Source organism: Equus asinus, chromosome 4 (assembly GCF_041296235.1).
Source record: "Equus asinus isolate D_3611 breed Donkey chromosome 4, EquAss-T2T_v2, whole genome shotgun sequence".
NCBI lineage: Eukaryota > Metazoa > Chordata > Mammalia > Perissodactyla > Equidae > Equus > Equus asinus.
This window is the reverse complement of record NC_091793.1, coordinates 134,568,041-134,791,895: the sequence shown is the minus strand read 5'-3', so window position 1 is coordinate 134,791,895 and position 223,855 is coordinate 134,568,041. Positions and strand designations below refer to the sequence as shown.

General features: G+C 41.5%; 1 protein-coding gene across 14 annotated transcripts; it reads left to right on the top strand.

Annotated features, from left to right (window-relative positions):
- Positions 1-23,278: 23,278 nt before the first annotated feature.
- FTCDNL1 (formiminotransferase cyclodeaminase N-terminal like) lies at positions 23,279-169,538 on the top strand. 14 transcript variants are annotated; one of them, XM_070508313.1, is made up of 7 exons: positions 23,436-23,859; positions 25,335-25,459; positions 28,123-28,218; positions 29,453-29,605; positions 49,238-49,423; positions 168,112-168,215; positions 169,402-169,538. In XM_070508313.1, the coding sequence occupies exons 2-6, from the start codon at positions 25,345-25,347 to the stop codon at positions 168,165-168,167; spliced, it is 606 nt and encodes a 201-aa protein (XP_070364414.1). In that variant the 5' UTR covers positions 23,436-23,859; positions 25,335-25,344; the 3' UTR covers positions 168,168-168,215; positions 169,402-169,538. The 14 variants fall into 14 exon arrangements, with proteins under 14 accessions (XP_044624436.1, XP_014701463.1, XP_070364412.1 ...); XM_044768501.2 differs by lacking the exons at positions 168,112-168,215; positions 169,402-169,538 and adding an exon at positions 58,222-59,722 and having other exon boundaries at positions 23,279-23,551; XM_014845977.3 differs by lacking the exons at positions 168,112-168,215; positions 169,402-169,538 and adding an exon at positions 58,222-59,722 and having other exon boundaries at positions 23,389-23,859.
- Positions 169,539-223,855: the final 54,317 nt, after the last annotated feature.

The following is a 223,855-nucleotide window of genomic DNA, read 5'->3' as shown; positions in this document are numbered from 1 at the left end:
TGCTGGGTGGTAACTCCTGTGCCTCCAGTGTAGTCTCCCTGCATTCCCTCTGGTGTCTTATCACGTCCCTGGTGCTGACACTGAGATCTGGCAACCTCTGACCTTTCCCAACAAGGATGTAATATAATGACCATAAAACTGTGACTGGAGAGGCAGACCAAAAGCACAGTTTAAATAAAGTGTTACAAGCCAGATTGGAGGTAGTGGTGGAGTGTCTAGTTAAGTTAATTCATCATTCACTAAGAGATTGGCTGCAACCTGAGTGGGAAGTTTCAGAATCCTATTTTCCCAAATCAGATGATTAAATTTTGAAAATGTTCACAGTAAAAATTTGGAAAATTTAAAACTTGAAAGATGCCCAGTAACATGATTTTCTGGGAAATTAAATTCTAGAGGATCAGCATGAATACAGCTAGGGTTGTCAGTTGACATAGCAAGCGGAGCTCAGCTCTGGTTGATTAAAGGTGGCTGCAAATTCTTTGACATTCCTCTCATTGAGAGGTGCGGTCTAATTCCTCACTTCTTTTTTTTTATTTTTATTTTTTTTTAAGATTTTTTTTTTTCCTTTTTCTCCCAAAGCTGCCCAGTACATAGTTGTATATGTTAGTTTTGGGTCCTTCTAGTTGTGGCACGTGGGACGCTGCCTCAGCATGGCCTGATGAGCGGTGCCATGTCCGCACCCAGGATTCCAACTGATGAAACCCTGGGCCGCCAAAGCGGAGGGCACAAACTTAACCCTCGACCATGGGGCCAGCCCCATAATTCCTCACTTCTTGAATGTTGACTGGACTTAATAACTTGCTTGATCAATGTTATATGGTAGAAGTGACATTTTGGAACTTCCGTGACTAAGTCATAAAAAGCCTGGGGGCTTCTGTCTGGGTCTCTTGAAACACTCCCTTTTGGAGCCCTGAGTAGCCATGTAAGAAGTCTGATTACTCTGCAGGAGAGACAACATGGAGAGGAGCCCACCTAGACCCAGCCTTCTAGACGTTCACGTTGAGACACAGATGAGTGAGTTACACTGCCTTTGACCCTCCAGCCCAGCTCAGCCATCAGCTGAATACCATCAAATGGCCGTCTAGTCAACGCCATTATGGAGCAGAACAATCTCCTAGCCAATCCCTCCTTGAATTTATAGCTTATAAAAATCATCAGATATAATAAATGTATAGTTGTTTTAAGCCACTCAGTTTGGGGGGAATTTTTATGCAACAGTAGACAAGCTGAACATCAATAAAACAAGCAGAAGTCCCAATAAGGACTCCGTGAATTAACTTATAGCTCTGGTAGAATGATCCTGGAATTAACATCTAATCTTGACTGTGGTCTCCAATCTCTAACCAATGATCCATATAGCGTCTGGAATCTCTGATGTAGCCTGCCTGTGATGACAAATAAAAGCTGTATAGTTAGCTAGGTCAAGTGTAGTGATGAGGTAAATCAAACTCATAATGAGTGAGGAATAAAGTTTTTAATTATTTTAAGTAATTAAAATGTTATTTTAAGTAAATACGTATTTATTATTTTAAGTATTTGAAAAGGTAAAGAGAATTTGATATATTAGCTTGTGATTTAAATCAGAAAATTTACGATAATTTGATGTTAGACTTAAGGTTTTAATTTGAAATGTGGAAAAGAGCTAGTTAATGCGTAAATAGTTTAAGAGAGCCCTGACTTAGCACATGTGTGAGTTTGACTCATTAGACTTAGAATAGTTATGAATCTTAGATTTTGCTCGTTGAAGTCTTAGTCTCCCTGGTCAGTCATGTAAAGTGGCTCAGATAATCAGATATCTTAAATTTGTCAATATAATTTAAAAGTCTTAATTTTCCTGTAAATGAGGAGTTAACTTTTTAAGAAATTTTAACTGTTGAACTTATGAGTTAATTGAATATTCATCAAAGAATAAAGAAAGTCATTTATAAAGTGTTTTTATCCCCCAACACATTGGTAATGATGAAAAAGTCTGACAATAGCAAGGTTTGGGGAGGATGAAGACCACTTTGCTTGAAGGAAGGTAAAGTGAAGGAATCCTTCGGAACACAATTTGGCATACCCTACAACCCAGTGATTCTACTTTTAGGTATTTGTCTTAGAAAGATTCTTACATGTATACACTGAGCTATGTTCAAGAATGTTCATAGCAGCCTTGTTTATAACAGCAAAACAAAATAAAAACTGAAAACAACCCAAATGTCCAGTGACAGAAGGATGGATATATACATTTTTGTTTATTCAAATAGTACGCAGCAGTAAAAAATGAGTGAACTATAACCAGATGGAATAACTTAGGTGACTCTCAGAAATATAATGTTGAGTATAAAGCAAATTACAGACAAACATGAAGTATGATATCATATAAATTCAAAGACATACAAAACTAAACAATATGATTTAGGAACATACACACTCCATTTGTAAATAAAACTATTATAGAAAAGCAAGGGAATTACAAACACAAAAATAAAATAGGTATTTATTTCTGGAAGAGGTGGTAGGGAAAATGATGTGATCAGAGAGAGGCTCAGAGGGCTTCAAAGGTAATGTTCCTTTTCTTAAGCTTGGTGATGGCTACATGGATGTTTATTATCCCTTGAATTATATATATTATTTTATATGTATCATTTCATATATGTGTATACACACATACATATACATAAATTCTTTTGTAAGCATGAACTATTTTAAAAATCCACAATAAGATAAAATAAAGTGAATTTATTAGACTTCCAAGTTGTGTTTCAAGACTTAAAAAAAACTAGTTTTACATCACGACTTGAATAAATTGGATGCTATTAAAAGCACAACAGTTGTTCAGGACTGCAGTCGTTTTCACCCATAAAAGCCCCTTGGAACATTTCAAAACTCAGCTGGCACAGTTGATAGCTCCTTTTCTGACTGCCCTTTCTCCCCTCCCAGCGGAGTCCCTTCCATAACATCGTTGATGAATTTTGGCTTTTACAAAAGATGGAAAAAGCTTGAGTATATGCAACTTTTGCTTTTAAAAACCAGCTGCAAAACTGCCCTGACAAAGGGAATCCAGAGTATGGCTGCCTGTTGGAAATGGAGGGAGGAAGAAATTCAGGGCAACACCAAGAGGAACTCCTAACTTGGTGCCTGCTGGAAATGGAAGGAGGAAGAAATTCAGGGCAATGCCAAGAGGAACTCCTAACTCAGATCACCGTGCGTGCTGTAGACGTTTCATTGCACTTTTATGATTTTTCTTTTCATGTTCAATTTTTTTCAGGATTTTTACCACTTATGTGATCCCTTCCTATCAGTTTATTACAAATAGCATGTTCATTTAAAAACTCCATATCTTATTTTAATAGCCAGAAGTTTTTCTCTCCTCACAAATGTTTTTTGAAGTTTGTTTTAAATTGGTCTATTCCTGAAAGTCAGTCTTTCATCCTGGCATGTGAGTCAATGAAAGAGCCTTAAGTCATCCCTTGTGAAATCCTCGGGTAGGTATTTGCTGACTTAAAAGAAAAACCACACAACTACAAATGCCCTGTAGGTTCTGGGTTCTGTGTTCTTCCCTTCAGAAATTCTGCTCAGTTGTTTTCCTTTGGCAGGATTTTCTTTTCTCGTGGATCTTAGGGGGATAATCAGGCAAGATACAAATTCCAGAAGCCTTTACCTTCCTTTTCTTGCCTTTTAACTTCTGTTTTCCTCTCCTGTGTATTCATTCCTTTTCTCCCTGTACCTTTTGTTACTTTTCCTTTAGCTCCTTCCCCTTTCTGTGTGTGTAACTATTCATTCCCCAATTCCCAAAATAGACATAAGAGATTCAGTGTGTGGTTGCTAATCCCCACATTTCTGCTGCATCTCTGCTTTGCTTGTCTCCAGCCCCTTTTCAGTTCGTTTGTTCATATCCTGCCTCATTCCAAACATAATTTTATGCCTTTTACCAAACACATTTTCTCTTGGTTTTATTCCTTTTTAAACTTTAACTCTCATTTTCTTGGTCATTATTTACAAAAGTTTCACCTGGGACAAAAGCAATAGCTTGATCTCTACATTCTCATTTAGTATTTTATGATAAGGAAGAAGTAGTTATTATCCACATTTTACAGATGGCTAAAGGAGTTGAAGAAAGGAAAATATCTTACCTTAAGCCATATGTTAAATCTCTTAGAAAGGCAAACTAGGTCGGAGAAACACTGCCCCACATCGACCACCACCTGGTGCCCTTATCACCTGACCCGTTTTTTCTCAAAAGGGAGTGTAGGGACCATCTGCATCAAGTCCTCCTTGGTGGTCTTCTGCTCCAAACCCAGAATTCACAGATTCAGGAGATGGGGCCCAGGGCTCTCCAGTTGGTCATCTGTGTGTCTTCTTTGGAAAACTGTCTATTCACATCCTCTGCCCATTTTAAAATCGGATTGTTTAGGTTTTTTGCTATTGAGTTGTGTGAGTTCTTCATGTATTTTGGGTATTGACCCCTTATCAGATACTTGACTTGCAAATATTTCCCATTCAGCAGGTTGCCTTTTCACTTTGTTGATGGTTTCCTTTGCTATGCAGAAGCTTTTTAGTTTGATGTAGTCCCACTTGTTTATTTTTGCTTTCATTGTCTTTGCTTTTTTAGCAAATCCAAAAAATCATTGTCAAGACCATTGTCAAAGAGCTTACCTCTACGTTTTCTTCTAGGAGTTTTATGATTCAGGTTTTACATTCAAGTCTACTCTATTTCGAGTTGATTTTTGTGCACGGTGTAAGACAGTGGTCCACTTTCATCATTTTGAATATATCTGTCCAGTTTTCCCAGCAACATTTATTGAAGAGACTATTTATTTCCCCATTGTATATTCTTGGCTGTTTTGTTGTAAATTAATTGACCATATATGTGTGGGTTTATTTCTGGGCTCTCTATTCTGTTCCATTGATCTATGTGTCTGTTCTTATGCCAATACCACAGTATTTTGATTACTATAGCTTTGTAATATAGTTTGAAATCAGGGACCATGATGCCTCCAGCTTTGGTGTTCTTTCTCAAGATTGCTTTGGCATGAGAGTCATGATTTTACCTTTTCCTGAAAATTATCTTTTAACATAGGAAATGTGTAATCAAACATAATGACAAAAGAATTGAAAATTATGACTGTGCTAACTGTGTCATAGAATCGTGAATATTGAGGATAATAAGAAGAGCCTGAATCTGAGTGTGTATCTATAATACTAGCCCTGAACTGCTTTCTGGATTTTACGTAAGAAAGAAACTTCTCTCTTATTTAAACCATGTAATTTGGGGTGTTCTGTTACTCGTAGTTGAACCTAATCCTAGATAGTAATTACTTCTATTATAAAATTCTATCATGATAAGTATTAGTGATTGTGAAAGTTAATAACACTATATTTGGTATCATTTCAAAGGCCTAAGTCAACAATGAAACTGTAGTTGTTTAATGACAATTAATACAACATTGCCGTTTTTATAGGTTCTCAATTACAGTTATTAAAAGTCTGCTTTGCAGTGAGCAATCCAACACAAAAATAGTTTGTAGTGCACTTCCAAATGAAAATAAACTCAAGATGAAAATGACATAAATCCGTTGTTAAAATAATTATTTTTGATTCCATGATATCCTTTTAGAGACAGCTTTATGTTGTCAAAAATAAAATTTGAGTTTTATAGGATGAGTAATACACTGAAACAACAGAGACAACCCTCTCTTTTCCCAAAGTTCCCAACCAGGTTTCTGGCTCTATTGCACCAGGCCAAATGTCCCATTTCCATATAAAGTACTCTAGCAGATTTAGGATTGGAATGCAAAAATTACGTTGTAACACTGGATAAAACTGAGGCTAATGGGAGGAAATGTGAACTCTTGGAGAAAGTTCAAGTATCAACTAAGCTAGTCAAGGAATTACAGTTTATCATTATAATTGGTACTTAGAAAAATGTCTTCTGAAGGCTGAAGGTGGAAATTCTGCATTTCTTATTCTAGAAGTTGACCCGTTGTACCTCATTCTGTTATTGCACACTTTATTCCAAAAATTTAAATTTTGTTTTTTTCACCTTGCCCCTCTCAGAGGGACAGCATCACATGTGTAGGAGGTGTTGTTGTTTTTAACCCTTTTCCATTGCATGTTTGAGGGGTGGGGAGGAAAGGTAGGGAAAGTACGGTTGGATTTGGGAACCCATACAGAACAGGAAGAATCAAACAGAGCTTGATGTAAAGAGGGGAAATTTAGTGCTTTATAACTAAGGTAACAATTTTTAAAGCATTCCTCTTTTTTGTTATTATTTTTGAATGCAAGATGTATTGGACAAGCCCAGGCAGAAACTGAGAAGGAGACTTCAGTGAACTTAATGCAGGACTAAATTTCTGCATTTAGAATAGATACTACTAATGTTTTCCTAAATGTTCAGGTTTTTAAAAAAATAAATATAACTTTAATTTCATGAACTTACTAAGTTGGATTTCCTCCTTTTTTATTTAACATAAATTCACCTGGGAATCTAGAGGCGCTTTGTGAAGCTATTAGAGCTACTGCAAATCACCACACAGGATTCCATTTTAAGATCTCCCCTTGAGGACACGTTTAATGAAAGCTCAACTTTAATTTTCCTCCTGTCTAATGCCAGAAGACCAAACTGACCCTGTTGGGATTTGCTCCTTTCACTCAGTGATCTCTCACCTGAGACGCGGACCGCTGGCTGGAGTGTTAAGTACTTTAGCACGGCATTCCTTCACTGCCTTTCTAATCAGGGAAGCAAATATGAGATGTGTCCTTAAGCTGCTTTACTTTGCCTTATAATGGTCTCCATTTCCTTTCACGAGGCATTATCTTGACAAATTGCTGTTTTTAAAGATCACTTTTTGCCTGGAAAGTGTGCAGTACTGCAGATCAGGCACTAAAGGTCTTTGTGGGGTTGAGATTTTGGCCACGTGTTGAATAACCTTACTGCACGCTGTATTAAGGCCCCATGATATTCCTGATTTTGCTCTTTGTTTCTAATTTGTGTACTGGCTATTTTAGCAAATTAGACTGGGTGAATTCTCCCAAAGACAAAGCACGCTCTTCAGCTAAACTAAGGACTAAAAAGCATACAAGAATATTATTATACTCAGAAAAATCCACAGAGTACTGAAACTCTATTTAAAAAAAAAAAAAGAAAGAAAGAGAACAGTCCTATAAGTCAGGTCACATTCCTTGAATTCAGATGTTAATTATTCCCATCGAAAATTACCATGGTAACTGATTTATAGAGATGCGTTAAAATTTGAGTCACTTACCTGCATTCATCCCTGGAAATCTAGCAGTAGTTTAAAGAAAACTTACACGGTAATTTGTCTGTACTTATTACACCTGGAGGAACACTTAAAAAACACTACACATAAACAAAACACAAAGCAGGCACATCGCCGTGGAGTGGAAGTTCCGTAGAGTGACAATAACAATTAGTATAAAAAGAGCAGCATTGGCTCCACTGAGGACTACCATTTCCTCAAAAGCAAAGGAGCAATTTAGACAAAAGCTGTTGGAATTAGTCACCTTATCAGTGAGCTGATTGTTAAATAATGCCCTGGACTGACTTTGAAATGATACATGGATATAGCAATGCTACCAGCAAATGGTAAAAAAAAAAAAAGCATTTTTGAATTCATTTATATTCACTTGACTTTTCTTTTATGTCAAATAAGTTTTTTACCACCAAGAAGTCAAGAGAACACCTGTTCCTTTGTTAATTTTTCTATAGTGTTAGATTTATCCCTCTAATAGAAGATTAAAAGGCTGCTTTGTATTTATCAAGCACAAATCTCAAATTCACATTTAAAAATAAAGTTAATGTCATGCCCAAAGTCATGGGGAAATTTAGAAGTGGTGTTTAAAATAGAAATTTAGACTACTGACTTGAAATCCCATGCTCTGACCGCCAGACCACACGCCTACCCAAGGATACTTACATTTTTGACTGAGTTATTCTTCTTTGTAATTAGATGCAGTGATTAGAGTGTCTTTTGCATTACTCTGCATTTTTCTTTTAAGTCAGGGTTGTAAGCCACATAGGGCACTGTCCCTTACAAAACTAAACAAGGGATTTTCGGTCTTGCAATACAATCTCTTGATATTTGTTTATAGGTTTCACACATCAAAAAACAATGAAATCTGTAATTTTTTAAATTACAATCTTCTCATTCTCTAAGTTATGTGCCTAGGAGAATTTGCAAATCTTTTGAAGAGAATGTAATCTTTATGCTTACAAAATGTAGGCTTTCATATTTGGGTACAATTACAAATCAAGGCCTTTTTTTCCCCATAATAATCAGTTTCTCAAAGTTGTGGGTTTTCCTCATTTGAAAATAAATTAATGGGAATTTTAAAATATAATTCATCCAGTTATTAAATCTTTTCAATCTTTAAAATTAGAAACCGTTTCTATTCTCAATCTCAAAAGAAGCAATGGCAGAAAATGCCTTATATTATAGCATATTACAATTTAATTTTTTTGATTAAGGAAATAAAAATAAACAGCTAAAATCAGTTTAAATTTAAATTTAAAAAAGGGAGAAAACTTTTATGTGACTGCTTATTGTTTTACTTTTTTTCATGACAGGTATAAACTGTGTGCTTAAATATTAAGTTTTTCTCTATCAAGTACCTGTCAATTTTGGAAAAGCAAAAACTCAAAGTACTACAGATGGCTTCCTAAAGGAATTTGAATTTGATTGTATTCAGTTTTGCAAAAAATAATAACTTTTATAGCCCTAAACATCAGTTTTTTAAAATTAGAGATTGATGTATAAGGAAACTAATGTTTGTGTAATAAATCATTTTAATATAATACATCATAGTTACTAAATTATACTGTAGTTTTATGTAGAAACACACGTATTTTCTGAATGCTATCATGTGATTATTTAGAAATTTCATTCTCAAAACCATGATTTTTGGACACAGGTCAATCTGTTTTTCTATTAATACTTTATTTTGAGATGAAAATGTTGTCACTCACGTTTTTTCCAGACCTTCCTAGAGCAGTCTGCGGGCATTGGGGGAGCGGAGCGGCAACAGACACGTAAAACTTGTTAACCCTTCTGTAAGAAGCGTGGCCTTTTTATGAGGGTGTAAAGAGTTTTCCAGAGAGAAAATAAAGTAAAATCAGGAACATCAATGCCTGTATGAAGAGGTAGTCTTCCAAGTAGTGGTTGCCTCTTTATCAAAACTCTAGAAAACAAGCTCAGAGAGTAGGTTCTTTGTCTAATTTGCTCAACACTGTACATCCAGTGTCTAGAACAACAAATATTTATTGAATGAATAAATGAGTGAATGAGTGAATGAATGACTAGTGATTCCTTTAGATATCTTTTAAATCAAGTTGCCAAATTAACATTAATAAGCATGGGTACACTGAAGGTAATCCCATTGATCAGTGAGTGGTAAAGGAAGTATACACAATGAAGATATTTGAGAGAAGAGAACCATGGCTGGGATCAGGGATTCTTGAGGTCAAATGGCCACTTGGATAACCTGAACTTTTCCAAAGCAGATGTAAGTCATAGAAAGTCAAGTGATTTGTTGACATCAAAAACCTCCTCTTAAATTTATGGATGAAATATGATAGCTGGGCTTTCCTTTAAAATCACACATTGAGGGGTAGGGTGGAGAGAACAGGAAAACTAGGTGAGGTATAGATGAAATAAACATTGGCTACATGTTGATAATTGTTGAAACTAGGTGCATGGGATCCATTATACTTTCTTCTACTTTTACATTTGAAATTTTCTATAAAACCCAGAAACACACAACTCTCCACTTAAGAGCTTGGCATAATAAATATTTATACCACCTGATATGTAGATATAGTCTAATCCTAGAAAGCCCTTCTTGTAATATGTAGATAAAATTTTAAAGAAGATTTGTCTTTATGACAAAAAAATTACTTTTAACTCTAGACGCAACAAATTATGCTAGAAATCATTACCGTATCACTGATAACAGGCTTTTAGTAATCTTGGGGAAGAGGTAAGGAGCTATGCATAGACTTACCTTTACCCAAAGCCCAAGGCGTCCTGAGCACATCTTCACACTCACTTGGATGAGGACCGAGGAAGTCAAGGAGATTATTGGAAAGGTAACCAAATAACAAAGGTAACCTTGAACACCCACCTGCTGCTGACCATCTGCAAGAAAAGACATGAGTGTGGCCCTCTCATCAGGGGCTGGAATTTACTACTTTATAGTGCTTTTATGTGATTCTCATTGCTTGACCATGAGCCGGATGTATTTATCAAATAAAATTAATCTTAGGTTCTGGCCTAACAACCCTGTCTTAGTCCATTCGGGCTGCTATAACAAAATACCATAGACTGGGTATCTTATAAACAACAGAAATTTATTTCTTACAGTTCCAGAGGCTGGAAGTCTGAGATCAGAGTGTCAGCATGTTTAGGTTCTGATGAAGGCCTTCTTCCAGGTTGCAGACTGCAGACGTCTCTCTGTATCTTTTTATAAGGGCACTTGGGGTCTCTTTTACAAAGGCACTAATCCCATTCATGAGGTTCCACCCTCATGACCTAATCACCTCCCACAGGCCCCACCTCTCAATACCATCACCTTGGGCATTAGCTTTGCAACTTAGGAATTTTAGGGCGATACAAATGTCCAGACCATAGCAAACCCTTTAGTGATTTTCCATTTCTCTTAAAGTCTAATTCCTTCACAAGGGACACGTGTATTTCCCTGTCTCTTCAGAGGACTTTTTCAGGTCTTTTTCAGCTGAGTGATTTGTGACTGCATAAATAAACAGTCTAATATATGTTGAGGAATTAAGGTAAAATGAGTTTGAATTCTCAGTTTATCTTTAGGCACCATCATAAGTGACGTGATGCATCTAAGTAAGAGTTGATGAGAAAAAACGAGGTGATTTTTCTAGCCCAATCCCCATACTTTCCTATTCAAAGGATATTTTCACTAAGATTGATTTGCAAATGTTTGGCACGAAAGCTCAGAAAAACTAGCTGTCTGTTACAGGGTCCTAGAGGGCAGGAATGATCTCTCCACAAGTACCTTTTCCATTTTCTCATAGCACCTAATTCTGTTGCATAATAGAACCCAGCACCTTTCTTTGCAACTGTTACCATCATCACCACACAGCCTGCCATGAAAATAAGTGATTTCAATCTTTAGTAGTGTTCATTTGAAATGAAAAGCCAATCTTGTTACTGAGTTAAGAAAACACACAATGACATCAATACTAAGACTAACAAATCATTACTGTAACAGAACAAGGTCAAAATTAAGCGAGCTGTTTACTTCAAATTGTACCTTAACTTTAGCATTCATACGATATATTGCAGCTGCCAGCTGACCCCTCAAATCTACTTACAAGAAGAGAGGTTTATAATTCAAATATTATAGGAAGAGGAAATCTAATTTTGACCTTCAGTCAAATTGATGCCAAAAGGACTTTATGGTTTTCTTTGCTTTATAAGCAGTAATTGCAAATACAGTTTCCTTCATCTAAAAAACTATTCCACCCTGAAATTTTCAAACAAAAATAGTTTGCAGAAACATTGGCAAAAAACGTCTTCAAAGGGAACTAACTAGTTTGAATTAGAAGGAGAGGGAGGAGAGAGATGGTGGATATTTTTAAAGGGATTATGTTTTCAATATTTTGGGCACTTGATGTCTAATTCCTGTTGCTTTTTTTAAAAGCATTTCTCATTTAAAATTTAAAAGTAGATTAGAAATTTAAATGTGCTTAATTTGTAAATAAGATAAAAATAACATGAATGTGTATAAGATAACTTTAAGAGAAAAAAATAATATGAAAATCTTTTCTTTAACTATTAAATAGAAACAAACTTGTCATCAGTAAATGCCATAAAATACTAAAATATGTTTGTCCGTATTATGGGATTAATAAAGACATAGAAATGTATGAGATTCATTTACCAAAAAGATTTTGGCTGATTATTTTTATCAGAATATTTGATAATATAATTTCATGTTTAATGCCAATAAAGAAATTATGTTGGTTGCCACCAACACTGTTTACTATGGTGTGTCTCTAGGTTAAATTTAAAACCGTGCCTAACTTTGAGATTAACTGACCCGTCACCTTTGCTACAACTATGGCCTCATGTTCAACGTAAGACACATCAGGATTCTGGTTTTACGAAGTTGATACGTTATTTTAGTAGGTGAGAAGTTAGTGTAGGCTGAGAGGTTAGCATTAAGTAGAAATGTTATCCCTTCTTACTTCTTAATTGCAGCAGGTTCCAGGACCTGACACTGATTTTCTCAGTTCTTGTAAATACGTCATTCTTTTCTTTGTGTGTATTTTTTTTTTCATTCTCACATTCAAGTACTTTTGATTCCAGTGAATACTGAACGTGGACTTTCATCACCAAAAGCACGTTGGACCAAGGTAGCAGAAATGAAACCATCAAATTCGTCTCAATGTTTTTAGTTTACCTTTGAATTAAACGTATCAAATACTGAAATGATAGTTGCAGCAATGAAGACAGGAGATACCTGAATCATTGAAAGCCTAAATATTGGACTAACGTAATTCATTTAGCTGTTAAATGACCATCCTCATATTAAGAAGAAAATTCAGAGGCTCTTATTTGTTTCCAGGAAGAAACAATTAAATATAATAAAAAACAAAGGAGCTGGAAAAGATGCAGAGAAGCGTCACGTCTTCCCAGGACTGGCTTCTGTGCCCGGTCAGGTTAAAATGACAGGCTTAGAAGGATAAAGTCATTTCCTTCTCCCCTCAAAATCCCACCAGATTAACCAGACCAAAATAAACTAAACCCAAACAAAAAACAATCAGAAAATAAACATAAAAATAGATTTCATAATCATTAACGTTTAGTGGCCATTGTGAATATCCAAGAAGGTCATATACCAGGTGGTGAGACCCAAACTTATTTTGATTGTGGAAAACTTATCACCTCAAGGAGCAAATGTTCTGCAGGCCCTCTGCAGTAAAGATTGTTTAAAGGATATATGATTATGGTTTTGAATAGCAAAATTGGGAGCTTGCCCCTGAAATGTGAAGGAAATATTTACCAGTAAAATGAAACCTTTCTGCAGAGTTGTGGTATATATGGAAAATAAATAGTATTAATAAAAGTTTAAAAAGTTAACAGATAGTACTTCTACCTTTGATCACTAGGAGGGGAAGTTAGAGTTGGTCTTGTTAGATCCCTGAACTGCAGGGCTACACGATTCAAATCAGCCCTTGGTACCACTCTCAGAAAGAGACTATGAAGGTTAGGCTATGCTCCTACTCAATATGATGATTTGTAGAATCTTAACCTATTAAGCCAGAAAGGACACATAGAATAGCTTGTCCACCTCCCTCAGTTTACAGATATGGGAACTGAGGTGCAGAGAGCCTGAGTCATTTGTCCCATATTATACACTTCGTGACAGGCTGGAGTAAAAATGTGGCTTCTTGATCTCTGGTCTGAATTTCTTTCCACTATGCAATATTGACTCATCAGGGACATCTCTATACCTACTCAAAGCCAAAAACGTGTTATTCATGGCATTGATTGCCTTCCTACAGAGGTAATGCGGGTTAAAGAGAGCTAAATGCTATGACAATTATTGTCCTTGTAGTTCTTAGATTGTACTGCCCTGATCCACCTGCTGGGACTCTATTTTAAGCCACACAGTCAGGCCAAGTAGTCCACTGTCCTGTAACATAAAATAGTTACTTTGGGGTCAAAACAATTATGTGAAAGTTCCTGCAGGAAAGTTCTCTTTTTCTTGCCTCCTCCCGTTTCCCAAAGTAGTGGTACCTTATCTTAGAGAAGAATGGAGCCTGGATACCTAACAGCCCTGGACTGAGCCTGGCCAGCAGTTCTTGGTGTTTTCATTTGAAGAGATGAACAAAGGAGATGATGAAGGAACAAAATCTTTTAGTACATAGCTATGCTAAGTTTATCTCATGGAGAGAGAGAGAGAGAGAAGGTGATTGTGTATTGGGATGGAAAAAACAAATCAGAGCTATAACCAATTAAACATTTTATTTATAAAATTGGATTTTAATTACATCTGTTAGAAATGCTTTTTCCGCATCAGCAATCCCACGGAGGTTCCCCATACCACCCTTAGCATTCCATGCTCCTGGTAGTTTGTGCTGAATATTTTCTTTCAAGTCAAAAAGGAACTTTTCCACATCTTTTAAAAACAAGAAGAAACTTCAAATCTCTTATGCTTTACATCTTTTTTCCATTTTATTCTCCTTTTAGATTTAGAATAGAGGTGTATAAATACAGATTTATGCTGACTGCCAAATGGCTTAGTATTCTACCAACAATTTCCAGAAGCTGAAGCTACATATCATCATAGAACGAATTTCTTGGATATAAGAAAAAATGTGAAATGTAGTTGCAATTATACTTTTACAATAAAAAAAACTCAGTAATAATATTTTAAAAGTTTGATATCATGGTATGGGAACAGTCATATTATTGTCAATCTATTTCTCAATTTAACAACTTTAAGATTCTTATTTGTTTTCTATATGAAACTATCAGCTTTCACAATCTCCCCTAATTTTGCAACACTTTGCTCTTCAATGCTTTCAGCACATAAGGAAGTTTTAATTCCAAGTTGTATCTGTACATTCAAACTGAACAGTCAAATATTAACGATTACATTAGAATGGCCTTCCTCATTGGCATTATGCCCCTGCTTTGCTGACTGGATATGATACAGACATGAGGATGATGATTTAAGTATGTGGCTATTTGACTTTCCAAAGGCCAAAGGGGAGGAGGCTGCAGTTGAAGCCAAATAGAAATCTTGGCCAAATACCAAAGTCAAAGTCAAACTTCCCTAAGTCCCTAATGCAGAGCTTGGCAGAACATTTCAAATCAAAGAATGTGCTAATTTTTTATAGTTTCTCTGTTTTCTTTTCCTCCTTTTCTGGAGAAATAACTAGACATTTTATACTGAAATCAATGAATTCCTCTAAAATCCACAAGATGGTGCTATGAAGTGGCATTTAGAAAATTTTTAAAAATCGTATGCCTTCTAGGAGCAATTTTTAGGCAGGGCCAAATAAGTACCATTTAATAACTTGGACTACAGAGAAATGCTATTTTTAAAAAAAGCAATGTAAACCAGATTAGTTGATATAAGGAAGGCATATCTTTACTCCTAATGTTGCTTTTTAATACTTTAGCCCATAAATTATACTTCTGTTAACTCTGTTATTGATCTCAGGTTTTAAAAATATTTTGTGAGAGGACTAAGAATTGAACTTGGATCTCAGCAGGGCTAAGTCATAATGGAAAGAGTTCTGGACTGAAACAGAGACCCGAGTTCTAATCTCTGCCCTCCACCTGAACCGATGCATCCAGCCATGCTTCCAACTTTTCCAATGGTTCTCAACCAGGGGCGATTTTGCCCCTGGGGGATTTTTGGCAATGTCTGGAGACATTTTTCTAAAATTTTTTTATTCAATTTGTTTAAACTAAAAAATAGATATTAAAAAGCATTAAAAGCTAAAGTATTAAAAAGCAACATTAGGAGTAAAGGTATGCCTTCCTTATATCAACTAATCTGGCTTACATGGAGATATTTTTGATTATCACAACTGGGGAAAAGAGGGGAGATGCTACTGGCATCTAGTGGGTAGAGGTCAGGGGTGCTGCTAACTACCCTACAATGCACAGGACAGCCCTCAACAAAGAATTATCCTGCCCAAGATATGAGTAGTGCCAAGGTTGAGAAACTTGACCTATTCATTCACTCCTTTGTTGGTGTGTCTGTTCATTCATTATTTAGTTCATGCATTCATTCACTTATGCATGTGCTTATCCACCCATCAGTCCATTAATTCATCCCTGCAACAAATTTTCTACAAAGTGCCAATTATGATTCAAGACTGGACCATGCTCTAGGGATAAAAAGACAAGAATTTTCCTATTCCTATTCAATAATCTTACCCGGGAGAGAGACACTTATGGAATAATTTAACAGTAACAGGCTGCGACCAGCGTTTCGGTGGTAAGTTTAAGATGTTCTAGGAACAGAGGAAAGAGTCTGATGAATTCTGGAGAAGAGGACAGAATTCAGGAAGCCTTCACAGAGGTGGTGGTGGTTTATTGGGTGGGTGGAGGGTGGTCACAGAATGAAATTTTGATCAAAGCACAAGCAAAGCCAGAGACATGCAGTAGTCCAAAGTGTGTCTAGTGAGCAGTGTACAGTTGTAGAATGAGATTAGAGCGAGGAGGAGGGTTGGGAAAAGGAAAGGAGAAAGCCTTAAAAAAGTAGAATCAGGCCCCACTGGGAAGGCCTCGGACGTCAACCGCCAGGCATTTAAAATTTAGAACAGCAGAGTGATAGTAGACATGTGGCAACCACTTCCCCTCCTTAGGCCTGGCTTTCATACCCTTACAGGGTTTATGAGATGCATTTCAGGTTTCCTTTTAGCTTTCAAACTATGTTTTATAATTACAGTCCATCCGTTAGATATATTAAACACAATATATTCTTAGATTTATATTACAACTATCAATAAAACTCACAATATCTACAAAGAAAATATCTTTTTTATACACAAAAATTGTGTTGTCACAGATATTTCCTTTCATTATAATGAACAAAATATAATATATTCCTATTAATATACTTGGTGTTTGTTTCAAGGCTGGACGTACGCGAGAAGATTGTTATTTTGCAGAATATACAGTCTTCCAATTGGTTTATTCCTATGTCAATAACTACTTTAGGTTGCACCCAGGATAAATTGTTTTTTTAATGGGATTTTTTTTTTTTCAGATTTTATTTTTTCCTTTTTCTCCCCAAAGTCCCCCGGTACATAGTTGTATATTCTTCGTTGTGGGTCCTTCTAGTTGTGGCATGTGGGACGCTGCCTCAGTGTGGTTTGATGAGCAGTGCCATGTCCGCGCCCAGGATTCGAACCAACGAAACACTGGGCCGCCTGCAGTGGAGTGCGCGAACTTAACCACTCGGCCACGGGGCCAGCCCCAGGATAAATTTTTAAAACATTTTTTCCTCAAACTTCTCTACTATTTATACTTTTATCAATAAGTTTAGACAATCTAATTAGAGCTAAGTAATTTAACATGTTTTATTTATTTTTTTTATTTTTTATTTTTATTTTTTTAGCTTTCAGATGTACATCGTAATATATTTTGAATTCTGTGTAGATTACATCATGTTCACCACTCACAAACTAATTTTAGTCCATCCCTTTGCATGTGAGCCTAATCACCCCTTTTGCCCTCCCTGACCTTCCCCTATGGTAACCACCAATCCAGTCTCCATTGCTGTGTGTTTGTTTGTCGTTGTTTTTATCTTCTGCTTATGAGTGAGATCATATGATATTTGACTTTCTCCCTCTGAGTAATTTCACTCAGCATAATACCCTCAAGGACCATCCATGTTTTCATAAATGGCCGGATTTCATCATTTCTTATGGCTGAGTAGTATTCCATTGTGTATAAATACCACATCTTCTTTATCTATTCATCCCTTGATGGGCACCTAGGGTGCTTCCAAGTCTTGGCTATTGTGTATAATGCCGCAATGAACATAGGGGTGCATAACATATGTTTTGTAATTTGAATAATTACTTAAAAAATATTAGCGTTTTAGGGAAACAAAAGATTAAGGTCTTTTATATCTTACATTAAATAAATGAAGAAAACCCAAAGATTAACAATTGTGTGAATTTTACTTGAGTAAAATTAGTAGCTGTCAAGTGAATATTTGATGTAATTAGATTCTGATTTACAAAATATATTTTCATTATAAATTGTTGTATTTGTAATTTAAATTCAGCTTTAAAATATGTGTAGCTGAAACCACTGCAACAAACCAGTTCTGTTGTCATTCATAATTTATGCCCATAGATCAAATGGTATAATATGAGTTAAAAGAAAAAAATGGTGGGGGGTGCAGGAAAGAAAATGGGCCCCATATCTAAATAAAATACGGAAATGTCCTATGAGGAACACTGCATCAAACAGAGAAATGAAGATACTGATGTTAAAAGTGACAGAGCCACTGGGAAGGGCAGGGCTGTATTAGTCTTCCGAACTGGTTAGTGATAAGTAACTAAGCCATTCCATCCTTGCCTGTTGTCTGACTATAATTGTCTATGCTATTTGATCGCATCTTTTTCAATCTTTTTGTCTGCTTCCCCCCAATTTTTATCCTTCTGGTTTCTGTACCACGTTTGCTCAAGTAGTAATTAAAACCTTTGATGGATCATTTCAGAATCTGAATATCCATTCATATTTATTTGCTCCACAGAAAGTATTATTAAAATCCACCCAATAATTTAAAAAATAATGTGGATTTTCCATAGTGCTTGAGTTTTGAGACAGCATCATAGACTCGTTTCAAGCTAGAGGGTTAATTTTCAAAAGGTGAGAACTTTGTATGATATTGTAAAAAGGGTTTCAAGGCCCAGAAAAATGGTTGAACTAGTTGTTGGTTTTCAAAGGTGACTTAGGGTTCAGAGAGGGGCCATGGAAGAAGCAAGAGTGGGGCAAAGTGTAGGACTGCAGGGACACACCGCGCCCACCTCCTACCCATGCTGCATCACAAGCCCGGCTGCCACCTCTGTGGCCTATTTGTTTCAGATCAGGCACCGTTTAAACCAAGGCACCGAAGATCTCTAAGGTGCCTTCTACCTGAGGTGCCATTAATTTTTATTTTCAAATCTTTTCCAAAAACAAAGAGTTTCAAGTAAAAGAGCTGAATAATAACTGAGAGGCACAAGGTAGGATAAAGAAAACATTAAAAACACCAGCACCAAAAAACCAATCTTTCCCACTTCTTCCTAAGAAATTAGACATTTTCTATGTAAATGTAATGAAAAGATAAAATTAAAAAATTTTAAATCTCTTCAAACACTGAGATATACAGTAAAAGACAAACAATTCAGCAGGAAAAGCTTCACTCAAACCTTCAGTTTGAAAGTCCTGAGATCCAAGTAGGAGAAGTGATTCTCTCCCAAAGGGCTCCTTTTCAAAGCAAAGGACGCCTCTGAACACACATGTGAGTAAGGACACGCAGACATCACAGGAATGCTTCTGTTCAGGATCTCTGATTCCTGCGCATACAGGAGGTTACCCTCTTGGTGTCACTAAGAGTTAACATTCACTTGCGTATACATAGGATATTAAACAACATTACAGAAGTGCCTAGAAGTGCACAGAGTGTGACTGTCACAAGATGTGTCATCTTTCTTAAAGAAGAGTGGCAGTTATCACCCACTGGTTGGAATTTTTAAGTACATATTTATTGAAAAAACCTCATAACACAAGAAAAATTCTTGTTACTTAGGGGACAATGTTTCTAAACATTCCCAGCATTTTTCTGGATATAATAAGATACATTTTGTGAATCATAATAGTTTTTGAAATAATCTTAATGTAGTCCCATAAGTTAAAACAAATATTCAGCAAAAATTTGAAGTCTAATTTAGGAATTGCCTTTCATCTGCAATATAACTAATAGCTATAAAAAAACAGCTTTGGAGAGAGGCCCTAGGAGACACTTCATTCCATTCAATGCCTAGGTTTCATAATAAAGGAACACACAACCGGATAATCACATGGAAGGTAGAAAAACTAAAGGAATGAATTAGGGGTTGGATGGATCATAGACTTCACTTCTGGCTAGTTACATGAGATGTTCCGAGTGTGAACGAATGGGATGCATAACAAGTGATTCCAATTTAAGCTAATAACTATGCTTCCAGTCTAGCCTACTGGTCTTTCAGGATAAAGAGATCGGTCAACTAAAGAGGAAGAATCCAGTCCATGTTGTGTAAAGAGAAGGACATTTCCCAAATATTAAGGTGAAAGAAAGGTTAATTCTGGAAATTTTGCCAGTGTTTTCCTCCTTCAATAACACAAAAATGGCTAGAGATCATTCCCCAGACTTAAGGCAGAGGTGTATGGGCAATGGACGTATTTCTGTTAGTTGCTGTAACTTCTTTCCAGACATGAAGCTCTTTTTCTTCACTTAAAATAAATGAATAGCATAACTTCCCCACTCCAAACTAAAAATGGCAGCAGGGAAACCCATTTGCTGTTTTAGAAAATGACTAATGGAACACATATTACATAATATCATGTGATTCAAATAATTTAATACAAGTAATTACAACCACTTCCACGCTTAACTTGTCCTAAAATCACAACTGAAGTCACTTTTTTTAATCCTTCATTTATCAGACCACATTTATAAGAAAGAAGAAATAAAATCTTAACCTGTTCCATGAGGAGGGAAGAAGGCAGAATGAACCCTGACACAGTGCAAACATCCGGCGACAGTGCAATGTGCAAAGGAAACAACTGCATAAGGAAGTAGGCTTCTGTCTTTCTAAGGGACGTTCTCCACTCATGTTCTCCTGAACACAGGCCGGTGCCAGAATATGAGAACAGGAAACAGATTCATAGCCTTAGTTAAAATGTCCCTTAAAACATTATTTCAAAATTCCCTAGTACAACAGGAAACTTTCTGATTACCATATTCTGAAACGTTATCAGGAAATGTAACTGAAATGTATTCGGTTAGTAGAATTGATTCTTTCCCTTGTTCTAATAAGGGTTTCCCTTCTTTTGAGATAAATTGGCCAAGCTCCTATATATGGAAGTCTAGGAAACTCTTGAACAGACTATAAGTTATATGTATCCGCTGGCCTGGAGATTTCTACCCTTGACATCTCTGGTTTTGTCGCCCGCTTTGGGGGCCCAAAGAGAGGATGCAGTCAGGGCAGAGCGGTGCAGTTTCCCCTGGCCCCTACCATCAGACACAGGCCGGCAGGCAGGGGAGAGCGGCGGCAGGGCGGGGTCAGGGTGAGGCGAGTGGGATGCAGTTCCGTGAGTGCAGGCTAGGATCCTGCCTTTACTTAAACTTCTGTTTGGTTCACCACAGATTTCTTATTCTGCATTAATTTTGACTTTTTAAGTATTGTATTACCAAGCTTTTGGTACCCACTTAAGTTTTGCACCTGCGGTAAGTGCCTCGCTCGCTCCACTGGTCCTGGCCCGGCTGGAGCAGCTCGGGCGCTGGGGTCCAGCAGACCCCCGGAGCTGCCCTAAGGCTGGGCCTCCCCTTCAGCTGCCTCAGCTCTGACATTGGGATTGCACCCAAGGGAACTGCGTCCCCCTGCTCACAAAAAATGAAATGGAAGGGGACAGAAAAGTGTCCTCTTTGTCTCACAGGGAACCAATGGGAGAGCTGGGAAACACCTGTCACTGAGAGGACTGACACTGGGGCTTTAGCTGTTCTCTCTTCTGGGGCTATCCGTCTCTGGACAGGAATCATATTGAGCAAGAGAACTAATGCCCTGAACATGGACACAGCAGAAATGAAGTCAGAATAACACATTCACCCCGAAAGAATGAAAAATCCCTCCAAAGCATGCTAAGTTAAATAAAAATGAGAGGCTTGACATACAGACGTTGTAAATGTAACATAAGCTCTTTTAAATGATGAAACGGGCAGGATTACAAGTGGTAGAGCTGAACTATCACCACAGGTACCACTCCATTCTTGAAGAGAACTTTCCGTCTTCTTGCTAAACTTCTCCTCAGACTTGCTGGTATCTGTCTCCTTGGCTTTTCCAAAAAGACACGCTTACACTGCTCAGGCGAGGGCAGATGGCGCCCCCTCCACAGAGAAGGCTGGGCCTGCCTTCTCTCCATTTGTGTCTGATAGGAGGAGAGTGGAGAAAAGGACTAAGGTTTGCTGAGTGACTCTGGTGTGGTGCTGATACCTTCAGAAATATGACCTTACCTGATGCCCCCGCAGCCCTGTGAGGGAGAGGGCTTCTCACGGAGAGGTTTAGGAGCCCTGGGGAAAAAGCTGTAGTTCTGGCTGTTGCTACAGCTAGAACCCTAAGTCCCTGGCTGTCACACTGTTTTCTGTGGAGCCATACGATAAGACTAGATGTAACATTATGACTCTTTCATTTTAGCAAGTAGTCTCATCATAGGGTTGTTTGCAAAGGTGAAATGCAGGGGCTTCAGTTCCATCGTCCTCCATGGAAGGAAACTGGACACTGCAGTACTTTTTGGAAATTGGAAGCTAAAGCTATAGGCAATAAAAGCTCTTGAAATAAGAGAAAGTTAGGGGCATCAATCTGGGTAAAATGCTCTCAAATTTATCTGCCGATATTAGATGGGCGTTGGTTTTTAGGCATTAACATGGGTATATATCTATTTTATGCATTTCTATGCAGATTTGGTAGAAAAAAAAAACCCTAATTATATATTTAATTCCATGGGATCCCAAAGCACTTTGAGGATTTAAACTGATAAGCCAACCTCAAAGGGACTGATTCTTGCAAGTAAAACACAGACACCTCTGGGGTGAAATGTGGCAACAGTTTGACAGGCAGAGCAGTAGCTTCGGCCAGAAAGGATTTATCCAATTAAAATTATGGGATGAATTTTGGCTGGCAGAATGTAATTACCAGCCTTGGAATGGATCCAGGATCCTGAGGTTAACACCCCTCCTCTTGCCAACAACCCTCCTACCTGCCAACACTCTGAGATGGAGAAGGCTGGATCTGACACAATCGCACATAATACTGTTGTGACATCTAAGCACAATGATGATGATGTGAGAAGCATCATGAACCTGATTTTTTTTAACACTCATTATGTTACTTATTTTTATGCCACATTAGGCTAGAAACCAAATGTCCACATAAATGTTAATTTCCTCAAATCTGTGTTTAAAAAGTATAATTAGAAAATAAAAAAATAGATTTAAAAATTAATTTATTCCGTCAAAGTAGTTATTTAGTGATTATTTCACTTCAGGAATGAAATTGGATCAAAATGGTGACATTTAATCCTTGCTACATTAAAAAAAAAGAAAAAAGCAGGTCTTCATTTCTTAAGGGAGGAGAAATGTGTTCTCAAGTTTCGCTGGCCTAGAAAAAAGGGAAATGCTTAATGCTTGGTTCATATTGGTTGTAACTTTGACTAATGGGCACGTGCAGGTATTGCTTTTGTCCTGGGGTGAGTCCAGTTCACATTCACAAGCGCTCACATTCACAAATATTTCTCAGGAGGGAATTTACCAAAGGGGTGCATGCCGCTTGTGTGTGTGTGTGTGTGTGTGTGTGTATACACCAGAGGAAAGAGCCCCCTGCTGGTGGCTGATCAATGGGTAATGACCTCATCATTAGATTTTAATACGCTTTTAAGAAGTCATTCATGTACCCAGGAGAATCGCGGAGTTCCCGGATGACACAGTGGGGGCACTTCTACACTGAGCGTCGGGCTTCCCGGCCGCCGCCCCGGAGCCGCCCAGGCAAGACCGCAGAGCGGCGGGGCCGCAGCGCCCGGGTCCCGGGAGGCGGGGCCGCGGCGACTCGGCTCGCGCCGCGCTGGCCCGGGCTCCTCCCCCGGCGCCGTTCCCGCCGGCCTCGTGCGGCGGCCGCGGGGGGGCTCCCGGGTGACCAGGCGGCCCACGTGACCCTGGAACACCCTACCCCGGAGGTCCCCGCTGCGGCTTCCAGCTCGGAGCACGCGCTGCCCCCTCGTCACCCAGGCTCTCTGCGACCCTACAGGTGCTAATGGTGGTGCGCGCGCAGGAGGCAGGTGACCGGCGGGCCCGTCGCGATCTGCTGCGCTCCGGGTTGGCCCTGCCAGCTCCTCCTGGGGCCGCAGGTTTTTGGTCTGTCGCCGGAAGTAATCGAGCAGTTGTTGAAAGGCTGGGCGATCTAGGATCGCGCTCTCCCGAGCCACAGTGTTTTGGGGGCTTGCTCTGGGTCACTTTTTTAGAGGAGGGAGAGAAGTCTTTAACCCTTTTTACTGACAATCCTGACTGCTCTTCAGAAGCGTGGTACTGCTGCTGATTTCAGCTTTTGCTGTGAAGGTAGATTTTTCTAACACCATCTTTGTGTGATTTAGCTGTCCGCAGGGAATCAAAATGTGGAATGAGAGGATGAAACTAATCCTTTCTTTTGCACTGTTAGGGGTTGCCATAAACACCATTTGTTAAAAAGCATAATTATGTTGGGAAAGTGCCTGATGAGACAATTAAGCTACATAAACACACTGAAAACAAATGAAAGCCAGAAGACGCCCACACCCCTGTGTAAAGCAATTTTTTGTTTACATAAAAATGAGAGAGGTCTGAGCTGCTTTATTACAACAATGTTATTAATGTCTAGAAAAACGTAATGACCCTATTTTTATGAATTTTCCATTATGATGGTCACAATATGAAAACCTGCCTACACCCTGAACTAGCCATGACACCTGCCTTCCCTCCGGGTTAGGATAGTGAGGCCAGCGAGCAATCCTAGTGAACAGAAGCCAGCGGATTTATGCGTGGGGAGCACGATTATTGGCACCAGAGCACAGCTTAGCTTAAACGCTAAGAGCTGGACACCGTTGGCTGTGGTATCCCCCACAGTGAGAATGCTACCTGATGCAAAATGACTCTCCTCCAATATTTGTAGAATGAACTCAAGAGGGCCATGTTCATTTTTGGTTGTGATATTTAAAAGAGGCCAAAATATGATGGTTTGATCTTGAAAAGGGGAATTATTTTCTTCTTATTTTGAGATACTTAAAATTTCTTTAGTTCATCCTATCAAATGAGGTATGGAAAGATAACGAGTTGAAAAATGCCGTTCTGGAGTACTAAAAAGAAAGCAACCTCCCAAATTTGTGCAATTAATCTATTTTTCACAAAAGAATCAGTCATATTTTTTGTCATTATTGAGGAGCATAACAGAGTAAATGTCAGCTTTCAGTTCAAGGTACAGAGTCCTGTGATTTAGAAACTGGAGATCAAAGTACAAGAGGAACTTAGTTAAAGAGTTGTCCTTTGAAGCTCCGAGTGAGTCCCTTCCGTTTGTTCACATACTGCTTATGGCATGCCCCACGGAGATAGATACTTGTTCTTTTTGCCAGAAGAATAATTTTTGTAAGGATCAGCATATGAAATAATGTCACTCATTCCCCTTTTTTTGGGTTTCCCCATTAAGTCTCATTTGATGAAAGGATCATGCTTATTTGTTAACTAGCATAGACCTTGAAAATGGGGATAAGCTAAGGCTTGACCATGCTTGAAATGGAAGATCACACTTCCATGACAAAGTTGCACTTACATCACAGGATTCAGGCTAACTTGCTGCATATTTTCTAGTGTGTTACCCTGTTCATATGTGCATGACCACATATATATGGTTTCCTGATTGAGTCAATCTGAGGATTTTGTAGTAAAGTGCTCATATTATGACCGCCGGTTTCCAAAAAGCTGATTTTTTTATTGTTAATGAACATGAAAATATGAATGAACTGTAGAGGCTGAAGTAAAGACCCATTTTTCTTCTATTCTAGAAAAATCACCATGTCTTCCTCCAGACTGGGGCTTCGTTTGGCTGCCTGTTTACTAAACATTTCAGAAGCCAGAAGAAAAAACATTGTTGAGAACATAGCAAAAGCAGCTCTTCTTGAAAAAAATGGTGGGAACAACAGACAATTGAAGCGAATATGTAGTGTTTTCATAATGCAGTAATTTTTGTGCTCTGGAGACAGTATCTATAGAACACTCTTCTTTCTTCCCAGATGTCCCCGCTTGTTCTTGGGGTGTCGTAGCTTCTGCAGGACTCCAGGACACTGAGATAGCTCAGTTACTCCGATGTGTACAGACGCTCTTTTGCTAACGCCCGTGTCCGCTCCGCAGCGTGGCTCTTCCCATTGGAGAGCCAGTGTCTGAAATGGGCATTGTTCAGGATATTGACAGGCTCCTGAGGAGAATATATTTACATAAAGCTTTAATGATTCCCTCATGTGCCGTTTATTTGATCATTAATAGAATGAGCATAATTGTACATTACGCTTTTTTATTCAGCGGGTTAAATAAAAAATAAACTTGCCAAATAGCAGCTACTTTGCAAAGCACTCCTGCTAGCAAAGCCCATGCTATCATTACGGCGTTATTATTTCTACTCCATTTTCTCCGTGTAAAGACTCCGAGGCAATTGCATTTGAGTGGTGTGCGGAAGGTCACTCAGCACTTCAGAAGACGGGAACTCGAGCCTGCTTACTCCCTGGGCCAGCATTTACTAAGAGAGATGCTACCCATCTTTTTACTCTTGTTAAAATGTGCATGTGATGACACGGTTCTAGATATCATTTGTTTTTTACTCTCACACACTGAAAACAGGGTATTTGCAGACTTCCAATCATTTGGATAGAAATGCTTTGTTATTAAATCAACAGCTTCTTAGCAACAGGTGAGCATTAGGGCCACAGCCCTGAAGACTTTGGGACAGTGCATTTTCATTTCTGCTTGTCATTTTTGATTTGGTTACTGTTTTTCATGAGAGAGAATTGTTTTCCCCCAGCCCATTTCTAACGATGAGCATATTGAAGCTACCGTCTTGCAACTTTGCAGGAGCTGGAAATTTCTATGAAAATTCCTGATAATTGCTGATAAGGAAGCTCCTCTGGAGCCAGCAAGCAGCTGTGCCTTTGCGTTCTCTTTGCAGGAAGAGCCAGCGTGGGCCCCTCACATTAGACTCAGCACATCTAATGGGATTGGGTTACCTGTCTCTATAATTATGTGACTGTGCAGAGAAATTTGTGGAAGCCACACACTGATGGATGCCTGGGTCTCAACTCACAGTTTTTATCAGCTTATTAGTGGCAGCAGCTCAAATGGAATTATAGCTATTATACTCCATTACAAATACCAACCAGTTTACTTCTGCTGAGATTCATACTGACAGCTCCTCCTGCCAGCAGTAATTTTTTCTATATGCATGCTTAAGAAATTGCAAGAGAGAGTGGTTCATTTTTTCAGCATTTGATTCAATTGAATCATGTGAAACTGAGAATAAAAGCTTTTCAGAAGAAGATTTCAGATGAAAAAATAAAATCATCTCTTTTCTTCCAGGAGCTAGAGTGTGTTGAAAAAATACATAAAATAGGAGGTTGTGTGATCTTGTTCTTGCTTCATCTTTTATAGTTTTAAAAATGCAGGGAAGGTAGCACTAGTTAAGAAAATAACCTGTTTTTTTACAAATATTTTAAAGGTATTTATTTTTAAGTGAGTGGAATAAAACTGTATCACCTGTATTTTTCCTAATTAAGCAATGTGAAAACGTTTAAATGGCCTAAAAGGTCTTAGGTGGAGGACCCTGGGTTATAAATTTTAGACCTAGCCCAGGGCTGGGCTGTATAGATGCTCATTTGGCTGTGGATGAGTGACATATGTTTATCTTTTCACGTTATTAAAATTAACAGCGTAGGGCTGCCGTAAGCTCTGTAGGTCCTGCATGTAACTTATTTTTCCTCTCTTCTGAAAAGATTAATTGTTAAGCTGCCAGGGGACAGGGCGACAAAGGTATAATGGCATAGTGAGAGGTTTAATTACCGCCTGAAAACTTTTGTCCTTCACTTTGAATTTGCTTTTGTAGGCTTAGGGGGGACATTTTTAGGAGCCTGAACCAGGCTTGTAAACTTCAAAAATAACTTTGGGATTATATGTGGCTGCCATACAAGGGTATGGCAACTTTCTCCTCCAGGTTACACATTCAAGTGAGTCAGAAGCCACCGAAAGCTGGAAGTCGTTAACATCTGAAGGCTGTTGGTGGCCTCTGAAAAGGAGATGGTGGAGTCAGAACGGTTTCTAACAGACAGGTGCATGCATCTCAGAAACCTCTGCTTCAGGCACTAATTGGCCTATCCTAGTTTTTCCAGATGTCAGATTTTGATCCAGACGGTTTTATTTCTGGGTTCTGGAAGGAAAAATTGACAAGGCCCAGGAGATGAGATTGATAAGGAGCAGAATTTAGAGTGATATAATTTGGCAGTTGAAAGAAGAGGTGACCATCTTAGACTGAGTTCAGAGAACTTTGGCAAATTCAGTGGGAAGTGCAAGAGAAGGTCTCTCATAGACACCAAAGGCTGGTGTCTGAGCTGAGCCATCCGGTTATACAGGGAGTCGCTATAAGAAGTGGACATTACCATCCATGAATTTCATGATTAGCCAATGTCACTTGAAAGGTCACACCCCAGAATTTTTCTATTAAACTAAATTTAATTGTATCGGAAGAAATAAAGTGTTAACGTTTCAATGCAGAAAGAAAAGTCTTGCGTTTATGTGTTGTTTTGTTTACAGGACAGAAACACCCTGAAGTATCCGTGCTCAATATATTTTCTGATCGAGACTACAACAGATCGGTCATTACAATAGCAGCTTCTGTTGATGACTTAGGTAAGATTTCAGTTTCCTTATTGTGTCTTTTGATGAAGGGTAGGCTTCAGGGAGAGCTGAACGCTCTTTAATCATCGATGTCCTGTGTAATTCTGAATATTCCCTCCGTTACATAGAGAGTCTACCTCCAAACTGCACTTTGTCGTTTTTCTGAACGTGTGCATCATGAGCGTTTCCCATTTGCTCTTCATTAAAATGAACTTTAGGGTCCGAGATTTAATAACATTCTTTCCTTGAAGATGAACACATACCTTTTGTGGTTAAGAAAAATATTTTCAAGTTTTAACCTGTGAAGTAACAGTGTTGAAGTCAGTGTTGATTTCACTGAGAAGTTGGCACGGAGTGAAACATGCTATTCAGTTGTGTTTTGGATCGGGAGCCTGAAATCTCGAGTTGGTTCATGGATTGGAAAGAAGTGGGCTCCCTGTCTCATGTTGTGAGGTTTAGCGGGACAGCTTGAATTTGAACGATCATAATTGTTTAAACAAAAACCTGTATTATCTTAATATTGCTTGGTAAAGCGTTCAAGATATCTTCAAATAAACTTGATTTCAATTTGGCAGATTGCCTTTTTTCAAAAGATATGTTTGTTTGGAGAACAAAGAGCTGACTGGTAACTCCCAGCAAACACAGGACAGATTATCTGGAATGTTAATCCTAAAATGTAAAATTTGCTTCTTTGTTGTGTATCTCTTTTGCTATAATGGCCATCCTGCTCTGCTAATGAAAACTTGGAGTAACAACATGAAACTCTTAGGTGTCTATAATGTGTATTTAGATACAATAATTTAATGAAAAATCTAATCACTGGACAGGAGCAAAACTAAAATAAATACTTATGCTTTTAAAAATTTATATGTTTGTGTGTATATTTTGATATAAATTCATACAACATTCTGCAAATAACAAGGAATGTTAGACTAATTTGATAAAACTGAAAAAATTGAAAGTAATCAATTGTAAAAAAAATACAAAGTTGTCTAAGACGGATAAACTTTGCGTAATTCTTCCACTTTGGGGAATAAAGAGCTGGAAGAAATGTGAAATTTTATGACAATTGGGAGGTGGGGTGAGGAGAAATGTTGGATCTTTTATTTTTCTTTATTTTGGATGAAAAACAATCTTCTGTACAGATTACAAAAGAAAACAACTAGTGGGAAAATAAAATTATAGCTGCTTCTTTAGATGCGATTGAAAGTTTAATGATTCTTTTCTACAACTTTACATTTTTAAGGCAATTCTGTTCTGGCTGCCTGCTTGGAGGCCTTCCAGTCCATCAATATGGAGCTTCAAGAGGGGGTCCACCCTTGTCTGGGAGCGGTGGACCTGATTCCAATTTACCCTTTGTCTGGTGTCAGTGTGGAAGAGTGTGGAGCCGTGGCCAGAAGTAAGAGAAAGTTTGGGGGAGTGTGTTATTCCTTATTGGAAATCCTTTTTACTAATCAGAACAGCTTGTAACAATATTATCACTCTTCAACTCCCGCGGAAAAGTCATCCTGGAGGAATTGTGTGAGCAGTCTGCTTTCACGGGTTACAGTGGCACACTGGGTCTTTGTGACTCATCCTTCCACTTTCCATTCCACGACACTGTGGAACACTAAATGCTGTGGGATGCAGCAAATCGATCATTTTGTCCCTTACAAATTCACAATAGATCATGAGGAAACGGCAGTAGTTTCTAATGAGTTCCTCAGACTCTTCAGGGCAGAACGATGGTATGTTTTGCCCATCTGTGTCCTATTTTCTTGAGCAGGAGTAATGATGAGGTTGAAAAACCACTTAAATGTTAACTCCTACCCCTTTTTCCTCTGATTTTTTTTTCTTTTTCCCTCTGCACAACTCTCTTTAAGATTTGCTTTAGAACTGGACTGTCACATGCTTGATTCCAGCCCCAGGGGTAAGTTTAATTTGGAAAATTTGAGCTATGTCACTTGAGGTGTTTTTGAATTAGGCAAATTGGGAGAAAAGAAAGGCCTTTTGCCTGGACTGTCGAGCTGCTCCACGGTTAATTACGAGATGTGGAGGGGCTCATAACCTTTGGGGGAAAGCCCGCCTTAGGATAATTGCATTCTCTCTGTATGACCTCAGAAATCCCTGTATGATGTGGCCTCATTTTTATTTAATGGTGAATTATCTAACATTTAGGACGTAGCTTGGGCGCTCGCTGAGCTACATCAAGCATTAGAATCGGGGAAAGAGACCTATTTCCGAAGGAGAACCTCGCTGCTTTTGCCACATTTTAATGGGACCTGACAGTCTATGGATTTTTTCCTGGGGAAATCTTGGCCCAGAATTTGCTTTACTTTTCATCCAAGAAAGAGTTAAAATTCAGCAGGGGGCGGAAATACATTTCACACAAAAATGAAGAGTTCAGCATTGTCCAGACCAGAATAATGATTCTAATTGTCTTCAGAACAGTTATGTTCAATTACATTAAATCTCAAATTCGCCAGCACATGAAGTTCTTCATTACATCAGGACGAGTCCTCCCCAGATGTTTGTCCTGCAGAGGAGGCAGTTGACGATTGGAGGGTCTGGGCGCGGGATCTCTCCTTTTCCTTGCCCTTTTGATTCATTGGCAGCTACTGTACCTCATGATTTAAACATGGACATTTCTAATTAAATGAGAGCTCAGCTGCATTCTTGAACTAATTTATAACATTTGATTTGAAATGTAATAGCTTCAATCTTCATCTGATTAAAAGCAGTCATATACTGTACATGGTTACTATTTTGATGCTCCAACATGCAGTTTTTATTTTTACATTCTCCTTTCTACACAGCTGTTCATCTAATATCATCCAAATTTTTTTAAGTTTTTTTTTTTTTTTTTTGTAACAGCATGCTCAGGCATTCTTATGAGGCAGAAGTATTCAAGTTCTAGGATCTTGCTGTTCTCAGAATGGTGAATGGGTGTTTTTCACTAGAGTGACCTCTTCTCAGGGAAACCAACTTCAAGATAATAATTGTTAAATTTCTTTGGGAAGAAGGGCAATAGAGAACATTCCAGTGACATAAAAGATAGTTAATATGTATAATTCATGTGTGCTTTGTATGCAACAATTCTGAATAATATGTTTCAGAACTTTTTGATATCAGCTGGCAGCTTGCTTATACCTTAAGGAAGGGGTTCTTAAAGTGGGGCCAAAATTTCTGTTCAGGGGACTTGTAAATACTGTCAAAATCATTTGCAAGTTTTTGTTTTTGTTTTTTGCTAAGGATGATGTTTGCTGAGTTAACATCTGTGCCCAATCTTCCTCTATTTTGTATGTGGGTCACTGCCACAGCATGGCTGCAAACAAGTGGTGTAGGTCCACACCCAGGAACCAAACCCAGGCTGCTGAAGCAGAGCACACTGAATTTGATCACTAGGCCGTGGGGCCAGCCCCATTTGCAAGTTTTTATGCATGTGCATTTGTGTATACATACATAGACACACACACACATAATTTTGCATATAATTTTAGTTTAAGAACTTCTAGAATAAAGGGCACAGCAATGCAGAGGCTCAGAGGTGAAAGCGGCCTGGGCTTAAGGACCCGCAAAGGACTTCAGCATGGCTGGCTGCAACTTACAGAACAAGTGGGATGGGAAAGGCATTCCTGGGAATGTTAAGAAATGAAGCTCAAGAGAAGTGATCAGAGGTCCGATCATGAAGTCTTATATGCCGGGTTAGGGAGTGCAAACCTTATCCTAAAGGCAGTGGGAACCCTTGTAGAGTTTTAAGCGAGAAAGTGGTATGATTGGCTTTGAATTTTAGAAAGATCACTCTGCCTGCATGGTAGAGAACAGAGAGGAAGCAGGCAGACCAGTTGGGAAAGGTGATGATGACCTGAGATAGTAGAGAATGGAGAGACTTCATGGATGTGGGGGATGGGGAATGAAGCCGGATATGAAAGTGTCATCACTCACAAATGATGGAAGAAAGAGGGTTTGGGGGGAAAGAGCGTGAACATGTCACGTCTTTTACAGGCTGCCACTTGGCAGGTGGATATAAAATTGAGAGCTAGGAGACACGTAGATCCATCTATATTTTTTTAAAGTTTATAATTTTTAAAAGACGTTTTGAACTTTAGTTTTCATTTTCTATAAAAACCATATTTGCTCTATTAGACTACATCTCATTTTTATTTCTATTTTGTCTCTAAAATTTTTCCTCTCCTCCCTTTTTCCCTTCCTTCCTCTATCCTTCCCTCTCTCCCTTCTTTCCTCCTTCTTTTCCTCCCTTTCCTTCTTTTTGTTGTCAAAATGCATGTGGCTAAAAGTCAAATGTTCTCCAGGATTTGTTCCAAAAACTCTGAGTACCTATGTAACCATCCTTTCCTCCTTTCTTTAGGCACACTTCAATGTCCTTCTCCATGGAGCCAAGGGCTTTCAACTCTTTTCTCTTATCATTTAGGATTCAAGTCCACATACCTAAATATCATACTCATATTGGTACTTCTTGGTTTTTTAGTTTTAGGCATTGTCTATTGACTTTTCACTGCCGAAGATGAGAATTTAGCTTCCTTTCATTCCACCCCCAACACACACGCAAGCGTGCACACACACCACACACTTCCCAATCCTCCCTCCTCTCAATATACTTATATCAAAATTTGGGTCAATATTTAGTGATTACATTATGACTATGTAAACATCATTCACAATGAATCATTTAAAACATTATTGTTTTACCCTTTCTGCACAACTTTTTCTTTTTGCTGGAGTTGATCATTATCTTTTTGATTGTTTACTTAGTTTTTTATATACTTATCACACATTTAACCCCAAATTCTCTGTCAGCATCTCTCCACACATTCAGACAGAACATTCTGTGCATTGAATGTTCTATCAATTTCATCTTCTAAAAGAAATATCTGCTAGAACACTCTGATCTGTTCCAGTTAGGACTGTTTACCCTCGATTTATTGAGGATAACTGTCATCCTGGGCTCTCCCTTTGCCATCATCCTGGGTGTTCCCTTCATCTTTCTCCATGTTGAAGTCCCTGGTTCCTGAATCTGATGTCTTCTCTCTCTCTCTTTTTAAAAAATTGTGTCCTTGTTTTCCTGGATCATGTCCTCTGGTAGCTTTCTAAAAAAAGGGAACTACATTTTTGAGGCCTTGCATGTCTGAAAATGCCATTATTCTACCTTACATTTATTTGTTAGTTTGGCTAGGTATAGAATTCTAGGTTAGAAATAATTTTCCTTTATTTTGAAGACATTGTGTCATTGAATTCTTATTTCCATGTTGCTGCTGAGAATTCTGAAGCCATTATGTTTCCTGATCTTTGTTCGGGATCTGTCATTTCTATCTGGAAGCTGGTAAGATCTTCATTTTGTTCCTGTGTTCTGAAACGTGTGTGATGAACCTTTGTCTGGACCTGTTTTCATTTGTTGTGCTGGATACTTCGTAGGTCCTTTGAGTCCTTGAAACTCTTATCCTTCAGTGCTGGACAATTATATTGACTTATTCCACTTTTTTTCCATTTTCTTAGTTCTTTCTGGAAGCCCTGTTATTTGGATATTGCAACTCTTGCACTGGTTCTTTACATTTATTTTATCTCTCACTTTGTATTTTTATAATATTTCTGGCAAATTTCCTCTGCTTTATATCCCAAGTGTTCACTAAATTTTTCATGTCTTCTATATTAGTTTCCAAATGCTTTTATTTACTCTCTGAATGTTCCTTTTATTGTATTATTTTAAATAACATTCCAATCCTGTCTCATGAATGCAGTATCAGTGGATAATTTTTTGTTTTAGAGAAGCAATCTCTGTGAGCTAACATCTGTTGCCAATCTTCCTCTTTGTTTTTACTTTTTCCTCCCCAAAGCCCCAGTACATGATTGTATATCCTAGTTGTAAGTCCCTCTAGTTCTTCTCTGTGAGCCACCACCACAGCACAGCCACTGACAGATGGGTGGTGTCGTTCTGTGACCAGTAAATGAACCCAGGCCTCCTAAGCAGAGTGCGCCGAACTTTAACCACTAGGCCATCTGGGCTAGCTCTCAATGGATAATTCTTGACATTTTCTTCTTCCTGAAATAGTGTCTGTTCTCCACCCCCCACCCCCAGGTTACTTTTTCTTGTTTGTGTTAAAGGCCTTCCTCGGATGTCTGACGACCCTTGGTTGGCTGTTGCTCTAGAGTGGGCACTAAACGACTCAGTGGATACTCTGAGTATGTAGCTAAGGTCTGTCAGCTGTAGGCTGCTCTGGCTGCATGGTTTCTTTGGAGCACCTATTTTTTTGGCCTTTCTTCTTGGGCCGTTCATGTTCTCCAGAGAAGGATCCTCCACTCTTCAGCCTGGCGTGTAGACACAGCTGTCCATGTTTTAGGAGCTGAGTTGTAGAAGAAGGCTGGAAGAGGCTCACAAATTCCCCTCTTTTCTTTCATCACCCTTACCTTCCGCTGTGCCCAATATCCCCCAGCCCATACCCCTTGGGTATTACCTCTTGCGCCTTCTGCCAGGCTGGGGCAGGGCAGTTTCCTGTCTGTGCGGAAGTGGGTGGGATCTAGTTGCTGCTTAAACAGACTTCCCACCAGTCTTCCTGTTTTGAGCTTTGCCTTTACCTTCCCTGCCAAAGTGAGGCTGCCAGTTCTGACCGTTTTCAGGGGCCTGTGCTGTAAGTCGGGTTGTTTCTCTGCCGTCCCTCTTGCTGCCTTGGGTCTGCTAAGTTGCCTACCACTCTTATATCTGCTCTCTGAGTTCCAATGCTTTTGCCTCCTCTTCCATTTGTTTGTTTGAGTGCGTCAATGCTTTTAAAAAGTATCTCTTTATCATCTTTTTCTGGGGCTTTTGGAAGAAGTGAGAGTAAACATAGGGATCCACACTCCCATCTTTACTGGAAAACCCTTCCTTCTCTCATTCTTCTTGGTGATTGTTAATTATCTTAGATCCTTCAAGAACAATGAATTCACCTAATTTGGAATCAGTGGTAAATTTACAGGAACATTATTGTTTTGTCTGCTATCCAAGTCAATATTGAAGATATTTAGTCTCAATTTCTGGACTTCTATAAATTTTTTATAGACCATTTCTCTGAAGGATTACTGTGAGTCATAGTGTTTCCTGTACATTTTCCACTTTTCCTTCCTCAGTGTTTTCATGTGCAGGAGCCTGTGTCTCTGAAATGTGAGCCTGTTTCCCATTCACACACGAACCTTCCTGCGAAAGACTGAGTGAAGATGGAGGGAGGGGTTAGGGCAGAGCACTCGGGCAAATTCTCCTGATGATCTGACAGTGAAAATGGGCTTTCCTGACATGTCGGGTCATAACATTCAGCTTTAGGAGTGTGGACCATAGCTGTGAAGTTTGTAAATGATATGGGAGCTTGCTTTTTGTTTCCTGTCATTAAATCGAATGAAATAGTGTTTGTACAATGCCATATAAATTGACATTATTTAGAAGACTAGAAAGATAAAGTGCTAGCTAAGTAAGTTATATGAATAAAGAAATAGCTCTTACATGATTGGTTTTTATTTTTGATTTATCTTAAAATATATAAAACATTAATGGATTTGATTAGAATTATCAGCCTCGTTAGATGTTTTCTCGAGTATTTTTGTGACTTGGAGGACATGTGCCACGACAAATTCACACGACGTCAACACTTGCGTGATAGTCTTGAGGCCCTTTGATTACCTTATTACAGATTGTCAAAACATGGGCTGATCTGGCAAATCAGGAACAACTTTTCACTTCAAGAATTTTCTACTCTGGCTCTCCAGTTGCTATGGAGATTGTCTCGTAAAACAGCCTTGGATTTGGTTGAGATTAGTCAGTTTAGATGCTGGGTCCTGATGCAGTTCTCTTCACCAGCAGCATTACCCTCATTGCCAGGGCATAAAAACAATGGTTGATTTTTTACAAGCATAATTAACATAGTTTTAGGACATAGCATTTAGTTTCAGAATTAAGGGATACTGCCACCATATAAAAAGCTGAAAAAACAAGGGATTGTGCATTGGGAAAGTACTTAAAATATTAAGATTGATTTCCAGTGACTTTAGTACATTTTAACTACAAGGGAGAGTTACCAGGTGGTTCATAAATGCGCATTACTACAGGCTTAATAAATGCAACAAGATTATATCTGTCACAGTAAAATAGGTACCAAGGAGGAAAGAAAAGGCCAAATGGGAGAACTGGGATAAACTAACCTTTTCTTCCATGACTGGTTATTACCGGCGAACCCAACCAGACTTGAAAAAACTGCATTCTTTTCTCTCGCTTTGGCTCTGCGGTAACCTCAAGTCCGAACGAGTTAACGTGCCGTGGGCCCACCCTTGACCAATGGGGGGCACCTGAGCTGGTAGATAAATGCTCTCATCTTCTCTCTCTGAAATCAATAATTCTAAGGCCCATTCCAGCAAGATCAAGCCCCAGCTGCTCACAGCAATGACCAGCGTGATGACGCGCCCTTGTACTGGCTTTTCCTCCTTCCCTGTTTCACTCTTGATGTATATTGAACAGGGTTTATTGAAAATATTGACAAGGATAAATGTACTATAAGAACGTTCTAATTGGGAGAAATAGGTGGAATGCAATCTTTGCTGCCTGACTGTACACTTGTTATAATTCTTTCTTAGTCTAGAATTCACTTATAAGAGTATAGTTAAAAACCGGGAGACCGCCCCCCCACTTCACCCAGAGAAAGAGTCTCTTCGAATACTTAGGATTAAGCCATGGGTCTTTGCAGGAGACATTAACATTCACCCCTTACTAGCAAAGGCAACCCTGGGGGGGCCTCAAAGTTTAGGGGCTCTAGGTTTCCTGGTTTTGAGTAGTTATCTATAGCACCCAGAGAGAGACTTTTTATGATTGCTGATGGTGTTTTAGAGAGTGTGGCCCTAATGGGGATTTATAGCCTATTTGACGGATACCATGCTAACTGTTCAAGCCCAGGACCCCTGACCTTGGCAGTGCTTTTCTCGAATTCCTTTTCATTTTTATCCATGCGTCCTAGGATTTATAGTGACTTCCGGTATCAAGGCCACTGGGATTACAAAATTCTGAAGAAATGACATAGTGATGCCAGTGGCATTGATGGGCTTGTAAGATTAAGTACATCAACCCAAACCCCTCCACGCCCTCATGTATCCACCAGCCCGTCCATCTGGTGTCCATTGGTCAAATGAGGGCGTGCTTCTCCGGAGCCCCAGAGCGTGTGATAATAGTAATGACAATAACATGTGGTTATAACATCATTGTTACTTAGATTAATTATCATTTATTGTTTGACTATTAAAATTGCGTATATTAAGTAACTCATTCTCTAATTTTAATTAACCAAAAATATATAGAAAGATAATATCTTGAGATATTAATTGTTGTGCATTTCTTTCCCCCATAGCCTCTGCATGACTCTTTCCTGGACTGTCTGAGTTCTCTGCATCCTGAGGAGTATAGAATTGCTATAGGGAGAATGAGGAAGTAACAGTCAGTGTTCATGTTTGAATTTTTGACAACCAAAAGGGGAGGCCTTGGGAAAGCAGAGCACAAAGTTTATTCCATAGCAATAGAGTAGAGAAAGAAGGAGGCCCCCTCACTCCCTGCCCCAGGAAAAGGAGGGCTAGGGGTAGGGTTTGAGAGGAGAGCATTATAAATAGTACACTTCTTCCTTTCCCCAATTGGAACCAGTTCAGCAGTAGAGAAAGGCAGGTGAGAAATGGAAATACTAACTTTATTACTGATAAAACTAATATTGACAGCTGAGCTTACCCAACTGGAGAATCAGATGGACTTATCCAGCCAGTCATAGGCAGCACTGGGCAGCATAGGCCTGCCCTGGAAAGCTTATGGCAAGGAGGAGTGTGGACTGGCCTGTGTGTTTCCTGCCGACAGCTAGCTCCTAAGAAGGAAGAGGGAGGAAGGAGTGGGCCTATGCAAATCCAGCTTCTCTCCCAAACTCCCCATCAACGGATGAATATTGAGAGGGAGGGAGACGAGTGTTTTAATTTCCTAGGGCTGTAGTAACAAAATGCCACAGACTGGGTGGTTTAAACAACAGAAATGTATCACTCCCAGTTCTGGACGCTGGAAGTCCAAGAGCAGGGTGTTGGCAGTCAGTTCCTTCTGAGGGCTGTGAGGGAAGGATCTGTTCCGTGTTGACTTGTAGATTGCCCTCTTCACGTTCATGTGACGTTCTCCCTGTGTATTGTCTGGGTCCAAATTTCCCTTTTTTATGAAGAGGACACCAGTCATAGTGGATTAGTGACCCAGCTTACTCCAGTATATGACCTCTTCTTTACTAATTACATCTGCAACAGCACCATTCCCAAATAAGGTCACTCTCTGAGGTCCTGGGAGCTCCGGCTTCAACATATGAATTTTTGGAGGACATGAAGTAACCTATAACAGCCAACAAGACCAGCAGAATGCTCTCCATGTGGAAGGAAATGTCAGTAGTGGGCAAGAAGCATTTCTCTCCAAAAGGAGATTTAAAGAGGTGGGCATGGGGGATGTGGAAATGGGGATCCCCTGGGAGGTGGTAAAGAGGAGCAGGACTGTGGGAAGGGGGATCAGCTCTTGACCTGTTTTGGGGTCAAATGGTGAGAGTTAGGGCTAGGCTTGAGACTCTGAGAAGTTGTGGAGTGTTGGTGGCCAGTGGCCAGGAAGATGTGTGGGAGCCCAACACACACAAGGAAACCACACTAACCCATGCCGTCTATTTGTTTGCCATTTGGGGAGCCCTGGTTGGGTGGAAGAGCAACATTAACTTCCTTGCTGTGAGGAGTGGGCTTTATGCTGAAAGCTGTTTATGCATTGCTGATACCTTGGCCAGCAGAAGGATTCCTGGCCATTCCAAGGCTTTTCCATGTCCCATCTGAACTGCTCTTTGGTGCAGCCCCAGCTTCTCAATAGCCCCCCTGAAAGAGAGTGAGAGATCCTTACAAGGGGGGAGCACTATATGGAAGCAACAGGCCCGATTCTAATCCTACCCACCCATTGCATATGTGTATATGTATGCATTTGGGCCTGTGAGGGTTTTTTTAATCAGCATGAACTAAACAGTTATATCACATTGAGTGGTCAGACAGGAAAGCCACATGGTAAGTGGGCAAAATAAGAATTTTGGAGCTGAATATACCTGAGTTCAACTCCCAGGTCTGCTACTTATTTGCCAGCTGACTTTAGGAAAATTTTTGTCTCTTTTATAGTTTTTTTTTTTATATCTATATAATGGGGAATAATATCATCCTGGCAGGGCAGTTATGGGAAGTAATGCCTGTGTGTAAAGCCCTACCTCCCACCAGTGAATAACCATCACTATGTTTAGCAATTCTCTGTGGCCTTATGGAGGGGAGGACTGAGCAGTTGGGGCCCAGGCTGTTCCCCTCCACCACAGAGAGACTGGATCCCTCTTCTCTGTTTCATGTTATCAAGATTCCAAATAAGATGCCCTTTGACAAAAGGGATTGTATAACAAGATGTTTGAAAATCGCTTGAGTGGGAGATCTCTGAAGTGCTTTCAGCTCTAAAATTCTAAGTTCTATAGCAGACAGCTTCTCCTTCATCATTTCTTCATTTGCAAAATGATATTCAGTACCTGTTTCAGAGAAGTATTATGAGGATGAATGAGGATGTGTTTGTGAACATCCGAACAGTATTGAACGCCTGTTAGGTTTCCGTTTGCCACAGTGAGTGCTGTTGTGACTATCGGGGAAGTGTAATAGAGTCCTTCCCTCCAAGAAATCTGGGGCCATGAATCTACCTGCAACAATTAGGGAGCACCATAGGACAGAATAAAGCAAGCTAACGAATACAGTATAAGTTACCTATGTTTGGTCAATCAGGAAAGTGTAATTCTTTAAGCTAATCATATCATGTCTGCACAAAGTGGTATTTATGCCAGCACATGCCCTGTTCATGAATAACATCTCTTGGAAGTATATGTTGCATACAAGGAAATAACAAGATTCTTGGGTTCTGGTATATGAAGATATACTTATAAATTGTGCCCCAAACTACCAATATAACATGTATTTTCATGGATATCTATAGCTCCATGAAAGTATATGGTATGTTAAGAGTTTGGGGGCACATAATTCTTGCGTTCATAGTAAGGATAGAGGATAGGTTCAATGTTTTCATTCTATAGCTGGGAAACAGACGTAGAAACATTAAGAAATTTATAGGTTTCCATCAAGAAAGCAGGAACAAAAAAAAGATCCGCACAACTGATTATGAATTAGGCCTTGCCTGGGATTTTTTATTAATTCTCTTTTTCAAAATTTCAAACATTACAGAGAAGGTTAAAGTTCACCTCTGACCACCACCCCCATTCTGGTTTCCTGAACCACCCCCTGCCAAGTTATGGTATGAGTACTCTATGCTCACACTCAACCCAGAATTTCCCCCATGCTTTTATTTATATACATATATATGTATATATTTATAAATCCAATATAGTATTCCTTGTATTTGTTTGTAATGTAAGTGCTTTCATACTATAACTTTTTCATTCAGCAAGGTATTTTGGAAATCTATCTATGGCATTATATGCAGTTCTAGCTCATTCGTTTTAACTGCTGTACAGTTATCATAGTGTGAATATATCACATTTTATCTCTTCCCCTATTTGTAGACATTCAAATTGTTTCTCATTTTTCCTATACAAATAATGCAGCAATGAACATCCCTTTTTTTTTTTTGCAAGGAAATATTTGCCCTAAGCTAACATCTGTTGCCAGTTTTCCCCTCCACTTTTTCCCTCCCCAAAGCCCCGGTGCATGGCTGTGTATTCTAGTTGTAAGTCCTTCTAGTTCTTCTATGTGAGCCGCCACCACAGCATGGCTGCTGACAGATGGGTGGTGTGGTTCCATGACCGGGAAGCGAGCCTGGGCTGCCGAATTGGTGAGTGCTGAACTTTAACCACTAGGCCGTCAGGGCTGGCCCACAACATTCTTGAAAAGTCTGTCTTGTGCACAAATGCAAGGATTTCTCTAGGGCGAAAAGAAAGGAATGGGATCATTAGGTACAAATGTTTAAAAATATTTTTACAGACTACTTTTTACACAAAAATCAATCAAGTGCTTATTCTGTCCTCATTTATTTTAACACGTTAAGTTTTTTCTTTGCGTTTTATTTTTTGCCACGATGCCAATGATAAATTGACAGCTCAGAGACACAAGTGAAATGACTTTTTCTTAGCACATCCTCTTCATTTTGAATCATCAATACTGTTATCAGCACATCGTTATTCTTAAGCTTATTTGTCCTTTAGAAATGAAACGTGACAGAGTACACAGTAGCATCCGGTGGCAGGCAGTAGAGTTGTGTTTTCTTCCTTAAACTGTTTTCTGCTGCCTCAAGAAAGAACAGGCAACAGAATGTGTCAGTAGAAATGCCGTTTAGGAATTGTACTTGATCTCGTTTTTCAGCCTGATGTTTCTGTTCTTTCATCATGAAGATCAGCTGCGTTTTATTTTTTTCTAGTCCCTTAGAATAACATCCAGTTCTAGTCAGCATGTTTAATGTACTTCTCAATGATGTTCTAGCACAATAAATTTTAGTATCTCGTGCATGTGTGCATATGGTAAAAATTTCTTCAAGTCTTGGCCGTGTGGGGGAGGAATATTGCGGTTGCTTTGTTAATGCAGTGTTTGTGTTGGAGCGATTACGGCCCCGTGCTGTAACTCTCAGCGCTGGGCATAATGAGATGGCTTTGATGGTGGCATAAGAGTCTAGTGGGATGGTCACAGCTTCACACTTCAAAGTCGAGCATATGGGGTGAATACCGGGTAGCTTTGTGCTCTTTGGGGGTGGTTGGGAGACAATTCTTAACAGCTCTGTTTAATGAAGACGTTGGAAAAGAAATGCTCTGTCTTAAAAGTAATTTTGAATTGCAAAGAGAGAAATTTCCACCCGCTCCTTTCCACAGACTAAACTAAGAATAATTTTCCCTAGTCTGCACTTAATTAGAGGCAGTGCAGCGTCACCCTACTACACTGTATTTTCAAATGTCTTCTCTTTCAGAGCACTGTAGCAAGATTAGTCGGCCAGTTTTATTTTAGGGATGTGTACGAATTTAGGCAAAAACCTTTAAGGTTATCTGTTTTACCATCTGAGAGATTTTTATGGCTTCTGGTAGAGAATCTTTTTTTTTCTTTCTCATTAAAAAATACATAAATAAAAAAGTCAACTAAACAAAAAACTTGGCTATGTTAAGAGAGCTATACTAAAACTAGAGGATGTTTGTACGATTTCAAGTCTAGCACCCAGTTTAATTTTTAGATTCTGTGCTTTTTTTCCCTCTAGTTGTTACTGAGTGTGAGGTGATGGGGTTGAAAAGTACTCTTTTTGATTGCTATACACTTATGAGAAGATACTTTTTTGAGTATAATTAAAGTTCTGGTTTAAAAATAATAATAAGCCACACGTTCATACTCTGGGTCAGAGGAAAGAGAATTGATCTATTCTTCGAGGAAAGGGAATGACAAGCTTGAGGTTTGTTCCTAATTGTGCATTTTGGCTACTAAAACCAAAACGAAGTTTATCAGTTATGTTCCTTGAGCTGCTGAAATGAAATTCTGTTTAACAGTTAAATTTCATCTCCATTTATACCAGTAGTCCTAAATTGTTCCTGAAAGAAACAAAAGCAGAAGGGAAAAGGATGATGTTAAATACCCCTGTAGACATGAAATGTGTGTTAGTATAAGGCAGGCATATACATATAGTGAAGCAGATTCTTAAATACTGGCTTAAATGTTGTATATTCTCAATAAAATGCTATATTTCAGCCACAGTTATGTCTGTTATAGGTTCAGAAAAAACATTCGTGTTAAGAATATGAAGCTTAGGGGCTGGCCCTGTGGCCGAGTGGTTAAGTTCACTCACTCTGCTTTGACAGCCCAGGGTTTTGCGGGTTCAGATCCTGGGCACGGACCTAGCACCGCTCGTCAGGCCATGCTGAGGCGGCGTCCCACCTAGCAGAGCTAGAAGGCCCTACAACTAGAGTATACAGTTTGGCACTGGGGGGGTTTTGGAGGGAAGGAAAAAGAAAAAAAAAGATTGGCAACAGATGTTAGCTCAGGGCCAATCTTTGAAAAAAAAAAGAGTATGAAGCTTAAATTTCTGGTCTCATTACATGGGTTCTGCTTTTGCAAAGAGGGATAACCAAACTCATAGAAGTCTCTAAAGTTAAGACTTAAAGTGATGAATATACCTGTTTAGAAATGGCTAAAAATCATTTTTGAGTAAATAAGGTCAGCCAACTGTGAAGGTTAAAATTATTTAAGAAATATTGTCATTAAATCAGCCCTTTTGGAATATGACTGGTGTAAATGGAAAGATCAGAACTACTAATAATAGTCATGGGAAAAGCTTGTCAAAAATAGAAGAAAAACTGACAAATCTTGATTTTTTAATAAAGAGCAATTTAGGAAGCTGCAGAGGTTTGCGCTACCTGCTTCAGGATTGCGGGGTGGCACCATTCTCAGCACAAGCTGGGTCAGCTGTTTGCGTTGTCTCACGATACCCACCACCTCAGGTAGCCCACCAGTACAGGAGGCTTTGACGGCTGTGGACCGACTACTGTTCCGAGGGCCACTCAGAAGACGTGATGCCAGAGGTGGAAAACTGGTCCCATGGCTTCTCACTGGGGATGCACTATCCTCTTGCTGGTGTTACACACGGTTCTCGTTTTGTTAGCACGGCAACCCCTCACCGCCGTTTGTAGGTTTGGAAGGGACCCTATTCCAGGTCTGCAGTATCCAACACCCGCAGAGTGCTGGGGAACTGAACTCAATTCATCCAGCTTAACAAGCGCTGATTGTTCGGGAAGTTTGAAACCCAGATGGAGAAACAAACGTCCAATACAAGTAGATTAGACTTGGTGTTATATCCAATAACAGCTGTAAAATACTGTGCAAATAGCAGAGAGAGAACTGAATGTCAGTGGAAGGCGAGCACGGTTATCAAGCAGGGGTTAGTTCAGAAGTTCTGCTTTCTTGGGTTTTGTTGAAAACGCGGAAAGTCCCTGCTCCGGAAATGCTTGACTCCACTGTAGAGGGAACAATGGCTTTACAGGAAATGCGCACACGACTGTTGTTTTAAATAATAATGCCACTTACCTGAAAACAGATGAGAGAGCTTCCCACGTAAGGTTTGAGCTTGAAATATTCAGAATTTTTATCTTCTTTCAGAGGCCTACTTTTTTGCATGATGTTAGCACTTGAAATTACATGAGATGATTTTTACATAGGTTAATGGTGAAATAAAGTGGTAAGATTAAAACTGGCTCTTCTGAATGTGCTATTTATATCACAAATAGAATAGCTTGCTAGTAAGTATTCTTCTAACTAAATTTGAGACATTTCTTTGAGATGCCGGCAATCTAAATTTACTTTTCAGCAGAATTACAAATAGCTACTTACCCTGGGCCCTCGGTTAGAAGCACAAGGTTGTTTCCTTGAGTGTGAAGGGTGTAGTCCGTGATCTCTGTTACTAAACAGACTTCAGCTCTGGATGTCTTTTCACGGTATAGGGATAATGAAATATTTCCTTTCCTGGCCTCATTAGAGAACAGAAATTAAGTTTGATTCCTTCTGTCATGAGGTTGTGTAGAAGAGATAACGGAAGATGAGTATGTTAAAATATAGGGGAATTTCTAGTAAGTAGGGACATGACAGTCCAGGAGGGTAGTCAGAACTCAGAACAGTGGCGTAGGCCTGCCAAGGGGAGAGGAAGCCAGCATTCACTGAGTTGGGGGACCCCGCATTGTGCCAGATACTTTTCTTAATTTATCTATTTTTTTTAATATTTTCACTCATTATTTGGATAAATCTAATTATACCAATATACAAAATTTATATATATATATATATATATATATATTGTTTGTGTTGTTGAGGTCACATTGGTTGATAACATTGTATAAATTTCAGGTATTTATCATTATATTTTGACTTCTGTGTACATTACATTGTGTTCATCACCAAAAGTCTCGTTTCCATTTATCACCATACAAATGTCCACCTTTACCCTTTTTGCCCTCCCCTCTGGTAAGCACCAGTCTGTTCTCTGTATCTGTGTTCGTTTGTTGTTGTTTTTGTGTTTATCTTCCACATATGAGTGAAATCATACAGTATTTGTCTTTCTCTATCTGATTTATTTCACTTAGCATAATATCCTCAAGGTCCATCCATGCTGTCATGGATGGCAAGATTTCATCTTTTTTATGGCTGAGTAGCATTCCATTGTATATATATATATATATACCACATCTTCTTTAGCCATTCATCCGTTGATGGGCACTTAGATTGTTTCCATGTCTTGGCTGTTGTAAATAATGCTGCAATGAACATAGGGGTGAATATGTCTTTTCGAATTAGTGTTTTTGTATTCTTTAGATAAATATCTAGAAGTAGAATAGCTGGCTCGTGTGGTAATTCTGGTGTATGAGAGTTCCTTTTTCTCCACATCCTCTCCAACACTTGTTATTTCTTGTCTTTTTAATAATAGTGATTCTGATGGATATAAGGTGATAGCTCATTGTGGTTCTGATTTGCATTTCTCTAATGATTAGTGATGTTGAGCATCTTTTCATGTGCCTTTTGGTCATCTGTATATCTTTGGAAAAATGTCTCTTCAGATCCTCTGCCCATTTTTTAATCCAGTTGTTTGTTTGTTTGTTGTTGAGTTGCATGAGTTCTTTATATATTTTGGATATAGTTTTTCTAATCTTAATGTCTTTATCCATTTTATGGGGTAGTTTTGTTACTTTATTTTTTTTCTTTACTTTCTTTATTTTTCTCTTCTTTTTTCTCTTTTCATCTCCTTCTTTTTTCCCTTTGGTTTAACTAAAGTACTTTACAGCAAGTTCCAAAGATCATGTTATTTCACCCCTACATATTTAATATATATGTCTAAGCAATGTGGACATCTCACATAACCATGATGCCATTATCACACACGACAAAATCATAATTCTTTGGTACCGTCTAACACCCAGTATATAATGGGGCAAACGTCTTTTCTGATGAGCTTATTTGAATCTGGGTCTACACATGGTTCGCACATACGCTGATTGTTTTATCTCTGAGTCTTGATCTAGACCAGTTCCCCTGCCCCGTCATTTTTCCTCCCGTTCACTGATCGCAGAAACTGGGTTAGCAGTCATAGAATTCGCACACTCTGGGCCTGTCTGTTTGCTTCCTTGTGGTGTCATTTAATTTGTATCTTTATCCCTCACATTTCCTACAAACTTTAAGTAGCTCTAGAGGCTTGACTGGTTTGAAGTCCAATTTTTTACAGTTCTTCAATGGTGGGCTATGAGCTTCATGCTGCATCATATCGGGAGGCCACGATGTCTGGTTATTTCACTTCTGGTGATGCAAAGATAAATTGTTCCGAATTGACATTTCATGAGGGTTTCATCCATTGATAATCTTTGCCTAAAACAATTATTTTCTTAGGGGATGCAAAATGCTGATTTTTTAAATTATATCATTACTTCTACATTTAGTAGTTGTATTTTTTCTATTAAAAAAAAATCTTTCCAAGCCAGCCCTGATGGCCTAGTGGTTAAAGTTTGGCGCTCTTATTACTTTGGCAGCCTAAGTTCACTTCCCAGTTGCGGAACCACACCAGCTGTCTGTCAGCAGCCGTGCTGTGGTGGTGGCTCACATGGAAGAACTAGAAGGACTTGCAACTAGGATATGCAACCATGCACTGGGGCTTTGGGGAGGAAAAAGAAAGGAAGGTTGCAACAGGTGTTAACTCAGGGCGAATCTTTCCCTGAAAAAAACAATAAAATCTTCCTCATTAATTCAAGCTATCTGGCTACTCTGAAATACAGTTTATACAGGAAAGGCATGATAAATGCTTGGGTTTTTTTGCTGAGGAAGATTGTCACTGAGCTAACATCTGTGGCAGTCTTCCTCTATTTCGCATATGGGACACTGCCACAGCATGGCTTGAAGAGTGGGATCTGAACTTGTGCAAACCCCAGGCCGCCGAAGCAGAGTGTGCAAAGTTAACTACTATGCCACTGGGCTGGCCTCTATTTTTTTTCCTTTTAATTGCCAAATTTCTAGATAAAGAGTTGGTGATTTGGAGGAAGCTTTTTTTTTAAAAATTTTATAGATAGAGAAGTTGAGGCTCAGAGATGTCAAGTAAATTGTTCAAGATCCCAAATAGCTATTAAGGAGCAGAAATGCTATTCAAATCGATATCTTCTGGCCTCAAAAACATATGCTATTTCTGCTAAGCCAAAATGCACCCTGCCACGGACCCTCCAGTTGCTGACAGCTGGGAGTTGCTACTGCAAATATCTCCCACTGCTTTGCCCTTTAGCAACCAGGCTCCAAGAATGCCCCTCCGCAGCATTCAGGGCTTTGTAAATGTGTGCAATGCTCTAGAGCTGTCACTCCAAATGGAGGTGCTGGCCTGGAAGGGCCGAGAGCTGGGAAGAATAGAGGCTGGGGTGCAGGGTGCAGTCGGACAGGCTTTCGGCATCGCAGGCTGTGCTTCAGGCTCCTGCAGCAGCCAAAGTGCCAGGAGCTCTCAGTGATGGCTGGAACAGAGATCAGCAATCTGGACAATTTAGAAACTTGTCCAATGTTAAGATGTCTTAACTTCCTAACTCCCCTAAACGTTTCCCCCTTTCTTCTGCACCCCACCCCCACCATTCCAGACTTGAGGGGAAAATTTAGCTAACCACCTAAACATTATTTTACAATTCCTAAGCCTCAGTTGACTCTAAGTGTCCCTGACATTTGGTCCCCCACCCTAGGAGCAGGGGTCCTTTCGTATCTTAAAGTAGTGTGAAAAAAGCAGAGATCACTTAGTAAGTTTGGGAGATTTTCTTGGCTTCGTGGTGTCTACAACATCACAGGCTCCTAATGCTGGAGTCCCTGCTGGACTCAGAGAAAGAACATTTCCCAAGACTTCATATGATCCAGAGGTACGGAATCATTTTTGGCGTCCTCTACATTTCACCCCTCCCATCAACATGGCAGTCTATATTAGAAACAAACAAATAACAAACCCTAAAATTGCACTTGGAGAAGTTTCCTGTGCTTATTGTGCCCAGAGGCCCCGTCTCAGCCTCTGATGTTGCATGATGTACCTCCAGGTAAAGAGGGCCCACACTCCGCTGCCCCGGGCCGGCACCAAAATTCCCTAAGTACCTGCATTTTATACATCAGATAAAAATTTATGCTCTCTCTATCGTTGCTTACAGGGGGCTGTGATTGGTGGAAACATGCTGTCAGCTACAGACAGAGGTCCTCTGAAGTGGTTCTCTAGAAAAAACAGGAAAGCAGTTCTGTGATCTGCCTGGAGGAGAGAGATCAGAGACAGAATCTAGATAGAAGGAATGGAAGAAGAGGATGAAAGAAGTGTTGTTATCCCATAAAACTAGGTTTAAATATTAGGTGCCCTTATAGACCGTGTGGCCCAGCCTGTCTGACAGAACTCTCTACGGTGGCAGAGATGTCCTGTGCTGTCAAGTAGGGAGACCACTAACTATGTGCGGTGACTGAGCGCTTGAAATGTGGCAAGTGCCACTGAAAAACTTAATTTTTAATTGTATTCATTTTAATTAATTAAAGTTAAAATTAATTAGCACATTATTGGACAGTGCAGATCTGGCCCTTGTGCTCTTGACATTTTATTTCTCCTAGCAATATACACAATTTGGGGCTCTTATAAAATTGTTCACAAATTGAAGGCGCTTACTTCATTAATCTTATCGATGACTTTTCCTTGTAAGATTAGGTTGGTAATGGCTAAGAAATTCCAGCTGTTGTACAAAGACAGACTTTTATTCTGAGCCTAACTTCAAGGGAAAATTAATTATGCTTAAATTTTGATCTTTAAAATTTGTATAAATTATATGCTTTGGTGGTGATGGTGACACAGTGCTGAGAATGTATTTAATGCCACTGAACTGCACACTTAGAAATGGTTAAAGTGGTAAATTTTGTGCTAAATATATTTCACCACAATAAAAAAATTATATGCTCTATTTTCTTTCTTTGGGCCTGATTTTAGTTTAATTTTGTTGAACTTTCCCGCTGCCCGCAGGCCTTGCTGAGAGTCTGCTGCTGCGCGCGCCCAGCTGCAGCCTGTTTCTCTTTGGGGAGGCCGACCTGCCTGAGAAGCGCACTCTCGTCCAGAGAAGGAAGCAGTTGGGCTGGTTCACGAGGAGGGATTTCAGCGCTCTGGAACCCGACCTGGGAGCTGCGCCTGCCAGGAGATGTGGTTTAACAGGTGCTTAGTCTGGTTGTGTTCTGCTTTTGTTTTTAAACTTGACGATAGAATCCCGAGGACTCCTTCATTCGGTCCGTCCTGCGTCATGCAGGAGGGTTACAACTGGCGCTCCTGCTGGAACTGGGGAGGGTCTCCTCTCGCTCACCAGTGCCTTCATAAGCTGAGCAGAGAGGCTAGAAGCCCTGGTCAGAGGATTGATGAGAGCCCCTGGGAGTGATATTCCCGATGGATAACAAGCCCTGCAGTGCGGCAGGCGGCTCCTGACACCAGGGCAGGATCCTGGAGGCCCGCGGTTGTGCCAGGTGTGAGGTTGTGTCCTGGGGTGTGCGGGGGACGCCTGGGGGTAGGGACTTGGGCAGAGGTTACCTGTAGCTGGTAGGAAGTCCTTCAGTACTTGAACATCCAGTCTGGCTCAGCTGATGCTTACAGCCGGACATCAGTTCTAGAGGCACCCTGGAGAAAAGCTTTTCTAGACATCGGTCTTCCGGAACAGAGAGAACAAACACCAGGGATACTATTTCCTCCTTCCCCTGGATCTCACCAACTCTGGCCTCTGTCTGCTATGCCAGCCCTCCCCGTGCTTAGGGTTTACCTTAGGAAAAGGCAGTGTGCCCCTCTCCAGAACTCCAGCCAGTGTCCCTGCACTTCACTATGCTAGTGCCGTTTATTTGAGTCTTAATTCTTTCATTCTCAGATATCTTCTGTAGGGGTCACAATTAAGCCATGTTAGGTAACATTTTGGTAGTCAGTTAATACCTTAGCAGTTACTAAAATACTAGATACCCAAGCAGCAAGAGGTGGGCAGGCATAAGAAACACATTTCTTCGTGGCCCAGCTCTGCCGCGGTTACACAGAGGCCTCTGGTTACTGACCCCTGCTACAGAATTCTGCCCTGCACTGAGTGATTTCTGTAATCAAGTAGAGTGGCGCAAAGAGAAAAGCACAGGCTTTGAGGCTGTGCTCAAATCCGGGCCTTGCTGCTTACTGCCCGAGGGACCTCGGAGAGTTCCTTCATCTCATTAAGCCTCGGTTCCCACATCTGTAAAATAGATATAATAATGGCATCTCCCTCAGGAGACTGTGAAGTTGAAATGTCTATTGAGTGCCAAACACAGTACTAAAGGGCCATTTTTTTCTTCCCTGTAGAGAGGAGATTTATAAAAAAGTGATTATAAATGTATTTCAGTATTTAGTTCTGGAAAAAAGGAAGAAGCTGATTTCTCCTTGCCAGTTTGAGCCTCACGTACTTTCTGACGATTTGTCTCAGCAAGGGTAGCAGCATAAGTTTAGTGACTAAATTTTCAGAAATCTATTTCCTGGTTTCTCATTTGAGCTCACTGAAGACTGCGGAGAGAATAACACAAACCTGGTCAGCGCAGAGCCGGGTGCCTGGGTCACAGTCAGGGGACGGGAGGTAGAGACGGGGATGCTTGTGGCAGAGGACAGAAGCACTGGTTTCAGCGTTAGGGTAGGCAAACCTTGAAAAACGTACTTCTCATTTTTGCAGTTCTGTGAGAATGAATGCGTCAGTATTTGGGAAGAACGTTAACTTGATCTAACAAGCGTATCAGACTTACAGACCGAATGTCCCTATTGCCCCTAATCATATTTAGTCTCCTAAGAACAAACTCAGTTTGTACTTGTTCAAACCAAAGCGAGCTTAGTTTCCTGTCTCATCTAATGATTGCCTGTGGCGGGGGCGATCTCACCTGTTTTACGTTGTTTGATTTGAAATGGACAACCAGTTGGGATTTCTAATTTGTTCTCTGTTTTTACTCCACATGGAGCTCTGTGATTTACATGGAGAATTTCATCAACTTCTGAAAATCCTAAATTAGAGGTTTAAAATGCAAAAATTGTCACAGAAATGTTTAAAGATGATATTTTAAAGGTAATATTTGATACTGGTAAAGATGTAGTTAGAGGCACTCATACTGCCAATGGTACTATCAATGGGTATAAACTTTTTGGAAGTGAGTTGATGATATGTAGCAAGAAATGTCTTAACTGCCCTGCAGGAATTCTAGTTCTAGAGATGAATCCTGAGGAAACAATTAAAAGTAGATGGATTTATGTACAAGTATGTTCATCAAAGCATTATTTATAGCAGCAAATACTGGAAACAGTGTAAGTGTTTCATATTTGAGAATGATTCAATAAGCTGTGGCATGCCTAACCGAAAGACTACTGTGCAAGCAATGAAGCGTGAAGTTTTGGAAGACTTTTTAGAGACATGGAAAATACAGTGTAGAGAGAATTGGTAGTTGATGAATCAGTGCAACCAATGTTACTTAAGTACCTAGCATGTGCCAAGCACTACCATCAGTGCGCAAAATGGAGTCTATATACCCTCAAAGAATTTATATTCCAGTGGGGAGGGGCAAGGAGACAGACAATAAATAATAAGCTTAATAAATAAGGAGTCATATGGTCTGTGAGAAAGCGATCAGTGCTGCTGCCAAAAAAATAAAAGTAAAAATTGAACAGGACCCAGGGCATCGTGAGCTCTGGGATGGAGGTGAGGGGTGATTTTAAATGGGGTAATCTGAAGCAGGCCTCCTTGTGAACAGCACAGGAACACAGTCTCGAAAGGATGTGGCTGTTAGCCAAGGGAGATGCAAAGAGCCTTACCCCGAGGAAATCATCAGTGTCAAGGGCAAAGGATATAAAGTAGTGTAAACAGTGTAATCTCAATATCATAAAGTACATATGCATCTATTTTATTTATCTCATGTATTTATAGGAAAAATTTTTATTCTTAATTTTAAATTCTTAAAGCTTCCAAATTATTTTCATAATTTCTCTAAATCGATCTTGTGATTATTTTCCGTCATCTTTCATGAAGGATAATTATTAAGGTCATCACTGGTCAATCTGATAAAAGCTGGGGTTTAATGTATTAATTCAAATTGGATTTGATGGAAGATTCAAGATAAGAAGGAAAAAGTAGCACAACTTTTCCCCCATTTGTCTTTTTTGCGAATATCTCCTGACAAGTGGTAGAAACCTTAGTTTGTGCAAAAAACATGAAAATTACAAGAGTTACCAAGGTTAGGCAGACCATTTGTTCATCGAGAGACCTTCATTTAATAGGTTCACGGCAGATGCTAAGAGCAGAAAAAGAAAATGTCTCAACGAGGAGCAGCAATTAAAGGATGCGGATAAACAGTTAGTTTCTAATATTTCACTAACCAGATTGTAATTCAAGTTTAAGACATGTGATCAACCGAAGTCTTAGGTTACCTTCCTTACGCAAATTCTCCCTTAAAAAACATTTGTGTTGGGAGGAGTAAAAAGCTTTCACTTTTTAAAAGTAATATCTATTGAAGTAGAATTTATAATACCTCTGTCATTAGGGTAGAAATGTTATTCATCTCATTTTTCAGTGAATTTATTTTCTAACAATGGAAATTTCCCTCATTTTCAAATTTAATGTCTTTATATATTTTTCTAACATTTTTTTAGTTACATCAGTGTTTCTCAACATATTTTTCCACTCCTCCCATCAAAACAGAAAAGCCTCAACACATTGTTGCTATGTTTATTTCTTTTCCTAAAAAAATTAAATAGAAATGATTGGTGCTATCAACCGAACACTTACAGTTAACTTTCCAGTGACAAATTAATCTCCACAGTACCCAAGAGGAAGCACAATCTATACGGGAACAGGTCTCTGTTTTGAAGTTCCCTGAGAATATTATAAACAGTAGAGGAAAAGTGAGCTCAGAAATGATTAACACTCTTAGTCAGTGCCAAACACACAAAATCTTTTAAACCAAATTCCTTTTAAAAGTTTGTAGTTGGCCCGCACGTGGGGAACAGAAATACGGGCAAAGCAGTAATAGTTGATACTTTCAGATCTATAAATAAATACTTTAAACATATATATTTTAAAACCCTAAACATTTATGGGATAATTTAAACACTGCTGGCTGATATGTTGTATGAATGGCCTGCATATATGCATCGTTGTTTAAAAATACTGGGACTATTCTTTGAGCCGTAGTTTCCTAAGAGGGCTTTGGAATCATAGGTGGAGGCGGTTGGTACCTCTTGGAATCAGGGACTTCTGTTTCGTTACTTAAATGGATTACTGAGAGCTGCCCCTGCTTGCTTCTCTCTCTGTAAATAAGAAGCAGCATCAGGAGCTTTTCCTGACATTGAGTAACACAATTTACTTCACACCAAATATTTTCCCTAGTCTTTGAAAAATAATTTCCAGTTTTGGAATGAGTCTTATTTTAAGGAACCTATTTTCATAATTTTCTGTGTTTGCTTGTGAATCTTGTTGGGATGATGGAAGATGAAAGTCTCCATATGTAAGTAAGTATGTAACCTGTAACTGAAACTGGGAAGATCTCGGCTTTGTCTCTGCGTGAAGTGGTAGAGGGCACGGTTGGTTCTACTTTGATAAACTTGGGGGCAAGCGAGTCATCTGAGGCTCCTCTTGCCTGGGCTGGCTTCATTCTATGACGGTGTCAATGTGTACCTACTTCTGTCATGTCCTCTCTGAATTATTATTACTCTGAAAGATTCAAAGTTGAGACGTTGAGAGTCACAAGTCCTCGTGGAGCAGGAAAATGCCAGAGCCATTTTGCAGAAGGACGGCTGAGCAGAGGCAGTGTCTTGAAGAGGCGGAGCTTGAATCCAGACCCCTGGGGAGCCTTTCCCAGCCCTGCGCCACACAGTTCTCACTCAGCTTTCTTTTCTGTGGATTTGGCCACATGCATGAGAGTTCTGCATTCTTCCCGCCATGAGAGCATTGGACTTAGCAATTATGTTTGTTTTACGGCTTTAGTCATCAAATGTCCTGTTTCAGCTGTGGTTTCCCTTTAGTACATGTTCTAAAAAATGTCATGTGCCAATATGTAATGACGACTGACTGCTTTTGATGTAATGACCGCTTGTGTTTTTGAAGCTGAGGTCCGAGTCTGTTACCTTGCTGTGTGTTACTGTGAGCAAAGACCACGTTTAGGGTAGGTTTATCTTGTCTTAGCCTTTTTTGAGTTTTTGTACCCAGCAACCTACATGGTTCCTGGCAATCGGCAGATTTTCAGTAAAAATGTATTTAATGAGGGAGTTGCATGCTGGTCCATGAGAATCTATTTATTCAAATCGTAATATAATCCACAAATTTGAGGTTCTCTCTTCAGATGTAAAAATGCCAAATATCCCATACCACCACCTCAGCTCTCTCCTCACACATGTTTTAATACTAGCCACCAAAATGGAGCTTAATATAATAAATTGAACTTCTAAAGACATCCCTAAGCAACTTCTGACTCCCTAAAATGAAAATCTTTCTGTGGAGGCAAAAATATTGGATCTTTTCACCTTTAGTTGATTGAAGATGATGGTGCCGAGAACTATTTTTGAGAATAATTTTGATTATCATAAAGGGAAAAAAAAAACCCGTGTTTCTTCTGAGTGCTGCTTTTTCATTTTCTAATGGGCTCTTCACTATTGTTTTGTCTGAATGCAGTTTTTTATTTGTGCTATTCCAGACGTGGTCCTACCACAAGCGTCTTTAAACCAGACATTAATAGCATAGTTCACAGTCATTACTGCCAGTGCTCAAACACAAATATTGCATTTGTGTTTGCAAAAGCTACACATCAGATGTTAATTAAGTGCATTTGGTTTTTTTCTGCTTAAACAATCTGGCATAAAGAGTTTACATCTATATCAGTTCACCATAAGGTCTCTACGATATCTCACTCACCAGCCGTGCAGTATATGATAAATACAGTGTTTCCACACAAGAAAATAACAGAATTGTCAGGAAAACATCAGGCCTGTTATATTTCCCTGTGAAATAATAGCAACTGAATCTCAGTTTCTTTTTCTTTTTGATAAAAAATAAAGTATTTAACTAGGGGTAAACACCAATATTTAGAATGATAAATTTTTCATTAAAGAACACATGGAAAGTGAAATCGTACCAGAGCTTTTTTTCCTTGTTTTTAGCTTGCTTCAGGGCGTTGTGACAGTTGCGTTGGAATAAAATTGGAACTTCAGCTCGAAGTGAGGAGGTTCGTGCTGCCGCCAGAGCAGCCGAGTGCCAATCTGCGGGAGGCAGGAGTGTGCAAAACCGCAAACTGAGAAACAAACTTTCACATCAGGTTTCTAATCTTAGAGCAAAAATGGAATTACTTCAATTATATGACATTTAACCAGAAGTACAATTTGCTGCAATTAATTATCTCCCTTATTTAAAGATTCTTACTAAGTTTAAATTAGCATAAAAAATCAAATTCTGCATTTGCGTGAGGTCAGTGGGGCTGCTGGATTTCAGCTCAGAGTTTGGTTCTCTAGGATTGGGTCGCCATATTGGCGTTGGACTTGGGGAGGAGGAAATGGAGGAAATGGGAAAAGCCTGCATTTGGGCAGAAAGCAGATTTCTTTATCTTTTTTTCAAGGGAGAAATGGGTCGTGGCCTCATGACCCCTCTGGGAGAAAACTACTGTCCAGTTAGTCAGAGACTTCTCAGACTCATTGACTGTCTCTGTTTATTCGCTACTTGAATAAGATACAGTGATAAAACAAAATAAATTATTATGCAGCTGAAGTTTAATGGAAGAATTCAAAGTACTCATAACTAGGGCATATATAAAAAATGATCATTCTGTCTTAAGTGGTTACCTCTTATATTGTTTAAAAGAGAATATAAAAGTTGCTTGTGATGTCTACTTTTATTTTTCTAAGAAATGATTAACTTTATGCTTTTGAAGGAATTTTTAAAATACGTTTTTATTTTAACTAAGTAAATCAGTGTTGGGGCAAGTGTATTCTTCCTAGAATTCTTGTGCTCTGGGCTTAACATCTAAACTTTTTCTATCTTTGATAATTTACCTTAGGCAATGAATTCATTTATTAGCAAGAATGATCAACTTTGGAAATTCTGCTAAAAAAAGGGACAGTTATTGGACACATGGTGGTAAAGAGGCCTTGGCTTTTGCTGGGTAGGGGATTCAGAAGTCCCAGGGCTATAGGGATGGAATGACTGTGCCTCGCAATGTGGGGAGGAAGAGCCCTGGGCCCATATGGAGGAACTTCTGTTGAAAGTGATTTGCTTCCCCATCCTCATAAATTACATGTGAATAAATGAATGTTGATTGGGCATTTCAAAGTTCTGGAATAGCAAAGGTATACAATAGGCCCAATATGTACTTCGAATAGTGGTACTTATTGTAACCAGTATATATACTCTTCAGCAAAATCTGAGTGTGATCCAGCTATTTGTTGGAATGATGAGGCCACTATTTGAGTCAGAATAGGGTGTGTACATCAAATCTGAGGAAATGGGACTATTTGTAACATTACCTGTTGAGAGGTAGGGGAGAGAGAAACCATGCTTGGATGTTTTTCTTTAGTGAATGAATTAGCGTTGACAAAAAAAAATTCCAGTTGTACTCTGTGAAATGTTAAAACTGATATAATTCTCAAAGATATTTAGAGTACGTGATTGGTGTATGAGATTATAAGAGAAATGTATTGACTGTTAGGAAATTTAATTTTTATGAAATCAGCATTATGGAGAAGTACCGTAATTTGATTCATTCCTGCAGAATTCCCAGTAGGAAGAGGCCCAGCCTCGGGAGTTGAAATGTTTCATTATGTACATGTGTGGGAAAAAGATGAACTGTGGTTTCCGTGTGCTGACTTTCTGTAAAGTGTCTATTAGTATGAGAGTACCCAGGCTAGGCAGCAAAGCCCCCAACCACAGCTGTCTAGCAGAAAGTGAACTCAGCCGGATATCTCTGATGGATACTGACATCATGAGCAATAAGTTTGAAAGTAGGAAGAAAAAGCAATGACAGTAAGATAATGTTGAAATAGTAGCTAAAGAATTGCCATGTGCTGAAGATGAGGTCAGCCTTTATCCCCTATCAATCCCCCGTCAACTTTGCTTTCAGAAATGTAAGTTTCCCCCAAATGAAGAAACCGCAGACCTAAGCTTTTTATACCAATGCTAATTTAACCAAGTTGTCCATCTTACAATGTAAACTATAATTAGAGTAGGACTATTTATGTAACACGAGCTGCACCATCCCTGAGGCAGGGAAAGTGGGACATTTGCCCCTGGGCTCAAGAGTGGCAATGGCAGTTCCAGTCCCTTGGGAAGCTGGGGATGGAAGAAAGAGGTGCCTCCAATGGGTTGTTCCAAAGAAGGTATACATAGTGTCCCAAACCCTGCCAAGCTTCCTTGTCCTGAGACCCGAGAGTCCCTTTGCGCTTTCCAATTCTGAGGCTATTGGTCACTTTTTAGTGACCTCCTTCCCTAACCAAGACTGTTGTTGAGGGTCATTTGAATCAGATGTCAGTCTAACTCAGTGCCAACAGGTCTGTGTCTGGGGAGGAAGCGATGGATGCAGACTGATTTACTCCTGTCTCCCAGACCCTTAGGCCTGGCACTGAATTCCAAGCCCTATGGAGATGGCCTTGGAAATGAATGGAAGGCCAAGGCTTTTTGCTGCTGTTGATATTTAGCTCTCAAGTGTGCTTTCTTTTTTCTGTTGATATTTTGGAAGATTGGGGTCTTCGTAACTATTCTAGAAAAAACAGCCTTTAGGTACTTTTAGAGTAGATAAAAGTGTCTGCCTGTAGCTCAAATAGCTCTGTTATAAAGAGTATATGTATGACCTTTAGAAAATTCTGAAGTTGATCATCAGGAATATTTGTGTTGATTTAAATAAAGCCAAGTAAGGGAAAATCCCTGAATTAAAATTAGCTAAAGAATAGAATCTTCAAAACGAGGCTTTGCTTTGCTTGATTAACATGCTTTTCTAATGATTTAGGCATTGGCGCTAGCCCGTATGTGATGAACTGCAATGTTACCATAGACTCTCAAGACTTGGCTGTGGGAAAAGAGATTGCTGCTGCCATTCGGGGCTCAAGTGTGAATGGATTGAAGGGCGTCCAAGCGATGGCTTTTCCTCATGAAGGGAAAATTGAGATAGCTTGCAACGTAGAGAGTTTTGAAGATCAAGAAGCTACAGAAACCTTAGAAGAATCTCAATACATGGCTTTCAGTGTCCTTGGGGACCATTTTTCTTATGTATCTCCTCATTACATAGAAGCTCAGGTTAAAAAGTTGGCGAGTGATCGGGGAATTGGTACCATAGGGAGAGCATTAATTGGATTTACACCCCAAGAATGCAAGAACTGTGCCGAATATGCTATAAAGGAAAGTATTGGAGAATTCTGGAGGATACGAGGAGGTGTTTTCATGTGATCCAATCTAAGATTTTGTTGAAATTTTAAGGAAAACGATCAATCATTACAAAGTTTTTTTTTGACCAGTGAAGATGAGGGGAAGATACAAAGAGCTTGGTTGTAGCTGTGTTTTGGAAAATTAGGAGCATTCTCTATTCAGCAACAACAAGTGTTTATAGATTGTCCGTAATTGCCCTATGATATTTCTAGTCGTCATTAAAACTTCTCGAGAACCTACTCTGCATCAAATTTCTGCTCTTGTGTGTGTTAGCAGCGCTGCTAAGTCATCTGGGTAAAATGGCCCTCGTTGCTGAATCACCTTTTTTCTTTTCGAAGGTTCAGAATGGCTCTTTATTCAGTCCCTCCTTCCTCATCCTCAAGAGAAGAGACTATTAACCTTTTTTTTTTTTGAATCACCTTTAATTATTGTGTACAAAACTAAAAATGGACTCAATTTATTTGGTTCTTCTGAACTCTTTATTTCCAAGTTCTGTAGTCAACTCTCATATTCTGAGTAATCATTTTTTTTAAATGTACACTTTAAAGAAATCAAACTAAGTGACTAAAACTGGGGAGAATTATAAAATAAGGTTACTCTTTCAAAGCATGGTTGTTCTTTCTTGCCTTTCTACTCTTAGGATGACCCATTGTTCATTCTGGAGATGACTCCAAAAGCCAGATTTGTCTAATTTTCCTATGTTTATGTATGGAGATGGAATGACGCTGTTGGCCATGACGCCAAGGAATTGGGGAATTTAACTGAAAAGTCTGAAGCTTTCGGGAATATATTGCTCTTGAGCAAAGAGAAGGGCGTTGGTGGAAGCATTGTATTTGAAAGAAATAAAAATATGCTGCCTCTTTATGAAGTAAAAGAAGCCACTTGTTGATTCTGGCATTTTGGTGTAAATCCTTAGTATTTATATTGCTTTAGAACATGGTACTTTCTATCCATAAAGCATACAGAAATGAATTTTTCCATAGATTTTTTTTTCTTGCTAAAGAAAGATTATGGTCTTGTCTAATAAAGCACATAATGTGAATTTATTTTAATTAATTAAAAATAAATAAAGAGGTTGAACTCAATCTTTTTATAGGACCCAGTAGTTTATCCTAGTATTGTTTTTACTTAATTTGACTCGACTCTGATGGCATGAATTTTGTTCCAGAATTATGCTGCTTTAGTTGTTTTCTTCTTGCTGTCAATGTAAATACAACGAAGGTAGAGAAACGATGGAGCAGGTCTGGTTTTCAGGCGTAGGGAAGTTTGGTCGCTGTGGTGAAGAGAGCACATGCTACCCAGTTAGACCCGAGGTTCGCCCTCTCAGTCTGGAAGAGCCGAGAAGCAGCAGTGCCCAGTCCTTTCCGCGCTTTGGCAGAGGCCTCGTGGCCCAGTAGAACGCGCACTGGACAGTGGGTTGGGAGGCTTGGGTTCTGGCCCGCTTTTACCTTCTGTACCCTTAGTTCCATTACCTATAAAGTAGGAAAAAAGAGTTCCCACCCTGACCAAGGGCTGTATGCTGGGGGATTAAATGGAAGTACTTGGTAAGCTGAAAGGTAAAAATGAAGCATACTATTAATGTTTTTTCCTGATCTCTTCTAGAGCTTTGCTTCAGTGTTGGGCATCAACATTAAGCAGATGAGACAGGGTAAAATCACGTGCTGCCGCTGAGTCAGCTGGGCTTGTAGGAGGGGTTGATTCATTTGCCAGGTACCTGAGTTAACCTCTCCAGGTTCATAGCCCTGCATTCCATGTGGCTGGCCCTCAGCAAGGCCTGTTTGAAATCAAACGTCTAAGTGGGTACGGAGTTTCAGTTTGGGAAGATGAAAGAATTTCTGGAGACAGATGTGGCGATGGTTGCACAACAATGTGAATACACTTAAAAAAGGTAAATTTTATATTATGTATATTTTACCACAATTATTAAAGAGTGTATGTTAATTTCACAATAGTTTGAAAAAAAGCAGCTAAATAAGATAATTTCATTAAACCCAAACTTTCTAAATAAAATTTTGGCAAATTTCTACCCATTAAAGTATCCAAAATATAAGACCTGTTCTTCCCTATTTAGTCTATTATGATGGGCTCTGGCACTACATATGAAGTTTAAAATAGGGCTGATTAGGGGTCAGCCCGGTGGCGCATCGGTTAAGTTCACACGTTCCGCTTTGGCAGACCAGGGTTCGCAGGTTGGTATCCCGGGTGCAGACATGGCACTGCTTGACAAGCCAAGCTGTGGCAGGCATCCCACATATAAAGCAGAGGAAGATGGGCACGGATCTTAGCTCAGGGCCGGTCTTCCTCAGTAAAAAGAGGAGGATTGGTGGCAGATGTTAGCTCAGGGCTAATCTTCTTCTTCAAAAAAAATAGAGCTGATTAACTTTGTTCTTTGATCCAGCTGTCTCTTCAAAAACAAGAATTTACTATTTTTGTTGTAATTTTCAAGACCAGCACAATCCCACTTCTTACCGCTCATTGATATTCTAATTCCCCTGTTCCTTCGACTGTCTTTGTGTCTTCGCTTTCTCCCTTGCTCTACCAGGGTCTGTAGAGAATCTGAAAGAGCTCTGACTTGCTGCAGGTATATTCTGTGGATGGATGCAGTATCACCAGCTCTTTCTGGTGGAAGTAACTGGGACGGACCTATGACAACTAAGAAGGATTGTCAAATTGGGTTGAGAAAATCTGACAAAATGAACTAACTACCGTGACTCCTATGAACCTTTTCTCATATTGGCCTCTTAGGAACAAACCGAGAGTTTGTGCAAATGTTTCTGCAGTATTTTTGTTTTCGTCAGACCACAAAGTGGACATTGTTGGAGTGTGGCTTCATAGCTCGTTTAACCTCCATCTCCTGCCACATGACTTTGGCCGTGACTTGTGCCAATTGTGAATAGGACAAAATTGATGTGGACAAATAGAGTTTACATTTTATCAACTCTTTAGTGTTTCTGCTCTACCCGACTTTAAACTTCAACTTTTAGTTCCCTAGAAGAGGGACGAGGAGAGCAAAAAGCCAGACTATGAGGGTAATAAGAACTTTTGTTGTTGTTGGGGGCGGGGGGGAGGTTGTCATTTGTGTCCAACCTGAATTTGAGCTTGACTCAACAATAAATTCAAACTCCTCAACATAAGAGGGAGGAGCAGGCTGAGTAAAATATAACTGCAAAATCAAACAAAATGGGGGGTGATATTTTCATTCCTCAACATGATGAAAAGCCTCGCTCTGTAATTGGTTTGTACGGTCTTGGAAGTGGCGTCCGTGGTCCACAAAGGACCACTCTCTGAGAGAGCTGCAAGGAATTTATCATTCCCTCTGGCTGAGCCAAAGCAGGCTTGATATACAGTTTTGTTTAGTGTAAATATTCTCATGTTACTGTTTACCCTGTGGGGCTATGAGGATCTCACTGACTGGGGTACGTGCTCCACTGCCTTGCTTTTAAAAGGCATTTATTTGACTCTGTTGTTTGTACTTGCCCAGAAACTTCAGAGAAGGGCCCAGGCACTTCTTTGATAAGCATCCAGACCATGCTCCCGGAGTATGTCATGCTTGGGGTTAGAAAAGCTTATTGTTTTAAGCAGGCCTGCACATGGCTTCGAAGGAGCCCATTTTTCATCCCTAAGAACAATTAGGACACGAACAGCAATCTCTTAAATGCTTCTCGAAGGTGTAAGAAAAGGTCCTGGTGAGTGTGGCTCTGCTGGAACTCAGCCTGAAGGTGAAATTCTCTGCCACTTTTTTTGTCCCTATTTGCAGGTTTTTGAGGCAAATTAGTTTGTTGTGGTAAAATTGAGATGTGAATCAGATCCCTAACATGGGGTGAATTTCTCTTTCTAAATGTGCAGTGTGTGCAGTGTCCCGCTCTTGACTCTCAACCCCACAGCCACCCTTCTTATGCTGCCCTTTGCCCCTGGGACCCTGCAAACCACTTTTCTCCTTTGCCGGCTGGTTCCCTGTCAGGCCCAGCCAATACGGGGTCCTAGATGGGGAGGCTGCAGGGCTGGAGGAGGCCTGCTCCTTCCATTTGTTTCCTGCTTCTGGCAGTTGCCCCTTAGCAATGGCTCTTGACCTGACAGTGGCTCTTGGTTCCAGACTCCAGCTTCTTTTTCTGATGCTTTCAGAACTGGCCTCATCAGTCCCCTCCGAAGCACCAGCAGTGGCTGAGCAATGGCTCTGCAAGGCCTTTCCGAAGCTTCTAGGCTCTGAGAATCCAGCCTCCTCCTTTTGTTCCTTCAGCCTCAGGGCAGAGTACATCCTGCAGTTCTGTCTCTGGGGTGCCATGTTCTTTCTTGGCTCTTTTGGTTCCCTAACAACTGTTGACCAATTTCTTCTATTATCTCTTTGGAAATACTTAATGTTGTTTCTGTTTTCTTGACTGGATCCCGTCAGAAATAAAATTCTCAGGAGACCAAACAGAAGGAACCAAGAATAAGGCAGAAAATATTTAGTGAGCATATAGTTCCTAAGGAAAACAACCCAATGATGGTTGCTCCCCTTTTCTTCTCATTAGCATTCTAGTCTCTTAATTTCGTTGTTTTCCTATTGTCAATCTCTATGTTCCCTTTGACAGTCTTGCTATTCTTTCAACTCATAGGGAGTCTAAATATTGACTTGAGGTGAGGGTGGGAAATATCGTGGTAAACCATTGGATGGAATTTTCCAGTGAATGTCATTTATGTAGTAACTTATTCCACCATGTAAAATGTAGACTAATATAAATTTTTTTTTAAAGATTGGCACCTGAGCTAACATCTGTCGCTGATCTTCTTATTTTTTTCCTCCTTCTTCTCCCCAGGATCCCCCCAGTACATAGTTGTATATTCTAGTTGTGAGTGCCTCTGGTTGTGTAACATAATTTTAACAATTAAAGTCTTTTAAATCTAGTTATGTGTCTTTCCTTTTGTGGTCATCTTCACCTGCCAGGTAGATGGTGCCTTTTAGCTGGTGGTAGGCTCCCAGCCAAACACCTTTCCCAAACCTCCTGTGTACCATCCTACTAACTTTTTCTTAGCGAATCCCATATGTAGCCAGTCACTGTTTCCTAACTTCTTAGGTACTTATATCTTCATGAAGACCAACTGTTTTGGAAAAAGTAATCATTGTTATTGATGTAGTCTAGCAATGACCCACTGTTATAAAGCTATATTGTTTCTAGTAAGTGTAAAGCATTTTTGGAAATTGATAAGTATTACTCTCTGTCTACCCTGAAATTATATTCAGTAGTTCATCTTCCTTCATGACGTCTACTCCAATATTTCACAAGGCTAGAAGGTAGATAAAATAGCAAGATACAGGAAAAGAAGTCTTCAGAGAACCCTTTTGGCCTCACTAAATGTGGCTATCTTTCGTTGAATTCCAACTAAGTGTCAGGTACTAGTATATGATTTTCACAACAACCCTTTGGAGTAGGTGATTGTAAAGTAATAAAACCTCCCAAGTTTCTTTTAGCCCGCTGGGTCAACCAAGAGCCTCCTCTCACCATATCCTATATCCTCTGGATTTATACCATGCTCTAACCCAGAACAGTGACCTTGGACCCACATCCTCAGGACTCCAGGCCTCCTGCCAGGCCTGGTCAGCTTTTGTTTCTAGTATCTTGTGATCCAGTGAGAAATTGTACATCCAGTTGGTTGACCCTCCCCTTTAATGACAGTTCTATAGGATGGCCAACCTCAGAATCCTGAAATTTCTTCCAGACCTTAGACCTCTCTCCAATACTTCTGTACTCTTTCTCATTTAAAATTTCTTCCAGATCTGTCTTTTACACAATTAGCATGTGCTGAGTTCTTGCCCATTTATTCCTTCCTGTACCTGGAAGATCCATCAGTGTCTAGTGTAGCTTCCTCCGCTGGACTGTCAGTGGCCCCTCTGCAGGACTGGTTCTGTGCCGCGAGGCACAATCCTGCCTCATCAAGTGTGGGAGTGGAGGATATATCCCCACATCCCCAGATTTCTCTTAGCTGAGTATCCTCAGATTGAGCCACAAAACTTGCTCCAATTAATTGGGAGATTCCTGGAATCACTCACACTGTCCTGAAAGAGCCAAATTGGCCATAGGACCCAGAATGGCCCCCATCAGTATTTGAGTCAGAGAGGAAGATAGCCACCAGATGGTGCCAGAACTGCAGCCAGGACCATGGTGGCTGTGGATTGTGTAGCCCAAACCCCAGAAGTCACTTGGGTTATTTCTTTTACTTTGAATTCACATCCACACATTTTATGCAATTATGTTTTTCAGACTTGACACATTGAGTTGTGGCTGGGTTTGATTGATCTCTTATTTGTCCTGCTGGCTAGACTATAAAGTCTCTGAGGATAAGGCTCCATTCACAAGTATTTATTGAGCACCTACTGTGTTTCAGTGGCGCAGATTTACCACGATGCTAATGAAACTTAAGCTGCACATGCCTTCACTTGCATGAAGCCCTTGTGAGCCCTGGGATAGGCCCTGGTATGACTTTGTAAAACTTGCAAATGGAAGATATTTTAGACACAAATTGTTGAAAATGCTGTCTCTTTCTGATTATACTTCTTCATTAAACTTCCCCTCATGACAGGTGGTATTGGAATAGCCAGGGTCGGCCTCATGGGACTGCAACCTGTGCAACAGCAGAGTCACATGCTTGATTCATTGCTCTGCTGTCGCCGAAATTGTGAATAATTTTTAGGAAGACGACCCCCGTTCTCATTTGCACTGGGCCCCACAAAGTATGTAGCTGTTTCTGGGAGTGGCTCTGGGAGTTTTTGGACTCAGTGAAAGAGGAAGTTGAGTTGGGGATAATTAGGATTTCGTGGGATATGTTTATATGGTGCATAGTCACTTCCATGTGGAGTGCAGTTATTGCCAGCTCTCCTAGGGTAGGAATGGCTTCCGGGAATAGTCCTCGCCCCGACTGTGATGGTTCTCCCAGTGTTGGGACACACAAAGCAGGGCCAGAGGAGTGTCACAGATGAATGTGTTTTCTGGTGCCCAGAACCAGTAAGACCTGAGTTGTGGAGGAAAAAGGAAGTTCAAGAGGTATGGAGCCAGAAGCCAGAGTGTGGAAAATCTTTCCAATTATTAGTAGCATAAAATTGTAAGCAAAGGATGTGGTTCTTAATAATGTCCATTAAAAACAGAAACTGTGTCCTGCAGGAATATATATGTTGATGTAGTTTATAAAATTATAAATGCAGCAGATTATTTCTTTTTTTCGTGAAAATCATATGAGGTAGAATTGATCAAAATTTCTGTTTTGGGGAACAAATCTCTGGTAGCACTACAAAGAGCAAGCACGCAGTGTGGGAAGCTGTGTCCTCAACATTAATAACTATAAACAGATTTCTATCAACCATTCTAGAAAAAAGAATGAATTAGCTTTATGTTCTCTTTATATAAAATGACAAATTGTCATTTGAATAGATGATCAAAGAGTATGCAGCCATAAAAATGTGGAAAACATGTAGAAAAGTGTCATAGAGATAATTAATAAAAATGTTAGAATAGCGATATTTCTTTGCTTTTAAAAATGTGTAATTTGTTGTGGTTTATTTTCTCTTTCTAAATTCACTTATGAGCTTATTTTTTGATTGTTTTTCTATTCATTTGCCTGTTTGTAATCGAGGTTAATTGACATAACATTATATTAGTTTTGGGTATACATTATAATGATTCAATGTTTGTATATATTGCAAAATGATCACCACAGTAAGTCCAGTTAACATCTGTAACCATATGATTATTTTTCTTATAGATGGTACTCAAAATCATATAAGCTTCAGGCCGCACAGAATCTGGATCTGCCCCCGTGTGCTGAACACATGCAAGCACTTGACTCATATCCTATCTTATTTAAGCCTCACAACATTCATCTGACATCCATATTATTCCCACTCTGCAGGAGCAGAAACTGAGGCTCAGAGAGGTTAAGTAAATTCCTTGAGGTCAAGCAGCTGGTGAGTTGCAGGGCCAGGTTTCTGTTCAGCTCTGTTCTTTGGGAAGTTTATGCTTTTACCCATTGCTCTCTAGTTTCTAGAACAACAAGTCATTTCCCCGGAAAAGTCTTCTAAGATCACCGGGTTAGGTTATGCTCCATGATGCCTGTCCTTTCTTTCATAGCCCGCATCACAGTGATGGAATTGCTAACGTGCATGTCATCATTATGCTTCAGCCTCCATGGAGGAAGCTGCTTTATTGATAGCATAGGGGTTCAGCATGTATAGCCAGTGAATTAGGTCCCCCTAGGTCTACTAGTTTTCAGAGACGTGTTAGAGCAGCTTCTTGCTTCAGACTCTTTCTTTTCCCCATTTCCTCCTCCAGGCAGAGGAAGGGTCCAGGAACCACAAAACATTAGGCTCAGAATGAACACCAGAGAGGGTTAGGATCATGCAGTTGGTAATGGAGAGATGTGATTGTTTTTTCATTTACACCTTCGGATGGATGCCTGGTACCCATTCTAGGCATCAGGTACCCATTTCCAGGGGGAAGGAGTGGCGGTGGCGCTCACTCATGCCATAAATGTATGTTTCATCGTTTTGTGTTTTTGTAAACTGAGTCATCTTAAAATGGGAGAACACCTGTATCCAATTTTCCCTGGAATGTACAACTGAGTTCTCTTATACTCCTCATTTCAGACGGGGTTTTCTGGATGACACCATCTGGGAAATGTCACTTTGATTAAAGTAAATACGCAGCCTAGTTCACACTGGGAGCCTATTTGAATTTCCCTAAGTAGCCACATCTTACAGAAGCAGAAGGCAGTCGGCTCTTTGGGTTGGGAGAAGTTGAGAGTGTTGCATTCCACGCTTTGGTGTCAGTCGAATGGCAGTGTGTGGCCGACTGAGCTCTGAAGGCTTTTGTGTATTTTTCTTTTCTTACCATTGGGCAAATTTTTTTCTTTTTCAGTTTATTTTGACACTGAGAAGAAAATACATAAAAATAAAAAACTTAGCTTTATGATTGCCAAGTTTTTCTTCCAAACTAAGAAAAGGAGCCAGTTGTTGAAAAATATGATGAATGGCGTCCTTTGTTTTATTTTCAATGTAGCACACGAGGGCAGTGCCATGGAGTGAGGCCAGATTCCCCAGGCGGGAGGGAGCGCTGAGCTGAAAGGAGGCCTAGTGGTTTGGGGGACGGGGGTCAGGTTGGTGTGTCAGGATTTCCTCTCAGCTATGGCAAACAACTCTTTCTTTCCTCACATGCCCACCCCTCCTATCTTTCAGTCGTTCTTTGTGTTTTCAACACTTGCTACTGATGAGGATGTCATCGATTTGGAAGAAAACACTATTGGTACAATGTGGGGCTTTCAGCTTTGAGCTGTGGTTTTCCCAATTTGCACAGCTACTGACTTATGTGAGTGTGGGATCATGTACGGTTGAGGGCAACAGTCAGTTGTTAATGTGTAAGCAAACCCTACGATTGTTAGCATTATTCCTCCTTTGTTGTCGTCTTGTCACCAAGTGGGCTGGGAGAGACAAGGGCAGAGACTCCAAGTTCCCTGTTCCGAGAGGCAGCCTCAGAGCAGTCCCCTTCGGTCTCTCTGCCCGCCTCTCCTCTCGCTGGGGTTAAGGGGCGGGGGCGGGTGGCAAGGGTCGCACACTTCACTTTCAAGGAGGCCAGGGAATGTCTCAGATGGCTTTAAAGCGTCCACGTTTTCCCGAAGAAGTTAGATCTAAAATTGCCCTGTGGACAACGGTGAACTGTAACGGGCTGGAGGCTGCGACACCTCCCCCGTTTGGAAGTCCCCTCTGAAAACGTTCTGGACCTTGACTGGACTATTTAACTCATTTATTATAAATTTTGTTTGCAAAGGTGTTTTTCCCACTGGACGGTGAGCTCTTTGAGAAGAGACTGTTTTATTCGCCTTGGTAATTCCAATGTCTGGCGTCAGAAAATCTTTGTTGAATAAATTAGTGCACAAACAACTGAGTTCGGAGGTTGGTGTTGGGTCAGAACTAGACGGCTCTCCAGGCGCAGATGGTTTAAGCTTTTATCAGCTGACTTGAGGTCTTGTCGCATGCCGTTGCATCACACTGGGAAAGTACAGTTAAAGGAAGGAACCGTTTGGAACTTCTAGGGAACTGAAATTTTGGCTCAGCTTATGTGTGAGGCTGGGGAAATCGGATGGAGACACCCAAATTCCTTGTAAAGATAGACAATCAAATGACTCTGGAATGCAGACACCTGACTGACTTCCCAGGGAAGCGTTAGCGGAGGACGGAGTGCTGGTTTGAGCGACTCAGGCTTCTTCCTGCTGTCTTTGCTCTTGAAATTCGGGCTGTCTTTTAAATGCCCCAGGATCCACTTGTAAACTCTTTAAGCAAAAATGATGCCAGGTTCTGTTCTGTGGCTACCAGATTGGAGCTTTTCTCTCCCTGCTTCATTCAGTTAATTGAGCTGTGCTGGAAGGTTCAGTAATTTATTCTGTGGAGTCTTTCTGCGCAAACAATCCCAGGCTGAGGGAAAGAGGCTTAGCCGAATCTCTCAGACGCTTGAAATGCAGAACTCATGTTTTAGAAAACACTAATGAGTCAGTGTCCTCAAATGTCATCAATAAAAGACAGTCTCCATCATCAGTTTTTCATTAACTGAGCTCAGAGTTGCTTCCTCTTATTGCTTTTTACATGTTTACAGTATCTCATTCTTTCCTTGATTCTGGATTTTCACACCATATGGCCACATCTTTAAGTCATTTTTCAGCTGCTCTATTAAATAGTAAAATGAGATTCAGAACAGATTTCTTTGATTTTAAAATAGCATTTTGGATGTGTGACTTTTTTGTAAATAAAAAAAGAATTAAAGCACTCAAAAGCATGAAATTTCAGGTATTCCTACCCAGACAGTGGAATAGGTAGCTTTCTACTTACTTAGAGTAAATATATGTTTATCTCATGGAATTTCACCTGCAGTATAAATTGATTCATTCAGCCTACATATTGAAATTCATTTCTACTTAAATAAGATTTAGCCTCCACTATTGCTAATGAGCATAGATTGAAAATGAAATTGAAAATATATCTTTTATAACTATTCAATAGTATATTTCTCATTAGAAATGATTGCTGTATTTTATAAGTATACATACTATGTATCAATAATGTTCAATTCTGTAATTGTGGTTGTCATACTAATATTTAATCAAATGTAGGATTTGTTTATATTTTACTTTTTTTCTGGACTCTAGTGGTTGGTTCCTTGAGAAGCGACAAAGGAAAGAGTGTTACAGCTAACATTTAGACCTCAGTGGGTGGAGTTGCTCCGTGACGGCTAAAGCGTGTAGACCTGCAATTTAATGCAATTTACTTGTAAGGGATGAGACATTTAAAAGGCTATTGCATATTTACTGCTTGTTTTCTGAGCCAGAAAGGGCCTTTTGGTGTAAGCTGATTGGGGTTTTGTTTTGTTTTGTTTTGTTTTAAAGGACAGTACTTAACCAAAGGAAACTGCTGCATGAACAAATTTCGTAATATGAGTAAATTTGCCATTGATCCAGACGTCAGCAGTAGGGACTGTGTCAATCACAATTAGTCAGCTTATGAGGATGTGATCTGAAATCTTCAATTATCCATTAAAATCTGGACATCAACTTGAAGAAATGACTGACCTAGAGTTGATTGTTTAAAGTTAAAACCTAGTGCACTCAACATCCAAAGGTCAATAGTCTCTTAATTGTAATTCAATAAAGTCAATTTTAAGCAGTATACAATTTGTGAGCGTATAAATTCAGTTCACATATTTTGAATCCAATGATGGTACTATTTACTAGAGAAATATGCTTTGGTTGAGGATAAGTCCACTGAGTGAGTATATTTGGATTTTAATTGATGTTTTTAAGCTTATTATTTAATATGATACTTAGGAAAGTAGCAATTTGGAGCAACTGTTCTACATAATTCAGGTAGAATTCTGCTTTTCCTGAATTATCCTGGTATATTAATTGGTTTTATTGTCACCGTGACGAACTTACACAAGATTTTTAAATCACAATAACAAAAAAGTAAAAAATTATTTTTAATTCTGTTTAAAATTTTAAAATCACAAGCACTTCCATGTGTTCTGTTGTATTTTTTTCATAACATAAACCTCTGGAAGAAATATAAGGTGTCTCCCAATATGTTGTGTACCATTTATGGGATGCAAAGATCATCTTCACAGCCCAAACCGAGAGGGCTGCATGTTTTCCACAAAGCAGAAACCATCATCTCTCAGCATTTACTAAACACCTGAAAGTTAGTGGGTAGAAAATTGTGTAGACATGGTGCTTTTTCCTAAAAACTTGAAATTAAGATAGATGGCACTTATCCAAACAAGTAAAAGATGGATGAATGACAATGTGATATAGACAGTCCACTGACAGATCAGAGGGACAGACGTTCCTCCAGCCCCGTGTGGTCATTTTGGCCTGAAGGTGAGCACAGAGGGTCCCCTCCTTGAGGGCGATGCAACAGGGGATTTGGAGGAGGTGCCGGTCTTCCCGTGTTTCCAGATCGTTACCTGGCAGGAAGCAGTTCATTCTTCTCAGGAAGTTATTTATTCAATAAATAGTCATTGAGGATCTACTGTGTGTCAGGCAAGATTCTAAGAGATAGAGCTGTCAATGAGACAAGGCCCCTGCCCTCAGGGAGCTTGCTTTCTAGTGGTAGTCTACAAATAAACAGAGAGCTTTTCAAGTGAAGCTCAGTACCATGTAGAAATATAAAGCAGAGCAAGGAGGATGTGAGGGTCTGGGGCGTGTGTGCATTCTTGTAAAGTGGTCAGAGAAGGCCTCATGAGAAGATGACCTTTGAGCAGAGACAAGGCAGACAGAAGAGAGTGTGCTGATACGGGAAGAGAGGCAAGGAGGAGGACAGCTGGAAGGAACCAGGCAATGCCTCAGCTCCAGCCACCTTGTTTTCAGCTATCATGTCTGACGTAGACAGCAAGTGGGAAAGGACAAACTTACAACAGTGTTCACATCAAAGATCTCTTCTTCTCCAGTAAATACCACCCTGGAAAAATAATTTTATCATCTCCCATTTCTTGACTGCCCTGTCAGGCAGGCATTGGGTTGGACATTTTGCAACAGAGCAGGTTGAAATTTTTATAATTTCTTTTCCTCTAGTAAGGAAACTGATGCTTAACTAAGGTTAAGTGACTTGCTCAGGCCCATTTGGCTTTGAATGGTGGAGCCAGGATATGCCCTAGGGTCAGTCTGACCCCCAAGTCCCTCCCTGTTGCTGCTGCCCCTCCAAGAGGGTAAAATGCCAGGGAAAGTGGCAACGTGAAAGGATTATTAACATATCTTCAAGAGGTGACAGATATTAATGTTCTTAACTGAATGAGAAAGGCTGAACCGTCTACTGGGAAAAGTCAGAATAGCAAATGGCTACCGACGTCTGGTGGACTTCACTGAAGGCGGCAAGATCTTCCACCACAGAGAAGAGGAAACGTGGCTATTCTCTACTAAGTTTTGGCTCTTTGGGCCACTGAGCCACTTAATCCATGACTCCTTTCTCCACTGAAATGAGAAGTATTTGCTTTGGCCACAATGCTTTTTTATTTTTAAACTTCTATTTACTTTATTAGGAATGCTGGTTCTTCTGTGCAAATATAGCCAGCCTACTGTTATGAGTAAAAACGGCCCAGTTCCTTTAAGCAGCCTTGGAAATATATTAAAAATTTGCCAGCTCCCAAACTTTATACCAGTTTGTACTCAAATAGATAATATTAATAAGGTTAATATCCATTAGTGTTCATCTGGAGTTATAAATTTTTTAGGGCATCTGTATTTTCAATGATGAAGCTTAGAGTATTTCTATCCATCTAAGACACGTCAGCATCCCCTGGGGCCCTGACTCATTTGAACATCAGTGTATGGAAAAGTGCTCTTCACCCGCAATAATTAGAGGTGCAGATCTTACCCTTTGTATCACTGCTTTCTGTAAGGTTTTCGTTCTACACTTTGAACTAACCTCGCAGAGAAAAAAAAATGATAACGAAGTGAAGTGCACATATAATGAGTATCTGTTAAAATAATAGCTCTGGAAGAAAAAGCTGAAGTTTAATGCAACGCAGGAATTTGCTCTACTTCTTTAGCAGATTCCCATTACAGCGGGTTTTAAGTTTGGCCCAAATGGTTGTGAGTCTTGATGTCAATGCCATATGTTTAGGGGGGAATAGCAGCCCAAAAGCCATTGAGACTCTCCCTTCATTCATGTGCGCTACACATTTATTTTAATACTGGATTCTGCTTTTTTTTTTTAATGAAAATGTCTATATCAAAAATTGGCTTAGAGTTTTAATTGTCTCTGTAATCAAATCATGATTAACTTTGAAGAATGGATAAGATTTTGTGGTCAAGATTCTCGAGGGCGAAAGGTCTATGTACAGGCCCAGCACCAAACTTCAAAACACTTTCATCCCCTCTATTCTCTAGTCTGCTTTTGGTAATTCTGTTATTCTGTTATTGATGATGAGCATTCATAATATGTTTTATGTTTCTGTCAATTGCTCCTCAAGTAAACAGCCCCTCCCCTGTCTGTTCCCAGGCCATTTGCACTGAGTCTCAGAGGGTTTCTGTTGAAGACTAGACAAGAATGATGCTTTGAGTTATTAGTCCTTCCATCTCACCTAATTTATTATTACTTTTTCAGTCTCACGTATGATTTCCATTTCCGACAGGCTCATTATGTTGCTAAGGGAGCTTTGGGCATAGACATCCTCGCAGGCAATTGGGGATGTTAATTCCATATGTACGTACAAGGGTGGCAATTCAGACCAAGGGCTGTCTCCAGTAGGAGGAAGGAATTTGGGTCCTCTTGCAGGGGGATAAAGGCAGCCTCATTTCCTCACCTTCCCAGGGTCTGCTCTGGCCATTGTGTGATTCCAGAAGCACTTTGAGGTCATTGTCTTTGTGTGTGTGCTCCCTAATCCATCCATTAAATACAAATCAGGAAATTTATAAATTTAATAACAAACTTGACAGTACAATGAGACTCGAGAGAGAGAGAGAGAGAGAGAGAAAGATGTGTTCCTTAATTTAACCAGAGTTGATGATTAGATTTCTTATGCTTGGTACTGGGATATTTGAAAATTTTAAAAATAATCCCCATGGTTTCTGTTTAGGATCTTGCTTTGGATATGAAGTAAGCACATATGGAGTAATTAGAGAGCAATTTGAAGCAGTGCGTGGACACAAGAAGGAGATAGATCTCTATGTGGGGCATAAATGGACTGTAGAGAGAAGGAATTATCAGGGGAAATATAATCAATTTTGCAGGAAACACAGATTACTGAGAAGGGTGAGAATATTAAAGAGTGAAATAACATGACCAAGAGCACAGAAATGGGAAATAAGCTATACATAAACGGGTCATTGGTAGGCGTGTGTGCAGTCAACACCGGAGTTCCAGAAAGGACCGGGCCTTCGTTTTTGCCCTCAAGGACCTCACAGCCAAGCAGGGAGAAGAATATGCAAACCATCCATTATAGCACCAGCGGTAAGTGAGGGTAGATGGTACAAACAGAAACTCCTCTGCTGGAGGGAGTCTGGGAAGTCTTCTCGGAGGAGGTAGTAAAATTTGAAGAATGAGACAGGGACTTTCAGACAAAGGGAACACCGGATTTAATTGGAGAGAAGTGAGACCACTGGTGAGAAGTAATTTTTAATATACTTTAAATTCTAAATTTACCGAAAAGACCTACTGCTTTGTGAGACCTTGTTGGACAATTGCTTTGGGACTTCATATTTCAAGTATTTGTGAAAATTGATAACAATTCAAGTACAACAGAAAAATTATAATTTTCCAAAAATTCCATTTTCCATCATTTCTAGATTATTGTTAGGTTTTTCTTTGTCCACAAAATTCACAGTGACTTGTTTATTATACGTAAAATTGTGAGGAGAAAAAAGGCAAAATTCATAATGGAAATCACTCCACATTCTTTTATTTATTTATTTTTTAAACATTGGCACCTGAGCTAACATCTGTTGCCAATCTTCTTTTTTTTTTTTCCTTCTTCTCCCCAAAGCTCCCCCAGTACATAGTTGTATATTCTAGTTGCAGGTCCTTCCGGTTCGGCTATGTGGGATGCTGCCTCAGCATGGCTTGATGAGAGGTGCTGGGTCCACGTCCAGGATCCAAACCAATGAAGCAGAGTGTGCAAACTTAACCACTTGGCCATGCAGCTGGTCCCACTCCACATTCTTTATCTTCATAATATTACCTTCTAAAAGGGGTAACATCAGTTATTCTTTTAGTGCCATTATGGAAATTAAGTCACCTAAGTGATGTGATTTTTAAAAGTTCACAGTATATATGTATATACTACATAGAGTGTATTATATGTATATAGTATATACTATATATTTGTGTGTATATATATTTGAAAGGGACACCTTATATTTGCTTGTAGTCTCTCTCATCACCTTGTACTGTAACATCAAAAATTTTTCTTGGTACTATTAGTCCTTTAGAAACCACAGTCATCAAAGTAAACAAAATAGATGGTCTTGACTGTATAATATTATATGGATTTAACATAAATTTCACATTATGTACAATGACACTATTAAATGTGTTAATACAACACATAAAATGACCAATTCTCTTTAAATTTTAGTGTTGGGCATATTTGTTTTGATTGTGCGTGTGGGAGCTGTGAGCACAGCTCTGTAAAAATACTTTGCAAGTTACCATAGTGACTGAAATGTGCTGCCTGCTGATGTTGCCTTTCCCCTGGGTCCTAATTCAGTCACATGTTTTTTCAATCACAATCCAATTGGTGACATTTAAATTTTCCTATTTTTTTTAAAAAAAGTATACACACATACAGATTTATAACTTTACATAAATATATAATTTGATCATATTACACATTCTTAAAGTAGCTTCTTCTTTTCCTCTTTCTCTTTGTGCTGGGTTCCACACGCCTTTTCTCCTCCTCTTCCTTCTCCATCCCAGTGACCTATGTTAACAAATGGTATGCATTCTTTCACTTTTTTCCTCTGTTTTCTTGTAATTATATTCACATCTGTATATGCATGTACAAAATAAAGCAGTATTTCATAGAAATCCTTCCAAATTAACTGATATACAGTAGTTCCTATTTATTCATTTTAATAACTGCTTAATATTCCATGTTGTGAATGGGCCATAATTTATGTAACTACTTTATTTCCATTTTTTCTACTATGAATAATGCTTCAATAAACATCCATTATACATATGTCTTCACTTACTGATGGTGGTTTTATTTCTATGGGGTGGGTTCCAAGTTGGGATTGCAAGGTCAAAGAATATATTATATATTTTAAATTTTCATAGAAGTTACCATGTTATTTTCCAAAAGAACTGTAACACATTACATTTATACCTAGAGGTATTTGCAAGTATCTTTTCCCCACGTGCCTACCAGCAATGTGTTATCATTCTCTTTAGTTTTTGTTACTCTGATAGGTATAAACTAAAATTTCATTGTTACTTTAATTTGCATTTTCCTGACTGTTAGTGAATTTGTTGGTTGAAAATCTAGAAGAGGTTAAAGAACATGTTTATAGAAAAATTGTATCTGTTTAAGAACTACTTGTTCATATCCTTGCCCATTTATTAGATTTTATCTTTTTTAAAAAAATTATTTTATTGAGGTCATATTGGCATTTAATGTTGTGTAAGTTTCAGGTGTACATTATTATATATCAGTTTCTGTATAGACTGCATCGTGTTCACCACCGTCTTGTTTTTATCCATCACCATACATATGTGCCCCTTTACCCCTTTTGCCCTCCCCCCACCCCTTCTCCGCTGGTAACAACCAATCGGTTCTCGTTATCCTTGTGTTTGTTTATCTTCCACACATGAATGAAATTATACAGTGTTTGTCTTTCTCTGAGTTATCTTGCTTAGCATAATACCCCTAAGGTCCACCCATATTGTTGTAAATGGCATGATTTTGTCTTTTTTTATGACTGAGTAGTATTCCATTGTACATGTATATATATCACATCTTCTTTATCCATTCATCCATTGATGGATGCTTGGGATGCTTCCATGTCTTGGCTTTTGTGAGTAATGCTGCAATGAACATAAATCTTTTGAATTATTGATTTCATGCTCTTTGGATAAATACCTAGTAGTGGAATAGCTGGATCATATGGTCTTTCTATTTTTAATTTTTTGAGAAGATTTTACCGTTTTTAAAAATCAGATTGTGAGATCTCTTTGTATATTACAAATATACCCCTTTGTATATCATCTCTGACGCAGATATGGTTTTTTTAATATCCATTGTTTCTGTCTTGCCTTTCAGGTATTTTATGCCATTCACAAGTCTAAAATTTTTTTATACATAGTCCTTAAAAGAAATTATTTTTTTCTTTTTGCTGAGGAGGATTCTCCCTGAGCCAATATCTGTTGCTGGTCTTCCTCTTTTTTGTTGAGCAAGATTAGCCTTCAGCTAACATCTGTGCCAGTCTTCCTCTATTTTGTATGTGGGTCCCCACGACAGCATGGCTGACAAGTGGTGTAAGTCCATGCCGCGGGTCTGAAGCCATGAACCTGGGCCACCAAAGCAGAGCATGCCAAATGTAACCACTGTGCCACCAGCCAGCCCCCAAATACATTTTAAAATAAAATTATCTAATCCTTTCCCACCTCCCCACAACAAAACCCTGTTGAAATTCTAACTGGAATGTCATTATATTGATATAATTGACATTTTTATGAAATTAAGCCTTCCCACCAAGAACCTGGTATGTTCTTCCACTAGCCAGACTTTCTTTGATATCTTTCCATATTATTATGGTCCTCTTCATACAAGTCCTGTATGTTTCTTGGAAAATTTATTCTAAATATTTTATTGTTGCTACTGTAAATTTAATAGTCTTTCATTTCTAGGGTCCTAAGTAGAGAAAGATTTGATATATAGACATTTATCTTTTATCTAGCTGTCTTGCCAATTTCATTAGTTCTAAAGGTTGTTTCTTTCTTCTTTTTTTTTTTCACTTTTATTTCTCATAAGCTTCCTGGTCATGCATTCATATTACCAACAAGAAATATATAGTTTTCTATCTTCGTTTCTAACTTTTCTGCCAGCTTTTTCTTTCATTTTCTCCAAAAATCACCAAGACAGTATTAAATCATAATGAAGATACTGAGCATGTCTGCTTAGTTCCTAATTTTAAGTAAGATGATTGTAATGTTTTACCTTTTAGGTAAAATGCTCTTGATTTTTAGTAAGTGCTCTGTGTTTTAAGTTCTTTTCTTCTATTGCTGTTCTTCTTAGAGTTTTTATAATTGGAGATGACTGCTGGATCATATCAAATAAGATTTGGGCGTTTATTAGTGTTTTCAATGACTTTTCTTCTTTCATGTGTGGATGTGAGTGACTATGTTGATAGACTTCCTACCATTAAGCCACTTTGCGTTCCTTGAATAAACCACCATTGGTTGTGCTGTACATACTACTTGGCAAATTGACTCTACTTTTGCTAATGTTTTCTTTAGAACTTTACCTGTGTTTATAGTGAAATTGCTCTATAGTTTTTTTTTCTTTTCTTGTATTATCATCTTTCATAGGTTTTGGGTTCTTTTTAGATTTTATTTTTCCTTTTTCTCCCCAAAGCCCCCCAGTACATAGTTGTGTATTTTTAGTTGTGGGTCCTTCTAGTTGTGGCATGTGGGACACCACCTCAGCGTGGCTTGATGAGTGGTGCCATGTCCACATTCCAGGATCCGAACCAGCAAAACCCTGGGCCGCAGAAGTGGAGTGCATGAACTTAACTACTCGGCCATGGGGCCAGCCCCCTTTCATAGGTTTTGATATTAAGGTTATGCTTCTTTATGAAATAAATCCAAGAGTTTTCTATCTTTTTTATAGTCTGGAATAATTTAAAGATGTTTGCAACTGTAATTGGTTAAAGACTGGATAAAATCATACTGCACTGGTGACTTTTTCAAAATGATAGCTCTCTTCTTTAATTACTGTATTTAAATTTTTGCGTCTTAGGTTGATTTTGGTGATTTATAATAATTTAGGAAATCATCTGTTTCCTTTAGACTTTCAACCTTGTTTTCTATGAAGTTACATATAGTATTATCATGATTTTTAATCTCTTTTGTATCTGTTGTTATTATGCATCCTTTTTCACTTACTTTTTGGTTGTTTCTCATTTATCTTTAATCAGGTTTTTAAGTCTTTTTGAAAAAAATCACTTTTTAGGTCTTTTCAAAGATGAACTTTTTATGATTTATTTCTCCTTTCCACTTCTTGTTCTATTTTGTTAATTTTACCTCTTGTCATTATTGATTCTTGCTTCTTAGTTTCTTTTGGTTTATTTTGTGGTTCTTTCCCTAATTTTTTGGGAGAGAGACCTTAATTCTTTCATTTTTAAGCTTTTTTCTGGAAAAACAAATAATTTAAGGCCATAAATTTTCCTCTGCAAAGATCTTGCTGTATCTCATAGGCTTTATTATCTAAACCGTTCCTAAATTCTCTTTTTACTTCATCTTTAGGGTTTATTTAAGGTTTACTTAAGAGAGTAGTTTTAGATTGAGACCATGATTTTGGTCACCATTTTATTATTTGTTTATAGTTTTACTATATTGTGATCCTAGAGTATGCCCCGCTACAATTTCTACTTTTAAAAAAATCCGGTTCCCATTCCTCTCTTTCCCTTCCCTCCAGCTGGATACAGACATACCAGCCCCTGGCTTGTGCCGAGACAGACATGTCCTCGGGGAGGGAAAGACCCTGGTCCCTGAATAAATACATGGAAAATGCTACGTCCCTGCCAGGACCTCTGATGTCAGCCTGTCATGTGAGAGAAGAATAAGTGTGTCTCTTCTTCCAGACGTTGTCTTTGTTCTTGTTCTGGCACCTTAGCCCTTCCGTTTACGAGCCTCATCTGCAAGCTTGGGTCACGTTACCTTTTCATGTGTTTCTTTAATGTGGAAATCCAATCCCTTGCATAGAATAAAAATTGTAAAAAAATGCCTACAATTCCAATTTCGCACTTCGTGGTAATGGCAGTATCACCACAGAGATGCAAAAGAAATTATGTCCTTAGGAAAAATATATATATTTGTATAATTTATATTTTTATTTAAACATGAAAATATTAAAATTGGCTGTCTGTGAATGTGTACTATGTTTTATTCAGTCTAAGATGCCATTGACTCTAGGTCATATCATTGTTTTTTTCACCATTAAGAAAGAAAAATTTCTTCCAGTTACATGGCTCAGTGACTTAATGCTTCTTAACACTTAGAATTTTTACTTTGTACTTAAAGATGGCTTTTAGACTTCTTTAGACATAGATTTTTAACCATATTCTACTTTTTTGCATAGATAAAATTGAATGGATAAGTGAAATAAATTAGATGAAGTATTCCCCAAACTTCTTCACATTCAGAGTTCAACTTTTCTGAGTCACTTTCAAATCATAGTCATTGATATTCACATATGGTTTTTTCACAAAATATCGTCCTCTGTGACATCAACATGCACAACAGTTTGAAAGAATGCTTCACTATTGTCCCTGAGATTTTCTTTCAAACCTCTGACACCAGTTGTACAAGTTTTAATATCCATGTGTGTGGTGGGCAGAGTAATGGCCCCCCAAAGATATCTGTGTCCTAACCCCCGAACCTGTGACTAGATTACATGAAAAAAGGAATTAAGGTTGTAGATGGAATTAAGGTTGCCAATCAGCCAACTTTAAAAATATTGAGATGATCCTTGATTATCCGTGTGGGCCTAACCTAATCTCAAGGATCTGAAATGCAGAAGAGGGAGGCAGAGAGTCAGAGAGATGAAATGTGAGAACTCGACCTGCTGTTGCTTCGAGGGCTTTGCAGGTGGAGGAAGAGGGCCATGAGCCAAGGAAGGAGGACAGCCTCTGGAAACTGGAAAACCAAGGAAACGGATGCTCCCTGAGCCTCCACAAAGGAACACAGCCCTGCCGACACCTTGGTTTTAGCCCAGCGAGACCATTTCAGACTTCTGAACCCCAGAGCTGTATGATAATGTTTGTATCGTTTTAAGGCACAAAATTTGTGGCAATTTGCTCAGCACACTAGGAAACTAACACAATGTGCTAGTAATGATGATGTTTCAAGTCTGCCTGGCTGCCAGCAAGTTGAAGACATACCCTCATTTCAGAGACCTTAAAGTGTGAAAAAATATGTACCTTAAAATTGATAAAATATGGCAAATATATATTAAATAGGTATCATAGGAAGGATCATTTCAGAAATGTGACTGTGGACACAGATGGCCTTGTGATACTCAAAATCCAGTTAGGCATCATTTTAGTATCTAGAGTAATGGTGTCACTGCCAAGTAAGAAAAATATGAAAGGAAGTGGGATTCCATCAAGTTCAAACGTCTTTAGGGCTAGGTAGGAATATATGGAAATACCTTAAGAGCCAAAAAAATTGTAAACTTTAATCAACTAATCTGGCAACTGGGATATGGGCTAAATGACACCCTCTTTAAAGTTCTGGAGCCCCCACTACAGACTAAAAGCAAAGCCGGAGGCAGCCTGTTGGCGTCCCAGACAAGAACTGAGACAGTGTTCACGCCTGTGGTCACTGCACAACCTCACAATCAAGCGTGTAACACAAAATGGTTTAGGATCCATCATTGTTCTGTTGGTGACTAAGCAGCATTAAATCCCATCATGTGAATTGCTATTTTTGCCAATAATAGTTAAAACTTTAAAAATATATACTTTGAAATAATACCCGCAGGTTGCAAGTGAAAAGCACTACATCTTAAGAATCTATAGGGTTTCAGAGACCCTAATAGAAAGAAAAGTATCTGATGATATATACTAATTCAGACTTCTTACATTTGAGATCTGCGGAAATACTCAAGGATTGGCTCTAACCGAACAGTGAGTGGAGGAGAACAGATAGCTCAAGTCAGGGAAGAGGAAACAACAAACAGTGATAGCAACGAACCTTGCCACTTCATCACACAGTTGGGAAATCCTGATTTTTAGCTTCAGATGAATGGCTGTAAGTACTCTTAATTATTTTATTAAGTACTCACTTATTTTATTAAGTACTCTTAATTCTCTTATTATTTTTGCTCAAATGAATATCAAACTTCTCCAGCAGTTCCCGTTAACTGGGCATGTTTTCTGTGTGTTCCGACTATGCTCCAGCTTCAAATCCTTCTTTGTTGGCATAGTGGATGCTGTGGTGAACCACTAAGATCCCCCTTTTCAGAAACCCTCAATTGCCAGCTGCTGGGACAGTTGGTCGCTGACAGCTCGCAGATAAGTTTCTCCCCAGGAGTTGCTTCCAGACAGAGGGAGATGCCTTGCCCGCGTCACGCTTCCTCCCTGGAGAGAGGCTACACAATGACGGATTGATGCATGGTACATGGCCCTGGCCTCCTTGCCTCAGTCAGGCAACTCTGAGGGAGCTTCCCAGCTCTGACAGCCGCAGTGGGTTGGCTGAGGCCTCCGTTGCAACTGCATTGCATTTAAACTCCCCCTGCCTGATCCTGCTTCCTTTACCTCTGAGAGGTGTTGTTTCTGAGAGGACTCTTCAGTAAACCCCTAGCACGCAAATCCCAGAGTCCCAGAGTTTGTTTCCCAAGGAACACAATCTACACCCAGGATCTTGGAGCTGAATCACACACTACTGGTTGGCAGCGAAGACCTCCACCACCGGAGTTAGATGGAGTACCAATAGCCCCGGCATACAGTGTTGGCACAACTCATAAACTTTACCTGGTGCTGAGCAGGGAAGGGATGTGTCTAGACAGGAATGCTCTGGTGGAGGTGTATCTCAGGCATTTGAGAATAGTGATTATAAGGATTTTGGAATCAGATTGCTGTTGCTGGAAGCCATTGATACATTGGAGCAAGACAAGATTGAGGGTAATTACTCACCAAGTGGGCCTACTTGGTAGCGTATAATAACTCTCTCATCTCCTGTAATTGAAAGGCAGAAAAGACTAAGGATCAGATCCTGAACTTAATTATAAGGGCAATGGAGCGTCAACACAGATTTAATTCCCAAACCCGAGAGGTTGGCTACACTGAGGTTGGGGCTCCGGATGGGAAAGAGTGGGACCCTGAAACTTGGAATGGGAACGTGTGTCATGGTGCACTCAAAAATCTTGAATCCCCAGATTCACTTGAACTCTTTAGGCCAGCAGAAGTGGTCCACTCTGCCCTGTCAAAGGCTGGCATTCCCTCCCTGCTTGAACATGATGCAACACCTTCTTTTTTGCACACAATATGCGTCTCATTCAGAATACACCCTGCCTGCCCGCAGGCTACCAGACCAGTAACTCAGGTGATTTACAATATAACATGGCCAGGGAGCTGCTGGGCCTGCTGAGGGAGGAGAGGAATTGTATTCTGAAGGTGCTGCAGGACCAGCCAACACGACCAAGCAGTTGTTCTGCTAACATGTAGCAGAGCCCAAAGGTCCCAGCATCTGTTTGGTCCAAGAGAGACATAGAGATTGGAATTATGAGTGTGGATGTGGCGATGGATGGGTCTTCTGTATGCAATGATTATGCCAGGCCTAGATAATTGGCAAGAGCACTTATATAATTATTCAGTAAATTTGGGAAGTTTAGAATCCTTGGCATACCAAATAACTTCTAGAATATGTTTCACTCCAACTTTATATTTCTAGTCTTGAAATTTTACTTGAGTGAACATTAACAAAGTCTTTTGCTCAGATGATTTAGCCAAGTTACACACAAAAAAATTCGTTCGCTGTGTAACTACGATTTGAATATAGCAGTGGATATTTCCATTGGCTTTCTCTTCCCTTAAATAATGAGGAAAGCAGGGCTATGTTAAGTCTTTGTTTTACTGTCAATCTTTGCATTCATGAACTTGGGGAGATACCTTTTAAGACAAAGCAAAGATTTCAGTTGGAATCTGATGAAAAAGTACGTGAGCAAGTGATCCTTCTTAGCAAAAATGTCCTGGTGATGATCACTTGATACTCCACTGATATGTCCACCGATAAACGCTTCCCTGAGCCCTTCTGCACACGCCTCAGAGATCATCGCAGTCAGTAGAAATTGCCTGTCACAAGAATTTGCAATTACACTAGAATGTCATCATTTCAGGAAACTATAAAGCAACGAACATGTTTACTTTCAGCCACAAAGGAAAAAAAATATCCTGTGAACCAGATTTTCTTGGCAGTTTGAAGCATTTATTAGAAAATCTGTAATTTCTTTTTGTAATCCCACACCCAGTGGGCATCTCTTTTAGTGGAGGTATGTCAAGCCTGGAGAATTATATGGTACATTCTGAACTTGCTTTGCTGGGAAAATAAGACTCATGACTTAATTTATAGGCTTGTTGAGTTCTTCAGCCTGCTGGCTCCCTGGAAGGAGGAATTAAACTCTCGTTATGACTTAAAGGGACCTGAAGTGCTCTCAGGTGCCCTCCGACACTCGGAATGGAGGGCACTGGATTTCAACACTGGCATTTTACCTTAAGTAATGTGTCATACAAAAAGGTTCTCTGCAGAGTTAGAGCCTACATGGGAGCTTTCTGAGTAACCCCTCTGGGTGGAGGGTGTCTCTATTTTTCTGCATTTCTACTGTGTTTCCAGTTTTTTATTTCTCCTCACCTAGAAACACACTAGCTTTTATGTGGTTGGTCCCTCAAATGTGCTCTCAATATGGAAGGAATAAGAATCATTTGATGTGTTAGAGAGATAAGGCCCGGCTCCCCTCTAGACCTGGAAATGGACCGGCTGGCCACATTCCAGTTGCTGCTGTGATGTCCTGGGTTACTCTCCATTGTTTATCATGGTGGCTTCAAATGGACTTCCTGTTTAAGTGGCAGGTGTCTGCAGTTTCACTCAAGTAGGATTTAAACTTACTTTGGTTAATATTTCTTCCTCTTTGTTCACTACCTCGATCATTATCTTTTCTTATCCACTAAACTGAGTAAAATCTGCATTCCCTTTTGTAACAGTCTGACTCCATTTTTGATGGGTAATTGCCAGCATCTTTTAAGTTTCTCCCTTCCTTCTTCCCCTTGTGCCCCACATCTAGACATCCAGGATAAGGAAGTCTGGATGCTTCTTCCTCTGGTACTGACAAGAGTTCAAACCACGCACAGCCCTGCCTGTGTGGGAACCCTCACTCTGGCCGTCCCCCCCGCTAAAAACCGCAAGCCGGTCCCTTTTCCAAACTCTCTCAGGCCATTTTTGCATGTGCTTTGGAGCTGCCCTGCTCTCCCCAGAAAGCTTCATCACGTAAGTGTGATGGTTAGTTTTTGTCTCAACTTGGCTAGGCCACAGTATCCAGATATTTTGTCAAACATTTTTCTAGATGTTTCTGGGAAAGTCTTTTTTAAATGAAATTAACATTTAAATCAGTAAAGTTTGAGTAAAGTGGATTACTCTCCACTGTGTGAGTGGGCCTCAATCGAATTGATTGAAGGCCTTTGTAGAAAAAGACTGACCTCCCTTCAAGAAGGGGGAATTCCGCCAGCAGACCGCCTTCAGACTTGAACTGCAGCATCAACTTTTCTGTGGGGCTCCAGCCTGCCGGCCCACCTTGCAGGTTACAAGGTTGTAGGAGTAGTCAGGGGGATGTGACCCACAGGGAGCCATGGAGATGGTTACTAGAACATAGCAAGGGAATCTCTCAGTCTATTATAATGAAAAGAAATCAAGAAGGCTAGGGCAGACATGTCCCCCAAAGGTCACAATCCCTTACCAGTATCTGGACATGAGCCAGTTCTCAGACCTGGAAAGAGGGGCTGGAAGGACCCACAACACCATGGCCAGTATGGCAATGGCTCCTCTGTATTTTTCCCAAAGAGACCTGTGGCCATTTACTCATTGACACTTAATAAGCCCTAACTATGTGCCACACCTTGAGAATGTGACCTTTGTTCTCAGGGACTCTGCAGGGAAAGCAAGAGTTAAGTTCTCTGGAAGAGGAGGTCCAAGGTGTTACAAGATGATTTCGTTATCTAATTCTGCTGTTTAATTGTAGGTGGCATTCTTTTAAGATCTAAACGGCATAAAACTTGATTCTCTACATGAAAATTATAACATTGCTCCCTGTCCTTGGGTAATGCAGAAATATTCCATAGCCCAGAGTTTGCAAAGAATCTTTTCATTTAATGAGCTAAATGACCATGCATGATACATTTAAATTATGACTTATACTTTTCTCATTTACCGTTTTTGTTCTTTTATACCGTAAGAAATTAATGAGGCTGAGAGTCTTAAACCGTGTTTTATGTATTTAAAATAATTATGATTAAAGGCCTTTTACACATGTGTATTTATCATGAATTCTTGTTCAAAGAACTATTTTTCATGGTTCAAGAAGCAAAATTAATTTAAATCGTCAGCTAATGCACAGTTCTCAATTCCATGAGTCAACTGGATGCTGCTGACATTTTTATGTGGAGTCTCCTTTAATGTAATAAAAGCGTTGCACTAAATGATGTGTATAATATGGGAAGGGGTGGAACCCTCATTGTCTGAAACCCATGCTGCCGTGCTCCAGGTCGTGTTGTGGGCCATGGCCCTCCATCGTCCTCATCGTCTCTGTTGTCCTGACGTTGACTGTGGGACGGAAGTGAGTGGCATAATAAAGTGGTAATCTTGACATTTGTGTCTGGTTAAATGGCAGGTGACTAATGCACCTGCCTCTCATTCTCCATCAGAGCAGGGAATAAATTCACTATGTCCTGTCTAGGATCTCTAACACCTGGTAGTCAGAGGATTGAGTGGAAGTCAGCTCCTTCACTGTGCACAAGCACTGTGAGCTTGCCTCTGGTCTGAATATTCAGATCTCCATGTTCCACCTTGAAAGGGGCTGGATTTCATGGCAGAGTAAGAGCTCACGGCCCTGGGCGTGTGGTTTTCCCTACGTGTGCGGTTTTCCCTACGTGTGCCTCTGCCAACAGCCGGGTGCTCCTTGTAGGACCGAGTGTGTAATTATGAATATCTTAAGTGAGGATAGTTGATCCCTTTTCTATTCAGCATGTAGCAGTGAGTGAAGCTGCAGACAATGGCTAGACTACTCTTTGTGTTAGCCTGAATTTATCTGGGAATATTGAAGCAAAGAGCCACAGGGCTCTAGTCTTCCCTCCCAGATATGCAGAGAAGGATAGAATCCAGGCTCTGTCTGGGTGGGGAATTTTTAAAGTGGTAGGCACAGGAATGATGTCTGAATAGGTAACAGCTCTGGGGGGTTCAGTAAAATTGCGTTTCTCTAGGAGGAACAAATATATGCTGTTTCCGAAAGGGAGGGAATGTACTAAGGATCCAGGTATGAAGAGGTGAATTTTTTGCTAATGAGACACAGAGATACAAAAAACTAGTATCGGAAGCAACACAGAATGTTGTAAAAAATCTGGCTTTGGGACCCAGCTTTGCCACCTACTGACTGTGACATGTCGAGCTGCGAGCATCTCTCTAAGCCCCAGTTTTCTCATCACCACGAGGGAGGTACTGGGCCACATTATCCCCTTGATTCCTTCTTACTCTATCTGTGATCCTGTGACATGCTCTTAAGATTTCGGGTGAATATGCACTCACACCTGCTCAAGGTGGGGGAGGGTAATCTCTACAGTGTAAGAAAGACCCTTATTGAGTGCCTGATACTCAGCCCACACAAGACTGAAGTGAAGTGTGTTATCGATTGTACTGACAATGCTGAGGAGACGGAAAGGAGGCTGAACAAGAGGACAGAGTGTGAGCTGTAGGTTACAAGTCTAAAGTACATCAGATGGAAGATATCAGTGTAGAATGCACGAGTATAAAGGTGACAGTTGAGCTAAAATGCAAGTGGAGATTTAGAGGATAGCTAGGATTTCGATGGGTGGTGAAAGGATTAAGAGGGGGACTCAGGCTCCTGGCAGGAAATAGATGACTCGGTCAAACTGGGTAGTTGAGAAGAGTTTAATAAAGAGGACAAGTACACAGGTGTAGCGGAGGCTTAGGTGAAGGAACAGAGATGACACAGTGCCCTGGGCTAGCGACCGTGGGGAGCCATTACACCCTAGGCCTGAAGAAGCAAGGGGCTGGAGTGGTCCCCACAACAGCACGTGACTGTCTGAAAGAAAGGGAAGCCTTCAGCAGAGGGGTTGATGGAAGCCAACCCCGCTGCAAGCCGGCAACCAGGAAGCGGGTGTCAATACCCAAGTCTCCTTCTCCTCCCACCTTCTGGAGCCCCTGCCTGGCTAAATTCAACCAGAAGATCCGTCAAGGTCAGCTTCCCGGGACACAGGCGGGAAGTGGTGAAAAGTGAATCGATAGAAGCAAGTGGAAGATACTCAGCAGAGCAGGGCCCGTGAGCACTCACATATATACAAATGGAAACCAGAAGAACGGTGGGAACTCTCTGTGGAGTCTTGAAAGTCAGGGAGGGGAACTGCACTCATACGGCCACAGAGCAGTGGCCCTGGACTGCGGGGCCTCGGTGGATTGCTCAAAGGGTTTGGGGATGTGTGAGAGAGCCTGGAGAACACTTCCGAGCCTCCTGGCCGTGGTGAGAGTGCCCACCATGCACGACTATTCAGACCTTCTCTTTCTGGAGGAGCAAACTCTTCTCCTTCTTACCCCCTGTCTCAGGAGCCAAGTGTGTGCTAAGCAGATAAGGAATCCTGGAGCCTCAGCAAATATAATAAAAGCAGAATTCTCACTCTCCACATCAGAATGAGCCCCAGGGCTCCCTGGCACACCTGTGGTCCCCCGAGGGCCTGCCTTCTCTGCCTTCTCCTACCACGCTAACTACCCCGCCGTTACAGCCAACCATCCTTCTTCTTTACCTGCTCTTCTCTCTGATTTCCAAATGAGAAAAGCTGATCTCAAATGGGGAAATGGAAAAACCTGAAAGCTTACCTTCTTCCCGATTTGGCAGTGGGCCGGTGAGCTAGTGGGGTTGTAGATTCTTCCTTCTGAAGGCTTGGAGATGACTGGAAAAAGGCTTTTCTTTGTCTGGAAAGTGGTAAATGTAATAATGTATGGAAACACAAAATGACGTAGAGGAACTCTTTACCACCCCTTTGGTTCTGAGATAATTTGAGACGGGGTGTATGCTATTCTTATGGCAGTGTAAGAACTTGGTGTTCAGAATTTTTCAGGCCGGCCCCGTGGCCGAGTGGTTAAGTTCATGCGCTCCGCTTTGGTGGCCCAGGGTTTCACCTTGTTCGGATCCTGGGCACAGACATGGCACCACTTGTCAGGCCATGTGAGGCGGCGTCCCACATAGCACAACCAGAAGGACCCACAACTAGAATGTACAACTACATACTGGGGGCGCGTCGGGGAGAAGAAGAAAAATAAAAAACAGAAGATCGGCCACAGATGTTAGCTTAGGTACCAACTTAAAAAAAAAAAGAATTTTTCTGCATGCAAATATATGAACCAAATAACAATGCAATCTTTTATGTAGGATTGATGTTTGGTTTTGTTAAGAATCCAAACTTCCAGAATATATCCTGGAATCAACATAATTCATTCCTGTGTTTTACACTTCTTTCCATCTCCTCAGAGGTCCACCTCTGCTGAGAACACGCATAGCGAGACGCAGGGCCCTCTGCTGTGTGCGTCGGATCTTGGTTGCCAAGCCCAGAAAATGAGCCACGTGTTAAATATACCCGCCTCAGGTTGAACAGAACTCCATGAACATTGTCAATTCACTGAGAAGTCCCTTAGTTTGGAAGTGTCCTTTTAATTCATCACAATAAAATGGGGGCAGTACTTATCTGGAGGTTTTAAAAGTTAGATTGCGCAAACATTGCAAATGCAGTTCTTCCATTGTCCGGCGGGGTTGAATGCGTACCAGTGGGTAAAGTTGGTTCTCAGCAAGCTGTCTCAAGTGGAGCACCGCCATCTCAAGAGGGGTTCAAGGGGAGGCTGCCTGGCTGCTGGGAGGTTACAACCTGCGAGGACGCAGATGCTGAAAGAACGGGATCCAGGGCTTCTGCGCCCGGCTTCCCAGGACTCCCTGAGAACTGAAATTGATAAGATCGTTCACGAATCCGCGTGGAAACCATGGTGCCCAGTGTGGAAAAGAATCTGAGTTTCAAGTACTTTATGTTTCTTCAAGATTATTTGGCACTTTTCTCAGAAATTTTTATAGAAAATAATTTTGACTTGACAAACTTCTCCCCTTTGCCCCTGGCACTGTGATCTTGATCGAATATAACCACTTTACATTGGAGTTCTGGATCAGTAGATCCTATTTATAGCAAAATTGGTTTGATCTGAAAACTTAGTAGCAACTGTCAACATTGCTTTGCTTTCTCTTCCCTCCCCCTCCTCCAGTAACTACAAATATTAAATATTTGTAAGGCCTTTTCTTACGTTGCTCCCCACACATTTCAGTAAATCATTATTGTCTAGACACCAAAAGAAAGTCGGAAACCATTGCTGGAAGTGAAGATTCTTTAGGGATTTTTCTTCAATAATGGAGCAATTAAATAGGACGTATTATTGAACAGTGGAAAGTACTTTCTTTCCAATCTGCACACTTAGCAGACGCGTCATTAACCGTCAAGTCAACGCTTAAGTTCAGGGCCACATACACTGAAATAGCACTGTTTTGTACACAGATACATGATCTTTCTTTGGAAGATACTTAACACTTTAGGCAGAAAATGATATAGTGAATTCCATATCAAAGCCACCATTTAGTATGTTGCGATTATCTACATATTTATGATACTTAAATCGTATAGCAGGAACGAAATTATTAAAGGATAACAACAATCCTTCTCATTTAATCCATAGATACATCCTGAAGCCGTTAGGAATTCTAACTTGCCAGAGTTCACCTGCAAAGGGGGGCAGGTGTCGCTGTCCACAGGATGATGTGGTGACGAGGCCACCAATGGCTCAGTTCAGTTTACAGTTTGTGCATCCTGTCAGCCTGAAGTTAGGTAAACTTTATGGATGTTTATTTGTGGGGATGCACAGAATTGTTTCAGAATGTGTGCACCAAGTAAAGCTTTTAATATTGCTAAAATTGTGCTGTTTCAAAATCACAAAATTTTGTACTTTGTGCAATTTCAAATTTGCGTTTATCGCATCACCTTATTGTATGAACAGCATTTCCACCTACTCGCCATTTTCAGGAGGGTTTCACATTCTTTGTGTGTTCTTGGTTGAGGATGGGAATAAGGGGTGTGAGGAAAACTGCCGAGAGAGAAGCTGAATTGACATGGAAAATGGTCTGTGCGTGTGCGTGCGGTGTGTGGGTGCACGTGTGTGGCGTGTGTGTGTGCGTGTGTGGACCTGGAAGTAGAAAGAGAAACAAACGGAGCAGGGCGGAGAATGAGAAGGAGACCCAGCGGCGGGCAGGGGAACCGCAGGGCTGAAGTCTCAGGGGAGACAGAAAAGAGACGCTGTGTGGGACTCACGGTGGGATTTCCTTGTTGTCTCCTTTCCAAGAGACTCAAGTAGAAACTCGTTATTTTTTAAAATAGATTTTATTTTTTTAGAGAAGTTTTAGGTTTGCAGCAAAATTGAACAGAAAGCACGAGTTCCCATATACCTGCCCCAACACACCGGCAGCCTCCCCACTACCGATATCCTGCGCCAGAGTGGGGCATTAGTCGAGGGACCCACCTTGGCACACGACTGTCACCCAGAGTGCGTCGTTTGTGTGGGACTCACGCTTGGTGGTGTACATTGTATGGGTCTGGACAAGAGCCCAATGTCATGTATCTACCCTCACACTGTTATACACAGTCGTTTCACTCCCCGAAAAATTCTCTGTGTTCCGCCTATTCCTCCCTCCTCATGTTATCATTGAATGCGTCTTGTTGTCGAATGTTTGGGACTGGATCTGGCTGATCTGAGTGCTGAGATGGGAGTAAGAAGGCCTGGATGGATGCAGCTTCCGGAGGTGGGCTGTTTCACATGAGTGACACTGGGGCCTCTTGTTGGGCCCTTGGACCACTCACAGCTGTGCTCAGGTGATGCAGAGCTTCCCCAGAGCTGTGTGTCCAGGTCAGAGAAGCCTCAGGGCTGGGCCTGGGCCGGTCTGGATGCTAGCAGGGGGGGTGGGGAAAGTGGGCACCAGGGAAATTGGCGTGGCACAGGGTCCTTGAAGGTCCCATGTATACACAGAGCTGTCACAGCAGAAGGTACGTCTGGATTCCAGGTCTCACATGCCTAGGTCCCTAGGAACGTTTTCTTTCAGGTATCCATATGAAGTTCTCCTCCAGTCAAATAAATGGCAGACAGACTTCTCTGGGCCCTGGAAGCGGATATCTTCAATATCTCTGTATGCCAAATGACCATAGATGCTGTTTCCTGTACCCTGTACCTACGGAAAAGTCTGCTTATGAGACAGAAAGGGGAGAGACCACACTTATGGAAAAGTCTGCTTATAAGATAGAAAGGGGAGAGAATCTGGCTAAATAATCAATCTGTCTTAAGAATATTACATGTGTTAGAATGTGTTGGAGGGCCCACCCTGGTGGCCTGGTGGTTAAGTCCGACGTGCTATGCTTTGGTGGCCAGGTTCGTTTCCCGGGTGCAGACCTACACCACCCATGTGTCAGTCTGCCAGTGGCCATGCTGTTGCAGCGGCTCGTATACAAAAAGAGGAAGATTGGTAACAGATGTTAGCTCAGGGCAAATCTTCCTCAGCAGGAAAAAAAAAGAATGTGTTGGAAACCAAGGCACTGAGGGAGCTGAAGCATGAGTGTCAGCACTGCATGAGACTGTGGGATTAATCTAAGTTGCAGCATGGTACATGGCTGAGAGATGGCTCCCAAAGCCAGGTCTGCTGCTTTGTCATCTGTGTGACTACGGGCAGGTTACTTAACTTCTCTGTGCCTCATCTGTAGAATGGGGTTGATAATAGGGCTTACCTCAAAGGATTTTGTGAGGATTAAAGAGTGTAATTTGTAGTAATTTAGTGATGTTTTCAGTAGTGTCTATCCTACTGGACATTGCTTGACACATGGTGTGTGCTCTGGCACTATTTATTAAATAAATACGCCACCCTTGTCATGTAACATGTGAGGAAAGATCTCTTAGACATAATTTACTTTGAATTTTCCTAGAGGTTTCTCCAGTCTGACCATAAAACCTTGTATTCATGAAGTCACATGAAGTCAGAAATTTTGAGATTTTTCTAATTATTTCTCAGCATTGCATAAGGCTCTTTCCTATGGAATGATCTCGATGTTCAAATTTTCACGTTGCCCCATCCCTGGATAGGACCACTGGAAACAAGAAGGGAGCAGCAGTGGGCAAGTGGACGGTTGGGGAAAGGTTAAGAGGAAGCTGGAAGGATGCTGAGGAAATGAGGCGCCGTTATTTCTTCTCTAAAGACCACCAGTGCACCTTCAGTTGGTGGGGGATACATAAAAATATTGAAAGCAGGGAACTTCCTGTCCCTTCCCACCTTGTGACATTGTACAAGACTTGTTTTGTAGCTTAAGGATGCAAATCACCCACAGTGCAAGAGGCTCTGCAAAATTCAGTACAAACTGGACGTCATGCTGAGGAGAGTGTGAATATCCCAAACCGCAGATGAGCGCCCAGCAATAAGCCTGGCTTTCCTGCAGGGCCGGTAGAATCCGCCTCGTTAGTAAGGGTGAAGCCCTGGCGATCACGGGAGGGTTGTCATCTCTGCAGGATGTCTCGGTAATTGTGGTGCCTTAGAGCTAGATGGGCCCCTAGCAGCACGTTTTGGTTAGAAGACACCGACGTCTTATTACTCAGAACTAGCTGTGCTGAGAACGCCTGTCACCCTTTCACTTTTCTGGCACCTCTTCTTTGAGGGGAACATGCATCTAGCGACTATTGTGTGATCTCTCTAAACGATATTACACAGCAGAAAATATTAAGGTTGACCCCAAATATGTGCATTTATGTGAAAACCAAACCTTGCATTTTACAGGAATGATATTCTACTTTACGGTTTCCAGAATATTGTTACATTATCTCATTTGATTGTTATATGTAACGCATTAAGATGATGTGTTATTGTTATGTGATCCATGTAACTGTATATAATATGATATAATATTAACAGGATTGTTTTCTTACCCCAGGTTTAAGGATGAGGCACCTGAAAGTCAGAGTGTCTAATATCACACAGTAAAGGGTAACCTTGTGATAACTCAGTCCCTCCTTTAGTTATTCATTCACTCACTAAACATCCATCGAGAGAGGAACTAGTCTAAGTTCTGGGGAGAGAGAACAGACCCAGAAGACCCCGCTTCTCCCGGAGCTGCCCTCTCAGTGGGGGAATGACAGGCAGTAAAGAAACACCCGAGAGATAATGTGAGATGGTAAAAAAACGGTAAGAAGAAAATAAAGTGGGTGAGGAGACAGAGTGTCTTTCGATTGGCTGGTGAGGGAAGGTCTCTTTGAGACGATGATAAGTGATCTGAGGCTTTGGAAAAGTCGGAACCGGCCACGTGAAGACCCTGGGCCTGAGCACTCCGCACAAAGGGAATAGAGGGTGCAAAATCCTGAGGCCAGGACTCAGCTGTGTGCCTGAGGAATGGAAAGGAAGAAGCCAGGGGGGCTATGGTGCAGCAAATGAGGATGTCAGGGCTGGAGATTTTACCCTACCTACGAGCTCTTAAATGAGCCGATTCCTATTTCATGGCTGCTGAAGAAGACCTGAGACTCCTGGGGCAGGCTCAGCATAGCAGGCAGCACAAGCATTGTGTTTGTGTTGGTTCCTTTTGTTCCCCAAAACTCACAGGCAACATAGACGGTCAGGTGGATGCTGCAGACTCAGCGGGTGTGTGTCCAGCCTAAGACCCCTGAGCTGGGGAAGCCGTGCTTTCTTTATAGCCAGAGAGAAGCAGGACTGCTCTTTGTCCTGGAGAGAGACATTCTCTCACGACCGACTTGGTCCAGAGCACCCGGAGGTCTTGCATGCTCAGCATGGCCGGCAAGCATGCACAGGATGTCAGGTCTGGGGCAGGCGGCCGCTCCAAACCGCGCCTGAGCGGCAGAGGGTGCAGAGGCAGCCTCGAGATTTGCAGCACCTGATCTGGTCCTGGCCAGGATCTATTCCCAGATGGCAAGGGACTTCCTTTACCAGTTGCTGGCTTTATATCAGTATTCACAGATACCGAAAGGCTTCTCATTACTCTGTGCAGAGAGCAGTTAGGGTCCTGGCAAGAAACTGATGGTACTTTTATGGGATTGAGTGAAAAGCGTTTCATGTGGGGACAGTTATAGAGATATGAGCTGGGTCCAGCACACCAATGATGGATGATGAGGGACTCAGAGACTACTGTTTCCTGAGTCCAGTGAGAGCTTGGAGCCTCAGAAGAGGGCCTGCCAGATAGCCAGTGGCAGCAAGACAGCGAGGAGGCAGCAGGATGCATGTGGGACGTGGAGGAGAAATGCCTGCCTCACTTTCACCTCCATGTCCTAATCTCTCCCGCCTTGTTTCCTCCTGCACAAGCTTGACAGAAGCCTGCAGACGAGGGAGCCTGCCCATCGTGGACATCAGTGTCCAGGGGCCAGAGCAGGGCAGGGGAAAATGGAGGAGAGATCTGGGAGGGTGCTGGAGAATAAGCAGCGCACTGCATCACTTTATTCTCCTTTAAAGTAGATTAGTAGGAAATTACTCCATATCCACAATTATTAAATTCTAATAAAAGACCGTGTTTACATTGTAAAAGAAGGTTTTCCCCATAAATCTTCTTTAAATTCACTTTAAAGATATACAATGAAAAGCATTCAACTCTATTTTTCAAAAATAGTTTCCTTATAAAATTGGGCTGACTCACGCATTTGCATACAAGGTGCTAAAGGCATCAGTGTTTGTTCTGCTTACAGGCAGAAAGGAGCCCCGGCCTAGGAGACAGGAAAGCTGGATTCTGGTGGCGAATTTCTCATTGACTGGTTATGAAATGAGAGGGTTGTTAATGTCTCTAAACTCTTTCTGGTTCACTGCTGTGTTTAAATACTGCATTTGATCAAGAAAGCAGGACTTTCTCTTATGGGGCAAAGTTGATTGAACTTTGTAATTAGCTTTGCTTTACTCTTTACTTTTTAGTATACATTTTGTTTTCTTTTCAATTCTTATTTAATTAAGGTTCTTATATCTATCCCTGGGAATTCTTGTTTATTCAGATTTCTCTATATCTTGGTCAAAACTGATCCAGATTCATACATGATATAAGTTCCTCTTAATTTTTAAAGATGATATACAAAATTGAACAAATACAGAGGGATTGACACAAATCTGTAGTTTTTCTGTTAGAATGGAAGATGATATTAACTCTCACTGTCGCTCTTCAATCTAGATCCGCCTCTGTGCCCAGTGTAATTACAAGCTCTCCACATGCACGATTATCATCGGAGCCGATGCATTCTGCTAGAAGGGGGCAGTCATATTATTTATGTTCACACACTGATGCTGCTGGAACTGGGGTCCTGCAGATTCACTTAAATCCAAGCCTTTGGAACATTTTGAAGAGAATTTGTTTTATCAGGTCTCTAAACTTTTACTTTAAAAATAAAGAGCTTCTCATAGCCACCGTGATATTTAAACACAGGAAATTTCATGTAAGTCATTTGTCTTAAACTGACATGTGGAAGTAATTATTAACTAGTTCCTTAGGGGACACAGATATGCATGCTTCTCTTTATTTCTTTGGTCAGATTTACTAAGCGCCCTGGTTTTCACACTCAGACAACTCTGGCAGGAATCGTAGTGTGATGAAGCTCAGTGAAAAGACTCTGGGGTTGACTGGCCCAGTTCCTGCTTTGGCAGGTTAGGAACTGAAGTCCAGGGAGGCTCAAGACAGCACAGCTGGATGGTGCCCAGGCTGGGTCTAGAACCCAGCTCTCCTGGCTAAAAATATAGTCTCACAAATAGTACATGTGTAAGCTTCTTGCAAAAAAACAAACGACAAACGAAAGCTACAGTCTTCCTTGACTGCTGTGCGCATCCCAATATCCTTCCCAGAATAACCACTGTCATCAACTGGTGTGTATTCTCCAGCCATTTTGCTGACTGTTTATACATATGCATACACATGTATATGTAGATATGTGTGTGTGGAAATAAATGATATTGTTCTGTAGTTTTTTAAAAAACTACATAAATAAAATTATACTTTACATTTGGTTCTCTGATATGTCTATCTTGGATATTTTTCTGGATTGGCACGTACCTACCTCAGTCTTGTAAACTGCTGGCTAATTTCCTAAAATATAAATAAGCCATGGCATGTGATGGACATTTAGATTATTTCCATTTTTCCTCCATTACAAACAACGTTATGACACAGTACCTCTCAAAGTTTAGTGAGCATCAGAATCGCCAGAGGGGCTTGTGAAAATAAATCCCTGGGCCCCACCCCCAAACACTCTGATTCGGTAGTTCTGGGGTGGGGCAACCAGCCCCTTTCTAACAAGCTCTCCAGGAATGCTAATGCTGGTGGTCCAAAGACCGTACTTTGAGTTGCACTGCTGTCATGAATGTCACCGCATTGGCATCCTGTGTACATTTGTGAATGTTCTCGTGTGGGAGCAGGAGGAGGAGGTGGATATGAAGAAGGATGTGCTGGGTCATAGGGCGTGTGCATTTTAAATCTGTAGACACTGAGAAACTATCCTCCCAAGTGGCCATCCTGCTTCGTCTCCTTGCCTGTCCCCACGCGGTGCATGAGGTGGCAGGGCACCTGTTTCCTCACATGCTCACTGCCTCCGACGTAAACAGTCTTTGGTTTGTCCCCAGCACATTTGGTGGGAATGCTATCTTGCTTTTCCCTGATGACTAGTGAGGTTGATGATCGTTTCTTAACAAATGGGCCATCTGAATCTCCTCTTCTGTGAGTTGCATATTATACCTTCTGCATGTTTTAAAAATAGGTTGTTGGTTTGTTTTTCTCATTAATTAATAGCAACTTAAAAAAATATATTTTGGATATTAATTCCTTGCCTATTTTATATGAAATGTTTTGCCCAATGCTCTTCCTTCTATACAACATGGTTATTACTTTACTCCTAGTTTTATAACGTTACCTGAATGGAACTGGTCCTCTGAGGATCATAAAAATTCCAAGTAAAATGTTATTTTCCTTTTGGAACCTCAGTCCAAATCCTGTGGCCACACTGCTAAATGCTGGCTAGCGAGCAACAAATTGTGAGAACCCAAGACAGGAAGGGGCGGCAGACTCCCCAGCCCTTTTAGCCAGAGGAGATTCCACCACGCAGGAGCGCCCTGGCCCGATCCAGGGGAATAAGACTCACATATGTAGTCGAAATAAAGCAACCTCCATCTTGTCAAAAAGGAATTTCTGTAAGCTCCTGAGTAAAAGTTCTTTTAAGCCACTTTGACATAGGATTATTCTCTTTTGACATATTATAAACATTAAAGAAAATTTAATGCCCATCTGGACAGTTAGTTTTTGCCAATTGCTACCACCACCAGCTGCAAAACTACACTGACTACAAGCCATCCAGCTGCCATGCGTACCCGGTGCCAAGAGAGAGCAGGCTGCCAACGCTGCTTCAAGTGGCTGGGCTGGTTCGCAGCCAGGATTTGAGGGAGGATGTGCTGTGAAACACAGTAGTCACGACTCGGAGTTTCAATGAGTGTTATTTGTGTTTGCTTTTTTTTCTGGTCATCTACTGTGGGAGGCTGCTGGGGACACCATCCTTTTCCTGGAAATGGCAGCAAAACATGTTGATCCTTCTTCCTCTGCCTTTTATGTACTTGCTGGCATCCTTTGCACTCACATTCTGCTTGCATGCAGTCATTAGCTGGAACCGCCTGGAGCTGCAGAAAATGGTGTCGTCTCTCCAAGACTGGGTTTCCCCAGCTCCTAATCTCTCTCCCCATCCCTAACAGCACCCCTTAATTTTTTTTTTTGGTCCCTATTTGTTTTGCATTTATTTTCTCACAAAATAGCAAAAAGAAACTGCTTTCTCAGCTAGTGTTTTCCTAGACGCGTTCTTATATTTGTGCACTTGGGTTCCGAATACTCCTGTATGGATATTTGCCCTAAACAAAGGGAGGCCTCTTCTTCCTTCCCTTTAGGAGCAAGTAGTTTTCCAGTTCAGGAGATAAATTCTCAGCGGCATCTCTGGGAGACTGTACTAGTGGTCACCAACGGGTCCATTTTCTTTCCCAGTCGTGCTTTTCCCTGCGGGTGGATTGATCATTGATCTGCTCTTTGTTGAAGTCAGGAGAAGCCACGTGACTTGCTTTGACCAATCAAGTGTGGATGATGATGTGTGGAACTTCCACACAGTAGTTTTAAGAGCCAGCTTGTGGTTTGAAATGTATTCTTTCCGTCTGCCAGAACAGCAATGCCCAGACAGAGACTGCCCCATCAGCCTAGGTCCTGGAGTGAAGCCGTGGAAGAGTACAACAGCTGCCCTGGATGGACATGCAGTGCTAGCATAAACAAAGAGGGATATTTGGGAGTATTTGTTACTGAAGCATAGCCTACCCTATTGTGACTGATAGGATAGCCTTTCATTTGTAGGTTTCTACGATAAAATCCTCTAACATGTTGAGATTAATTAGTAGACCTGGAATAAGGAATCTGAGAAAGTGACCCCTAAAAGTAGACAGTGCTGCTTGCCTGCTGGTGTGTATCTATCCAGGTTAACTTAAGATCTTAGCGTATGAGAAATTTCAGCCATCTTACAGCTCTTCTAATTAAGCCTTGTCATTCTGCACATAGGGAGACTGCAGCTCAGAGATGTTAAGTGACACACTTTAAGTCAGCCGGCTGGTTGGTGGGAGAACGTGGCCCTGACCGGAGGAAGCCGGCTCCTCCCACTCCCACGCTCTTTCAACTGTGCCTTCTCCTGAGGTTTTTGGCTCACTCAGCATCAGGAAAAAGATGAGAGAAGATTCTTAAATAAAAGTTTTCTATCATTTCATTTAAAATATTTTTGAAAAGGGTGAACATGTCGAACTTTAATCTGCCCACTTTAAACCCCAGACTGTGTCCCATTCTCTGTACTGCGGCGTCACGTTGAGGACACTTAATATCACCAAATGAAACGCATGTTGAGAGAAGGACATTTCCTAGAAAGGATGAGTATAAGAGGTTTTTCTCTTACGCACTGTTCCAAAATATCCACCTTCGTGATCTTCTTCATTTTACCATACAGTTAAGAATTCACTCCTGGCATCTGTTTTTCTAAATCAGTCATGTCTAATTTTATTTTAGAGTGTTCCACTCACTTCCTGGATAACAAGCCTTCTTATTTGGTAAGGTATTACTCCTTAATCATAACAAAAGCTGATATTTCTATTCACTATTACTAAAGCTCTGTTCAAAGTCCTTTCTCTCTCTCTTTACACGCTTAGTCCTCACAGCAAACGTGTGGTGCACTAGTACCATTCCTCACTTACAGATGAGGAAATGGAGGTACAGAAAGGTTAAGTAACTTCCCCAGGTCACACAGTTAGTGAGAGGCGAGCTGGGATTTGTACCCAGCCAGACTAGCTATACTGCTCCTGGAATGACTATAGCACTGATCATGATGACAGTGACAATAGCAGCATGGCAGCCATGTCATCATCACTGAGTAACCGCCACGTGCCAGCACCATGTGTCACTTTGCGTTCATTTGTGATCCCTAAAATATGTATTACAATAACTTAGGAAGTTGAGGCTTAAAGACATTAAATGACTTACTCAAGGTCACATAAATGGTGAACCTGAAGTTCAAAGCCAGATCCGTCTGCCTTCCATGTCTGTCCTCCCTTCACTTCGTCGTGCTGCTTTTCTTTTTCATGCCGTCTCTATGAAAAAGCAGTGTGACAGAGTAAGGACATTGTTTCTAGCAAATGTTTACTGCTTTAGGTATAAAATACACTAAGCAGAATAAGAGCGAGGTCCTCAGGAGTGGAAACTGACTCTGAGCGGAATCAATGGCAACCTCCTCCTGGAGGAAGCGATGAAGGGCAAACAGCCATTGGACGGAATTTAGACCAGGTGCCCATGACACCTCCTTTCCCCCGTCTCCGTGGAGCTAGAATCCTCACAATTTTTCTCGAGGAGAGTTGCTGTTGTTCCCCTCTTTTTGCAATGTGAAATAAGGTACAGATCATTGATGTGCTCAGGCTGGCTAGCTCTGCCATCAGTTGTGGGGTCAGTAGTAAAACCAGGGTCCTTGTACTCAGAGATCATATTCTATATGATGGATTTCACAGTTCTGACGATCTGGGAATGTCTTTTGCAGAGATTTCCAAAGGCTGACTAGAAGTTTCTATCACTAAAAGTGTTGAAACTGGTTTTTAAAAAGAAATACTAGGAAAAAATATGTTTTTAAGTTGTATTTTAATTTTTAACGAATGGCAGCTAAGGAAATGATTGCAGAAGGACATGGACTCACTTTGTCAATCATTGCTCATGTAAACTCCAGAGCACAGTCGGGAGATTGCTGAGTCCCTCATCTGGGAGCAGGGCTGTGGGCAGATTCTACCCTTGTTCTCTTGACCCTACACCTCGAGGATGGGAGTGGATGGGAAAATTCTAAGGCACTGGAGGCTTTCTAGGAACAACTTGTATTAGTTAGGATATGGTTTAAAACAATGGCTTAAATCAGAGAGAAGTTGTTACTCATGAGTCCAAGTGTTAGGCATCCTGGCCCCGTGGGCTGGGGGCTCTGTGGTGTCAAAGACCTAGGCTCCTTCCGTCTTCAGCCCCACCGCCCCTGGTGTGCTGCCTTCATCCCGTCCAGGGTGGTTTACCACCACACCCACGGTGCAGCCCGTGGAAATGGAGAAAGGCTGGCAGAGGGTCCACCACTTCCCTTCTGGAGCATGATCTGGAAGTTGTGCTTATTCCCTCCACTCATCCCATTAGCCATAGTTTGGCCACATGGTCACACTCGACTCCAAAGGAGGCGGGGGAATAGAGCTGCTGGAGGGTGAAATCCTCCCTATAAGCTTCTTATGAATTTGTGCCATCTGTCAGTGAGATAGATTTATTGTTTTTTCAAGCAGAGGACGCAGAGCCTGCCTTCAAATCTGGCCCACTTAGGAAATGTTTCTGTCACCTCTCCCTTCCTCTTTTCTGTCCACTTTCTGCTCCACTAGGATGCGTTACCCAACAGTCCAGCCACAGATCACAAGATGCTGCTGTGTAGAGCAAGAACCCCAGACCTGACCCTTCCTCGAGGCTTGCTGGGCCCCAGTCACTGTCACATACCTAACCTTTTGGGGTGAATGGAGGATTTTAAGGAACTGGCTCATGTGATTATGGAGGCTGCCAGTCCCAAATCTATTGGGTGGGCCGGCTGGCTGGAGCCCCAGGTGGGACCGATGCTGCAGTCCAAGTCTAAAGGCCGCCTTCTGCGGAATCTCCCCTTAGTCAGCGGAGGTCAGTCCCTGGTCTGTTCGGGCCTTCAGCTGATTGGATGAGGCCCGTCTACAGTGTGGAGAGCAGTCTGCCTTACTTGAAGTCCACCGATTTAAGTGTTAACCTCATCCAGAAACACCCTCACAGAAACATCCAGAATGGTGGATCACATATTGGGCACCGTGGGCCAGCCAAGTTGACACATGAAATGTAACCATCGTATCATACAAACTTGTTCCTCGCGGAAGAAAAAGTTCCAATGTTCTTTTGAGAGCAAGAATGATCCCCAAACAAAGAGCCGAAGTAGTGTAGCTGGGAATGCTGGTGGGTGTTGGGGGAGAGGAGGGCATCCTCAGCCCCAGGGAGGGTACAGGGTGCCCAGAGGCCCAGGGTGTCATTGAGCATCCAAGGCAGAGAGGAGACAGGTGAGAAGGAATCACAGAGGAGGGTAGAGTGGGGGCAGTAAGAGCGAGCAGAGACAGAAGCCGTGGGGTGGGGGAACCGCAGCCGTCCACCTCGCCCGCCCTCGGGGTGGGGTTGCTCCCTCCGCTCTGCGCCTCCGCGGACAGACCGCCCCCCGCTCCATATTGAGTGATCCGCAGTGGCTCCCTGCCACTGCGCTTATTTGGAAGCAATAGATAAATGTCAGCACTTAGAAGCTATGAAACATCCTAACTGGCCCCCTTAGACTAATAAACATAAAAAAAAAAAATCCTGATTCAGGCAGCCTGATGGGCTCATTGGTGGGAGGGAGATAAAGTTTCCCTTCAGGACATTTATAATTTACATAATAAAAAGCTTTTCACCTTCCAGTCAAGGAGCAAAATTAATTACCGTGGCCCTGTTACCTCTCCAAACGTTTTTTGCTTAAACTGGCAGGAACAGTTTGTGAACTCTTTAACGGGGGGTGGGGGCCGGGAGCGGGGTGTCGGTGGAGGCAGGGTAGGGAGAAGGGGTGAAAGGCACCACGGCTCACTTTACTACGCAGGCCTGGGATGGGCGGGTGCAGGGGGCTGCTCTGCGTTTAACAAAGACATTTGTGGCCTGACCTGTCCTTTCAATGCGCTCAGCACCAAATAATGTGCTAATGATAATGGACTCAGCAATCTGAGGCCCGTAATCACCTCCCCCAGACAGATGTTGAATGGACAGTCACCAGAAGGGTTGTCTCGATCATATCCTTCAGTCATGTCTTGTTCTGTTCTCTTTTGGGCACCATTTCAAATAACAAATAGAAAAGCTGGTGTTCCAGTGCCCCTGGTTCTGAAGATATATGGACAACCCAAAGTCCTTTGATTAGGGAACTACATTTGATGTCCAGGCAGGGTCTCTCATTCCAAATTCCCCGAGCTCTTCAGAAAGCTGACAGCGTTAACCTAATATCATCAATTCTCACCACTCTCCTGTGGAGGGAAGCAGGTGGCCCACATTATTTCCGATCTTTTGCAGATTGAGAGATAGAGGCCAAGGGAAGTTAAACGGTCCACTTTCCACTGAGGAGCTGGCACAGGATAAAGTCTCAGGTCCGCAAGGTTATAGGGTCCCCTGGTAGACCAGAAGGCCCAACCCAAGGTCGGTCTCCACACCCCCCTCCCCCGTGCCCCCAAGCAAGTAGGGGCTGTGGAGGCAAGAATGGGAAGTCAAAGCTTCCTGCCTACCTTTTATGAAAGAGGAACCATTACTGATTTTAATTGTCATCGTTCGTTATTTTGTAGTAATGATAATGTAACACAGGATTACAAAGGGAAATAGCAAAAGATGTCGTGGCTACAGGTATGTTTTCCACTCCTCTAAGCCTGGTTTCCTGTCTTGGATAAACAGAACAGTAAGATAGTTGCTTTTATTCAAAAGCTTGGAATTTAGATGGGAGAGCAGGACGTGTGGACAGTCAGTGTGGGGAACACCATCCACCCCAGAGACCTCGGGCCGTCGCTGCCTCTCCTGTTCATTTTGGCTTCTGTGTCCCCTCCCCGATTACATTTCTTTGGCCCTTTCTGGACTCCAGTGTCCTCCAAGCTGCAGGGCACACGTATCTGTTGCTTTCCAGGTAACGAGTAAGTTAAGTCCTCTCAGAACCAGTTTTATGGGGGAAAGGGGCAAAAATCGGTTCAGTCAAGTTGGAAACAACTTTTTTCCCCGACTTTTGGTGTGTTACGTATCAATGAATTGACCAGTGGAAGTGACAGGATCGAGCTACAAGAGCAACTGGGATTTGTGGTGTCTTTTTGATCTGAATACAAGATGGAAGGTATAGATAGTTTAATTACAGTTCCACTTTGGAAAATGTCGTTTGCTGTTTCTAGTAGAAACCACACAATGCCCATTAGTGTCCTGAGAGACAGTGTAACCTGTCGGTGAGAACACAGGCTATGTGCGTTCTGCTGGTGCCTGTGGGTGCTCACGGGTTTCTCTCTCCCCTGTAAAGTGGGAACCATCACAGCGCGTGCCTTCTAGAGTTTCTGTGAGGACTAAATGAATCTGTACACATAAAACATGTAAGACACTGCCTGGTGCATAGTAAGCGCTCAATAAATAAATATGAGATTTTTTATTCATAATAGTTGGTATATACTCTTTTTGGGAGGAGAATTTATTTCATATGTGATTCAATCAACATGTGGTTAAGTCTCATTTGCACAATAAGATGACCAAAACAATAGTTCAGTTGGACCATAGTCTGGTTATTGCTGGTGGCTTAATGGCCAAATTGGATTGATTGTACGATACTAAGATATTACCACAAACTGTTTGTGACACACGTGTGAGTCAGCTCAGCTGATCGCCTGCCGTGACTTCCTTTGCCTGGTGATTTATTTACACACGAGTGCATCGCATCTAGCCATTCAAAACCCATTAGGCATCTACTGGGGGAACAAAGACTCACAAGAGCTGGGCTTGCCCCTCAGGAAGTCCTCAGCTGGAAAAAGACGGGCGGCATAGGCAGGTCCTTGTGAGAAGGCCCAGTGTGCCCCGGGTGGTGTGGAGCCCCTTCCATGGGAGGACACGTTTGAGTCGAGGCTTGGCAGAGAAGGACGGCAAAGAAGGAGGCTTCCAGATGAAGGGAAAGCAGGCACTACAGACTCGGAAAGGGAGGGAGTCTGGAAGGGCCAGGAGCTTGGGCTCCTGCAGGGGGTGTGCGCAGGGCAGAGGGGTGGGGAGGGGCTGCCAGGCCCCCCACCAGCAAGGCCTCCTGTTCCTTGGGTGTTTGGACTTCATCCTCAGGGCCAGAGGGTGTGGGGGGCAGGGGAGAAGGGGAGATGAGCAGGACGGGGAGGAGAGACACCCTCAGAATAAACGGAGACCTCTCCCCTCCCCTTCACCCTCTCATACCGTGTCCCAGTCAAGAAGGAGGAAGGGCAGCCATTGTGGAAATGGTGTGGAGTGTGAAAGTTCCCTGGGAGATGCGAGTAAATTCTCTTCCCTCCACCCCTTGACCTTCGAGAAGCACCTTCCCACCAATGGAGGACATGGAAGGATTCCAGCAGGGTGGGGACACCTCGGGGTGCATTTTAGAACTGTCACTGGGCTGCAGTGTGGATGATGGGCTAGCGCACAGATCGGGGCAGATGAGCACATGATTGTACAAACTCAGCCAGGCGGCTTGGGCAGGAGCTCGCTGGGAAGCCTTCGGAAAATGCTCTCTCTGTGTGGACTTGGGATGGGGCGGCTTTATCCGTTATCCTTCGCAAAGGCAGGACTACAGTCGAGGAAGTAGTTCACTCTCTTCTGAGGTGCTGGCGAGGTTTCCCCATGGAGACATTTCCATCGCAGTTCAAAGGAGCCATGTATCGTTCAGGAGGGAGATCCTGCCTCAAGTTAGAAGTCTTGTTTTGTAGTCCCAGCTAACCTATCTGAATATCAGAGAGAACTTCATTAAAAAGAAATTTTTATGGGGCCGGCCCCTTGGCTGAATGGTTGAGTTTGCTCGCTCTGCTTTGGTGGCCCAGGGTTTCGCCTGTTTGGATCCTGGGCGTGGACATGGCACTGCTGGTCAGGCCATGCTGAGGGCGGCGTCCCACATGCCACAACTAGAAGGACCTACAACTAGAATATACAACTGTGTACTGGGCAGCTTTGGGGAGAAGAAGAAGAAGAAAAAAAAAAAGAAAAAAAGATTGGCAACAGTTGCTAGCCCAGGTGCCAATCTTAAAGAAAAATCTTTCCTATAACTCATTCATTAGCATTTATGAGAATGACAATGTACAGGACAGGATGAATGGATTTTCTTTCCCCATATAGAATATCTTCTTTGTATTTTGATACCTTCTAAATTGATTCTACCCCCAAATATTAAACTACTGTTCTTGAGCTTACTCCTTCCTCTTTCAAATGCATATGATTCCTATCCCAAAAGTTGACTTTGTTCAGTTCTGCAAGTTAAAGATCCACAGGTAAAGGGAGCTTAAGAAAATCAAGACATTGTGAAAGTAAATGACAAGAAAAGTAAGGGTAGGGGAAGAGAAAAAGATAATAATTAGCAATCCAAAATTAAATTAAGCATAAAATAGAGTTTCCCAGGCCAAGGAGGGTCTTGAGAAAGGGTAACAGAAGAGAGACTGAGTGTACGCGTGTTGATGTTCTCTGCTTGTATAAATTTTAAATCAGATTTGGCTTTAGATTTCTGGCAATGCAGACTCTGTGCAGAATGAGCTGGAAAATGGAGACTTCTTGCATGCTACTTTTAGCTCTCACCATTCTGCTGGTTCAGACAACTTCTCGCTGGGTTCAGTGTACGGCAATGAAATGCAAATCATAAACGACGAGAGCTGGCCTCCGGGGAATGGGGGGCCCTGGATGCGATCCAAGGTCTGTAACACAGAGAAAAGACATATTTCTTTGTCACACACAGTAGATTCTCCCTGAGGGTTTCAGCTATGGGAATAGAATGATTGGGAGGGGGTGGGTGAGTGGTGGTGGAAATCATTACAACGTTCTTCTCTCATATGAAAACCAAACAAAAACAAACCCTGTGTGAGTGGGAACACAGACAATCCCGAGGCCTCGCAGCCTCTCTTCCCGGCACACTCCATATACCATCATGATTCCAGGCGGCAGAGCTGTGGGCACCCCCGTGACCATGTGATAGACCTGTGTTCATACACTTAGCACTCGGCTTGACCTGGCGGGGGAAGCTGTCAAGTAAGCTTGAGATTATTTTTCAAAGGTTTTGGGTTCAGGAAAATTCAGAATATGTTTTCCCCAGCACTTTCTCTCTGAATAGTTAAACCCATGCGTATTTGGAGTGAAATTTAATCCACATGTTTCTGATTCATTTACACTTAATTCATCAAATTGTTGTTTCGTAAGAGTCATTTGATGTCCAAGGAGCTTTATGAGAGTTTTAAATATATATATATATATATATATATATATATAAACCTTCTTATTTGAAACAGGATGTTGCTCATGACAAAACGCAGAAGAACGTCAATCTGGATCTGACCTCGCAACCCAACAGGTTTAAGGTAGCGAGAGGTGAGGGAGGGAAGAGGAGTTAAGAAGGACCTCGGTTTGGCAGAACACAGGGAACATTCTCTCATCTTTAATTGGGATGCTGGGGATGGAGTCTTCTTATTTAATTTCCCAAAGAAAAATAAATGCAAAGAACACCTTGCCCATGGGAGGCCTTTAGCCATCTGCTCGTGATTCTCGGGGGAGGTTCTTTCCCATCGTCTTAGTCATGAGGGCTCGGGCTTCTGCTGGTCTTCAAGAGGATCTGAGCCCTGAGTAGAAAGATTATCATTGATTTTCAAACCAGCTTAATGTATGGTGGCCAAACACCAGTGATTTTTAACAAAGCCTATTGTTTGTAATGCCTTTCATGCTAGGCTTCATCTATACCCCAGAGTGCTGACCTCCTCGTGGTGGTCCAAGGGCAAGGACTTGGATTTCTCTGGGGATCTGGCAACTACGACATGGATGTCAGGCTTTACTTTGATGATCAGATTGGCTTGACTCTATACAACCAATCCGAGAGCTGATTCTAACTTGTCCCCCCATGGTGGACAGACAAATCTAGGCAACTTCTCTGGATAAGTTTCTCGGAATTAAACCCCAGTCTATTTTTGACCCAAACACATACCCCTCCAACCTCCCATCCCCCACTAGCATTGTTGTCACTGTCTTAGTTTTGGTGGGGGTGAAGTCCCAGCGTGACAAAACCGTCAGAGGAATTAAGAAAGAATACAGATACAACAATGGTTAAGCTCAGCCTAGGGGAATCCTTCTGCTTTAACATAAAACTGTGGGACACTGCCGATTGTCCTCTGATTTCGGTAAAGGGAAGAAAAAGGACTCTATCTTCAAACATGTTTAGAAATATGATAAAGGTAATTTCTGGGTTGGTTGATTTTAAAGAAGAGATTTTTACGCCATGTAAAATCTGGTTCACGTGGCCGAGTCATTTACATTTAATACGTACATTTTACACATAAGTATAAGTTGGCCTTTAGATGTTTTCAGAAAGCAGTGCTTTGAACCCAGGATAGCAATTTGATTGAGACTTGCTATAGTCAAAAATAAAATAATCACAGGGTGAATTCAGTGTTCTGGCTTAGAGTTCATGCCTGTGACTCCCATCCAAGCTCCCCAGTCAGCTCTCAACATGCATTTCACCGTCATGACCTTGGTTGATTGTGTCCGAACCAGTGCAATGGAGTTATAAGAAACCAGCCACGAAGGTCCCTGTGGTGAGGTTATGGGGAATTTTGTTTGTACTTTTGCTGCCAGTACAGGGCTGAAGTGGAAACCAAGTCTACGAAGCATTGTGCGCTGCTTTCTGATGAGTTGCCTGTACTCCAGACTTTAGAAGTCCTGGTTTCCAGCCCTAGTTTGTACTGTCTGAGGTGTGTGGGTGCTTTGGGGAAAAGTCGGTTCAATTACCTTTAGTCTGTCAATGTCCCGGCTGGTAAAATGGACTACAGGTAATGTTACTCACTTTCTTAAGGAAATGGGAAAGCAGATCAAGACAATGGTTCAAGACAGAAACCTGTCATAGAGCAGGAAAAGGTGTCTTGTGAAAAATAAAGAGCAGTGTTAGAATAAGATAAAATCAAAGAGAGTCCTTGCTCCACTGGAAGTTACGTCGTGAGAAGGCCTTACATCAGAGTGTAAACTCTGTGAAGATAGCGGGTTTGCTTATTCTGGTCACTGTAATATCCCAAGTCCCTGACACAGTGCCTGGTACATAGTAGGCCTCCAGTAAATATTTGTTGAATGACAGAGGGATGCATGAATATCAGGAAAACTACCCCTAGCAGGGGAGCGATGGCCCGCCTTCTTGTTTCCTCCTCAGGCAGCAGTAGACTGACCTGTGGGGAACATGGCAGGTGGCTGGGTGCCCACAGAGTACTACAAAACTCTGGCTCCTGGAGCCCTGGGGGGCCACACTTCCACGACATGTCTGGAAATGCTACTAGCTGAGAGGCGAGCATGAAGCCACCAGTTTTCTAAGGACAAAGTGGAGAGGCCCTTGCACAGACTGGGCATTTTCCTGTCTCACGGCCTGTGGCCTGTGGCCGAGTCTCAGAGGCTTTGATGCCAGAGGGAGCTCGAGGACCATCGAGCCTTTTACTCTTAAAAAGGCTGTAGTAGCAGAGGAAAGAAAGAAGGTGATGGTAGGAGAAGGGAGAAATTCTTAAACTCTGGAATAATAAAAACAAGTTGCCCTGATTTAGTCACTGAATAAAAACGGAAGTTATTTTGGGGATAAGCACAACGCTGGTGTTAGGGGAGTGTGTTATTCTGCTAGGGCCACCATAACAAAGGACTGCCGACTGGTGGCGTAAACAATAGAAATTAACTGTCTCACAGTTCTGGAGTCTGGAAGTCGAAGATCAAGGTGGTGGCAAGATTGGTTTCTCCTAAGGCCTGTCTTCCTGGCTTGAAGATGGCTGCCTTTTCCAGGTGTCCTCACATGGCCTTGTCTCTGTGTGCGGGGAGAGAGGGAGGGAGCGAAGGAGCTCTGGTGTCTCTTCCTCATCTTATGAGGACACCAGTTCTATTGCATTAGGGTGCCACCCTTGTGACCTCATTTCCCTGTGGTTACCTCCCTAATCGCTCTGCCTCAAATACAGTTGCATTGGAAGCTAGAATTTCAATGTATAAATTTTGGGGTCACACAATTCAGTCCACAACAGGGGTTGAACAGTCCATTCTCAGGTTAAAGTGCCAGCATCCCAAGGCATTTCTGAGGCCCTCCCAACAGGAGTTTTCCTAAAGTGGTCACAGTCATTAAAAATTAGGGATTTCCTCATGTGTTAAGATGGTGGCAGTGTGAGGGATGTTCTGTGCTCTCTGGCTGCACTTAAAGCTCTGTTGCTGTTATTGAATTGTGGCATCCGTCATGCCACAGGATACGTATAAAGCCCAAGGCCTAGGCAACAGGCATGTTAATGAGGAAGCAAGCCCATCCATTTCTTTATTCATTTATTTTTAGAGGCAAGTTATATACTGGAAACATAGCACTTAGGCTTTCAAATTCTTACACAAGCCACTGAAAATGCAAATTATTTACCAGTAATGTCTGCACTCTTGGGGGAATTTCTGTTCCCTTCCATGTGGAAAATCTCACTCTAGAAAGTCAGAGCTCCAAGGACCCTCAGAGAAGTCCATATCCTCATTTTATTAATGAGGCCCTGCAGAACCAGAGACCTCGAGAGACTTCGTGACATCCCACAGCTAGTCAGGGCAGGCGCCTGGGTTCCCCACGTGGTCTTGTTAAAACCCCCAGTGCCTTGACGGACTGGCCTTGCTGGCTTCCCCCACTGACCTGCACATTTGCTCCCGGGACTCGTTTCATCAATCAGGGAACAAGTGTTCGATGAATATGTACTTTACACTCAACAACAATAGGCAAAAGCATAACATTCTGTCTCCAGAGAGATCCTGTCTGGTGTTGGATGACCGGGCTAAAATTCAAGAAGAAACTCAAGAGCGAATACAGGTTCACAGGAGCAGCGAAGATCCTCATCGGCTTTTAGAGGCCGCTTGATTTCCTCGGAGTCTTCAAGGGGCTCTGGGGCCAGAGCTGGGCTTGAGCTCAACTTTGTTACTAACTTGGTGACCTCGAGCAGTCTCTGGGCTCACCAGGCCTTAGTTTCCCCATGTGTAAAGGGGAAGCAGCTGAGCTGGGGACAACATTTTAGCTGTTGGGGTGGTCATTGTGGTTATTGTAGTCACACTACTGCCATCCCCATTACTGTTTACACGGCTGCCACTGGCAACCTCGCTGCCCCCAGGGAGGGGCCAGCAGGTTACTCAGAGGTTAGCCCCCAGCCGGCCCTCCAGGTCACCTCTGAAGGCTGCCTCATTTTCATGGAATGAATAGCTCTCTGATTCTCCCCAGGAGCCTGCCGGGTGGATTTTGCGGGATAGGTTTGCAGTTCTTCTCTGATCCTCCTCCATTGCACCGTAAGTATCTAACTCTTTCCTCTCCTTGGCGAAGTGGAGGAAAACTTAGACCTCATTTTTCTTCTTCTATTGTAATGAACTTTTTCATGTTTGACTATTGTAATATAGCACACGCTAATATAGAAGCTGAGAGAATCTTTGAGGGCAAATCCTAGCTCTGCGTCCACCTGTCATGTGAACTTGAGCAAATTACTTACCTTCCCTGTGCCCTGCTCTCCTCATCTTAAAATGGGGACAATATTCATATCACACGGTTGTGACACTCGAACAAGCTAGTTCATCAAAAATATTTAGTGTGTAGCCTGGCACATAGTGAGTACTCAATAAACATTAGCTATTATTATCATCGTTAATATTTCAAGACTGTTCAGAGGAGATGAAATTACTTTAGGTAGGGCCACTTTGACTAAAGAAGGGAGTCTCAGAACAAACTGCCCCGTCACTGCTCCATGGATGCTCCAGACATCAGGTACGAGGGATGCTTTGGGTCCCTGGAAGAGCTTACGGGGAAACAGAGGGAAAAATACACAATGATGTAGGAAGAGGAGGGCGGTGCCCACAGGGCCCAGGCACAGAGGGAGCTGTGTCTAAATCTTCCTGAGGGAAGCTGGCGGAGGAGGGGTTTGCACAGAGGAGCAAGAGCTGACTTGAGGCTTGAAAGAAAGATTAGGAGGTGGCCAGGTGGATAAGGAGGTCCAAGGATGCTCCAGGCAGAAGGACCGGCATGTTTAAAGATATGCAGGTGTGAGAGAACAAGATAAACCCAGGAAACAGCAAATAGTTGAGTCCATTGTAGGGCGCATGGAGAGAATGGTAAGAAATGAAGCTGGAGACGGTGGGCAAGTCTTGGTTTATGAAGGCTTGTGTGCCAAGCTAACAAGTCTAGATTTTATCTCGAAAGCCAGTATTCTCTAAACTGTGTTCCCCAGATTCCTTGATATGTTAATAGGTGTTCCGTTAATAAAATTCTGTGGCCCAATAAGTTTGACAAAACAAAATTAAATAGTTTTTCTTACCATAGGATTTTCCAGAGCTAATGGTATATCAAGAGGGTGATATAAAACGAAGCTTTCTCTAGACTAATTTGAGTTTAGAAAACTTCTGATATTGAGCACCTCTTAACATCCAGTACCAGAGAACGATGAAGAATTTTAAGAGGGGAGTAACATATGATCATATTTTATTTAAGGTTAGTGTCTGTGAGGGAGAAGGCATTTTTGAGAGAATATATGATTTTTTTTCTATAAGTATAATTATTCTGAATTTGGGCAATAAAAATATGTCACCTAATCCAAAGGGATTGCTAATTAAAAAGTGAGATACTTAATGAATTTTTATTTAGAAAGCATGGTGGTGCTTGGAAGGCCAGTGCTCCGTCCTACAGGGAATTTGTCAATGAATTGGGTGACTATTTAATAGAATTCTTTTATTATACAGGGTAGCACTTTGCTATATGTAGTCACACGGGTTGCTAGGGCGACTTTGGAAGCAGAACTATATGTCGACTTTGAAGATGTATAAGGTCGGATGAGCACAGGGTCTGTTCCTGCATGACCAGCAGCAAGTTATGTCATCTTTTTAATTCCTAACTTTTAATTCCTAACTTTTAATTCCTTTTTAATTTCCTAACTTGTAGAGGGGAGGCAGTTCCTGCCCTGGGGAGTTGTGCTGATAGGATGGTGCTGGAGTGCTCTGTGAATTATAAGGGACTAGCTAGGGGGACGGTTGTGACCCACTGCCGGCGCCAGCACACGGGGCTGTCGGTAACACTTGCTGAACTGGTCGGTGAGAGGAGGTCTCGGCGCTGGCTCCTAGCAGCGTGAAAAAGGGCGTTGGCTCCTTGTGCACGATTGGGCTCAAATCCGGAGTTGTCACTTGCTAGCTCTCCCCAGGACTGTCAGCTCCCTGTCAGATGCATCTGAGCTGTGCTTTCCAGGGTCCCCTCAGCAATCTGCCCACGAATTTTCCTCACCAAAAGAGGACTTCCTCAGTTTCCATGAAGTGCACTGCCTTTGAGGTGCAAGGGAGCAGGCAGCAAGACCTTGTCGCGGGCCGCGCTGCTCTTGGGGTTCACGGTGACCGCAGTTCACCCGGGAGTTGGGGTGAGGGCACATCATGGAGTGTCCTTGTAGTGTTCCAGAACCTCCTCAGGGCTGGGTCCTCAGCCCTGGGCTCCAATCTCTCCTCGGGCAGCTCTGTCGTGGGGCTCAGTTTGGGGGGAAAGGTATGGGCAGAGGATGAGGCGATTCAGCGGCTATTGCGAGCTCTCTGCGCTCTGGAATTCGGCTCAGGTTCTCTCTCTAGCTTTTGGTGGTGTACTTGGCTGCAGTCAAACTGTCAACTCTCAAAACCTTCTGCGGAGTTTTTCTCCCTGCCCTGTTCCGTCTCCAAAGCCCCCAGAACAAAGGGGCCGCCTTGTTCTTCTTCTCTCTTCGTTTGGGTGGATCTCCGCCAGGGATGGTAGTTCATAATAATGGGCTGAGTAACAGTAGTAAAGCAAACCAATTTGCCTCAAAATGCAATGATGATGCTTTGAAGTTTTAAATCCTCTGAATTTAGCAGTCAAGCTAACAACTGAAAAAAGGTGAAACAAAATTAATTTCCTGGTTATGTAGTGTCATCCGCTCTTAAGCGCAGTTCTTGGCGTGGAGTGCGGCCTCTGCCCAGCAGGGGGCAGTGTTCGTCTGTGAATGCCGGGAGCCTGGTGCCCGGGCTCACCCAGCCTAGAAGCCCAGGCCCTCCGAGCAAATACCTGAGGTTCCTTTTTTTCCTTAAAGACTGGCACCTGAGCTAACATCTGTTGCCAATCTTCTTTTTTCTTCTTCTTTTTCTCCCCAAAGCCCCCAGTACATAGTTGCATATTCCAGCTGTAGGTCCCTCTGGATCTGCTGTGTGGGATGCCACCTCAGCATGGTTTGACGAGCGGTACTAGGTCTGGGCCCAGGATCCGAACCGGTGAGACCCCTAGCCACCAAAGCGGAGCGCGGGAACTTAACCACTCGGGCAACCAGGCCAGCCCCCAGGTTCCTCCTAAACGCAAATTTCCTGAATACAAGTCTTATGGTTGGGTAAATCTAGATGCGCTGTGAGTTCTGACATTAAAACAAAAGCCCTTCGTAGAGTGGCCGTTGGAGACTTTATGGCAGCCGGCCCCTTAGCATGGCAGTGAATGAGGTTTTCATCATTTTGGGTTGTGGGGATGGTCACAGAGTGACTGAAAATCACGCTGGTATTTTCATAGCGACGAAGCTGGGGGTTTTGTTTTGGTTTGAACAAACCAGAGTCTGTCCAAATAAGCAAGAGACAGATGGACAGCTTGCTACTGCTGAGCCAGCCCAGCCCCTTGCTGAGGCTCTTTATTCTTTCAAATGAGCCTATTCCAGCTTCCCTAGAGCAGAAGTGGGTGGTTCACCGTGGTGACTTGGAGTCTGAATGAAAAGACTCAAATCAGGATATGTTGCAAGTCAACTTTTAACCAACTATGTAATATACAACAAAGCCAACATACTCTGAATGTTACCCATAAAACTTCCGGCAGTAAAACATGGCAGCACGCGTTTGCGCGCAATGCCGCGGCTTCCGCCCTCTGATCCCCCCTCTCCCGCGGCAGAGAGGTCGGCGGGCGAGGAAGGAAGGCGACCCCTCCCCGGGTGGCCGTGAGGAGCCAGCGGCAAGAATGTGGGTGAAGTCAGAGCGCCGAAGGAGCCCCACTGCTTCCAACCCTGAAATCTTACTTAAAACACACGGTCTGTATTTCTATTAAAATGAGAAACACACATTTTAAGGAAACATTTCGGATTATTTTTCCAAGTTCTTGAAGAATTTTGCTTTCCCTTTCCTTCTAAGACGTGGTTTCTAGCAGTTTTCCCATACAATTTGTGCTTCCTGTGACTGACAGTTTATGGCAATGCCTGACACATTTTATGGTGCTATTACAAAATTTAACTGAAATATATGAGAATGGTGTGTTTACAAAGGTTGTGCAATCCTCCAAGTTAGTAGAAACAAAGTTCCTTTGGAAGAGTTAAGTGGGTCTTACGCTATAGTCCCCAGAGAGAGAGAAAGAGAGCGAGTCAGAGGGAGAGAGAGAATGAAAGAGAGAGAATTTAGCCCTTGAATTCTTCACTTTTGCTTTTCTCAGTTACCGTCATTTATAGTTGAATTCATTGTTCACACTAAGGCAGCTGTGTATTGAAACCAACTTTCATAAGAACTAAGGAATTTAAAGCACTGAGATTTTGGACTTTGAGAAACACGAACTGAGTTATTTGACCTTGAATTGTGTATCACAATCGCCTGTTTCAGCATAAAGGCATATGTACATGGTTAATGAATAAGACCCTTAAGGTTTGCAAGAAAAGCAACACCCTAGATTTATATATTCCATTAAACATGATCTTCACAGGCTAATTAGTTAGTAATTTCACCCTTGCTTGTAATATAAACCATTTTATGCTCAATAATAATAAAATCTATGTAAACCAGGCTCTTTATTAATAAACATTATGTGCTTCTGGCTTTCAAATAAAATAATGCTTTACGTGCTTTTCTCTCTATCATGCCTAGACTAATCACACAGTAAAAATCAAACAACTCAAACAATGGTTTTTATCTCATGCCGTAGAAAAACAATAGAGACCACGTCAGGAGCTGAAGAACGAGATGTGAACTGAAGAAGGCTGTGACAGAGGACGGAACAATCCAAATCTTTATTTCAGTGTTTGGTGTCAAGATATATTCAGACTCTTAAGATTATTCAAAATATGTCTTTGAATAATGAGCTGACATCAGTGGCATCACAGACGGGGGAAGTGACTCCGAATCGCTCTTGCTCATCGACGTCCCCCTGAACTGCGATACCGGGCTGAGGTGCTTCATGGAGACGCTCTGTGGCTGGTCCTGCGAGTTGGTGCTGTGAGGTGGCCGCGGTCTTCTGAGGCAGCTTCCTCATGGGTGATAACCACAGGGAAACGTATTCCAGCTGCAAGTATCATGCCAGCTGAGCTAGTCAATATTCTATTGAAATCTTCGAACAGAAAGGCTCCCGTTTGTGGAATGTGCATTAATTACTCTAGCATCTCAGCTGTCAGTAACAGATCGCACTCAGGCTGGACCAGCTAAATGTTTGACAGGTCCACTGCAAAATGAAAATTGTTCAAAAGTTGTGAAGAATTTCACGATGACGACAGCAGAGTTAAACCGAGCGTGGGCCTTCTGAGCACAGGGCCGGTGACCCGGCACAGGCTGCGTCCTCACAGAGCCACCTCTGCGCCTGGGAGACACAGTGGCCCCAGGCTCTCCACACAAAATGGATTTTTTATACATATTTCATCTCCCTAAAAGATGATACATTTTAGTCAATACAAGGAGAGGTCTAGTCATTTTGGAGCCAATATGAAAGTTTTCAACAGGATAATTCCAGATAACCTTCCAGTTGATACTATAGCGAGTATAAAGCAATGCGTATGTGGAGAACTCTGAAAGAGTAAAGTATTTATTAACAGTGAAAATGTCTTCGCAAGAAGATATATTATTTCAAATTTAAAAGCAGCTCAGGCTCTGGGAAATTCTAGTCATACTACTAAGGCTCGTATCTGAAGTTTCTTCTGTGACCGTTCAGGTGCTGTGCTCCAGCAATCCGGCAGCCACTGACCTTCTGCCAGACAGTGCTTTGTCTTTGTGTCCACCGTGGTCAGCATGCATTCCATCAGGGGGCAATACAGGCAACACGGGGCCCTGGGATGACAGCTTTGAACTGAATTAATCAGTTTCCTTGACTTTTGTTTGACTTGGTTGATTGGTTGTCTGAATTGTGTGAACAGGCAGCTGGGTCTTTTGGAACAGTATAGACACAGCCTTCAACTGAAGTGGTGCCACTACTGGGATGCTGAACGACACTAGTCAAGTTCTCCCTGTAAAAATCCACATCACCAGGCTTGACTCTGTGCCAAGGGCAATTGCTTCTTCCCTAACTGAATCTAAGCAAGTTAAAATGTTGTTATTCCTCTGTGAGGGCAGCTAAATGGATTACATAATGGATCGAATCAGCAATATAGCGGTAAAGACAAAATAAAGACCCAGGCAAACTGTCATTCATATCTTTAAGGGAGAATGTGGCTTATAATACTGGAGAAGATGGTCTTCTATCCAGAAAGTCCAGGTTAGCCTCCACGTGCGTGAGTTCTAAAGTCAGAGAGCAAGTCAGGCATCCCCCACAGTTCTGGAAGAACAAGTTGGAGGCCAGAGGGCAAAGGGGTATTTGTTAAAGGTTGACTAAGTTGGGTAAATGATCAGAGAGGCTCATAGAGGCATTGAAAGGCAGAAAACGGAAAACCTGAGGAATTTTTAAGAGTCAGGTGGACAGTGTCTTTGCCTTGTAAAGATCTGCAGGATGATTCCGCTTACCTGCACCTCTCTGGCTGTTAAATATTTACAGATCAATGTTTACGTGCCGGGGGGCTGGGGGAGCTTTGCTTACCAGAAAGAACTTTAAAAGGCAGTTAACGCTGGAGCTGGTGCGCCGAAGAAAATGCCCTTGTCCCACTCACTTCCCAGAGCCTCAGAGCTGCACTGGCTGTTCTAATGACTTTTCTGGGCAGGAAATCTTGGAACATTCTGAATGAATTCAGAGTTGTGAGAAGAAAGGATATTAGAAGGTAGTGTGCGTAATCACATGATGGATTTGCCCACTGTCATATGTGAGTCTCTGGTTGAGAGAAAAATAGATGCGAGTTATTCCGGGTCTGTTTTATTCATTCATAAATATTCAACAGATATTTATTGAGTGTCCTCTTTCTGCCTGGAGCTATGCTAGGAATTACAATAGAGCGGTGAATGTGGCAGACAAGAACGCTGCCTTCCAAAAGCTACAATTTTAGTGAGAGAAGACTGTACAAATATGGTATCTGGATATGTACGCTTTCACCACCAGATGTGGAAAGACAGACAAGAACTCTTTCACATGTGAATTTTCTGTTTTCTTTTTCTATCTCTATAAAAGAAGCTTTTACCTGAGGGGCAGATGCAAATGCTTCCTGCCCATCACTAAAGATATGTCCAGGGAAAACCAAGGAAGCATGGAACAGGACCCTGTACCAACTGAAGCTGTAGACTTTAATTTGTTATACACACGTCAAAAAAGCTGAGTAATATTCACTATCAGATAAATCAAACCGACCGCGGACTCTGTGGTGTGCTTTCGCGTACAGCGGCTCTCCTACAGCTGAACATCCAGCCTCTCCCCCTCATGCTGGCGTGCTCACCCCCAAGCTCAGCAGACTGTGGCATGGAAAGTCTTCCTCCATACCTTGGCCATCCTTGGATCAACTGAATAGTTAAAATTAGGATTACGTATTCTGCCCTAGAGTCCATTGCCCTGTAAAAAGCAAGCCTTTGTTTGAATTTCAGAGTTGCTAACCACTAGGATGATCCCATAGTTAGGACTGACTTCCCTCAGAAATAATCGGTTTTTCCAAAGTTGGTGGTTTTGTTGTTTGACTATTGAAGGAATTTAAGAACATTCTAGTGGCCTGTTGCCTTGGGGGCCATCTAACACACCTGTGTGCTTAGTACCTGGAGGGAAGGAATGACCAGGCAGAGCTATTGTCTTGGCCTCATTTTTCCAACTGTCTGTCAAACGTCTGGGGTTTGGCAAATCCCTTCAGCACGTCTTGCCAAGCACTTTCCCCCGTGATTTTTAAAAACCACGTGTGTTTCAAAAGAAATGTAACCTGCGTGTCCCTGGTTCGTTTACACTTAGTTCATCAGAATGTCATTTTGCTGGAGTCCTTTCATTGTCCAGGAGCCTGGTGACCCTCCAGCAAACTCTGTTCTTCTGCCACGGTTTCTGAGAATAAACCAAATTTGAACTTGACAATTCTGTATTCTCAGGAACCAGTCAGTCTGGTGCTGTTTGAAATACCAATGCGTTCACAGCCTTTAATGATGGGGTACCATCCAAATTTCTTGGGCCCAGAGAAAAATAAGAAAAATAATTTGATTTAAAGATAAGATAACTTTTAAGATAAGTATCAACTCTAAAAGAAGATTTTCTAAAGATAGGATATTTGGGGAAGTTTGATAATCTCCAAATGTCCTGCCTACTATACCATCACTAGTACTCGATTAAAAATGTTGGTTGATGCTAGCCTACCTGGTAGCATTTGAAACACATTTGGAATCCTAGATTTAAAGAAAGTAAAAGTTGGAAGCTTTTTGCTCTATCTAATGGTAACTTAAATTTGCCTCAGAGATCCCTGCAGTACACGTTGCATGTTTTATAAAGCAAAATGGTTCATCTGTCTCCTAAAAAACAATTTCCGCAGACGCAGTCTGAGCTGCTGGAAATTCTTTGGCTCAGAGTCAGAAACTGGGCTTTCCAGACCTGTTCCACGCCCCTGTATTTTTGTGTGATTTGGGGATAATTCATAAAACCCCTTTAGGATTGCATCTTCCCTTGTGTAAAATTGGTGAAAACTGGTTTGCGCTAATTATCTGAAGGTATTTTTCAGGACAAAATGAAACAATAACTAAAAAGGACTTTAAAATTGTTAAGGGTGAAGCATATCTCCAATGGTAGCTCTCAAACTATTTTTGGTGAAAGACAGTTTTTTCCCTTGCAATCTATTGGGTGTTGAAACTTTTATTAAAAACAATAAAAATAAATTGCTGGAAAAATGAAATAAAAAAGACATACAAGAATATAAGTGCAATGGTAAGAATTATTAGACCGAAGAAACATAAAATTACTCTGTTAAATTGGTACAAAAATTTCTGAATGCTATCTCTTAATTTCAATTACTGTCTTGTCATGTAGGGATAGCAAACAGGTGGACCTGCGCTGGTCCACGGACCACACTTTGAGTAGCTGTGCTTCAGCAGGCAGAGCAGGGGAAGTGATGACCTGTTGTTATTGTCCTAAGGATGTTCTCCTTTCAGCGTCTGACAGTGATGGTTCCTAATCCACGTCACGCTGTGGTTTTGAACTGCTGTTTCTCTCCTGGCTTTCCCAGATACAGTAGCTCCATTGGTGAGACCTATTTCCGAGTACGTCACATTTAGACTCCACGATGCTCTTTGGGCTTCGTGCCTTGGCATCATCTTAGACTCTGTCATTTCCCTTCTCTACATCCCATAACTTCTACTTCTCAGGCTTCTCTCTTCCTCTTGCTCTTCCTATTGCTTCCTTTCCGGGCAGGTCTTCTTGCTCAGACCATGACCAGCCTCTGTCCTGTCTAAGGTACCCTCACGCTGTGGCTGAATCAACATTCCTCAGCTGCATCCCTAACTAGATCAATCCCTTGCTCACAGACCTTCTAAGGCTCCCTATTGTCTGTCAAATTTAGCGCTGCCTGCCTTACTCTTTCCTGCCTTTTAGCCTCTTCTCCTGCTATCCTCTTGGCTTAAAATATCTCCCAGCTCCAGTATCCTGACATTTGCATCCTCCCCACTTTTCCAAGTTGATGTCAAACACCATCTTCCCTGAGAAGCTCTCACTGAGGGATGTGCTGTGTCCTTCCCTGTGACAACCTGTACCCCTCATCTGGCCCAGAGACTCTTCTACCCAGCACAGCTTTGTGACTTACTTAAATTGAACCACTTCCTGCCACTCTTCCTCATGCCAACCCTAACTCAGTTACGGACAGTTTGAAGTGAGGGGCTGTGCCTTACTAATCTTTTAAATAAAAGAGTTATTAATTACTGAGTAAACACAGAAATTCCCTTGGCCATAAAAAAAGATCAAGCAATATGGAGAAACTTAGTTGAAAGTTGATTTTCCCTTGATCCCTTCTGATAATCTCAGTTTCTCGGGAAACCATGACCTTATCTTTAACTGGTTGGGGTGCATTTTTTGAGACCTTTTCTTTTCTTACGTATTTGCATATATGACTGTTGAAATAGCTTTATTTTGTGTGCACATGCCAATCCCTCTACAAGTGTCAGCTGATGTTACTTTCGTTCTGTAACCTGTCCTTTTCATTCAGCAGTTTGTCTTGGAGACGCAATTATGTCCATCCCCATAGGTGTACCCCACTTCATCACCTTCATAGCATTCCAGGATAGGTGTACCTGAGCTCATTTAATGCTTGCACGTCAGGAGTATTTTTACTTTTCTGCTATTACAAATGTCTGTGTCTCTCTTCTCTAGAACCTAGCACAGTGCTTTGCACTTGTGAGTACTTGATAAATATTTGTGGAATTGACCAAACCAAGGAGTTCTCAAATTCCTTTGACCTCTTAACTGTCTGCTTAAGAGATTAGGAGTGATAACTACTTGAGGCGGCCGAAAGAAATCGCCTGGAGGACAACTCATATTTGGACTTCACAGTTAGGGGGAAATGTGAGGAACATAAAGGAGGGTTTCAAGGAGGCGAGTGAAGATTAGAGAAGTAGAAATTAAGGAGTGGGAAGAAAGGCTAAAATGAGGTTGAGAGTGAGCTTGAAAATATTCTACAAAGACAAAAAGCAGAAGGAAAGGGCTGTGGATATCGTAAGTTGGATTTAACATAAGAATTTTCAGATCCAGGATAGTTGTGGAACAAACGTGTTTCTCTTCTCTAGGAAGAGTGGTCTTATCTACCACCAGGAGCTGGCATCTCAGAGATCTTTCCTGATGAAGAACTTACCAGCTCATAATTATCTGTAAGCCTTTAGCTCATGCCGTTGTAATTGGTTCGGCAAAATCAAAATTGCTAGGGGCAATATTTTTATGTTAGTGAATGAGTGAAATGTGAGAGTCCAAGTCATCTATTTAACTGCATTGTTCCTAACTTGTTTTTCCTCACCTTTTAACTATCGTTCTCTGGAAATAAATTCTTTTAGGTCGGTTGGTGGTCGAGGTCTGCCGTTTAATGCTCTTGTCTTCAGTTAGTCTACAATTCCATCAGCATCAGTGAGTGATGACCTGAGTTGTGGGTGGACTTTGAATGCAGGCCTAATCCTAGAAATCATGTTGATGTGTCAGACCTGTGTCCTTGAAAAGGATCATTGAAGTTCTCTTCTCTATCTGTTCAAGGTTTTATTTTCCGAATACCATTCATTCCATCATTTCATCGCAGAGTAGCTGAGCAGCAGGAGAGAAGCTCCTGTCCTCCGTGGCCTTGACCATTTGCCTTAGTCCTTGGTGTTGCATGATCTGCCCACGTTTGTGACAACAGCTGGTTCTTAGCGCTTGTCTCTTTTCTGTTCTTCCCTGAGTATCTAGAGGAACAAACTGCTCGCTGGGGTTTGCACGTTTAGCACTTGTTGGTCTGGGGCTGTTGGAAACCTGAGAAATCAGCACATACTAATCAATTGTGTCCTGCTGTTCATTTATTGTCACTCTGAGTATTGAGGCTCCTACACTTTGAGGCTTGAACTTCCTTTTAAGGAAGAAAGCGACTTGTGGCTCCATATTATGAACTGGATAATCCGTACACCCTCAATGGGATCGATTACGGATCAGATTCAGTGTGATCATGGCGGCAGCTCCTGTGTCTGTATTACCGGCTCCTCCTTTTGTACTCTCCCTCTCCCCTGTTTATTGTCTAAATAGCAGCCCTGGAAAACATTTTATAAATGAAAACAGTAAAGTTCCTTATGAATTTTTCCCTTAGAAGCAATGTTACTTCAGAAGTTTTGATTCTTAGTTGTTATCCAACTTTAAAAAACAATCTTGAAGATCTTTTCTAATAGACGGTAAATGCTTTACAGTCGGCAGCGAAGAGGGGATTGGAATCTTGCTAGCTGGCACCAGAATTCTTCTCAGGTTGAGGCTGTCCCTAAAAAGAAACTGGTTTAATAAGATTCCAGGGTAAAAGGTGAGCCCCTAAGGACAGGGCTTGCTGAGAGAGGAAAGAAAATAGATAATGAACCGTCCTACTGAGAAACAAATAAGAATGAGAAGGTATTAGAGGGAAAGGAGAGAGATGACAGCCAGGCCACCTGGGAATGTGGCTGGAGAATTTAAGGACAGGAATTTCTTATATTGAATTTAAAGGGATTTGCCTTTATATGTTCAATCCCCCATTGTTGACAATCCTATAAAATCTGTTACTAATGTTAGAGTCTTGTGAGAGAAGTTATTTCTAATTGAAGAACGAGGCCAAGTTCTGTTTCCAGTTCAGCAAAGTGAAGGATAGGAATGACAGACAGTGGGACAATTCATGCATGGAATTAATTCATGGAGCTAACTGCCCATCTCTCTGGCCTCATTCTGGGAATTTGCAGAAGCCCTGGGGGAGGGCTTAGACTTCCCCAGGGCATGGAATTGGAATTCTAGCAAATTACACCTTTATCTTAAAGGGCAGGAAGACCTCAGCTAACATCCAGGTTACAGGTGTTTATAGTGTGTAGTACAAAGCTTTCTGAAATGGATAAGATCCAATTAAAGGTATAACATTGTGTAGTGGGTTAAATGGTGACCCCTCTTCCAAAAGATATGTCTACTGGAACCTGGAAACATAACCTTATTTGGAAAAAGGATCTTTACAGATATAATTTGGTTATGGATCTCGAAATGAGACCAACCATGATTAGGCTGGATCCTAAATCCAATGACAAATATCCTTATATGAGAAGAGAAGGGGAAAGGAAACAGGAGAAGACCACGTGAAGACAGAAGCAGAGATTGGGGTGACGCTGCCACAGGCCAGTGAACACCTGGAGCCACCGGAAGCTGGAAAAGGTGAGGAAAGAGGCTCCTCTAGAGGCTTCGGAGAGATCGAGGCCCTCGATGTTGGACTTCTGGCCTCCAGAAGGATGAGAGAATAAATTTCTGCGGTTTAAGTCACCCAGTTTGGGAAAATTTGTTACGGCAGCCCTAGGAAACTGATATTCATGGTAACCCACAGCCACATTCAACTTCACAGTGGCCTGTAAAGTTCTCTTCATCAGTCTTGCCTAGTTTTTCCTGCAGGGAATCAAGAACTCCAGGACAGCTTCAGTGGCATCATAGAATTCAAAAATTCTTTAGGAACACTTTGTTAGGGCATTTTTGCAGAAGAATTAAGAGAACGTTGTGAGCAATGAACGGAGGGATGATGGTGTCGCTTCCGCTGTTGTCACCTGCCTTTTTCCCACGGCAGGGTTGGCAGAGCAGCGCATTAGAGGGTCAGCTGTGGACCTCCTGGCTGCCTTTGTAATTGGCATCTTATTCTTTGAAAATGACCAGGCAAGGATGTTTATGCACTGCTGATGATGAATTCTGCAAGTGAGAAAGTGGGTCTGATTCACTGGGCCTTGGAAGTGGAGCTTCCTTTTTGAATAGCTCTCAGACAGGGCTTGCCCTCCTTGCCCTCATTATCTCATAGGAGGGAGCTAGCTCCGATCAGTTGCACCCGAGTTACCACTGAAATGGGTTTCCTCTTAGTGGAAAGGTGCTTTTATGAAGACTTGGAAATAGCCCTTCTTAGTTGTAACATTTTTCTGTGAAATGAAAACAGCAAAGGCTTTGCCATGCCCGAGGAAGCAAAGAATCTCTCCTGGTAATGTAGCCGTTAGCTGCCAGGAGAGTCGTCTGCTTCTGAGCAATTCTAAAGAAATATTGAAGAAAGTTGAAAAAAAGAAAGAAACAAAAGGATGGAAGTTTGAGAAGCAAAGGTACAGAATAAGTATGAATATTAAAATTACTGAAATAAGTACTAAACCAATGTACAAATGTATAACAACTTTGTAAAAATACTCTTCTGCTAATGGGAAACTGAAATATCAGCGATGCAGACTCATTTCTTCGATGACTGAGATGGCAATATCTTCTATAGCTTCTAAGTCTTTTTGTGTTTGACAGCCCCAGACAAATGCTGGCAAAAAGGAGGTACTTGAATGAAAGAATGAATGAGATCGTGTTAAGGACACAAGCTAAGTTCATGTTCTCCGTTATGCTTTGGGCTCCTGAGAAGTATTTTTTTTTTTTTCTTTTTTGCTTACTTCTGGATTCCTGGCAAAGTTCCACATGAAGGAGATTGCCCACGAAGAAAGACATTCGTCACTCTGACACCTAACACTGCAAGAGAGGAAGCAGAACTGCTCCGAGGCGGCAAACTCCGGGAGCCAGAACTTCGCCAAGCCCTTGATTAGGGTCAGAGTAACCCTAGCCATTTCCCCTCTCTGCCTCTTTTGAACCAAGGCTAGCAACCTGTTGCTTTTTTTTCAACAGGATTTTATACTTTCATTTATCCAGGAATTATCCAGGAAACTGCTAATTTTATTTGTCCTTTCAGCCTGTTATTTCAGGTTAAATCTATAAAGGCAAATTATTAGGGCTGTAACTCTAATCCCACCAATCTTCTCAGGCTCATAGTAAATAGCGTTACAGCGCTATTTAGGCAGCGCCTTAATAACTGGGCGCCTCCATCCAACTGAAGTGTTTGTACGGCACTCTCATTTCAGGGGGATGGAAGCGGGGTAAGAGAGTCAGTTAAACAACTTCAGCACAGGGAGTTACAAAGAAAAAGGCCTTCCAGCATCCACCTCCTACATTTTCTTAATTTATACATGATATAATCACATTCAGAATCATTGAGAATTATAGCTAGAAAAGGCTTTAGAAAACACGATCTCGTTCAACCATCTTTCTTAATAAACGAGGGAACAGGGAGCTGGGATGCCAATTGCAATGTCTAAAATCATGAGCTCATCAGTGGCCCGGATGGACCTATGACACAGGCTCTGAATTCCCAAGTTGACAGTTTTATCTGGTGTAATGGCTTGGAGCAATTTCTAGATCATCATGTGTCAAATAAGAGGTCCACTATCTTCATTATATATAGTAAAGCAGGAAAATTAGCTGATAAATTTTTGAAAGGAGAGTGAATACAGAGAGTATTTTCTGCTGGATCTTGAATTCAAAGGGAACTGCCAATTAGCCAGAATGTCCGAAGGCTGCGGGCTCTCTCCTCTAACATCTGTTCTGTGTGTTTCTTGCTTTTAATTTCAGTAGAGGATGCACATTTGAGGATCCCATTTTACATGAGGTTCAAGTTTCTAAAGACTTTGAATAATTCAAGAGTAATATCCTGAGGATGAAATGGGAAGTGGAGATGACGCCTTTTGAGTGAAGATCAACCTACTGGTTTAGGAGCCCATTCCTGTGTCCTCCCTCTGATAGCCATGCGGCCAGCCCTTTCTATTCTTTTTCATTCTCCTTGCCCCAGTGGCAATCCCTCTTCCCAGCTATGTTGCCTTGGACAAGTCACTTAACCTCTCCGTGCCTCAGTTTCCTCATCCATAAAGTAAAGATAACGATCCTACATACCTCACAAGGCTGCTGGGATGATTCGATGAGATAATTCCTTGTGTCTCATACAGGGTTAGGTTTGGTTGCATATATGATACAACACAAAATAGTGACTCAAACAAGGCAGAAATGTATTTCTCGCTCAGGTAAACAAAAGGTTGAAGGTGGGTATCCAGGGCAAGTATGACAGCTTCAATGGGACCCAGGCGTCTGTGTTTCTGTTCTGCTGTCCCTGTCCAAGCAGAGCCTGCCCATTCCCGTATCTGTGGCCTTTCCTGTCCTCTAGTGGTCATATCCTCGGTGGCTCACCGGCACTTCTGTGTCCAGCACTCCCCAAGCTTTCTCTCACCTGAGGACTTTCTTCCCACTATCAACTTGGAATTGTCCATTTGGAAAGAAGGAGAATTCAACCTACTCTTGGGTATGAGTGGGTGACAGGTTTATTGGATTTGTGTTTTTACTGCTCAGTTCACAGGAATGTTGCTCCCACAGTGAGATTTTGGGATTGATAGTGGGTGTGTTTTGGGAAAAGAGGGTCTTTCGTGTCACCTTCAATGCACGACATAAAGGCTGCCTACAAGCATGGTCAAACTGCTTAGTAATGTTTATCTGTGCATTTTTACAAATCATCTCTATCTTAGAGATTTAGCATCAAATATTTGGAAAATTTGAGGTTAAAGCAAGGGCAACTGAAAATGAGATTCAGGTGACTTTCAAATCTTTTCCACAATCTACATGGTAACAGGTGCATGTTTAGAGGATGTGGTTGTCATTTGTAGCTAGGAAATATGAGGCCTGGGAAGGAGAATAAACTTATTTGTCGTAATTAAATGCCAACTAGAGATTATGAAGCATCTTAAAACATATTATGTTAGAAAATTTTTAGGTCAAAACAATTCAGGAATTTTGAAGAGCACTTTGACCCAAGAATATTTGAACTAAATTATTTTTGCTGATGAAATTCCTGAATCCAGAAGTGACTTGGTACCATGAGCTGGTCCGGGCTGGAAGGGCTGTCACATCACCGCATATGAACGTAGATTCAAGGGCCCGCTTCCTCCAAACGTGGGATGCCTCCAGATTATGACAGGTGTTAACAGGAAGGACAGGATGCGATGAGCTCTACGCGGTGTGGGGACCATGTTCTGTAAGTTACATGCTGTAATCAGAGAAAAGAGTGCATTTTCAAGATAGTTTTCTTCTTCTGATTGTAAATATAATGTAATATCACTATAAATGGATAATAAAGTATAAAAAAATTTATGCTTTGTGTCAATAAACTTGGTAGTCCATACAGTCTTAAGTCTTACATATCATATTTTCTCATGAAAACATTTAAAAAATTCCTACTATAAAGGCTATGATAAAAGTAAAACACACATGGATATGAAAATTCAGACTACTGAAATATGGAAAATGAAAAAGCAGATGTGTCCCTAACTCACAGTTCAACTCTTAGAGAAGTAACCTTTTTTTGATTCTTTCTTTTCTCAGTTTCTTGGCTGCTATCGCCATAACTTTAAAAGAAATATGTATATTTTCATTACTTTTTTTTATTAACTTTAATTATATCTATTCTTTTATAGCTCTGAAAGATGAGAACTTCGGCTTATTTAGACTCTCTCTTCCCACTGCCTTTCAATTTGTTAGTTTAAACTTTATTTTTTGGTTCTTCTGTCACTTAACTTACCATTTTAAATAAAATACTTAAGCCTCTTTCTTGATCTATCAAATCTGAATTTGTTATAATTTCCTTGAGAAATTACCTCCCACTTTTACCTTGCCATAATTTGTAACATTTACATCTTATTTTATTACTATAATTGCCTTAATAATTGATTCATATCTGACATGACTAGAAGACCAGTATTGTTGATGGTTAATTTGAGACATTTTGGTTTTTGAGCCAGATACACAGCTATTGTGTTGGGATTATTTTTCCTTTGAACACTTGAGTTCTTTCACTGTTTCTTGACTCTTGTGGTTTTTACCTTCTTTGGATTCCTTCTTTGCGTTGCTGGAGCATATCCTTATTGTTTTCAGAAAGTGAACATAAGAGGTAAACCATCTGAATTATTGTATACAAGAACATAGCTTCATTTTTATCCTCAAAATTACTAGTCTGGATTTTACAGAATTTTAAATTCAAAAATAGTTTTCCTTCAGACTTTTGACAGCCTGGCTCCACTGACTTCCAGAATCCACTTAGTCTGCTGTCCAAAGCCAATCTGATTCTCACTCCCTTGTTAGGATATATGGTTTAGTCTTGGTGTTTGGCCCAACTCTGCCATTAGGTTTTAGTTTCAACCACTGGAAATCAAAATAGGTGAGACTTCAGTGTTATTTCTAGCGTGGCAGAACTTATGCATGGTCGATAGTCATGTGCTTGAGTAACTTTCTTTAATCAGTCCAACAAAGCTATTGCAAGCAAGGCATGTCAATCAGATTATTGTTAATATCCAGGTCCCTGCTTTCAAATACAGGTAAGCATTTTAGGTATAACTTTTAGTAAGGAAAAAAAAATCCATATATTTTGAAATTCTATCAATCAAATTATAAATGTGCAATTATTAGGACAAGACTCAAAGGATAAGATGATTAACGATGATAGGAAGAATATCAGTTTTATAGTTAAAAACAATTATTACGAAGCTTCAAAATGAAAAGAAATTGAGAGTCATACTACTGACTGTTAAGAGGGTGTGACCCAGGTAACTCCTAACCCTGTCTCCTCCGCTCCGGCAGATCTCTGGGCTCTGCCTGGCTTCTCTCTTCCTGTGCTGCACCTTGGAAACTCTCTCTAGCCTGTCAGCGGCATCAGTTGAAGGGCTTACCTTGTTTGTTTCCCATCTCTCAAGAATCATTGTCCTTCGTTGCCTCGTGTCCAATGTCTTGAAAAATGTTTCATATATTTTGTCTGATGTTTTAGGTGTTTGAAGCAGAAGGATAAATGTAGTCCCTAGTATTCTCTCTTGACCAGAGGTGAAAGAGCTGTACACTTAAATTTGTACATGAAAGAAAATCTCCTAAAGCAAGTAGAATAGCACCTGTGACAATTTAACTTCAAGATCTAAACATAATAAAGAATAAAAAAGAATTTGTTGTACATTTTGGAGTCAGGGAATGTGATACCTCCAGGTTTGTTCTTTTTTCTCAGGATTGCTTTAGTTATTCGGGGCCTTTTGCTGTTCCATATAAATTTTAGGAAAGCTATAGCAATCAAAACAGCATGGCACTGGCAGAAAAACAGACATACAGATCAATGGAACAGAATTGCAAGCCCAGAAATAAAACTACACATCTACGGACAGTTAATCTTTGACAAAGGAACCAAGAACATACAATGGAGAAAGGAAAGCCGCTTTAATAAATAGTATTGGGAAAACTGGACAGCCACATGCAAAAGAATGAAAATAGACCATTATCTTACACCATACACAAAAATTAACTCAAATGGATTAAAGACTTGAATGTAAGATCTGACCGTGAAACTTCTAGAAGAAAACATAGGCAGTATGCTCTCTGACATCAGTCTTAGCAGAATCTTTTCAAATACCAAGTCTACTCAGACAAGGGAAACAAAAGAAAAAATAAACAAATGGGACTACATCAGACTAAAAATCTTCTGCAAGGCGAAGGAAACCATGAACAAAACGAAAAGACAACCCACTAACTGGGAGAAAATATTTGCAAATCATATAACCAACAAGGGGTTAATTTCCAAAATATATAAAGAAGTCATACAGTTCAACAACAACAAAATGAAAAACCCAATCAAAAAATGGGCAGAGGATATGAACTGATATTTTTCCAAAGACGATATACCGATGGCCAACAGACACATGAAAAGATGTTCACATCACTGATTATTAGGGAAACGCAAATCAAAACTACAATGAGATACCACCTCACACGCATCAGAATGGCTATAACTAACAAGACAAGAAATAACAAGTGTTGGAGAGGATGTGGAGAAAAAGGAACCCTCATACTCTGCTGGTGGGAATGCAAACTGGTACAGCCACTATGAAAAACTGTATGGAGATTTCTCAGAAAGTTAAAAATAGACATATCATATGATCCAGCCATCCCACTACTGGGTATTTATCCAAAGAACATGAAATCAACAATTCAAAAAGATTTATGCACCCCTATGTTCATTGCAGCATTATTCACTATAGCCAACACGTGGAAGCAGCCCAAATGCCCATCAAGGATGAAGGAGTAGTATAGACATGCAATGGAATACTACTCAACCATGAAAAGGGACAAAATTGTGCCGTTTGTGACAACATGAATGGAACTTGAGGGTATTACACTAAATGAAATAAGTCAGACAGAGAAAGACAAACACTGTATGATTTCACTCATATGTGGACAGTGAACACATGGACAAAGAGAACAGATTAGAGGTTACCAGAAGGGAAGGGCGTCGGGGGAGAGCGAAAGGAGTAAAGGGGCAAATATGTATGGTGACAGAGAAAAACTGGACTGTTGGTGAACATGATGCAGTGTATACAGAAACTGAAACATAGTGCAGTACACCTGAAATTTACACAATGTCATGAGCCAATGTGACCCTGATAAAATTAAAAAAGAGAATGTGGTGAAAAGAGGAAAAATTAGAGAAAAATGAGGAACTCTAAACACATTTGTTCTTACTATACTGCAGAACTACGTTAAAGAATGCTCTAAGAAGCAATTCTGTATTATTTTGAGTCTATGGACATGGTGACGGGTTGAGTTGTCTCCCAAAAAGATATTTGGAAATGCTAACCCCTGGTGCCTCAGAATGTGACCTCATTTGGAAATGCATTCACGGCAGGTGTGATTAGTTAAGACGAGGTCACACTGCAGTAGGCTTGAGTGGGCCCTTGATCCAACATGACCGGCATCCTCGTATAAAAATGATGTGAAAACACAGAGACACCTGAGGGGAGGATGCCATGTGACAACAGAGGCACGGACTGTGTGATGCAGCTGCAAGCCAAGGAGTGCCAGGCCTGACAGCTGCCACCAGAAGCCAGGAAGAGGCAAGGAAGGGGTCCGCCCAGAGATGCAGAGAGAGCGCGCCCTGCCCACACGGTGTTTTCAGACATCCAGACCCCAGAACTGGGAGACAATAAATGTGCGTCGATTTAAGCTACCTAGTCGGTGGTGTGTACTTGGTTATGGCAGCCCTGGGAATCTGATACACTCTCCATTATTTAAAAAGTCGCTGAAATAATTGCTACAGTTTGCTAGCCATTTTTAAGTTTTGAAGATGAAGGATCACAGTACATTCTAGGTATAAATTTTCTTCTAGAAAATATGCTACTCAATGTATTCTTCTGAACTTTATATTTTTTGCATATAAAAGACTAGTGAGATTATTAAACGTGCCAGTTGAAGTGAATGTCAATTTAATATCCCAAATGGTGTGGTGACAGCAGGAGTAAGTTAGTAGCTGACAGTTCTAAAAAATTAAAATTTGACTAATGAGAAACTTGAAAATTAAACAATTTTGAATAAAATTTCAGATTTATTCTTGCATCCCTAAGGTTCATTCAATGATAGCGATTTTTAACTTTGACTAGATATTGATTTTCATCTTTGGTCATTTTTATTTTTGACCAAAATGTGTATTCAGAGTTCTTCTACCTTGCAAGTCATTGGCTGGTTCTGCCTGGAGTCATTTTGGCTCCTCCTGGCTGGGCTGTGTCACCAGGGCCTCTTATTCCCTGGCTTCTGGTTGTGCAAAGGGGACACAGGCAAGCCATCAGAAGGTGGGAGGTGGGGACCAGTGAGGTATTTATTCCTTTTGTTCTCTTCCTGTAGACTTGTCTTGGGCTGACTGATGATTGACCAATTGTCACAGATCCTCTCAAGGTGACCTTCTTTCTCATCATGGCCCTTTAATTCCAAGGTCGGGTAAACCCAGGAGCTGGAAACCCACCCCTTCTCTGGTCCCTTCCAGAGAGGGGTGGGAACAGCTCCCCTGTTACTCACCCAGGGGGACCGCACAATCCCTGGTGGTCTCCCCACACCTTTTAAACAGCCCCTTCAGAAAGCCTCCTGGCATGATCCGAAGGAGATTTTGCCACTGGTATTCTGCTGGGATTCTGACTGATACAGACCAGTCGGTAAACCTCAGTTCCAGGGCTGCAAAGCAGCACAATCCTGCACAACCAGAGACTCACGACAGGATGCAGCTCCTCAACAACCCCATGCTGAAGTCCATGTGAAGCACCACGATTACCCAGGGAAAAACTATTAGAAAATTCTACTCCTGATTTTCAAGCTACTATTAATAAATGCTTTTCTAATAAAGCCGAAACAGTCAAATTATGCAGAGACTTCATCTCATTTTTCAATCCACTCCCTGCCCCTCACACCCCCTATAAGACATTCTCCTTCTGTCATTACACATATGGGCCTGGATTCTTAACACTTAGCAGAGCCTCATCCTTTAGCAAAGAGTTGCAAATGACTTTCTTGCTTCTGATATTAAAAACCCTGAGTGTGAATTCAGGTTGCCACCTGACCGCACTCTCTGGAGTCCTTGTATTTTTAGTAATGTGCCCATACCTCACTCAGTCTGGCTGCATTTTGGCACTCTGCATTCAAAGCTGTCATCAGAAGGCTGCACCCTATTTAAACCTACTGTGGCTGTTTTCTTTTAAAATTCCTCATTAATATCTATTTCTTAATGTGACATGTACTGTTAACATGTGGGGGTTATTTTGATATGACTTCCAAAGTCATAAGCAACTCTCTTCCTGGGAAAACTTCCCAGATTTTTTTAATCAGTGTATTTTATTTCGTCTATGTGGCACTCTCTAGAACAGTGCTTACTTGTCTTACTGTAAGATCACTATTGCCTCCCTCACTCCTCATATGAAGTGGGGTGGTTTGATCTAAAGCAAAGAGGAGACTTTCTTGGGAAGAGAGCATTATTGAGAATTTCCTTTACAGATGATTCAAGGTCATAGAAGGTCCGAGCTTCAGGGGCTTTAGCAATAATGCAATTTAAAGAGGTCTATTCAGAGATGAAAAAGCCAAGTGAGGCTAGTAGTTGCTGGAAGGATTGGAACTAGAACTAAAGTCTCAAAATTCCTGACCTAGTGCTTTTTGTACTATGCCATACTTTCTTTTAGAGAAAAACATTATCAGTCAATTCTTGTGAATTTGCAGTAGTTAAGTTGTAAAGTCACTGTGAAACTGAATTGACAACTATTGAACCATCGATCCCAGAGGGAATACAGGGTTAGGGGCTTGTGAGTCTCTGGTCACAACATTTTTGTTAACCAGTCAATACACAACCACGTTTTATGTGCGTTTCTGTTTAAAGATGTGTTATATGATGTACATTGTTGATTCATTAACATTGAACTCATGGCCAGCAGACCTATAACTCGTGTCTGAACAAAGTTTATCAAACACACATACTTTCTCCATAAGGCACATCACAGCTTTCTTCCTCTTAGGAACACAGGCAGCACTTCAACGCTACACTTGAGGGACATTTTAAACAATGTGAAAAATGTGGCACCAAATAGACCATGAAAAGGACACAGTATCAGAGCTACAACAAGAGGCAGAGGCTGGCCTCGTTCACTCAGCTGGGAACACGCAAGTTGGGCAACTCAAATTTTTTGCCACTCTGCATGTCTGCAAATGACCGCAAAAGTGCCATGAGTATTGATTTTGGGGTTTCAAATAAATTTTACCAAGTAGGTGGATTTGAAAATATGGAAACCATAAAGAATAAGGATCAACTGTATATGGAAAAGGTGATTAACAAGTCTATGAATAGGACAAATTATCGGCACAAAAGAGGTATTATGACAATATTGGAACCTTTTATTACAGAAATATATAGAATTTTTCTGTAAAGAACATCTATCTTAAAAAAAATTTTCTACTTCCCTTATTCTTTCTCAGGTAGCCTCTCTGCTCCTCTTCAAAGCAAAAACTGACAACCTGTCTCTGCTTCCTCCCCTCACTTCCCTCACCATCTCACTGGAAATGCTTTTGCTGGATTATCAGCTATCTCCATCTTGCCTAACCCAGTGGTCAATTCTTGTTCTTTATCTTACTTAGCCTCTAACATCACTTGATCACCCAGCCCTATGGAAACATCTTCCTCACTTTGCTGCAATATACCAGGCTCTCCTGGCTTTTTCCGACTACATGGACACTTCTTTATAGTCTTCTTTGTAGATTTTCCTCTTTTTTCCTCCAATATCTAAATGTCAATGCCTAGGGCTTAACCATTTGCTCTATTCTCCACACTCACTCTCTTGCATCACAGGTAGCAATAAGATATATTAAAAATTTTTTCATATTGGGGCAAATGGAGGGGCTGCTATTGGCCACGTCCAGCCCACAATTTTCACTCAGCTGCCACAGGAGTTGAAAGGAGCACTATCTCTATACAGTATACTTAATTCTGCAGAAACACCTGCCTCCCAGATTTATAGCTTCAGACTAGACTTCTCCTCTGAGTTCCAGGGTCACACTCAAATATTTCATTGCCTAGTTAATAAATTCGATACTTGGTCATGATGGAGTAACATAAATTTACCTTCCACTTTAAACAACAAGAAAAGTGGACAAAAGATATGAAGCAAATGTTTTCAGAGTCTGGACAATAGGGACTACAGTACTGTGATCCTCGAGAGAAGAGAAACAATTGCAGTCAGCCTTACAATTGCTCCAGCTTTTCAGTGGGAGGAACAGGATGGAGATCCCAAGTAGAGCGTGGCAGCTCTGGTTTCTCTGAGTCTTGGGAGACAGATTGCTGCTCAGGGTATTGGAGGCAGCTAGAAGTGGCAAAGCCGAGCTCCAGAGAAGAGGAAGCTATTCATACAAAAGGAGGTCCAGAAATATACCTAGGGATCCCACTGAGTTTTTATTAAATACTAAGGCATGCATGCATAATGTTAAACTGCATGAAGTTGAGCAAAGAGGAAGCAGGAGACTGAATGGTGTCCAAGCTCACAGAAGTCTTTTGAGAATTGTTTAAGCTTTCACTGGCCAGAAAGGAGATCTCTTGTTAAATACATCAAGAATTCCATAATTGAGACACCAGAAAGGTTATGCCTTCATAGAGGGACTAAATTTTCCCTAGAATAAAGGCTACTATAGATCCACCTAACAAAGACCAAAAACTAGCCTTGAAAGGATTGACTTCATCGTAAGTAACCCAACTGCCCACCAAAACAAAGCCCACTGCTTTTAAAGATAGGCAATAAAATCCAGACACTCAATAATATAAAATCCACAATGTTCAGCTTCCAATAAAAAACTATTACACATCGAAGAAGGAGGAAAATGTGACCCGTATGAGGGTAAAGAGCTGTCAATAGAAATAGGCCCAGAAATGATGGCAGTGATGGTATTAGCAGACACGCACATTAAACTGGCTACAGTAAAATGCACAAAGTGAGGAAAGAAACCATGCCATTAAAAAATCATATGGAACTTCTAGAGTTGAAAAGCACTATATCTTAAGTGGAAAATTCTCTGGACTAGATTGATAGCAGATTTGATATTGGAGAAGAAAAGCGTAGTGAACCCGAAGATAGACCTATACGTAATGAAGCACACGGAGAAAAAAGACTGAAAAAAACCCCCAGAATCTCTCTTATTTGTGGTGTTAAACAGTCTAACACAAATGTAACAAGATCCCCAGAAAAGAAAAGAAGGGGACAGAAAAAGTACTTGAAGAAAGAATGACCAAACATCATCAAAATTTGACAAAAACTATAAATCCACAGATCCAAGATACTTGGCAAACCCCAAGCAGGACAAACATGAAGAAAAACACATCAAGACGCATCATAATCAAACTTATAAAAACTAAAGAGAAAGAGAAAATGCTAAATCATTGAGGAAAAAGAGATGCATGGTATACAGAACAAAGATAAAAATATTACAGACATTTTCACAAGTTGTGTAAGTCAAAAGACAATGGGAGGGTCTTTGTAAAGTGCTAAAAGAGACTGTCAACCTAAAATTCTATACTTACTTTGAAAGTATACTTCTTTTTAAATGAAAGAGAAATAAAGACTTTCAGTCAAACAAAAGCTGAGATGATTTGTTGCCAGTAGACCTGCTCTATAAGATACATTAAACAGAAAAGAAAACTTTAAAAAATGAGAGTGTCTATACATGAGAATGTATATATACATATGAATAAAAGAGAAAAGACTCAAATTATTGACGTCAGGAATGAAAGAAGGAGCATTATGACAGACATTAGAAAGCTGATAAGGAACTATTATGTCCAACTTTGTGCCTATGACTTAGATGAAATGGACACATTCCTTGAAAGGCACAAATTATAAAAACTTAATAAATAGAAAATACAAATAACTATATATCTATGAAAGAAATTGAATTCATAATTTAAAAAATTACAACAATGAAATTGCCAGGCCTAGTTGGCTTCAGTGGTAAGTTTTATCAAACATTCAAGAAAGAATTGCTAATACCACAAAAATTCTTTCAGAAAATAGAGAAGGGAAGACATTCCAATTTGATGCTCGATAGCCAAGTGTTTTGTCTTTACTAGGGTCTAGTAACATGATAGAAACACTTGACCATGGTATCAGATAACCACGTGTTCCTTATCATCTGGATTATACTGAACCCACCAAGTGACAAATCTGACATGCCCAGCAGTAGTCTGTAATAAGATAGAAATGTTACATCTGGGTCAAAGCCTAAGTGTTACCAGATGGCATGAATAAGCTGGGCATGAGCAGGTAGCCCAGACCCTCCTGTCACCAAGCACAGAGCTCCCCTTCTTCAACTTGCAACTATAGCCATATGGAAGTGTCCCATAAAAGCAACTGAAGAAGGAAGGAAGAGCCTGAGCAGGGTTTACAGATCGATCAGCTTAGCATGTGAGAACAAGTCAAAAAATGGATGGAAGCTGCATTGTAGACATTCAGGAGTGGCCTTGAAAGTCAATAAAAAGAGAAAAATCTTCTCAACGGACAGAGCTGTGAGTAGTGCATCTGGTCATCCATTTTGTGGAAAGAGACATGGCCCAAGGTGAGAATATATCCATATCCTTGGACAGTAGTCAATAACCTGGCCATCTGTCAGGGACCTGGAACGGAAAGGACTGGAAGATAAGAGGTCTAGGATGAAGGCATGTGGATGAACATATGGGAGTGGACATAAATATGAAGACTTTTATATCCTATATTAACGGCAAGCCTCAGTCAACAGATAAAATGGGTTGGCCAGTTGACATTAACCAATTTTCAATATTGCCCTCCTCTGAACTAGCATGACTGGCATATTAACAGAGTGGCAGAGATGGAGGCCTTGAGCGCTCTCACCAGCATGAACTTCTACTTTCAAGGCAAATCTGACTATCCCCACCTCTGAAAGTCCAACCCCACTTAGCCACGCCACTGGGATTTTGTGTTTCCTATCCCTGCATCTTTGGGTTCTGCAGGGTTCTGGTGGATGCACTCTTACCAGAGGACAGAGCAAAGGTCACCTTGAACTCTGACTTATATTTCCCCTCAGGGTACTCTCAACTTCTTATGTCCAGGGAATAACAAGCAAGAAGAGGAATCACCCTCTTGGCAGAGATAATCGACTCTGATCAGCAGGAGGAGTTAGGGCTGCTTTTATACAATGGAGACAAGGCGGAAAACATATAGAACCCAGATGATTCACTTGGGCACCCCTGGTACTTCCATGACCTGTTGTAACTGTGAACGGATATGTGCAGCAGTCTCAGCCTGAGAAGGGTATTATTACCAAGAGCTCAGACCCCTCAGGTATGAAGGCTGGTTCCTACCACCTGGTTAGCCACCAAAACTCCCTGCTCTCCTTTCACAGGTGTCAGACCTGTGAAGATAGGAAGTTCTCCTGAATACTTCACTTCCTCCCCTTTTATCCTTCACTGGCATTTCCTCCAGAAAATGTCTTGTACATCTTATCCCATCTTGGCATCTGTTTCTTCAAGGAGTCAAACTGACACAGAAAGGAACTTGATCAACCTGATACAGGGCATCTACACAGAATCTTCAACATCACACTGAATGCTTTCCCTTCGTGTAGGGAACAAGACAAATATGTACAGTCCCTGTACTCCAATTTAACATTGTATTGGAGGTCCTAGTAAGAGCAATAAGGCAAGAAAAAGAAATAAAAGGCATCCATATTAGACTGGACAAAATAAAGCTGCTTTTACTCACAGCTGACATGATCATCTGCGTAGAAAATCCTAAAGGATCTATAAAAAACTTACTAGAACTAATAAATGAGCTTAGCAAGGTAGCAGGGTACAAGGTCAATGTACGAAAATAAGCTCTAAATTCTGGGACTAAACAATTGGAAATTGAAATTAAAAGAACAATACAATTTATAATAGCATCCAAATCCATGGAATCCACAAATGTATATGTAGAAGCCACTTGAAACTTAACATGACAAAATTCTTGATTCTCGCTCACTTCCCCCAGTACTGTCTTAGCCCATAGCACCTACATTCTCCCAACTGTCCAGACCAAAGTCCTAGGATGTATTCTTTACTTTTCTGCTCCTCATCTCATTTCCAGTTTATCAACAATTCTGGTGCTACTTTTAAAATATATCTGCAGTCAGCCCTGATGGCCTAGTGGTTAAAGTTCAGTGTGCTCCGTTTCAGCAGTCTGGGTTTGGTTCCCAGGCGTGGAACCACACCACTTGTCTGTCAGCAGCCATGCTGTGGTGGCAGCTCACACAGAAGAACCAGAAGAACCTACAACTATACACCACTATGTACTGGGGCTTTGTCAGGGGAAAGGAAGGAAAAAGGAGGAAGATTGGCAACACATGTTAGCTTGGGGTGAATCTTCCCCTGCAAAATAATAAATAAAATAAAATAAATCTGAATCCTACTACTGTCACTGCAATCCGTCACCATCTCCCTTTCATGATCTGGCCTCTGTGCTTTCACTTGTCATTGTTTTTGTGGCCTGGACCTTGCAGGCAAACATCTATCTGAGCAGGTGTCCCAGCAGAGAAGCCCTGACTCCTGAGCGAAGGCCTTCATGGAACCTGAGTTCTCTGACTTGCTTGTGAGTGGGAGGCAGTGGGGGGGAGTGGGAGAGGGTAGGGAGTAGTGTCGGGGGAGGTGGTAATTCCCATCAGCAGAATTGTTTCAATCTTCATTTTACGGTATTTTTGCTCAAATAAAGATTGCATGCCTCTCTGCATTTGTGTGGATATGGATGGTGATTTGCAAGATTCCTGGTTCAAGAGCTCCCTCTGCTGTCAGTGTAGCAACGTATGGATTTTTCTTTTTACTGGGTGGCTGTGTGTGTTTGTATGTTGAGGGCACTGATAGGAGGAAAAGTTGTGTGTTCTTTGATTTTTTTTATGTTCTTTTGTTTTTAAGGATCCTAACTTTCCCACTCTTGCTTTTTCCCTCTTCGTGTGCAGTGTTCTGAGGCACTTCTGTCTTCCCATTCACGTCTTCCTTTTTGCTGGAAAAGTTGCCCTTCCAAGATGCCATCTCGAGTCCTGCACCCACTTCTAAGTCCCGTCCCTGATTCCGCTCTGATCTACGGGACTCTTTTCTGGCATTTTTGCATGTAGGGTGGACTTTCTGTGGTTTTCCATCAGTCTATAGCCATTGCCCTCTTCTCCTCCCTGTCATCTTCTCCAGACTGCCCATGTCCCCATGGAGCCCTGGGGCAGCAGGAGCATGAAGGCAGCTTCCTGGGATTTGATATTTAGTTTTTTACCTACAGTAATTTGAAGTTTGGACATTCTGTCTTTTGTTTTGGTGAGGAAGACTGTCCCTGAGCTAACATCTGTGCCAATCTTCCTCTATTTTGTATGTGAGACTCCACCACAGCATGGCTTGATGAGCAGTGCTCCATCCACAACTGGGATTCGAAACTGCGAACACTGGGCCGCCGAACAGAGTATGTGAAATTAACCACGACACCACCAGGCTGGCCCCTGGACATTCTGTCTTTTATTCATGATGAGGGCATGTTTTATGTAGTTTTCTTCGTTATGACTACTCTTTGTTTTTTTGGAGGAATGTGTTGGGAGACATAGACACAGCAACTATGATCTTGGTTACAGAATTCCTTAGTTCCTCACCTTTTTAGGATTTGGGCAACACAGCACGAAAGGTTCCTTCCAGGCAGAGCTATATCTGCTAGAGGCAGGATTTGCTTGCCCTCTGAGGGGCCATCAAAAAAAGAATCCTAAGAAATCAGGACTGATTCAGGGGCCTTTCAGAATCCAGGCTGGGGAAGACCTGCTAACATCCACATGCCAAAAATTGAGATAAACATTTGGGAAAATATTTACTGAGTATGCTGAGGACTACCATTCTTCTATTTTTTATTTCTTGGGGGCTGACTTAGACCATAGTTGACTTATTCCAGTAAGGGTAGCAAGAACCATATAGGGAGGTGAGGGGCTGCCAAGGTTTCCTCTTCCTCACCCATGCCATATCATGGCTCAAATTCTGGCTTAAGAGCTAGGTGAAAATATTTTTCTGTACAAAGATTATCATGAGATACTTTAGATTCTTTTTTTATATGAAGTCTCCAAAATCCAGTGTGCATTTTCCACTTCTGGCACTTCTCAGTTTGGGCTAGCCATACTCCAAGTGCCCAGTAGCCACATGGGTTATTTAAATTATGGGTGATTTAAGAGTGTAAGTAAAAGTCATTAAGAGCATTTAAAACATATAAAAAATAAAATACTAGCTCACTTTTAAAACATATGGTAGATTGGATCCTTGTTCCAGTTCGTCATGCCCTCTTGTATTAGAATTACTCACCAATTTTGAAATTCCTCCCACTAGAAATGAAATACACTTCCTGTCCCATCAATGTTGGGCTTGATCATTTGGCTTCTTGGGCCATTGGAATTTGGGTGGAAATGTTAGTGTGTACATTCTGGGCCAGTGCTTTAAGCCTCTGCCGTTTGATATGAAAAGAACATTGGCTGGGTATTACTGATCCAGTGAAGATAAAAGACACATGGAACGGACCTACACCCAGCCTGCAGCCTAGATTCTGGAACCCAAAACTGGACCCCAGAGCCTGAGTCCACCCTACCCTGGCCAAGTCACAGCCAAGCTGCAGACCCGTGGGTGAGAAATGAACGCTTGTTGTTTTAAGCCATTGAATTTTGGGAGTGGTCTGCTACACAGCCTTACTGAAGCAGCAGCAGGCTGATGCACTTCCTAGGAGAGAGGCAGGAGGGCAAACACTGACATCTGTCAGGGAAAAGTCCTCAAGCATCCACTTGATGCCTGCTCGTGCGTATCAGATTAAGTACCCCAAGATCAGGGCTAATAACTGTAGCATCTGGTCAGCAGTTCATCTCAAATATCCACTCTTGTAACAAAAATCAGGGGTTAAAAAAACCCAGCAAATCAAAAGGTAAGATGTGACCATAAACATTCTCTACACGTCCTAAATCAATATTCGAATCCCTGAATCAAGTTGACTAATGTAATTAAAAGTTAGTCCCAAAGAAATCCGTCCAGTGATTCACAAATATGTGTCTGATAGTTCTCTAAGTCTGTTTCTACTTAGCAACAACAAGAGTTTACATTTGTAGGTGTCTGTACATTCCTAAGTACTTACCTCCGTTAACTTACTTCTGCTCAATGCCCCTCTCATACAGACCGGATAGGCTACCCCATGTTACAGATGAGCAGATTGAGCAGGTGAGCAAGTCTTCTCACAATACTTTCTCGAGGGTTTAAGTTTGTTACTTAATGCACTTACCACAGTGCAGATCCTCAAACAGTAGGAAAAACTGTAGCTATGGAGTAAAAAGTGTATGCTGTTGCAGCACGAAGCCATTTCGAGGTAGATTAATGCTAATAGCTGTGCAAACCTAGTGTTTTTTGTTTGTTTGTTTTAGTTTTGTATCATGTGGATTCATAAATTGGCAATTAATTTGATTATAACAATGCTTTCCCAAAGAGGTCTACCCGCGTACATCATAATCATTGGCAGATTACTGCACACAAACTCAACCACTTTCCCTTTTCTCTGTAAAGGAAAGAATGTACTTGATTTTTACATCCTTATGCTCGAAGTTGACAGTATCTTATCTGGTATCTATAACAAGAAACAGCATTGTACAGTCCCCCCTCCCCGCCCCCAATACGTTGAATTTCTGTCAAAGAAAGCATTCTACTATGTTTCCTTAAACAACCGAATGAGACTACAATGAGCAGTGGCTTGGTTCTGAACGAAAACCTTCAGCTGCTGAGGATGATTTCTGTTAGCCAAAAGTTGCCATCTTGTTTATAAGGAAAATGCAGCCATTTTCTGTACTGTGTATACAAGCTCTGTAGAGCTGTTTGTTTGGTTTTTAACAAAGACAATACAAAAATAAATTAGGCCTCGATTTGGTTTAGGTAAGCAATCTTTTGAGCCACAGCTGTATTACTAACTGATCCATAATTGCTCTGCATTTATGAGGTACATAGTTTATTCTCTTGCTCGCCACACAATAGGCCGTGCAAGTTAAAGAGCTCCAAGTTTCAAGGACTGGAGTTTTTGGGTGCCTGCCAGGACTGATCTGTTTAGCAAACAAGCTGGAGGGTGCTTATTAGTAGGTTGTGGCTTGCAGACCATGAAGCCCCTGGGGCCAGATGCACTGATCAAATGGTGGATCTATACACCAGTGAGGCCAATGGATGAAAAGGAGAACAGCACCGCATTACCGAATGTGCCTCTCCTAGGCCTTAATTACGCCACTGTCAATGACTTCTTTTGTAACTCTTTCTGTTGGTCCAGAAGACAGGCTATTAAAGATTAACATAGGAACTATTTTTCAAATTAAAATGTAGACAATTCTGATGAGTTACAGCTATATTATTCCTATTACAAGAACAAGCCCTGGTTAGATTGGAAAAGTGAAGAGTCATATTTCTGGTGGAACAAAACACATCTTATTTTCCCCAGTTGCATTTCTTTTTTAAAAAATTGCTAGTCTTCTCTGCCCCCTGCTTAGATTTTTGTTTCTATTGAGTGACTCAAGGTGGCTTGAGGCTTTAAAATTAATGCCTGGTGAAGTATCATTGAGGCCTTAGAAGAATGAAGCTAGTATGATCTATGTTACATCAAAAAAAATCTGGATAATGTCATCTTTTGCCATTCTTGCTCTCACACATCTTCTGCTGCTGCCTCAACTAGTTTGCTCTAAATTTTAAGGTAATAGCATAGAATGTACCTCATGAGTGTTGTCATATTTTAATGGAAACTATTTCAAGAATACAGATGCCTAAGTAGAGAAATTTTTGAGAGTCAGTGCCGTATGTCATTTTTGTGAATCTTATTGGTAAAACCTTTTATGTCTGTTGGTCTGCTGTTGATTGGTTAATACTTTGCTCTTTTGAAGTTAGAAGACAATTGTCTATTAAATGCCAATCTCAGAAAGTTATGTACGTGCATGGTGTAGAGGAAGAGACTTGAGAGCGCATGGAGCTATAATATTTGCTAAAACAATAATGAGTGACTGTGAACATGATTTGCGTTCAAGGCAGAGTCATCCACATTATGATGACGTGACAGAAGAACATTATAAAATAGTTTCAGAAATGCTAATGATATTTCAATCCCAAATTGGAAAAATTCTGGTAAAGGGACCAAACCAAAAACAATTTTTATTTCTAGTTTTATGAAATTCTTACACTTACGTTACCATTTGAAATATTGGCATAACTAAAGTAATATTTGGTTATTTATGAGGAAAGTATTTACATAGAAAAATATGATCCTAAAAAGTGTGACTACTATGTCAACTACAATTATTTAGTGTTGATAAAATTGGCCATATTTATTTCTTACCAAAACATTTAACCAAAAACGAATGCACCATAACAAATACCACACTTTTCTTCTTTTGTTTAGACCTCAAAACCGTTTTACTCATAGCAATGAATCTGTTCTTTATTTTTTATTCTTGACTTTAGAGCTGTATTTTTATATATGAGCTATTTTACTATTTTAATAAGCTTATCTGATAGAAATTAGCTATTCTGAAAGGTTCTTAAGCTTGTACAGTTTGGGCATGTAAATTTCATTGGGTCCAAAAGCTCAGAACTTGGAGTAAATTAAAGCAAAGTGGGCTGTGAACTTGAAGCATAACTACCCAAAATTCCTCCTTTTAATTTCAATCCAATATGTATTTTTTTAAAAGATTTTATTTATTTCCTTTTTCTCCCCAAAGCCCCCCGGTACATAGTTGTATATTCTTAGTTGTGAGTCCTTCTAGTTGTGGCATGTGGGATGCGCCTCAGCATGTCCTGATGAGTGGCGCCATGTCCGCGCCCAGGATCCGAACCGGTGAAACCCTGGGCCGCTGCAGCCGAGCCTGCGAACTCAACCACTCGGCTGTGGGGCCGGCCCTCAAAACGTATTTGTTGAATCTCTAAAATGTTCCTGCTTCAGTGCTTTATTCAGGAGGGACCAAGACCTGGCTCCTGCTTTCGCAGAGCTCGCAGTGTGTAGGGAAGACAGAAAAGTCAATGTACAACTGTGGAGGAGGGGGATGCAGGCAACACGGAGATGCTTGGAGGTGGCCCCGAGAAGACAGCGGCTGCCTCAAAGGACTGGGGCAGGGGAGGAAAGGAAAGCTTACTTGAGGTGTCTCTGACGGGTCAGTTGGAGTTTGCCAGTCACAGAAAGGCAGAGGGGATTCAGGGAGAGGGCCGAGCATGTGCAGTCACAGCTGATGAAAGAGGAAGCAGTTCCTATAGCGCTGGAGAGTCACGTGACCGGAAGGGAGCTCGAGGACCTGAGGATGCAGAGGTTGGGCAGGAGCTAGGGCGGAAGGCTCTCAGGTGCCATGTTAGGACTCTGGATTTTGAGGTAATGGAGGTCCCTTGAAGAGTTTACATAATTGGAATTGTGTGGTTGCATTTTAATAATATATTTTCTATTATAAAATAAAGCATATGAATGCATATAATGGCAACCCAGAAATCCTTATTTTGGTGTAAAATCTTCTGATCACTTTTCTATACATATATAGAAAATATGAAATACATATGTAGATTCTTCTGATCATTTTTCTGTATATGAGTATAATATACATATATATCTACCTATGTGTGTATACGCAGTCGTGTGTTGCTTCATGATGGGGACACACTCTAAGAAATGCGTTGTTAGGCAATTAGGTCATTGTGTGAACATCACAGAGTGTACTTACACAAACCTAGATGGTATGGCCTACTACACATCTAGGCTGTATGGGACTAATCTTAGGGGACCACCATCGGATATGTGGTCCCGCGTTGACCAAAACGTCATTTTGCAGTGCATGCCTGTACATGTATTTTGAAATGGCTGCATACTATACTTGCTGTTTAATAACCTGCTTTTTCACTTAATAGTGAGTGTATTTTGAGCATTTTCCTCTCTAAATTTTCTTCTGCAAAATGATTTTTGATGACTGCATAGGATTCCATCATATAGAAGTATTCCAATTGAGAAACAGTTATTGGACATACATATTATTTCCATGTGTTTTGCTCTCATAAATAATGGTCCAAGAAACATGATTGTGTATACATCTTTGTGCCCATATCAGTTAGGTTCTTAAGACATAATCCTAAAAGTTGAATTGCTAGTAGAAGGAGTAGGAACAATTACAATGACTCTGATACATGTTGCCAGATTACCCTCCAGAAAACATGAAAATTATCCTGGAGAGGGGTGAGGTTATAGGCCAGGAGAGAGACAGCCTAGGGAGCAATTTCTGAAGATCAAGCAAGAATGATTAGCGACTTATTGAATGTGATAGATCAAAAAGAAGGGAGGCATCTGGAATGACTCCCAGCTTCCTGTCTTAGGTGACCCCCAGTATCCTGTCCAAGGATACACCTAAAGGAGAAAGATTGTTCAGGAAGAATACCTGGTTCCCTTTAAAGTCCTTCGTTATGTGCTCTAGGTTTAGTTAGGAATGAGGATTCCGCCTAATTCTTTATTCCGTGTAGCACTCACTTCTTAACTTCTTTTGATCCAAATACCTGGACACAAACCATCAGAAGAATTCTCTTTTATTAAGGTTGACTAAATAAAAATGATTCCCCCCCCCCCATGCTTTATTTAAGTGAGAACGTTTACTGAGTAGTTTATGCAAAGCTCTTCATGTGGTGCTTACAGAGAGGGCAGGAAGAGAGACTACCAAAAAACCAGAGGATGTGGACATGGAAAGGCCTGGGGAGGACCAGGGTGGCTAGAGGCTCCAGGCCCATCACGTCTGCCTGGGAGCCGCTCTATCCCCTCCTCAACGCCGCCAGTGTGCATGGTACAGACAGTATCATTAGCAATGTGGCTTGATGTGAACAGGATTTGGGAAGGACTGGTGAGAGCAGTGGTTACCAGGCCTGGAGCAAGGTTAGAATCACTTGGGGAGGCAGATTTCCAGGCTGCCCCTAGGTTCATGGAATGAAATTCTTTGGCTCCAGGGGCCAGGAAATATGCTCATAAGCTTCTTAGGTGACTCTGATGTTCTTGGTCTACAGATCAAGGTTCGAAGCCTCTGGCCTAGGGCATGGGCTTTGGGATGAGATATGCCTGCTTCAAATCGTGGTTCTGTCACTCGTTGCTATGAAAGTTATATCAACTCTTTGAACCTCTGTAAAATGAAGACAAAAACACCTACGTCATGCAGAGGGGAACTTCATAGCACAACACCTGATCCAAAGGAGCACTGAATAAGTCGTGGTTATTGCTATTGTTTACGCTTACTGGTACTTTAACGACTAGAGTTCCCACAGGTGCCAAGGCCCATCCCGTTCCTGTGTTTCTTTGTTAATCCAGGTTCAGGCTACTGAACAACTCTCCTGGGCCATGTGTATTTAGCAGTTTGGGCCACTCCAGAGACGGATTTGCACTTACGCCTCTACTCTCCACCTGCAGGGGCACAGATTCTCAATTTTAGAGCCCAGCCTGTGACCACAGGGAGAGAATAACGCTAACTCGCTCGCCCATGAGCTGACCACAGCTTTATTCAGTGCCTGAGCCCACGCAGCTGTGACTAATCTTGATCAAGGGCGTGGTAGCACTCAGTCTATTCCACAGGTAGGGGGAAAATAAGAGCTTTTATTTCCTTTGCTAACAGAGATAAACATTCGTATGTTTTAAGTATAAATTCATGTGTTTAAACATTTTGCTTTGCATTATATTCTGCCTTTGACCAGGACTGCTAGAGTATTAATAAGACCTTGAGCTTCTGCTAGATGAATAAAATCTTCCTTAGTCAAAATTAAGAACAGTGCCATCTTCTATAAGGTTTAGAAAAAAAGGAACTAGAGCAAATGATTAAAAGGCAGAACCACTTTTAAAGATAAAAGTTTATAATTAGCATGGAAGTTCTGTAATTTAAAATGGAAAGTTTGTGAAGCTATAGGAAAGCAGGATAAACCTCAGCTACAAAATAACAGGTTTCATATGTTAAAAATATCAATCATTTAACCCAAAGGGAACCAATTATGACACATTTCCTCTAATGTATGGGTCTGAAGCTCAGAGATAAACCCACTGACTTGTAGGAAATAAGTCATATCCTTAATACTACCAAACTTTTGCCATATATTTCCCTCCAAGTTTTTAATTCCAAATTTCTATTCCATTTGAGTTACTGAGTTCAGTTCTGGTTTTTATTTTAATAGGGCAGGAGCACTGACTTAGTATACTGCACTGAAGTTTGTCATCTCTGTAATAACCGTGTATCACTTATCCAATTGTTATTACCCAGACAAATATGTTTCTCATGGTCATCTGGGATCTATTTGGAATAGCATAACTCCTGTTTTAACTTAGAGTTTGTTTTATTTCAATATTATTTCACTCCTGTATATCAAAAGCATACCTTGCAGCCTGACAGATAATAAGTTGGTATTGTCAAAGAACTGTCAATCATTCCAGAATACGTTCTTCTAATAACTGGCATGAACTTGATACATGGTAGATAGCTTATCGAATGTCTGTTTGGATTCTCTCATTTGAAGTGTGTTAACTGAACCTATGGAATGACGAAACTCGATCTCAGGCTAAACTAATGGAATTTTTGTACCTAAAATATGAAGAGTTTTGTGTTTTGTGTTTTTTTTCTGGTAAGGGAGCGTAGATGATGAAATACTTCACTGTGTAGTGCCAGTTCCTTTCGCCCCCCAAGAGTTAGTTGAAAATTGGGATCACTGAGTTCCGAAGGCCAAATGCACTCCGGGAAATAATTTAAACTATGCAGTGGTGTGAGTATCACTTTATTCACAGCGCATGACAAAGAAAAATAAATGTGACTACCAGAGGTTTCCTTTTAGAAAACCAGTTGGTTTTTACCGCCGTGATCATATCTCTGTTCACACTCGTGATGGACAGTGGAGATAGCCCACTGGCTTCCTTCTGGGCTTTGCAGTAAGTTTGGGGTACTTCCCCAGCTATCCCGGCATGCCCCACATTCATTTTTGGTTATTAACTGAAATTTTCCCAGTGGTCTACTAAGCAAAATGTGGAATTTATGTTCCACGACTATTCATGCTCCAGACTGAGAATTCCATGGGCTCTTTTGCCCATGCTGGTGCCCAGGAGCCCAGGACTTTCCAGGAACATGGCGGGTCAGAGAGAGCCTGTGATTGCTTTAGTTGCTTTGGTCTTTCACGAGCTAGCTCTCCTTTCTCTGAACTTCTGCTACACCATATTTTAATATCAAATATATAAATATATTTTAACATATTTAATATAAGCTGTTTTGTTGTCACTTTTGTGTTTGTGAGGTTGTATTCTGCACCTGGTTTGTTAAAAGCTCTTGGGTACAGAAATCGAGTCTGTAGTCCTGCAACACCACCTGAGATTAGGAACATGGTATATTAAAGACACTTCCTCACTGGAATATTTTAATTGGCTGCAACTTGTCAATTGGATCACGCAGGGATTTGCTTTAATTCCCACTCCCCCCCACCCCCCGACCTGTGTATGCATATGCCCACTGCAGATATAGTGAGACTCTAACCCTGGTCAGCCACGTGGTAAGAATGGAGCTTCCTGTAAATTCTGGAAGACTCTTGGCTCAGAAAAACCTGTGCAGTTAAGTGAATATGGAGTAGAATGGATGGAAGGCCTGAAGGAAAGACAGAAAGATGATGTGTGTCTGAGAACGGGAGGATCTTAGGTGGCTCTCGAGGTGGTACAGTATCTGAACAAAGGCAATGTTATTCAGTCTAAGGCTTTCTTTCCAAAGTCTTGTTACCTGCGTCGTATCCTTGCCAAAGGCACAAAAATGGTGGTCAGTGTTATCTGCTGTGTCGTCTGCTTATAGCCCTCTGGGTGCTGCTTCTCCTTATGTTACTGTTTCCACTGTAGGTTACTGACGCTGATGATATCATATTCTGAAGTAAAAGGCTTTACATTTTTAGCCTACAATTTTGAGTCCACATTATTTCGATCAAAGCAAGATCAGCCTGGAGAAAGGAAAGTAACATCAACATGGAGGAAGCACCAGCTCCACAGAGGAAATGCAAATCAGCGTGCAGTAAATTTTAATGAAATGATCATCGTGAATGATTACAGACTCAATGGAGAAAAGAAAACCCCAGAAACCTTTGTCTGTTCGTGCAGAAGCTTAGGGACAACCATCTTTTATAGTTTAAATCTATTCCTAGATATGCCACCTGTCTTCTTGCCACGCTTTTAAAAAGTGTATACATTTTTCTCAAAAGTTGTTCTTTACTGAATTAATAATTTTTAGAAAGAAATTGTATGTCTCCTCATGCTTAAAAGTGAAGTGTTTCTTAAAGATTATAAACGCTCCTCCCAATTCCTCCCTTCCCCTGTCAACTCAATTGACATCTAATCCGAGACTCAGTAAAACTGTTCTTGTTCAACATTGTGGGTAATTGATGCAGAGGATTTGGAAATTGCTGGTATTAACTGAGGAGAGGAAAGTAGGGCTGTGGTCTGTGGAGCATGCCTGAGTCTGTGGCAGTATATGCCTAACCCAGTCAACGCCTCCAGATTCTTTCTTCAAAGTTGCACAGAATTCAATCGAAGATGCTATCTGCGTAACTCACGCGTGTGTATGCCTTACTGAAGGTTACATACTCGAGGTGAGTTAGCAACATAACTGCTTTATTAAAAGATGTGGAACTCCAAGTGCCATAGCTCTGGAAAGTAGTGTGGTTACAGCACCATCTGTCATCAGGAAAATTTCTGCATTTCACTCCTACCTCTATCCTCAACTTACTGGGTAATAATACTATAGTGGACCAAACATTTGTCTAATGACTTGGGAAAGTTGTTTCTTTTGAAAACTGGGTTCTGCTCATGGTAGGATAATTAAGTAATCACTGTTATGGTGTGAATCCAGCCTAAGATTGCAATGTTTGGGTCCATATGGGAACAATTTGGCACAGGAGATAATTACTGAAAGTATAAAAGTAATTTAATTCTTTAGCGAGTGGTAACAACATCAGAGACAGTTACCCGTCATCATCACTCTAATTGCCTGATAGCGTTTATTAAGCACCCAAAGGCTCTAGGTCTAAATTGTGGACTTACTAACAATTACAGTGGGCACAGACCTTGCCCTCTGGATCCCTACCAGAGAGAACAGATAGCAGATCACCAGGTGCACTAACTGAACACTACTCCGTCCTCTTTCTTTTCAAACATCATGACTTCGCTGGCTGCCCCATATCCTTGGGCAATCTGCCACACTGTGAACTCTAGGACAAAAGATGGAGGATTATGATTTCCACAGGGAATTAAAGGTCTTAATGCCTCAACCAGATACTACTCTACAGGTCTGCAATACAAAATACATTAGAATCAAAAGAAAATACTGTCAAGAACGTGAGTGGGCTGCTCCATCCTTCCACCAGCCAATTGCAGACTCCTAGAAGAGAGCCCATAATATCAGAGTTGGCTGGGATCTTTCAGGCCACTTAGCCAACTTCCCACTATGTGGAAATCTCAGTCAGCTGGGGTTATCACTGGAAGTGTTAAGAACAAATCTATTAAAGCTATAGGAAATTGAAATTTTATATATCTCTTGGTGATATACTGGATTTGAAATTGGATTTACTTGGAAATATGAAAAGTTGAGCAGCAAGAAAGGACTCTACTGTTTATTAACTTTCTGGCATGTGTAAGCAGTCACCCAAGGCCCTTTCATATGCATTACGGCTCATCACAGTCATTTGTTCTTCTCCACTCTTTATTTTGGCAATTTCATCCAAATACAAACTTGATTGTAATATATTATCCCCAATTTATGTGGTGTCATCGTGCTTTTCATGGAATGGCACTCTATAACTCTTTTAACTTGGAAGAAACTGAAAGATAATTTTTCTTGGAAAAGATTATGATCAGATCTAAGTCTTAAAATCTCATATAATTTCAAGTACAAAGCTTCAGACCTAAGTGTTCCTCTCTACGTTCTGAAAAACCTACAAAATGCTTCTTCCAGAAGAATTCTCACTGTAGCATTTGATGATGAATAATCCATTTTAGATGGGTGTTTTTTTAGTGAAAGGTCTGCACAGGACTATGAGTAATCTATTATATGCGGCTAGACTTTTAATTTTTCCTAAGAATTTACTAACACTTTCTGCCAATACACATATATGTTTTGATTATCATCACATAATTAAACAATACCTTCCTGCATATTTTTACCTAATTGCAAAATTTGTAAATAGATTGAGATATTTTGGAAGTTTTGATGAGTTACAACACTGCCCATAAAACACTATGTATGTTAAACACTATAGTATAATTCTGTATGGAATCTGTAGCCTGGTAGAAGCACGTAAAACCTTAGAGTGGGACAAGAGTTTTGGATTTGTGTAGTGTGATCTTTCAAATGCAGTGTCTTTTTATACCCACAATGTATAGCACATCTGTATTAGTCTAGGTTCTCCAGAGGGACAGAACCAATAGGATGTTTATGTATTTATAAAGAGATTTGTTTTAAAGAATTGGCTCATGTGATTATGGAGGCTGGAAAGTTCAAAATCTGCAGGGCGGGCTGGCAGGCTGGAGACCCAAGAAGACCCGCTGTTGCAGTTCAAGTCTGAAGGCCATCTGCTGCAGAACCCCCTCCTGCTCCAGGGAGGTCCGTCTGTTGTTCTACTCAGGCCGTCAACTGATTAGACAAGGTGCACCGCAAGTATGGAGGGCAATCTGCCTTACTTGAAGTCCACTAATTTGACTGTTAATCCCATCCAAGAACACCCTCAAAGAAGCATCCAGAATAGTGTTCGACCACATATCTGGGCATAACGCCCCTGCCAAGTTGACACATAAAAGCAACCATCGTGAGACCAACAAGAGCTTTTGGAAGGCGTGTTGCTTTCTCCTTTTTGCCCTCTTTGGGCAACAAAATTTTTGTTGTAATAAGGATAATAAACACACACACATGAGGAGTTCATAGTTTGGCTTTATGAAAGCAGAGAATGGTTAATAGGGATTATGGAATGACAGCCCTAGACAGTTTACCACATGCTTAATACTAGCATCAATATATATAAACATTTGCATAATATTTAAAGTGGGAGAGGGGATCTGATAAAACTCCGGTTCCTCATCACTAAGAGTCTTGTGACTTTTGTTCACGTCAGTGGGGTCCAGAAACTCTTCTAGGCTCTGCTCATGCTCTTTTGTTTGTTCCGAGAGATTCTTGTCCCAAGCCAGTCTAGGCAGGGAACATACTTCTTCATTTCAGGACAGTAGCCTCGGCCTCCTTCTGAACTTGCTCCTGTCCCCTTCCTCTCGCCTCCTGCTCTCCCAGCTCATGCAGATGTTCAGAACCTCTCACGCTCCAAACCCTGCAAACATTCAGAGAGAAGGCTTGGTTTTCTCTCTCTTTTCCCACAGCATTTCATCCTTTTAATCTTTTTAAAGTGTCCAGCAACCCTTCTGCTAATATTAATCACCCTTTTCCTATATTCTCAATAACCAATGATTCTGGAAACTGAGCCAGCAAGCAACAGTGTTTCCCGCTTCCTCTCCAGACCTCATATCTCTATACAACAAGCCCAGGGACTTGCCCCATAAAAGCAGAACTCTCCTTAAAGACGAAGGAAGGGAGACAAAGAGCCGGTGAAAGCTGAGCTCTCTTTAGCAGAGGTGTTGGGAGTGGGGGTGGGTGGAGATTGTGTAGCAGGGAGGAGGAAGCTGGCAAACCACACACAGTAATGCAGGTTCCCAAGTACGTTAACCGTTTCCTGGCCCATATCGTATAGGTCATGTACCATCTCCAACGCATGCCATCCACTCTCTGAAGGGATGGGAAGCAGGGTAGTGTGTGAGGCAGCACATGCCAATGTTCGATGGCTCTAACTTCTAGAAATTTCCTCCCATTGTGTCAAAATCTTCTCCCTCTGAAACTTCACTCATTCTCCTACATCTGACTCCAGAAGCAATGAGTCTTTATAATCTATTATAGTCCTTTGAATACATGAATACTACATAGCTCCTAAATCTCATTTTTCCTGGTTTAAACCCAGTTCCCTCAGTTAACCTTTATATGACATGATTTTCAGACTTTTCTCCTGGCTGACCTTCCAGATGCTTCCTAGATTTTAAATGTTAAGATGTCTCAGAACTGAAATGAGTATTCCAGCCAAAGACTGTCTGGCTAGGACCTAGTAAAGTGGAATCACTACCATTTTGTCCTATGATGTATGCTTATTATCATGACCATTGTATTTTCATCAGCTTTTTTAACCATCACATTACGTGATTTGTTCATATTGAGATTATCGCAACTCAAATCTAGTCTTTTTCATTACAATTGTTGCTAAACAAGGACTTCTCCAGCCTTACTTTTTCCATCTTTATTGATAAGTTTCATCTGGTCAATCTATTGTTCTGGCCTTTCAAAATCCAGCTGCCTGAGAATCACATAAAATATCAAGGACCCAGAAATATCAAAGTTCTAACATAAAAGGACTGCTGGTGAGTGTGAGCAATGAAACCAAATAAACATACATTTAAGTAAAAATAATTAGTGTTACATTTGTATAAAATTGAATGCAGAAATAAAATAATTCCTTTGAAAGAAAATATAAAAATTATTTTAAAAGTTATAAAATGGATAAGTAATAATTTAGTAGTAATGATCTAGATTTTTGATCTATGATCTAGAATAATCCCAGATTATATCAATAAAGGCCAGACAATGAATGGAGGAAGGGATGGGGAGAGTCCAAACACACCAAATTCCTAAGGTCACATAATGAGAATCAAAGGTTTGTTTCATTCACGAACTTGATATTTTGTGAAATATAGGTTGATACATGATTTGAAAAACTTAGCAGCAATCACAAGTAAAATAAAAAAATAGGATGTCTGTGTTCCAAATCACTGTGGAAGATAAAAGCAATCAAAACACCAGTCGTACAGCAAAGCACAGGCACGCACAAAATAAACAGACATTAGCCCAAACAAAAGAGGTAAACCAAACGCTCGAGGTGAGGTCAGAGATCAGACACAACAATTGAAGTGGATTCTGTAAAATTTCCAATGAAAAAGCGTACATTCTTTAGGATGAGCTTAAAAAAAGATAAAGAAAAGAATAGACAGATTTAAAACAAAATGACACAAACGTTTAATACAAACACAAAAAAATGATAGAGCAGAAAATGGTTAATACTTGATATATAAAGACCACATAATAATTGACAAGGAAAATAATAAATTTTCACTAGGAAAATGAATAAAAGGCAAGAACAGACAAAAATTCACAGAAGAAACACAAATAGTAATATTTGTGTGGAAAAATATTCCATACTTTTGTCACTTCAGTCAACGAAATTCAAACCACATTAAAAGAAAATTTGAGATTTGTTTGCTTGTTTTTCCCTACCAAATCAATTCAGAATCTGAAAAGGCAAGATTGTTTTGACGGTGGTAAGACGAGCCCTTCTCTCACTGCTGCAGGCGGGAGAGCACATTGGTGCATCTCTCTGAGCTCTGGTTGCTGCTCTGTAGCAGGAATCTTCCCAACACCTTTTCACTCAATAATTCCACTTCTGGAAATGTACCCTAAGGAAATAATCAGAAATGCAGGTAAATATTTCTGAACAATAAATTACAAAATTATTTGTAAAAAAAGAATTTAAAAATTCAGAATAATAGAGTAGTAATTAAATAAATTATAATGTGCTACTGACTCACCAGAAGTTATGTTTGTGGAGTCTTTAATGACATGGAGTCAAAGATTATAATCACATGCCAAGTGAATGAAATATGTGATTTCAATCTGGTAAATATGTGTGTGTGTGTGTACTTCCTCCGTTTGAAGGTACATGTTTTTATGTTTTAGTGCTTCTTAAACTAAGATGAATCACACAATATAATTCCTTTCTCTACTCAAAAAGCTGTTTTTACATTGATGCCTTATCTCACAAGGAACTGCATCTTGGAATCAAGGAAATACTGTCCATGTGCCTTAAAAAGATATTTCTTATATAAGTAGAAAAGAAATTATGTTTTAAAAGGAAAAGCCCCTTGTGGCATACTTTTCAAGGCTGCTTCTCACTTTGGTCTTTAAAGAGCCTGTCTTAGAGGAGTTCCTCTGTGCCATGTTTATGGTTATGTGTCCATTACCTGATCGTCTATTTACGTTACTAAAGAGGAAATGAAGCCCACTTGGAGTGGATTTTTATTACGAACACACACTAGATCCTAGTGAACAGTGAATACACACTATGATCAACATTTTATTTGTAAGGTCAACGGACTGCCTGTTTAATCATCCTTTCTGGAATTTTGCGAGATAACAACATCAAGTCTACTTATTTACTGTTTCTAGAACCTGCTTCCAAACCCCGTATTGCCTGTATTTTCACTTCTGAAAATCCAGAATGTGTCTGTTTTGTTCCAGTCTCCTGACTTATCTCAGGGTCCCTTGATTCCATGACTACCCCAAGTCACCTCACAATCATGCCTCCGAGGCCCCTTAGAATCCTGGGGCACAGGTCCTCTGGAAACGGAGGGTAGGATTCATTCAAGTAGCCCGTTCTTTCTGGAAATTCGTGTACCCTTTTAACCCATGCTGGACTTTTTAAGTTTTGAAGGTAATTTTCCTTGATTGAAATGCTTCTCTCGTCCCCTAGCATTATACTGTCATCTCCAGTATTGTACATTTTACTTTCTTGTTCACGTCTGTGATCTAAACAGAGCCGAAATGATAGGTTTTATTGCCTTCGTCACTTTTGTAAGCTTTGGCTTATCAGCGCATTACGATTCTGACAATTTTCTTATACATTTCACAATTTGTGTCCTTGGTTACATGACCTTACTTGCCTTTTCATATGTATTTTTTCAAAATCTAAACTCACCAGAGAGTTTCTGGGCAGTCTTACTGACATCTTTATCTCTCCTTTATTCATCATACTGTGGTCAGAATTTCGTTTTTAGAGCCCCCATCTCTTAAACTATGTTCTCTTTCAGAGTCTTTCTTCGTAAAGCCACATTTGAACTTTCTCTAAACTGCTTTTCAAATTTTTTTATTCTTAAAGCATTGGGTACATGCCTGACTCTGATCAAAAGTCCACATCTCAGATATTAGCAATTCCAAGATGGCACAATCACTTTTTCCTGCAGTCCCTGTTGCTTTTATGGTTCAAGAAAATGAAAGATTTAAATGAATAGTATATTTTGTCAAGTAATTAGGCTGAGTAATTGATATCTGCGAGTAGCTATGTGGCAGAGGTCTGCTTGGTCCTGACCACTCAGTTCTATTCTGTAACACAAAGTGAGAGCTGTCAGTTTGGGGTTTTGCCCTTGGGGAAATGTAGCATGACTGGTCCGGCAACTTCAGCTATAGCTTCTTTTGCAAAGCTCTAAAGTCCACACCCACATGGTATAGAAGCATGCAGAGCACACACACAGCACACTGAAATCAAGACTCCAAGCGCAAAGTACCTCAGCGTGCTCCTCCGGGGCCCTGTAACTCATGACCACAATGAGCAGAACAGCGGTGCTCCTTGTTTATTCCATCTGAGTAACCCAATAGTAGTAAAATTAAAGCTTCATAAACAAGAAGACATTGAGCTCTTTAACAAATTCAACTATGCTGTGTGAAAAAGCCCAAATGGGTTTTTCAATGCAGACATTTTGTCGAGACGCTTAATTTGTTTGTCAGACCTAAAATGTGGGAGTTTCAACCATTGTTATTTCTTTTCCATGTGGCACATAACAATATAACAACTTATCTTGTTAGCATTTTGTCCCAGCCTCCTCTGTTCGGTTTTGGCTGGATTCTTGATTGAACTGATGATGTATGCAATAGCTGAAGAGCAGAAGTCAAGACATTAGCATCTGTTAGACTGGGCTTTGCCTGAGAAAGTCCATTGGTGTCAAGGAAGAAAATATTAGAACTCTTATTTATATTCATTTCTTATCTCTTCAATTTTAATTTTCGTGCATGTTTTATAATGTCCTTAATATGGTAATACATTTATAAAATACATTAATAGATAAATGTAAGTATATTGGGGAGGTTTAAAATTTATTGATTGTAGTACATGATCAAAGAAGTTGGGAACCGTGATGTTTTATATAAAAGTAGTCCCTAACATATTTTTATGCTTTATAATTGCACGTAATTTTTATTATGTATATGTATACTATAGGCATATAATTTTTATTATATGCATATATATATATTCTCCTAGAGCTTGGAATTGAGCTTGCTATATTAAAAAAATGGAGTCTCTTAGTATTTACTGAGAACCCAAGAGGAATAAATATACTAGAATGTGGAAAAACAAATTACATTAAAATAGGAATTTCCTGACCAGTGAGGTCTGGTGTAGAATGAGCTACAGAAAAAGAGACTTCTAGCTCTCCCTTAGTATTTATCCTTTCTTCCTCCTTAGTAGTAGAACCCCTGATTTTTAAATTGTGCACATTCCTCAGTTTCCTCTAACATCGGTGCCGTATGTAACTAAGTTATAGCAAATGGGGGATAATCAGATGTGTGCTGGTGTATCAGCCCATTAACAACTCTGACAATTTTGTGTGCAATTTCTGAAATGCGTCCTTACAAAGAAGGGGCATGCCATTCTCTCCTTCCACCTTCCTGCTGGCAGGAATAAGGATGTGAGGGCTAAATATCAAGCATCCACCTTGAACCAGGAGGAAGAAGCCACACCCAGGAGGATAATGGAGCAACAGGATAGGACCATGGAATCACCACACCGGTTCTGGACTGCTGACCTCCAGATTGCCGTGAGAGAGAGAGAGAGAGAGAAATTAACATCTCTCTTGTTGAAAGCACTGCTGTTTGGAGTTTTAAATTATTCACCACTGAATCTAATTTGACTAATGCAATAATTAATTTAGATTGTGAAATATTTCCTCGAAGTACAATATATTGAAGACTGCATTACAAAACATCTCATATATCATGGATTTAGTTATGTATACACTATTCCAATGTTTATTGAATATTAATGAGTATATACAGAGGAAAAGATACAATTTCTTATAGTTAAAGTAGGAGATATGAATACAAACGACAAACATAAAAAGTAAGAGTGGTACAATAAAAGACCTGTGGTTTGGAATAGAAAGAAAGCATCATTAGGAGGAGATGGCATGGACCTTGGCCCGAAGCAGAGGCAAGTGGCAGGGACTGGGCTGGGATGGTCTTGCAGGCACAAGACATGTTGTGATGTTGAGGAAGCACGAAGTGTTCGAGGAAGCATGAATAGATGCCCCAAACTTGGTCTGGGATGAAATGTGTGTTTTGTGAGACAGTTCACAAGCAACTTTCTTCTGGAGAGAAATCAGCATTCCTGATAAATGCTTAAGCAATTCTGATACACTTTAATGCGATTCAGAGCCCTTCTGGGAAATCAGCTCCTCAGCCTCTCAGCTGAGGTTCTTTAACCAGACATTATTTTTTCTTGATTTCTGTCTAAAATTTTTATCTAAACATCCTCTTTTCCTATAACGCATCCCTACCAATAATGAATCTTTGAATTAGTTTCTTTGGACTTCTTCCCTGGCAGCAAGAGAGAAATAAAAACTTAAGCATGAGTTTTTTTTAGCATAATCATATTTGGACAAAATAAAGTGTTCATGTGAGGGCATAGTAGTTGATAAATCAGGCTAAGTGAGGTTGGAAAGCAGTGAATACTGGGCTAAGGAATTTAATCTGTTGGTGGGGAGCATGGGTCCATTTAACATGGCCAGATACACAGTCGATTCTCCAATGAGTAGTTGCTGAGTGGCACTGAGGAGCTTGATGCAAGCCTGACGGTGCCGTGGGGCCACCTGTCTGGTAGTGCTGTGCTGGGTAATCTGGGGCCGCCTGAGGTGCTTCTCCGCCACTGGACTGATGCTGCCGTGGGAAGATCGTCAGTGTCCTGCCTTGTGACTCGTGCTGTGCCAATCTCAGCCTTCACGCTTGTTGACCTACCTAGTTCATTTGCAAGGTTGCCTCCCCTCTCCTTAGGAAAGGTCTCCCCTCTCGGGCTGTTGTGACATTTTACAATTGTCACTCTTCTTTTGGTGTCTGCTCTCCTGACTCTCTGACCACCAGTCTTTCATCTTCTCTGTGACTTTCCTTAGTCCTCCAGCCTCTGCATGCAGCCTCCTGAGGTGTGTGCCGTGCCCTCTCCTTTCTCCATGTGCTTCCTCTCAGGGTTTTCAGACCTGATGACACATCGGGATCCCCTGCAGCGTAGCAACTGTCTTTCACCATAGACAGTGTAAGAGCTGTTCCTGTTGCAGTATTGAAAAGTACGATAGATTTCCATAGATTTGGGCTGGGCTGAGATCTACTCGGAGGCATGGAGTGGACCAAATGGCATCTCAATAATTTACTCCTAGTTGAGGATCCTCTGCTTAGGTCTTTGTGTTTTATCCTCAGAAAATCTTTGTCTGGCTTTAGCAGTAAAGCTCTACGTTAGGATATACTTTCCAAATTAATATCAACAATATGGTTTATGGCACATTTGAAACAGGTGCAATGGAAAGCCTCATTTTGCAAGTCTGTGAAGTAGAATAAAAATATATGGTATGATTTTATCAGTTTTCTTTCTCACCTCTATTCCATCTCTGTGCCTCACTTATGCTCCTAATGTTGCCGTCGTCACATGGAATGATAATTTTGACTGTGAGCTCCTTGAAAGCATGGGCTGTGTAAATTTGCTTCTGTCTCCCAATTGTTTAGCACATGCCTAGCATATAGTAGGTGCAAAACAGAATTTGATCAATTAAATTTAAAAGAAAAATGATGTCATTAAAAATATAATTATGTAACAAAAATTAGAAACTAGCTAAAAGGGAAAAATCATAAACGTAAAAGATAAAAGGTAAAAATCATATTAAGAAGTTTTTGAAGGTCTAAATTTGATTTTAGAGAACAAATTTTAAGGAATTGTCAACGGAAATTATGATGAGTAGCTTTACCCTTTGCTATTTATCTGTCATTTTCAGTTGACACTCCCCTCTTCCTGACTTCCTTTGTGACTGTTTTGAAACAGATCTGCAAATTCTTTGACACTTCTACACTAAAAAGGTGGCGTTTACTTACCTTCCCCTTAAACACGGGCCGGACTCAGTGACTCGATTCTGCTGAATAGGGTGAGGAAGAAGAAGCCCTCGGACACTTCTGCGGCTGGGTGGGGAACAGCGACACGGCCTCCAAATGACTCTGTATCTTAGGAGATATGCCTTTGGGGAGCCTGAGCTGCCCTGTAAGAAGTCCAGATACCCTACAGCTGCCATGATGCAGAGGGCAAGTGGAGACACCATCTGGAGGAGCCCCTGTGGTGCTGGCCACCAGCTGTGTGAGTCTTCCCAGCTGCGGCACCAGGCATGCTAGCGAAAAACCCTTCAAAATGGCCCCCAGCCCAGTCACCCTCTTCCTGTAACCCCGTGAGACCCAAATCACCCAGCTGAGCCACTCCCAAATTCCTGAATCGCAGAACCCTGAAAGACAAGTGATTATTATTATTTTACACCACTAAGTTTTGGGGTGATTTGCTGCTATACAGCAATAGATAACAAATACACACTCTCACTACATTATCATCTCTACAATCTCAGCCAGATTCATCCCTTTAAGTGCATTATGCTTTTCAAGATGTTAAGATTTACATGCAGTAAATCTATTTATGTGCTTCTAAATTTTGTTTCCCATTTCTCCTAGGTGCACCCTAATAGCTAAAGCAAGGGCTGTTTCACGCCAGCTTAAGAGCTATGAATTTGGAACTTCAGGACTCAAAGCCCTTCAGAGCTACCAAGAATGTCACTTCATTCACTGCCTGGCTGCGGAGAAAGAGTGACGGGGACGGAGCGGGGCTGCCAAGTGCCTCTGGGAGCCGATTAGTAGGGGACTGGAGTGCCCTGGCTCCCCGGATACAAACGGAACGTAGTTACAGGGCCAAGCCATGTAGGTCATTTAACAGAGATAGCATATCAGCTTTCCCATGACCCAGAACACAGGGGGACTTGGAGATGACACTATGCTCCACCTTGGTCAAGCCTCTGAGATTCTGAAGCAGGAACAGTTAGATACAACAAAACTTGAAAGGACGGAATCTCTTATTATCAGAGCTTTGAGTTTTGTTACAGGAGCTGTGTTCTTTGGCCTGACCAGAAGGAAATTCACGCTCCTTTTCAGATGGATAAGGTGCGGGGGTCTTTGGGTACCCTAGGTGGATGGAAACAACCCCCAGCCAAAGGCTGTCAGAAAAGAAGTTTAGCTAATATTGCCCAGCTCAATAACCTGTCTGGAAGAGGGCATCAAGCAGGCCACTCAGGTAGGAGAAGGCGACAGCAGACATTTGAGACTTGAGAGGGTCCTGAAAGAGTCTTTGCTTTTGAAACATACCTGGCATTGCTTAGTTGTTTGTGGAACTGGGGGAAACCCTTATATACTGTTGGACTTTAGGTTCTTATGGTTGGACTCTTCCAGAAAATGTAAAATGGGGTCGGGGAGGGTCTAGTTCTTCCCAGCTTTCTTTAGCTCTGTCTAATTAGGTTCCTGCCTACATGTCGAGCCCTCCGCCCGCTACCCGCTTCGCCCGACCTGCAGGACTGCCTTCCCATCGCGAGCACATACTTCTTGGGAAGGCTTCCAAGAACCCTCCCTCCTGCCACCAGGGTTGGCGACCACCTTATTTGTGATATCACTGGAGGCACGCATACCTCTGTAAGATCATTTCCTATATTGTATGATCCTTGTCTTTTTTCTGACCTTGTTCCCTAGGCTGTGAACTCCAGAAGGCTAGCCCTTAGGTTTTTGTGGTGGTTGTTTGTTTGCCATGGATCAAATACAGATGTTTCATCTTTCCTGATTCCCTCATCCCGCGCCCTGGGCAGGTAGTGGGTGCCTTCCTACTGGGTCTCAACAGCTGCCAATTGTGGAGAGACCCAGAAGCTTGACCAGTGAATCTTTCTAGGTTGGCTGGCAGGAGCCAGCTGGGATCAGTTACCACTTGTCACCTCTGCAGGAGGGGCAGTGGCCAGTCTCCACTGGCCACAAGGTCTCCGAGGAATATTTGGGCCAGGCAGCTGGTATACCCAGCACTGGCATGTACTTCCTCTGGGCAGCTGGTGACGAAGCTTAGATTGTTTTGTCCCCTTATCACAAGGCTGCTGTCCGGAGAATTGTATAAAAAGAACAGAAGAGGGGCTGGGTCCCTCTCCTGCAGCACAGCCAGGGTGGATCTGGCTGTGCTCAGCCCGACCACTCCTTTTCCAGATCCTGAGAACGGGGGCTACATGTCTGCTGACCGTCTGCCTGTGTGTCTCAGTCTGTTCTGGGTGGTGCTTACGACACGTTTGACTGGGCCCTGTGCCTGATACCAGGTCACTGCTTGGAGATCGAGTGACTGAGAGAAAATAAATAAATACAAAGTTTGTGAGCTTGGAACAAATGGTTTGGGGAAAAACCTAATTTTCAAAGGTCTCCATCAGCCCCATGGCCTCTCTCTTCTCTGCTAGGTGCCCTGCAGATGAAAAAGCTGGAGAGGAATGGCTATTAGTTTGCGTGAACCTGTTTTCCGTAATTTTGTTGTTATTGTGATTGAGAACTCCCTTGACTTCTACTGTTGACCCCAGTCAAAACTGATTCCTGAATCCTATCATGCCCTCTGGAGACAGAGTAAACCATCAGTGTTGCCACCTGAGAACCCACAGACCAGCAAGAGACAGCACAATAATGAACTCAGTGGAAAGTTGAAATAAATGAAGAAACAAAAATGTGCTTCATCGTTGATACCTGCTAAGTTTGTCACTACTCCATTTAGAGTAACTTTAGCTTCAGTATCTGTGCTCCAAAGTGAAATTTCAGGAGAATGTCTGCCTTTGAACGAGAAACAGAAAGGTCCCCCTATGGCGAATATCTACCCCTTATCTTCCCGCAACTTGTTAAACAGATTGGTGACATGATTGTTAGCTCAAAAAGGAAACCAGTAGGAAACATAGTGCTCTTTCCACAGTGTAAAATCCATGTAAAGATTATGCTTTCAGGTGGAGGCATGTTTCATCTAATCACCATTTGAAATTTTAATTTTGCGTTATGTTACTTGGCCAGGAAAACTACTATAACAGCCTCAAAACCAGGCAAAAACTCATTCTTTCAACTCGAAAGCTATTTTGATGTTGGTTTATAACATGCCTTACTCTTAAAAAAGACTCTCCAAAATTATATTTTATTATAAAATTCTCTCAACTTTGCTTAAAACATTGTTATCTCTACCCAGATTACACGGATATGTAGCTAAGGGCTTCCTGGTGGTATGAAAGGTCAGGTATGGGGGTCTGGAGAGCTAATTCTTGGGGCTCCTAATTCCGTGCTTTTGTTATAAACTGCGTCTTACTTCACTAACTTTATGGTTTCACGAACAAAAGTTTTAGCAGACTCTTCGGACATCAAATGGCCTTCATGGAACAATGTCTTGATGAGTTAAGTAGAAATGAATCAGAAACACATGGACCCAACTTCCCTTGAAATATAAGAGGACATACAAATCAAGGCAAAGCACACTTCACAAACACTGGGCTTGGGTTTCCTGAACCTGAAATGTTAAAATAATTAGCAAGGACTTATTGAGGCTGAAAAGTGATCAGTTCCAGTATTCCTAACTCAAAGCTGAAATAAAGGGGGGCGGAAAGGTCCTAGAAGAGAAGGGAGTGGCCACAGGGCCGATGGAGACCTTTGAAAATTAGCTTTTCCTCCAAACCACTTGTTTCCCGAAGCTCACAGATTTTGTTTTTATTTATTTATCTTTCTTCTCTTTTGCTTTGATTTCCAGGTTTCAGTTGAAGACCTACCTAAAATACTCTGAATTGGTTCAGCACAAGTCTTTCTAGTCCCTTCTCAAAGGCAGGAAATGATGACATTTGGTAAGACAATGCTCTGTTCATTCTTGAATTGGAGATAAATTCATACATTGGCCATTCAGGAAGTTTGGTTAAGTCATCAGGTTGAATTTATTTCCTAGTGAGCTGGACTTCTCAGCATTTCCCAAACCCAGAAGATAAATTCTTTCGGAAAGCTCTGTGAAAAAGTTGTAAGAAAGAATTATTACGTACTAAAGTACAGAGTTTTAAATAGATTGTAAACCTGGAGAGAAGAAACAAAAAGCTTGAATTGTTAGAACCTAAGAAACAGCAGTTTCCTTGCTGGATCCTACATTGTCTGAGATCCTCAGCAGCCCTTCTCCGGCCAGATCTCCTGCTTTCTTCCCCACCAAGGCCTCCGGGACTCAGCCTGCTTCTCTCTCTTTCATGGTTGCTTCTCTCCATCCTTGATGATTTTTCTCCCCACACTGAAGTCTGGCTACCAACTACAGAACGGTTTCCTATCACTACTACAGAATGAACGTTATTTTTAAAGATGATTTTAGAGATTTTATTGGTAATCATCATAGGAAACTGACCCAGGCAACAAAAATAACAACCCAGGGGAAGTCTCAGAGCCGACCCAGTCAGCTCTGGTCTCTTGGTTCTTGACTTCCTCTGTCAAGTGAAAGCTAGCATGCAGTGGGCCTGCCAGCCTCTTATCTCCAAAGGTAGGATCTCTACAACCAGACACCCTCCTCCAAAGATCAAAGGTTTCCTTCCTTTTAAGATGGCTCTAGGCCAAGCCTGAAGATACTACCCAGGTTGCATCATTAATGCCTCTTTATATAGAGGGCAAAGTTTCCACTTCTAAGGCTTTTTGATTAGAGAACTCTTTTTCACTATTGCTATTCCCAGCCCAGAATTAGCCTCTTTGGGCATATTCTCATTCTCTCATTTATGAAAATTAATTTTTTTTAGCCATTTCAGATCTATCCATCAGTAGCAAACTTAAAAATAATATTTCTTTATCATTTAAATATGAAATACTTCACTTACTCATCATTGTATGTTTATATCCTTTAGGCCCCAAATATCTGGTCCTATGAATACAATGGTCAAGTGTGTGACGTAATTTGACTCTAAGAGATTGTGAAAGCATTCAGCAAAAGCTCTGTGAAAAAGTTGTAAGAGAGAATTATTAAGCACTAGTGTACAGATTTTTATTTATTTATTTTACTTTACTTTACTTTACTTTACTTTTTTTGCTGAGGAAGATTCGCCCTGAGCTAACATCTGTGCCAAACTTCCTCTATTTTGTATGTGGGTCACCACCACAGCATGGCTGCTGACGAGTGGTGTAGGTCTGCATCTGGGAACCAAACCCAGGCCACTGAAGTGCAGCACACCGAACTTAACCACTAGGCCATGGGGCCAGCCCCCAGATTTTTAAATAGATTGTACACCTGGAGGAAAGAAGTGAAAAGAGTCCTGGCTGAGGCGAGCAACTTCATTAATTCATTCAAACACTGTCACATGATTCCTCCAGGGTCTCTACTGATAATATTTTAGCACATGACAAAAAATGACAATGATCTTTTGGGTTCGGGGAGCATTATTTATGTGCAGCATGCAATCTGACACTCCCTCAGAGGCAAACCTTTCAGGTACTTGAATCCATTATTTCCTTTCCTGCCACTGTAATATAACTCCCTTCTATTGAGCACCTATTATGAGGCAGGCATGTGACTTATGCTGTCTCATTTAATCCTTGAGCAACCCTATGAAATAGGTAAAATGAGCCATATTTCATGACTGAGCAAATTTAGGTGCAGAGAAATTAAATAATTTGCTGAATATTGAGCCATTGATAAAATGGAAGAGTCCAAATTTGAACCCAGCTCCAACTCAAAAGCATATTGTATTCACCACATTCCTCTCTGTTTTCTCAATTGCTCTGTGTAGAATGCCCAGAACTTTCAAAGAAGGGTGCTATATAAATCAGTTTTGATGACAGAGTAATGATGGCCAGGAAAATCAGTCCCACTATTTTATAATTATACCGTTATAGGTCCATAAAATTTTAAAGAGGTAGGGACATTTATGATCACCAAATCCAACGTCATCTTTACGTAGACGAGAACTCCCTAGAAATAGAATGTTGTCTTCAGAGTGACACTTAAGGAAAACAAAGACTGCAATCACAGTTCTCTCACTTCTGCAGCCAGTGTGCTTTCCAATCCATTTACCGTCTGGTATAACCAATCAAATTACAATCAAAAGAGAAAAACTTCACCAAGAAAAAGCAACTCAGAAATCCACCTCACTTAAACCCCAAAGCAATCTTGCCTAAGGTCATTGACAAAGTAACCATTTCTCAGACCAAGAGTTCTGAGGAGACTTGTGAGTGTTTTGCATTGGGTTCCAACGGCTGTCCAATCTTTGAACACACTCTTGTTTTTGACAGCTGGAGGTCAAGATAGAAGAAGGTAGAGTTACAGTCTTTCATATGTTATAGGTACCAATGATATGGGCACCGTTATAGTAGCCTCAACGGAGACCTTGTTTTTCATTTTGAGAGTATGCTTGGGTTTCAAATCCCAGTTCAGTAAATCCATAATAGTTTTTTGATTGCTTAGACTCATAGCTCCTTATCAGTCCTAAATAATCTTCCTCTGTTTTCTTTTTCTGTTTGTCACAAGTCCTAGGAATTCAGCCTGTTTTCCTATTTCAGCGTAAAAAAGAAAGATGATAGTGCAACCACAATTATTTTTATTGAAGTCTTACTATATGCAAACACTCTCCTGTGTATCTTACATGTGTTATTTTACTAACCTTTATGAAGCAGGTCCTGTTATTGTTTCCATTTTATAGATGAGGAAACTGAGACAAAGAGAGGTTAAGAAACATTCCCAAGGTTAAACAGTCAGTAAGTGGTTGAGCTGTTCTGCGCTATATGATTTTGGTTTCTCCCTCCAAAAATGGTCTCCCGATTCTCTCCCTCTTTGTTACTCCCAAAAGACACACATATTATGCGTTTCCTCCCATCACATTAAAAAAAAATAGGGTTTTGCTTTGAATTACTGCTACAAAACAAACAGAGAGTAACACAATATAAATACTGGTAAGATACAAGATTACAGAATTTCACAAAGTTCTTTTGATTGTGATTTGTGGTCTGCAGTTTATGACTGCCTCTTGACATGCCAAATGGAAGCCCCGGTAGTCTTCTGTTCTCTTCTTTCATTTCCCTGGGGACAGCAGTTTTACTCATCTGTACCTTTTTCCTTGCCTGCAGACACGGGGGTACCTAAAGACACAGGCAACAGGGGCCAAACCAAGAGTGGACCTTGACCCCATCACCTGGGCTGATGTCTTCACTGAAACCCTCCAGACTTCATGGTATGCCCATCGCCAGATTTGGTGTAGCCCAGAATGATCCCCTTTAGGGGAAAAGGAGGGAAGGAGAGGAGAAGGAAGAAAGGAAGAAACATCTTTATCAGTTAAAAAATAATCAGCTCGTTTTCCTGTAGCAACTTACTGGTAAGGGTTGAGAGTATACTTGGACTTAATTTTTCTTTTAAACAGGTCTATCGCTTACCCTTGTGGTGATAATGAAGGATAAACATGATCAGGATCACACACTGAAATGAGCTGTTGAAATTCAATGGCAACAGCAGATTCTGAACTTTTGATTCTCAGCCTGCGAGTGGTCCAGATATTGGTCTGTTGGAAGCAGACAGGCACATTTCATGCAGAGATGAGCTCCACTGTTTTGTTTTTTTTTTTTATCATCTAGCATTACTGACACTTCTGTATGTTATAGATAAAATCCTAATTAAAATCAGAAAAACCAAAGAAGTCACTCTAATGGGAAGACACGTGTCTTGGCTCTGCCACTAATTAGTTTTGTGATTTTGGCAGATTCTTCAACTTCTTTGGGACTCAGTTTCCTAGTTTTCAAAGTGAGAGAAAACTTGTCATTTCTAAGGTATCTTTTAATTCTAATATTCTTTGATTTATAGAAACCATGTGAATGAAAGCAGGCTTTAGAAACTTGAAAATATAGTACTATAGGGGAATGGATGCTCTTCTGTTATTTTGAATTTTATCAGACTTTGTTTGATTCTGAATATTGAAACAGAATTGAATATTTTTCAATTAGCTTTCTACGTAGTACTGAACACGTATTTAATTCAGGAAGAAAAAAAGCCAAAAACTTGTATTGGGGGGGAAAGAAGGCTCTTCAGTTTTCTTAGACATTAAATGGCTCATGCAAAGCAACATTTTGATAAATTGTGTAAATGAGAGAGGAACATATGGATTAAATTTTCCCTGAAATACATATGCACTTAAAAATTAAGAAGAAAAAGTGCTTGGCAAAGCCCATTTGGGGTTCTGCCAAATGGGAAACATTTTAAAAATAGTTGAAAATGCAGTTTTATCTCAAAATGCTGCCATATTCACCCATCCTTATTGATTATATATTTTTAAATTTGTTAGTTACTCTCCTTGTATTTATTTTTGCAGTTTGTTTTATACCCTGGGGGCTTGTTCAATTTTGCTACCTTTTTTTTTTTTTAAACAGAGAGCCTACTCCATCAGTCACTGAAGAGCCATCACAGTATCTATGTGTGATGATCATTATCTGTGATGATAACCCTGTGAGGTTCTGGTTACTTGGACTTCTGTGGTGGTTTCAGTTTGATCTCTCCTGGAGTAACAGCTGGCCATTACTTCATATTGCTGCAACGAAAAATTCTAAGGCGCACTTTGTGGAAGAGAAATAAAGGGGATCTGGTCGTTGAAGATGTGGAATATGGTAAATACCTTGCCAGTAAACCACGCTATCGCCGTGGAAGACTCTGAAGGAAGACAAGCCCTGAGTTTCCTGGTTATGTGTGATTCACACCAGAGAATCAAAAGACTGAGAGAGAATGTTCTTCTGGATGGATAGAAGAGTTTGATTTGTCAATGGATCCCAAGGTACACCTTGAAGAAGAGAAAAATTATTTTCTTAAAAATCTTAAAAATCACAGATTTCTGATCTAATTGGCAGCACTTCCTAGCTTTAAAGGTTGAATTTATCTGAGCAAAATGGGCAATTTGTGTAATTACTTCACAGTTATCTGCAGACAGACTGTGGAAACCGCATCTCTGCAGATAAATGCGCAGATTCAGGTCACTAGGACATACTCCTGACACCTGACACTCTGCGTGAGATTTTTCTTCCCTCTCCCTGCTTCTCCCTCCCTTTTAGTAATCTAATCCTTTTAGCAAGAATGCTATTTTGTCATGAAAATACAAGGAAATGAGAACATTTTCTTGGTCTTAAAATCTCAAACCCTATTTGCTGATACCATCAGATAAAGCATTCTACTCAGGCTAGGTCCAAGGCTATGATAAGATTTATTTTCACAAGATGGTAACAGTATCGTATCCTTTGAGGCTAATCTTTAGAACATGAGTACATTTTTGTTGTTGAGTTGTCCTTTTTCTTCTATAGTACTGAAATGTTACATCTTATTCTTAATAATTATTTTTCAATGAATTCCTTATAATTTAAAGAGAAACTTTCCTCATTGGGCTCATGTATTTTACCCACCCAAAATTGCAAATAGAATTTGTACAATTTCATGAGCTCTGACACGAAAAATGTCGTAGGCAATTCTGTATAACAACTCAACAGCAGACGCAGAAGTGAAGAGCCAGCTGACATCCTTGGAACTTCCATGTGCTTGGGTTTATGTTTAAAGGGCCATTCAACATAACAGAGTACATTTGAATAGAAAGGAAGTAATTTTGAAATGCTTTATTCCATTTACTTAGGGAATAATATAAATAATGTTATAAGATAAATTTTGCTCTCTGGTAACCCAAACATTTTAAACATGCATTATCTAGTCTTTGCTCCATTTATTTGAAATGCAGTGGCATATTCAGAAAATCTGAAAGAAAAAGATCAATTGCAATTATTTTACCAATGGTATTATGGGAAATTATACCAGTTTATGAATAAAGGAAGCTAGATACTTAAATGCCTCCCTCAGTGTAAGATGTCAATATGTTATACTTCAGGATATACTAAGTATATCCTGTGGTTTGGAAATTTAGATTATCATCATAGTTTTTTAGTTATCAAGAGAAATTACTTTTTAGAAAATCAACTTTATTGAGGTGTTATTTACATACAATAAAATGCATCTATTTTAAGCGTCCATTTAGATGAGTTTTGACAAATATATACATCTGTGGAACCGCCGTCACTACAATCAAGATATAGAATATTCAGGGGCTGGCCCCATGGCTGAGAGGTTAAGTTCATGTACTCCGCTGCGTCGGCCCAGGGTTTCACCGGTTCGGATCTTGGGCGCGGACATGGCACCACTCATCAGGCCACGTTGAGGTGGTGTCCCACATACCACAACTAGAAGGACCTGCAGCTAAGATATACAGCTATGTACTGGGGGGATTTGGGGGAGCTAAAGCAAAAAAAAAAAAAAAGAAAAAATTGCCAACAGTTGTTAGCTCAGGTGCCAATCTTTAAAAAAAAAAAAAAGATATAGAATATTCACATCACTCCAAAAGTTCCTTTATCTCCTTCACAGTCCCTTCCCTCCCTTAAAGGCCCTTGGCAATCCCTGACTTCCTGGATTAGCTTTGTCTGTTCTAGAATTTGATACGAATTCACTTATACAGTATGTACTCTTTTGGGTCTAATTTCTTTCACACAGCATCATATTTTTGAGATTCCTCCATGTTGCATGTATCAGTAGTTTGTTCCTTTTTATTGCTGAGTGGTGTTCCATTTTGTGACTATATCACAATTTGTTTATCCATGTACATTTAGGTTGCTTCCACCTCTTGGCTATTATGGGCAAAGCTGCTATGAACATTTATGTACAGGTCTTTGTGCAGACATATTTTTCATTTTTCTTGGGTAAATGCCTACAGATGACATTGATGGTAGGGTGCATGATAGGGGTATGTGATAAATGTATGTTCTACTTTTTGAGAAACTGCCAAAATGATTTTCCAAATTGATTGCACCATCTTTTACTCCTACTAAAAGTCTATGTGAGTTCTAGTTGCTCCACATCCTCACTAACATTTAGTATTACTATTTTTTTTTTTAATATTAGCCATTCTACTGGGTCTGTAATGGTATCTCATCAAGATTTTAGTTTGCATTTCCCTGATGACTAGTGATGCTGAGCAGCTTTTCATGTGTTTATTGGTCATTTGTATATATTCTTTTGTGAAGTGTCTATTTAAATCTTTTACCCTTTTCAAACTGGATTCTTTGTCTTCTGTTGGAGTTGTAGGAGTTCTTTATACATTCTGGATAAAAGTCCTTTGTGAAACATATGCACTGCTAATTATTTCAAAAACTTTTTTGGCAATATTGTATCAGGAAATATTATATCCTGCCAGTGTTGTATTGGTTTATCTTATTTAAAATAAGTTTCTCCTCAACAACAAATAACCAAACAACTCAATTCAAAAACAGGCAAAGGACTTGAATAGGCATTTCTTCAAAGAAGAAATATAAATGGCCAATTAGCATGTGAAAAGATGCTCAACATCACAAATTGTTAGGGAAATGCAAATAAAAACCAAAGAGAGATATGACTTCACACCCAATATGATGGCTGTAAATAAATAAATGAATAAATAAATAAAAGAAATAAATCAACCAACTAACCAACCAGGCAACCAAAAACCAACAAGTGTTGGCTAGGATATGGAGAAATTGGAATCCTTGTGCATTACTTGTGGGAATATAAAATGGTTCATCTTCTGTGGAAAACATATAGATTCCTCAAAAAATTAAACATAGAACTAATATATGGTCCAGCAATTCTACTTGTAGGTATATACATAAAAGAATTGAAAGCAGGGACTTGCACAGATATTTTTACACCAATGTGTAGAGTAACGTTAGTCACAGTAGCCAAAAGGTGGAAACAACACAAATGTCTATGGACAGATGAATGGATAAACAAGATACAATATATACATACAATCAAGTATTATTCAGCCTTTAAAAGGAATGAAAGTCTGATACATGCAACAACATGGATGAACCTTAAAGACAGTATGCTAGGTGAAACAAACCAAACACAAAAGGACAAACATTGTGTGACTCTACTTATATGAGGTACCTAGAGTAGTCAAATTCATAGAGAAGAAAAGTAGAATAGTGATTACTAGGGGCTAGTTGTTATTAGCTTAAAATAGGATGTAATAAATGGAAGATATTTTATGTAAACCTCATTGTAACTGCAAAGGAAATACCTGTAGTGAATACACAAAAGATTATAAGAAGTCAAAGCATGCTGCCGCAAAAAGTCATCAAATCACAAAGGAAGACAACAAGAGAGGAAGCAAGGAACAAAGGATCTACAAAACAGTCAGAAAACAGTTAACAAAATGGCAATAGTAATTCCTTACCTATCAATCACTATATTAAATGTAAATGGATTAAATTCTTCAAAAAGACGTAGAATGGCTGAATGGATTCAAAAAACAAGACCCAAAGATATGTTGCCTACAAGAGACTCACTTTAGCTTTAAGGACACGCATAGACTGAGAGTGAAGGGATGAAAAAAGATATTTTAAGCAAATGGTAGCCAAAAGAAAGCAGGGTAAGTACAAGCATACCTTGGAGATATTGTGGGTTTTGTTCCAAACTACCAAAATAAAGTGAATATCTCAATAAAACGAGTCACACAAATTTTTTGGTTTCCCAGTGCATATAAAAGTTATGTTTACACTATTCTGTAGTCTATTAAGCATGCAATAGCATTACTATTAAGTGTGCAATAGCATTATGTCTAAAAAAACCAATGTACATATTTTAATTTAAAAAATGCTTTATTGCTAAAAAATGCTAACCATCATCTGAGTCTTCGGTGCGATGTAATCTTTTTGCTGGTAGAGGTTCTTGTAGAAAATGCAGTATCTGTGAAGCACAATAAAGTGAAGCATAATAAAATGAGGTATGCCTGTATACTTATATCAGACAAAGTAGAATTTAAGATAAAAATGGAGGAAGAGACAAAGAAGCTTATTTTATAATGATAAAGACATCAATTCATCAACAACATATAACAATTGTAAATATTTATGCACCTAACATCAGAGCACCTAAATATATAAGGCAAATACTAACAGAACTAAAAGGAGAAATAAACAGCAATATAATAATAGTTGGAGACTTTAATATCCCACTCTCAACAATGGATAGATCATCCAGACAGAGAATCAACAAGGAAACAGTGGATTTGAACACACTATAGACCAAATGGACCTAACAGACACATGCAGAACGTTGCATCTAACGGCAGCTAAATACACATTCTTCTCAAGCACACATGGAATATTTTCTAGGATAGACCATATGTTAGGCCACAAAACAAGTCTCAACAAATTCAAGAAGATAGAAATTATATCAAATCTCTTTTCCAACCACAGTGGTATGAAACTAGAAACAATAACAGGAGGAAAGCCAGAAAGTTCACAAAAACATGGAAATTAGACACTGTCCTGAGCAACCAATGGGTCAAAGAAGAAGTCAAAAGGGAAATCAAAAAATGTCTTGAGACAAATGAAAATGGAAACACAACATTCCAAAACTTATAGGATGTAGCAAAAGTAGTTCTAAGATGCAAGTTTGTAGCAATAAATGCATACATCAAGAAAAAAGGAAAATCTCAAGTAAACAACCTAACGTTACATCTCAGGGAACTAGAAAAAGAGCAACAAAATAAGCCCAAAGTAAGCAGATGGAAGGAAATAATAAAGACTAGAATAAAAGTAAATGAAATGGACAATAGGAAGACAATAGAAAAGATTAACAAAACTAAGAGTTGCCAATAAATACAAGTTATATGAAATGGACAAATTCCTTGAAAGACACAAACTACCAGAGCTCACTTGAGAAGAAAGAGATCACCTGAACAGCCCTATATCTATCAGACATCAAATGTGTCATTAACAAGCTTCCTAAGGGGGAAAAGTCAAACTTCTGGTCCAGATGGCTTTACTGGTGAATTCCACCGGACATTTCAGAAATAGCTAATACTCATTCTACACAACTCAAGACCAGAATTACCATAATACTATAATCAGTCATATTTGGATACTTAATTTGTAACAAAAGTGGCACCAGAGAACAACAGGAAAAGGATGGTCTTTTTAGTAAATGATCACAGCTCGTTTGTTTATTGATGTGGAAAGATATGAACCTTGACGTCTACCTCTCACCAATCACAATTTTTCTTTTAGAGACTGGCACCTGAGCTAACATCTGTTGCCAATCTTCTTCTTGTTTTTTTTTCTTCTTCTTCTTCTTCTCCCCAAAGCCCCATATTACATATTTGTATATTCTAGTTGTGAGTGCCTCTGGTAGTGTCACCAATCACAATTTTAAAAAATGTTTTGATTTCCATCGAAATGTGAAAGGTAAAACAATAAATCTTTTAGAAGACAATGTAGGAGAATAGAAGATATCTTCATGGATTTTGGACAAAGATTTCTAAAATAGAACACAGGAAAATACTAATCATAAAGGAAAAGATCCTAAACTGAACTACATTAAAATTAAGAATTCCTTTTGTCAAAAGATAACGTGAAAAGAGTGAGACAGGCCAAAGAGTGGGGAAAGATATTTACATATTTATAAACAAGAGAAGACTTGCATCCAGAATATAAAAACTATGAATCAATTGGAAAAAGAGTTATTAACCTAATGGGAGAGTTGGCATGAACGTCAATAGGCATCGCACAGAAGAAGATAACCAAAAAGACAATAAGTATATGAAAAGATGCTCGACTGCATTAGTTATCAGGGAAATTAGTACAAATCAAAGTCACAATGAAAATCACTGTGAACCCATCAGAATGACCAAAATGAAAAAAGATGACACTAAGTGTTGTTGAAGATGCGAAACAACTGGAACTTTCATCCATTGGTGGCAGCAAGATGAACTGATAACAACCACTTTGGAAAATTGTTTGGTGATGTCTACTAAAGCTGAAAAATCTATATCAATATAGCAATTGCATTCCTAAACATGTACTGCAAAGAATGCATACATGTGCCCCAAAAGACACAGCAAGAGTGTTCATAGCAGCATTATTCACAATAGTGAAAACCTGAAAACTCAAATGTCCATAAATAATGGAATGAGTAAATACATTGTGAAGTACTTTTACAATCGATACCTATACAGCAAAAAGAATGAAGAAACCGTGGATACATACAACATAAGTTTTGCAAACACAATATTGAGTAAAGAAAACAAGACACACAATAACTTAAAGTGTTATTATTCTTTTTCCATAAAGTAGGCAACACTTCTCCGTGGCGTCAGTAGTTACCTTTGGAGAGGAGAGATTTCCAGGAGAGCTGATAATGCTGTTTATCAGAGTACCAGATGTGTTCACTTTGTGAAAATTAATTGAGCTATATAATTTATGATTTGAGTACTTTTCTCTAAGTATATTTTAATAAAAAAATAAAAGTGTTTATTAAAATTTGTGCTACTCCAAACCACTATGCTATGTGGCATATTGTGAGAATAAAATAAGCTGAATGCATATGAACACAGATTCTCTTGGAATGTGCACACATTACCTATGGAGTCTTATCATTCACATGTAGCGTGTGACTTTCAGAGTAAGTCCTAGGCGTATCAAGAACTGGAGTGTGGAAATCCACACTTACCACGACCTAAGCTAGGATACTGGGCACGCTCGCAGCCAGATGATGCTGTCTTGCAATAGACCCAGTCCATCAACTTTTTCCAGGTCACCATGAGATTGATGCTGGATGTGATGTTGGATTATCCTTTCCAGCAAGGTCGGAAACGGCCACATTTTACTCTTCCCCAAATACAGCAAGTGAATTTTTAACTCCAAGCGTTGCTCATGTCATTTCTTTCCTAGCAAGAATATCTTTATATCAGTCAGAGTCCTGGCAGAAGGATATAATTTGTGTGGCTCAGTGAAAAAAGAAAATGCAGAGCCTCCTGTTCAAAAGTATTAAGAATTCCAAGACAGAACATAGCAGAGCATTAACCCAAGTGTGGTGCCTTTCTGAGCGCGGGGCCCTACCTGACCGCACAAGCTATGTGCCCGTGAGGCTGGCCCTGCCTGCAGGAAGCAGACAGTACATTCGCCTGGAACTTTGAAGTGACTTTAACTTGGGGGTCATTTACAGAGATGTGTGCAGAGCTGAGAGAACCAATAATCAATATTGTAGCACTCAGGCGTTAGCTGGCAATACCAGCAAGCTTTTGCTGCCCCGGGCCTGAAGGGACGGGGAGGATAAGGGGAGAGCAGAACTTGCTTGAAGGTTAAAGCCATGAAAAAGCAGCCCCCCAAAAACAGCAGAACAGAACTACTGTCAGAATTGTGGCAATGCACGGAGGGAGTGGGAAAAATAAATAACCTGCCTGCTCTCTCTTCCTGCCTCCAGCGTCCTGCTGGTCCATCTTGTTGGCTGAATCCACCCAGGAGCCAGAGGGCAAGGAAGCCCGGATAATATGCTTCCTGGACAGCTTCCTGGGGACATGAATAGGGCAAAGAACAGTAGTGAATAAATCTGGGAGCAACCAGATTAACCAACAAAATTTTCAGCTGTTTACAAGAGTTCTCGTCAACCTTGGCTACACAATGGAACCACCTCGAAAGCTTTAAGAAATACTGTTGCCTAGATCCAATCCCAGAGATTCTGATTTAATTGATCTGGGATACAGCCTGGGCATCAGGATTTTTAAACCTTAAATTCTCTCTTTTTCCCTGTAAGCATTTAGAAATGTATTAGGGCAATGCTTCTCAAACTGTCATGTGCAAAGAAATCTCCTGAGGATCTTGTTAAAATGCAGGTGCTGCCTCGGTGGGTTGGGGAGAAGGGCAAAGATTCTGCATTTCTAACATGTTCCGAGGCCAGGACACCAGACCTTGAGTGACAAGGTGCTAGACTGCTTATGAGTTGCTTGCCCCTGGAAGTCAGGTAGTCCTAGCGCCACAGACTCCAGAACACTTGGATAGGGCTAGAGGTGACACCTTCCTGAAAATGGCAAAGGGAGCATCTGGAAGGACCTAAAAGTACCCTTACTCTTGTCAGCTGGTTTCCTTGGCAAGGAGTGGCCATCTTAAATTAATGAAGTTCTCGTGTCCTTTACTGACATTGAAGGAACTTTATTCTTTGACTGTGTCTCCTTATATCGTTGCTTCAATCACTGTGCCCTTGTGACAGCCATCAAGACCTATCTCTTACATTTCTTTGCTTCTCTCAACTCCAACCCAGTATTATACGTTTGATTAATGCTTAATTAAATAAGTGAATGAATAAGTGAATGAATGAAGTCCTCAGTGACCTTTGGTTTCCATGCCTCCTGATAAACCCAGTGCATGTATTCCCTTACCAAGTTGTGGGCACCTGAACAAACGGAAGTGCTGTTCCACTTACTCCACCTCCACCTCACACACTGGCCAGAGAGGGCAGACATGTAGCCCGCCAGGCAAGCCTTGGGTCTCTAAACCAGTGGGTTAACTCTGGAATTTACCCTTAGTTTGCAAGACCCTCATGATATTCCCAGGGGTACAAAGACACAACCAGGACTTCCTGCCTCATAGAAATTTGAAAAATCTCTATCACTGAAATCCTGACAGATTAAAATAACTAAACCATCCCTCCCAATTTTTTAAAGCATTGGAGAACTAGCTCCCTTCCTTTCTTGGGTATCTCATTGCCATAGTTAAAAACCCTAACATTCAGACAGTCCTTTTTTATTTTTTAAGACAGTCCTTTTTTACTTTTTACCTAAATCTTTTTTTCCTGCAAAACCTATTTCCACTTATTTTGGCCTTAGTGGCAAAAATCTGATCTGCACATTAGCACTTTATGCATTTGAAACCTTACTATATTAGGACAATCTGAAATTTTATTTGGCTAAAATAAATAGCCCTTACTAAAAACTATTTTTCTCTTCTTTTGGTTTTCATGTTGGCAATTGTATCAAAACAATGAACAAGGGAAAAAAAAAACCTGTACCATTTGAGATAACGGAATAGAAAACAATAAGCAGCTTAGGGTTTATAAGTAACCGGGGTATGTGTTAGGCTGCCCAGTCAAATGTTGCTGGGAAAACATTATCTGGGAAGATTTTATGGGAAGGAGACAACTTCCAAAGAAGGCTCAAGTTCATGATGGAAAAGTTAAATATGAGCTTTTTAATAGCTGGCAAAAGTACTCCAGCACAGCACATTACTATTTCAGGCTTCTCGTGAATTATGTCATGTTACAAGGATGATGAAAGACACACTTGCTTACAGCTTTATCGACAGTCCCATGATCTCTTTCCACTGTGCCAAGGGCTCACCACAGCTTAATGTTGCAGAGAACATGGTGCCACGGGGACACAGCCCAACGCAGGCTCTTGTCTTCAGGCCGACCTACAAACGAAACCACTCCCCCGATTTTTTTCTGAGAACTAGAAAACTGGTTTCTGTACCTTCCTTAGGTATTCCACTGCCAATGTTAAAAACCCTAACATTCAGAAAATTCTTTTTGTATTTTTCACCTAGAGCTCTTTTTGTGTAGTTGAAGTCAGTTTCTACTTATTTTGGCCTTTGTAGAGATACAGAAAATTTGATCTGCACATTAGCACTTTATGCATTACTATATTAGGACAATCTCAAATTTTATTTGGCTAAAATAAATAGTCCTAATTTTGTTTACTTCTCAAATACCCTATTACCCAAGCCTCGAATCATCTTTATTACATCCTTTTAGGCCTCTTTAGCTTTTCCATGTCCGCCTAAGTTGTGCGTCCAAAACTTCAGTACAATTGTTTATTAAGGGCTCCGGGAGAAGGAGAGGGTTGATATTCTTAAGGCTCTCCCTTTTACTTAGACAGCTTGGCATCAACATGATTTTCCAATGGAAAGAAAAATCTTTGTTCAAAATTGGACATTTAACTTCAGGTTAAAAATGGCAGACGGAGCACCACATTCACCTCCCCTTCCTCCCCAAAGACCCCTTTGAAATGACAGTAGTTTTTTGTTTTGTTTGTTTTGTTTTGTTTTGTTTTGTTTTCTAATAAAAGCAGAACAATGCTGGAAACCATCTGTCGGTCAAATATGTTGAAGAATTCTTAGAATACAGAAAACATATGGGATCAGAATAGACAAAGAGCAGAGGAAACCACAGCCCAAGATACCAGAAGTAAGCAAGGACATCCTCGGGAGCCCCAGAAATCAGCTCCGCATTCAGTCACTAAATGCAAAGGGGAGAGTGGGCCAGGTACCAGGTTAACCCTTGAAAAGAGCATCTCTCTTCCACGCCCGCCCTGAAGTCCTGGCAGAGGGAACCGGTGCGTTTAGGCTAAAGCCAGAATATCACACCTCAAGGGAAGTGTGTGCTTTGCGCCCAGGGCTTTGTAGGGAGGGTTTCGACAGCTGAAGAAAGAATCGCAAGAGAGGTCGAGTATCTCCAAAATACACAACAGATGGAGAGGCTGCGCTCCCGGGTCATTACCATCTTCACCCTGGGACCTAGGCTGATGGTTCCACTACATAGAACACCGTCATTTGCCATGGCAGAGGGAAAAAGATTTCTGGAGGGTCTCAGAATAAATACTCTGGCCTGGGAGCGACACATCCTCCCACAACTCATGCATCCGCTCACAACTCATTGGCCAGAATTAGTCACATGACCCTCTTCGAGCTTGAGGGGCCAAGACATGCAACATTACCCCAGGCTGGGAAGGGAAAAGCACCTGGAATACTTGGTGGGTGGGACTTGTGGCCAATCTCTTACCTACAGAGGAATGAGAAGCAGGCGGACGACGAAATTTGCATCATCTCAACACCGTGTGCTGTATGGCAGTGAAGCAGTGCCTTCAAAATTATAAGAAAAAAATGTGATTGCGTAGCATTCTATTTCCATAACTAATCTATTGATTATGAAGACGTGCAAGAATTCAGAAAATGTATCACCACTAACTCTTTCTGAAAAACTTCTTCATATGCTCGAATAAAAGGAGATCTCCAAGAGACGCGTGCCATTTCGGTAGGAGGAGGTCAGTGCTGAAACGATGGTGTGGCTGAGGAAGGTGTTTGGGGAAGTGTCCTGGGCTGTGAAAGCATTTGTGGGGGCTCAAAGGTTTGACAACTCCTTTTCTTCCTATGGATTGTTTTGGGCAAAAACAAACAAATAAAAGCCTTGCCTTATTCAGAATCCTATGATACTAGAGAATACAGTCTAGTAATTTAAAATATTAATATAAACAATAGAAATAATATGAAGAGAATTTAAATATAAAATATTTATATTTTATATAATATAAAAATATTTATATATTATATAAAATTATATAAATTATATAAAATTATTATATTTTTGTGTTAAATTAAAATTATTATATAAGATTATATAATATAAAAAAATTTATGTATTGTATAAAATTAATATATAAAATATTTATGTTATATAAAATATAAAAAGAAATATAAAAAATAGAAGTTGGAATCATGAAATAAAGGAAGAAAGTAAAGAAAGCTACAAAAATTATAAAAGGATATATGTGTATATATGTATGTGTATGTATATACTAAAATTATACATATAATTGTATACACATAACCATTATATGTGTTATATATTGATTTTCAATATATCAATTTTCAATGTATCAATCACTCTATGTACAAGCACAAAATATTTTATTAGGATTATATGAAAAAACAAAATGATGGAAAAATGGAGGATGTAGAGATAAGGGTGAAAAAAGCCAAAGGCAAAGGAAAGGGTGATAAAATCTCATTTGTATAGCACGTGGCAGGTCACAGAACACTTTCCTTCATGTCTCATTGGAACCCCTTAATGGAGTTCCCCAAAAATGGAGGCTCTGAGAATCTTTTTCATAAAGTATCAACTTGTCAACTAAAAATAATATATAATAAGACTTTAATTCTATCCATGCTTTTCCTACCTGCCTATGAAGTAACCTGATCCATATCATTGCAGTAATTTTAAAAGGCTATCTTACTGCAGTGAATTTTTCAATCTTTTTGGGCCAAGGGCCCTTTTGAAAATCTGATGAAAGTCATGGATACTTTCTCAAAAAAAAAGCAAACACACACGTGCATATAATTTTGCAAACCACTTCAAGAGGTTTATCAAGTCCCTAAAAGCTGGCCAGGGAGCCCTGGAACCCCAGGCCGGGTTTCGGAACCCCCGCCATAGGGTGGTCTTACTTCCCACGCTTTAGGACCTCTCAATGCTGACACCTGCAGCTTAAACCCCGAGTGGGCACGTGGATGGGACGAGACAGTCCACACTTTTGACTTGGGAGGGGGAGAGGAGACTCTGCTTTAACCCTAAAGTTATAGGGGTTCTCTAGGGCCTCACTATGTGCGTGAGAGGATGCAAAGGACAGAAGGCCGCTGAGAGATGCACTGCAGAGTGGGCTTCTACACAGAACAGTGTCCTCTGATCCAGACGCCGTCATGCAAGTAAACAGCTGACATTCGAGTAGCTCTTGGCGGGCGTGGAGCACTTTCGCAAACGTCGTCTCATTGGAACCCCCTATGGGAGCATAAACATTATAACCACCCCACTTTACAAGATGTGGAGTCTTACAATGATAAAGTGACTTGCCCAGGATCGTCCAAGGAGTTAGTGACAGAGTTGGGCCTTAAGAGGAACTCTTCTTGTGGTAATCAAATAATTTTTCCATTCTGCCTCTCAGGCTAGCCTTCTGTGTGGGTAAAATGTGGAATATGATTTTGGACTCTTGGAAAAGCCTCCTTTCTCTAATAGAATACAAAAACTTTCAACTCAAAGCAGAAGGAAGGCTCGAAGTGCAAATTAAATGCATTGTCACCTGGAAATAATTGCTATCAGTTATTTGAGGATGAGATGGAGGTAGGCTGGGGAGTACTCGGAGTGGTGGTCTGTAGGGAACCCGTGTGGGCTCTGGATGCTGAGGAGGAGCTGGGAGGGAAAGCAGATTCCTGCACACAGTCAGCCCCTATTTCCCAGTTAGGCCTAGGGCTGGCCACGAGAATAATTCAGAAACAGCAGGGGGCTGGCAAGAGAAGAAAAAGTAAAAATAGCTGCTTGTGTGGAGGCCTAGCTGTTCTGGGACTGGGTCTTCCTCAGCCTGACCTCGGGCGCTGGTGCAAAGCAGGCACTCAGGAATTGTCTATGCTGAGTGGGGTAACGCAAAAAGCCTACTTCACCCCAGGGAACCAAGACGGACAGCTGCCTGTGAGAAAGATGATCTAGCAGGTCAAGAACAACTTTTCTACAAGTGACACTGTAACGGGTGCAGCAGCGGTTAGAGGGACATACATGGGACCCCGGAAACTGGATGAAGACCTGGGAATAACGCTGTTGGGAGGAGGAGGTCCCCTGCTGCCGGGCCGTGGAGCCGGTGACCTAACAGACCTCTTCTGTCTGTACTTCCCCTATGGTTAAATGACGAATGGCTTTTAATGAGGGCAACTTAGTATTCCATCACAGGGAAAAAAATAATGACCAACCATCAACTAGGAGCTGGAATCCCCTCAGCCAAGAGAAAAGCCCATTGCCTAAGGGTCATGAGAAATTGGACCCCCTGCTATAGCAAAGGCAGAGAGACAGGCCAGGCTGTGCTCCGACCCACCTCTCGTTGTCGTGTATAAAGATGGCCGTGGGCCATGGTGGCGGCGAGCGTTCGAGACTTCCAGAGACAATTAGTGGCTTGACCACTGTGCTCCCCTAGGCAGGCTCTGGAAGGAGCCCAGAGAGGAGAGGCCGGTGGGGAGATCCTGGCTCCAGGCTGTAGCATTCCTGTTTCTCATGGAAGAGCTGAATAACCTCAGGAAAACTCCCTGACCCAGGGTTTCTCAAACCTTAGTCATTTATTTACCACGGTCACAATTTTTGTCCTACGCAAGTACCAGCTTTATTGGTACGCCTTTGATATTTTTCTATAAATACCTCGACATTTTTTAACCTAATGCTAGCGCTTAACGCCAAGAGTTCAGTATATAAGCGATTATTTTTCTAGAAACAACAAAATAGCTTCAGTTTTATACTGCGTTTTGTGGCCTAAAAGTGCATTTTTTCACTATGATTTTTCTTTGACTACTTAGGTTCTTGGGGAATGACATCACTCAGAACAGAAAGTGGGGAAACGCTTTGTACAAGTTTTTAAAATGTGGTTAAAAATTGGGAAAAAAACAGATTCTTCCAATCAGTGATAGTTTTGGAAGAAAGCGGTCCACCCGGAAGTCCTCGTCTCCCCCAGCTCTGGCCGGGCCGGCGGGAGGGAGGTGTCTTTCATTCAGAAAACGAAATACAGTAAGAACGGTGTGAACTTGCTGGAAATAATAACAAGGAAAGAAAAACATTTCTTAAAGGCAACATCACACCGCACGTCAATGTGTACGTCTCTAAAAGAGAGCTTGGCCGACGGGAAACTCGGCCGCTCTTTGAGAATTCAGGGTGGAGATCAGGTCTCCAACTCCGTCTCAGCAAGGTGAGTCACAGGGAGAGCGGTTTACAGGTGGCGAACCCAAAGATCTCCATCTGGAAGGACCGCCCTAAGGAATGAGAGAGAAATGGGCCTCCCAGCCTCCCAGGGAGTGGGTGGGTTTTAGTTTATTCAAATCAGCAAATGTTTACTGCTTTCTGATGAAGTTTAGAGCCCGGGTTCTGTGACTCCAGTGAGTATGCAGATAGAAACACAGAGTCCGCCCCCCTCCCCCGGACGAGCTGACATGCAGCAAAGGCAATACAAGGAAACACATCACTGCAGTGCAGTGTGACACTTGCTGAGTGACCATCATATGATACACATTAACCCACTTAATCCTCACAAAAACCCACTTCATGTAATGGAGAAACTGAGGCACAAAATAGTCAAGTCACTTATCAAGATCGCTAACATCTATGTGGAAGGCCAGAAATCGAGCCCAGACTGTCTTGCTCCAGAGCCTTGGGCATCACAGGCCTGGGACTCTTCAGAAAAAGGGATCTGAAGGATGAAGAGGAGTTTACTGGGCACATGGGGAGTGGAGGCAGGAAGCTGAGATGTGATGCTCTAGACCCAGAGAACAGCAAGCATTAAAGGTCCACTTAGATGCATGTGATGCGAGAGTTCTCAGAAGTGAGTTGTGAGGCTGAGTTCCCACGTTCAGGGCAGCTAGATTTCATTCTTCATTTGCTAAGCCTCTGCCATGTGCCAGGCACTGTATTCGGTACTAAGAATATAACCGTGAAAGGACACCGTCACTCTCCGAGGGCGACAGGGTCATTATATTTGATTTGAAAATCCATTGAGTTTGGATAAATTGTTTGGAATGGCATAAACTCTTAAACTTTTAAAACTGGATTAGAGCTGGGAAATCTATCAAGTTTGGGGTTTCTGTTCTACACCTCAGTAAAACCAAACAAACAAGCAACAACAACGAGATCCCTCATCGACCCCCTGGCGAAACACTTTTATTTTCCATAAATGCTTTAATCAGTTTGGAGTATTGGTTTAAATGTTTCGAGTGTACTTGAGAGCTTTAAGCATCAAACACACTTTTAAAGTGGCTTTTCCTGTTAACATAATGTTTCTTGTAACCAGTCAGTTGTGCCAAAACTCACTGTACAAAAGCCACGTGGCCAGGTGGGGCTGGATTCAGAAGGAATGCACCAACCTTTTGGATGGCACGACATTTTTTCTCAGTGTTCAGTCCACATTTAAGTGTCTCTGTGCACAACTTCCAGACTATCACTTTGCTGTCTTGTAAATCGGTTTGCATTATTCGTGATAATACTTACCCTTTATTATAATTACCGCAAGTCATGGGAAGGTTCAACTGTTTCATTAGTTGACTGAGAACAACAAAGTCTAAAGTTTCATTGAAATCAGATGTAATGTTTGTGTTCCAAGGTCAGCTGGAAACTAATAGGAATAATTTAAGCCATAATATCCCAACTGAGGCTGAGCCACGCTAATCATTCTGCAGATCATACTGGAGTGATTCTGAAGCAAAAAAAAAAAAAAAATCACATCCTATTTCTCCCTCATTAAGCGTACTGAAGCCCAACTTTATAAGAGGAAAGAATTAATCTATAGCAGGGTGGTCACAGTCTATGCCTCGGGAACTGCTCACAGGCGACCCTCAGCAGGCAGGAGCCGCAACCAAGTGTGTGTTAGGAGACTAGAGAGCTGGTTTCTCTTTCTCCTTCCTTTTTTTATTTTTCTTTTCAGTTGTCCTTTCCCTCTCCCATAACCCAGCAAGTGTGGAGTCAGAGGATTCTAAGAACTTCTAGAACCTTCTGGAAAGTCCTCTGATTCCCACTTCCCCAAAGCTGTAAGTGAAAGGAAGCTTGGAGAATGAGGAAGGAAAGTGTAGCAGGAAGGAGCTTTACCCTCAAGCCTTCCTCTTCTGGGAAAACAGCCAATTGAAAAGCTTCCTGTGATATTCTCTGGCCTTTTATCTAAAAATTGTTAATCCTTTATCTGTCATCATCATTTTTAGTTAGTGAAGAAATGAATCTAGCAAGGTAAGGGACTCATCTTCCTCACTGTGAGTGAAGGAGCGGGTTCCCCATTCAGGGTTCTGTCTGGTCGCTCCCAGGAAGGTCTCTCCTTGGCCATGAATCGAATCAGGCTGGAAAGACAGTGCTGCTACCAGCTGCGAAGCTGAGAGCGAGAGGAGATCTGTCCAAGGCAAATTCCGTGAAGGACAACACAGTCGCCATCTGACCAGGGATGGATGCAAAAATAAGTTTACTATAATCTTACTGTTGGAAGTCCTGGCTCTGTTAGCTCCACAAAGTATATGCAAGCTTATAGGACTGGGAATTCCTGGGAAAGCGTACTACTGCCCCCACGATACACATCCCTATTCTCTCCATTCACTTTGAAGGATGGAGGGTGTGGGGGGACAGGAGGTCAAAATAATACCTCTTTTTGCTTTGGGGATATATAAAGGTCCTCCACAGACCTCTAAGTAACAACAGTTTGGGGGGATGTTGGGGAGGGGGACAGAACTGTTGACACAGAAGGTGCCAGACCAGGGATCAAAGAGTTGCCTCTGGCTGTAAGAAACTCAGAAGCCGAAGTGCTGTGGTTCTTTAACCCTCGCACTGCCATCCCGAGGAAACTTAGTCGTTTGCCCAGATCTCTCTCCCTCCCTTCTCCTTGCTTTCTAATTCCCTCTGAATCTTAATCCCTGCAATCAGTTACACTTTGCAAAATGATTTCATATATTAGGCTGGAACACATGGAACTGCTGACCGTAGTCTATTTTGCCCTACAGATGGGTGTTTCATCCGGTATTTCATTATTAATATCTCAAAACACACACACGCGCACACACACACACACACACACAAGATATCAAAACTGGGTGATATAAAAGTGCCTTACCACCAATTTTTGTTTCCAGGAGTTTAATTTAATAATGCTGTTTATGCCCAAGGCCCTACACTGGGTACCATGCATGAGCATTTCTTCAACAAAAGTTTTCTGAGCATCCACCATTGACCAATACTTTGCTGGTCACTGGGTTACAGAGGATAGTAAAAAACATCTCGCCTCTCAGAGTGTCTCTCGCTTGTTGTGGGGTGCTAGGCATGTAATCAAGCACATGGAGCCGGCATTCGAGCCAGAGTGGGGACACACAGAGGCAGAGCGTCGGAGACGAGAGTGGGAAGCGTTCAGCTTTTTCTTTGTGAGCGTGTCTGGATATTTTGTCATCTGGAACCGCCAAGATGAGAATGCAGGTTGTGTGCTGTTTAACCATAGGAAACTTTATTTATATCATAGACAGTATAGATTAATATATTTTAAGTAAGAATTTTCCTAAAATATCAATAAAATGTTTTGCTTTAATAAAATTCCACAATTTTCTGACAGAGGGAAATGAAGTGTCTCGAGCAAGGGGCGCTTTTTCTAGTGTGCACAGAGATGCCACATGAACTAGGGCTGTGGAAGGCAGACATTCCCATGTGAACAAGGTAGAGAACGGCTTTCCAGGCAGGAGGAATAATTGTGCAAGACATGGAACAGCGTGGTGCGCTGGAGGAATTGTGGCTGGTTCCGTGGGATTGGAGCAGAGGGTGCCCGGCTGAGGTGGTGCAGCAGGAAGGAGCCTGGGGAAGTAGGCACAGGCTCAATCACATTCTCTGTATCTACCCTTCCACCTGGGTCTGCTGTTAACTTTCAGCATCATACCTTAATGTACTCTAGCTTTGCCTTCTCCCACAAGTCAACCAGATGCTGGTCCTTCACAGTTTAATCTACCCATTATTCTAAATGGGGACGTTGTGACTTTATTCTAACTTCCTGTGGCATGTGTAAAATTCACCAAAGGCTTTATCAATACCATTTAACTCAGTAAAGGACACCTTTCTCCAATTGTGTATCCTTAGTGCTTTTTTCCACCATAGACCATCTTTCTCAAGCCGTGGATCTTGTGTCTTGTGGGAATGACAAAAGGATCTCTAGGATTCTACAGATCTGAGAGCTCTCTGAATGCAAACATCCTCATTGTGCAGTTTCTCCACTTACGCTACTCAATATTATCTCCATCACCAGTCCTTCTGCCCATCCTTGCTTGGCTAGGATCTCTCTCCCTCTCTCTTATTAGTGTCGCCATCTTTTATTTCTATCATATGACTATAGGTAAAGCTTAGCTCAGGTAAAAATACCACTATTTGTAAAATGAGCAAAACAGTGAGATCTAATATCTTCAGTAAAAGCCCTTTGTTTGTGAGTGGCCCACTGGTGGGCACCCTGACCAGCATCTATTATTTTTGGTGACGGGCATGTTCCGGTTTGTCACTGCCTTCCTCCACAGGTGAGCCAGTTGGTAAAGATTTTAGTTGACATCTCTGATTGTAAGCAACAGTAAAGAACTTTGGCTGGATTAAGAAACAGAGGAATTTGTGGGGAAGATATGGAGGAGCTAAAGAAGCAAAGATAAGACTGAAGAGCCATATTGGGAAACGCTCAGGACTCATGGCAGCTCTGGGGTTCTGCGTGGCAGGAAGTAACGGACAATACTGGTAAAACACTGGCACCTGTGAGCATTCACTGGCCTTGCTACACTATGCTGAAGACTCAGAGCTTGGGACAGCATGTCTGACTGGCCAGCTTGGGTCAGGCACTCATTCCTTGGCTGGGAGAGAGGACATCTTAATTGACAGACCCTCAAGACTGCACTTAATGGAGACAGGTGATTTCTCACAAAGGAAACGGGAGTCCTGTTGCCAAAAAAAAAAAAATGGAGTGTGTGGAGGTGGAGGCTGATGATTGGAAAAAACAGTTGTTCACACCAATATTTTTTCTCCTTTGCCAAACTATGAAAATCCTACCTTCACCTATTGGGGTGTAGGTAGAGAAGTTTGAAAAGCCTCCTGGTATTTTAGGAGCAAAAATATGGTGAGAAACACAGATAGTGGGAGAGATAAGACTTGGGGGTTTATCTTCCCCCTTTTCAGATTTCTTCTTTTCTAATTCCATTTATAATTATCAATCATATGCACTTGAAAATGTGAAAATAGAAGAAGGAAAGTCATTGGGGAGAGGAGGATTTTTTGAAAGGAATCTTTGTTTTGAAACTTGACTGAGAAGAATAGGGTTTCTTCAATTTGCAGTATGCAAAGTAACAGAGGGCTTAGTGTACCCCGAGACGGATTAGACAGATGTCGCACTTAACTATTAACATTTGTGAGCTTCGTTCCCACTAGTGAGATTTGTGAGCAGCTTCCACGAGATGCTGTGCGAAATCAGTTTAGTACTTTCCTCATTTGTCAGTGTGCCGTGAAACTGGTAAAATATAGAGGAAATAGAAAATTGGGCACATCTGTGAATTTGGTTGTGTCCTGATTATAGCAATGCAATTCCACATATGTGCCTGTTTTCACAGGAGAACAGGTTTCTATTTGGCTCCAAGCTCCATCAATGCTCAGCTGATGTTTTATAGCTCCCCGTGGGTTAAGCGTGCCCTCCCTTCACAGATCCAAAACAGTAGCTTAGCTGTAAGATTCACTGACACCGCTCTGGTATCTGTTTTCTTAAATTATGGCAAATGGGGACTTGGGGCATACATATGTCAACCCCACCTACATATTTTTCCTATAATAATGCTTGGCACATTTACACTACCGCTTAGCAGAGAGTCCCAAACTCTTACTAAACATTTACTCATTCTTACATTAAAAAGACTTCAGTAGCTCTCGTGACTCCCATTTTACAGAAAAGTGAAAGTGGAAAGCCCGTAGCCCGTGAACAAACACAGAAGTGCAGGTATTAATCATCTCTTTCTCCTTCTCAAAACAAAGTGAGAAGTGCTGGAAGCTGAAATAACGTCAGGCGTGACATTAATATGCTCGATTGTGTTCCAGATCGGAAGGTCTCACACCTGGCTGTGCATGAGGATCACCTGGAGATCTGCTTAAGATGCAGGCTGCCTGTCTCTAGCCCCAGGATCCTGATCCTGAGAGTCTTGGGAGGGGCCCAGGCAACAGCATTTTTAACAAACACCCTCTCCCAGGTAACTCAGAGGGCCACCCACTGAGAAACTGTGGTTGAGAAGAAATAACCCAATGACAAGATCATTAACAGAGAAACTACAGCAGAGCTCTGAGGCGAATGCACACCCTCTTCTCCAGGAGGCCTCCCCGATTCCCCAAACGCTCTCCACAGCACAAGTTCATTTAAAAGTATTTCTTGAAAGCAGCTGTTATTATCACTGTAGTCTAGGGGTCCCCAGAAGGAGAAATGATCTCAAAATAAATAATAATGTCAAAACTAAGCTTGCCTCTAGTTTTGGATTCATTTACAGAGTCGGTCAAAGGAACATGACCTCAATTTGTCGTGCCAGGACTTGGATTGTCTGAGACCATCTTGGTCATTTGGAAGAAGCAGAAGCCATTTCCAGTAGCAGAATCCACATCCCTGAGGATTTTTCTAACACTCATCAAACTGCTTCTCGTGTGGCAAGTGAGCCTCCTAGAACGCAAATGGCCTGTCCTCATAGCTCCCCTAAGGACTTTCATGACCCTGGTAATCATGACAACTAACTTTTATTGTTTACCACCTGCCAAGACCTTGGTACTCAGGTTTGCATTTGATCCTCCCAATAATGTTATGAAGTGCATAGTGTTTTATACCCATTTTACAGATGAGGAAACTGAGATAGATTAAATAACTAGCCACACAGGCTAATAGGCTGCTAAGTGGTGAAGCCTTGATGGGAAACAGGTTGTGTTTGTCTCCACGTCCCTGCACGTGACCACTATCACACAGCCACTCTTTGAAGAAGAATGGTGCCTTACAAAGGCAAAGTTGTTCAGCCAAAAAAGTTGTTCTTGTCTTTGGGATAAGAAAGTAGGATATGATAGAATTAAACCATGCATTTAGGCAGAGGGCAGTAGGATTCTCATTTCTCAGAATTCAGATTGCAAAAGAGGGTTACGGTACCTTGCATACCATGTATTATTCCCCATGTAATTATCCTGAGTAAAATACCTTTAAAGTAATTGTATACATAATCAAATACTGCACAAATCTAAAGGCTTGAAAGCGCCTGCCAACCTCCCCCCACCCCAGACCAAAGGAATCCTATGCACTAAACCATAGTTATAATTTTCCCCCTGGTTTCACTTGGGTTTCCTTTAATAATGGTTGATTGTAATTAAAAATCAGGGTATATGTGGAATAAATGAAGAAACCAAAATTATTCTCTTTTGTCTTTTAGAAAAGTGACAGTTATAAAAATGCTCAATATAATCAATTCACTTCTCCCCCTATTGAACTAGCGTTTTGTCAACCACAAACATGCTTCTCCACATGAGACAGTCCTGGCAGTTCTGTGGTGAATGAAGCAGGACTGAAGTCCGAGCCAAAGAAGCCTCAAAGCTTTCGAAGCAGCCATTGATGTGCTCGGCTCCCAGCGCAGAGAAAGAGCACAGAGAAAGCCATCCGCACGGCTTCGGGCTACGCTTTCAAAATAGGGTTAATAGAAAGGCCGAAACGGTGGTAAGATATTCATATATAAAACATATATCTGCCACTTAGTGAGCTGAGTGGAATGAGGTTCCAGAGCCTTTCAATGTTCAGGCACTACTCATCCTAGTAACAATAGGATTAAAAAAAAAATAGATCCTAATAGCTAATTTTGACCTAATGGTGTCTGTGTGGGAAATCCAGAGATCTTAGCGATGAGGCATTAGGATCTATCATCTTTTTCAATCCTATTGCTGTTAGGATCATAGTGCTGGAACGCTGAGAGGTTCTGGAATCTCATCCCACCTTTCTGGCTAAAGTGACTGACAGCCAGCCAGAGACTCGTCCTGACATCCAGGAGAACTCTGGTCTGTTCTTGAGTAAGCCTACTTATTGGTCTGGTAAATCACAGCCCTAGGTTTGGGAGGCATTGGTGGCAGAAATGTTGTTTGAGAACTTGTACTCTTCCCCACAGCTACTCAGAAATCTGATTTCACTTATCTGTAGTCACTCTGTCCTCCTTTTCGACCTAGCCTGATGTTGCCACGATAGAGTTATGCGGGAACTGTGGCTGGAATGAACACCTGCCCCCTTGCTCACAGCCTTTCACGACAGCCATCTCTTAGATGGATAAGAATCCCCCTTTCTTTTCAGAAGGTAATATGCTGTAGTGGGAAGAGGGTAGTGCTGGGAGACATATAAAATCTAGTCTAATCTAAGTGCTGTCATTTGTGGCATTGAGCAGTTTACTTAATCTTTCTTAGTCTCAGTTTTCTCACCAGAAAGTTGAGATAAAACTCAGCCATATAGGGTCATCATAAGGAATAGAGATATTAGAGTGAGGTCAATAAACGGTGGCTAGTGTCACGGTTGAGCTGGTGATGGTAAGGAGAACAGTTAGTGATACAGAGTCCAGCCCCCATATCTTAAAGGATAGAATTCATTTATGGTGATTTTCAAGAGAAGATGGAAGGCGGGAAAGAAGGCCACCTGCTTTCCACCGTTGAGGGAAGGTACCTGGTAGTAAGCAGCTAACGACGTTCTTTAAAGACAAGGAGGCAGCACCAAGTCAGAAAGAGGAGGCCCAGGTGCTAGAACCCTCTAGACAGATGCTGGTAGAGTGAGCTAGGGTTATCGTCCCTCTGGGCATTGCTGAAAGAGAGATTCATCAGAGATGACTTCAACTCCTTTGTGACTCTGAAAGTCCTTCCTGAATCTACTCGAAAGAGGATGCTGGGTAGGGTAGTGGGCAATGGTAAAGGAGAATTGCAGCATCTGAGGGTAAGATGGTTGGGCGGTCAGTGGCAGTCTTTGTGTGTGGATCTTTCAGATTCACACATCCTCTTGCTGGAAACACAGCAGATGTTCTCCAGTGGGGTCTGTAGTTTGTCATTAAGACACCCTTTTCCCAGGTCTTAGGCACCAAAGCCAGAATCACCACACGTTTAAATGGAGGAGTCCTATGTCCCTCGTGTCCTCCACGGTGTACTGCAGAAGCTTCCTCACCCTCTTTCCAGTCTCACAGTCCTCCCTGTTCAAATGAAATTCGGAGGTGCATTTTTTCCAGCTTCTCTGGCAGTCAGTGTTTCAAGTACACAAGATTGATTATACATTTGAAAAAAAAATTATTGTTTGGGAGAAAACAGGAAGTGATAATTTTGCAAATAATGTATTTTTACATTCCCTCATTTAAAAATGTGGATTTTGTTTCATTTATGGAAAATGTTCTACTTTTGAGTCCAAATGATATAACTAAAAGAACTGGTGATACTGGGTGAAACCCACACACCTGAATATTTTCTTACAACCTTAAAAAACACTTTTCAATTGGCAAGAGCATCTCCATTAAATAAATGCATGAAAATTACAACTTTCTAAAAGAAGTCCGACTATATCTAGAAAATAATAAAAATCTGGAAGGAGATCATTTTTATGACACCATGGCCTGTTGCCATGGAAAATGTGATGAGGCAGGTTGAACACTATTATGCTAATAGAAAAATTAGGTAGAATAATGGTGTGAGCTGGGAAAAAAAGTGAAGTCCTATATTACCACCCAAATACCTTCCCTAATTAGAAAATGTAGCAGAGAAAAAAAAAGTGTGACATGGAAGGGAAAGGTAAATAGATTTTTGTCTGATTGGCTTGAAAATTATCCTCATCACCAAAAGGGCGTCTTCAAACTTGAAATATAAAGACAATTACTTTTTACTTGAGTGTACATTTTTTATACAACACTTTGAACTCCTCAGTTTTCACCATCTGTAGAACTCAATTTCCGTTTTGTAAAAAAGTTGCTGACATCTGTTTAAACCCTAATATCTCCACAACCGTGTAGAATGTTAACTCAAGCTTGGTGTCATGTCAAACCGTTTTAACTTTAAAATAATATTAAACTTATGGTTCTGTTTCAACTTTGTAATGATACCAGCATTTGACCCTTCGGATGTTCTAAACTGCTCACCAAAGGATAAATCTTAGATGGAAAAAATGAAGTCAAATGTAGACCCTTCGTTTCACATGATGCTTGGTTAGAGGTTTTTATAAAACCTACCAAGAATTTGGAGTCTTAGAATAAGATGATGGCCTGTTGGAAGGCCAGTGACTTGATTAGAACGTGGGAGAGTCTGACTTGTCATTAAAGAGATCTTTTTCTACTGACCATGGCAGCTGATTCTGTGCCCGGGCCAACACAAGTCAAAATTGTGAAGTAATAAAAATAACTTAGATTTATAAAGTGTTGGACAAATTTAAAGCCCTTCCACATTCATGATCTCATTACCTTTTCAGAACAGCACTGGTAGATGTAACGGCGAGGTACGCCCCAGATTTCTCTCCACACCCCCACCTTCAGGACTGAGGTTCTCATTCCTCCAGCTACCAGGATCATTGCCTGCCGATGGCGCCTAGTGAGTGCCTCCCCAGGAACTGCCCCTGAGCCAAAGGAGCTGCCTCACACAAGTCTATGTCCCTGGCTCAAGGGCAGCCCACATCCAATGACATTTTGGCCAATAACGGAGCAATGAAGGCCCGGCCTCCCTCTGCACCTGCAAAAGAATCTCACTTTTCCCCGCTGAAGGCTAGCACTCCTCCTTGTTTGAAGAAGAAACACATCACCCTTCCCTGAGATTTGTTCCCAATTCTACTCTTGGCTGCTGACCGATAATTAAGGACACACCGTAACATAACCTGACCAGGGATGTGCTGGGCCGGCTAAGGGTGGAAAGAGACTAGACAGTGAAGGGGCTGTAGGACTCAGGCAACATGTACCAACATTTCTACTCCCTTTGTCTGCAATTCTAGGCTCTCGGGATCTAGAGGCCCTGGTGCCCAGAGGGGAAATACCTCTCTTAGGGCTTACAGCAAGAAATCCCTTTCGACTCTGAGCTACAGCTGCAACCTAGTCACTGTAGATTACGTGTACCAAAGGCAAAGAAGAGAGTCACCGTCTGGCAGGTATAACATTTTTCCCCCTTTGCTGATTATTTTTTTTCTTTTGCTGATGAAGATTTACCCTGAGCTAACATCTGTTGCCAATCTTCCTCCTTTTGCTTGAGGAAAATTTGCCCTGAGCTAACATCTGTGCCAACCATCCTCCATTTTGTTAGTAGGTCACTGCCACAGCATGGCTACCAACGAGTGGTCCATGCCCAGGATCTGAACCCAGGCTGCTGAAGCAGAGTGTGCTGAACTTAACCACTAGGCCATGGGGCTGACCCCAGGCAGTTATAATTTAGTCATCAGAAGAAGTAGGGAAGCTCCTATACAATAGGCAAGAGTTCATATGGTACTCAGGTGATCCATTGGGTCATCTCTTGGTACTCATTCCCCAATTTTGACTGTAAATGGCCAAGTGCAACTGCCAAAGCTAGAGAAGGGGCTCAGACTCACTCAGGAATGAGCGTCTGGGTCACTCCACCACGTGAGCCACTTAGACCAGCAGAGGTGCTAAGAGTGAAGAGGATCTAGAATGTGTAGTAGGGTAGGGAGATGAGTATCAGTTGCGGCCTCAGGACCGGCTGCAGTGACAGGAGCTGTAGTTCATTCACTAACCCTCTCATTGTCAGTTTTCTCAGGAAGAGAGAAAACCAGAACCCTGGAGGAGCTATTTCCAGATGGGTGTACTTATATACAGTTTTAGGACAGCCGAGGGGTGCAGGCGCGCATGTGGCCGACGTTGTGTGCTGCCTACATCCTCCCTCCAGGGAGCTGCTTCTTCTCCCAGCTGCCAGTGTTAGTGCTGGCTGACGGCAGAGCTGAGTCCCTCCCCAGGACTCGTCTCAGCTGAAGGGAGCTGCCTCTTCCAGGGTTATGTCCCTCTGTGTGAGGGGAGCCGTCTAACTCTAGTGACTTGTTGGTGTGGGATACAAACACCTGCCCTAATAAAAATACATTTTCACTATTGTCCCAAGTTCTCTAAGCGCTTAAGAATATGCATGTTTTCTAAAAAAGGTAAAAAAGGGTAAACAACTGGTTTTAATCCCTAACTTCTTTGAATAAACGAGGTCTCTCTAATATTCCACCTAGCTCAATGTTCTCTATGACCCAGCTTTCTCTTTTTAAGTAGATTTTCTCCCAATATACTTTCTGTATTTTCCTTTGCTCAATTTCATCCCACTTATTTTTATGCCCAGTTGGCTTTCCCATAAACTTTGCTACCATTTTAGTGAATGATTAGAATACACTGGACTAAAGCCCAAGGTCTGAGCTAAACAGATACCAGCAAAGGTCTCCTTGAACTTGAGTCAAAACCTATGAAATATTAAGCCCACTTAAGGGTATAAGTACTCTGTTGAAAAGATTAGTCAAGAATCTTTATCCTAAAATGAGAAACTAAATGTTACAAAAAGTTTGACCAGATATAGATAAACATACGCACACACATCTCCCAGGAGTTCTAGCATTTAAAAGGCAGAAAGTGTGTTCACTCAAAGCAATGCATATTAAGGGGTAATACTGTGAAGTAATAGACAAACTAAGTCAGACTTTAAATTAGGTGGGGTCTCTGAGGATCCAAGACCTGGAAAATCTTTGGGGCCAGTTTTGTGGACATACCCCCTCCTCCTTTGTTGATTGCAGACATTCTCAGATGAGTGAAAACTGATGAACTCCCTTGTGAATCCTAAGTGGAGACTCGCACCTGTCAGAATCGCATCTGACCGATGCTCAGAAATTAACTTACCTGTGGGCATAGTGAGCAGAGGCTGAAGGGGAGGTGGAAAGGTGACACACACTTTTCACCTCCCAGATTAGAACTCCGAATATGATTGCCCCATTGCCTTAGACACCGATGTGGCCCAGTGGGAGAAGGCAACAGCTGCTCTTCAGTGGACCTGCAGTGCGGACCTCAGATCCAAGCCCACTTTTCCTGTGGGGTAGAGAAGAGGGAGTCCTTTGAGCTGTGGCTCTACCTCAACCCTCAAGTGTGGAGCAAATCCTGGAACTTTTGCTGTGTTCTGGTGCAGAGTAAATCCATACTTGGGACCCTCAGCTACATCAATAAACACGCTTTGTTCACCGTAGATATTACTTCCTCACGTGTCTCAGTCAGTTCGGGTTGCTATAACCAAGTGCCACAGACTGCATGGCTTAAACAACAGAAACGTATTTCTGTTTATTACGGTTTTGGCGGTTAGAAACCTTAGGTCCACTTATCAGTCGGGTTGGCTTTTCTGAGGCCACTCTCCTTGGCTTGTAGATGGCCGTCTTCTCTCTGTGTCCTCACATGGTCTTTCTTCTACGTGTGTCTGTGTCCCAATCTCCTTTCTTTTAAGGACACCACATTGGTTTGGGGCCCATCCTCATGATCCCATTTTTACTTAATTACCTCTGTGAAGATCCTGTCTCCAAATGCAGTCAGATTCTAAAGCACTGGGAGTTAGGACTTCAACATATGAATTCAACAATTCAACCCACAACACCCCTGTCCTATGCTCCTGCTCTTATGGGGGTTGGAAGTCCCAAGAACTTCTTTGCGGCGGTAGGAGCCCCTACACATGAGAAGGCTGGGGTGCAGTTCTCCACGAGGGCCCAACAGCCACCTTCTCACAGCTTTGCTTCCCACTGTGATCGCTGTTTTGGAAATGGAAGCTACTGTTTTGCCATTCCTCTGTGTCCTCGACATAGAATGACAGATTTCAAAACAATTTTAAAAAATAAGAACTTACTTGTTATTCAACAGCTATTATTGGCTATACACCGAAGAATAAAGTAGATGTAATTCTTTTCCTTATGAATCTTACAGTTTAACAGGGGAGACAGATACTAAGGAAGTAAGACACAAATGAATATTTAACTACAAACCGTGATAAGTACCATCTAGGAAAATAGCAGCCTTGCCATAGCTTCTGTTGGGAACCATTGTCTTGGGCATATTATGAGAGAGAATTACAGGGTGGGGGACAGACTTTACCTAGGTTGGGTGAAGACATTGCGATCTGAAGGATCAATAGGAAGTAGCCGAGTGGATGAGTGGAAGGGAGAACATTCCAGACAAAGGAACACCATGGAGAAAGTCACCGTGAGGTCAGGAGAGTCACAGAAATACAGTAACGTATGGCAGAAATGCAGGGAACAAGGAGGCAAAGGGCTGGCGACGAGGCCAGCATTGCAGGTAGTGGCTTTGTAGTCTGCGGGCAGGAGCGGACTCTGGTGCTAGGTGCCTTGGAAGGTTCAAGCGCCAGGAGGACATGGCCCGCCTGATGGTGTAAAACAGTCATTCCAGTTGCTGTGTGGAAAATGGATGAGAGGGTGAAAGGCTAGAGAACAGTTGGAAAGCTTTTGTGAGAATATGAGCAAGAGGGAATGATGACTCCCAGTAGGCAGTAAAAACAGAGAGAAGTCGACGGATTTGAGACATGTTTTGGAGGTAGGAAGGACAGGGCAGGTAAGTTTTTGAGTGAATGTGAATGTGTAGGGGGTGCTGATGGAGAGGAGAGGACTGAACAATGACACTAGTTTGTGGTGCGAGCAGGTGGAGGAGGGTAACCCTAGGCTGTGCAGGAGAAGACAACTCAGGACAGCAGAGGGCTCCACGAGTGGAATTCTGACAGCACGGACATGGATGATCCTGTCACAGAAAAGAGAGACATTTGGGAAATCAACTTGATTGCACAAAGAAGCCTTTGATGGCGTCAGATCTCAGAGGGAAGTATAAAAAAGAACAGAATAGAATATTCCACATATTGAATATGGCAATATGAGCATTGTCATATATTGACAAAATATGAACACTGCCAATATTCAACTGAGATCCCCTCAGATTCCCTTCCAGTTTCTGAGTACCTCCCTTCTACAGTTGGCACCTGCAATGATATAACTACTGTCAGAAGATTGCCCTTGAACTACTGAACTCAGTTTTGAACTACTGAAGATTGCTCTGAACTACCACTACTACATACACACACACACACACACACACACCCTATGCAGAGAGCCAGAGGGACCTGGCAGTTTACACCCCACACACTTGCCTTCCACCCTCTCCTCGCCCGGTAGCCCCCGGCCAATGATTGACTGGTGCAGGGTTATGAAAGCCCAGGTCTCTTGCTTCAACTGGGGCAAACACTGCAGGATCGGGCTGAGGCTGGGCCTCTGCTTGAACTGCGTCCTTGCTTGGCTTTCCCTTTGCTCTCTTACTTCCTCCACTCCCTTACTGGATTTTCCTGGGCTTACTTCATTAGTAAATCCCTTGCATACATCCCTAGCTCAGGGTCTGTTCTGAGCAAACCTGTCCTAAGACATTTCTCAACAATATAAATATAACAGAGTAACAGGCATTAGAATAATAGATTCAGGAAAGCCAAAATCCTTAAGGAATTGAGACTTGCAAAAACAAACAAAAGGCTATTCAAGCTGTCTTTGCAAAAGGAAAAGAAACAAGGAAAAGCTAGGAAATTTTATAATGTAAAAGGTGACACACAGGAAGTTGAACTCCTCAGCTCCTGCGTTGACTCCATCTGGTCTATTAAGGAAAATAATTTCCTCAAACTGGAAAGAGCAGAGCAAGCTTGGTTAAGAAAATAGAGAAGGTAATGTGTCCTAGAGCAAGACCTACCAGTTTCAGGGCATTCACATCTCAAGGCCAAGGCAAGTCACAGCCTAGAACTTTAAGTAACGTTTCATGATGAGATCTCATAAACACCTGTGGATCTTTGAGAAATCATGAAGAAAGGGGAGAATTGCTCTAAGAGTGATGCTAGGAAAATGTGTTCTTGATATTCAGAAACGGGAAATACGTAGAAAATGTGAATTTGATTGTTAATTGTTTCCAAGTTTCAGGAATGAGTAACCAAAGAGACAAGTACTTCGGGAAGAACACAGGGAATACTAGGTGCTAACACAGGATCACTGAGAGCTGTCATGACAAAAACTGCTCTTTTTTTATTGGGTTATTGAAAGCAATCTTCTCAGCACAAGGAGCATTATCAGGAAGCTGTCTGATAAAGCCACACATGACTGCCTCGTGGAGAAGATGAAGAAATGTCACCTTGATGATTGTAAAGTGTAGTTAGAGCTGGTATCAACTAATGGGTTGAGCTCAACCCACAAAAGAGGTTTTTGAGAAAGTATTACTGAGAACTTTACTTGCCTTAATGATCTGGATGGCTAGCACAATGTCCTAAGCTTTGCCGTTCCCATGCCTAAATTTCCACCAAACCTGCTTTCCGATTTCCAATGCATATTCCTACAATGCATCAGCTTCCTCCTCTGCTGGACCTAGTGCTGGGGTGACATTCACACACATTACAGTGTACGCCTTGTTCTTCTAGAACCTCCAACCTACCAATGCCCACCTTTGGAATAATTCATTCTTTCCTTTCTTTCATTACAATTCCAGGCTACTGGAGAAATATTGGGGAAAATTGCAAAGCTGTAGCTTCCAATTCCAGACATCTCTCCTTAGAGTAGTTTCTGCTTCTCTTACGCCTTCTACCCTCTGTGAATGACACCATTTACTGAAACCGAAATCCCGTGAGTACTTTTGACCTCTTTCTCTTCCTTACTCTTTATATTTAATCAGTTACATAATCTTGCTGATTCCATCTCCCCAAAATTCTCACTTCTGTCCCCTCTTCTTCTCTCCATGGTCCCTTCTGTGCTTCAATCCTTATTAGCTCTCGCCTGAAATATTGCAATAGGCTCCTAATCGGCCTCTCTGATTCCAGGGCTCTCTCCTCCATCCATCATGCCAGCTGCTGCCAGAGATGTTCTCCGAACACAGATATCTGATCAGGTTATTCTCCTTGCTTACAAATCCCCTAAGACCTAAAGGGCCAAGTTCAAGCTCCTTCATGGGGTAAGTGATAACTACCTTCCCATGTCTCATGCTTCCCATCTCTACACCCCTCGAGTTGGGGAATGATTGGAGAACAAGGATCTTGTTTATTTTTGTATCCCTCTTACCAAGAATAACACCAGCTTCATAGTGGACCTTTGTACATTAGTGAACAACTGAAAACACAGAAGAAGACTTGTCAAATTGGTCAGGATTCAAACATGGAGAGGGTCTCTCCAACAAGACAAAATAAAAATCCAGAGAGGTTTCAATATGCTGGAGCTGAGACTAACCCAGGTAGTTTTTATGGGGACCAATGATTCAAACTCTACCTCTGCAAGAACAGAACGAAGGAGGCCTGCTTTTTTTTTTTTTTTTTAGTTAAGAGGCAAAAGATCTAGGGGTTTAGTTGAATTCCAGCTGAATAGTGGCCAGGGAGTATTATACCTAGCAAAATTTGATGAAAGCCTGGATCGCATTCCTAGAAGCACAGAGGACCAGATAATAGGGATGTAGTTCCACAGTGATCTGTGCTGGTCAGAACACAAGCGGGTTTCAGGGACACTACCAACAGCTGAAGCTCCAGCAGAGGATGGCACCTAGGAGGGTGAAGAGTCTGGAAAACATATTGTGTGAGGAGCCATTAAAAACTGGCTGTGTTTAACCAAGCAAAGAGAAAATTTAGAAGAAACACTATTGTTTCCTTAATGTTGTGTGGAAGAGTGATTGATACAAACTGGGTTCTTTTGAGGGAAAAACTAGCTGGAATGAGACTAAGTTATAGGTCAGATGACTTCAGCCCTATACAATGAAGACGTTTCCATCAATGAGAGTTATTAAAAAAATAAATGGGCTGTTGTCTGAGTTTCTTGAAAACTGGAAATGTTCAGGCAACAGTTGAATGATGATATGTCAGCAATATTGGTAAGGGAATTCTAGAAGGTCTCCAAGTTTTTCCTAACTCCGAGATTCTACAGTCCTACATTTCATTTTTAGTTAAGTTTTAAAAGAGCCCACTGAGGAAATCCATTTGAGAACTTTCAGTAACTGGGTAAGGTAAAAATCCCAGGCCTCCAACTAAATTTGTCTAAAAGGCAACCCCTAACCTCCTTGGAGAAGGCCTGTGTTTTGTTTCTGGGTTTGGGGGCCCTGAGCTCCCCAGGGGTTGCTTGCGGTAGGAGAGGATCATAGATGTGATTAAGCCTCTTATGGCTAAGCTCAAGGTCGGGAATGAGCAAACAGCTCTGCTAAAGAGATTTGCAAGTCATGATCAGAAAGCAAAGGCAGAGGAGAAGTGTCTAAAATGGAAGCTTCTTTAGACCCAAGAATTCTCCTGGTTTGTTGCAAGTGCAGAGCAGAACTTGACAAAGAAGAAACAAACAATGGAGGAAGCATTTGTGTTGTGAGCTCCAAGGCCCAGGAGTTCAGCTCTTTCGTCATCCTTCTCTAAGTGCTTGGCTGCTCCATGCCTTGTTTTCTCCAACAACAAATTGTAGAGGCTGAGAGACACCACCGATGCCACTCGCCAAAGGCCTGGGATTCAGGAGTTAATGTCTGCAAAGCATTTTGAGCTTGTTGGAAGAAAGGCGCTAGATAAATACAAAGTGTTGTTGTTATTATAGGGAAGAAAAAGTAACTGTTAGCTCAGGGTCTATAATTAGGAAGCAAATATAGTGTCTAGTGGCTTTGATAATAGGATTTCTATGAAGATGTGGCATGCAGTAAGCCTGTTGACCGAAATGTTATAAATGACATGATTTTTGCCATCCTAGTCAGAATCCTCTACATTTCAGTTTTGGGGTTTGCCTTCCAGCTCCCCGCCCCCCAACCCCAAGAAGGCAAGTGTCAAATTAACAGCTCCAAAACTAATAAACTGAGTGAGTTCATGGGGAAATTATGGTCCTGAAGGAAGCGGGACTTGCTTCCTTCTTGCTGAAGCCAAATCCTGAAGACTTGGAGCCCAGCGTCAAGAAAACCCTCTGAGTTCCTTTGCTCCAGGGCTCTCGCCGCCCTGTCGTCTTCCGCGTGCAATCGCAGGGCCCACCGGAGGCCTGGGCCTACAGCTTGGAGAAGAAGCCTCCGGAATTCTTTCAAGAGAAGCATAAATCCAAGTTCAAGTCTTGGAAAGTAAGTAAAGAAGGAAATAGTTTTAAAATATTTTAATGTGTTTATCTGCATATTTTCGGTCTACCCATAATGTTCTGAGAATCTAAATGGTTTAAGAAAATCACTTCTTAAAATAAGACATATTGTTTTTTGTGGAACAGTTAGCCATTCAGACTCCTGTGACTCTTTCTGTTATCAGTTTGCTCAGTGACTTTTACTTGAGTTTGCCTCAATTTTTGCCCTGTAAAACTGCCATAAATGATTCGCATTCCCATCCATGTGGCTGGAGAAAGGCAGGAAGGCCGCATCCATGGATGGACAGTTAAATCCTGATCTGGAGCCTGTCATTAACTAGTCAGCTATAGGGCCTCATGCAAGTTGCTAAACTCCCTGTGCCTCAGTTTCCTCCTGACTTAATAAATTCATTTTCATTTGAATAAAACATTTAAATAATTTAAATGAAGCACCCCTTATGGACTTTTCCACAATGGAAAAATTATGCGACACAGTGACAAAGTAAAAAAAATCTTTTACTTTTATTATTACTTCAGCGTCTTTTCTAAAGTGAACACATGCAATCACACCTTTTCATGTTGATTTTCTTGTTCAAGTTTGTTTTTCTCATTTTACTGGGGGGACTAGATTGCTCCCAAGAAGTCGGCGCCGTAATTCTGATTTGAACATACCTGTGACGTTTTTAGAATACAGAAGATCCACGTGTGCGTTCATTTCATGGGCAATGTCTCTTTTTTTTGCTGTGTTTTATGGGGTAGCTATAGGCTTGGTACTATTATTTCCTGGGTTTGGATTTTTTTAATGTAAACATTTTTCCTGTTATTGCTACAAATAAATTAAAATAAAAGTATGTAAAATAGAGCTCTATTTTGCTTACATTCATCTTAGCTGAGTTAGAGAACTCTGGTTCAAGGCGTTTATTCAGCAGCGGTCCCACAGAGCGGGCAGGGCCCTGGGGCCGCGGGGGGCGCGGTGGGGGGCCGGTGGGGGGCTGTGGGAATCAGATAAGGGCTCTTATTACTCCGAGTTCCTGACTCCCCAAGGGTGTGCTTAATGCTTTCAGAGGTGTTACATCTTAATTAGTGTTTATTTACATCTATTAAAGTTTCCTTTGCTTTAAAATCAGTCGACAGTACCTGCAAACATCCTTACTGCTCCTTTACACTTTGAAAACGGGACTACGATTTTTTTTTAAAAATGTGAGATTCCGTTTTCCTCAGAAGCAGATGTCCTGAGCTTAGACCAGTTTGGAATTTTCGGGCCTTCTCCCTGAGCTCCTGTAACTGCAAAGTAGAATCTGAGGGACGTCTAAAGGATTCTCACGCCAGGGCAGGGAAATGTGAGAGAAATGGTTGTGCAGCTCTAAGAACGACGTGAGAGGACCGGGGACTCACGAGACCATGTTTGTAAAGTGCTTTTGAGACACGGATGTGACACGAAGAGCGGCCAGCAGGGTGCTGTCACTGTGAGGGCCGTGCACGGCGCGGCCTGCCTCCCGGTCGCCCAGCCTCGCGGTGGCTCGGGGGGGGGGGGGGGGGGGGGGGGGGGGGGCGGTGGCCTCCCCTCCGGATGCCAGCGCCGCGCCCGCTGTCCCTGCCCTCGGCCCCCACCCTCTGCGCCGACGGCCGAGGCCACCGGAGGCCGGGGGTGTAAGCCCCGCGGGGCGCTCGCTGTGGTCACCTCCCAAGTCCTCCAACTCCCTGACACATCTGCTTTCCCGAGTGACAAATTAAACCGTCTGAAGCGGCTGGAGCCCGCTGCCGCCAGCACACATGGCCCACATGTGAAGCTGTGGTATTCCCGAGTTTTGACGCATTCCTTCTAGGACACAGGGACAGCAGTGTTTAGCAGTTGACACAAGCGGGGTTTCGACTGCCTGCCAGACAGCTAAAAAGCTGCAAGAAATCTTTTGTGGGTTCCCAAGCGCTTTGAATTCTTGCAGCCGGTCTGACAGCCCTCCAACAGCACTCTGGAAAAGCCTGCGATGTTCCTGTCGCGCTGGGGGGCCTCCTATGGGGGTGACTGGGACCCCGAGCAAACCTGGAGGCCGCGGTGGCTGCCAGGGGAGCAAATTCTCTCTCCTGGGAGCCTCCCTGCAGAGAGCCCCGCAGCCCCCAGCAGACTGACCGCCTTCCTTCCCCGGTTCAAGGGAGAAAGGAGTCCCGTATCTGGAACGGATCTCGCCTTCTCTGCCCCCCACTCCTAACCCACCTCTCCCTCCGCAGCCCCCTCCTGCCCCTGCAGGGTTTGTGTTCAACATCAAATTAAGTGTTCATGACAGCTAACCACAAGTTATTAAACGTGATTCACTGCCACATTGCCGGGCCTTCACTGGTGGCACAGAAGAACCACTTAGACAAACCGTTTGATTCATGGCGTTGATACAAAGAGTCTTTCAGAAGGAGAGAGGCCTTCTCAGGGCTTTCGCTGAAAATTGTTTTATTTCCGTTATTCTCTTAAACAGGTCAGTGAGCTGAATTAAACCCCAAATCCTTTCTAACTGCTTAGCTGTGAAGTCTTTAAGATATTACAGAGCTTGTGAGAAGTGGCTGTGGATTGCCAAGTCAGCGGAAATTTAAGAAATCAGTGTCAAAAACGAACTTATGTTTGACAAGCGAGACAAACGATCTGCAGCCAGTGTGAAGGGTGGCGCTCTTTTAGTGTTTAATGCTCTTAATAATGAGGTTTCCTATCATAAGAAGGCATGATTATTTTTGAATAACTCCCTGCTGTGAATGGAGAGTGGATGGAATAGTAACTGTGGCTTCTCTTGCATCGAAATGCCTCCCGGTTCACGTTTGGAGGCAGTGGATAAGGAAAGACCAATGGTCTTTCGAGGATCAGACACCTCATTTCGTTGTTTTCCTATTTCGTCATTCGGAGCCGTGGGCTGACATGTTGGCTCCTCCCGAGGGTCGCTGTCCTCTCCCGGGTGGAGTGTTAAATTTACTGGAGTGTTAGGTTCTGCTTGTGCTGAGCTAATTGGATTTACTCATTTAGAAGGTCCTCAGACAGGAAGCTGAGTGGTCTTTGTTCAAAATTCACTGGACTGTGTGTTCTTCATGACGACACCCGTGGACAGTTCCCGATAAAGGGACAGTGTGGCCTGTGCTTGCTGTAGCCCTGGGGTTCAGAGGCTCACCATCTGCTTATAATTGGCATCCAGATCTGATCTATTATAGAGGTATCCCAAGCTTATTGAATTTAAAAGGGGGTACCAACTTTGTGTGGGATAATGCAGATCTAGCTTGTCATCTCTCTGCCAAGAGCATGTAATTCATTTTCTTATTACCAACATAGTCTATTAGAAAATAAGTTAGCTATGTAACAAATTGAAGTCTAAAAAAATATCCATATTAGGCAACCTAGTTCGATGATTAAATTAGGCAAGGATTACTTTGGCGTGAATAATTCCACAATCTGCTTTTCTGTCCTGAAAAATGAGTTTAGCAAGGCATGGCTGTGCTTGTAATATTGAACAGCTTTATTTTCAGGGTTTCGAATTCTTTGCTTCTCCATCAGTCTTCCAAACATCTTGGTTTGGTGTCACCTATTTCACTCTTGATTACGAAATTTACAGGATTGAGTCAAATAAATGTCTTACTAAAGGGACCAGATACAACTTAATATATATTATTTGTTCATTCATGTATTTATTCAGTGTGTGACGAGAGCTTTTTAAGTGAAAGTTATCTTAAAGTAAATCAGAAGCATTTGTTCATTAAGATGTCATTCAAAGTAATAGAAAAAATACAATAAGAACGCAATTCACCAAAATATACGGAGTTAAAGTAAAATCAAATTTTTGGTTTAACTGAAGATCAAACCCTTTTTGTTTCAGTTCTTATTGAAAAATCTGAATAAATGATTCCATTCTTCTCCTTTTTAGATAGAACGGAGGGAAAGAATTGAATCTTTGGTGACTTAGAGTATTGCTAAGTCATCATTCTAAACAAAACCTAATGTTTATTTTATTGCATTAACACGCACTTGCCCTAGAATGTACGCTGCAAATGCCTCGTTGTTATTCTAACTAAAACTGACCAGTTTCTCTGTCTTTTGACTCTTTCCTCAAGTGCAAAGGAAAAAGTAAACCCTCGATAATGGGGGGTTGGATCACAGTTAATCAGTGTCTGAATATAATTCAATAAAGGTCTGTAAGAGTGAAGGTTGTCATTACCTGGAAAGCATCTTCACTAATATTAATAAAAGAAAGTGATTGAAAGACAAGGGAATAATTGAGATATTTTTGTTTACTTGAAACTATGTATTAAAGACGTTGGACTGGTAGCTTCCTTTTAACTTGTAAGTTTTTCATACCTAAAAAACCTGGTACAGACTACACCATTGGCAGGGTCAGAAAGAAGGTTTAAAGTTCACCAAAAAACATTTTGCTGCATGATGCAAGGTACACACCTCCCCTAAGTTCACAATTCTCTAACACACAGGATAATTAAAGGATGAGTATTGGAAAAGGAATAAACTTGGAGAGAACATGAAATTTAAAAAAATAAAACCTCTAATATGAATTGGCAAAATTTGCAGAATTTTATGATTCATGATAGAGCCATTTGAGTACATAAGTAGATTTCGAAAGTCAGTGCTTATCTAAGATGGCAAATGTAGTCGTTCCTTTAACACAGATTTATTTAACTCCTACTGTGTGCTCTTCTTTCCACTGGATACCATGATTCAACAGTGAACAAGATAGCTTTCATGCACATTGTGACTTACAGTGGGAGAAATTCTGAAAAAAGCCACTTCTGTGAAGTGTGATAAATGCTTTTCATTCACTCCACCATTAACTATTTAATGAGGGCCTAGTGTCTACTAGGAAGGAAAGGGGGAACCTTCTAGCAGCAGTGCTCTCAGTCTGGGAGGGGGTAAGAGAGCCACACAAACTCTTAATGAAGAATAAAAGCTCAAGAGGAGGCAGTGGGTGTGTAGATAGCGGAGACTGTACGCCCAAAGGGTCAAGTGAGAAACCAGAGAGGAGTTCTGTATCACATGTGCAGAGGGAGGAAGGGTGGTGCGAGATGAAGCAGGAGACGTAACAGTTGACACTGGCTGAGCGCATACTATGAACCGAATATCTCACATCAGCCCTGCAAAGCAGCTGCTGTTATTCTCCGCACTGTAGAGACAGAAAACCAAGGCCACATGATCACACAGCCGGGAAGCGCAGAGCCAGGATTTGAACCCAGCAGTCTGGCAGTAGAGCATCTGCTTTTATTCGCTCCATGAAGCCAGAGACAGACAATTGTTGGCCCTAAGAAGTTTGGTCTTTAGGCTAGGACAAAGAGAAGCCATCGAAGCTTTCAACTAGGGATGAAATACTCCCATTTGCCTTTGAGATGGAGGATTCTGTCAGCAACGTGGAGAATGGACTCAAAAGTAACAAAATGAAGATATTGGTAAGGCCTATTGCAATGGTCCAACGAAGAGATTCTAGAGACGTTTAGGAGATTGAACCAAGATGACTTAGTAATTGACTAGTGGGGGCGGGGTGAGTGAGCGACAAAACGGGCTCCTGTGTTTCTGGCCTGGACAACTAGATAGGTGTTGGTGTGTTGACCAAGCGGAGAACACAGAAAGTGGACCAGGGGCTATGTGATGAGTTCAGGGTGGGACGTTTTGAATGTGAGGTTCCTTTGAGATATCGGAGTGGAAGTGTTTAGTACGTTGCTGAATCTCAGGAGAGCAGACCCGACTGGCTGTGTAGTTTAACCGTCTTCAGCACCTAGAAGGAAGAGGAGATATTTCCATGCCATGAAAGAGGCCGCAACCCTCGGCCTTCTCTCTGCGTCCCTCGCAGCAAGTCTTTGCGTTTGCTGTTGTTTACTTATTTTCTTCCCACATCCTCTCCATCATTTTCCTCTTCTCACAAAGTAATAGGAGGTGAGAAAAGGAAAGTGACCCTTTATCCGCTCCTTCAGATCTCCTGTCGCTGTGTTTCTTCTATCTTCCTCCTCTTCCTGATTCCTATTTTCAACCAAGAGTAAGCTAGCTACCATTCTTTCAAGCCACAGAACCAGGAGCACCCCTGGCTCCTCCACCCCATAACTTATCACCCATCGAGTCCTCGGGGTTCCTCCAGGAAGACCTCCAGATCAGGGCCCCATGGCGAAGTCACCCTCCCTCCTCCTGTCCCACCTGAAAGTCCTCTTTACTTGCCCTCAGATGCATCCTTCTAAACAGCAAAAGAGATAAGTCACTCTAATGTGCGAAGAAACTCAGGGGCTCCCAGTAACGTTCAAAACGCACCCCAAGATCCTTAGGGGAAGGAAGCAAGGGATCCAAATGTATGAGAACCCATCGTGTGGCCAAGTGCTTTATGGACTGATTCAGTGTCCAGGAAAGAGATGGCACACTCAAATTAGGAGACACGAAGGAGAGTTTCCATACAAAGGAGCTGTTTCAGGGATGTGGGCGGGGGAAAGGAAAACCACAAGATATAGGGCAGTAACTGGGGGAGAGGGTAGGAAATCCAGGGGCATATTTTAAAAATCTAGATATTTCCAAATTATTTCCCTGGTAAGTTGCAATGATTTACACTCCCATCAATAACGTTGAAGAACAATGTCCATTTCCCCCTGTTCTGCCAGCGTCAAATGTTTTCAATCATTTTAATTTTTGCCAATGCACTAGGTTTGGGGCAGAGAAATCTCAGAGTTTAAATTGCATTTTCATGGAGGAACATTTCTCCACATGTTTATTGGCCATTTGTCTTTTATAAATGAGGAAACTAAGGTTAGATAATTTGCCCAATATCACATAGCTAATACACGGCAAAATCAGACCTAAGAGTCAGACACAAATCCACCTATCCTTCAGCCTTTTCTGTTTCTCACTATCTAGCCTCCATCGTATGATATATAAGATCTTTCATAATCTGATGCTTACTGGCTTTCCATTTTTATCTTCCCTCTCTTCCTAACTCACCTGTAATTCTAACTCTTCCTTGAACGTATCATGCCCTTTGAGACTTTGTTACTTTGCGCGGTTTTCTCCCCAGCATTTTCCACTTGGTAAATTTCCATTCATCCTCCAACCATTGGATAAAGTGCTTCCACTCAGAATTATTTCTTGACTTCTTGAATCAGTTATGTGAGGACTCTGTTCGTTTGGACATGGCAGTTCATATCACATTTTACTGTGATTACCAGTGACTTCTGCCTCTTCCCCTGGACTGTGAGCTTTCTCCCCACGCTGTTTCCTTTGTCATTCATCTCTGTCTCCCTGCCCTTTGCCCCACACGGGGCTCAGAGTGAGCGTTTAACATGTGACTGCTGGAGGGATATTAAATTAAAGGTAACAAGCTTTAAATTCAAAACAAGAATAAAGAAAACCGAATCTGTAGTAATGTTTTGACCTCCTACCACAAAATACGTGAAATGTCTGTCCGCCAGGGTGGGTTAGCAGCCTTCTGAGGTCTTTCCTCAGTTTCTGCTCCTCACTTTCGGCCGTACTCCCAAGGAGGGTACCCCCGCGGAAGGAGAAGACACCACCCGTACCAGAAACGGTCCACTGAGAAAAGAAAGCTGGATTTGACCCTATACCTCCCAGAGCTGAGTTTTGTCATCTGAGAATATCAAGTTTCTTGAACACCTATGGACGGCGAAATTCCTTGTCATATGAGGTCTTGTACAGCATAAGTTTCTCTCTCTCTGCCATCCTTAATTTGTTCCCAGATTTATAGGTTTAAAATAAAATCAACTGGATTTCCCCTCTTCCCAGGCACATTTCTAAGTCCTTTATGCATCCATTTCCTGACCATCTTGGACAACTATCTGTGTTAAAATCCTCTTGCTGCTGTAACAAATGACCCCACACTTGGTCGCTGAAAACAGCATAAATTTGTTCTCTCATAGTGTGGAGATCAGAGTCTAAAATCAAAGTGTCAGCAGGGCTCTGTTCCTTCTGGAGGGTTCTGGGGAGTCCATTCTCTGGCCCTTTTCAGCTTCTAGGAGCTGTCTGCATTCCTTGGCCCATGGCCCCCTCCTTGCATTACTCCACCCTCTTGCTTCCGTGGTCACATCTGCTCCTTCTAAATGCTGACCCTTCTGTCTCCCTTTTAGAGGGGCCCTGGTGACCACAACAGGCCCATCCAGATAATCCAGGATAATCTCCCCATCCCAAGAACCTTAATTTAATCACGTCTACAAAATTCCTTTCGCCATGTAAAGTAGCATCTTCCCAGGTCCTGGGGGTTAGGACTCTGACGTCTGCGGGAGCATGATTCTGCCCATGACATCAGCTTAAGAGCTGGCGTTAATTGCGTGATTGCTGTGTTCAGCAGGCGCTGTGCTAAGCACTTCGCACATTACCTCACTTAACCTCCCTCCAACCCTGACAAGTCCTTTTACTATCATCCTGTGTTACAGGCGAGGGCACAGGGATGGGGAACACTTGTGCTCCGCCACAGAGGCACGTCACAACCCACACTGAAGTCCAGCCTGGCTTTAATCTCAACTACTGAGCCATTTGCTCCTCAGAGCTGACGCTGTTGCTGATTATTTGTACCTCATAATTTGCGTATTTTTACAAAACAACTTTTGCGAAAAGTCCCTAGAGGGCCATTCCACTGGCTCCTCTCCCTTCCTGGACACTGGTCCTCTGAGCTTCCCAGACCCAGAAAAGTATTGAGCAGATTTGTTCCTGCTGAAGTGCGAGGGATTTCCTCTGCCTGCCCCCCAACAGGAGTTCGTGCATTTTAAAGGAGGTTGGGGAGAGGAAAGGAGAGAAAAATCTGGAAAGGGAAAAAACTGAGTGGGACATAAATTTAAACCTCACTTGAAATAGGAGATTTACATCCTGGCATAAAAGGGACATGCATTGTTTGACAGGGGGCCCCTCATCGCCCTGGGCAGGGGCCCAGCCCTGAGCCCGTTTTCTCTCAGGTCCTCTTCTCCCCGCTCCCTGCCCTGCTCTCAGTTTGCAGGCAGCCTGGACCATCAGGTTCCACAGCGACAGGCACCAGTGGGAGGTTGCGAGGCAAGAGGAAAGGAGAAGCCAAAGGTGTTTCTCCCCTCCCTGGGTCCACCTCTAATGTTTGCAGAGTCCAGGTAAAAGGTCAAGTGGAGGCCCTGTGTCTGATATCTAAGACTTATAAGGCAAGCTAATGAACTGTTTGATGAGACATGTGCGATCCTCCTAGCTCATCAACCATCCCTCCATGTTGACTTTGAAGGCTAATTAGAATCCTTGGACTCCAGGGATCCCATGCCTGGGTATGGTAGCACAGGAAGAGCTGGACCTGGTCCCACCCCCGCCCCGACCCCGGTCCCCTGCTTTGGCCTGGACTTTGGCCTGCCACTAGCTTCTTGTGACCTTTAATGCACACATGTAGACATCCTGTCCGTGTGTCCAAGCTCCATCTCCTTTATCCCAAATAGTTGCCCTTAGCACCCCCTGCGCCCTTGGCCTCCTAGAGTGCACACCAGAGGTGTGGCACCCTGCAGGTGGGGCCAGAGGCTTGTACAGTCCCTGGGAGTAGGCTCAGGCCATCGGGACAGAGTTCGGCATGGCCTAGAAGCAGGTGCACAGGTATCTCCCTTAGCCCAGAGCATTCCTCCCTCCATGACCAGGGTGGGCGTTCACAAGTGGAGGAGGCCACGACCAGCTCCAAAGTGCTCAAGCGTAGCCCCAGGGAGGGTCCTTCCAGCTCCAGTCTAGGCGCCATGCTGTCCCCTCCCTTTCTGCCTCAGGTGATATCTTAGCCAGTGACTGTCTCCTGCCTGGCTCTGGCTTCACCTCCTCCTCTGTCTCTCCACCCTAGGAGAGCCCGTGGTTCCTGCATCTCTGGGTTGCCCAGCTGTCCCCTGTTGGCTAAGGCCCTCTTGCAGCGCCAGTGGAACCCATCCCCTGTATTAAAATCCTCATTTTAAATGCTCAGAGAGGTTTCCAGTTTACTGACGGGACCCTAACTATTACAGAGGCAAGTAATTAAGGATTTTGCCTGGGGCTATTGCGGAAAGGGGTCAAATCTTGGTGTTTATCCCCCCTTGCCTGAATGAGCTTGAAGTGACACAGAGGGAAGACGCAATTTTATGTTGGCTGTACCAATTCTCCAAAGACGATTCTCAGGAACAGGAGACACGATTCCTGCTGCAGTAGCCCATCTGAAATCTCAGAGAAAGAACCCCTCCGTGGCTAACCATTGCACTTCCCCCGGAGTTGACCCTGACAGTTACTCACCACAGAACCACTTCTATACTCACACTGCTCTTGTGTGACACTTTATGAAAACCAGACTTCGTACAGTGTTCTAAGTTTTGCTGCATCAAAAAGAAGTTTAAATATTTTCATTTAATGTGGAAATATTTTTAGATGATGAAGATGATTAAGTGTTGAAAATGTAGCGATCTGTTTGGCTCCAAGAGAAAAGAAATATGAAGAATTTTTAATAAAAATCTGACCACAGTGGTGTTGGAACACAATCTGCCTGAAATACAAGACAGATACTTTATCCCACAGGGTAGGCCGACTTTACTAATAGTTTTGGACAGTTACAGGTGTAATTTTACCTACCAAAGGGAACACAAATTGTGTTACAAGAATGCAATAGAAACAATGGGAAATGCAATTAAATTTTTAAAAGAAAAACTGACTATAAAGTTAGCAGAGCTAATACAAAGCATATTTTCACAGGCTTTCACCAACAATGTATGTGAATCCAAGCCATTATGAAAATCAGCTTTACTCCTGGCCTTCTTATGCAAAGAGTGTGAAGGTCGCTTTTGCCATGAGTTCTAGCTGTAAACATTACACAAATCTTGCACCTAATACAATTATTTTTGATGTGTTTGCTATGTTTACAAAATTAAATCTTTAAAGAATTACCAAAAATAAATCAAATAATGATAATGAATACTTCTCTGGAAAGAGGCCTGTGCCCATCGCCCTTGCTTCTATAGAGTAAGCGAGGTGTCTCTTTTTTTTGTCTACGTGGCTTTAATTCACCATCGTGAGACGCAGCGTGTGTGGGGAAAGTATGTGGAGAGAAAGCTTTTATGCGTTTTTTCGATTAAAAAAAATCAGTGCCACCAGTCCATGAGTGATCCTAGAATAACAAAGCAGTTATGTGTGTGTGCACGATGAAGGGAAAAGTCTGGGTAAGGAAACAGATTTAAGTTTCAGGTTTCCAAGGGTCTATTTTAAATGACAGCAAGGAAAAAAATATTGTAAAAGTGATGAAAAATATCCCAGCAGTATCCTTTCAGAAAGCCATTTAACTTCTGGTGGTTTAACTTGTGCAATATAATTTCTCCAGCCTTTGAAATATGTGGGCACCCTCACTGCTATTTACATTCCCAATACTCAGAATCAAATGCTCCATTAAGGCTCTGAGAAGACAGGAGTTTCCAGAAGAGTTTGGTAATAGCCCATTCATTACTCAAAAACAACGACAGGGAATCATCGTCCCTTTCCCTAAGTAACGCTGGCATGTGGGTGAGCCAGGCGCAGGAAGAGGCAGGAGCGTGTCCACTCAGAGGCTTCTGCTGCTGGCCGGTTAGTCAGATCGTGCACAGACTTCAGTCTTCACGAAGGGCCGAGTGTTCGTCTCCTGTGTCTGGAGGATAAGACCTCTCTCTACGCAAGGATGCTCACACGTGTAGGCTTAGGCCTGGGCGTGCTGATGAGAAGGCTACCCCTACGTGCAACAAGGAAGGAGACAACCGCACCTCTGTCCACCCTCTCGCTCTCAGTTTTCCCCAGGCAGTGTCGTCTGCCCTCTGTGACTTGGGCAATTTTAATGCCATCAGTGCAGAAGTGCACTCCCCCAGGTGTAACTGATAACATTGTTCTCATTCCTCTGAGGGTGCCATGGAATTTGCAGACCCCTGTCCCACAAGAACCACCTTGCTGGTGTCCTTAACACTTGTAAATCCCAGCTGTGTGTGCTGGGCCCCAGGGCGTGCAGAGTACTAAAACAGTATGTTTTTAAACACTTTTAGAGAAACTTCCTGATTTTTGTATCTCTGTGGAGGACAGCAGGAAAACTCCCCGTCTTACAGAAGTGGCAACTGAGGCTTTCCCCAGGTGCCTGGTGCCTGGAGGGAGGCCATACGTCTCAGCTCCCATTTCAAAACACTCACTTCTGGGGATTTGGCTTCTTGTCCCAATTACCTTCTTGATGCCACCTCTGCGTTACAGTAAAGCTGTATCACTGGCTTTGCAGAGAATACCTTTTTTTTCTTATTGTGTCCACAGAAAGAGTTTGCCTTATGATTTTTCTAAATGGAATTAGGGATTTCCCATATAGGAACTGCCTCCCCCCGACTCACTCCGGGCCATGTGGCTTTTCCCCCCGGCTTTGTGCCTCAAAGTAGGCAGATTTACAAAATGAAGGTGGGAAACGCTTTTCCAAATACTGCTAGGTTGTAGTGCTTTCCTTTGGAGTAGATTGTTAATACTAAGAAAAAGAGGAACAGATATTTAAATATTTTAACTGGTTAAAAAATATAAAGGGAACCAAGTCCTCTGTTCTTCGAGAAGCCTATTTCCTGACGAGCTGCTTCTCCCACCTAGAGTTTCCCATCAGTGAGATGATTATGTTCTTCCCACAGTAGAGACCCTAGTGGCGGCGGGGGGAGGGGGGGGGGCGGGGGGCGCAGCACGGTCTGGCCTTCCATCCCGGATCCTCATGGTGCCTGTCAGGGGCTTTCTGGTAAGTCTGCGCTGGAGAGGAAATCGCCGTGACTCTTCAGAACTTCTGGCTGCAGTCATGACGGCTCGGTCCTTTTGCTCTTTGCCATGAGATCAGCAAGGACAGTTGTACGAATGACCCAGGCACGAGACAATTTCAGAGTTTACAGCACGAACAATTGCATCTAAAAGAAGCTGGTAGAATTTTACATGAACTGTCATGTCTCATACTCTTATTGACCCAAACGAGATGCCACTTGAACAAGCTTTAACAACAGATACAAGATAATTTCTAAAGATCGTTCCAGAAAATGGAGTCACACAGTAGCTGCACTTAGGAGAGCTCCTCGTTACACAGAGCACATTGAATGTGGGTCAAATAAAGGCCCACCATCGCCAAACCTCCAGCCTGGGGAAACAGGAGTAGCCTCGCCGAAGATCGAGTCAAGCTGGAGGAGGTGCCTGTGATTTGAAATTTTCCCCTCTGGTTCCACATTCTTAATGTTGTGCTTATACACAACTTTGAATTTTCCTAAGTGTTAAATAAGAGAGGAAAAACGCCTGTGATTGGTTTTGTCTCATAGAGTCTGAACAAAATTAAGGGTCAGCGTTAAATCGTGGATTGCTTCTTCACAGACCTTGGTGGATGTCCCCTCACGTTAACCTCTGTGCTCTGTGGGTCCCAAGGGACTCTGCTGGCTTCCAACATCCTCTGCGTTCATGTGGCTCGTTGGGAAATCCCACTGTTTTCCTGCCAAAGGGTTTGTTACCTAGGTTTAATTTCTGTTTGGAATGAAAAGTATAGTTAACTTGTTTCTGTGGGCTTTTTTAGAGCGATATGCAAAACCAAAGTTAGAGCAACGGAAAACAAACATTTAAGAAAGCACATAATTAGGGGGATGCAAACTCAAACTGATTTCATAAAGGGGACAGGACTGTGTGTGGTCACAGAAGAGGAAAAGAGCGCGCGCAGGATGCGTTTGGAGAACCGCCTCCCTTAGAAGTGGCGTCCAGGGAGCTAGAAAGTTAACAAAAGCCTACAGATTGATCAAAGTTCACAACCTACACGGATCTGATTAATAATCAAACGTGGAATGATTTCTCAGTTGCAAAGCCTCTAGTTATCCTCAGGCCTCGTAAACCTGACCAAATATGGAGATGCTAAGTCATTCCTTAGGAACTGTTCACGGAAGGTTTTGCGCAGAGATGTTTTCTTCCAAGAGTCGGAAGGGCCTTGTTACAGAACCACGGAGGCGGGGCGGGGGTGGGGGACAACGAACACGTCGCACGGTCCCTCTCCGAGAGGAAGAGACGAGAAAATTTAATAAAATAAAATATACCCACTCCTCAAAACATCTGACCATACTGCTTTTCGGAGGAGAGAGAAAAGAACTACGATTCTTATCGAAACCAATATGGTGCTGAATCTGAGGGGTACAACCAGGAAAGTTACTGCTGTGACACGCGCGGGTCTCTTGTCTCTCTTTCTAGGTGGCAAAGGCAGCAGCCATTTGAATGCGGTCGGACCGCTTTTCAGCTAACACAAAAGAGCAGACGGTTCCACTTATTTCTGAAATTAGATGCAATCATATCTGTGAATCACGCAGCAGCAAACCACCGTAATCTGCATTACAATACATTATCCTGCCACGCTCCCTAACTGCAGTCTCCGCCGCGACAGAGACGCTTTGCGGTGACCTGCGCGCTGCCTGCCAAACGCGCCAAGCCACGCGAATGCAGGCAGGCGACAGAAAAGAAGCGCTTTCTGCTGAGAAAAAAGAGCAAATTATAACAAGAGTCAAGTCTCAGCTAATGCGAGACTAGCATCTTCTTGTTCACAGTTTGCATAATTAGATATCATGAAGAGGTTTTTTTTATTGTTCTAAAAATACTCCTGCTTTGTTTAAATCAGCTATTTCGTTAACAGCATGACTTTGCTACCAGGATTAGTGAGGTAGTTAGGGCAGCGGCAGAGATAAGGTACTTTTAGTTAACATTTAGAGGAAAAGAATCTCTTTATGGCCAATTTCCCTGCCCCTCCCCCAGCAATTGTCAAAAGAGGCCTCAGTTTCCCCAATCGAGTAACGGGAGAGGCACCAGCTGGAAGGCCCATGGGAGTGGGTCAGGAGTTTGAGGTTCAGAGGACCCCAGGGTCCTAGTATGCTAAAACCAACTTTTATAACTTTCCTAAAATAAGACATGAAGAGCTACTCCCCACATCTTCACAAATGAAAATCCTTAATAGGCCGCTGGGGGGGGTGGGGGGGGGGGTAGTCGGGGCAACAGAGCTTGCACTCCAAACGTAACATCAGGAAGTTCGAATCCCAAAGAAAATGTGCAATACCTTTTTTGGCCTTGGGCGTTTCAATGGTACTTCCATCTCCGCCACAGGACGGCGGGGGAAGGAGCACACTTGCTGGACTTCCTCTCTCCCACCACTTCTCTGTCTTCCTTCTCATTGACTCGCAGTCTGTGTGTTAGAAACAGCATCTTTCTTTCAGGGAAGAGGTGGGCATCAGGCTCTTTCAGGAACCAGACAAGCCATCAAAAAGTTTTGTTCTTCCTTTTTTTCCCCCTCAGCCTGTGAGCCTGAATGGCTGCAGCTGGGGACCTGTAGTAACAATGACCAATGCTGGGGTCTGTCTTGGTATCTCACACCAACGGGACCTCAAGGAGGGGAGGCCACAGTGACACTATGTGTCCCATTTTGCCAGGTCCCCAGAAGCCCAGGAGCTGGTTGGAGAGCCAGGGGCTTGGGGAGGCCCCAGCAGCACTGTCAGTCTTCTCCCACAGTGGTGGCGGCAGTCTGTCAAAGCAGTCCCCAGCAGAGACGTTTGGAATGACTGTCTCTCCGTCCTCTTGGGACAGGCTCCAAATGCCCAGTTTGACAAAATACTCTAAATGGCATCCCAAGGGCAAGGCTTGTGTTCTTCTGGAACGTGCCCTACAGTGCGCTTTCAACCTTTATTGTTTTTAATTTGCATTCATGATCCATAGGCTTCCAGTGACGAAGGCAAAGAAAATGGCACCAAGTTTTATTTATACATTAAACAAAATGCTTTTTCCTACAATTCTTGCATTTATATAGAAGTTATTATTAGCAAGGTTCTTCAGACCTGGCCATCATTCCTTTTTGTCAGGGAAATAACAATAGCTATCGTAACAATACTGTGATAAAATGATGTATTGTAACTGTTTCTCTTTCTGCAAGAAAAAATTAGCCCACCAAGCCTCCTGGCTACGGTGTCCACACTCCTGTAGCCTGAGAGTTCAGTAAAATGGTGTGACTCCTCCTTCTCCTCCTCGGTCCTAGGCACAAAGGGAGTATCCTCCTGGGTCAGACCCGTCATGCATCTCGGGGAGATGGTGGTGGCAGGGGCTACTGTCATCCTCATGAGGTCACATCAGAAAATTAAAAAGAAGTCCCTGGGTAGCCCCATCTTCCCTTCACAACCAATTAGAAATTGACGTCTGTGATCCCATCTAAACTCTGAATAAACTGGTTTCTCAAATATTTGAGGTGACACAATTTAAGAATACTATGAAACTTGAACTTCTTTTTCTTGATCTGAAGCTGTTGTTTCCTCGATCTGATAGTCTGAGCTTAGTTACATGGGTACTGACATCTTTCATGATTTGACTTTGATCAGCTTTCATCTTTCCAGAGAGAAGTGGGCTACTTTTACAGGCTAACCTCTATAGAGAAACCTCTTAAAACCTGGGATCATTTTCTGTATCCTCCTATGGATAAACTTACAGTCTGTTTTGTATTTCTTGAGATGTAGTGACCAGAACTGCATGTTAGCACTCCAGGTGGGAATAAACCCTGTTGTCGTTCAAGAGAAACCCAACACCTGCTGACAGCTTCCAGCTTCCCTGGCACTTGGTCTCTCACAATCTAAGTCACGTTATCCTTCATGTTTCTAATGAAGATGCCCACAAAACCCAACCTTCAGACTCGGCAGATAAAAATTTGAGTGCCTATGTCTCATCTTAATATATAAGTCATTGAACTAAGCAGTAATTAATCAATAATGTGAGTTTTGACAGTAATATGAGATATAGAGTAAATCTAGCTATTGTGAGTTATTTCAAGAGACATTTAAAAATTTTACTTATTAAAACCAAAGGAGAATTTTCCAAAGTGTTAGACTCTATTGAAGCATGAATCCCGACATGGTTTCATCTAATTGTACATCAGCTCTAGGATAAGTTTTGAGCCTATTACAAAGTACCCGATGATTTCTGTTTTCTCACTCAAGGCCTGGCACATCTGTTACTGATTTCTTGTGCCAGTAAAGGTGATGGCAATCCAAGTTGGGGGGTGGTGGTGCCTCCATTGGGATAATTCTGTATCGCTGTGTTCAAGGGGGAAAAATAAAGTTCCATCAGACAGGCACTGATGTGGCGAAAACTCCCCCTTCCACCCGCCCCTTTCTCCAAGGCCACTGCCAACTCACCCTGCATTTCTCATGTTGATTATAAGTGAAGCTTTGACAAGGGGGCATTCTGGGTATCAGACAACCGCATTATAATTCTACTGAAAAGTGTTCTTATTGTTTCTAAATTACTGGTTACAGTGAGCAGCCCTGGTGACTTGGGGGGGAGGAGGCATTTTGAACAAACACATTTAGCCTTAAAGCTGGTCTTTGTAAGAGGGGAAGAGTGACAGTTAGAGATCACCTGGGTACCTCGATATGCAAAGTGGCTTCAGCTTTGGAAGAAGTGTGGCCGGTAAGCTTCTCAATTGTAAATATTAAAGAACCCCTAGGGTACATGCCAGGAATAAAGGCAATATCCAAGCTGAGTTTTCATCTTTTAGAGACACATGGCATACTTTTACCACAGTCCCACAAGCCAACGGAAGCCACCCCTTACTTTTCTATTGCATTTTCCTGACCTAAAGTTCAGGGTATAGGCTACATAGTCTGAAATCTAAGGGCTCCATTATGGTGAATTTCCTAGGAGTGATCTGGAGTCTAAAGTAAGGGCAAGAAAAGAATTCTGTCCTTCAAATATTCATCCCCTGTTCACATTGTTTTCCCAGAGAGAGCTTGGTACATGCAATGCAACTCAGGGACTCAAGGATGTTAAGGTTGCATTGAGATTCCTGCATCCAGCAGATATTTCGTATGTTACACGCGTGCTGCCTAACAGCCCTGTATTTCAAATAAGTCTGTGTAATCAACATCTCACTTATTTTCTTCCATTTGCTTTCCCGGTTCCAAGATCTTCTTTAATTCTTCAGAATCTTTGAATTCTGTTTATTGAAGTGTAGACAAAATCACAAAGGCAAGTGATACATCTCAGAAACAAGGGATGTTATCTGGATTACAGCAGGTTCTGAATAATAATGGATTTAAGAAGCGAAACCAGAATGTTGTCCACTGTGGGTACCATTCCCAGCAGGTCTGGCCTTGCCCCCCAGAGAAGACCAAAATGTCAGTTTCACTACACTATTGTGGTTGCTGTTGTAATAAGAGAGGATAATAGCTAGGTTTTTTTGGTTTCAAACAACTGATTTATGACACAAAATTGCTGAATATTTCTGGTAAAGGAATGCATTGTTCTTTTTTGTTTCTCTCTAAAGTTGAGGCCTTGAATATTTGACCAGAAATGGTGAGGTCTATCTTCGTTCGAGATAGTATTGTTGCTTCATTCACCATAAAAAAGCAGTCGCTGGCTCTCCAGCCTCCATCCCTACTCCATTCCCCCCTCCGTTCTATGGAATCTGAGCAAGCCGTGTAACTCATCCTTTTTGTCAGTTTGGGGACCATAGATGCAAACTGAGAGCTTTTCTTGTTTGTTCTGAACACGAAGAACCCTCAATCAGCTGTTTTGAATTAAAGGTTGAATTTCTTTCATGTTTTGGAGATCAGAGCCTTGAGAATTACATGTATAATAAGCTTAAAGAACTAAGTAAGATTTGCAAATGTTGGTAAGTGGTCATTATGTCACATATGTGTATATGTTGGGAGTGGGACGGAAAGAAACAGGGAAAAGTGTAGAACTTGGGGAAGAAGGGAAATGATACTAAGGAAAATAGAAGGGGGCTTGTGAAGGAGGAATGGGCAGAATGTTTGAAGATCTGAGGAGGAGAGAGAACTTCGTAAACTGCAGCCACACCTTCCTGCCGTAGGTGCCCTAGCTAGGTCTTAAATGAGTGGCTTAATCCACTCATTTAAATAGGCGTCCATGGCCTCTCGCTGCAAAGGTCTGATTGGACTGTTGGGTGAAGATGGCGAGGCTGCTGTGGAGTCAGGGGAATGACCCTGAGTCTGACACTAGGGACCAGGATCTGGGCCCAGCTCCTCCACCAGCCGCCCGGATGAATTCTCAGGTCTTTCAGGCTTTGGTTTCTTCTTCTGGAAAAATGAGAATCTGGGCCTAAATGTTGAAAAGCTCACTCAGCTGTAAGAATCTAAGAGCTTCTGTATTTCTTGGCTGCTTTGAAGAGGCCATACCAACCAGAGGGAGAGGTTGGCAGCTGGAAGCAAACAGGCCCGAAGCTGAACATGAATGCCAACATCTGAACCCCGCCTGGGGCTGAGGCGCTGAGGGAGAGGGCAGCGGTACTTTGCTCCTTTTGAGAGGCTATCAGAGCCACGGGACGAAAATGAAAACACCTGTTCACACGTGAATGTGCACACACGGAGAGATGTGTCTTCTCGTGCCTGTCAATCTTTAAAAATAATTAAAGATTATTGTTCTTCTATTAATTTTTGAAAGCGCATTCTCAGAGAAATTAAAGTGAGGGAGCCCTGTGCAGAAAGAGGACCAAATTCAGTTTTGGAATTCTCCAGCACTTAGCACTTTGGCCCAGTAACTGAATCCGGTTGACCTCAGTTTTCTTGTCTATACAATGGAGACAATACTATGTTCTAGGTGTTTTGTGAGAATTAAACAAGACTGTGTATTCAAAAGTGCTTCACAAAATATACAATTTACACAGGCATTGTGATTGTCATTCATTACAGCCATACGTATAGCTAAAACCCAAAGCGTTCCCTATAAACTTGGGGGTCCTATGAGATAAAAGCCCTCCACAAACCATTTTGGAAGTCACACGCTCTGTTAACTCAGCAGGAGACTTTTGCTAAGTGTTCTGAGGGAACTCTGAGCCTCCATCAGTCATCCCTCTTCCACCTAAAATGACAAAACCATGCTGAAAGGAACAGAGAGCTAGAACGTAAACCCTCGTATTTTACACTTGAGACAACTGACGTCCCTGCAGAGAGTAAATGACACGACTAAGATCACACAGCCAGTGGAGAGCAGGACCCAGATGACATTCTCAGCTCCTACTGCCCAATTATTATTTTTTTAAAAAACTTTTCTACACTAACATTATTTTAGCTAAATCTAGTAAACTTATGGGAGTTACCCTTAGGCTGAGTGACAAGTAGTAACCTAGTCCTTGGTGTTAACTACTTAAAATATTTGGGGGAAAAGAATTAAATAGACAATGGAAAGTAAAATCAGGTTAGAGCAACAGGGAAAAGTGCCTGAGCATTTTTTTCTCCATAGTCTATCATAGTCTATATTTCTCTCTATTGCTAAGTACCATCTAAGATGCTGCCTAAATGGTGGGGGCAGGGGGAAGGGAGAATGGGAGACATGTTTATTCAGAAGTTACCAGTGGATAAGTGAATTCTTTCTAAAATTTTACTTTGGGGCCAAGATTTATCTAAATATGTCACTGTTTAGACCACTAAAAAAATATGGTATAAAACTTCTGATTCTCATTTCACAATATGTTAATCTTTCTTTATTTATTCTTCCCAAATGTTTTTAAAACAATCTCTCTCTGGGACAATTGGATCTTTTGTATCCTGTCAAGTTTTAGTAGAAAGCGAATTTCTATAACCAAATTATAAAGCTTTCCACACTGAGGCTTATTTATGACGGAAACATTGACAGAATGTTAACTGTGGTGGCTTCAGTGACACATGCGCCAATGAGGTAGAATTTCCAAATTGGG

What these genes read in the sequence shown, in the direction of transcription:
- FTCDNL1 (XM_044768501.2), top strand. Translation starts at nt 25,345, where the DNA reads ATGTCTTCCTCCAGACTGGGGCTTCGTTTGGCTGCCTGTTTACTAAAC. An exon ending in AGCTCTTCTTGAAAAAAATG is followed by an intron (nt 25,460 to 28,122) that starts GTGGGAACAACA and finishes TTTTGTTTACAG; the next exon opens with GACAGAAACACCCTGAAGTA. An exon ending in AGCTTCTGTTGATGACTTAG is followed by an intron (nt 28,219 to 29,452) that starts GTAAGATTTCAG and finishes TACATTTTTAAG; the next exon opens with GCAATTCTGTTCTGGCTGCC.